A 267,186-nucleotide genomic window follows, 5' to 3' on the forward strand; every position below is an offset into this window, starting at 1 on the left:
GAATAGCGTTAAAGTCTAATTTGAATCCCATTGGATTTTAAACATCAGAATATAAAGACATTTAATAATGCAGGATATATATAAAAATACATGTACAGATTTTTTTACAGTATCAGAACATGTAGAGGATAAGCTGGGGGTTGGGATGGGATAAGGGGATAGACCAAAAGAGAGAGTCTAATAATATCTAATAATTACATTGATCGGTATTGTTTATGTCTTTCTCCTAAACCTGTTTATTATACAACAGACATTTCTCTTCAGTGGAAAATGTAATAGATCATTCCAAGTTGTATTTACACAGAAATATTTCAATCTATACATTTCAATCGATAACAAGCAGACACATACACACAGGTGTATGAACTTCAAGAAAGAAGTTAACCCTCAATCCAATTCCACAGTTTATCACAGAAGAGTCACAAATGGCCTATACTACAATTACCCCTCTAAATCAATATGTTTACATATGTTACATTATATTTGAGTGTTTCTTTTGTAAGGTCTTAAATACCCTCAAGGAAAATACTGCAACTGGTATAACAAATATCTGTGATGCACAGAAACTGTAGTAGATTTTGAAACAGATCATTTGTTGATATACTTGCAAAGCTGCTTTGACCAGCATTCAAATGTTCATTGAAATGGTAACAAATTATTCTCACATTTTATAAATATATAAATGGATTTCACATCCGGCTGAGCAGCTATCCACAAGAGCTCCAGAATAAAATCACTCACTGTCATAAATTAAAATAGCCACTGGGGTCTTAATAAATCTTGCGGTATGATTTAACTGCACAAGCATTAAGTTTTACAAATAAAAAATTGCTTGACAAATTATCGAAATTTGCCTGATGGATCCGCCATAAACACAGGCCAAAGAGGCGTACTGATAAGATCATCAATTACCACTTCCAAATACTCCCTTCTGGCAAACATTACTGATCAAACAAGCAATTCTACTCTGTATCAGTGCAATTGTTTGACCTGTGCCATGGTCCTCTGAATGAACCCATTTTTCATGTTACCCACTTCAGGCACCTCCAACAACTTGAGGATGAATTGTGTAATTTTTGCACTACCAGCAGCACTAAACTGACATGTACGAATAATTAACAGGTTTCTAAACAACAGCATCTCTCTCCATTCAGAGGCCAGGGCCATTCAAAAGAAGCTGTGATTATGTATATATTTCTACAAACAACACAAACATATATTATTTGATTTGATACATGTAGTTCTGCCAGTGTCTGTGGCGAGTGTTTTAAACGCCTCTTAAAAGTGTGAAATGGTCTTACTGTTTCTTTCTCTGTCGGCTTCCTTTGAAGTCACAGCTCTGGATTATCTCTGGGACTGTGCATGTTCAGCCAATGAGGGGCCTTTTTTCTCCTCGCTCCCTTTGGGACATCATCCTACGAATGGCTAACTTATAGCTGTCTCTGAATACTGAACTAAGAAAGAAGAAAGTATTCTTTAATAATGTAAATGACACACATCAGATTTATGAACTCGCCGTCTGAAAATATACTCGCCTCTGGCTCATTGTAATACCAAGCATTCCTCATAGTGACAACATCTCACACTACTGTATGCTTAATAATTTAGTTAAAAAATGTTTCAACTCTTCCCTTCCAACCTTTTCCATTTACATTTTCTCTTATTTACTTTCCCCTGTTGTTATATTTTTGCCACATTTCCTTTGAATTCAGACATCATAGAGACATTTTGTAATTATTATAAGATGGAATGACATGAAGTAACAAGGTAGGAGGGGGATGCACATCAAAACACAACCCATGACGCAACAGCACATTCTTTCTTGGTATTAAACATGCATTCAGAGGAAATATGTTCACCATTGCTGTTAGTAGCCTATGCTTAGAAAAATCTTGTGTATATACTAGGGTGACCATATGAGCCAATTCTGAGTCGCATTTGTTAACCGCATGCGTCATCGAGGTTCTCATATTTCAGTTAAAAAAGCATTATAAAATTAACATGTAACATTGCTTAAAACGTATAATAATTGTAGTTCACTGTAGTCGTTCTTACCTTGAAATATAACGGCTGCCTTTATAAAATAAAACCTGAAATAAGAAACCTTGATGACGTATGCAGTCGACAAATGCGAGAAATTGCTCATATGGTCACCCAAGTATATACACAAAAAGGCTGGAACAAAGGAGTAACCTTGTACACCTGTACAACAAAATGCATGTCTAAAGAGCTATATTGGTGAACATTACATAAGATGATGAGCTTCTGTTGGGTTACATGAGCAGACAGATGTTCCGTATGACTGGCCAATTATGACTGTTAGCCAATGACCCGCGTCTGTAGTTAAAGGTGTGACACAAAATCACACAGAAAAAACATAATCAATTACTTAGAGGCCGTTTACACGAGAACGTTTTCAACTAAACACTGAATGCTTTTTATGCGTTTTGGCATGTTATTTACACAAAAACGGCGTGTTGGGGGACTGCAAATGCAAACTTTTGAAAACGCATCTCAAAGTACAAGTTTTTGAAAATGAAGGCAATATCGTTTCTGTGTGAACTCTGAAGGCGGCGTTTTCCAAAAAACAATGATGTCATACACATGCGTATAACGAGTTCCGTCAGTGGCCAGACACGAGTATTCTCCAAACAATAATGGCGGCCTCCATGCTGGTTTGTTGTGCTGCGTGACATACCCATGATCATTTCTCTAGCAAAAAGTATATTTATTGCACCACTACAACAAGTGGAGAAATAGTATTTATATACACAAACTATAAATGCACATACATGCCGACAAAGCGTATTAAAAGCACTTTTAGTTTAAAACAGGGTATGTGCGCAGGCACAAAGGGTTTCTTTATAGAGCAACAGCGCCATTCACTGGCCTGGCATGCGTTTTTACTCGTTTTCCCAGATTCATGTAAATGCAGATCATTTTCATAACGCAGTTGTGTGAACGTGAAACTTTTCACAAACGCAAAGGAACAACTTTTCCATTTTTCGTCGTGTAAATGTACTATTCAAAGCATGGGTGTCAGAAGCACAGAAATTGCTTGTAAAAACTATGCACTTCACCAGCAGCTTTAGTTGTGTAGTGAGTTTTAAATGGTTTCTTGACTATCTTCAAGTGTCTATTCTACTTTGCTTTGACAAAACAGAATGAAGTTTAATTTTTTATGGACATAAATAAGCCAGATTTGAGATATCAAGGTTGTATCTTAAACGCCTCAAGTAGAATGGATTTCAGTGACGGCACTAAATTAGAGACGGTTAAAGTGAGTGGATCCACTATCATTGGTCTTAAAAAGTGGGTGGATCCTGTCCCACCCACATAGAATGGATCTGACACCCATACTTATTAGTTTAATAATGTAAAACTCAGTAAAAAAAAAACATCATCATTTTTTTAGTGTGAATTCCAATAAATATCAATAAACCTGAAGTTGAGTTGTTTTGATTAAGTAATAATAACTTAACAAATAAACAACTAACAAAATAAAAAATATATATGATATGATTTTCGAATGTTTTAAAACAGACAATCTGTTATATCTAAATAAATTATTTAGTTATAGACATGAAAAATGTATACCCTTGTGTGAAACTTAGTTTTAGAATGTAATACGTTATTTATTTTATTGTCACTGGAAAAAACTACACAATATGAAATAATATAACATTCAGTGAGTGAAAAGCATGTGAGGAACTGCAATCCACACGGCTGCTTACATTGACCCTAAAGGGGAAAAAAATCCATATCAAGATTCTTAAAGCCACACATTCGTGCATTATTTTATAGAAGAACCTATTAACAGGGAATTGTTTGTTTTGGTTCATTCAAGCAAAACTCTTCACTCCATTTGAATTAATCATTTATCCACGATATTAGTGATGGCAACAAACCCTGATTTTGAATGTATTATAGCAGGACATTTTTCATAAAACAAGGTGCATATATAGGTTAGCTTAGTTACCTTTCATAAATATTACATGTGTATCTCAGATTTTCTCTATGTTCTTTGTTTTCTCCCACTTTCTCCTCTCCTTCAAGTAGTATTCTATAATGCAATGCAAACCGCTCTTGGCGAAGCTCTCCACCTATTAATAATTGAGAAAGGAGACCATGTTCCATATATTCCCATCAGACAGTCATCAAGATGAAAGTTGGCATAAATGCAAAGAAAAAAACCTTAGAAATGACAAGATTTGTATAAGAGATACTGTATTCGTAGACGGCAAGTTAGTGACCCTGTCAAAGATTTTCATTCTCAATTAAACTCACAACATCAATAGCAGAATTGTCAAATAAATCCTCTACTTGCTTGGCAGCACATCAAAACATTTTCTCTTCTCTGTTTAAGTAAAAGTTCACCCAAAAATGAAAATTCTTTCATGATTTACTTACCCTCATCTTTCTTCTGCTGAACAAATGGAATATATTTTGAAGAATGTTGGTAACCGAACAACGGCGCTACCCGTGGACTTGCAATAGAAGTGAATGTGTACCGCCATCGTTCGGTTACCAACATTTTCAATATTATTTTCTCAGAACTATTCAAAAGATGTTGTTCCACCAACACGTCTTACACCTTGTCTTCACCAGACGGGACATGCGCGACACGACACGACAAAAGACATTAGTAACACATTAGAACCCATTATAAATTCATTTTTTTAATTGACAAGACATGCCAAACCCATTAAGAACAAGCAGGTTGTCATCTCGCTTCACTTCTGTCGCGGCCGGTGTAGACGTGGTGTAATACCGTCTTGCAGAATGTTCCAAAAAGAACATGTCGATGCACATACGGACAATCACAAACACAGAATGGGCCTTGTTATCAATGTTTCTCACCTCAACTGATGAGCATGTAAATGCATTACATCTGTCTTCATTAGCCATTTAAACACTGAATGTACTCCTCACCCACACAGTTCAGGCAGAGCCGCTCTTCTTAACTACTGAATGAGTAGCATTACAGTTAGGCTAATGACTCTCTCCGCGAAATGAATCAGACAACTTCCTCTCTCTGCCCACCATACAAATCTTTAAGTCAGAACTTAATAGTGGTGCAGGTTCCAGGACATGCTTGGTTGCCATGGAGCTCTAATGACACGTTATTGAGGGGTGAATACACGGTGACGGGGCCTCGCAGGCAATGGGATTAGCCCATTGATTTCAGACAGTGGCCCACGTCCTTTGGAAGAGTTTTGGAACAAAATAAATTTAGGTTGTTGTGATTTATACCATCTACACGTACTGTAAAAAAAATTACGATGGGTTCTGGGGTTATTTCTCATCAAGGGCACCTTCTGTGGGGCCGGCTCTATCTTGACTGACAGAGTCGTTTGTCAAGCGGTGGAAAAATTTATTTAGTCACTATTTTCCCCCCTAGTGAAACACACCTGTTTAACCGGTGAGGTCCCATTGAGCTCCCACAATGTCAGGCTTGATTTTAAGACTAACCCGCTGGGAATCCTGGCAGCGATACTTTTGTTTGACAGAACAACGTTCGGATACTATCGAGCATCTGGCTGTCTGCTTTAGTTTTGAGGTGTTTGTGCTCAAGAATCTTAAACAAGCAACCCCCAAGGAGCCTCGGCGCGTACCACAAACCCTAATGAATTTTTAAACATGCCGTCAGTCACAGAGCATTGCAGGATCGATAGAGAACAGCACAAAACTTTGAGAAACCGTAGTGATTACATCGCCACGGGCGGATTTCACAGTTTGAGGCATTTCTCTTTTTGATTTCTCTTTGTTTACTCCCTGCCGGAGCTCGTGGTTGACGCGTGAGTGTGGCAGCCATAGGTGCTCTTGACGAAAGGCCGAACACGTGCTCAAAACAAACACCGCGAAGCATCTGTTCTCATTCAGGCGAGAATAGGTGAATCATTTGCGCTGTGATTACTGTTCTGTGTAGATTCAAGGTTTGATGAATTTAGGTTTTTAGCTGTTAGTTGTTGGAACTGCGGTGAAAAATGGGCACAATCATCTGGCTTGACTAAATGGAGCTGTTCAGCCATGACGTCAATTTGTAGGCCAACCCAGAAAGCTAATTTGTTAAATTAAATGAAATCCCTTTGGAATATACAGCAAAATTAGATTTTAGCATAGAAGTTTTTGATTTATGTGTTGAATAAGGTTTGTGGTTAATGCTGCAGCAGTTTCAAATTCGCATATGAATTATAAACGTGTTTTTTATGTAGAAACAAAAATCTAAGTAATGTTAAATGTGGGCTTAATCAATTCCAACTCATTAAAGTCAGCATTTAATGGAAGGTGAGATGGTCTTTTAGTCCCTTTGGGACATAAAGCCACGAGTAACAGCTTTTGGAATAAGAAATAAATGTAGGATGGGATTTGCTCTCATCCTTTGGGAATTGTCTGGATTGTTGGAAGGCTGACCATTAGACAGTCTAAATAGTCCCACCATCACACAGAGACATGCATAATTAAGAGATGCCTAAGCGCGGGGGAGGGCAAGATAATGATTCTGATTAAAGATAACCACATAAAAACACATGAATTAAAAAAAATACTTCCAAAAATAAATCATTTATAACAAACAATGTAACAAAATATTGTTAAAATTGTGAATTATTATTTTAAGGTGACTTTAAAGCTTTTTTATAAGCTTACTGTGGTGAATTGATTTAAGGTGAGGTAAGAGTTTGTAATATACTTGCTTAATAACTGTTTTTTGTATATTTTTTACCAAAAGGAGATTACAGACCTTTAAAAGAGTTTCACAATTAAATTAATTTATCTTAAATGAAACATCCAGTCAAGTCAGTAGCTAAATAAAAGCTGTTTTATTTTAATATGGGGTAACCCCATGGGGCCCAACATGTCGAGATCACCATTCAGCTGAATTAGCCCAGAGAACTGATAAAAAACAACGGAAAAGTCGCGTCACGTCTGTTGAGGTAATCGGTTAGTTATAAATTAACGCAATGTTCCAGCCCTTGAGTGCCGGAGGGATTACTTTTTTGTAGGCCTACCTGGATGTTGGCGCCGCACTGTTTAACCAAAAGACTTTTGAAAGATAGCAAAAAATAAGATTTGTGCCCATGTTGCAATATTTGTGAGATTTATATGCATGATTACGTTAACCGTCCCCGCTAAAGTATGCAGTCGCTTTTAGCAACATTTTAGCAATCGTAGTTTTAAAACAGATGAAAGCTATAAAAAAATATATATAGTATTATATCAGATTAAAACTTGAAAAAATTTAGAGGTTTTGTTATTCGCATATCTTATCTCAGGCAGTCAACCAAAACCCATTCAAAAAAACCATTAACTTTCTGGGTTTTGCATACAAAAACATGTTATCCCTGTGGCACTCTATGACTATCTACCTGCAAAAATTAACAATTCCCATTGTTTTTGCTTCGTGCTCCATGTCACTAGTAGTCAGTCCAAGGAGGCTTCCCTTTCAGCCAGCATAACATAAACAAACACCAGATACACATTTTACCAAAAAATTTATTTCACTCAAACATCAAAACCACTTTTCTAAAAACCCATTAGAAATTCCAGAGGGGACCCACAGCTTGAAAATGCTAATATTTTCCGGAATTTAGTGCTAAGAAGAGATGAACTCTATTAAAGAAAATAATGGGAGTAAATTACAACGTTTCCACATACACAACCTCATCCAGATTTCCTACACCTATTACAAGCCCTCTTGCTTTTTATCATCCATCTGCTATTAAACCGCGGAGACAGAGAGTGGGTTGAGTGATGAACGAGAGCAGAGAAGGGTCGGTAAAACCAGGTAAGTACCGAAAAACACACCATCAGCGGGAGGGATGATCAACAACACTTTACAAACCACTGAGAGCATTTTGGTATCAGTGTGTTCATTATTCCTGTGGAGTAAACACAGCGAGGGTTCGCTCAGTGCTTTTCAGCCGCACACCCCCACCTATCTAATGTTCCCCCTTCATCCATCTCGCTCTGCGTTGGCTTTAACTCATTGTGTTTTGAACGCAGGTATTGAATTGCAGCCCCCACCGATGTATTGTACTTATTATCGAGCACTTACAACAGTCATCTGCAAGAGCGTGCTGCCAACGCCTGCTGTGCTGTTGTCATCAGCTACAGGTTTCATTTATGGCCCAGTTTAACTGTGTTTGAAACACAATGAGGCGCATACAGACCACTCAAGTGCACAGATACTAGAATTATTCAGCTAAAGGCCTGTTAGAGAAAATATATATAATATGTGGGATTTCTTTTAAGGTGAGAGCCTTTTGAAGTAAGCGTGCTTTTAATAGTTAACTTGAGTGTGATAAACATGCAGTTTAATACAATCTCTGTCTTAAAGGGAAAAAAAGTGGAATGCAGAATAATTTCCATTGAAATCATTTATGTGTACGTGTGTGAAATTCTGAGTGCACAAAGGGGAATCTATAATTAAGCGAACCGTTTGACTTTATTATCTACTGGTCCCGGAAGATTAATGGAGTTGGTTAGCACTTTAGTGGGAAAACTCAATTAGCTGTTATGGTGCGAGATGAGGTGAATAGACATCACCACTGTGCAAGCCCTTAAGATACAACACACACATTATGTACGGGAATATTGTTCCGTTCCAAAATCTATTGTGTGGTGCCGGCTGACTACATATGAAGCTGTTCTTTTGTGTTTACAGTTTTTTTTTGTATTTTATACTTAAAGTTACCCTTAAGAACCATTTTGGTAGTATTTTGTTCTAATGTTGTGTGTTAAAAATGAAACAAGAAGTGCTTCTGGACCAGAGCTGCTTACATCCTGCAAAATGGTTTTTAGGATCTCATAAGTGAATAATTTTTAAAATTCTACATAGAGGGCAATTCTAAACTGAGTATGAACACTCAAATTCTGTTATCATTTACTCACCCTCTTGTCGAACCTGTATGACTTGTTTTCTTCTGCAGAACAGAAAATTTCTTCAAAATATCTAACATGATCATGCGATGTAGGCTTTAGCATGAGCGTTAATGTTAATATGCCCAGGCAGTCGGTAACAGTGACAGAATTTTGGAAACGCTGTTTTGTTTGGTCAGTTGAATGTGCAGCTGTTTTCTGCCAGTCGCTGCACAGATAGACCAAGAGAAAGTTGAGCTTCGTCGGCAAAGCAAAACCTCACGCTCGCGGGCTGTACTGGTGTTAGAATTGTCCTACCCTGTGAGATTTTCCTACAGTAGGGAACATTTTTCTATAATCTAAACCACATTGACAAAATAAACAGGTGGGATGATTTTGCAATGCAAAATTCCCTTATCCTTCCAGCATAAAAGAAACATGTAGGATTAATTTACCACGCAACACCCAATCATGGATCACATAGAATGATTTCACAACGAAAATGCAATATAATATTCCCATAAAAATATACAGATAAGACGATTAGCGCAAAAAAAATGATGTAACATTGATGTTATGCCTGGTAGGATAATCTGATGGGTAGGATGAAATTTCAGGACACTTGCAACATTTTTCTACAGCATAAAAGCTATGGTTTTTCTACACACTTTAGCTGACCTGATGAAAGAAGCCACTGCAACACTGATTTGTTCGCGTGGCGCGTCTGTGTGTGTGTGTACACGCATGCCTGCGTGCGTGTTTGTCTGGCACTTGGTGGGTCCAGAACGAATTCCCTCCTGGTCCGTATCCGCAGATTGATCGTCTGCGCAATGTTGCATTAAGTAAAACACACCCGATATTATCCAATATCGCGATGATTTTTAAGTTTTAACACATCGCCCCTAGTTTGAAATGACAATAGGGTAAGTAAATACTAACAGAATTTTCATTTTTTGGTGAACTATCCCATTAACACCTGTTGAAAAATTTTATGGGTAAATTTGAGCAAAAATCTGTGTTGAAATGTCTCCTTACCTCATCCTGGTTCCCAATGATATTATAAAGCTTATAATATTGAATTATAATTTGAAATATTTAGTACAATTTCACGCATGTAATCAAATACATTTATCTATATTCAGTGTTTAGCTCCATCCCCTCTTGGATTTGTTGTCAAATCGCTGGGTTTTCGTATGGGATTCTTTTTGTGCCAATCATAATGAACGCAAACTTATAAGCAGCAAACAAACATATATGAGGATAAAGAATAAAAACATTCTCATAGTGCTTTTTATATGCAGTGCAGAATCGCTGCTTTTTACATCTAGAGCTATTTCTTTTGTGTTTGATCGATGCAAACCATCCTAGAATATGGTTAAAATCAGGTATTTTACGAAGCAGCTAGATTTAATTTCCTGTCTTTTAGAACAGCCGTCAGGATCACGCCTACAATGCCTTAAAGGCTGCCTCCGCTGGTAGCTCAATAGCTTTCTGAACAAAGTTACTCTGTGCAAAATGATCAGATTTTACAAGTTTTACAAACTGTGACTCCATGGTTACCGTATAGGAATGTCCTCAGAAGAAGCTTTGGTTAACAGAATAACCCCGTTTGACTGGGTCAACTCAACTCTTTGCTGAGTGTAAGTGGTTGTCAGTGAGGTGGTCAATCTCGGAGTTCAGATAGTGTATCTTTATCCTGTCGACAGCTTTTACTGTCACACTTCACCAGGAAGGCTTCTAAACCCCAAAGCGACCCCAGTCAGTCAATCTGACGCCCAAGCACCCTTTTAATCTGAACACAATACTGACGGAAAACAACACTGCCCTTTGTAGTAGGATGCAGAACACACATTCAATCTTTTTGACTGTAGCAGCAAATTGATCCCCAAAACAACAGCAAAATTTCTTTCTCAGAAGCATGTACGCATAAAGGACAAAATTAAGTTCCAACAGTGCAAGTTTACTGTTCTGAAAGCAGTGACAAGAATGTTTGCAAGTGTTTATAACATTATATACTGCCTTTTATGGCAGTTTTAATTAAATGCTGGAATACACTACACGACCGTTAAATCTGAACAGATTTAACAGATTAAAAAACTAGACATCCGACACTTGCACACTTCTTGAAAGTTTGCAGAGAAAAACAGGGCATCACACACTACGCATAAAAATCTGCAAACTAGCACAGACTTTCTGCAACATGTCCAGTCTAAAATTCTGAGCAAAAGTCTTGTAGTGTATTCCAGCCTTAAACCACTAAAATAAAAAGATACGGTATAAAAAGAAAATGATGTGGGAAAAAATCTTCATTTATTCACCTCTATGCCATTCAAAACCTGTTTGACTTCTTTGTCTGTGGAACACTGAAAAGAAGATATTTTGAGAAATAACTAAAAAAAATTATGTTCAGAAAATGGAAGTCAATGGGGCCCCAATGTTGCTGGAGTATCAACATTCTTCAAAATATCTTCTTTTGTGTTCTGCAGATAAAAGAAAGTCATTCAGGTTTGGAATTACATAAAGGAGATTTTTTGTGATCTATCCCTTCAAGGTATATTTACAGACAAAACAATTTGACAAAAAAGGCCAATTATACCATATCATGAAATATTGATTTATTTGAATATCCAGGAAACAAATCTAAAAAAAGTCCATTAAAACCTTAAAAGCGACCAAAAAAAAGCATACACAGACTGTAAATATAGTCAGTTATTAATATTTGCTGTTCCTCTCAGTTTTTCATTACAGCCATTCATTCTCCTGGTGCTATGACTCAATAATGAATCATGAATAAATCATGAATTTGTTATTTGTGATGTAATCTTTAATACATTTTCTATAATAATGTTTTTGAATAAAAGATGAAGACATTTGTTTTGCTAGTACATCACTTTTGGCTACTACTATATGTGTATGACCCACAGTATACAACCTCAGTATTTACCAAATGCTATTTGCCATGGTCGACTACTGGTTCTTAGCACATATTTTTTTAATATCATTAAACACATTAGTGGAGTTGGATCCACCCACATAAGTTTCACGCTTTTGGCACTTTTTAGTAAGTGTGATGAGCTGTTTGTGTGAAGAGTGTTTTTATTAGGTCATTTAAAGTTCCATATTGCACAATATTTTAGCCTTGACAGCGAGAGGCTTGAGTGTAATAGTATCAGTTTGGTCTTATGTTTGAAACCACAATAGTTCAGTTTAGTAAGTACTGAATGTTCAAATGCTGGCTTTTCGACACTGTCATCCTTCAATGCAGCTGAATCAGAAACACACACACATCTTCCTATTCCTGACATTTTTTTTCTGTCATAATTATATTCTGGCCCATGAGGCTGTTTAGAACAGAGACTATGAATCACAAACCACAGATGCTTTCTGCGATAGCCTTTATGATTCTCCTTATGTCTGCTATAAGCAATAAGCAGAAAGCTCACAAGCTCATAGAAGACGGCAGATGTTTTCATACTAATGAGGAAAACCATTCATTAAACCAGGAGCTCCACTCAGTGTGACTGCTTCATGCCAGTCGAGTTGTTTCTCTTTCTCTGCCCTCCGCATGCGGGGTCTCCGCTGTTGGGTACTATAGCCTGTTTACGCACCACTGCACGTACGTTCTATATTGCATCTGCTGCCAAAGCGAGAGAACTAGAGGGAGCCTAGTAGGCGCATGGGATGTGTTTCTGATTTGCAGGGTACTTCATTTGGGGGAAATAACTGCAGTTCAGGGGAACTGCCAGGAGCGTGATGACGCCAGAGAATGAAAAGAAGGAAGCACGATAGAAACGTAAAAGTAATGGAAACCGGTGGAGGGTAATAATGTTGGGCAAGAAGTAGAAGTTAATTAAATTGCAGCACTGCATCCCTACGCAATGTATAAAACCCATTTTTCATTCAGCTGCACATTTACTCAAATGCGACACTGCACATAATTTAAAAAGTTTTCCTTCTGGAGAACAAAGAATAGATATTTTGAGAAATGTGGTTTTGTGTCCAGACAATGGAAGTCGATGGGGGTCAATGTTGTGGGGTTACCAACGTTCTTCGAAATTTCTTCTTTTATGTTCTGCAGAAGAAAGAATCTCATATAAGTTTGGAATGAAATGAGGGCGAGTGAAATGATGAAAGATGTATGGACCAGGTGGACCAGCCATATTAAAACCAGTTTCTATATGCCAAAACACAGCTGTCAGTTGACACAGGATTTCCTAGCAAACACAATAAGTGCACACCAGCTAAGGCAGATTAACTCCCTCAAACCCCCTCATGGTAGTGTTAACTGCTAAAACAGAAGCCGTTCCAAGAGCCCCCATTCCAATCACGCATTTAACAGCTTGAGCCATGTGTTAAAGTGCAGTGAAAGAGCAGAAATGGACACATTTAGTGTGACTCGGGTAATTTACTCCAAACAACACACAAGCCGTATCAAAGAGAGGAGAAAGCTGCAGACTGCAGCCTCAGCATGACTTAAAACGCGGCAAGCTTAATGCACCGGGTTGAAAAAACAACAGACGCAGGAAAAAGCTTGGGTGAGAAATGACAGATTTATCAGGAGGGGACTGACTTAAATGTGGGATGGTGAACGATGTTCTATTTCACAGAAAATAAGGAGGCGATTTCACAAACTCAGCAGATTCAGACTAGTGATGCGTTTGAGAGCTAAAACATGGGCTTTGTTTAAATTATACAGTTTATTGCACATACAACTGATCTGTTTTGAAAATCTAATCTCATTCAATAAGCCATAAAATATTCACTGCGAACCGAATAATGAATATGCGAACAAGTACATGCCTGAATGCATAAAATGTCTCTGTAATGTTCTCTCTTGCGCCTCGGGACCAGACACAGAGCGAGTCAGGACTACAGCCAGATGCCATGACGTGAGCAAAAGCAAATTTAGTTTTCTATTCTATTTTTCTAGACTTACAGTTACTTTCAGATACTGATGACAAAGGTTATTAACTACACTGAGTGAATAAAGTGATCCATTTTCATTACTTACACATTGACAGCGAAGGCGGTCGGCAAGCGAGGAGCAAAGTTTTATGAATATATCTGGGGACAGATCCGGATAATTCTCTGCATTTTATATGATGTTATATGTTTGCTTTTTCCTGAAACATTGAATATTTAATTAAATACCCATGTGAAGTCTCAAAGTTTATAAAGCATAGTCAGTTGTATTTTCCCACCCATAACTGTCTATATTTCTCATAAATATACACACGAAAATGGAAATATAGTAACTATTTCATGTTCTATAAAGAGTAATCCCTTCTCCATTTGTTGTACTATTGCTGCTGGTTTGTTCATCTTAATTCACAGAAATTTAGGGCTGGACGATACGGCCAAAATTTATTTTGAAATACATTCATGCATTTCAGTCAATACGATATAATTTCGATAACGATATAAACAATATTATAATTTCGAATTATCTGTCGGACTCCTATAACTGAGCACATTATAACACCTGCATTGGCCTGCACTGTTTGCTGTACGGTGTCCTTTAGTGTCAGTAAAGCTCCTACAAATAAAATGTAGTAGTAGTAGTACTACTAAAAGTAAAATGTGAGATAGAAGTTGAGAGAGCCCTCTGATATGAACAATAAAATGCTGATCAAAATAATTCTAGCTGCCTGCAGTGTGCAAAGCTACATGTGATTATTAGAATAAAATATTTGTGTATGGGACTGTGGCCTTACCTTGTGTAAGTTTCAAATATTAGAATCATGTTTACCAATAAAATTTAGAAAAACTTTTCTAAATGTGCTTTAAAGTATAATTCCATAACTTCAAATGTACTTTAATGCATTAGCATATTTTCAAAGCTCTACAGGGGCACAGGCATCCCATTACTTGACACATTATCTTTCTACATATTCTTCTAAATAAATCATTTTAAATTATTATTGTTCACTGAATTTCATGTAAGATTGTATTTCCAAGCAAAAAAAATTTATACAAGATCTGCAATGCTTTCCTGCAAGCTGACATTAAGAACCGTTTTCTGTCATTTCAGTTTCTTTCAAAGGCGCAAAAGTGTTTTTTATTTAGATATAAAAAACATCGAAATTTGCCATTCTGTCCTCGAAATTGACATTGAGAACTGTTTTAACTTGTCCCGTTTTTTAAATGAATATGCGGACAAAAATGATCAATATTAAACATAGACCGTTCTTACACTTGAATTCATTTTGGAAGCTGCTAGCGCCTTTTGAGGTTGAAAAAGTTCTCCTTTTCCCCAGCTAACCAATGACAGAGATCTGTCGTTTCCATAACAACATGCGAGGAAAGTGATTGGTCGAGAAGGCTCCATCTGGAAAAAATGTAATGGTGGCCGAAACACTTAATGGAGCATAGTTTTGTATAAATGTAATTTTAATTTTGACTTTCAACCACTTATTGCATTTCTAGTGAGAAATTAGTATTTTAGTTTTTAAATATGTAATTAGTTATTGCAAATACAAAGTTATCGCTGTTTGTAATTCAAATACGAATATTCTGCCTATCTGTTTCTCTGGGCTACCTACGTGCACAGACGCTGATGACGAAGTCATGGTTATTTTACTAAAAAAGTGCCAGGTCAACTTTTTCTTCTCAAAAAAGAAGTTAAGTGTGAACACAGGCTTAAACTAGAGATTTATACTGGGGTAAAACGGAGTGGCGCTCCATAACACCACTAGCCACTGCCCCAGAGCAGAGCGAGGGCTCAGACGCGGACGTGTAATGCATATTGAAATGGGTTTGAAAAGTTTAAAAAACATATCATCGTTATCGAAATTAATTCTATCGCGATAGTTATTGATTTATTGTCCAGACCTAGTCACATTCATAACGCATGAATTTTTCCTCTTTTAAACTAGAAAACTCATGCATGGACATATGATCCATGCATGATGACTGCACTCTGTGATCAAACATTTAGTAAGATGGTTCAATATATTGGTTGTAAATACATTATCTGCGATTTTATATTTTAAGTTTTGACTGAAAATGTCACATCCGTAATGAACTTAAACTGTTCAAAAACAAAAATGGCTTAAAGATATCCAAAAACGAAATTGACTCAATCCCTTTCCTTCTGTCTACCAACCTGCCTTACTAAATAAAGATGGCAGGAAATCCAGACACACAAAGGTGGAGAGCAGGTAAACAAAACTAGGCTTAGAATTTGAACAAAAAAAGGGTGGAGAATGTACCCATCTGTGTGCCTTGTGAATCAATCCATCAATTGGTATTCCTGTCAGGATGAGGGCTTAGTGTTACCATCGATGCAGCTGTTTTTTTCCACCCTGACACCAGCTGACACCATTGTGTGAGAGCGTGAAAAACACCTTCTCAAGGAGGATCGCTTGAGCATAATGGTTACAGAAAAGACCGGGTTTCAATCTGCTGTTGGACCATCCACAGCTGTGACCTTCAACCCTGCTTTGAACTCCATATGACTCAAATCCATCACCAACACGTCTAATTCTACAGGCTGATGTGAAGAAAAACATGCTGACTGAGGGTTGGAAAATTTGTTTTGAGGATGCAACACCGCCACAGACTTGAGAAGATTTTGTGGTGGGAGTTTTCATCACTCGAGGATTACACATTTCGGGTGCTGACTTCTAATCTCTTCTGGTCTCAAACCAGGAATTGAGAATATTTAATCATGAGTGCAATTTATTACATATTAAGTCCCCATGATCCCAAAGTTGTGATCATTTTTACTTCCATATTCTGATGCATTTCTGAGTGAAATGGAATTTAGAAAAAAAATTGTGGTCGTCGCTTGTATTTTTCACTGCGATTTGATTGAATGTAATGATTGGCCGTTGCATTTTAAAATGGAATTGGCAGCAGACTGACAGCTAAAGGGGAGGAGTTAAAGGGATATTTCCCTATCAAATCAAACTTTCCCCATGTTTTACTCACTCTCAAGGTATCCTAACTGCATATGGTTTTCTTATGGAAGAATAATCCACTCCAGAGTTATAATACCACGTATCATTTTGCTTCCAAATGGTAGAATGGGAGTGAACGGGTGTTGATTTTTTGAAGCTCCAATAAGTGCATCGATCAAAGAACTGCTTAATGCAGCTCGGTGGTCTTAACAAAGGTCTTCTGAAGCGAATTGATGCGTTTGCTGGGTCTTTTCTCTATAGAGACTCTATCAGACTCTTGCCAAAATTATGTTCGATGGCTTCACAAGAAATGCTGCGTGCATTTAACACTGTCATATGTAACTGCAGTTACGGCACTACGCCACAGTGAAGGCGCTGTTTCATTATCAGCACACTGAGGCGCTAAAAATTGTTGCAGTGTAATAGCTAGCTGTGTTTAACGGCTGTTTGTTTTACATCCAAGTACAAATGTCTTAAATTAACATGACGTAGATTATTGTAATGTCTATAGCTGTGCAGTTAGATCATTGAATCATCGTATACTGTACAAAGCAAGTTGACCAGTATGATTGCACAATGCGTTCAGAAAAACTTGCACTCGAATGACTCATTTGTAAAGATTAAACTAATGAACTTTTCAGTCACTAGTGAATATAAGAGATCATTGAATAATTTAAATTGAGCCACAGAGAATCTAAGATGTGTAAGACAGGTTAATTCGGTTGGCTTTGGGGGCCGAAAAAATAGTTAATATAAAAAAAAAGCTTTATTTGACAAAAAAATGTCCGTTTGGTCTAATAAAAATATTGTTTTATATAATTTAAAAATTGACATTTTCATCTAGTTTTATTAGAACTTTTAATATGTGAAAGTTACTTTGGTTAATATACTTAAATGTATGTTAGACCTACGTGTGTGTACAAGATCAGGATGGCATCACCACCGCCTCATTTTGAGCCAGGAAAAACCCTGGTTTGTTTAAGAGAAATATCCATATTTGACAGCGCTATTAACGTTTATGTCTAGCTTCTGTCATCTCTTGAATGCGTGTGAACCAGAGGCTTGTTCTGCAGGCAAATGACAGTAGTAGACGCTATCCTACTGGCTGAAATGACATGAAATATCCCTTCAACGGATGCTCTGCCCAAGCCGTCTAACATACATTAGACTGTACAAATAGACTAAAGGCCGGATTATACTTCACTTTCCGTGTCCGTCTCGCACACAAATGCATCCGCACAGCTCCCTTAGCATACTAAATTTCGGATACAAGCGGACGGACGAGTTCGACACATGCCAGTACAAATGAGTATGTCTAATCCACCAGACCGTCAGTGGGCAGCACTGAGCTGCATTATTCACAGGCTCACTGAAAATCAATGATAGAAAGAGTGGCCACTACATTGACCCTTCTGATGACGAAAATTGCGACGTTGCGCGGACGTTTGGACCATACTTTGCCCTTAAGACTGTAGCCTGGAGTTAGACTGTAACCTGACCGTCCCCATAAGAAAGACAAATCACGGATGAGATCCAACATTATGCTCTCCTACTCCTGCTCTCCTACTTTGGATAAAAGCGTCTGCCAAATGAATAACATATGAGTAAATGTAACACAATCTCAAAGGAACTATTTTACAAAGTGGCTACTTCGTATGAATTCCTTTGATTTTATTTGTACGTTTTAGTTGGATTTGCTATAGCGTGTGTACTTTATATACACATTTTACACATACACATTTACATTTACATTTAGGCATTCGGCAGATGCTTTTATCCAAAGCGACTTGCATTGCTTATCCTATACATTTTACATAATTATTTGCAATCCCTTGGGATCGAGCCCCCTACCTTGCGTTGTTAACGCAAAGCTCTTACCACTGAGCTACAGGAAAGCTTTTTTTACTTAAACATTTAACTTTTTTGCAGAAAATAGTTTATCCACGAGGTGGCAACCGTGCCCTGCAGGTCAGGAAAGGTATTGCAATTTGTACACATGAGTCAAATGCTTTAAATTAGGGATGCATGATAAATTATCTGCACTAGTGGTATCGGCCGATATATGGTCATTCTTTAGGTTATCGTTATCGCCTGATAATACATTTTATAACTCAATATTTTATAACTCAATATATTATGAATAATTTCCTCTGGCTGAACCACTTCAGGTGCACACTGCTCACAGTTAAAATCCAGTACAGCACTGTCTTTCTGTAATGATCATACCCTTTCTGTTATTAGCAAAACATTGTTGAAGTAGTATGTAGATATTTATGAATGTGTATTTTATAGTAACAAAATATAGTTTGATGTCTGAATGCTTCCTGTCTTGAGACCTGTTAGATTTGTGGCTATTGAGAACAACTTTCTGGGTTGCTCTGGGAGAACATCTATAATTTGTTTATTAAACATTATACTATAAAAGTTAAAAAGTTAAAGAATCTTGAATTAATGTAAAGTAGGCTTGGTACATGATTTTCTGGGGGAAAAATGATGTTCTGTCTCAGAAAATGTTCTATTAATATATATTAAGGTACTATATATCGGCCAATATATCGGCAATAGACTTCCAATGTTAAAGAATTATCAGTTATCGTTACCAAAATGTACATATCGGTGCATCCCTACTTTCAATGAAGTATATTTTGCACAAGGCTGTGTGTTTGACTTTAAAAAAATACTATAAGTAGGGCTTTAGACATCAATGAGATTAAAAGCAGAGCAAGTGATAACCTTGGTTTAAATATATTGGATAGGGGATATCGCACAAATGTCTCCATTAGAGTTTAAGAAGATAGCTCAACAAGAGATCTGCCATGTCTGCAATCAAAAATCAAGGAACACTTTAACATATACTTCTCAAATTTACCCAAATACACATTATTTTACCTGTACAGATGTTTTGTAGTTCCATGTTTTAATGTATTTTTACAAGCTTCTCATTTGTTTTCGTTTTATTTCTTCTAAAGGATTTTTGGACAAACACCTGAGACAAAATGAATACTTAAATAAAGTACAACTGGGAACTCCATCAAATCTCTTGAGCTATGAAAGAACAACCTCTGAGTAATATTTTTTTCCTTTGGATTGCATTGAAAGCAGTTAAAAAAGAACGAAAAAGACCACCCCATAAAAACAAAAGACCAAAATGCACTGCTGTCTGTTTTTGTGAGCAGATTATGTAGTAAAATCAAGTCAGTAAAAATGCAACCCAGTTCTGACAGAGGTTCACAAAGAGCATCTCATGAGGCTTAACTTAGTCTTTACAATATCTGAACTACACAAGTCCTTGCGGACGTCCAATAGTCATGACCCATAATCAATACTGGCTAAAAGTCAAACATTTTTGATTGGATACCTGAAATGTGGTGAGCTCAACAGTATCCACTGTCTTATTTAGGAAGCCCTAAGGCTGTTCCTTCACTCGCTTTGATGCAGAACCTGGAGTTTTTTGTTTGTGTTTGTTTGAGAGAATGCTTACCGGCTATAATGATTTCTAGTCACAGCACTTCAAGGACAGGGTGGTCTTTTTATTCAGGCGGCATATTATTTTTGTCTCTTTCAGTATTTGAGACTTCACTTGCTCAAAAGATATACTGCGTGAAGAAAAAACACATTGTCAACACATTTTTTCGCCATTCAGAGCAGTTGACATGGCTTGGCAGAGGAGTGATTTTGCTTTAGTCATTGTAACCTTGGAGTATTGTGAAGGCATAACGTCACAGTACCAATAGGATTTATGTTAATCTAGAGAGAATCTTTCAGTCACATTTCTTATTGTATAGAACAACTGTAAATCTCCTTGTGAAGATTCAATAATTCAAGTAAGACAGTAATATGGTAAGCTGAGAGACAGAGTCTGGCTTCACCATCTGTGGTGGTGATGAGTTCACCAGTGTGTGTGTGTTCGTGTGTGTGTGTGTGTGTGTGTGCACGCGTGTAAAAGGCAAAGGTTCTGACTCATGTTACAAACGTCATGAGCAATGACTGAAAGGTAATGTTGCTCTCTTCTTGTGTCTACGATTTCAATTAAACTTTCTAGAAGGATCAGTTTTTAGAAATAAACTGTCAAATTGTCCATCCTAAAGTTAAAGGGGTCATATGACAAGGCTAAAACGAATATTATCGTTTGTTTTAGATCAGATGTAATGCAATGTGTATACACGATTTAAGGTTAAAAAACGCAGTTTTTCTACAAACCCTGAATGTTTGTATTTCCTCTTTGCCCCGCCTGTCTGAAACGCGTAGATTTTTAACAAAGCTCGTCGCTTTTCAGATCGATGAGCTTTGTAAAAAATATATGATGCTATGATTGGCCAGTTAACCAGTGCGTAGTGATTGGTCGAATAGTGCAAGCGTGTGATGGAAATGAAACGCACCATAAAGGGTTGGGCAGTTAACGATGCCATCATCCATTGCCGATCTTTCACTTTCGTCACGTGACTCTCGCTGCTCCGTGATGCAAATCACTTCGTGAACAAATATGAACAAGAAAGGGCATTTAAGCTCGCGCTGTACAGACTGGCCTGGCTTTATAACTGTGGAGCTCGCGCTGTATAAAGAGGGTGCTAAGTTTGCCCATCCCACGTTGTATAAAGAAGACTTGTGTCTGACTCGTGTCTGTGCATCCCGAATTTCATAAAGAAGACGCGTTTCTGCGCACCCCGCAGTGTATAAAGATGACGTACGGGTTTCTACGCAGCTCTGATGGATGTTTTACATTGTTCCTATGAGATGTTCTGCGGACCCAATACCATCATACCACGAACTGATATAGATTTGTGGGGGTGTGGTTTAAACGAGGCATTTCTTGCAGGTCTTGGTGACCATTTGCGTTTAGATAGTGCTTTTAGAAATGCATCTTTTGTTTCGACACTTTAATAGTTGCAATTTTACGTGTCTTATACATGTAACTTATAACACACCAAAGACACAGAAAAACACTTATTCTCGCCATATATGCCCCCTTAATACAAACACACATGCTCTATTTTCTTTGGTGGAGCAAAACAATTTCACAAACAGAAATCTTTACACTACTCTTGCTTTAAAAGTTATATTCTGCTTTACAGATCAGATGTAAAGGGACAGTTCACCTAAAAATGAAACGTCTTTCGATTATTCACCACAACATTATCCATCCGTTTTATGGACACAAAAGCAATATTTCTCAAAATAGCTTTTGTGTTTCACAGAAGAAAGGGTCAGCTTTGAAACGAATGAATGATGACTGATTTGTTTTAGTTTTCAATAAACTGGCCCTTTAAATGTAATATTTAGTCGTTATACTAGATGAATTGGATAGTAAACAATGACAAGACTTGGTAACTGTGAACTGGCATATCAAGGTCTTGTATGTAACATTTGTTTCATGGAAAAACGACACGCGGTGTTTTTGCCGTGGGAATGAGCAGGGCGAGGGGACTTTTCCCTTTTTCAACGAGTCGAAGTATACATTTAAGATTATTATTAACAGTGTTTAGTGACTAAATGTTTTTACATTTACAGAGTATGCAAAGATAATCAGTATATCCCAATGTTACCGTTACCAGGTACTTCACATCAATAGTTTAATGTTATATTTTCTTATTCGGTCAATATGTTCCACTGATGCACTTACCTGTTTCATTCACAGCAAGAGTATTTTCCTTCAGCTCGCGCAATATTCACCGCCATACAGTACGAGTACGCTTGAAACATATTATACTAACGTTACGACTTAATAACCAACAGACCAGCTTAAAGTTTTTAGTAGAATCATTACAATGTTTCGATTATTAAACTGGCATTGATTATGAAACAGCACACTGGACTGAACTTGCAATGCTATATTAGCTTGCATTTTATGGTCAGTTCATGAGAAACAGACAAATTGAGTCTGACACCTAGTGGCGTGAGGTTGATCTGCACGAATTTACTTCTAACCACACTTTACTGTGGCATAATTTTGGCATTGGACAAACAAAACATTAAGATTCATGCCCTTGAAAATACAAACACAGTTATTTGTCATATATTGACAGTTTTAATGATACAGTCACATTAAAGCGATCAGAATCACATAACACTGTATCTTTATTTATGAACATGCAAGTGACAGCGCACTTAATATGCGCACACATATTGTTTTTAAAAGAGCGATTCACTTTTCATTGTGAAGGCCATGTGTTTTAACTTGTTTAACATTCATTTTCATAATTAGTGTTTACTGCATTTTTAAGGTCACACTTTGACAGCAACAGGGTTAAAACAATAAAATATTATACATATTTATAATTCTTGCATGTACTAGACATAGATTTATGTCGATATGCTTCACGTTATTCCCAAAACATACACTTTAGCATACTTAAAATCTGTAGAAAAGTCTTTTAACCAAAAGCTACTTGGGGATAAAGTAAGTTTTTACTACATCTGTAAGAAGATATTTCATACTGTACATATTGGTGCTATACATTAAAAATGTGTGTAAAAAGCAAAGAGAAAATAAACAATTTCTTAGTAGATCATGACTGTAAGTGAATATACAACAGACTGCAGACAAGAGAGTATTTCAATTCAGAAGAGGCCTTTGCTCTTTTTCAGATTGAGTTGTTTCCAGTTCGGGAGTGCGTGAAATTCATCCCGTGTCATTTCCAAAGCACTCTGCAAAAAAGAAATATAATCTGTCAGCTTGAATTCTTTTTGCATTACGTTACCATACGCTGGAATATTCTGCTGTCAGCAAATCCTTGCAAGCACTTCCAAAATGTGGCAGTTTTTGGAAAGCTGGCATTGGTTGAAATCGTCCAACACGATTTCAACATCCATCTTGGCAATACCACAATCACCCATTCCAAAACAGCCAGTAACCTCGGAGTCATATTTGATCAACAGCTATCCTTCAATGATCACATTGCAAAGACAACACGGTCATGCCGATATGGCTTATTCAACATTAGAAAGACCAGACCCTATCTCACGGAGCATGCGGCACAACTCCTTGTCCAGGCCCACGTAATCTCAAGGTTGGACTACTGCAATGCTCTCCTTGCTGGTCTTCCTGCAAAGGCTATCAAACCACATCAGCTGGTTTAGAACGCAGCAGCACGCCTCATCTTCCAACAGCCCAAAAGGGCCCACGTGACTCCCCTTTTAATCTCTCTTCACTGGCTACTGGATCTGCACCGGCTTACTTCCACACTCTCCTGCACTCCTACACCCCATCAAGATCCCTGCGTTCAGCAAAGCAGCGGCGGCTTGTACTGCCTTCCCATAAGGGCAGTAAATCGCTCTCCCGCTCTTTCTCATTCACAACTCCTTCCTGGTGGAACATTCTTCCTAACTCTGTCCGTTCAACCACATCTCTCACAACATTTAAAAAACTACTTAAAACCAATCTCTTCTGTGAATACTTGACAAACAAATGAAAAAAAAAAATACACTAACCGTTTCTCTCAACAGGTAGTGGTCTGGCTTTTGTTGAAACCAGTAACTTTGTATTGGCATCTAATGTATTATGGCTCCTGTATGAACTATCGCTTATTGCTCCTAAACTCTTTGTAAGTCGCTTTGGATAAAAGCGTCTGCTAAATGTCTAAATGTAAATGTAATGTAAATGGTTAATAAGCTTGCAGGCAAAACAAAGCCACATTGGAAAATGATTAAGCCAAATTGAGAGTTTGCTGACCTTCATTGACAAACTGCTGGTTTTTATAGATTGAGCTCAGGCAAGAGTGAGCCATTTTCATTACGACCATTAAATACAAAACTTATTTTCTCCATCCATCCATCCATCCATCCATCCATCCATCTTCTTCCGCTTATCCGGGGCCGGGTAGCGGGGGCAGCAGTCTAAGCAGGGATGCCCAGACTTCCCTCTCCCTAGACACTTCCTCCAGCTCTTCGGGGGGGACACCGAGGCGTTCTCAGGCCAGCCGGGAGACATAGTCCCTCCAGCGTGTCCTAGGTCTTCCCCGGGGTCTTCTCCCGGTGGGACATGCCCGGAACACCTTCCCGGGAAGGCGTCCAGGGGGCATCCGGAAAAGATGCCCGAGCCACCTCAGCTGGCCCCTCTCGATGTGGAGGAGCAGCGGATCTACTCTGAGCTCCTCCCGAGTGACCGAGCTTCTCACCCTATCTCTAAGGGATCGCCCGGCCACCCTGCGGAGAAAGCTCATTTCGGCCGCTTGTATCCGCGATCTTGTCCTTTCGGTCATGACCCACAGCTCATGACCATAGGTGAGAGTAGGAACGTAGATTGACCGGTAAATCGAGAGCTTCGCCTTGCGGCTCAGCTCCTTCTTCACCACGACAGACCGGTACAGCGTCTGCATTACTGCAGAAGCTGCCCCGATCTGTCTGTCAATCTCCCGTTCCATCCTTCCCTCACTCGTGAACAAGACCCCCAGATACTTGAACTCCTCCACTTGAGGCAGGAACTCTCCACCTACCTGAAGTGAGCAAGCCACCTTTTTCCGACTGAGAACCATGGCCTCAGATTTGGAGGTGCTGATTCTCATCCCAGCCGCTTCACACTCGGCTGCAAACCATCCCAGTGCATGCTGAAGGTCCTGGTCTGATGGGGCCAGCACGATGACATCATCCGCAGAGAGCAGAGATGAAATCGTGTGGTCCCCAAACCCGACACCCTCCGGCCCCTGGCTGCGCCTAGAAATTCTGTCCATAAAAATTATGAACAGAACCGGCGACAAAGGGCAGCCCTGCCGGAGTCCAACATGCACCGGGAACAAGCCTGACTTACTGCTGGCAATGCGAACCAAGCTCCTACTCCGGTCGTACAGGGACCGGATGGCCCTTAGCAAAGGGTCCCGAATCCCATACTCCCGGAGCACCCTCCACAAGATGCCGCGAGGGACACAGTCGAATGCCTTCTCCAAATCCACAAAACACATGTGGATTGGTTGGGCAAACTCCCATGAACCCTCCAGCACCCTGGAGAGGGTATAGAGCTGGTCCAGTGTTCCACGACCGGGACGGAAACCACACTGTTCCTCCTGAATCTGAGGTTCTACTATCGGCCGGATTCTCCTCTCCAGTACCCTGGCATAGACTTTCCCGGGGAGGCTGAGAAGTGTGATCCCCGATAGTTGGAGCACACCCTCCGGTCCCCCTTCTTAAAAAGAGGGACCACCACCCCAAACTTATTTTCTTAATGTGATATTTAAGATCAGTTAGGGCCATGTGTGGGCACTGTTTAATGAAGATGTTACCTGGAAGTCTTTGTCGGACAGGTAGCACTCGATGCGTAGAGGATCGACTCCCTCTGGCAAGGGTTTTGATGTGAGCTCCTGTAGGCTGTACTGCTGTCTGCTGAGTTTCGACAGAGCATCTTTAACCAGTATCACTTTATTACGGGCTCCTTCAACCTGCGCAGACATTTTGACACATAGAAGTGGCAAATTAAGACATACAGGGTTTATTTTTCAAGTTTATTATTTTACAGATCCCCAACATTACTGATTACAGATTGTTCATCATAAAACTAATTTACATTCGTTTCCTATCACTATAGGTGTATTTGAATTGAGAGCTACAATGAAAGGATAACAAATTTGTTTGAGTTGCACATACAGAGTCATCATTTGGACTACTTTTTAAACTGTTATTCACTTTTTTTGGTGTCTTACAGACACTACACCCATTCACTTCATTTATATAAAAGCGTGACAAAGAGATTCTTAAAAATGTACCATTCATGTTTTACACAGAAAAGTGAGTTTGAAAACCCAAGCACCCTTTCATTCATACATGATAGACAACCCATAGCATGCATCAAAACATTACACCAAGAGAAGAGACGCAACCCAAAAGCATGATGAAAGCCACAATGAAAGCTATGTGTGGTGAACAGCACCTGCACTTTAATGTCAGACTTTTTCTCCCAATAAGGGAAGATGTTGGTGAAGGTGAGCGGCTCTGCCCCAGCCAGGATCAGGTAAGCCTGAGGAGGTCGTCTGGAGTTCCTCCCTGAAGAACAAACACAGAAACCCTCTTTATTGCACAGCAAAGCAAACAAAAACATGCACTTAAAACAATATATAAACAAAACTGTTCACATGTACATTTTTTTGCCAATGTGTAATACTGAATTTTGACACTTATTTAAACAATGCATAAAAAAAGATTTCATATTTGTTCCATTGCCAGTTTATTCATTTGTATCATGTAAACATGTAAAAAAGATTTTTTATAATACCTGATATGTGTAAATGAACTCAATGCCACACAAACTTATACTGGTTATGTGCAACGCATCTAGAGTACATCTATGCAAAAGCTAAAGTATTTTTAAAGCGACAGAGAAAAGCCGGATTCTCAAGAAACCTTGGCACACAATATTATTTAAACCTGCATCCTGCAGAAAGAACTCCTGACCTTGGCAGTACTGAAGCGTCGTCTCCATGGCACACTTCCTTTCACTGTCCCAGCGGCTCTTTGCCGAGCCAGTACATTCTGCATCTTCCGGCTGCTGTCCTTGCCATAGGTACACTTCCATCTTGTTATCCACCAAAAACAAAGCTACAAAGACAAGACGAGAAAACTGTGAAAAAAAATCTAAATTCAGGACAGTTGCCCTCCTGAATTACTGTATTGTATGTTTGGACACCCCTGGGTTATAGGTGTATGTACCAGGCTGAGGGGCTGAATACAAAGTCTCCTGCAGGAATGGCATTGCCATGACGGTGCCCGACACCTGGGTTGGGCCGAACTGCTCTTCTGCCTTAAAATTTCCACCGCTGGCACTCAGATGAAAAAGACGTGGCGTGAAACTGTACTTGCCTGGATCTGCAAGTACAAAAATACCCTTTAATGCAGTTCTAAAATATGTTAAATTACATAAAGATCTAATTTGAAAAGTGAGAAAGCTATGCAACCAGCATGTAAGGATATCATTCTTTATGTCAAGTTAAAAAGAACCAGCAGTGGAAAATAGTGAGGTGTTTTAACTTAAGTACATTTTCAGGAATCTGAGTGATTTTAACTTCTTTTTTGTAAAATATGTAAATTATGTCCGATAACCGATAATTATTAAACCTTGGAAGCCGATAACCGATATACAGTTTCTAGATATTCATATTCAATTCACTAAGACTGAAACAAAAAGTGGACAACTGCTTTTATTTGAAAATATTGACTGCAGAAAACAAGGTAACCATTAGTTATCTTTTTTCCCCTGGAAATCATGTACCAAACCTACTTTGAACTAGTTAACACTTCTTTAACTTTTCTGGTATATTTTATTTAATAAACAAATTGTAGATGTTTTTCCAGAGCAACCCAGAATTTTTTTCTTATATCTTTTTTACCACGAGTCTAACAGGTATCCAGACAGAAAGCATTCAGACAGCAGTCCGATTCAAACAATATGCTTTTGTTTCTTTAATTTACACATTCATAAATACTGTATCTACATACTCTACCTATATCAACAATGTTATGCTAATAGGAGTAAGTGAATGATCCCAACAGAAAGTACTGTACTGTATATAAACTGTGAGCAGCGTGCAGCTGAAGAAGTTTATCCAAAGGAAATTTATTATGATTTATCGGCTATAATATATCGGCCTAAATTTTATTATCGGCCCATACGATAACATTATAAATGACCATTTATCAGCTGATAATTTATCGTGCACCACATTTATTAACATTATAATGCATGTCATACTTTTTTACTTTATAATGTAGTGAAGCAAATATTTTCCAAAACCTTCTGATAAGGACACATGCTTGAAAAAGGTACTTGAGTAGAAATACTTCACTATTGTCCACCTCAGAAAAAAACTATTTAAAGGAATGGTTAATCCAAAAATTTAAATTCTGTCAACATTTACGGTTTCAAACCTGTAAAAATTATTTGTTCCAATAAACAAAAACAAGATATTTAGAGGAATGTTTGTGAACAAACACACGATTGACATTCATAGTAGGACACAAAACTACTATGGTAGTCAATGGTTCCATAGAACGATTTGGTTTCCTACATTATTCTAAATACCTTCTTTTTTGTTCAACAGAACAAAAAAATGTAAACCGGTTTGAAACAACCTGAGGCTGAGTACATGATGACAGAATTTTCAATTTATTGTGAAATGTCCCTTTAAGGCATCGTGTAACATTTGCAGCGAAGGCAATCCCATAATGCAATGTTAAAAGTGAAAAACTATTATTAAACATTTTATACAATGGGGAACTAGGTAAAATCAATTTTCAATTATACATATATTATAATTCACTCAATGGATAAAATAACAATTAAATTGTTAAATAAAAAACGAATTTACTCAATATTATGTATTGTTATTAGCAACATGCAATCACAATATCTATTAAAGGACTCATATGACACCGCTAAAACGAAAATGAGATGAGATGGTATGCAATGTGTATACACGATTTAAGGTTCAAAAACGTGGAATTTTCCACATACTGTGTATGTTGTATCTCCGCCGATTTTTAACAAAGCTCAACGCTCTGAAAAGCGAGGTGTGCTACAACTGTCAAGTTAACCAGTCCATAGTTATTGGTCGAATACTGTAAGCGTCTGACGAAATTGTAATGCCTCTTACCATATTTGGAACATTAGGTTCCAAAGCAATTGTACTGACAGGAACGCATACCTTACTTTTGGGTGGTCTTAGTCAACTCATACCACGAACTGAAGTAGATTTGTGGGGGTGTGGTTACACGAGGCATTTCAGGGAGGTCAGGGTGACCATTCGCTTTTAGATAGAATGCCTAATTCGTTTCCATACTTTAATTTATGCAATTTTACATGTCAAACTTATACGTGCATGGGCAACTTATAACACACCAAAGACACAGAAAAACATGTTCACTCCATATGACCCCTTTAAAATAAACGGCAAGTTTAGTCTCCTGAACAAAGTCCATGTGTGACTGAGTAATATTGTGCATGAATATATAACCACAACATGCAAAATCTATTTTTTGTCCCATACCTTCCAGCATGCAGTCATAGGCCTTCCTATCCTGCTTGCCAAGAGCTACCCAGAATTCCTCCGGCTCAGTTCCTTCCTCTATTTCATGAACCTTCAAACTGCTGTTACTGTTCAAACCCAGTTCACGAGGACACCTGTACATACATATTTACATACATAACCACATGCTCATTGAGACATCTTATACATATACATAAACTGTAAGCCCTTGCATCTAAAACTGCTTACATCTGAGTGAGTCGCTCCACAGTCCTTTTGCCCACCTGCCGGGCTCCGGGATGAGCCTTACAGCCGTGCCACAGGTAAAGCTGCCCATTCTGGACCCCCAGCAGCACCAAACTTGCACGAGAACGCAAACTGGCACAAGAGCACTCCACCTCGACCAGACATCCCTCCACCACTGTTTCTCCACGCACAGAGAAAAATCGCCAGTCACCTGATTCACACGTAACAGTACACATGAGCGTGTCTTGAGACTTAAATTGATTTACACAATTTTGATCTTATTATGTATTAATAAACAATGTAATACCCGTGTTATTCGAGCTATCCTCCCTCGAACCTTGATGGATGATTAGCCCACCCTGAAAAAGTTGCAGGAAGCAGGGCGGCTCTTTCCCCTGTGTGACCAGCACTTGTGCCCCCCTGTGGTTGCCCAGCTCGACCGTCATGAGAGCAGATGTTCCACGTCCACTGACGCTGGAGTGACGTCCCTGCCAGAAGAAGCACGCGGTACGCTCCCTGCCTGGCCCAGCCGTGCTCACTTCACCAGGCTTTTGTCTTTTACCCACTGCAAAAAAAATTAATAAAATATTCAGCACCTCTCCAGCCTCTATTGAATTATGTCAGTACACCTTCATAAGGTCTGAACCTGAATTTGATTATCCCTGCTTCACCTTGCTGGTTTGGTTTTATGTTTGCGAATTGAAAAATATGTTATTTTCTGTCAATCAGAAAAGTTGTTTGCATCTGAGGGGGTCTAGTGTGACAAACCTCACTCACCAACATTAGTGACGGAGTACTTCCAGCGGATGACGTAGGTGTCGCCCTCATGTAGCTGACTAACGCTTTCTGGCGGAATCTCAAAGTCATCAAACTCACGGATGTGCCAAGCGTCCACAGCTACGGTGGCCAGCTCCGCCTGTCTCCCGTCCTCGGAACGAATCAATCCGTAGCCTCTGTGAACATTCACGCCTTCCAACAACATACTCACAGGGCCTTGCCCGCCCTCCAACATCTCTGACACATCACAAGGCTTCAAATCGGAGTCACAGGTCGGAAGTTGGTGATTCACAGGACTCTGGAGGAAAAATATGCTTTTTAGAGGATGAAGAGAGGAATGCTGAAAAGCTTTCTGAGAATCTCTGAAATCTTCGTTACCTTCACCTCCTCTGCCGCTGGTTCCTCTTTGTTGGGTTTCCTCTCGGCCCAGTCTAGAAATTTCTCTCGGAATAGAGCGGTTTCATTGTGTTCTGACAGCCGGCCAAACAGGGCCCAGCTCGGCCTTCCTTCACCCTGTCTACTCACACATAGATACAGGAAGAATTATTAATACGGGTGGGAGTGTTAGCCTTGTTGGCGAAATCCGACATATCAGCAAATACTATACATAATAACAAGATCCTGCAGATGTATCACTAGAAACAGGGAGAGTACAATCCTCAATATGGCCACTTTTCAAAATGATCTCACCTTGCATTAAAAAAGCCATTCATCAAGAGACTGACGACTTGACATTTTTGTGCAATTTCAGCACAAGTGATAGTTCACCCAAAATTTTTTATACTTTTATCATTTACTCAATCCTCATGTCATTCCAAACCTTTTTTCTGCAGAACACAAAAGAAGATATTTTGAAGAATGTTGGTGAGAGAACTGCATTGGATGCCATTGATTTCCATTGTATGGATACACAAAAGACATTTCTCAAAATACCTTATTTTGAGTTATATACAAGTTTGGAAAGACATGTGGGTGACTAAATGATGAAAGAATTAAAAAATTGGGGGGAACTATCCATACAAATTTTATGATGCAGTCACCGTCAGGTTTAATTGTTGGTCGGTAAAATGTTATTTAATTGCGCCCTTAATAAATAGCCATTTTAAATGGTCAAAAATGCATCTTTAAATATAAATGCATAGATTTTTTGCTAGTGTATGACTAGGAAAAACTTTGAGCGGGTGATATATTTTTTTTTACCGGTATGTATAATTTTTTTTTACAATGGAATCAGAATATAGTCTAGTACCATTACATTTGTTAAGATTCCGTCTAAAAATGACAGTTGCAGTATGAAACCCATCCATTCCATAATCCACAGGCTCCCTCACCAAAACCCCACTGTCTTTGATATAAAAATGATTGACAGCCAGAGTGCACCTCCTAGTTCTCTGTTTCTTGTGTACCGTTTACATAGCCTAGGGCTATAACAGAAAAGGGTGATGTGGTTTCGCAGGAAACCTGTTTCAGAGATAACTGTCATGTTAATAAAATTGGCTTTTAATTTAGAGTCAGTTATGAGAATGAAACTTTTTGGGTGAACTGTTTCTTTAACCAACCTCTAATACCCTTACACTAAACGTCACCACTTGGGGGCAGTATTGTGGTTGATGTGGACCATGACACATTCAGATATTAGTGATTCTGAGAATATGGCATGTGTGCTGTTTTTTCCTGGCTGCTTTGCTGATTCTATTAAAGCTTAAATCTACTGAGCTAAATAAAACTCTCAAGGCTAAAGACGTCATCTACATTTCAATATGCTTAGCTCTTGCTTGCGTTTGTTCTTTGCCTCAAACAAACCATATAAATCACATGAAGGAATGGAGTGCTCGCTCACTTGGGAGTGTCATTATCAGCCGAGGAGGGGTCAAGAGGGTTGACCCTGCATGTGCTGTAGTCGTACGGCCCGCTCCAGAGCTGTTTGCCAAGCTGTACCGCCACCTTCCTGTCGCTCAGAGGAACATCCTTCCCCGTCCAGACATACACCTCGCTACCAAAGTCAAACACCAGCGCCTGCCACATGCACAAATATGCTTCGGTGTGTAAAGTTTACTAGCAAGGGATAAGAAGAGTTCAGTCTTCAGATGTTTTACCTCTTTTGAGTTGAGCAGAGAGACGCTGGGGATAGAAGCCCAGGCCTCCTCATAAGGAACCAGTTTATCCTCCAGCAGCCTGTAGACACCGTTTGACTCCTCTATAGCACTCTCAAAAAGTTCGTCTTCCTCCGGCTCTCCTGCACCTGTTAAACACATTTACACCAACACACTGTTTACTCATCTATGTAATAGAAACTTTTATTGTTTGGTAACAGTTTCCAATAAGGTTGTTTGTTTTAACATTAGTCAATACATTAGTTAACATGAACTAATAAGGCATAAAAAAATAGAATAAGTCTAAGCATTTAATTGCCTCGTTCATTTCAATTTCAGCATTTGCCAATTCATTTTAAAATCAAAAGTCGTCACTGTTAACAATATTGAAGGCACATTGAACTAACATAGACAATTGTATTGGCATTAGCTAACGAAAAAAATAGCATTTTTAACATAACGGCAAATGCTATTTTTGCTAAATGTAAACGTTAATACGATTTTTATCAAAATGCTACAAAAAATCCTGCTCATTGTTAGATTATGTTACCTTTTACATTTACTAAACAATAGAAGTTTCCATAACATAGATAAGTAAATGTGTATTGTTTTTATACATGAAGAGTTCATTTGCAAAAACAGACCAAGTGTCACTTTTCTTGTGTATTCCAAGTCATATCAAACTGCAGTTGGGTTGTTGTGATTACAGTAAATAATAACAACAACTCAAAAACACTGCTACTGTAACTAACCCAATTAAAACATGATTTCATAAAGTCATCATATAGTTAATTAAATATAACAGAAACTAAGCTTAATTTTAACCTTAAATTTAAACATTTTGGGAATTAGACTATTTGGTGAAAATAAACATTATTTATTTATGAATTGTTTATCCAAACAAAGTGTAAAATAGGTCAACAAAAGTAAGTTTATTATTTTACATAAAACAAACTGGAGCTCATGTCTTCACTAATAATTCAATTAAATTAAATTGTTTATTATTTTGAGTGAAATAAGCATTTTGGGGTGAATATTCATCAGGTTAATTATGTTAAGCTGTAGGATTTGATGGAAGCATAAATAATTTACTCTCATATTATTAGTCAACTTTCCTTCCCTCACAGTCTGGTTAGCAAAGACAAGCAGAAAGTTCTTTGTCTCAAATTATGAAAACAAACCTTTGTCTCCTTTAAAATAACCAGCACTCAACCATATACAATAAGACCAGGGTCATACTATGCATATCAATTCGATTTTTTTAAGGTTTTCATGTTTAAGGATTACAGGCCAACACTAAACAGAGCCAAATGACATACAAAAGCCATATGCATTGTGGGTAACCTCTCTCTGATTGTTTAACATGTGTGAATGCTGACAATGGCCTGGGCTCTGTCAAAATTCTGTGAACGCTGTGTTTCCACTGAACTGTAAATGGGTTTGTTTATTGTGTGTGAAATGTTATCCTCATCTCAACATCTGTGCTCCATGTGCAGGTCCTGGCAGGTGTCTGTGTATACGTACCTCTGTATTCAGTCTTTCCTCCCAGCAGACTCCAGAACTCTTTGGCTGAACGATTCTCAGTGTTAATACCTTCTTCAAGCAAGGTAACCTGTGAGGCCTTGCAGCCAAGATCTCTCTTAGTCTGAACGTATTGGGCCATCTCTGAGCCCTGTCATTTAAAAACATATACTCTGTTTATCTGATGCATTTGCAGACAAAAATAACAAAAGCATTCTCAAAACAGCAAGCTTCAATCTGGTTTTATGCCATGTTCATAATTTACATGAAAGTAAAATAGGCTTTTCTTTGTGGACGGTTTCTGGCCAGACTAAGCGCCATACATTGAGCTAAATGTCAAAGGTTTGGCTCTACAAGACTATATTTTATGTAATGAGCACTCTGCCTGGGTTTTGATTCATACCTTGGCTTTTTCAATGACATTTGCAAATTCTCCACACCAGAGGAAGCAGTGTTTGGGAGTGATGAGCATATAGCAGTCTCCACTGTTGAGAGAGCGGGCTGTGGGTTCAACCAGACGCACTTGAACGTGCCTGCGCCCTGCGTATGCGTACAAACAAAATAGATTAAAAGTAACACATGTGTATTTCCCATAAACTGAAAGCCAAAGAAACTCAACACAACCTGCAAAACAAAGTGGTTTATAAAGGTCCCCGTGACCCGAAAGTGCTGAACATTTTACTTCAGTATTTTGACGTATTTAGAGAGAAATGGAATATTGAATGAGAAAACCGTGGACGTGGCTTGTGTTAGTCACTGCAAATGATTGGATGTATAAAAGCAGATGTTCATTTTAAAACGTGCACAGTTAATGGATGTTCTGTCCAAGCTGTCAACCTGACGTCATCAGAAAAGAGCAGCCACTAGAGGCCAGTAGTGCATTTTCAGATATAGATTAAAGCTAATGATGGAACAATATATAAAAATAAAATATTTTCCTGCACTGGAAAAATATTTGTGATAAGCGCCATTTGTTTAAAAACATATTATTAATACATTTTAATTACGAAACCTGTAAAATTAAATATTGTAATTAAATGTAATGCATTTATAAAATATTATGTAAAATACTTTAAAAACATGAAAAACGGATTCATGTGTTATATATATATATTTTTTTTTTAAATGATTTACCTTTAATAAGTATGAGCATGAGCTTGTGGAAAGGCACTGCGCTGTTATTGGTTACCACTTCTGTAGACTTCACACTCCTCAAGTTGACTTTCCTAAAGTTCTCTTTGCTGGCCAGACCTGCCAATGCAGCATCAGCCAGATTCGAGTGCTTAGCCACTAAAGACAGAAAATAACAGTGTCAGCATTTGCTACAAACCCATTTTAATAGCTCATTTAATGTAAGAACAGTAGAGAGCAATGTGTAATACATTCATATCCTAACATCTACATCACCTCATTATATCAAATAATGACTACAACGACAGAAAGCTGCAGATCATTATGAAAGTAATACTATAGCAAAGGCATATGAAAGTGTCAAAATACTCACTGTACTTAATACACAGACTATCGTTCATTCAAAAATAACAATTATTTTATCATTTTATCATTCTGGACTAATTTCCCTTTCCTGTAGCTCAGTGGTGCTAGCAACACCAAGGTCATAGGTTCGATCCCAGGGATTGCACATACTCAGCTAAAAATGTATAGTATCATGTTATGTAAGTCGTTTTGGATAAAAGCCTCTGCCAAATGCATAAATTCGGATTCAATTAATTTTAAACCTGTATGACTTTCTTCCGCTGAGCCAAAAATAAGATATTTTGAAGAATGTCTGTAATCAAACAGCATTGCACCCCCATTGACTTCCAGTACATTTCTCAAAATATCTTCTTTTGTGCCCCACAGAAGAAAGAGTCATTCAGGTTTTGAATGAATGTAGTTGACTGGATGATATTTATTTGCATGATCAATTCAATTGATCCAGTCAAAGTGGATATTATTTACTTTGAAGTCCAACCACTGGCTTGGTGACACGGTCAACACATTTCTTTGTCTCCCAATCAACTCGATATAAAATCCTTCTCATTTCTATGATCTTACTCCGCTCCATTTGTATCCTTTTGGTCTCCACCGAGGCCACGTTGAGCCTCTGCTCGGTGTACGTCTGCCTGAGGTCATCTCGAGCTGCCAGGGCACGGAGAGGGTTCCTCGAGCTCTTTGTTCTCCTGCAGGGCCGCACAGAACGCTTATGCTCCTCAACAGCTGATGTTAGTCTAGAAATTGACCAGGATTGAGGAAATTCAGATTTTTATATTCATATTCAACTGTGATACATCATATGCAATGCAGTATCTTGACAGCACAGTAATTCAAACTGCGTCTCACTTCGGCGTGTCTGACTGGAAGACGCTGAAGTCTTCTTCTTCATCCAGAATAAAAGAAGAGCTCAGCGTGGTGGGCGATATTGAACTGTAGAATCTCCCAAAAGTCTCGTCATCGTCTAGTGTCATCACCTCCTTCTCTTTCTCCTCAGTGACCTCAATGGTGGAGTTCTTAGAGCCCGGCACACCTTTACGTGAAGAGAAACATATTGGATACATAAGTTATTTAAAAACAACGTCATTAAAAATGAATATGTGTGTCAAAGCTTTTAAGTTTGATGTAATAGCTCTTTGATTTTGCTAGGCCACGCCCAGCTCTCAAAAACTCTTTTAAATCAAATCACATGAATAACCTTTATTGTGGAGTCTGTCCAAGAATGATTCCAGTTTGTCAAGTCTCTTATCTCCCTCAGCATCAGGACGGCTTGATATTTCTGTCAGAGAGACACTTCGCTTTAAATGTCATCTGGTTCTTACAATACAGCACATTAACACAGCATGAAGACATGTCAAAAAACGTTACCTTCCAATGGTTTGACTGGTGTGCTGTTGCTGTTCTTTTTGCTGATGATGATAGGCAGATCTTCTCTCTGAGGTGACACCAAGCCTGATGGGAAACAGATGTGTCAACATGAAAACATTCCAGAGAGGCTTTCTTATCACCACACGCACAATAAAACCCGAATTGCAGTCTGCAGGGATCAAGATATGCAAACGCTTTTGTTTGGTTTGTTGAGCCCATATTTGTCTGGAAGCACTAAATATTTCAAATGACTTTTCCCCCACCTCTCTTAGCCATTCGGCCAGCCACGGAAAACTGGGTGGAGTCATTGAAAGCTCCTTTGCCTTTGGCCTGCCACTGTTCCTCCTTCTCCTGCAAGACCTTCATCCGCTCAGCCAGAGACATCTTTGGCTCTACATCCGCACCAGATTTCTAAAGACAGACAGAGAAAAACAACATGAATCTTTTGACATTACAAAAGCAGTGAAGTTCATACAGTGAAAGTGGAGGGTGACCAGGGATTGTCAAGCTAAAAAGACAATAAGCATAAAAATTTAACTATTTCACAAATAGACAGTAAATATAAATATATGCAAACAGTTTGACAGGAGTGGTCACCATGCACATTCATTGTAAGGAAGCAAGGTTATTTTTGTTGACAAAAAATAAAATATATAGAATTACATAAAGTGTGTCAGAAATGTTGCAATAAACTGAAATATATTAAGTCAAATCCCTAAAATAATTAACTGAAAATAAATTAAAACTAAAATTGAAAAAATATATTTGTATCGCAACATTATAACAAACACAAATAAGAAAATAACAAAAGCAAATAACCAAATTGCTAAATATGTAACTAAAATCAACATGAAAATTTGCATATAAAAGAAAATCTAATTTTAAATATAAATAAATCATAAGAATATTAGTAATAATTTACTACCATAAAAAATGATTCAACATATCAATAATATTAATAAATATAAATTAAATAAAAAAATTTATGCTACAAGTAATTTATTTTGTGTTGCATGGAAAAACTAAATCATACTTGTTTCAGAAGACATGAAGTTGAGCAAATGACGACAGAATTTCTATTTTTTCATGAATTCCACTTCACATGTGCTAGAGAGATAAACCTGACTCAAAAAACCTCACATTAAGTCGAGTTTGTTAAATTCAACCACAATCCCTGCAAATAAACCAGGCTTGAAACAAGCTGTCCAACCTTCTACGAAGACTCAAGCGCTACATATTCATTTAAGATTTTGACCGTGAGGAATGTCCTTTCAAACTCACTTATCAAAGTCAAACACCAAAAAGCCCCGAATCAGAGGATTTATGGAATTCATGCTTTTGCAAATAAATTCTGCCACTGTAACGAATTGCATTGGATGTACATTACAAAAAGCGTTCAAGTTCATGCAATAATAATCAATAATTCTTTGTTTCGACTTCACTGCCAGGGCTAATAGGCCTGCGGTCCACTTGGCAACAGGAGTCACATTCATCATTGCCTTGCTAATGCAGACGCAGTCAGTTCATCGTAAAATTCATTGTGTCGACACAGTATAACAAATGCCTCTCCAAAGAATTCACAGGGCCCTAAAATGCCTGGTCTATTAAAGAGGAAAACAGGCCAAAAAGTTTATTCAATTTAGCTGACATGTTCTGTGGGGAATTTTAATAAGAGGGACCAGAGTCTGCATGTACTGTAGATAAATTGACACATTAAATGTGGGTTTGGATAAAAAGCAATATGAAGCAGTTCATCACAGATTCAAAAGGTCTTATTCACCTGGCTCGCTTAAGGGAGAGAGAGTTCAGACAGGACCTGTGAGCCAGTTTTCCACCAAGTAACACCAAAGAGATTACTTTAGCATTTACAGCCGGATATATATTAAGGACAAATCTAGGTTCAAACCAGAACTTTTACTTTGTAATGGAATTTTCTTTACTGATCGTTTTGAAATCTTTATAGATACCATAGTAAGAAAAAAAGGGGGTTATTGAATTTTGAAATTATGTGTCTATCTAATGTTGTTTATTCTACGTTTTTCAACAAAAATTTTGCCTGATATATGAACTGTTTCACGCGTGCGCCCCTGACCCCTAGTTAACTTACAGTTTGTGTTTTCTAGTGTCTAACAATCTGACTAGTATTTATATTTTATTTAATTTATGTTTCCTATTCAATTGTTTTATTATTTTACCGTATAATAATTGTATTAAATAAACAATTTGTTGAATTTTGTTGTATGTTTATTTTATTAAACAACATTGATATCTAGTGGCTGAGTTTGGTATAGGAGTCTAAATTCTAAATATTTGGAGAAAGAAGTTTAGCCAAGTAACATTTCTTCACAGTTTCTTTTGATTATTTTTAGAAATTACCTACGGGCACTCTATTATTTGTGAATGTTTACCCGAAGTTAAGTAGGGGTCACAAAAGTGCGCATGCGCAGTTACGTTTGTTTATGTTTTTAAGTTGAAAACTTCTATATTTCATTTCAACCAGAAAGGTTAAAATTGATTTTCTTGTATAAAAGTATAATAACCTTGGTCGGATTAAAACTGGCATAACCCACAAAAGCACCACGGCTCAATGTATCAAAATGTTACAACCTCTTTCTGCATACATCAACAACCAACATTTAACCCAAATCACATACTCAAGGGGAAAATCAACACCATGAATTGTCAGAATGAAATCCCCCATCTATCATCAGCAGTCAGCCACTCTTTTGGTATGAAGCAGACACATCATAAATGAGCCCCATATGAGGTGTTATAGCCACAGGTAATCTGTTATTGGAGTCGGTCACTCCTATAACACTCCACAGTGTTACTGTGAGAATACACCCTTGGGACTAAAAAAAGAACACTGGAGCAACTTAACCAAAGAGCACCCACTGCTAACTTCCTCCCACATCTGGAACATATGGTCATTGCAAGTGTCCTTTTCTGTTCCCTTGTAGAAAAAAAGGCCCTTGTAAACTCAAGCATTTAATGATCCGCACCTTGTGGATAAATAATACCTTGAGTTTCCAGTCCCTCTGATGGGAATTCAAACACGTACATACTTTATGTGTATACAGTTTTGCACATATAAATGTGCCATAAGCTGTGGAGCTCAATAAAAAAATACATATGGAAATGTCTGGTACCCCAGCTCGAAAGGAGTTTAAAACTTGCTCTGAGGCCTCGCAAGAAGATCCATTCATTTCCCTAGGAACAAAACAATATCTTATTCAGGACCCTGAGCTTTAGTTATATCTAAGGAAAGATGCTGACAGCCTTTTAGAGCCGCCAATTTACCTTGGAACAATAGTTCACTTAACAAACAAGAGCTCTGTGTTTAAGCATGAATTATTCAGATGTAAACATCCAACTGAAGGCAGTTCTCATGGGATATGCAAAAACAAATTAACAGTGGTGTTTAGAGTGCACAGAGACATGCAGACACATCAATCTCATCAACGAAAACGTCAACAAAATCAAGCAGAGAAATCACAGGACAGTTTTACTCACCTGGAGATAAGGGACTATATACTATGGTAAAGCAGAAGAGATAGGACAGGTGCCTAGAGGAGTGAGGAAGGAAGGAAAAAGAGGGTAAAAGACACAAGTTAAAAGGTCATTCTGTATACAGTTGGGTAAATCTCATGAAGAAATGTTTGGTTTATATCATTGGAAAATCACAAGGAGAAAGAAACTATGTTTTGCAAGGAATAACCATTTATGATAGTTTTGCATTCTTTTCCACTGAGTAGCCCTCATAAATTGTAATTGGATAAAAATCCTTTCCTATAGAGGACTGTTCATCAACTACTGTATCTACAGATATTCATTGTGTATTTGTTTATATTATTAACATAAAGAAAATAGACTAACGTTGGTTGACAAACAAAACCATGATGATGTATAATTACAGTTCTTCGCTGTCCTTGCAAAAACCTGGAATCTCCAAATTTGCTGTTTTTCAGGAAATACTTTTACTTTTTAAATAATTAAATACTATGTTTTTAAAGTTGACACACACTTTTCAATACGTTGTTAGGGCTTTCAAACGATTAATCACAATCAGCATAAAAGTTTGTGTTTACATAATATTTTAAATGTTTGAGTAATGTGCATATCAATATAGTATTAACACTATCGGTCAAAAGTTTTGAACACTTACTTACTTATGTGTTCATATTTATTTGATAATAATAAAGAACTCATTCAAATATGAAATAAAATAAAGGGAACTATGGGAATTATGTTGATTTTTATTAAAACATGATATTTATATTTTTGTCTACTAAACTAAATTCAGACATTTAAGCATACACTTTCAGATCAAAAGTCTTTTAAAACAAGGAGAAACATTTCACTACAGTGTCCCAAACGTTTTAACTGGTAGTGTAGAAACACAAACACATACATGTATACATATTTAGGAAATATTTACATGGATTTATTTATATTTAGCAATCATATATATTTTTTAATTGTTACATAAAAAAAATTCTAAATATAAGCATTTATGTTTTTATAAATGCTAAATCAATATACAAAGTACACAGACATATATTATGTACATACATACAAACTTTTATTCTGGATGCGAATTGACAGCCCTACTTTTTATAGATGAGATATTATCAAAACCCAGTGACAAACATATAGGGTGACTAATAATGATGATTTATGCCCAAAATGATCTAAGTTTCAGAAGGACAGCAGCGAATTGCACTTTACACATCCAATTAATATCTTACCCCTAATGTGAAATGTCACAATAATGTGAGTGTCACAATATACAGTACTGGCACTGTCAATAACCGTGATATTAACAACATGGGTGACGGTATTTTGTTAATTTCTTCACATATCGTAGTATCGTACATTATTCGGCATCCTTTCAAAACTTTGAGTTAACTATGAATAAAACTCTATCTCTGCCTCCATACACTTGTATTATGAGTGTCATTAATTGATCAAATAACCAAAATAAACCCAAATTAAACAATATTAAAGCTATATTTCCCTGATGGCATCATTTATTTCTTTAAAAAAAAATACACAAATATCGCAATTATATGGTTATCGTAAATTATTATAGCTTTTTAAATTATGGACCATTTTCATGAGATTCACCCAGATAGGAAACAAAAATCAGGACAGAGGGGAAATCACAAAAGACTGCAAGCACAACTCAAGAAACTTAAGACTTAAATAAAAATCAACTAAAGCCAAAAGCTCAGGCTTCTGAGCAAGCTGTTCATCATGACTTAATGACGGTACAGGAGTGAGAGATCCAGGGGAATTAAATGAGGCGAGTGATCGACTGAGGAGGTGCAAAGCCAGAAGACCCCCGGGGAACAGAGAGAGAGAGAGATAGAAAGATTGAGAGAAAGATTGAGAGAAAATGAGACGGGAAGAATCAGGGCTTTTTAGCCAGCTCTGTTTCAGCCAAGTTGACACTTGTCAAACAGACCTTCATTGAGCTCATACAACAATGTAAGATCAATGGAAGTGAGAAAGAAAGATAGACAAATTCATCGTATTTGAGAGAAGGACTAGATGCGCCTAAGATCTCTTTGGATTTTGTACGTTATTTGATTTATCAGAAGGAACTGCAGGATAATCCTTGAGAGACGATCCTCCACAAAAGTGATGAGTCTTGGCTGAATCATCTGACAAAGCGAGCAAATGATTTAGTCGTATAGACCGTATAAAACATTGCTTAGCGAGTGAGCCAATGTCTCCAGCAGACTGCGGCTTTGACCCTGGGCTTCATTTCGTGTAAAAGGAATTATCGATAAAATCTTCAAATGGCTGCGAGTTACTGATCCAGAAATAGAAGAGGATGTCTGGATGGTTACATTAGAGTGCTGGATTAGAAATAAAAGTCCCTTCGTCAAAGTTTTCGATTGAAAATTCAGAGTCCAATCCAATATGCGATACGCTGTCAGCGGTGCAGAATTGCATTTATTCCTTTAAAGGCCAAAAGAGCGACATCTGCGCTAGCTCTGTGTTGAATTTTTCTATTTTCTTTCACACGATGTATAACAGACCTCATTATCTGTTGTCTTACAACCACACAGATGTTTCTTTTTTCTTTTTGGTCACAATGCTTGTTTCGGAGTAGATTTCATAGCTGTATGTCTTCTCATGTCTACATCAATCTGTTTGTTATTGCATCTTAAATCGCATTCTTCGGTCAAACCACACCAGAGAGAGATTTTACAGGCTTTTTGCTCAGCGTGCCACGACATACTTGTGTGTGCGTTGTGACGACAACATCTTACAAATACTGAGGAACTGGGAATAATTCGGGTCAGTCATAACCCCGCTGACAAATCGTGGTTTCCGGTTCTTGTTTTTAAGCCAGACGGACAGCATGAGGCCCAAGATTATCCACAGACATTTGGGAACGACTGTGTGCCACATTGATTAATCTGTGTTTAAAATGAGACTTCTCAAAATGAGACTGGATTTGGTCTGAAGTCTTTCTTATTCAGGACATACTACAGTAACTCTTGTTTACAACAACAATACAGATTGAAGCTCATTAAAGGCACTGTTTTATTTCTGTTTTCGAAGCATTGATTGTGTTCTTTTTGTGGTGTTTATCAATGGATGTGCATGTTTCTAGTTTTAAAAAAAACTTTATATTTAACATATTTCAAGTCCACTGCTGTCTCTCTTCTCACGAAACGACTGGATTTCTTCCGGTTTCTACAAAGTCCCGCCTTCCGAAACACTCTGATTTGTAAAGCTGATCAGGTCTGTCGTGATTGGTTCCCTGCTTAGAGTGTGTGTGTGAAGATGTCCCAACCCATACCATATTAGTGAGTTCCGCTCCTCAAGCTGTTGTGATTGGTCGGTACCCTCTCAGTGCACATGAATTCTTAAGCTTTGGCTTTTAGCAATAAACAGTACCAATGGCGTCAACTTAACTTCATCAGTTAAAAACATGCGGATCAATCGGAGGTCTGCTAGTGCAAACGTCAATCTTTGTTAGAGATCAATTTTTTTTCTACAATGGCGAGGGAAATGACACCGGACTGAATGGCGTCAACCGGTTATCACTAATAACAGAGTTGGATAATAAAACAAGCAGATTGACTGCAACCAGGACTTCAAAGGACGTTTCGTAGAAGTGTTTTAGACAGAGGTATGCGCACACACACACAAAATCAGTGTATTACACAGAACAGCTTTCAATGTTGATGTTAAAGTCATGGAAGCTGTTATTTGACCATTAGTTCTCTTAGAATGTGTGTAGCTGAAGTCTTATTACCATCTGCAGGACTGTGATGAAAGTAGTTTAGTGCGTAGCTCAGTCAAATGTTTACAATCTCTGATAACCGAACACTACTCTTCCACTTCTCTACGGACGACCTCGACGCTTTTTTGGTGTATTCCTTTGGGCGGAGGTTATTAAAAGCACTCAGAATAGTGACATCATGTACCCGGGAAGTAGATGAGCTGTAGTCCGATCCTGCCATTCTCTGTAGTCCTTGAAAAGCGAATTCTGTTAAAGGCAATATCTCGCTTGGCACTGAACTTTGAGCTTTATCATTTTGCAAGCATTATTTATGCTTTAACAACAACATTACACACTAACTAAAGGTTGAAAAATGGGATCGCGGGTAACGTGCTCTTAAACATGTGTTGTGATGATTTATTGAGAGTGGTATTTAAAGGGATAGTTCAGCAAAACCTGTATATTACACTTCTGTGGGACACACTTTTTAAGAAATATCGCTGTGGTTTTGTCCATACAATGAAAGTCAATGAGGGCCAGAGATTTTTTATATATATTTTTTATCTTATTTTTTGTGTTCGGCAGAAAAAAAGAAAGTCATACAGATTTGAAATGACATGAGGATGAGAGTAAGTAACATGTTGATACATGTTATATACACTATTAATCAAAGTTTTTATTCAGAAAACACTTTGATGTTCTGTTATGACGTTATGTTGTTTTGTATTTTATGGAGCTTGACAGACATGGTCACAATAAACTACTTCGTATTGAAACAGCTGCATAAATAAACTTTTCTGTAGTGCTCCACATTAAAAATAATAGCATATAATGTTTGGAACATTAGCGTGAGAAAATAATGACATGATTTCCTTTTTGGGGAATTTAATTTTTTAGAAAAGATTTGTAAACTGGGCAACCAAACCAAACCCAACCGAACCCATCACAAAACCAACATATTTTCTCCATCTAGTTCAAAGCAAGTTTGTGCTGAGGTAGCATATAGCTGGATGAACCGATCGGGTTTCAGGAACCAGTAAGGCTTAATGTAAATCCTCTCTACCACACACCCCCTCTCAGCAAGACAGCCCAGCTGAGGAACTCACTAATTCCGTTCTGAAAACAAACTTTTCCTGCCCCACCCAAGCCTTTGGAATCCCTGCCCCAAAAAAATCTCCTCGCCTCAAGAGAACCCTTAGCACAGAGCATTGTCTAACACACCCCTTACCTTACAGCCAATGACACCGATCTAACCCCAAAGAAGAAACATGTGTTGTCCATCACGAAAAGTTTTGTTATGCTTTCCATTTGTCAGCATGGACCATTTTTCTCAGTTATTGAAAGAAGACCCCATTGGTTTCAGAGGGTGTGTTTGTGTGCATGTACCTTCTTTTTCCATGCGGTCTCGCTTTCCTGCAGCTGTGAGCAGCGGTCAGCCAGGGACTTCTGGACCACATCGGCTTTATACTTCTTTAGTTTGCTCCTCCTGTCATCTTCACCACTCTTTATCTCCGCCAGCCTGCCAAAAAGAGACAAAAAGTACAATAGAGACTGTTAGAAGATGCTGAACTTCACACTTACGCAGTTTCTGTGTTTAAATTGTGTTTAGAAGCAGTTCAGCGGTTTTACAGATATTTCTTTAATGCCTTTCTGTGGTTCATTCACTGGTGGATAACACAAATGTTTATAACTGAAACTGTGGAGGTGTGCAGATGCTTCAGATTATAGAGCATTGGTGCTCATGTGGTTATTTTGAGTATATTGGAAACGCTTGTGATTGTTGTAATCAAATTAAACATTTTTCATTTTAAGCTTAAAAGTTAAAAATAGAACAAAAAAAAATAATAATGCAAATATGATAACATTTTACAATAAAATTGTAGTTAATAGCATTATTTACTGGATAAACTAACATGAATTGACAAAGAACAACACTTCTATTCATTAGATATACACCGATATATCGGCCAATAATCAGTATCGGTCCATTAAAGCAGTATTTCACATTATCGGCAGATGATCATGGTCGATATTTCCTGTCAATCCAAAGAGGACAGGAAAATAAAATGAATTTGCGCTGTGTATATATTTTTTAAAACATTACCAGTCGGATGTTCAATATTAATAGTCATTATACGAATTAATAAAGTTAAGAAATATTAATTTTATCTCGGAATCTATTTGGCAGATATCACTATGAATAATCAGCTTTTGGACCATGTTCTTTGGTGGATTTGTTACCACATACAGTTCGTCACTATCAATTTTTCAACAAACATCAAACAAACATCAATCAAACCATAGTGCCTGTAGTAAGACAATGGTAATGGGAACCACTAATTTACCATAATTAAATTATGGTCACTGTAGTAAACCATTGTTCATTTTCCTAATGGATAACTCCTCTTCCACATCTACTGCAACTGTCAATCAAATCCATAAACATTTTAAAGACTCCCATCATACCTCTCTTTGCTCCCATCCAGGCTGCTCTCTGACTCCTCCCCCTCTTCAGATTGGGAAATGGAGGGTGTTTTGCTCAGAGAATCTGGAGAAGGAGTGCGAGGAGTCTCACTTGAGCTGCTTTCCTCTCTCTGAAGCCTCCTGCCCTCTTTATACTCTTCTTCTTCATCCTCCTTATCCTCTTCCTTTCCATCAACGACAGTCGGCTCCTTACTGGTTTTGGTGACAGGAGTCGTGATTCGCTCGGGCTCCGGTGGTTCTGCGTCCAGGCCAGTGGAGCGGCTCTTTTTTAGAATGCCTTTAATACTGCGCTGACTGGAGTCCTGTCTCTGGAGGGCTGGTGCAGGAGTTTTTGGTTCTTCATCCACCTCTAGAGCTCTGGAGTGAAGATCCAACCCGTCTGTGCTCACAGAATAACACTTCACTGACGGTTTCTGTGTGCTCTGCTTAACCTAGAAGAGACAGTAAAAAATAAGGGTTCCACTTATTTGTGATTGATTATTAGATTGAAGTCCCTGGGGTCACAGTCTCATACCCTGGCATGAGAAGTTTTTTTAATCGTTGATTGTTTTCATATTTAATTGATAAAATATACATTTCAGATGTGGTCAACAGGGGGGCCGTGGCCCACAAGGGGGCCCCAGCTGACTTCCAGGGGGTCCTCAGAATTACTGATCATTTAAAATTAGAGAAATGATTATAAAAAAAAATTCTTATGAATTGTCCATTTTTATATTGAATAATTGAATTGAATATATTGAATTTATATTAATATCAAGCTCTTAAATACTTTATTGGGAAGAATTTTTAAGTTTTGTGAGGACGAATCGGATGTCATTCCCGCCCTGGTTCAGCGGTATTCTGTCACATTCCCGTCAATAACATATGTTACCTTGTCCTGCTTCAATGTGTCTGTTTTCATCCACAACATTCCCGATTTGTTCTGACACCGCAAAAGCTCGCAGGTAAAGCCTTATGTTTCAGTGCGCTAGCTTCTACACGCAGATCTTTTAATATCATGGGCTATTTTGTATGTTTAATAAAACATGAAAGAAACAAAAATCTTGTTGCAAAACATTCCCTAGCTCTTATTTTTTTTATTAATGACATCATTGACTAGTCGACGTGACTTATCACATAACAGTCGACCTCAGGTCATCCAACCCCTAATTTGAATATTGTTGAAAACATTGGGGGGCCTTGTAGTCAAAAATGTTGAGAACCCCTGTCTTAAAGCCCAACGCATCTAAAATATAGACTGAAAAAAAGAGATTGTATCTACTTTATTCAGTGCCTAACACAGGCCTGTTGGCTCTGACAAACTCATCACTGCTTGAAAACGTATTCCCAGATAACAAACAAAAGCAAGATCAAATTCAGAACACTCTCCATGGCTTGTCTTTCTGGTAAAAGAAGGTTAACGCAGTCACAGGCGCTCACCCCACAGCCCCTTCATTTCATTCTGAATACAAGCTCTCATTCTCCCAGAAAAAAATGAGGAGAAAGAGTGAGAGTGACGGAGTGAAATCACGGCTGGTGGTCTGTTTAACGGCAGTACACACAAACCCTCAGGGTAGGGAGGTACGGAGAGAATCAGACACAGAGAGAGCGTGAGTGAGGAGGGTGGAGAGTCCATCTGGCCGGCTACTTGGATAAAACCATGATAGATTTAAGAGGACATATGGAGCCACTGTATTCCAGTGATGATGAGGATGTAACAGTAAGACATGATGCTGATGGATATAAGAGAAAACAGTCTGAATACACTTAGTGAGCTGCCTACGTTGGTAGCATTTTAAGACAATGTACTGTTGGTGTGCTCCAATAGAAAGGTTGTTGTTTCAAAAGGTCAGAAGCGGAACTATGCAAACTTTGTGGCCAAATTCTAATCAGCAATCCCAGAATGCACTGCAGCATTCTCAGTGGAAAAATTCATCCAAGACAGAAGATTTATGCGTCAAGAGCAATGCCTATTATAGATAAATTTAGATAAAAGCTGACTATTGAGTATTCTGGAGAAACCACTCTTTTTTTGAAGTTTTGGTTATCTGAACCATAAAAAAAATGCATAAATCATGAAATCATCTATACGGTTTAGGATATTCGGGCAGCATGGGATGCTTTTTCTCTCTCACCTTGTCATCTTCTTTCTGCTCGTCTTCCTCTCCTGCAGAGGATGACTCATCCTGTCTCACATTTTTGCTTTCTGTAGGCCTTTTCTCACCATCTGATGAGGAGAAGGAATGGCTGCGGACAATAAAAAGAGAGACAGAGTTATATTATGAATATCAAGATATTTATAAAATATAATCAAAAGTCTCAACAATGTGTTGCCCATCCCTAGTCGTCATTTGTAATATTAGAGGATTAACAATACTTAGCCAAATAAACACATGAAAACAGTCACTTCAATATGTAATGCTTTCCAATCAGGCTGCTGTCCAAAGTTAATCATTGTGAATGTGTTTACACATAATAATGTGAGTCATAGCGATGTCTCTGGCCAAAGAACGAAACTGAAAAAGGAGCATTCAGTCCAAATTCCACAAAAGGCAACAGAACCCACACGTTTATGATAAGAAAACGTACATTTATCACACAGCCGTTGACACCAAGTAAACTTGAGCCCACATAGACCCAAAGGACAATATACGAGAGTAAAAAGTATACTTTACATGCATTTTTAAGAGGCACATTGATTATTTCACTAAACTGAAATAATTTAACAATACAATTGTAACTGTTTTCAATTTAAACAATTAACATTAATTCTGTCTGGGATCCCAAAGAAATAAGATATAAAACATTAAAATGAAGTGAAACCTACAAAATCTCGTGGGAATTTGTAACTATTTTACTAGGTGGCTAATTTGTTTGAATTTGTACGATCTATACAAATGTTTTATTATGATTTTCTTACGCGGCAGTGACGTTACGTTTAGAGGTAGGGTTAGGGGAGGGGTTTCAGTATTGCGTTTTTTTCTAATAATAAAACATTTTTGTACGATTTACCTCTTACACATTCATACGAATTAGCCACCTTGTAAAATAGTTACAAATACCCGTCAGATTAGGTGGGATTTTGATTTTACAGTTGATTTTATTTTGTTTTTTTCAGGAATAACAGCGACATTTCATATGCTTTGGTCTACTTGACACAACAGGTGACACAACAGGTGAGTTAAAGTCTTTTTTACTTCCTTATTCTGACGCATTTCCGAGTGCAACGGAATAGAAAACAGTGGGCGTGGCTTGTGTTTTCCGTTGCGATTCGATTGGATGTATAAAAACAAGCGTTTCATTTTTAAATTAAACCTCTTCCAGACTGACAGATAAAGTGGAGGAGTTAACAGCTCTGCCCTGCCCAAGCCGTCCCCTCGAGATGGATAGCCATTAGAGGGCGGAAGTGCATTTTCAGATTTGAATTAAAGATTATGAGGGCACATGAGTTTTAAAAAGGGAATGACTTGAAAAAAACAGTTTTTTATAACAAATGATTCTATTTTATTTCACCAGGACTATTTACGCTTTCCAGTAGCTCAATGGTAAGAGCAAGGTTGTGGGTTCAATCCCAGGGGATTGCACATACCTAAGTATAAATGTATCGGTTAATGCATTGTAAGTCGCTTTGGATAAAATCATCTGCCAAATGCATGAATGTAAAAAAATGTAAATGTAATATTGAATGATTCCAATTTGGGGGGCTTTGAATAAATCAAATAATATCAACCAAATTTGGGGTAACTAAACAGGAAAATTACGTTTTTCTTATTCTTAAATCACACAGACGTACCATCACCCTGTTATAAACTTTTAATTCAAAGCAATCTCTTTGAGTCCAAAGCCTTTAACCTGGGACTTTCAAACTACACCCAGAAGATAAAAGCAGACTGTAAACTAAACAAGTTATATGTGAACTAGAAACACAACTGTACCGTCATTCATCTCAATATACTGTACCGTCATTCATCTCTATATACTATAAATGACCAATCAACTCAAACCACAAATGTCCTGGATATTGTAGTTCCACACCACATCAGATCAAGAAAACTCTACCAGCCCCCTGCTGAGAGAACGGAGCCAGATGAGATGGGATCCAGAACCCTATTCCGCCAAAAAGCCAAATTTATAGCAGACTTCTGTCTTTAATACAGCAACGCTCCATCAAATCTCTAAAATCAGTCTCTCTGCGCTTAAGAACAACAGTCATTGGTGAAATATTCATCCCGGAACCACTTGGTTTATAACTCCTTGAGACATTGGTACACTCCAGACCGAGCCGCAGAAGGTCAGTAACAAAAGCTTGGACATGAAGCTAAGGGTAGCAGAGGTATGTTCTAAAGTCTAATGAGAACCAGACGTGCAACATTTAATAAATTAACCAACATGTGTGCATGCCACCCACACAAACACCCACACAAATGGCATGGCATGCTAGAGCTACTGGTTCACCTTCTGGAAAAGCTTATCATAAAAGTATGAAGACATCCATTCTCTCAAAACCAATACACAAAATCAGTAGGCTTCAGAGAGATGCTTATCTGACGGACAGCCGTTTTGCATTCATCTTCTATGACTCACTGCCCTCCTGGCAGCAAACAAATAAAAACTAAAGCAGCACGGTGGATTAGAAAATCTTAAACTTGTGTGAATCACCTCTGAGGGACTGTATACAAATGAACTCAAAACTACACAAAGGCTAAGCAAACTAGCTGCCAAACTATTCACCCCTGATTACCTGGTGGAAACTTTTCTCCTTTCGCTGCTGATTTGGTCCTTTTCTTGCTCGGCATTGTGGGTAACCTCTTCTACACGGTTCGTCGGGGTGGGGGAGATGTCGGTCTTGTTGGGCCCCTGGTGGCCAAAGGGAAAAAACAGTAAGATATTAAAGCAGGAATAAAGGAACCATGGGTACTTTCCACATCCCAGTAATCCTCCAGAGATTGCCCATTCAGAATCTTACAATTAGCCATTCAGATCAGGGTGGTTTTGTAAAGTCTTTAAACAAAGCTATGGGGGATGAAGGAAGAGGGGACTACACAGGGCTGCAGGGGCTAGGCGGGCGCACACACACAGTCTGGGAAAAGCTGTTGTCTCATGAATGAATGAATGAAGGTCAGAGTCGTTTGGATGCTAACTGTTCACTCGCAACGAGGGAGCGAGAGACAGAAAATGTGAGAGAGAAAAATGGGTAGTGGGGAACAGAGGTGGAACCTACTCACCTAAATATTAAAGGGGAAGATGGGTTAATACACAGACACTCCTTAGTTTTTAGAAACAAACGGTCCGAGGCCTGCTCGGAGCACCGTTCATTTTTTACGTTGTTGGTCTTGATCCATTTATCTGTATAGCTGGGTAGTTTTTAGATTTAAATTTCAGTACTTAATGTGTGGTCAGTATGAAAAGAAAGTCTGGAATGAGAGATCTTCTTATGAAACAGATCTGAACTTCATTTTTGCAGCTGAACTCGCATATCAGTGGACTTTCATGCTCTAAACAGGATGAACGTACAGTAATAGATGTTGCATTTACGGATTTAGCAGACATCTTTATCCAAAGCGACCTTTTAGTCTATGCATGTCTTTTATCAGTAGCCCAGGTGATTTTGGTGTCAATATTACAAAAATTGATTGACTATAAGGATGCGCAATAATGTTGCCCATGGACTGTAAAGTAACAAGCATGAACTTATTTATTAAATATAGCTAACAAAGCCCAAGTAAATGCCAAATGCCTTGCCGTTTACCTCCGTGAAGAGGTACAATAAAAATACAATAAACAGCCATATTTGCTTTTGAAATGGAAATATTATGCATTATTTTCTAATTTTCAGCACATGGATATAGTATTCAGGCCCGGTGACCCACCCATGCAGCCAAGCCTATGCGAGAACGTGGCAAAATGAGTCGGGATGCGCGCATTTAGCTACACGCAAAACAATTAAAAATTGTCTTTGCACAAAGATGGTTGTTAAGCCTACGGATCCCTTTGCTCTGAATAGAAGGCCTTATTAAACGTAATTACATACACTGTAAAAAACATTTAAAAAAAACGCAATTAACAAGCATATCATACATATTAACGCACATATTTATTGTAGGCTAAATAAAGTGCATTCATTACATATTACTGCAAAAGCTGCATAGGCAATGTCCACTGTAAGAAGAGTGAGTCTGACTAGCGTTTTTTAACATTTTCACCCAAATTTAATGGCTCACAGTAAATTTTCTGTAAATAATATATGGACAAACAATATGTCAAATGGAAGAACAGAGTCTCAGCTTTTAATCAAAAGAAACCGTATTCTTCTATCCTCATTTGTTCGTTTTTTATCACTCCGTAGATGTGGGTAGGGTCAAAATGCCTCATTTTGTTTAAACATCTGAGATAATTAACGTTTTTTGTCAAAGATTCCGCCCAGATTACACTCAGAACAATCATTAAAAACCGCTAAAACATATACGTTCTAGGTTCTGTGATTCTGTACTTTTTCCCAAAGGTTGGTAATAGCGCCACCTGCTGTACAACAGTACAAACACTGATTGCGGTAAAAACTCGTCTTTGGCGGGAAAGTGTTTGACGAGATAACTCGTCAATGGCCGTGAAAGAGTTAATACACAAAAATGATCTCACTCTGACTGAAACATCCAAAGTGCACATCAGAATGTAAGTGTCTCGCAAACATAATTATGTCTCAACTGAATGCTTGGTGAACTGCATGGTACTTGATCCGTCCATTCCTAAGGCCTTAAGCCTCGATGTCAATCAAACAAATTAAATTAAATAAACATAGATAAAAATACCTATAGAATTTACCTAGATATGGTTGCCAGTCATCCTCACTAAGATTTTATTAAAAATGTTTAGTATTTACGACTGCGCCCTGCTATTGATGACATCAGCTACACTTAAGATGGTAAAGCAGAAACAATGAGAAAAATCCCACAAAAATAAATGCTCTATTTTTGAGGGGTATTATTGAATAGGGTTTTTTTAAATAAAAAAGACGTTTTAAATAGAAATATATAAAAAAATCTAATAATTAAAGAAATAATTGTCAACTGGCTATATATAAAAGCTAATTGTTTAGCATGCATTGCAAACTTACAGAGCCTCAATACAATGAGGACGGAACACAGTGGATCTAAAAGAAACAAAAATAAGGCAATCTATTTGTGCAGTTATAGGACCAAAACGAATACAAAACAATAAGCACTGGATATCATAAGGTGAGGCATTTACATATTATATTACTATAACAAGATATCCACAAAAACCTAACACTATATTATTAGTTTCTTATTTGAAAGTGTCTCAGTAAAGGGGTAGGCCACACAAACGCATTTTAAGTTTACACAGAGTGAACCGAAAACCCTGTTTAATAAAGCAGGCTTCACACAGCATACTCAAGTGAGTCATGGTCATTATTTTTATTTTGCTTCATATTCTTTGTCGAGTAAAATCAATCATATCTAAATGCTATGGTGAACGTTTTAAAGGTTGTTAAGAAATCAAGCTTATTAATTTTTTTGTAATGATTATATTGATTAAGTAATTTTCTAACTTAAATCTGCATGTAGTCGGTTGACGCTGCATTCTCATATAATTTAAATGGGATGATAACTCCGTTTCAGTTTGGGTGAAGTTTGAGACTTATGCATAAGTGCATTTTATAAGTAAATACTGTTTTCTTCTATGAAAATAAATTACTCTACTAACTGTTGTTCTCTTCCCAATTTATATGATCTTTATTATAGTTAATACATTAATATAATAAAGTTATATCTTAGATTAGTTAAGTATCGGTAAATTCCATTAACATAGCATTATTAAAACAAACTTGCTTTTTCTACAAACACCATGCACTGTGTTTTTTTTTTTTTTTTTAATATATTTTCTTCTGTAACGCTGCTTTTGAACAAAACACATTGTGAAAAGCGCTATATAAGTAAAACGAATTGAACTATGCATGTGGCAAGATGTTTAATGGTTCACAATTACCCCAGCTAATAGAATTTCAGCGGCCCAGTGGCAAAGTTGGCGGGCTAACGGCGGCAACCGACTGTGATCCACCGGGTTTTTGATAATCGTTTTTCCAGCGGTCTACCAGCGGCAGCTGCCGTATTTCTGCTGGTGGTCAGCTGGTGGTTTACCCACGGTCGGCCCACCGTTCATAATTATTAAATAACGCTTACCAACATGTTCAATAGCAACAGCACATTTATTATTTTAACACATCAAATACATAAATGCATTAGCTTTTCAAATGGTTTTAACCAACATTAACATTTAGTTGTATCCTTTCTTATATAGTTATCCATCTTTCTAGTGAGACCATAGTAAACACAAATAATCCAATATAAAATAAAAACTACCCAGCGATACAGATAAATAGATCAAGACCAACAACGTAAAAAATGACCGGTGGTCCGAGCGGGCCTCAAACCGTAAAATGATCATGTTAAAGATCCCGAGTCGATGCTGCTACTCAGCAGGCTACAATTTACAGTCCTTAGCTATTGCCACCTAAGGACCTATTAAAGGGAATGCAGTTTACATTTACTCTGGCTGACCTTCCTTGCACCAGGAATGATTTATAATACAATGATAATAAAATACAATATTTCAACCGATTATTTTTTTGCTTTTCCTGTAGTCAATACGCGCTATACCCTATGTAAGATACATACAATGGAATTGGTTTGCCTTTATACAATTGCTGACCACTTTGTGTAACCTTAAATTACCAAAGAAAAAAGTCGTTTCTTCAGAAAGCAAGCAATGATTTGTTTAATGTTAGCAAATACTGCACACATAATAAAATCCTGTGAAATGTTCAGTGGTAAATTGGTCTGGTGTGGCACAGTTCATCAGGGATTGGTTGAGAACGGTTCAAATTTACTGGCTTTGGAAATGGGGTGGGAGGGGCTCATTATACAACAGTCAAAAGGCCGTAAATGACGCGTGCTATGTGCAACCAAAATTGCGGTTTTCACAGCCTCATATGGCAAGACAGCGTCGCAAAAAGCGGTGCTTTTTGGGCGCCTTAAAAAGGCGTCAAATATGGCACGGTTTTTACAGCGTTTGGAATCTATGGCGTAATTGTGACACCATCGGCTTGCCATATGTACAAGCTCTCTTCCGCACGTGTAATTTGCTCCATGTAATGTATTTAACTGTCACTTGCATTTAAAATCATAATAAAGCAACACATTGTCGAGAAAGGGCAAACAGCATATAGCAGCTCTATAATGGAGATGTCCTGCATTGTGATTTCTTACGTTTTACATTTATAAATCAGGATATTAGCTTATTAGTTAAAGTGACTTCTTGTGGCATTCAGTTGTAAAATAAAGTATAATGTGACAGATCATAGAGTAGAAGATAAACAGATATCAAGCGCTAACATCAAAAAGGCGCAAACGTGATGTGATGACATAACAAATATGCTAATTAGCTCTTGACGTCACCAGCGCCACAAGTTTGTCAAAATCCTGTGGGAAACACTGCTTCGCGGGGCTTTTTGTTTCTGTAAACGGTTATTACTATGCGTAGCAAGATTTCATAGAATAAAATTAAGTGATATTAGGCAATGTAATGCGTTCAGCAGTTACAAATCCGGGTATTCTATAACAGGTTTAGAACTCTGAACCAAAAAGAAACAAGGACCAGAACTGACCATTTTATAATACTCAGGCACATGAGAAAAATGTGATAATGTTGCTTAATGGGATAGTTAACCCAAAAATGAAAATTAGGTCATGAATTACTCATCCTCAAGTTTATTTGAACTGATAGATAGATAGATATTCTGTCTCTATCAATTAAAATAAACCTACCATAAAAATTATAGACCCTTCATTTGTTTGTAAGCAGGCAAATTTACAAAACCAGCAGGGGATCAAATACTTATTTCCTCTCACTGTATTGGATTGGAAAACTGGATAGACTCTGAATCACGGGAACGAATCGTCTGTCGTTATAATTTCAGTTCGGGTCGGATTTGCGTCACTCCGCCTTATGCCGCCTACGTTCCACTTGTGACATTGCAGGACGGAAGACCAATCACAGCAGACTAAACCATCTGACCAATCAGATCGGAGTAGGCTGACAGAAAGGAGGGGATTAGACAGATGAATGCCGAAAGAATCATCTGAGAGTCCGCCAAAAAGTAAGTTAAGGATAACTGCCTATTATAAGAAAACAGCCGTGTATGTACGTAAAATTGTTGGACCCTCCATAAACCAAATTAGGAATTTAAAAATCAAAAAATATTAACTCTTTAATACTACACAGCTCTCTGGAATACTTGATTCTGTTTGGTCAATCATGATTCTCAAAGGTTATTCCCAGATATGAATCACCTAAAAGTAAAGACACAGGCTCATTTGGGTACTGCGAGTGACATTACAAATACTTATAGATAAATCATATTAAAGTGCCTATTAAATAACAAACAGCATATGGGATTTTTTCGCGTTCAATCATTTATTAATCTGACAAGTAGCCATGTTGTAAGAACCTACTTATATTACCCTCATATAGAATGCATAAGCATCATAAAGAAAGACAAATGAAATGTCATGGCTACATTTTGCTTAAAATTCCTAGAATGTAAAATGCGCAATAACAATAACTGTTTACATTTACATGCACACGTTTGGCTGACCCTCGATTGAGTGCAATTAAGGTATACATTTTATCAGTATGTATTTCCCTAGGGATGTAACCCATAAATGTACAGTAATAATAACAACAGGCCCACCCACATAGCTGGATGTTTATCTGCCAACAGCAGTCTAACAACCAAAATGACAAGTGACTTTAGAAAACTGAAGATAGTGTCCAAACAACAGTAAGTGACTGTTCACATTTTTTCACTACATTACATCACTTTTTTTTTCAAGCTGTTTTTAAGAGGTTTAAGAAAGCTTAGTGCATATGGTCAAATTACGACAACTTCACCTTTTGAATATCGGTTTAGATTTAGTTTTCCTACACAAAATGACTGGACTAAATTACTGTCTGCGGTTATCAACAAAAATTCTGTCAATGGAGCATGCCTCATTTGTTTTAAACCTTAACATTCCTTTAACAAATACCAGATTTTCTTATTTCACAAATGGGAAGTAAAATTGACATTCATTTCTTCAAACAAGATATTAAAGGGATACTTCACCCAAAAAGCTAATTCTGTCATCATTTACTCACCTTTGTGTCATTCCTAATCTGTATAAATTTCTTTGTACTGATGAACAAATAGAAAGATATTTGGAAAAATGCTTATACCCAAACAGAATTTACCGTAGTAGGAAAACCCCTTGACTACCAAGGAAAAATTCTTAAAGAATGTAGGAGACCTACTATATTTTTTCCTACTATGGTAGTCAATGGAGGCAAAATCTGACTGGTTATAAGCATTCTTCCAAATATCTTTCTCTGTGTTCATCAGAACAAAGAAATTTATACAGATTTGGAACAACTCAAAGGTGAGTAAATGAAGACAGAAATTTCCCCCGTTTTTTAACTCCGCCCAAAAAATCCTGAAAGAGAGAATTGGTGAAATACTGTTTAACAGTATACCTCCACACTTTAGTACTACATTCTTCCGAGCTTTTTAAATGTGATTCAGCAATTCAGGTCTTTCATTTATTACGTGTTTAGAAACGATTCTCAAAATTCTCTTTACCCGAACTTTAACTCAGATCACATTTAGTGGTCAAAGAGACATCTGAAGGCCTGGCAATCCTAAAGTCTCTGGCAACACAAATACAAAATTGAGCCTAGCGTGCAGAGCAAAACATTCTGGGTTGAATAAAGTACGGTGTTTCTACCCAGAGGACACCTGGATGTCTTCAAGTTCACTTTTTAGACAATTTTAAATGGCGCACAGCTGACAAGCATTACAGAAAGCTCCATTCAGGGTAACCGGAGAGCTCAGCTGATAACAATCCATTTAATTTAGTGTAAAGCTCCTCAGAAATCATTTCCTGACGTGATATAAGACAACCAGATGCCTGCAAGAGACGCCTACGTCATGATCATAACATGAACACATGACTTTGTCTTAAGTGTATGCATTTGTGTATTACATTCACAGAATAAAAACAACCGCCTACACAATGTTTTTGCAAGTTTTTGTGTTTACGCACTAGGCTATATTATCGATATCGTGCTATCTTAATAGTCTCAATATTATCGTGGTAATATGACTTTATGAAATGATAGGTCTTCCGGGCCTAACAGAGAATGTTAGAAAATATTATAGATGTTAACTTTGGCAAGATCCATCTGGTGCAATTATTTTATTATATAAAAGGGATTTTTAGGTCATTTGACCAATTTCATACTATAACTCTTACCACTTAGCAACAGTTATGATATGAGGATAAAGAAAAGAGAATGCTTATGCCACGTTTCCACGTCATCATTTGTCATTTTAAATATAGCAATAAATATTGTTCTATAGATGTTATACCGAGGCATTATTGTACAGTGAGATTTTGATATTGTTACATCCCTATTACGCACACAGCGAAAAAATTTGTAGGATGACAACGAGTGTAAATGATGTGCTGTTTTCCTAAATAAAATTCGGTTTATTTGACACGGCTGTCTTTATTTTGTCAACTTTTGGTTCAGGCTATGGCATGACTTTGCCATTAATTGTAGTGCAGTGGAAGGCACAACTCAGTCTTTATATTTGAACAGGTTTGTTAAGGTTCTTTATCAGTAAAAGATTTGAGAGAGAAACATAATGAGAGAAAAAGTGAGACGGTGACAGATGGATCCGATGTCCATTTCAGTGTTCGAGGACAAAGAACACTTACTTTCAAAAGAGACATCTTGGCAGGAATACTGCTGTTGGCGTCATCATCGCCTTTCCTGTCATCTGTCAACACACACACAGATACAAAGGAATTTCAGAACGTGCACACACACACAAGAAATTGACCGGCGCTTTGTACAAAAATGTCACCAGAATAAAAAAAATCTGGACTGTCATATACATATGCAAAATTCTACTTGAAACCTTCTTAAAGCTACATGTGTTGTATGCTGATTTGATATCATACGATTTAGTGAAAACATTTGGAGTAAATGTGGCATGCAAGAATCCATGACCCTTTATACTTCTCAAGTAAACTTTATCCTGTGAATCAAATAACACAGATGATATCAAATGTACTCAAAGAGTCATTTTACCATGAGGTAAATTTCTCAGTTTGTTTTGGCCTTAAAAACAGCCCTCTTACACAAAGACCTTGACAGACACATACACGCGTATGTTCTGCTATAAACACTCAGCGTTAAGTACTTCTCTTGACATCTACTTATTTTCTCGACCTCTCAGAAACGGCCATACAAAAACCACCTGTTCAATGAGAGCATGATAAGATTGAATCTCTTGGAAGATGGGAACGTGCAAAAATGAGCGTTTGATTCATATAGGCTAGTCCTTTAGCCCACATGCACTCTTTTATCGTCTGAACTATTGCAAAACAACCAGACGAAACAATGGTTTTTGCTCCTTGCCTGAAACCATTACGGAGCGACAGGGTTTTATTTATTTATGCTCATGGCTTGCATATTCAGTAAACTGTTTAACTAAACTAATATAATGGGAGGCGTGTTGTTAATCACAATTGTGAAGGTTGAAATGCTAGAACTTGGCAGAACAATTTATCATCTGAGAGGAGTAACGTGTGTTTGTGTGTGTGTGTGTGTGTGTGTGTGGTTATCGAGGAGAGAAAATAAAGACAACAAATTTAATGTTTGCAAACCCGATACAAACCACATCCAAAAGTGGTCTAAAATATAATTCAAACCAGATTTGGGGTCTCAGAACAGCCAGATTGGATTTCAAGTTCTTTGTCATATGGGATGTGACAAACTTTGTGTTATCATACAAAGTGTGCAATACTGTCTGAAGCTGTGTGAAGATACACTCATTTTTGCCACATTACTGTGTAGGGAGTACTGAATGAATCAGATTTAGGACATGGAATTGCTGGAATATTAAATTCCCTCTACATCATGATGGGATGTGGGCCCTACTGACAGACAAAATTGACCAGCTTTCCATTCTTTCCACACTGAAGGCTAATCCAAATTTGTGTGCAGTGTGAACAAATCCTAGCAGTTCACAGCATCAGCAGAAGTCAGTCATGTTAAGCTGAGTGCAGCTGGAAACGGTCCTGTTGTTCATAACTGCTGTCATTTGTCAACCGTGATCTGCAAGAGTTTGGTCACGTTTCACATGATCCTTCAGCTCTTTATTTCCCTTGCTCCTTCTCCATTCTTCTTGGGTAATTTTCTGGATTTGTAATGTATTTGTGCGTCTGCTGTTACAGTTCAGTACAACAATAGGAGGCTGTCTGCGAGTTAGCTCTGCGTCAGATCAACCATGAGGATTACCGCTGTCGAAACGGATGACAAAATTGGCCTTTTGTCAGTTTGACCTTCCTGTTTTTGACAAAATTGTTCATTGCTTTCAGTCCTTTTGCCGTGGGTTGATTTTACAGCAAAAAATGCGTTACTCTTCAGAGCGTGAACAAATCCTAAAATCTGCTGAATTCGCGCATTTAATATAATGATCTCATTGCAAAACACTGTATAAACCAGAGGAACAGGAAATATAATACAGCAGAAACTCTGTTTGGTCAAACCTATAAAATATGGCTGGTGGCCACTTGCTGAGTTCATAAAATCTCTGATCATGCGTCATTTTCGTTTGGTTTTAAAATCCGCAGTAACCAATAACACTACCTACATCTTAAACGGTTATTTGTAAACACCTATAGCCATTTTAAATAACAGATGTGAATTTAAAGGGACAGTTCACTCAAAAATGAAAATTCTTTCATTATTTACTCACCCTCAGGTTGTTTCAAACCTGAATAAATTTCTTTGTTCCGATGAACACAGAGAAAGATATTTGGAGGAATGTTAACAATTTTCAGTTCTGGGACGTTTATTTTTTATTATTATTGAATAAAAAATTAGATATTTTTAAGAATTTAGGAAAATAAACTGGAGCACCTCTGACCGCCATTTAATTTTTCCAACTATGGAAGTCAATGATGATATCTTTCTCTGTGTTCATCAGAACAAACTGATTTGAACAGGTATTAAATTACATGAGGCGGAGTAAATGATGACAGAATTTTCATTTTCGTGTGAACTATCCCTGTAAACATGCACAATTTAATTCAATGGATTCAAGTGAATTACGGGAAGCACTTTTATTTCCATCTTTCTTTTTTTCTTGCAAGACAACTCGATTCCTCCTCCAAACAATTAAAACTGTGGTGTGTGGCCCCTGATAACCTTTTGGAGGGCCGACTTTAAGTATTTACTACCATAAAGGGACAAAAAGCCTGGCCTGTCTGAGAGTTCTGTAAAGACTCTCAGAGATACATCTGCACATCCACATCTGTGAGCGTGAGGCTGTTTGTGTGTTTCACAAGATTCTCTCCAGCTGCAAGCAAGAAAAACACAGTTTTGCCACTCTTTAAAAGAGAAAGAAAGAGTGGCACAATGAAGCCAATAGAAAAGAACTCTGTGCTTCACAAAAGGCTTCTTTGAGGCAAATGAAAGAAAAGAGACTTACCCTTTGGCTTCTGGGCTTCCTCTGCTTCCAACAGACTGTGTGAAAAAAAAAAAGACAAATGAGCTCACGGATTAATAGGTTGCATCTTCACAAAACATGACAGCGCTTCACCTGAAACCTGTAGAACTGCTCCGCCGCCCCTTCACAACAAATTCTTTGTCTTCTATAAGTCCGGTATATAAATGCACGAGAAAGAACTCACTAAACATACATTTAGGCCATCAGTAAGGCATTATTTATATTTACTGAGAAGTGATTTCTGAGGAAGTCTAACAACAATGCAGACCCTGCAGTCATGCTAGTTTCCTTTACTGGCGTGGCGGCTCCAGGACTCCTGTCAGCTGACTGTTTGATCAGCCCCAGGAGACTGTTACGTTACAAAACAATACATAATAAAGAATGGCAGTCTGCTGTGAAATTATGTTTTATCTGAATGACACCTCCAGCTTTTACTATGGAGAATAAATCAGAGAAAAGAGTGCCAATGTTTGGCATGTTTCACAGACAGGGCATAATAAAGCGCCTGAAACTACCGTCATGAAAAAACGAACCTTAAGAAAATGTTTCAAATATTAGACATGAAGTGGTCCAACAGATATTATAATGCCCATTATATTTATTTTTTAATTTTTCTAGTGTTGCACAACATATTGAGATAATTGATGAAATAAATATAACAAATGTGAATATTGCAATGGTTTACAATAACTTTAAATCTATACTTTATATTTAGTTGAACACACAAGAAGAAAATTGCAAGAATGTCGGATCTCACCCACCATTGACTGCCATAGTAGGGAAAATAATACTATGGAAGTCAATGGGGGTGAGTTTTGAAAATCTCCCAGATATCTTCTTTGTGTTCAGCAGAACAAAGAAATGTATGCAGGTTTTGACCAATCTAAAGGTGAGTAAATGATGACATAATTCCTTTAAAATTATTGTTAACCATTGCAATATGCACATTTGTAATATTTATTTCATCAATCATCTCAATATGTAGAGCTGCACTAGAAAACATAAAATGTATCCGATACATTTATCTAATACTACAATTCAACATTTTGTCTTGAACTAAGGGTGAGAAAATGATGACAGAATTTTCGTTTTTGGTTGAAGTATCTCTTAAATTCTTCAACATGTTACCTTTAGAGTCAAATTTTAGGTTGATTTACATTTACATTTATGCATTTGGCAGACGCTTTTATCCAAAGCGACTTGCATTGCTTTATCCTTACATTTTACAATGGTATTTGCAATCCCCTGGGATCGAACCCACAACCTTGCGTTGTTAACGCAATGCTCTTACCACTGAGCTACAGGAAAGCCGATGTAGAAAGGAGAGAGAGTTGCACGCAAATGTTATTGGTATTTTTGTGCATTCACAACCTTTGATGTGTGTGGATAGATAATTTTTAAATAATTTCGCTATTGTGCAACCCAAGCATTAACATACCATTATTAGAAAGTTATCACATTTTTCTTCAACATCGAGCAGCCTTATTTTTTTCTCTGTAGACAGTTGACCAATTCAATTAACACAACAATTAATTATCTTAGATTATCTCAATACTGTTGGTCCAAATTATGTCCAGTTCACACAAAAGTTCCCCAAAATTGTGCCATAAAGTGTTATGTACAAAATATTCAGATACTGTTGTGCGATTTAAATTGTTGGATATAATTGGTCAAAACATTTCTAACAGTTTTCTAATTTGTGCCTCTATAAATTGTGGGGAATACAGTGTTTTTCTGTGTACTGTGAAAGGAATATAAGAAAAAAAATACATCATCATGAAAACACATCAAAACACAGGAAAAACTATTTTAAGGGTTCTTTATCAGACTAGTGCATATTGCTTTACAAAAGCTTATCTATACCCTTCAGGGCAAGCACAAAGACACGAGACATCAGCAGTCCAAATAGATCTAAAACAGGGTCCGTTTCCAAGAATGGTCTACATTCAGTGTCTGGTACAAACAAAATGACTTGTGTTCAGAGTACAGAGATCAGTGCCAGATGAGAATCATAAATGTGTCACAGATGCCCAACTGAATGAAACCCTTCTAAATACCCAAACAATGTAATGCAAAAGCATACAATTATCATACCAAGTTTGCCAAAAGACAAAAAGAAGTCAATTTTTCTATCGTTATTGCCTATCTATTTTAAGTTGTTACTGTAGCTTAAAGATCTCCTATGCTATATATATTTATAGACATTGCAGCGGCAACATCACAAACAATCTTTATTTTATAAAATAATATAAATAAATACAGAATGAAAAGTTATTTTATACAAAACACAGACGGGAAGTTAACTTCGGGCCAACTCATGTCTCCGATGAAAAGTCTATATTCACTAGGGGTTTCGACTAAGGATTTACATAGTTGAACCAGAATTATCACGTCTTTTCTATAGTCGAATCCACGCGTGCGGGGGGTTGACACCAGGTGGCTATGGGTACAGCGCAAATTGCAGTGCAACATTAATAAAACAAGAAACAATTAAACATTCATTAACAGAATTTGTTTCGAACAGAAAATACATTAACAATAAATAAATAAATGAACTAAGCCAGATTCAAGTCACAATGTACAAAATAAATGTGTTCAGGCAAAATGTCTGAAAAATGCAGGGGGAGATGTATTCAAAACAAAAGCCACAAATAAGCTAGCTAAGCTAATGGACATTTTCCTTAAACAAGCCACTTACTAAACAAGATCTCACCTCAAAACTATTTTCAAAACTACACGATAATAATGAATACATTTTTACAAACGAGAAAACAGCACGTTTCGTTACCAATGAACTACCAATAAAGTTAATTTATTTACCGCATGTAAAGGAGGAATGCAATAAAGCATCTTACCATTTAAACAGTCAAAAGTCCCTTTCACCTTTATCCCTGTGCACTCTTTCTCCGTTCTCCTGACGCGCACGCTTGTTTTCAGTGCAGAGAATGTGCTATGTTTTGGTTATATTACTTTATTATAATTTTTTTGTAAAATGCAGCGCAAAGTTCAGTCTAAGTAACGAACAACATGCATTAACAGACAAATTGTTCATTCATATTTATATGCCCAAACATTCCGTAAGTGACAATAGTATAACGGTCTCACAGCGAAGAAAGGCCCAGTGAGACCCGATCCTGCGCTGGGTCATAGCCAGACCTTGCGCTCATATGCGTCGGGGGATTCGTTACCCAATCATAAAAATTTCCATTTCTTTACATCATAAATATTTTTTTTGGAGGCGGAGTGTGTGCCCGTCTGCTACACCACTGCCCTTATAACCAAAATGGCATGATCCCCATTGCATAACATGCCAAGATTCGACTGTGCAATTTGTAGAATCGAATATTCACGATCACCCTTAATATTTACACAAAATAAACTAGCAGACATATCATGGTGTGATGTAGACTAAAACCTACTGCTATTAAAATAAAGGTGGGGACAGGCCTTTGATACATTAGAACGTGAAATAAACAGCCTGTTATTCTCAGCTTAAAGTCAATCTCCTGACTGGTCAAGCGTGAAGACAATTCTGGAATGACAAGAACGATGCCCAACCGTCACTCCTATAGACATCAACCATGACCCTGAACCTGACTATGTATGTACCAGGGGTCACACAGAGATCAGACACAGATGCACTCATCGTAGTCAATAAAAAAAGAAAGATGATACAGAAGTGGAGGTCAAACAGTGGGAAAGGACTAAAAAGCAATAGAGGAAACATAGGAAAGTGCAAGAAAATGAAAACACTCGATGCGAGAATGGGAAAAGTGTTGAAAGGCAGCATGCCCTAACTCATTCAGTCATGAAGAATGAGTTTAATACCATGAGCAGCCTGCAGCTGAGTCCTATTAGACATGCTGGATGTATTTTCAGAGGACAGGGATTCACAGGTACCCATCATTTGCTGTCATGCAGTTTTGGTCTTCTCAAATATACGCCGGGTCGTTCCATCTCTATTGGAGTACTCTTTGAAGTGATTCTTACATTTATCATTGCGTCTCGATAAAATAATATATGATGATTTAATGCTGTAATAATGCTAAATATTAAAAGAATAGTTCACCCGAGACGAAGCTCTGTCATCATTTACTCACCCCACATGTTGTTTTAAACCTGTACATGAGCTCTTTATTCCGTGAACACAAAAGAAGAATTGTACTGGTTCCATGCAGTTACAATGAATCGAGACTGAAGCTTTCAAGCTTTAAAAAATACACAAGCACCATAAACTATCTAATCAAGGTGCTTCATGTGAGTTTGTACTCAAATTCAACTCTTTTGAAGTCAACCGTGTGTTGAACAGACCAACATTTAAATCAAACTTTCATTATGGGTGAAGTAGTCCTTCAAAATCATGCGACGCTTTGTGTTTCTAATCTTACTTTTCCTCAGGGGGTAGTGATATAACCACAACACGGGCGCATTTGTTGCATAAACAGAGAGCAGATAAATAAATGAAAATTCCCCAATGAATAGCACTGTTTAGACCACGTCTTCTCTTCACTTACGTAGAGCTGCCATGCACCGGTTGGAAGATTTCCATGGAATCGCAAATTACGGGTGTTTACTGCAATCGCTGTAGGGAGCTAAAAGGAAGAAAACATCTCTTTGGCAGAGTCCACTCGCTGTTTAACCAACCTCCTCTTCTGTTGGGATTACGCAAGGCCGTTATACTGCAAATTATAAATTATTATTAACAGGAATGACTTTAATCCTTAGAGTTAAAACAAGCTCGCCGCCGACAGACACGCAGCAAAATATCATGTTGTCAGATCAACCACACCGCCATCGCACGTGCCACATAATCCAGGTGACCTACAGTACGAACATACTGGAGCAAATAGCTAAAAACTATAGTACTATCACCAAGCAAATCACACAGACATGTTTTTGGCGTTCCGTGCGGGCTTGCTTTCACTCAAAAACATACGACGCTGACTATAAAAGACTGAGCGGTGACGTGCCTGGGCTGGACGGGCTGGTTTGACGTGTAAATGTCAAATAAGAGAATGAAGTGACGTCGACATTCATGTTTAATGTTAATCTTTGCAAAGGTAATGAGTGACTCCACCTACCGTAGAACTGACACCCTTAAACGTCTTCAACTACATCTTTTAATTAAACAAGACTTCAATTTCATCAGATAAGGAAAAATGGAATGAGGCCAAAACAAAGATTGTTTCACAACAAGTCTTGACAAATGCAGGTGAGAAAAACCCTGCAGTCATTTCTTTCGAAATCCACATTTTCGTCTCGCCAAAAGAAAACGTCCCTGAGTGATCAGTCCCGCAATAAGAACAACATAGTTTAAGGAATAGTTCAGCCCAAAATGAAAATTCATCTATTTTCACAAATGTCTTTTGAGACTTGCATAACTTACTTTCCTTTACAGAACATAAATAAAGTTTGTCGTAGCAGATTGCCGAAACTGCTCTATTCCATAATATGAAAGTCAAATTTTGCGGTCAAGCTAAATTTTGGGCACGTTGTTCTGTAATATTTCATTCCTTTCCCCTCACAAGGGTATTGCGTATCTTCAGAACACAGTAAATATGGCACATTAAAAGACTACCATCCTTTATAGTGCTTTTATGTTGATTTTGGAGCTTCACAACCTCTGGATCCCATTCACTTTCTTTGTATGGAATAGAAAAGCTTGTATTTCTACTAAACATATTTTCTGTTCAACAGATGTTTACACAGGTTCAGTGTGAGGGTGAGTAAATTATGAACTAATTTACAATATAGAATCAATTTGCTCTCCACACAAGAACGTTCCAGAGAATTTATGTGGTCTATCCGTCTTATCTCTTCTGAATCCCCCACGCATTCGCTCGTAATATCCATGTTTGTAATTTCCTCAGAAATGCGAAACACTCATGTTGACTGCAAACTTGAACCAAAACAGAAAGCTCAAATGTCAAAACAGCGGGATGAGTGCTGGCTTAGATCCATGGACGGCTCAATTTAACAGACCCTGACGTTCTCAAACATTCTGGCCTTAAATTGAACTTTCTGAACTGAAAGGTCAAACCTTCACATTTGAGAGTTATTACCTTCACACTCGAACTCACCTGTGCTTTTGGCGTGATCTTGAAACTTGGTTGTCCTCATCGGTGTGAGCTTTGGAGATCTTGGAGGATGGTGTGGCATCCATCATAAGATTTGAATTGGTCTTGCTTTCTTCTCCTTGCTCACTGAGGATGCTGCTTTCTTTACTAGACTGACACAATCCAGAAGCATCTGCCTTCTGCTCAGAGCTGGGTCTTGTATCTGAGGTGTCCAGGTGTCTTTCTTTTCTCGTGTACTTAGATGAACTTTCTTCCAAGTTGGCGTAGCGTTCAGCCAGCTCCCGTCTTCTCTCGGCCTTGTAGCGAGCGATACGTTCAGCTTTGGAATCCAAAGATGAACTTTGCAAAGAGTCCAGAGCATCCATCATGTCTCACTCCCAAAAAGCAGTTACACTTGTTTTGCCCACAATATGGGCTATAATGCGTAAAAGTTCACCGCTTGGATGGCTGATGGTGACAGTGGGCGTTTCCGTTTACTTCCTGTTGGACAATGAGCTTGTCGGTAGCATTGCACTGTTGAGAGAGTCAAAAAAGAATTTGTGTTATTATTATGTTGCCTGCTCTTGAATTTAAGAAAAGCTTTTGTTTAATCAATGAATAGAATGAAATGCAACAGAAAACAGGATATGACTCTGCAGTTGAATACAACCAGTAGCGCAAATACTAACACACCTAAAGGCTAAACCTTGCTATGGAAATTTTTTGTGTCAGCTGTTCAAATGAAAACCTGCAAAAAAAGTGCAGTGATCCAGCTGAATGAAAACACTGAGGACTCCAACACCCTGCCCACACTCTGATTCTCAAATTACAGAGGGAGAGAAAGAGAGAGAGAGAGAGAGAGAGAGAGATAGAGAGAGAGGAAGAGAGAGATAGAGATTGGCTTGATGTCTACTGGCTACACAATCAGCTTCCTTCTAAAGTTGCATCATACCAAAATTAAATCTAATACGTGACACTTCACATGTTCATTCTTCTCATGAATCTCCAAGGAGAAACAAAATGAATTTCTATGGGCTAGCATTAGCTTGCTGCTAAGCTTACAGTTGCATTATCTTTGATTATTTATAGTTAAAGAGATTACCTTTGGGTTATAAACGAGCCTATGGTAGGTTCTGTCAATCCAAAATGCTGGCTCGGCCATGGTTGGGTGGCAACAACCCAGAATAGGTTAATTTATAAACCAACAGTTGGTTTTCTCCATATTTTACCCAATAATAGAATGAAGCAACCCAGCGTTTTCAGAGTTCAGGGTGAAAGAGAGAGAATTTGTAACCACTGTGGCTCTTGTAGTGATTAATGACCTAGAACTGTTTGGTTCCATAATTCTTAATCCTGATATCACGAATATTGTCAATACTGGTGTATTGAAGCCCCTTGTCTTCTCATTAACTTGCTCTGAATGGTGGTTTCTCTTTGCATAAATACTCACGTCAAAAATTACATACATTTTTTTTGTATTGAGAACAGTGAAACAGTATCATGAGGCAAAATAACGCCATATTTTGAAATCTTATCCTCCAACCGTAGTCGAAAATGTTGCAGTAGTTTTGGGACGTGGCCAAGGTTTGTGAAATCTATTTGACCATGAACAAATGTAGACATAAAACAAGATCCGTGTTTCACAACTGATATTTGTTTTTCTTCTTTGTGCATTGAAATGCACACTGTTGTGTGTTCATCTCAGTAAAACTTCAGACAAGTCAAGCATTTAGGATCATAAGAATCTATTGTGTCTGTTTGCAAGTACTAAAGTGTATGAAGAAAGTTTATTATTGCTGAGAAAGAATCATTAGCAGGAGAGGGTGAGTTTGTTTAAGTGGGGGGTTGGGCATGGAGCGAGGGATTCCTGCTCTGGGGTGCAGGGGTTAATGGGACACATCTGGGAGCTCACACTTAATAGCTTGCACACAGGGAGAAGCAGAGGGGACAAAATGGAGAAAGGCAGAACAGATGAAATAAAGTAAAGGTCGTTGGAAGGGAATGAGTTGTAATGGAGTTCTAGAAAGAATGAAGAAAATGAGGAATGTAGCTGAGATAATGAAAGGATCATGGGAAGAAGGGAAAGGCATTTGGGGAAGAGTGTGGAGCAATGGGGAACGAGGTAATAGCGGCATCACAGATGAGATGACATCACCCTCAGAGGAGCTATAATCTCCAGCGACCAAAAAGACGGCTCCAAATCTGCTCAGGGCGCCTAGACCTGAATCACAGCAGATATTTTTCCTTCTCTGTGAAAACAGTTAAAAAATGACAGCTGGTTTAACAGGGCCCTTTACGGCAGGGCGTCGGTGCCAAAGCTGAAAATTGCTGACCATTTTTCAGCACATTTCTAACTCAAAAGTAAAAAAGTAGCCAGATGATTGACTCCACAATGGATTACAAATCTGCTTGTCCTAAAACGGAAACTGCTGTCGTCAGAGGGGCAGGACAACAACAAGCAGGCAAACAAACAAACAAACAACAATGTAGTTAGGTCAAGACAGACACAAAACCCAATTATTACCAGGATGTGATGCACAGTCTACAGACTTGCTGCAGCTCACTTCTTGTAGATTGCACATCGGTTTCAGATACTGTGTTTAATTTAGTGGTGGGCCGTTAACGGCGTTAACGGCGTTAACGCAGTGAGACTCTTATCGCGCGATAAAAAAAATGTCGCCGTTAATCTATTCTCAAAGTTGTGTTGGGAGCTGGGTCTATACTACGCAAGCTATGATGACTTTCACCTTGATATTTTAGCGCGGATGTATACCATCTTAACTGCACTGTACGGGGCGAGAACGAGATTTTTTAACTCGCGTGATTCGCGTCATTCGCGGAAGCAGAAGCCGCCTCATCATCTCATAACCAGGACTTCATTCGCGTCATTCGCGCCGCCTCATCATCTCATAACCAGGGCTTCATTCGCGTCCTTAGCGCCGCCTCATCATCTCATAACCAGGGCTTCATTCGCGCGATTCGCGCAGCAAGTAGGTCTATTGCCTCTTTGCATTAACATATAAATCACTCGCGCTTGACGCGCCATTCGCGTTTGGTCTGAACACAACATAACGTTACTGTGAAATGACCACATCAGACGTGATGTGCTAAAATGGATGCAGCTATGAAGCGCCGGGTTTGCTTCAGGGAATATTCATTTTTAAGAAGCTTCCCAATGGAAACATCGACAAGACTAAGGTTGTTTGCACCTTGTGCAATGCGTAATTGGTTTAAAAAAAAAACACTTTCTCTTAACAGTTAGTGGTCTAGCTCTAGTTGAAACCAGAACTTTGTATTGAGATCTAATGTATTATGGCTCCTGTATGACATATCGCTTTGTTGCTCCCTCACTCTTTGTAAGTCGCTTTGGATAAAAGCGTCTGCTAAATGACTAAATGTAAATGTACTGTAGGAGCTCTTCCAGTCTCAAGTACCACCTAAACACAAAGTTCATCTTATTGAACATAATTTAATTTTCATCACCAATTATCATAGTAGAACAACTTTCTCAAGCAGTTTGTGATGCATTTGGAAACAGGAGATGAGCCCCTGGTCTAATGCGCCACCTGGCTTGAGAAACCCGTTCTCAAAGACTTACTTTTAGTCATTATTTGGGTAGCACACATATTCTGAATGCCTTCGGCAGAATTCAAATGAGACATTTTAATCTAGATTAATCTAGATTAAATCCAAGATTAATCTAGATTAATCTAGATTAAAAAAATAATCTATGCCCACCACTAGTTTAATTCTAATGAACTCAAATGGTTGTGTTTGCAAAACACCATTTTTGAAGGGGAAATACATTAATGTATGTAGTGTAAATAAACTATGATTTATTGTACATATGATGCTGCTCCAACAGTAGCGACAGGGAGGAAATGCAACCCAGCAACAGCGGTAGCAGATTCGAAGGCAGAAGTCAGAGATAGGGACATCGCGGGACAAGTACAGTATGGCAGAGAGGGACTTAGTTCGGGATCAACCATACCGACATGGCGAAAAGCGATACCAAAGGAACAGTGTTGGCTAGAAGAGTAAGCAAGTAGATGCGCCAGAGCAGTCTCTCAAGCACAACAAGGCCGCTGGGTGAGGTGGGAAGGTATTGAGCAGCGCAAAATCACTTGGGCAGAGCTGAGTAGTATGAAAACAAACAGGCTAAGTTTTAAAGAGCTACATATGATGTGCTGCCCTCGCCAACAAATCTGCTCTGGCAAACCTTCTTGTGGGCTGTAAGAGATGCACATTGCGCCAAAATCAAGTACTAAAGTGCCTGGCTGCGGCAGTAGAGACCAAGAGAGTGGCAACAAATGCCATCATCTAAAAAGCCAAAGCTAACTCGCTAAAAAGAAAAACCCTTTATTTGGGAGGGGCAGAAAAAGTTGTTGAGGCTGCAGCCACTAATCTGGATGAGCTAATTGAAACAGGAAGTGGGGTTCAAAGGACAGGTCCAGTGGAGGATAATCAAGAACTGGCTGGTGGTGCGGAAAGCCACTGGCTGTGGTTGAGGCGGATGGACACACCATGGGCTGCCAGATGACCTTGTAACAATGCAACACACCCAGGTCTGATCAACCTACGATGGGACTCTCTTGGCTGAGAGTGTCTTCTAAATAAAGGGCCAAAACACCCAATAGCGCTAAGGTGCAATGTGTCGCATTTTTGGGAACCATACAAAGGGCGTTATCATCAGCACCTCACCAAAAGTCTTTCACCCAGGATAATGGATGTGATGAAAGTGGGATCAGAAACACAACTGATGATGTCTCTTCGACAGTAGCAAGGAAAGGTAAGTTTAAATATCCTATGTATTTCTAGTATCATATTTCTCCCAAACACAAAGGATGCCTACCCGACGAATCCAATGAAACCACGGACCTCCTTTCCTCAATTCATATTCTAGACTGCTCCCCCTGTCATGCATAAGGCGTGGGAAATGTCCAATTAGGTAGTTAAACTGTGCTGAAATAGTGGGGTTATTTACATTTACATTTACATTTATGCATTTGGCAGACGCTTTTATCCAAAGCGACTTACATTGGATTATCCTATACATTTGTTTCTAAGTATGCGCAATCCCCTGGGATCGAACCCACGACCTTGCATAGTTTAACGCAATGCTCTTACCACTGAGCTACAAGAAAGCTTTATTTATAACACCTTGTCTTTTTAAGCGAATCTCTACAGCTATGTTTTTATTTCCATCCATTCTTGGGACAATCACACTATAGGAGTTTTAGTTTTTTAGATTTAAATCTAATAACAAAGCAGTTTTTATAACATCAGTTCCATAGACAGAGAATTGTTTAAACATTTAATAGATTTGAATCTAGCGGGTCACAGTAAAAATGCCTTGTCATGTGAACGACCCCATATAACAAGATCTTCCTTCCAAGAAATAAATAGGAGATCACTATGATCATTCTTGCAAAGGATAAAATGGAAACTCCAAAATGTCATCTGAAGATTACTGGCTGTAACAGGACCCAGGGGACATCACAAAATCATGGTGTAGCTCATGAAAATGAGCAAAAATCTCAAAAGAATAACCCCAAAGCATTACAAAGAAAAGTATTTTCTTCCAGGAGAGTAAATCCCACGAGAGGCAAAACTGTGCAGTCTGGCTCTATGATTAGAAGTGTACGTAAGTCCACAAGGCATCTTGAGGTCCACCATGTGCTTTTTGCCATATAAAGGAGTGATAAACCCAAGCAGCTACATCAGAGTCAGAAGAAGCATTGTTTGGAAACAAACTTTGCTTTATTCTTTAATCCAATCAAGAGGATATGATAACAGATGAGTCATACACAAAGACAATGACCACAAAGGCCGAGATAAGCACTGTGCTTCCCAACCTTAAGTGTGACAACAAATCCAACACTGAAAAAATGCATCGAACTTCGGACATTTAAAAACTCAGACAAAACTTTAAAGAACACAGTGATGGTAAACGCATTCGTTTATATGTCCAGACTCCAAAGATAATTGATACATCATAAAATGACATTTACATCTGTGTCAAAACTGTAACAACAAATTATAACAAATCCCTTAAGTACTGTCCGGATGTTTGTGACCTCTCATCCCTGAGGTGACAATGGAAGAGAGAGGAAGGCCTGTCTGTTTCCCTTGTAATATCCTGAAATCACATTGCATGCAACTCACATCCTCAAACACAGCCCTGCAGGTGAAAATTTGGGAACATGAAGCATTTATAGCATTACATAACCAGCTGTAACAGTAAAGCTTTGCCCATCATTTCCCTGAAGATAAAGGGGAGGGAAAAGCTCTGGGTGGCGTTCAAAACCAGAGTTCCACAAGCTCAGGAGACATCCTACCTTCCACTCTGCTACGGAGAGAGTATATCTTTATATTTTCCTGTACCACCAGAATAGAGAATTTCCAATCATGTACTGTAAAGTTAATAAGTTCACATGGAAATGATACTTCTGTCATCATTCCCTCATCCTCATTTTGACAGGCTGGACTGTCAAGCTCAAAAAAAAAACATGTGTAGTCCATACAATTTAAGAACCATATATTTAATGTCTGATAGCTTTGTCGGGAACATACAGAATTTGAATGTGTATTCACCAAAATGTACATTTACTTTTTAGTATGGAAAATAACATCTGAAATAGATAGTTCACCTAGCAATAAAAGTCTGTAATTTATTCACCCTCATGTCATTCATATCTTGTTTATGACTCTTTCTTCTGTGTAAAACAAAAGAGGATATTTAGAGAAATGTCTTGGGGTTTTATATCCGTTCAATCAATGGAAGTCAATGGGGACCAGTGTTGTTCGGTTACCAACAGTCGTCAAAAATGGGCAGAACACAAAAGTCATACAGGTTTTCAATCACATGAGGATGAATGAATGAATGAAGGAATTTCCTCTCCCTTTAAGTGCCCCAACTCAGAGGTTAAAAGGCTCAGAACACATTCCTGCTTTTTGCCCCGATCACCTCTTTAGTCTCTATCAGGGCTAATCTATCGGACCTGAGGCTAAATCTGATATCAGACCTGCTCAGCTGGAGGTGCCTTTGGATGTGGTGATTTGCTTAGAACAGCAAAGACCTTTTCGAGCTGGCATACTGCTTAATTTTTATTCAAATTGCTGAAGACCCACTGGTTGTACATGAATGCGAAATAGCTATCACTAGCATTCACCGCAAAGGCAAAATAGGACTCAGTTATCATGCTGTCAGAATAGTATTGCTCTTGAAGCTCAATCTGCTGGTGCCATTCACAGGGCTAATGAAAAAAGATTAAGATGCTCTGACAGGGATAGTATATTTATGTCTCCACAACAAATTAAGTTTTAATTCAAATCAACCCCTCTGGGATATACAAGTACCAATACAAAGAGCACCCAAAACCATGTATAATTTATTTTTTTATATGACATTGTCAATAAAACATGTATATAAAATAGAGAGTGAGGCCATAGGGCGATGTATGAAAGTGTGCAATCGCCAACAGGTCATGTGACGTGTGGAGATGAGACCCAGCATGCATCATCAGCCTGTAATCCAATAACATTATCTGACAACTACATGCGCTAAGCTGTGTCTTAGGCCTGAAACAACAATTCACAATAAAAGCCAACGCCAGCACTGTGGCTCAGCTTGTACTCATTACACAGAGTATAAGAAGTGCTGGAAAACACACCAGCCACTCGGTGGGAGGGGAGAGAAATATGGCTCTAATTAAACACACACTTTCTGATAGAAGTACAAGGCCTGTGCCTCAAAAAAGAGCTTATGCAACCTGCACATGAACAATCACACATTTTATGTCTATAACATACTTTGTTTTTGACAATTTCAATGGACTTTTTGGTGAGTTAAATTCCACAGACAGCTAAATGTTTTGATAATGCCAAAATAAAAAGGGGCAATTCCAGCGTCATTGATGTGACATTTTGGAATATAGATTTCACATACAGTATAAACTCTCTGAGAATGTTTTTGCTTCCAATATATTGAACCGTTTGTTCAAATATTGAACCCGTATTGATAGTGTCGAAACATGATAAAAACATCAGTCTATGCATAAGTTTTCTATATTAAATAAAAGAGAAATAAACATGCATTATGGAAGTTTGAGAGACTACACTCATAGTAGGATTTCTTATCATAAACTAGAAGCAAACAAATGGTGAAGGCCTACCCTTTCACATCATAACACAGCATACAAACCACAGTCATTTTAATGTGACCATGTATGAGGAATATAGACCCTTGGCTGGATGTGCCATTGCTTAAAGTGGCACTTACCTGACTAAAAAAACTTTAGGAGAGACCTCACATTGGTTTTAAACCACCAGGTGTTGACCTCTGTTTTCCTGTAGCTCAGTGTTTAAAGCATGGCGCTATCAACGCCAATGCCATGGGTTCGATCCCAGGGATTGCACATACTAAGAAACAAATGTATAGTCTATAATAGGGTTCCTCAAATCTTACCCTGGAGGGCCGGAGCACTGCAGAGTTTAGCTCCAGCTCTGATCAAACACACCTGAGCAAGCTGATCAAGTAGTTCAGTATCACTAGAAAATCACAGATATGCAAGTTTGATCAGGGTTGGAGCTAAACTCTGCAGTGCTCCGGCCCTCCGAAGCATTTCTTGCCTTTCCTGTATTGTTTTCCTGCCATGCAAGGCTTATTCACAATAATGTTACGCAGTAAAAACAGAGCAAACCTGTCAGATTCCCCTATTATGAAGATAATATAGATTGCAGCTCAGTGCAAAATCCCAGTGCTATCTGTCTGTCACCATTAAAGTTGAGCTGACAGGAAGCAGATGATGTATAATGGATTTTTGTGTACTGGAGATGTTTGTTTACATTTTCTATTGATCGTAGCTTGCAGGAATATATCACACGATAATGACATCACACATATGCAATAAGCATAAGTGTTCTAAAAGCTTTTCCTCAGGAAAAGCATTTTCATAAATTGAACACTGAACACATACGCACCCCAGATGAAATGTACAACACTAATAACACACAGTTTTACCCAGGACAGATCAACCACATATGTTTACCCCTCACCCCTAGGGTCTGTGATTACAAAGGAAGGGAGGGGCTTGCTGATCAGAGTCCCGGTGAGCAGATTATCTGGTCCTCTACACAACCTTGACAAATCAACCAAAGAAAAGAAGGCCTAAAGTACAAATTCAACATGGCGTTTACCTCATTAGGCCAAACTGTCTTAGTTTTCCAGCTAATACCTGAGAGCAAACGCAAACCTGTCAGAATATTTCCAGCGCGTTAGCTCACGGAGCAGCTATAATAAATCATGACAGGCTACAAGACCTGAGAGAAAGATAACAGGCCGACTTTTAATGCGGTTCTCAGCTGATACTACACCGGCCTAATCAGCGCCCAAATGCAGAGACTGGCTGGGGTTTAACCTCGCATCAAACCTGACTGATTCATCCAGGCATTCCAGCTCATTAGTTTTACTGATGGCTTTCCCAGCTGATTCAGCAAAGACTTCATTTTTCCAAGCCCGAGTGCTGAAGACAGAAAAACAGAGAGTGTGTGTGTGTGAAGAAAAACAGGAGCCGTGGGGGGAGAAATGTAATGCTTTTAGATTCTTTTTTTTCTCATTTTGCATTTACGGGTGTCCCAAGACCTCAGCCCATCTGGACGACTGGAATCTGATGGACTGCTAAGAGAAAGATGTAAAACTGATATATTGCTGAACTGGGAGTTCCATGAGCAAGCGCAACAGCTGTGGTACTGTGTAATTTGGTACTCGTGCACAAGTAGACACTTTTGGGCTTTTACGGCGATGTACGTCTGTACAGACTCCTTTATTGTAGATGCGCATGTGAGAGGTACAGCACATTCAAAACAGCTTCACTCTCCAAAGCAAAGAAGCATCTAAACACCACAAGCATAGATTTGCATACAGCTCTAATTTACATGTCATTATGACCAGTAGAAGTACACAACGATGGTTTAATGTGTATAAAATGAGGAAGAAAACCACCTGCGCTGGGTGTTCCAAGTCTATACAAATTGAATGATTGTGGGAACGTGTAACTTCTCATATAATTTTAATCATGAACTTAAAAAAGGACACTGAAATCAGGAAGTGTGTTTATGTTGTGTGAAAGTACAGTACTAATATTACAGAATATCTGGTGTTTCAGAGCTACACACTTAACAGCATGACCCAGAGGTTCATTGGTTTACTAAACAGATGCTGAACCAAACACTCCGGCATATTATTTACAGACCACCAAAAACAAATTAAAGGGATAGTTTACCCAAAAAGGAAAAATTGTCATTTACGCACCCTCAAGTTGTTTCAAACCTATATACTTTGATATTTGAATAACATGGGAAACCAAACAGTTCTGGGGCACCATTGACTACTAGTTTTGTTTCCAACTTTAGTCAATGGTGCCCAGAACTGTTAGTTTGCGTACCCTCTTCTAAGTATCTTCTTTTGTGTTCTGTGGAACAATACAAATTTACATAGGTTTATATAAATGTATACAACTTAAGGCTGAGTAAATTATGACAGAATTTTATTTTTGGTTTCACTTTAACCAGACGCTAAATGTCCTAAAACAGCTCTGCAGCATTATATTTACTGTAAATTAAGTCTTTGTCATTTTGTTAAGCACAAACATCTCACCTTTAAATGTAAATTACTCTTATCACAGATTGAGCCGTATTTATTAGAAAGGGTTGTTTGCCTGACTAATACATCTAAGGGAAAGCAGACGATAGATGGCAGATTGTTTACAAGAGATGATTCCATGTGCTTTCTATTGATAGTTTATCAAATACTGAAACATTACAGTTACACAGCTAACCAGATTTGCGGGGTACTCATGTCAATTTATTGTATTTTAGTCCCAGTAATGTATGCCAGCCAGATCACGGTAACTTGCTACGTCTTCCATAATAAAGCACCCAACAGGTTTAGAAACTATATAGGGAAAATTGCATTCATCCCTGAACTTTTCGGTTTCCCGATTTGCAGAATCCTCTGCCAAAAGAACACTATGGGTGCACATAAATGATGCTTTATTCATTGCAAACGAACGTTCGGCATACTGTAAAACTCTTGGTAACAAGATCCACAAGCACCTTTAACATCCACTCCACAGACAACCACACTTGAAATGTTTAAATGCAGCCCAGCCTCTCTAATATCTCCTGATCTAAACCAGTGTCAAAACCCTGCTTGAGTCCATGTAAATATTTACTGTAAGGGACTTCCCGACCCAGCACCCATTACTGTCACTGACCAGGAAATGAGATGTGGAGGAGGAGCAGACAGACAAAGATGTCAGGTCACAGATGAACAACATTCCCCACTGCACGCCTGGAAAAGTCAACCTCTGACCTCTCCACAACTTTGTGAAGTCTGTATGATTAATCAGTTCAGGACTGCGACCACCTAACAGCCTTGTTGAACATGCATTTGTAAGTATGTTGTATTTAGGATGCTATGCTGTATACTTTCTGCACATGCATGTCCGGACAAGTATAAGAAGTCTGGATAAGATCTAAGTTGTCTTGGAATCTAGAGAAAAATAAGGGATTCTGTTTCTTTCCAACTTGGGTCAAGCAGTGACAAGTTTGCTTAGAAATGTTCAATGTGTATGGTAATACTGTGATTCTTTGACATATATCATTAATTGTATCGATATTGTACCTTGAAATAGGCAATACACAGCAAGTCACTTTGAATTAAAGCGTCCTCCAAATATGACATTTTTTATGTTTCTTTTGTTCATTATTGCAAGGAAATAAAAAAGGCTAAAGAAGTGACTAGATTATCCTTTATTATCTCATAAAAGTGTCAACTCACGATGAAAAAGAAACAAGTTTTTAGTACCAAAGGTTCACACCATGCTGATAAGTCAGATTTAAATATTTGGTGATTTAAATTCCCAGGTGAACCCATTGTGGTTTTTTGTGAATTGTCACAACCATAACCCTAATTGGTCCATATTCCTCATAAATGAGCAAATCATTTTTTTTAAATATAGCCTAGTAGCTATTGATGTTCTATAAAGAGCAGTCTCTTCTCCGTTTGGGTTTTAGTTCTAGTTTGTGTATTTTAACTCACAGAAATCCTACAAGTTGTCTCTCAGAAACAAGCATATTTTTGTCACATACTGTTTATATAACGCATCAATTTTCCCCTCTTTTAAAATAGATAAATCTGATATTTTCTGATGTCTGGAGTCTATCAACAATGGTTTAGTAAAATATAAACAGATGGTTCAATATACTTGTAATAAATATATTCTTAGAGAATTTATATTTCATATTTTGAATGAAAATGGTTTACATGAACAACTAGTCAACAGTAAAGATTAAAATGCTTTTTTGGTGTAAAAAACAACACTGCCAAAAATGACAAACAAAGCAATGCCTTGACATGCATGACATGCAATGACGGTGTGTTATCCAATCTTCTAAGTACATTTCTACTGACTTCAACCCCTTACAACAATGTGTCTTCTGTTCTGTACAACTCTGATGTCAAATAAACCAAAATAAACAAACCCTGAGAGAATTATGAGCACTCTGTAGATCTGCTGGAACTTGTTTGAACTTTGCTATTCACCTGAGGCGTTTAAAACCTTAAATTACTTATAGGTTTTTACCATGGCATGCTGTTTTAGTATGTTTTTTTGTTATCTCTCAAACAGCAACACATCCTGAATTCTAAGCCAGAATTGCGTCAGCAGAATTACATTTTCTAACCATCTGTAGCCCCATTGGTTCATGTTGCCCCAAAAATGTTTGTACATTTTTTAAATTCTACAATGCAAAATAAAAGACTTATTTTTACTCCACATGTGTTCATTTAATTCATGCATGAAATCTGGATGAAGTTCATCAGAGGAGAATCAAACTTCACCGTTATCTGCTTCATCTGCATTCCTAATCTTCATTCTTCTCAGTTTCCCCTCAAGGATCAATTAAGTGCATCTAGTCTACCATCTCAAACACAATCCAGACGAGTCTTGTCAGTTTCTCTTTCACCTATTTAGCACAACACTATAATTAAAGACATATTTAATACTGTTGAACCATGACGTGCGATAGTGTGTTTAGTGAATTGTGTCATTGTGCCAAGTATTGTTGACTTAATAGCTGGTCGTGTATTTCAATAAAAACTTAAAAGATGTGATTACAGGGCATTAGTGCAAGTGGGGAAGCCTATGCTAGATGCAATCTCCTCAAAAAGGATAAATTTACACCAAATATCTGCAAATATCTTTGCAGTGCTGTCTGCCTGTTTGGATGTGGAGTTTTCACCAAAACAAAAATGCAGCCCAAAATTAAAACAGTTGTGAGAATTTTTTTACAATTATGTCATTAGAAATCTAAAAGAGAAAAGGGATGCACATTTCTTGACATGAAATGTAAATAATGACATGTTGAACTATCCCTTTAAAATCCACCACAGAGAAAGATCCAGTGAGAAAAGCTGAACAATGATGTCACACTTTGGACCGAGAAACAAGACCGCGCAGTCCGCACACTCTCATACATGATCTGAAACTGAAGTAACAGCCACTGAATCTCAGCATTGAAATATGCCAAGTGAAATGTTGCCTTAGCCTGCAAATGTTCTGTTTTGAACAATGATACAGTTACTCAGCTGCATGAGCATTACACTATTCTCCTGTGACTCTGTTGCTGTGAAGTGAAAGGATTCCTTAAGTTGTGTATGCTTCACTTGCATTTGTTTTTGCAGGTGTATATTAAAAGCTTTCTTTCTCTGATGGTACAGTAGAGGATCATTGTTGGGTAACACAAGCCTGACCACAGTGAGAACTGCCTGTTTAAGTTATAATAAAGTTAACGTATGGATGATCATGTTGATGTGCACCCAGATACAAAATGTATAAGGAAATGGCACAGATCAACCACTATGAAATTAAGATCGGTTGATCAAGATCACTCATGTCCTGTCATAAAATAAAGAAAACAACGAGGATATCAGATATCAAAGAAACGTCAAAGTAACACTTTGCCAAAAGTCAAATTCACAGACACCAACCCGAGAATTTTCAGTTGAATGAAGCAAACCACCATAACTCACTCCCCGTTCACACACACAACACGTTTTACACAATAGCGATAGTTTTAAACAGACACATGTTAGAAGAATAAAAGTTTAAGTAACGTTGTAGCAAAACATCAGAGTATGACACGATGACTGATCAATGTTTCTGACAAGATACACTAACGTTACTCACCCACTTGTGAATGTCGCTAAATAGATGGAGGCAAGTGCAATATCCGATGAGGAAAGCTGGTCGTTGAGCAAGAGCGTTTATACACCCGGTATTATCAACGTCTGTTCCAGTAACGTTAATACATCACGCACGAGCAATGAAATACTAAGAAATGGAAAAGCACCTGAAGCTGCACAACGGTCTTTGTGTTTATAGAGCATCAACGGGACAGAGAGTAAACTCTGTCGGGGTTAAACGGCCGCATGTCCCTGCAAGCTGAGGCGATGGATCGCTGAAATACAACTTGACACTGTTTTAACCACGAAAACACAGGAACTCACAGTGTAGCGCAGGCTACAGACCGTGAATAATAAACCAAATGCGTGTACACCCGCAGTGTTTGAAAGTTCAGACCCCGCCCCTGTGCACGCCAATCCGCGTGCTCGATCTGTTCCGCCTTGAAGGCTGCAAGCGGGCCAGTGCGATTGTATCAGTTTGAATGTTTGATATTTTACAGTTTGATAAAAATTCAAGTAAAGAACCTTAACATACAAATTCATAGTGTTCAAATGTTGTCTATGAAAATGTGTGCAGTTTGCTTCAAGAGAGCAAAAGTGACATTTGTGGTTGCATGTTTTGGTTGTGAATGATTGTACCGATAGCGTATGAAGTGTCAATAATGCGTTTAATGTTTTGCAGGATGTCAACGTTTTGACGCCATCTGGTGTTGCTGTGTGAACATTGCAATGTTGTGCAAATGAGAAGACTTCTATTTGCACACAATATGTTTATTTGTTTACAATTCGTTGATTTGTTTATTATTTACTACGGTGTTTACATTTTTATAGACTGTTTAAGTGGCAGCAAGATAAACAAATTAGGTAGCCCAATCTTTCTTCAGACCTCCGCAAAGAATATAAAGCCGTTAAGTAGTTTTAATTGAAATGAATTGAATACAATTAATAAACGATTAAATGAACTTATTGAATCAATTGTTATACATAATAATCATACACAGACCGGAAGTTAACTTCGGGCCATGTGCGGGTTGTTGCTACGGCCGGGAGTGTTGCAAAATCTCGCCATAAAATTACAATAAATTACATTAGCTAACGCCTACACTTACCCCAACCTTAAACCTAACCTTACAATAATAATAAAAACTAGTAATAACTGTTGTAAGCGTGACAAACATGCGGAATTGAAGTGCGCATGTCCAGTGGAGGTAGCTTCTAGCAAAAAAAGATGAAATCGCGGCCCGCTGTGTAAATTTAATGATTGTAAATGAATGCGCATATCAATAATTAGGAGGAAGGTCAGGCAAATCTAGAACTAAATTTAATATTAGAATCAGTTGGATCCGTTTGTAAAAATGTTTTCACCAAATTCAATTTCATCAGAATAACAGAGTCTGTAACAAAGCCCAAACTGTAATATGTTCAAACCAAAGTGCAAGGCTCATAAAAATCAAAGAAAAAAGCATTATACAATTAAATGATCACGGTTACAGAAAAAGCCTTATACTTATCAATACAATTAAATAAGGCTATGTATCTTGTTTATATAAACTCGAACAACCTTGTTAGAGAAGGGTTATATGTTGACTTTTATTGGGGGGGAAGCGACCTCTGGCGGCAGTAGGTTTCATCGGCGTGGATTTGGCATAAAAACAGCATTACTTCAGCACAATGGCCACCTGAAATGTGGAAACATATCATACATTTTCATTGTTTTCCCTTTTTACTTAAAATGTATTGATTGTTTAATCACCTTGTCTGTGGCTATGTCAGGACATCTCCAGTTGTAGAGGTAATACTGTTTGCACACATCCCCTATTCTGAATTTGAGTGCCTCCAAAAATGTGTTATTGTCCATTATATCCATTGCAGAGAACACATCGTACCCCTTCTGAACAGATGAAAAAACACAATGTAATCTTTCTTTTAAAGATCCAATCTACAGGGAAATGTCATCTGGGGTACAATTTCGCTGTGTTGTCTCAATACCCAATGTCTTTTGACTTACTGCTTTACAGATGATAAGAATATCCTCCATTAGCTGCTGGAGTGGGGTGGCCCTGCTGATACAGTAGAGTGCACAAGCTGCCTTCAGGCTTTTATGCACAGGGTGGTTCAGAACCGATGAGGGTTGTGTGTAGAAACTAACCATGTCAGTAATGCGACCATTTATGCTCTGCCATAGACATGTGGGTGGTGTTAATAGAAAACATTAAAACTACATATTTATACTGTTATCTACCCACACAACCAATTTCATTAACTTTTAGATTAATTCATATTTAGTTCATTGGTCCAGACATATTGGGAACACTTCAGTATGTTTTCCTGTCGGATATATATGGCTTGACTGTAAGATACTGACCTCTACAACGTATGTATCAACTACAGAGTCTTGAGGCAAGAGCCAGTGTTGAACATCCTCCTGAGTCAGAACAGGAGAGAGATGAAAAGCTTTTAGATGTTCTCTCAGAAGATCACGAACCATGAGTACATCCTGTTCGATCATGGGGCGTAGGCCTGCGGTTTTTGTTTTCTGATGTTGTGAAGAAAAAAGGATTGAACTGACGTTAGTAGTAAAAAAGTGTGGATTATGTCCAATATTCACAATACACATTGTATTAAAGCAATTTAATGTTATGTGTATAATCTCTAAAGTTAAACAAAACTGTAAGCATGACAGGAACATGACAGTAAGCATGAACAGAACATGCTAACTCTTGCTAATAAATTGAAATAAATACATCAAACCCATTCTTCTCTCACAGCAGGTATTTAATTGTCTTGCTTCATGTAACTTGTTTACTCGTAAAAGCACATCTTATTGCTACTCTATGATTTAATGCTTTGTTGTGTCCTCACCTCTTGTAAGTCGCTTTGGACAAAAGCGTCTGCTAAATGCTTAAATGTAAATGTAAAACTAGGGGGGGTGGAGGTTAAAGGGATGGTTCACCCAAAATAAAAACTCACCCTTATTTCACACCTGTAAGACTTTATTTCTTTTGAGGAAAAACTAAATAAGAAGGGTGTTCTGACCTCAGGAAGCCGGTTTAACTTGATGGCACGTTGCAGGGTCATTTTATTTGTCAGAGATGAGAAATTTAGCTCAATCAGCTTGCGTGGGTTCAGAGATCTGTGCCAGGACCTTTCACCAACAATACAGAGAAATTAGTTTGAATGATACATTATCGTGATTAAAACAGTTGTGAAAGCTCTCTCATACCTGGAGCTTGCAATGGGCTTTGGCAGAACTGCACTGGTGCTGTAGATTGCTTGAAATATACCCTGTTTATGAACCCGTCTGGTGATCTCCTTGATCAGGACTGGTGCTACTCTCTTAAATCGAAGCTTTTTGTGCACACACAGGATGTTTACTTCCACCATCTTCATCTCTCTGTGGAGAATATGTATTTTATATTTGCATCAATACAAAAATGTATTGAAATCTTTTTAATCGACGGAGATAATAAGGTATTTACATGTCAAATATTTGAACAGTGGATGGAACAGCACATATAAATCCCACTAGTTTTTGACTTGAGTTTACCCGGACTCCACAATGCCATTGTGACTGCCAACCAGGAGGGCAAAGAGCCCTGAATTAAGTGCATAAAACAGATTGAGAAGGAATTACATGGGTGACTTAACATTTTAGAGCCAAGTATTGAAGCTAGTTTTCCTATTGTGGTTTAACAAACCAGAGCAAGAACTGCGGAGAGTAATGGAAGCGAAGTGTGTTGTCATCTTCATCTATGTAGTTCTCATTCAGGAAGTCACAGAGTTCTCTCACCTACAACACACATAAAAGACAAAAAGAGGTTGGATAATTTACCCAAAAAGTAACATTCCGTTATCATTTACTCCCCCCTCATGTCGTTCCAAACCTATGTGACTTTCCTTCTGCAGCAGAACACAGAGAAGATATTTTGAAGAATGCTGGTAAACAAACAACATTGACCCCAATTGACTTCCATTTTTACTGTAAATGCAAAATCACTCAGACATTTCTCAAAATATATTTTATTGTGTTGCCAAGAATAAAAAGTCATACGTTTTGCACAACATGTGGGTTAATAAATGATAAGAGAAATTGAATTTTTGTGTGAACTATCCCTTTAGGTTGAGGACCTACTGCTCACCTGGTCCTGCTTGTCCAGGTTAAGGGTGTCCCAAATGAAACCCTGTGGGAGTGAAAAGGGTGCCTCACGAACACCCGACCTCTCTGATTCTATCGCCCCTTGTGATGTCACTTCCTCATCTGAAAGGAAAAAAAATGTTTGTAGTAATGAACTATGTACAGTTAGTATTTCTGCTTTGTTTTTCAGATACCTGAACATCTTTCTAAAAGACACGTTTAGTTGATGATCAAAATGACAAAATCTAACATTAATAAATGAACCATATTTCTGAATCAGGCTTCAGGTTTAACTGGTTACTTTTGGTGCACTATGGAGTATACCTATTTTAGGGACTGGCTGGGTCTCCCAAAAGTTATATTTGTGTCCACGAGCCTCCTGAAGGGTCTTTGGAGGCCCATTTCCCAGAGAAAAAAGGTGCAGGGCTTTCTGAATCTCCTGTTGCTTCTTTTCAGGAAGAGAGTCAAGCTGGAAACAAATAGAACACACATGTAGAACTGGGGGCTACAAAAAACTATTTGTGTAATTTGCAAAAGTCTTATCATAAAGAATTGCACACACACTGTACATAGATTTCAATTACCATTTCAAAAGGGTCCCGTGGTCCCTCCTTAGCCCATGTTTGACCCTTGTTTTTCTTAGCTTTCATCTTTTTGTCTTCTTCCAAGCTTTTAACAAAGTATAGAAGAAGTGCACAAATAAAAAACAAATCTAACATGACAAATTTAGAATGAACAGGTATTGCACTTACGGGCTTTTCTTCTCTGCCATGCAAGGGTTTTCTGGCATTGGAGCCATCAATGGTTTCACTGGTCAGTTGAGTAGTTATGGGTGTTTGTGGTGTGTGTGTGCTTATCTTAATGTGCAGTGAGGGCAGAAGAGAGACACCCATCCTCCATCATCAGAATCCACCAATCCCCTGTCATTCACACCCTCACACACTGATAGATTATCTCTGCACACAACTTCAGTCTGAGTTTTATATGCACAAGTGTTAAAGCAAATGGATAGTTTACCCAAAATAAATATTAAACTGTTATTATTTAGTATACTCACCCTCATGATCTTACAAATTTGCTTATCTGAAAAAGAACATTTATAGAATCTCAGAAGTTGTCTTTTGCATGCAATGAAAGTAACCAGAGATTTGATATCAGGCAAAGTTTTTTGTGTGTCATGTGATAAACAACAGCACATCATATTTCTACAGCATGTGGAGACGCGATTCAAGAATACAGCATTTGGTCACCACCCATTTTCATTGTATACAAATATGCATCTTAAACATTTGACTACATGTCTTTTCCAAAGACAAGTCAAGTGGGTTGAGAACGACAAACGGGTCAGTTAATGAAGGCAGGTTAAAATTTTTGGGTGAACTATTACTTTAATTATATTTTTTTAATGTTCCAGCTGTTACAAGCACTGATCTTTATATAGATCAGTGCACATAAGGCTAATTATGTTTAAGCAACAATAACGTTTTGCACCTAAATTTTTAGACGTGAAAAATGTCAATACTGGTTTTATCTGTTTTACAAAAGCTTTTCATTGTAACATTTTTTTTTGTAAAATACCATAGCCTATAGTTTGCTAAAGAATAAAACACATAGTTGTCCTAAAGCAAACTTTGAAAACAAAACTAATAACGAGAGCAAATCTCTCTTATACTGTTTTATATATATATATATATATATATATATATTAATAATTTAAAATAGTGTATATTAACAGTTTTTTACAGTTATGTTGCTGTCACATAACATGGACACATGGTACGTTTAATTGTCAACTACCCCCCCAGATCGCCAAACACCAACTATTCATGAAGAAAATTCTACCTTTTACCACAAGAAGGCAGTGATTCCCATCTCAAAATGCTCCAAAAACACATTTTAAAAACTGAAAAAGAATATTATTTTACAATTTACAAAACACATAAATAACTGTACAACAATGCATTTATTTTGCTTTGTACACACAAAAAGATATACAGTATGATATCTCACAGTGTTTTTAAACAGAATTCATGACAAGTCAGCAACAGATACACGACAACAAGAATTAAAATCGTGCACAGTATTTACTAAATGTTATAAATATTCTGGAATGGAGATCCATTCAAATACTGAGATTACTTTAACTGGCTGTATCTACTCATAGTGTTGGTTCTCTTCATATTTTGGAATAGCTTACCATCTTTTGTTTGTATTAAATAGGCATCAACAATATACTAAACGTATACATTTAAGATAAAAAACACTGTTTGTCCATAGCTTATTTAAGTAATCAGACTAAAAACTACTGAAGCCAAAAATACAATTAAAGATTTAAAAACGTCCTAAAATCACTATACTATGACCTGACTAAAGAAATGTTAAACACATAAACATGTGTTTATAAATAATACTTCCAAAGGTTTTAAAGTTGTTAACATGGCAACATCTAAAAGACAAACATGTTTTTATATACTTTAAACTGTAACTGAGAGAGCTCAGTTGTTCCCAGGATATGAAATAAGGCATAAGGAGTGGGCAGGCTCAGAGATTGTCAACAGAAAAGCTTCAAGTCACCTCATCTTTTAGTTGCATAGTAAAAAGACAAAACATACACAATCCATTTCTGAAAATAAATTGGAAACATGCTACTTAAGATGAGCTGGTGCAAAGACACGTTGCATATCAAAAGTATTGCTTTTTGTCTTTAAAGACACGCTACATAACAGCAAAAACATTTTTTTTTATCAATCATAAATTAATACAAAGTACCTTTGGGAGATGCTTACATTTGAAATGACTTTACACCAACCTTGATTTGGTGTTAGGGCTCTTTTCTCATTAAAACATGTGAATATAACTATATAATCCCAGTATAATGTAATGTAACCGTAGAGAAATCAGTCAGTGGTGACCATTTTGGAACTCAGAGTTGCTAAAAAACTGTACCAACTGCCTCACACAGATGAGCAGATAAGGATGCATGCTTTATTCTTAGGCTGAATGTGTGGCTGGCTTCCTGACAGGGCTGCTGTAGCCGGGTGTAACTTTAATATGAATAAAGAGAGTCGAGGGAGACATGCTGGAGCCGTCAGCCCTTAGCAGACGTACGTGCCTGTAACCTGAAAGAGAGATAATACAGAATGAGCATATGCAGATACAACTTCAATGGTGTAAGGTACCGAATTACAAAAAGTGACACGTACCTGTACGCATGCTCGTGAAAGGAAGAGTAAACTGACCCAGGAATTCATTCCTGGTCGCGTAGCCATGATCCTCAACCTTGAAGCGTATCAACACCAGCTCTGGCACATGTAGCTGGAACTTGAAGGTGCAGTCCCATCTAGGATTAAAGCCTTAGGAAGAGATTTTTTTTCATGACACACAAACAGACAAAAAAACATGGCTTTTAAAAAGATAATATTCGTTTGGCTTCATATAAATTAGTTATCCCATGATGCATTATCACTATTACAGAAACAAGCGACCCAGGTAATGTTTTCCAACCCAAAAAATTGTAATAATTTTAATTTTAAATAAAACGAGGATGAGTAAATGACACGACCTTTGATTTTATATAGAGCTGGCTTGATTATGAAACGTAGCTGACAATCATTGTGATAAATTGTGGCGACTGTCTGTTTTATAACTTTGACGATTATTACAATTTTCATATTTTTTGTGTTCTCTATTCATTTAAATAATTATTACAAAACTCATTAAATAATTAGCAAAATTGTGATTAGTTACTAATTGTGATTAGTTGTGAAGATTGTAGAAATCGCCGCCAGAGGGCGCACGATCCAAACAACAACAACAATCGCGTAGCTTTATGACGCTGTGCAGAAGCGTGGAATGATGGGATATGTTGACTTTAAAATACACCGCTGATGGTCCCGCTGATACATCAATCAGACGGAAACGAGAAATCATGTTAGCGGAAGATGTAAAGTACTAAAGATTTTAAAATGTTGCGTTTGATGAAATCATTTTTTTCTTTATAATGAATAAGACCCGAGTAATTTAAGGTTTAAAACTAAATTGTTAGTCATAGAGGTTACAGTAATTGTCCAATTCGATTTTAAGTGTTCAAATCAATCATAGTAAAAGTTATTTGAACGTACTCCCATCATTTGCAATAATGCTAGACGGACCGACGGTACAGGTTACTTCCGCATTGGTCTACGACACTGTCTCGCGGTTTCTACATCAGTAAAGGCGGTAACAAAGGGTAAAGCGGATATGACGCACTTGACAGGCGACTGAACCACTGTTTAGAATGGCGATTTTCTCAGGATTTAAAAAAAGTTGGAAACGTTTGAGAGATTGTAAGTACTCCGCTGAAAAATATATATAACATTGGCCTACGGGTTTTTGGATATTTTACTTCAAAATTCTTACAAACTGTACCTTTAATTTAAACATTTTTAAATTGTCACTTACGGCCATGCTTGCAAGTATAAGATTGATGCATTTTGCCACCTTGGAATTATAAGGTTTCATTTGCATTCTGAGCAGTTTGGTGATCTTGAGCTTCATAGTTTTGAGCTTCGTAGTTTTTGCATTCCATTTGACTTTGTAGATAGAACCTATTTGTGTTCTAAAAAAGTCCCAAAATGTACACAACGTAAAGAAAAAAACGTGATGTAAATTAGTTTTCACAAAGCAAAAGAATATGTGAATACTGTAACTCAATTAAGACAAAAATGTCAGATAGAATCTTAAAATTCCAATGTGATGATCTTTAAATAGCTCTGAGTCTTAAATATATTTTCTTTAATGAATAAAATAATATTTTAGAAATGTACAAATTCAGTAAATAACCAAAACAATCACACAAACACACACAAATCATTTTCTAATTATAAAACTAAAATGATGGGTAAATTAGTATTTTTTTGATCATTTTGACAGCCATATTTTTTTCCAAGATATCCTAAAATACCATTATTGTCGATGCGGTGCGTCTTCTTTTTGTTGTTGTCTATGGGAGCCCCATAAATCTCCACCCACACAAGAGGATCCACAATGGAGCTGAGCTTTTCTTTGTCAGGTTTAGGCAGCTGCTGTGCTGATATCACCTGTCAAACCAGACAGAGCAAGGTGAAAGACTGATATTCGAAAGACGAGCAAACACTGCAAAGGACTGACAAACAATATAGAAGCCATGAACTCAACATGAAATAACAATCAAAACCCATGTTGCTGTATTCAAGTGAATTAGAATATTTATTAAGTTGGTGTTACTTTGTGAAAAGTGACTTCTTGTACAAGCTTTTCTTGGCACCCATCATTTATAAAAAAAAAAAAAAAAACTCAGCTCAAACTTGCGTAACATGAACAATAACTGGCATTAAATTCCTGAAATAAATTAAATGCTGGATATTTCATGTATAGGAAGAGAGGCGGGGTTGTCTGTCGATATTTAATCAAAATTCGCCTGCTTGGATGATTAAGCTTCAACAAGACGCTGACTGATGTCATGTTAAACAAAACATGTAACACTGACAAAAAAGTACAATACACAAATATAATTTTACTGACTTGCATTGTTTTCTAAATTTGATGTTGTGCCTTCCTCTGGGAAACCCCTTTATTTTTACCAATAGTAAAAAGTAGTTGGGACACTTATTTCTAACCCACGTGATGTCATCAAAAAGTGGTCTATAGTTTACCTTAATAGTGAGGAGCATTGGGTTGTGGCCAGGTCCGCCTCCAGTATTTTCAGGGTTAAATTCAGAATCAGGTGACCAGATAAAACTCGGCTTCAGCACGTAGCCACAGCGGCCGTTGGGTAAAAAACGGCCTCTGTTTAGATCCATCTCTTCACATTGGGTTTGGAAGTTCAAAGCCACTGCAACATCATTTTTCTATCATATGTTAGTCAATCCTTAAACATTAAAGAAAAAGTTTTACTTCAGTCAACAACGCTTACCCATTTGACAACCGGCATTCCACATTTCTTGAGGATTATAATTGGAGGATTGCAGACGCTGACCGGACGGGTAGATTCTGCTCAGTTGCTTGGTATTGTGACGCACAAAGAGCTTCCCTACAAATGATAAATGACAAATTTTGCAAGTACGTATTCATTGTACTTTTATGGTTTTGAATGCACAAATGCTTCGGTTGTACAATAGTGTAATGTAATGATTACCACCACCTAATAAATAGTACCTGACTCTTTGATAAGTTTCACCGCATCACTCTCAGAGAAAGAGGACATTTCATTGGGTGGTTTCTTGGCAGATTTATCAAATCCTTTGAAGGCAACACTGCGGGTGTAGACCACCACATCAGATAGCTCTGGACTCAACTTCGACCCTTTCTGAAGAAAAGCAAAAGCACGCTGGAGAGCAATACAGAGAAACATACACACCAACACATGCATGCAAAAACCCACAGACACGAAAAAACACAACTAGTATTGAGACAAAGCGAACATGCACAAAAATAAAGAGTGCTAACAAACATTACAATGATATTATACATGGGTGGTTGACACAGCTTTGACATGCAGCTGCCATACTTCATCTAAAATTATTTTGAACTTTTTTAAGTGTCCAGGCTATCAGCAAACTACCCATATATAAGCACTATATACACAAGCAAAAGTCACAAAAGCCACTTTTCAACCATCGGGATAAATCCTATCTCATTCCAGATAGTTAGAATATTGTAGCTATGCCAGATACTACAGCAAATGTATGCATATTCCCTGCACAATTGGGGCCAAAAATGGTTTGTAATTGTGTTGTACTGCACCAAGTTCAAGTGGAATTACTGTAGACTGCAGCCATCTGCTACAAAAATGTTTGGCCTGACTGTGGAAAAGCGGCTAAATATAGCACAAAACAGTGAAAAAAATAAGATGGAAGGTGCAAAGTGTACAATAAAGCCTCTGCTGATCATGCGTTAATACATAGAAGCATGACATACACTACAGGCAGCACAGATACACACAGACCTTCCGGGCTTTAGGTTTGTTTTCAGCTTTGGATTCATCTTCTGAAGAGCTTGAGTCAGAACTGGAGCTGTCCTGTTCCACTTTGTTCTTCTTTGCTTTTATCAAAATCTTTCCTTTTAAGTCCTACCACGAAACAGAACAACATATGCACATTTTACACTGCAAAAGATACCCATAAAAATTTAATATTCAGTAAAAAACAAAATTTCACGTCTTTATATTATTATTTTACACCTTAATTTGCTGTCCATTTCTGTAATTTGGTATTTAACAATACGCGTAATTCCATAAAATAAAGGAGCAGTGTTATACTATAGTACTATTGTGATCCATCTACATTCAAAATTGAATTAGGAATCACTAGATCATTTTAGCAAATAATAATTAAAAATAATAAATTGTTTCATTTATATGGTGCTTTTCTGGGTACTCAAAGCGCTTAACATTGAAGGAAGGAATCTTCTCAACCATCACCAATGAGACAAATGAGGATAGTTGTAGTATATTTAATTAATATACAGACTAAATTACTTTTTTTCGGTTACCAGACAATACAAAGTTAATTATAATTATTATATAACTTATTTCATTATGCAAACTGATTTTTATTAATTTTGTTCTGTTGATACTGTAATGTAAACAACGGAACATTGCTTAACAACAAAATGATTTTTTCGCTATAAGTGATATGGAGTGATGTATGTTATGAATTTAGCGGTTCACCGAAAACTAAAAATCATGATTACTTAACCTCTATTTGTTCCAAACCTCTGTACATTTATTTGTTCTGTTGAACAAAAGTTTGTTTTCGTAAATTCTTCATAATATTGAATTTTGCATTCAACAGAACAAAAAAACAACAACAATTCTTTCTACTTGGGTAGTCAATGATGACCCAGAAATGTCAGTTGCTTACATTCTTCCAAATATCTTTGTGTTCACCCAACATAGAAATTTATATAGATATGGAACTACTTGAGGTGAGTAAATCATGACAGAATTTTCATTTTTGAGTGAACTATCCCATTAAAAACCCCTTAGACCTCAACAGGAGTGGAAAAAACACTATTCTAGTACTGTACAAGTACTGTAAAAAGTTAACTGATACACAATGTATTTTGCACCGACTAGACTAGTATATGATATAAAATTATTACCTCAGGTGATGGCAGGCATTTTAGTGACTTGTCATTGAGAGGTTTTGTGAGCAGTTTGTCTCTCAAAATGGAGCGCAGTTGTTGGGCCATGATCGTCTGCTGCTCCACAGAGCAATGGTTCTCCAGAGATAGAATCAGAGGATATGGGGATGCCTAAAAAACACAAAATGCTCCTAAACATATTGCTGTATATGTGTAGAAAAAGTTATTCTCATGTTTTTCTTTTGATTATAAATAAAAGGCTCTACAATGTTTAGCATACAAGGTAAAACTAAACAATCCTCCATACAGAAAGTATTTACCAGTGACTCATTTTTTATTTATTTTGCTCACCCTGAAGGCATATTCAGCAATGGCATCCACCACCTCTCTGAATGGCACCTTGGATGTGAGAGTGTGTCCATGGTAAATAACTGGCTCCTTTTCTCCATCCCAGCAGTCCAGCTCCACACAGCGGCATCCGCGGCTGAGAGCCCTACACCATAAACAAACAAATAAAAATGCATGCTTGTGTGCTGTGAGGTTAAAGGCGAGTGTTATTAACATTATTTGGTTAATACAACTGTGGAAACTTTTGTGCTGTGCACTAAAAAAATATCTCAAAAAGCTAATTCAATTTATTCACAATTTATTATTATTATTCCCGATGCAATTTATTCACAATATTATTATTTATTCACAATTTATTATTTATTCACAATTTATTATTTATTGAGACAAATTAGAAATGAACAAGTGCCCTTTTATTATTTCTCAAATGCTGCACATTATGTCATACAACAAACAAAACTTTTCTTGGATTTTTGTAGAAATCAGCATAGTCACATTTTTCCAAGTTTGCAGTAAACACAGCGGCCCTGGTTCTCAGGACGGACATGTATTGTGATTCATTAAACATCTCAACCGACTTGAATCGTCACATATTGTAATCGATTTTCAGTCATTTTGCTTCTCACAATTCGATTTGTTTCCGTATTGGATACTTTTAATGGATGTGTCAATATTTTTACCCATAATTTTAACAGCATGTGTGATTATTATTCGTGGTGTTAGTTAGCGAGATTTAAAGGGGCAGTTAAATAAATGACTCAACCTCGAATTGTTCCCAATCTGCATAATTTTTTTGTTCTGATGAACACTGAGAAAGATGTTTGAAAGAATGCTTTAACCTAACATTCCTTGGCCACCATTGACTACCATGTAGAAAAAATTACAGTATGGTGGTCAAAAGTGCTTTCCTAGATTCTTCAAGATTTCTTCTTTTGTGTTCAACAGAACAAAGAACTTTGTAAAGCAATTTTTCCTGCGATGGTTGTCAATGGTGGCCAAGAACTGTTTGGTTACAAGCATTCTTCCAAATTTTTTCTGTGTTCATCAGAACAAAGAAAATGTAAACATATTTGGAACAACTCAAGGTTGAGTAAATGAAGACAGAATTTTCATTTTTGGTTGAACTGTTTCTTATAAGGATCATATATAAACGGTCCAGTGTTTTTGTAAAAGTTAACTTCTAAAAGGGCCAGTGCTGCTTTTTTGTGATGTGTGTCGTACTTGATGTAAGGGTCAACGCTGCTCTCGCTGATCAGCTGGTCTTTAGTGAGGTAGGTGTTGTGTGAAGAGGAGATAAAGTAGTCAGAGAGTGGACGGCTCATGTCCTGGTAGACTCTGCTGTGCTCCGGGTTGAACACATCATTCTCTTTAGACAACATGTACATTGTGAAACCGTTGGGTGTCATGAACTGGTTTTCTTGGGCTGCATGAGACAAAAAGAGAAGCATTTTAATGAATCAGAATGCAAACTGCAAAATTGTGGGACATTGTGTAACTTCCAAAAGCGTAGTCAACAAGTGTTTTTGGATAATAATGCAAATTGTCTTTTAATAAATACTTAGGAATTTTTATGTTTTAAAAAAACCTAAGTAATCAAGATTAAAGTGCAAATACCCCATTTGTTGAGCTCGTAGGTTAAAATGAGGCTCTGAGCGTGTACGAGCGTGTGATCCTCTCCCTGGTCTTTTAAGAATTCACGCAAATCCACAGTGGACAGAACGCAACCATTAGCTGAGTACTGATGAAACACCACATCCAGCTCGGGCCGACGTAACAGCTCACGACAAAACACTTCAATCTCCTCGTGTTCCAGTCGGCCATCTTCTGACTTGTCACATTTCTGTTACACAAGCAAAGCAAAAGCACAGATCCACCTCAAAATTAAAAGAGTTAATAATTTATTCCATGGAACACAAAAGGAGCTTCATTCTGTCATGATCCTGTCCTTCTTGTGGTTGTTATAGCTTAGAGTGACAGGATCTTGAAAGTCCTATGTCTTGTGCGATGTGTTCGCCTGTCTTGTGTCTTAACCCCGCCCCCTTGCTTCCTCATTCATTATCCCATTATCAGTTCATGCCCTTCACCTGTTGCCCTCGTTATGCCTCATTTGTTCCTCTTTTATTTAATGCCCTGTGTTTACTGTCTTGTCCTGGAGTGTTTTTTTTTCTTCTTCATATTATCATTCGAGGAAATGTTTCTGTTTTCACATCACGACACTGTCATCATTTGCTTGGATTTTATGAAAAATGTGCAGTTTTTATTCATTTTTATTCTTTCTACAAAATTTCACTTATCTTTTAACAGAAGAAAGAGTTTTTAAAGGAATAAGGGTATAAATATGACAAAGATTTTATTTTTGGGTAACCTGTCTGTTTAAAGGGATAGTTCACGCAAAAGTTTAAATTCTGTCATTTAATCGCCCTCAAGTTTTCCCCTAACCTGTATAAATTTCACTAGGAAAGATATTTGGAAGAATGTTTGTAACCAAACAGTTCTGTACTATTGACTTTCGTAAAGAAAAAACTACTATTGTAGTCAATAGTGCCCCAGAACTGTTTGCTTTCCATATTCTTCAAAATGTAATTTTATCTGTTTAACAGAACCAATAATTTGATACCGTTTTGGAACAACTTGAGGGTAAGGAATTTTGGGGTGAACTGTCCCTTTAAGGCTGCCTCGCACTGCTCCATCAAATGCCAACGTTTCAAACATTTTAGAGTTATGCTGTGAAACATAACTGACTTTCTCACCGCCCGGTAAACAGCAACAGACCAACACAGTATACTAAGTGTCCTTGTATGATTCATCCAATACAGATTTAACTCCTGACAAAACGATTCACCTAAAAATCTGTTTCTCCTTTAGTGCTTATTTTTAGCATCACAGACAGCTTTACTCTGTTATTAAAGCTGCTCAAATTTTTCTCAAAACAGGTCAAGTGCGGCTGTAGTATAAAACTGACCTTGAATAGGCTGGCAGCATATTCCTCACTCAGGTCAATGTTAATCATCTGGAGAAGCATCTGGACTTCTTCGTATGACATCTTCCCGTCTTGGTTCATGTCAGCTTGTTTCAGGTAGCCATGGATCCAGGTGAGGGGGTCAAGGGTAAAACGGTTACATTTTTGTGGTCAATGAATCTTGACCAGTACTTACTTTGCACTGAAAAATAAACACTAGCTTGATGTACCAACAACTCATTACCCCGATGGAATATCTTAATTAGTACTAAATGACAGATTTTTCTATTTTAATTGGATTACGACCTAGATAAAGAGTCTGGCATTGGATTTGCTGCTGAAGGATATTGCTCGAGTTTCTCCTTGTGGGTCATGTTGTTGACTCTGCCCTGTAGGGTACGAATGCCACGGGCCCAGTGTTGGGCTTCCTCTTTTGTAGCACATTGGAGATCCAAGCTCTTCCTGTCTCCCTTGAAGACAATGGTCAGACATTTTTCTTCTGGAATGGAGCCTGCCAGGTTTCTGAACACCTCTGCCTGACAGCCCTCTCTTACACATTCTACTTCCGTCACAGAAACTGTGGGTAAGTAAGAAATGGTGTAGTTAGAATTGTCATGACAGAATAATTAATCAATTGTCATATAAATATATGTACATGTATTCAAATAATTGAAAGTTAAAACAGTTACTGTTACTGAAAAAGTGACTGGTGGTGTCCCTTAGGTTTGTATTTACACTAAATACACCAAACAAGCAAAACTAAATCTAAAGTTAGAAAAAGCCCGAGCCAATGTGGTGGATGTCAGTGCATGGCAGTATGTCATGTAAACTGGGTTTTGTGTTTGTGCTCAATATGGTTACACAGATACACAGTCCCTGTATTCCCGTCCTGACATTTCATTTACTTTTCATACAGAATAATTTGCTGGTTGCTGTGAGGCCGAACCTAAATGTTAGCTGTGTTAACAGTCATTTTAATACCCGTTTATTAGGAGCAAACCTTACCCTGCCTGTGTTAACAAAGATTTCACTCATGGTGGAAGTCGCCTAATGTTTGCATAGCTTTATTTATCACTGCAGCGCAAACACAAAGCACTCTGTAAATAAACTCTGTAAATCTCCTTGTTATAGCGTCATTGCGGTACAGAAACAATAAATCACTTTTGATGATGTACCATTTTTAACGATCACCTGAGAATTACAGGACGCTTACATTGCACAAGCACAAGACAGTAAAGCTGATCTACATGTACATATAACCTTAAAAGATTTATGAACATCACCAAAACATAAACATAGTTGTAGATTATAGACATTAACGTAGAGGAAAATGTTATTGCCTATTGGTCAACTAATGCATTGAAGTTCACCCAAAAAATTTCAATCTGTCATCATTTTCTCACCTTCTTTTCATTTCAGTCTTAAATTACTTTTTTTCTTGTGCACATCACAAAAGATACTTTGAAGAATGTGGGTAACCGAACAACGGTGGTACCCATTCACTTCTATTGTATGGACACAAAACCAATGCAAGTAAATGGGTATCACTGTTGTTCGGTAACCAACATTCTTTAAAATATCTTCTTTTGTGTTCTGGACAAAAAAGAAAAGTCATACAGGTTTGAAATGTGCATCATCCTGAGATTTCTGGGACATCATCGACCACCATAGTAGAAACAAATTAAAATGGTAATAAAAGGTGCCACAGAACTGTTTGTTTTCCTTAATATTTCAAAAAAAATTGTACAGTGATACTCAATGGTGCCCCAGAAATCTCAGTTGCTAACATTTTTCCAAATATGTTTCTTGGTGTTTTACAGAACAACAAAATGTGTAGGTTTGGAACAACTTAAGGGTGAGTAACTCATGACAGATGTTGGGGTGAACTATCATTTTAAGATACACTACAGACCACTTCGCTTCAGTGTTTACATCTTGCGAAGTGGTATGTTTCTAATCTGTGAACCAGGCGATTTCATTCATTGTCTCTCTATTAGAAATCATTGCTGTCCTGGATATGCAACAGAGACGTTGACGTTTGTCATCTCTCATACAGGCATTCAGAGCATAGCGTTGCGCACATGTGGGTGTTCTCACATACGCCTCAGCCACATCACACAAAACTATTATAGACCTTAATTCTAATTTAGGCCATGTGCACAGTTGCCCAGGCAATGATTATTATTCATGTGAACTATATGGAGCAAACCATAATGTGTAGGGCCACTCTCTTCCCTCCCAGCTGTAGACTGTAATTAGAGCGTATAGTGATGTTTAGAGAGAAGAGAGAAAGAACCCCCCTCGTCTGTCCTGAAAATAGAACAGCCCTGTAATGACAACGCTGTGGCCAGTAGACCTGGAGACCGCTGGTTTATGCAGCCATAATTAGGAGGTGTATTCACCGGGAGGGGCTCTTACAGTTCCACAGCACAGAACATCACCTTTGATCTGAATGAATGTTTCATGAAACATTCATTCACGAATCTCAAACTCAGCACATTACATAGAAAGTCACAAAATACCAAAACACACATATATGTGTCTGAAACTTACAGCACTGCTTGGATTTGTTGAAGGTCTTGTTGGATTCACACCAGACCGTTACACCATCATCCATCAGCTTTAGCATGCGCTTTCTCTGCCAGCGTGGAGAACGCACCTTCAACATGTGAGAGCCCTGCATCATAGTCTGCACGTCTTCATTGTCCTGGATCCCTGCAGATGTTCATTTTAACAGAAAGTACTAGTTACTATTGAGTTGCATGTTGATATGACCCCATTCATGACTTGATAAAAAAAATGGTTGCAACACCAATTATTCACAAATTAAGGAGTAACCATCACAACAGATCTAATGAGTCAAAGGAAGAATTTATTGTCCTATCCACCCACAGCGTTTGATGAAATTTTGAGGTCTTTGTTATTCTCATAGATGGAACACAATCCTTCTGTTAAAAAGGGATAACTGTAAGAATGGAAGTCATGTGTCAATATAGTTGCAACTTAGTGCTTGACATAACATACTATACAACCTGTTCAGTTCAGTCAACTTCGGTATAATGGCAATCTGTTTTGAAAAAAACACTTCCTCAGTAAACCCCAATACAATTAACTCTCACTTTATTCTGAGGAGTAATCAATGAATGCCTTGATATGGATCCCAAAGGGCCACTTTCTCTTTACTGCCAGAGGCAGGCAGAGACAACAATTTGAGACATAACACTATAATATGTGGATAAAGTTATATATTTAAGCTCCTATCATTATATGTAGGCCTATATGATGAAATACGATCTAATATACTAATCTGGAATAAATCAATATCTTGTACAACAACATGTACCACTATACAAATATAGAGGGTCAGAAAAAAGGCCAAATCGAAAAACAAATTAATAAAAAAAGAGTCATTTTTATTTACTAATAAACACTGTATCATTTATAATACAAATTTAGTAAGAGTAATACAGTAATGTAGATACAGTAATTCTACCTCCTTAGTTTGCATAGTGCTGTTGTGATAAACTCGTCAAGTGACCCTGCATTTCTTAAGTAACGTTTGAGAAATGTTGAAAGAAACAAGTCCCGTGACTAAACTTCACATGTTAAAATCTGGGCTTTGCTAATATGTCATCCAGTAGAAAAAAAATTAAATTTCCTAAATTATCCTACAATCTGTTGAGGAATGGGGATGCAATTACCGCATATAGTTCTATCAACACAAAACTGCCTCTTTACAGCCTGCGTTACAAAATTTATATTGGGTCAGTGGTAGTGAATTATAAGGCATGCTCGAGTACGTTACGCAGAAAATAAATGTTAAGACAAATACGTGGGTCATGCAATTAACTATAAATAGTTAACAATTATTATAATAATAATATTACAGTTCTTACCCATGTTTTTCAGGGGGTCTTCTGATTTAACATGGGACGTGCCCGCTTCATTCTTTTCCTTTCTCAACATGACGCAGTTTTGGTCCTTTTTTCGCCGTTAGGCTGCAATGTATATGAGGATAAATACACGAATGTCTCAGGCAGTCTGTATTTGTATGAAACAGCATAGACACTGCCCCTGTATGATGAGATCATGAATTTTAAAGAGCTGAACAGCACCCGTACCGTTACATGACAATACATCAACGGGTTAAGTGTCTTATGTTGTTACAAGATAAACACGGATTGTAACCTACACACATAAAATACGTAAAAAGTATTCCACGTATAATTAAAGCAATTCTTAGGTTTACAATGAAGATGTTGTGCGCGATCTACTCGAATAAAGGATTTGGACCACCGATGTCAGAGCGTAACGTTATCCTATTTCAATGGGATTATGCAGCGACACCAAAACACTCAAGAAGAAATAAAACAATTTTACTGTCGGTTAAAAACGCCGAAATCGAAAACATCGACGATACACATCAACGGTCTGATCACAGCGGGCTGTCGCGTGCACATTAGGATTTCTTGCCATAAAAAGATCTGTGCAGATTACACAATTCTGTCCTGAGATTATGATTTTCTAACAAAATGTCTCCCTCTAGTGTTCTCAATATCAAAATGATCAATTTAATCAAACATACACAGCTTGTAATCTACCTTCAAGTTTAACGGACATCAATGACGTGCACGGGGTTAAGAATTTAAAGTATCTGTTTAGGTATTTAAATATAAATATACTTGTTTATGTATATAGAATATTGTGTTGGGAAATATTTATAAAATAATATCTAGAAGAAAAGAGAAGTTCACCACTTCTGCAATACCAATAATAATGACAGTAATAATAATGCACTCTAGTGATAACACACATACTGTATTTTGTCTACAAAATATAGTAACATCAGCCACACACAAACAAATCCACGGAGACAAGAAACAATCAATGATAACAAACAGTAGTACAAAATCTTATTCAATTAAGTAGTGTTTAAAAAAAATTAAACACGTATATTTAAGGTCATAATTTATCTTAGTTCCCGTATTATGGCACAGTACAATTACAAATACAATCAAATGTTCTGATTTTAAAATAAATAAATAAATAAAAAGTGCTTTGGTATTAAAACAAAAAAATTAACTGGTTTTATAAAACTAAAAACAACATTTTTTATTAGAACGAAAAAACTTTTGACATTTATAAGGATTGCATAAATGACGTCAAATGTTGACGCTATCACCCGTTTTAGGACAGAAATATTTTCACCAATCATCGCAGTAAATACTGGATCACGTGACGGAACCAGGAAGTCAATTCCTAGCCTAAATTCCAAGTGCCGAAAGATCCCGTTTTCACAAGAAAGCATCTTTTATTTAACACCATGTTACGATTTTTATAGATTGTGATAGGACGTTTGCGTCATATGGTAGTGGCCAGCAGGAGCACAGAACAGGTGAGTTGGAGCTTTTCTGCTTGGCCTCCTGGCCAATAATCTGAATCAGAGACGTCAGAAAAGATACTGTCAACTGGAAGACTTATTTTATCAACGAGGATATTTTTAAATATAAGAGCATAATTTTCTTCCAAAGCTTGCACAGTACAGTACATTGTATAGAACGTAGGATGACACTTGTGTCACCAGTGAATTTAATTTACAGGTTCCAGTTATTGAACTTTGGGCCGCAGGAGTGTGGAAACATAGAGACCGTATGTTATGCCAACTATTGCTATGTCAGACCCCGAGGACTGTCAAAGACGCTTTCAGGCGGCTGTCGACGTCATTCAAAGCCTACCCAAAAATGGTAGCTTTGCTCACAATCGACAAAAAAACTGTAAAATGACATCACCACTAATGTGTAAATAACAATTAGATATGCTCGGTTTTATGTGACTCTGCGCATATACCGTTAGTCTTATGACAGCAAAGTACCGCGATAGCGTTACCAAAACTGTATTATCGCGGTAGTTTGATGTCATGTAGCCATCGGTCTGCGCATCGCCGCATTAAGTCGAAAAATCATTGTATTCATTCAATGTAAAACTCTAATTGCTTGTCACTTTTTATTTCTGTGAATTTGCAAATATAAAATGTAAATAAATAAATACACAAACATCAAGGTCCATATACTGATATCTACATTTTTGCTGGAAAAATAAATATTTTCCAGCAACACGTGACACCTGTTTAATTGTAAACTGTGTTTGCATAGGTTCCTACAGACCCTCTTATGAAGTGATGCTTCGGTTTTATGGTTTATACAAACAGGCGGTCTGTGGCCCTTGTACAGTATCACGTCCTGGCTTCTGGGACCCTGTTGGACGTTACAAATGGTTGAGTTTTTACCCCGTTTCGCAGAACATACTCTGGTTCCATAATGTGCATAATAAAGTACATTTAATCCTCTGGATAAATATTAGGCTTTCAGTACATTTATTTGAGGTTTAATACATCAAGTTTTAAGAAACGTTTATGTTATGTTTTCCTGGTTTTGTGTTAGGGATGCTTGGAAACAGGTAGGGGACATGAATCAAGAAACTGCAATGGGTGCTTACGTGGAGGAAATGAAGAAAGTCGCACAAGAGGTAGAGAGAATAGATTATTGCAAAATTCTCACCAAATTAATTTCCAAGTCAGGAAATTGTTTCTTGTTTAATCATAATTTGATTATATATATTACAGGTAATAGATATCATGCCAATAGATGAAAAGACGGCATCCTTTTTCCATTATTTCGAACCTCTCTATCATGTTATTCATGATATGCCCAGACCTCCAGAGGCACTTGTGACTCTAACATCAGGTGTGTATGCAATTGCTTTCTAAAAATGGATTCGTATTTGTGTGCAATAATTCAGCAATAAATTAAAATTCTATTTATTATGTTTGTAAATACCAAAGAACATGAAGTGAAGAGTTCAACAGAAGAACTGGTTCATCAACAGCAGGACTTCACAGATACAGTCCCTGATGGTGACCCTCATCTGAACAACACAGGTAATGGAATTTTAACCTATGCTCTAATTGGAAGCGGTTTATACAGAATATTTTGCACCAAAATGTCCTATCCAAGGAGATTCCAGTCTTGTATAAAACACTGCTTGTCATTTTATTGTGATCCGCCTCGAACATGATAGAACACACCTGTTTGTTCCATCATTAAATGGCATTGGAGCTTGCCCTGGTTTAGATGACATAAACGCGCCTTAACCACCATCCAGCTGCAGAAAAATTTGACTAAGTGAAGCCATAAAATCTGTACACTGTACATTATCCGTTTCATCACTGTATGTGTGTGCAGATCTAGTTCTGTCTGAGACTCGGGGGCCAACATGTGACTCGGAGACTGAAGTCTTCTGTGATTCATTGGAACAGCTGGACACTGTTAAGGTATAAACAGATTCACTGACAAACAGTTTTGTTTAACACTCAGTACGGTTAATTTGATGTAAAATGTTTTGTACTTTTTGATGTTTATATGTTCACACAGCTTGCTGCATTGTCAGATAATATTCAAAATGGGCATGCATATACTGAGACGTCTGGAGTACAGGAGCATCTGTACAACCCTGTCAGTCGGGTGACTCTGATGGGTGCTGGATGTGGTGGCGAGGGCGCAGAGGACAGGCATGGTGCCCCAATGAGAAGGAACGTAGGAAGAGAGGGGATGCAGCAAGGCTGGAGGGAACCTTCAGGTATATAAAGTCAAATTTTTCTTTCATGAATAATCCAAATAGAAAACACAACACAAGTAGTGCTGTTGCAAAAAACTGTCAATAATTCAACTATTTAATTTTTTCTGTTTCTGTATTATTGTGTATTTGTTTATCTTTAGCTTGTTTATATTTAAGTATTATTATGTGGTTTGTATCAGGTAATTTGGATCGCCGCAATGCTAGAAGGGCAGATCCACCACCCATAGGGTCTGGTTCAGGGGGAGCGGGTGGAGAAGATTCTGGGGGTGCACCTGACAGACTACAGGATGTCCAGGTGCAGCAGCAGATCATTTTAGCATTACAACAACTCAGAGAGGACATGCAGAGCGTTATGGAACGACTGGAGGTGGTTGAGGGACTTGCCACTGGAAATGTAAGAATAGAAAGCTGAACAAAATAAAGCCCCAAAAAAGTGCACCTGATATGTCCAAACTGAGCATGGTAAAGACAGAAATGTCTCGATTTGTAGAAATGTTTAAGAAGTAGCTTAGGCGATATAACATTAGAAACCTTAAACATTGTATATTAAATATACAGTATACATATTAAAGTCCATTACCAATTGTTTTGAAAATGTTAAACTAAGTGCAAAAAATCTTATTGATCTTTAATTGCATATTATTTCCACTTCCAAATTTATTTTTTTAACTTGTATTTATCTTTAAGGCTCAAAATTCACAATGGAGATCCCATTTACAACTGACAGTACCAGAGGTAAAATATGACAAAAAAAGGAACTAAACCAGATTTGCTTGTTATAAAATGTATGACTGAATAGCAGTGACAAGAACCTTTAACAAATATGTGTGTAAAATAAATGCTTTAAATTGTAATTCTCATATACTTTGTTTTCTATTTTCCCTTTAGGAGAAATGGTGGCCATTTGACATCTCTGGACCCACGATGCTGCTTTTGTTGGTTTGGCCTTTTGTGACTCAGGGCTTAGTGTTCCTGGTAAGACGGAGAAAGAAAAAGTTTCATGTTTGCATATGAAATCAAAGAAACATTCATGCTAAAGAATGGTGAATAATATATTGTGGCTTTCAGTACTTTATGCACTGATTGTTAGCCTCGAGTGAAGCTAAGAAACATTTTAACCTCAGCTGTGAATGGATCTTACCATTTAATTCAACATGGAAAAAATGAGTGCAATTCCCAGAAATGCACTGGGGTTAATTGTGTAATTTAATGTTTATCATGCATTTTGTTCTGTGTAATTCTGGTTACATTTAGCTCTGCGCATAGGCATCCAATTACTGAATAATGTACGATAATATCTGTACTCTTACATTTTACAAAGCACTACAATAATGGATACAAGTATTACTGCTCCTACTTATGTTGCAGGATGCCGGGCGCTTTGTAGAAGTTACTGTAAAGTTGCTGTAATATGTATTCAATCAAAAGCCTTAAAAATAAGGGCCTTCAGATGGGAAATATATCAGATGTCAGTTCTGTAGCTGTCACTCTGAAATGAAAAATAGAGAACGAGCTATAGAATATTTTCTGACCATATGCACAAGATGTATTGTTCTGTAAAATGAGAAATAAATGCACTTGCATCATTGTACATGCAATATAACACTCATCCATTTTAAGGTAAGAGATTAAAAATGAGATTTCTCACAGACAGGTGGATTTACGGGTTGTGTAACTTTGTCATGCAACAACTTGTAATGACTTCAAAGGAGAAGTGAATACATTTGGTAATGTTTAGAGGAGTGGATAAACCAAATGTCGAATCAGAAACGAATAGCGTTTTAAATTAAATGCATTATTTAGTGTGTCCTCTGCTACTATCTGGGTCACGTGCATCCCTATTGTCACAGTGAAATTAAAGCAATTATACAAATTTTTCATATGTTCTCTGAAATGTGTCCTCCAGAAATCTAATCGTGATTTGTCATCAGTTTATTTTGGCCTTTAAAAAGTTATGCTTTGTTAAACCGTATACAATTTATACAACCACATTTTAGCACTATTATAGGAATCAGGGCTATGCTATATTTGGAAAGTGTTTTACTCAGATTTCACTGAAAAATGTAAGCTTTAATACGCTTAAAATGTCAATGTTCATAAAACAGGCCTAGTATTTTGAGTCGCTTTCGGATCTTGTTTAACAGATGTGATGCAGCTAGCTAACTTCCCTAGCGTGCCTTTCTCTCTGTTGGCAAAAACGTTAACTTGCCTATCAAAACAAATCGTTTCGTTTATAATTCAGAAGCGTGGCGTAAAACATGTCTCATTCTAGCAGATTTTTTATATAAATATCGTATAACGCTACTCGTCAATTTAGTCACGTTACAGTCAGCTAACCAGTATACTTTACCAGCTAACTAGTCAATAAACTCATCTGTTTGTATAAGCTGACATACACGTACTGCACTTTATTCGAAATGCATGTTAATAAACTGAATTTGCTTAAAATGAAGGCTTTCGGTCTTGTTCTGAACAGTTTGCTTGTGCTAGCTTATTCATGTTAATCTAGACACCAATACCAAGCTAACTAGCTAGCTACCAAACAAACAGATTGCTAAACAATAGCTTCTGCACAATCGCTAGAGACCAATTTAAAAATCGACCCAAGGACATTTTATATTATATGTTCAGATGCTACATTTTACTTCAACGAGAGAAACTGTCCAAGTTACAAAAAATTAAATTCGTCTTCGTGAATACAATCGGAACTATTCACTTTCAACAGTGAATATAATGCTCGCTGTTAAAAGAAGAACTACTTTAGCTTGAGGGGTGATCAATCCAGCCAAGGGCGCAGGGTGTTTTTCGATTTGTTAGAGTAGAGAGACAAAACAACTAACCCCAATATTTCACAAAAAACAGCATGTGCTTTGTAAATGAAAGGTTGCCTTATTGCATATTGCGGTGTTATTTCTTCATAAATCGGTGAACGGCCGATGTGTTTGACAATACGGCGGAGGATTGTACCCGTTTCGGGGGCGCTTGGTAGCGTCCACTAGAGTGGCTGGGACAGCTTTCTTTTTGATTGACAGTGTCAACCAACAACCAGATCGCTTAAATCATGCATCGAGCGCATCAAAAACTTTTCAACCAATTAAAATGTCGAGTGGGCGTATCGTGACCGGGACTGAAAACAAGTGTTGCATTGTGGGTAATGTAGGTTTTGCGTGAGGGATATTGATGGTTGTCAATAGCGAGCTTGACTTCAAGTCCCACAAAGCAGAGAGAAATAAGGACTGGCCGCATGCGCCTTTACGTGGGGGAGGTGATAAATTCACAAGCCCCAGTCTTCTCCGTAGCAGAAGCGAATTGGAGTTTGCACAGGAGGGAAATGTTCTCGCGGCTGTCAAGAAACCAAGTCAATAGTAGACGGAACGCAAAGAGTTAACATTAACAGTCTCAGATAACATAACAACTCAAACACGAGATTTGAGTTGAACGGTAAGGTAATGGTAATTTTTACTTGTATGTGTTTTGTTGATTATGCGTATTTTGTTAAATATCAAATAGGAACGTTCCCTTGTTACTAAAAACTTTTGCGTTTTTATTTCCTTTGCGTGTTTGACGGGTTGTTTTAAATGTAAGTTTCTTAAGAAGTTGATCTCGGTTTAATTTTTATTTTTAACAAAGGAGAGTGTCCCTCATCACACTGATCACAAACTTGTATCTCCTTCAGGTGGGAGTGTACAGTTATGGAGCTTATTAAAGAAGAAAATACGCCGGAGAGTAACAGCAGAGGGCAGCAGAGAGATGCTCCGACAAGTGTCGTCTCTTCGAAACAAGTGCAAAGAAATCAGCTGGAGATCTGTCTGGGTCTGGTGTCTGGAGATACACATCCTATGTGCCGCGGCCGGGATCCGGAGCCCAAGGCTGGCGATGCCGCCAGTGACGATGGATTTCCTGTAGAAAAAACGTCCGGTGAAGTTTGCGAAGCCCAGAGCAGTAAGAGAGACTCTGAGTGCACTGGAGTCAACACCGAGGGGCTGTCAGATGGTCGCCAGGGCAAGAGGAAACACAGGAGGCGACCCTCAAAGAAGAAGCGCCGCTGGAAGCCGTACTTTAAATTAACATGGGAAGAGAAGAAGGAGCTGGATGAACGGGAGACGGCACGAGCATCACGAGTGCGAGCCGAAATGTTCGCCAAAGGTCTTCCCGTCGCCCCGTACAACACAACGCAGTTCCTCATGGAGGAGCATGACCGCGAAGAACCCGATCTCAACACGGAGCTGGTTGGTCGAAAATCCGGAGGTATGCGCTCCGACGACACAGCCAGCGAAGAAGAACATTTCGAGGCTGACGAAGAGGAGGAGGAGGAAGGCGACGGGAGCGACGGTATGGGAAGACCCGGACACGCCGGCGGGGAGTTTTTGCAGAAAGACTTTTCTGAGACCTATGAAAGATACCACGTCGAGACTCTTCAGAATATGTCCAAGCAAGAACTGGTAAGGGAGTACCTGGAGCTGGAGAAGTGCATGTCCCGGTTAGAGGAGGAGAACAACTGGCTCCGCGGCGTCCGGAGAAACCCGGAGGCGTCAGATATCAGCAGCCCCGCCGCTAGCGGCGATCAACGTGTGCGAGAACTGGAGACTGAGGTGGAGAGACTGAAAGCCGAAAATAACGAGTTATTACTCAAAACCCCGAATACTAAAGGGACTGGACTCGACCAATCACAGCCGTGCTGAGTGATGCCCGATTATGGACAACATTTCGATACGTTTCGTTTGTGTTTTACATGTCAAATCAATTTGTTTTACTGTCTTAATGTAATGCATCTCTGTGGTAGCTAATACTCTCTCAGTCATACGAAAGGTAATGTTTATTTCTGACAGAAAATTTATTAAAATCCTACGTGCGGTCCCACATTTTTGCTCAATCAACAACATTTGTAAGTGGTTTGCACTATTTAATTGGCAACAAAAAAAATACAACGATTCGACGGTCAGAAACGGACTACTCTCGAGTTTGCACGAGTACCATATCAGCTAATGTATTTGTTATTTTACCAAAATGAATATTTGAATGCGCCTTTTATGTAAAACATTCATAACAGCAAACATGCAGCATTTCTGATTCATTATTTATGACGCACATGCTTCAGTGTGTTAATGCATGACCAAGACAGTATGTTGTAAACAGTGGAAAACCGTCATTGGTATTTTATCGTGTTCTGCCCAAATATATCGATTATATGTCGATTAAATTATTCCTTATTTTAGTTCATATTTATTTCTCGTTTTATGCTTATTTTTGTACTGTCTCGATCGAAAGGACGACGGATATGACCCATTATTTACAAATCAAGTGGGGGCTGGAAGAAAGATGGGGTTCGTTTCCTGTAAGTACCAAGGATTTTGAAATGATAGCTAGCAATTGGAATATAATGAATTTAACACATGAGATGACGTGGTTTTTACAGTTATATGCCCTGATGAAGTAATGTAGAAGACGATCCCTCATAAATCTACTTTATATGCATTTGCAGAACCTACCTGTGCTCCTCTTACACGTTAACCAAAGGAAGGAAAATATAGTAGTATTAGTCGGCACCTTCCATTTGTATCTAATAATTTATATTAATAATTTATTATATAAATGGTATCTGGTGGGTGGATTTATCTTCTGTGGCAAGAGAAGGAGCTGGATGAACGGTAGACGGCGCGAGCATCACGAGGGCGAACCGAAATGTTCGCCGAGGGTCTTCCCGTCGCCCCTCGCTACGCTTATAGGAGTTGAAAATTCTGTCATCATTTACACACCCTCTTGTCATTTCAAGCATGCATGACTTTCATCCTTCTGCAGAACACAAAGATGATATTTTGTTAAATGTTGGTAAAAAGAACAGCACAGCCCCCCATTCACTTCCATTGCAACCAATGGTAGTGAACGGGGGCTGTTAACAACATTCTTCGAAATATTTTCTTTTGTGCTCTTCAGATGAAAGAAAGTCATACAGGTTTGAAATGACGAGGTGAGCAAATGATTACAGAATTTCAAATCTTGATATTCGCGTCTAGTGACGAAACACGCAAATGACAACTAAGGTTAGTCACATCTGGTGTGGCATGTGGGTGAGTAGAATTATGAGAGAATTTTAATTTTTAGGTTAACGTTTCCCATATGTTTTAAGACCAGATAATCTCTTAAATATACAAATGACCCCAAATCTTTTCAATATGGTGTTTGTCTCTATACTCACACCAAAAAGACACAAAATATTCTTTATGTAACAGCAATAAAAAAAGATTAAAAACAAATAATCTTATATATTATACCATACTTATAATTTGTACACAGAGGTTAATTTAGCAAGGCTTTGTACATTTGTTACAAAAGTTGGTCCACACCATCACCCATATACTGTACATGCACAGGGGAGTAAAAACTTGACATTAGTTTACATGGAATAAGCCTTACATCACAAGAATGATATATGATGCTGACAAACAAAAAATTAAATCAGTACAGATTTACCAAAGCCATGGAGAAACCTACTGAACAAGGAGGAGAGAAGACCACAGTGAACTGGTACTCTAGCACGACTGTCTTTTAGCCACTAACACAGCATTTATTGCTTTTTATTTATGCAGTTCGCCCCAAATTTAAATTCTCTCAAGGTTTACTCACCCTCATGTCATTCCAAACCAACATGACTTTATTAATTCATGCGAACACAAAAGAAGATATTTTTAAGAATGTTGGTAACCAAACAACGCCGCCCCCATTGACTTCCATTGTATAGACAAAAAACACTTGTTTCTCAAAACATCTTCTTTTGTGTTCCAAAGAAGAACGTCACATTCAGGTTTTGATTGACATGAGGATGAATAAATGATAACATAATTTTTATTTTCAGGGTAAACTATCTCTATAATGCAGTTGACCCAAGAGTATGAATGAGAAGGGTGCTCTGCCATGTGTTTGTGACATAGGCGTTTAGCTGCCATAGAAGTCGTCGTTTTATTTAGGAGGGGGGTGGAAAGAATAAAGCATTAAAGCTGTGCAGTGCTGAGGTTATCAAGGGATGTGTTTGCATTTCATGTTTGACATTTCACAGTGTCTTCATGCTCATCCCTCCCCAGGCATATTAACCAACACTGTGTGGCGCCTCCAGTCTCTCCTCCTCCTGCGTGTCTCCGGTGAGCCCGGCCGGCGCTGACCCCCAGCTCCCCACACACCATCGGCTGGGGCCAGGTTGCTCTGCTGGCTGCTCCGACTGGGCGACACTGCTTGACGGAGCCTCTCTTGACCTCTGACAAGAGACGCTTTGACTCTTGAGAATCCCAGAGAGCGGTTGTGAGAGCCAGAGCTCTGCTCTTCAACAATTCTGCTCCGCTCGACGTAGAGCGAATGAGGTCGTACTCTTTCTCCTCTGAGCTTCCTCCGGGTGAAAAGGTTTCCCTGGGCGAGAATCTGAGCGATGATTGAGGCTTGTGATGGGCTGGAGCAGGTGGAGGAGTTGGTTGGCTCTGTGGATGCTCCGAGCCCTGACACGCTTTGGTGGTGAGAATATAAGAAGCTACGAGGACGTTGAGACCGAATGCGATCCATCTGTTCTCTCTCACAAACATCGTCCACTTTCTTTTCCTCCGTCAGTTCCTCTCCTTCTTGGTCACAAGGCCTTTGGAGGGATCGGAGGTTCTCCTCCACATGTTCTTGCTTTCCCTCCACCTCTCCTGCTCCTTCATCAGTCTCTTCTTCTGCCTTTGGCGTCAGGAGTCCGTTGTGTCTTGCCTGACCCTCTCTCTCCTCACACATCTTTTCATAGTTGCTGGCTTTGATTGGCTCGTGCTCAGAGTCTTCATCAGTGCTGCTGTCAGGAGGGCAGGTGCTCCGGCGTTTCTTTCTCTTCCGGGTCACAGCTGAAATGATGGACAGGGGGAGGAAGTCCTTGGCACTCAGGTCTTTTTTGGGAGTCGAAGTTTCCTGTGATCAGAGAAGAAACTGCTTTACATTTTAAACCTCAAAAAAGTGTCATCACACATATGATGTGCTGCTGATGCTTAAAATAAACCTACTGCAGCTAAAATGGCTTTGATAAGTAAATAACACAAGTTGAACATTTGACCAACATAAACTAGGTTTAAATAAAAGGATCGTCTGAATCTTACCGTTTCTACTTAATGTACTCATCTAGAAAACATGCACCAAGGTTTCTGTCTGAAAGTAGTTTTTCTCAAGCATTCCGACACATAAGATGTGGATTGTTTACCATATTAATTCACCAAGCAGGTATTTAAGGTACATAATTATAATAAGGTTTCAGATTATCATTACTGGCGCAGTTTATCCGAGAAACAGATACAAGATCAGCTGTTTTCAAACATTATGATACCAAGGATCCCCAAATATGATGTCTTTTGTGACCCTTCCTAAAATACAAATGCATCTTTCTATTTGTTTGTATAAGGAAACATTTAACTACACTGCTAGTCAAAGGGTTTGGAAACACTAAATATTTTTCACCTTTTAGAATAATAGGAAATCCATCAAAACTAAAGAGTGACCCAGTTGTAACTGTGAGAATTATTTTGTGAATCTAAGCTTCTAAAATAAATCAAAACTATGTCATATTTTAGCATCTTAAAAGTTGTCACCTTTTGACTCAGAATTGAATAGTTTTCTTGTAATTTTATTATCTTCTTGAGGTAAGAACTAAGAAGGGAAGCTTTTATAAAGAGCATAGACTGATTTCCCTTGATTTCCAAAAATATATTTTGTTTTCTAAAGAAAAAATACTAATTTGTTGATACAATTATATATTTGTCTACAAAAGTTATTTCAAACATTCAAGCATACACCTTGAGAGTAAAATACTTTTAAGATCATTAAAAACATTTCAGTCAAGTGTTTCCAAACTTTTGACTGGTAGTGTATGTTAGATAAATAATAAGTGTGATATTAAAGACAACATATTGTTTACAAACTTAAATAATTAGCTACACAAAAGAAACATTCCCGATTCACCACAGTGAACTGTAGAAAGAAAAAACTCACCAGAAAGAAACAAAAATTATCTAAAGGATTTTGGAAAAAAGGCAGGTAACAAGAAAGAAATGGTTAACAAGAAATAAATATAAACAGCAAGAAATAAAAATATAATAATGTTCAGTTTGTTCAAATTTTGATGTCTTTTTCCTGACATTTTCTGGGGACCCCTGGTGGTCTCTGAAACCTCATTTTGAAACCCCCTGTACTAGATCATGAATGACGCTGACAGTACATAATGGCCTGTGATGGCTGACATTCGTAAAAATAAGAAAAAACATGTTACATAACCCAAATGTAATTGATAGTTTAAAAATGACGGTTATTTTGTCAGTAAATTTTAAATGGAATCAAACTGACTGAAGCTACCCGTGCGTTGAAGCCTTTACATGCACACCTTCCAGCCAATCACAATCCAGTTTTCAAACATACCATGGTATAAGAAAAAAATAACAAACTATGTAAAATAAAAACTCACTTACAGCTATATATACAGTATATATTACACTTTTACGTATGTGTATATACATATGTACTGTATGCATTTGTATGTTCAATTTTTCAGTTTGTTGTGTTTAAGTGTATATTGCATGTTATAGGTACTTGAGTAATTCTCCTTTTATATATTTATATATAGTTGATTCTAGAGCCTGTTTTTGGTATTCCTGTATTGATAGAGCATGGGGACAGAAACATCTAGATCATGGGTTCTTTATTCAGTAATACACAACTTAAAAAAAATTATACCTGGACAGCACCATAAGTTTGGAAAGAAAGTGACTGCCAAAATACAAAACCATAAATGTAAGAAATATCTTACCTTAGGTTTAGCTGAGTCGTTGTTGGTGGAATCTGTACAGGTGAAGAAAACACAGAGAAATGTCAGAAAGGAAAAGATCCGAACTCATGTGGCGCCTCTCAAAGAGTTAAGAAAACACAGAGGATGCAGATGACACACATTCATAAAAATAAACATTTTAACACAATTTTAACACATTCAAGACCAGTGTTTGAAGATTCATAGGCTGCTGCAGATGGTGAAATCCACAACTTACAAACACACTTATATATGCATATAGGTAAAGTGGGATTCCAGCGCCTACCGCAAACCTTGCTCCATTGGTGCAGCTAGCAGAAGGATGTAGATTAAGTCCAGAGAGGATATAAAAGAGAAATGAAACGCAGAAGAACAGAGGAAGGAAGACAGAGAGCAGGTGAAAGAGTTTTACAAAAAGGAAATTTATATACAATTAGATTACAGTGAATAGAAGTAGACTAGTGTTAGAAACAAGGGGAAGAATAAATGTCGTATTTATACGGCCGTTTCAAAAAGAAAGTGACTAAATCCCTTCACAAATGGCTCCTACAAAGTCACTTTGGTAAACAACATTATGCCATTATGCCAAGCTCTCTAAATCTCTACCTGTGCTGACAGTCCATACATCTCATGTCATGTCAGGATCTCTCACCTGAGTTATCTCCCACTGTCCTCCCAATGTTAGACAGAAGATGATCAATGTTTGGAACGGGTTGGATGTCCTGCTGGTCCTCTGGCGTCTGCACAAGAAGCAACAACAGATATGTGAAAATACTGGTTGGCTGTGTCACTGTCCACATTTATCGGCTGATATCAATTTTACTGTGTTAATTTAGTTTAAGTGATGATATCGCAATTCTAACATATACAAAAATTTGGATGATGAGACAAATGACTATGAAGAACATGGTGGTAATCGCAAGTCCCTTATTAACCATAATGCATATTTAATATGGCTATAATAGAAACTTAGTACCTTCTCATCCTTATCCAACTCATCACTGAAGAACCATGAATGCTAGAACAAACAGAAAGAATACATAAAGACAGAACATTTAAAAAAGATTGTTCTCCTGTGAAGCCACGTTAAGCTCTTCTGACATTTATCACTAAGATCAAGCTTAATATCGTTTGTGTTCCACTGAAATAATACAAAACCTATTTTGTTTAATTTACTCAATACACTGTATGTGTAGCTCAAGTCTCATGATATAACTATGAGATCACAAATTAATTTCAATGCTTGTACAGTGCTATGTAAATAGAACAATAATATCTAAAAATTATATTAGAATATATTAGCTGTCAATAAACCTTTTCATCATGTTTGAGAGGTGAAGAATTTTAACCACTTTGAATAAGACTTACATGCAAAATGAGAGTCTCTATGATCTTATAGCGGTCTGGCATGTGAGTGACCATGTCGGTCATGTTGTCTTCTGAGGTCCGCACCAGAGTGGGGCCAAACACCAGAGCGAGGTTCCTGGGCTCCATCTGTAAAAAGAATTGATTAATTGAGACGTTTATACAATGATTTTAAACAGATATGCCTGGCAAAGCTCAAACCTTATTCTTCTCGGAATTGTCCGCAACCGTTTTCAGGTGACCAATCAGAAACTTCAGCGTGTGGTAGTAGTAATCAGGGAGGTCACGAGCCTACATAAATAACCAATTATAGCCAATGACATCCAAAAACCTTATAAACACAAATGACAGAATATTTGTATTTAAGCCACTTACTAGCTTCCTCATGGTTTTCAAACGGTCCCCTGCATCCTCCAAGCGGTTGGCATCAATGAAGTCAATATACTTATCTGCAAGTAGAGGGCAGCAGTGAATTATGTTTAGTTTGGTATGGTTTTACACCCACTCAATCTAACACCAATGCAAAGGCTTTTATGTGAATGCATTTAAGATGGAGTTGATTTGAATGTACCGTCTGTAAAAAGGGGTTCTGGAAGCTTTCTGAAGAAGGACTTCATCAGACTGCTGATGACGTTGAGGTCTTGCCATCTCTGAGAATAAACACATGGGTGTGACTGGTGATTACTCTCATTTCTCTCCCTCTCTCTCTCTCTCTCTCTCTCTCTCTCTCTCTCTCTCTCTCTCTCTCTTTCTCTTTCAATCACTCATTCCTGACCTCTTCAGATGTGTTTATATCCATCCCCTTGTTGAGCTGGTCCTGAAGGGAAGACACCATGGCATTGTTTCCCGGTACCCTGTAGATGCCAGTATAATCCAAACCCATCTCCTCCACCAGACGACAGCAGGTCTCCACGATCTCTGGAACGAACTACACACACGCACATCACAAAAATGAACAAATCTCTATTTTATCTTTATACCACCTATCAAACCTTCTTTGTTGCTTTTGCTTGAACAAAAATGTGATAAGCCTATCAGTAATTTCTTTAAGTGTAGTTTCCACATTCTTACAGACCTTATTATTGACAGCAGGCGGGCAGTCCTCCAGCCTAACCCCGAAAGCTTTTGGACCGTTTTTTTTCCCCTTTTTCATGATGTTAATACCCCATGGAGCCTTAGGGGGACCAGTCTCATCTGAGTTGAGAGAAAAATAAAAAATTGAGACAGAGAAATGCAAAATATGCAAATCCACAGCGGAGCGTGGATGAAGGGGCGGGGCTTAGCGCCTGAGCCTGTTTGTCACGGTTTAGAGAATTCACCTTTCCCTGGGGCACGGTTCACTCCTGTGTTTTCCGTCTTTGACAGGAGGAAAGGTGGCATCATGCGATGGATCCTGGGAGAGGTGTCTGGTTTATTGCCCGTCAGACTGCAAAGCGAATGAGATTTATATTAATGTATATAGACTTACTATTGTGATGGGATTTATAGCTGGTCGTTGACAAAATATTGATGCATCACCACACCAAAACAACCCTTAAGAGTAAAATTACCTCTGCTTCCGATAGTCATTTAGCTTCTTATTGATGAGAGCCTGCCTGGAGAAGCCAAGTTCCTGTGTAAAAGCATCAAACAAAGGTCTGACACTTGCTAAAAACAATTTGATTTTTTCCATGTATTTATTTTATTTCATTTCCTTCTAATTTACCACAGATTGTGTTTTATGCGTATATTTCAGGGCTTTTATATAAAGGGTCTACGCTTTAATACGTATATGACTTCCAGACAAAAAAGCACAAACAGAACTTAGTCTCTCTCAGTTTTTGGCCACAGACCTCACTGTCAGACTTGCTGTTCTCTCTGATGACTCTGATCCAGCTCAGCATGTCGTCACGGTCCTCCGCCTGCAGAAGATACTCGCAGAAGTCCTGCGTGGTCAGCCGCAAAGTGTGCTTGCGCTTTGTCTCGCTGTAAGCGATGTCGATCAAACAGCCGCGAATGCTGATTGGCTGCTCGTCCTCCGCTTGCCCGTGACCTCCTGCTCCAGCTGCGTGAAGCACCGCCTCCCGTTTGTCCTTGTAGAGGAAGAGGGACTGGGAGCGCAGTACTGAGAAGACACGCTTCCATGGTCGCATGCCGCCGCCCACTTTCTGTATAAGGCAGAAAGAAATAGATGCAATATTTAAGAATTTCACACTGATTTTCACCTTGGTTTATTGTCATTTTTAACTAGTGGCTGAGAAATTTTGGGGGTAAGCGCCACTTAAAAGTATAGTTCACACTAAAATAAAATTGTGTCATCTTTTATTCACCCTCACGTTGTTCAAAACTTTATGTGGAACACAAAAGAAGATGTTTTGAGAAATGTCTGAGTGTATTTTTGTCCATATAAAAGGAAGCCAATGGGGGCCAGTGTTGTTTGGTTACCAACATTCCTCAATTATTTTATTTTTGCAGAAAAAGACAGTCACACAGCTTTGGATTGACATTGAAATTTTCTTTAAACTAGTTAAAAAGCCATCCAACCTTCAAACAACATTGTGTACTTTTCACCAGGGAGAACTAAAATGTCTAAAATCTAGTCACATAACAAAGTAGCAAGATTTATGTGATTCTGTCAGACCTTTCCCTTCTCAGTGAGTATCTGTTTATAGTGCAGCCAGCCGTCTTTCCTGATGTCACTGAGAGTGACGCTCCCTAGTTCAGATGTTGAGTGACGTTTACAGCGAGCATCCTCGGCTGCTCGAAGACTCTCCAGGGACTGGTCAAAAAACACAAGAGACATTCCATTATACATGATCTAACAGATGCTTAATATACAAAAAATGACTGTTTGAGGTTGGGTACAGAACTCACTCCATCTGCAAAAAAGCTTTTGACTCTTTTTGGTAGTCGCCTGTTAAAAGAAAAGACAATATTGTTAATCACACATTTTTAACTTCAAGAAGTTAGCTTTTATATGACATCTTATTTTTAAACAGGCCTAAGTTTTCATCAAAGCCATAATTTTATTCTTAGTATTCACTATTTTTTATTGCTTATGAATGCAAATAGTATGTAAATCTGTATATAAGCTAGATGTGTGTTTTGTACAAATTTAAGTGTATACTTTCATATAGATGGTTCATGACATTATATTATTAATTATATATTACGGCTGTACTTGTGAAACCTAGCAACTCCATATTTTGTGATTTTTATTTTTTTATTTTATTGTTTATTGCCCTTATTATCATTCGCTCTTTATGTTTGTCTAACCAATAAAATGTATTAAAGAAGTGCTTGTTAACTTTGACAAAACAGTATTTAATTATTTAAAGGGGTCATATGACATGGCTAAAAGGAATAATTGTTTTAGATGTAATGTGTATACACGATTTAAGATTCAAAAACGCTTTATTTTCCCCATACCGTGCATGTTTGTGTCGCGTCTTTGCCCCACCTCTCTGAAACACGCAGACTTTTTACAAAGCTCATCGGTCTGAAAAGCGAGGTGTCCTGTGATTGGCCAGTTAACCAGTGTGAAGTGATTGATTGAATACTGCAAGAATGTGATGGAAATGTGACGCCTTTTACCATATTTGGAACATCAGTTTTCAAAGCAATTGTACAGACAGGTACGCCCACCTCACTTGCGTACACATTTGAGCTGTCTTATTCAAATTATACCACAAACTGAAATAGATTTGTGGGGCTACGGTTACACGATGCGTGTGCCCACAAACACATCCTGCTCTCAAAGAATCTACTAGGAATGTTTTTTATAAAGCCATAAAGTTAAGCACATGGGTACAAAGAGGAAATTACAAATACAATATTTTGTGCTGTAGTTGTTCCAGAGAGTGAAGTTGTGATATTTGTGACAGTGCTGTGACAGTCACCATACTCACGAGAAAACACTCCCCTCCTCCCTGAAGGTGTTCAGACCCTCATCACATGACTTGGAGCGCTCTGTGGTGATGGCCAGCAAGTAAGAAGAGCGACGGTTATTTTTGATATTGCCTGTTGACAACAAACAGTGAAGTGAGAAAAAAGAACATCAAAAATTAAAAAAAAAAAATTGTTGATGGACACAAACACATAAATGGGGAATACGGATTGATTTAGAAAGATGTAGGAGATTTTTTCTTCAGGCACTTTTATGTCCGTGGGTAATTTTTTTGATATAGCATATTTTTAAATGTATAGTCACAATGTATACAATACAACAATCTTTTATCTTTTTCGCAGCCTGTCAAAATGTAAACATACATGAATATATTTAAGAAAAATATTACAATTAATAAACATTTATATATTTATATAGTCTTTAATTTTATATAAGCATTTTTTAGTATCATTTAGACTGCGAATCTTGTTATATTGTATTGTCTTTTTGTTGAATGTCTGCACTAAAAGCTTCCAACACCAAAGAAAATTCCTTGTGTGGACTTGGTAATAAAGCTCATCTTATATAATTTCAATTACTGGTAAAAATGAATAAATACATGATATTTCCTCAATATGCATACATGCATGCGTATGTGTTTAAAAAATACAAAATAAACATGTACAGTACATAGACATATATTATGTACACACAATTTTTATTCTGAATGCGATTAATCGCAATTAATCATTTGACAGCGCTAATTTTAATATTTGCTGTCTGAAAAAATAATTCACAACCCTAGAAAATATAATTATATTATTTGTTTATTTATTTTAATATATTCTCATAATTTTTACAAGGTACCCACAGTAAAATATTCTTCATGCTTCAATTTTTTTCAATAATTTTGAAATCTTAATCATTTTGTTGACTTATTTATTGTGAATTTTAAATGCTATGGTTCACAATGCTGTTAAATACAATACATAATTTAACATGTGAAAATGACACAATAGTGTGTCATGAATTACTCACTCTTGTTCCAAATCTGTATAAATGTCTTTGGTTGAACACAGAGAAAGATATTTGGACGAGTGCTTTTAACCAAACAGTTCGTGGACCCCATTGACTATCATAAAAGGAAAAATAATAGTTGTAGTCAAAATTGTGTTCAACAGTACAAAAAAATTATAAAGACATTTTTCCTTCTGTGGTAGCCAATGGTGTCCAAGAACTGTTTAGGTACAAGCATTCTTCCAAATATCTCTCTGTGTTCATCAGAACAAAGACATTTATACAGATTTGGAACAACTCGAAAGTGAGTAAACGATGACAGAATTTTCATTTTTGGTTTAAATATCTCTTTAATACATGCGTGATATTTTTAACTCCCCAGAGCAAAAAGTGCCTATAGTTAAAAAAATACAGATAAAAATTGTTATAATGCTGCCCCAATTACCTAAATATATTTGGAAGGCTGTGAAACTTGTAAAAACTTACCAGCCATTAGTAATATTTGCCAAAATTTGGCTTGATAGCTGTTAAATTTGGAGCCTGTGTTGATGACAGATGTGAAAGAAAATGATGGCCGTTAGAGACACTGAATGACAAAGACAGAAGACAGACATTTATATGAAATGAAGCGTGAAGTAGAAAAATTAAAGGCGAGAGGGTTAGATCTGATAACGCTACTCGACTGCATGACATGCAGCGATCTCAAGAAGACTGAAAGTTTGAAAGATACAAGTGATAAACACGATGAAAGACAGCGATGTGTGCAGGACAGTTATAAGTGTGACAGATTATGGTTATGAATAAGACAGATGAAAAGTGTGACAGTGAAAGAAACTGGACCGCCACCTAGCAGACATCAGTAATAGATCAAGACGGTGATACCAAAAGACCGTACACATGCATGAGTTCTAGAAAACCTACTAAAATGAGACAGAGGGGATTGTTGGAGGAAGAGGATCTTACAGAGGGACACAAGAGGCCTCTGTGAACTGAATTTGGAATGGCGGGGAGGGACGGAGAACTCACTGCAGTCTGTGTAGAGGAGGCTGGTAAGGGGGGAGGTGAGGATGGGAGAGACAGGGCTGGTGGTGTGAGCAGATGCCTGGCACAGGCTGCTGGACACCACAGAGGATGCTGGCACATGGCGGGCACACAGGTCAACACTGGGACTGGTGGGCTCATCTATCGGAGGAAGTGAGAGTTAGAAGGGTGAGGGAGGTTTTAGTGGGGGATGTTGGGAAATTAGGTAGCTCTCTGTCACCAGTCTGCTTCATAGGACAACAGACAAAACATATTAAGTCTTTATGTGTTAGCTATGGATTAAACATTCTAGTTATGATGAAGATCTTTGTAGCAGGGAGTATACTGACCCGAACAAACTATCATACGCATATTTCAGAAGGAACACGTGTTTATGCTTACACTCAATATTTTTGTCCTGAATGCGGGGGGAATTTTGTTACTTGCATTCAGTGATACTGACCTATGAAAGGTATGGCAGCCAGGGACTCCTGCTCCACGGGCGGGGTTGGTATGCCACCGTTGGTTTGGTGAACGGGGTCTTCTGTCCGTGAGGTTGGAGTTGTTGCTGTAAAGGGTTGAGGTGAATCCACAGGTAAAGCATAGTGGTGGTGTCTCACACCATGAGGGGTCTTTCTGCCCGTGGGGGGCTTTTGTCTGAGGACCACCTCCTGAATCTGTGACTGAAGCGTTTCGTCTATAAACCCAACAACCCCTGTGGCTGGTCTCGTTGAGTCCTGGGGTTCCATTGTGGAGGACACTGACAAAGAAGAAGTCTCACGCCCCGATGAGGGTGCGCTCTCCGGCGGGCTGGTTGTCCAGCTGAGGTGAGGTCCGCTGTACGACGGGTCCCTAAAGGAATGAGACTTTTGCATAAGATGGCTGGCCTTTCGGCAGAAGGAGGGGCTGTAGCTACGATATCCCACCGTCTGATCGTCTACAGTCTGTGCAGGTAAACGTCTGATGTGTGACTGAGATCCTACCTGCTGTTGCTGAGCCTGACCTGAGCCCCGCCCCAAGGGTGCGGTAATGCCCGCCTGATGATTGCCCAGGCCGGGGCGCTCCTCAGCCCTCATTGGCTGAGTGCTCTGATGTGGCCAGGGTGTCCTTTCATAACGGGGCGAGATTAGAGCAGAAGCCTTTTCTAGAGTCTCTAGCGAACGACCGTAACTCTGCTCATAGGACGCATATGCAGCCAGTAAGTTTTCTGAGCAGGACCGCCTGGAGCTGTGACCGCCAGACATCCCCGATCTACCCAGCCCGTAACCGTCTGTGTGTTGCGAGTGGTTGACCCCCATCCCTGCGGTGTAATGAGGCAAAAGGGTGTCGTGAGAAGCACTGTGCCGCCACCCGCCATAAGGACCTCCCAGTCCGAGTTCACATAACCGGTCTTGAGAAATGCTACGGTGTTGATGGGACACATCGAGGCCCGGACGATCTGCTTGACTGTAGTACCAATCAGATAAAGCCTGGTGGCAAAGTTCGCTGCGGGCTTGGGGAAGACTCCCTTTTCTGGGATGTGGAAGTGTGGCGGAGGCAATAGCTGCATTGTGGTTGGCAAAATGGAAGTCTAGTGGGTTCATTGTAATCCCTGCAGATGATGAGGAGCGGGAACGGTGGTGTGTCAGTCGATGATGGCTGGGGGATACACGCTGAGTCCCTACGCCCTCTAAGCAATGTCCGGTGATCCCAGAGATGTCCCCTACCGTGTTTATGTCCAGAAGGGGGTTAAGTTTACAGTTCACGTTGTCAGGAAGACTGTGGTTCGGGGAAGTGGTAGTGGGTTTGCTGTTTGGGTAGCAGACTGGAGGAGGTTCGGGAAGGTTTTGGGCTTCTCCAGTATATGGCTCATTTCCTCGCAGGTAGGCATCTTGAGAATACACCTGTATAAGAAGAACAGGGTTATCTGAAAAGAGGCTTACCTAAGGATCAAAATCAATTTGAATATAGAAGACAAAAGACAAGATTTAGTGCTGTTAGAGTTTATATCAGAGCAGAACATTTAGTTATGGATGTGCACTTCTGCTTAAAGGTTTATGGTCCCTCGTATCCTTTTTCCTACCACACATTAAAAAAATAGTCAACTCTTTAGAACTATGAAATAATACCAAAGTAACTATGGGAGGTATGTTCTGACCTGGATAAGAATGGATATTCGTATTTTTTATTTAAAGCAACAATAATACAACGTTCCAATTACTGTCCTACAGACAATTCTTTTTTTGACATGTTGATATAACACCATTTTTGATATACTGTATTTGACATTTTAATGTGAGATTTTCACTTTTTTCATTGTTGGTTCAACCAGTGTACTTTTGTTTTTTATTTACACTTTTTTTTTTTTTTCTTGTATATACTGTAAAGCTGCTTTGATACTATGTCTGTCTTACTAATCGTAATCGTGTTTCAATTTGTTGCCATCCAACAATTATGAAAACAAAATAATCGAGGTAAAACAATTATTGTGTCACAATCCGTTTTGCAACTATTATTTACTGTATACATTATTCATTTGAATGAATGCATTTATTTTATCTATCCAAGTAATATCAATCAAGCAGCAGTTGGGTTGTTTTGATGAAGTGATAATGTAATAATAACAAAAAAAGCTAACTTACACAATTAAACACAATAAAAACATGATTTCTGATATGTATCTGTTTTTGCAAATAAACTCTTTATTTTTTATAAAGGTTTAATCCAGTGTTAAATTAACAAGTAATTTATTTACAGATAATTTATCTATTTACTGACTGCGTCAAATGATCGTGATATCAACATTGGGCAAAATAACTGTGATTATATTGTTTTGTCATAATTGAGTAGCTCTATTTGATACAATGGGATATTGTTAAAATCAGTATAGTAACACATTTTTATTGAATTTAAAAAATACAAAATAAATAAAAACATTTTAATATTTAATACAATTTGCAAAAATAAATTTTGGTATTTAATCAACCATCTGTTTGAGGCATCACCATGCTATTTAAACAGTATTGATTGATATCTCATCTATTCTGGGCTCTTATGGGCTGCTTTTCCTTCATTATTTGGTCCAATTTATCGGTTTCAAAACATTTTACAATAAAATTTGTAATGAATGAAACGTAATGAATTTCAAACATTCAGACATGCATTTAGATCAAAGCGGTTTAAGGTCACAATAAACATTTCAGTCAATGACTGTAAACCTTTGAACATTAGTGTACATGGGGGTGTTAGGGAAAGGGTGTCAGAAGAAAAGATGAAAGATCATACTCACACTTACCAACTGTAGCACATCCTCATCTTTAGGCATGATGGACAACTCAAGCACATTTTCACTGAACAAACAAATGAAGCCATGAAATACAAATTCACAGTTGATCGACCCACTTCTCCATGTTAGTAAGGTCCCATAAATAACACTTAATTAAACTAATCTCACCTGTTCTGAATCAGTGCTATGACCTGAGAATATGTCTTCCCCAATACACTCTCTCCGTTCACTTTCACCAACCTGTCTCCTGCTCACAAAACACAGTTTTATAGTGAATGTTTATTGTTAAGTTAGGTGAACAGACATAGTAAAAAGTGCTCTTCAAATATGGAACGATGTTCCCGTACCCTTGCAAAGTCCTGCCAAATGGGCTGGACCCTTCTCTTTCACATTCTTTACAAAAATGGTGTCCATCGGCTCCAGACGAGATCTCTGACCTCCTAAGGGGAGCATAAAACAATCGTCCAACAGACCGCAACTCAAATATTAAGATAATGATGATATTTCAAGGTTTTGATTAACCTACCTTTGCCATTGCCATTTTCCTCATCCTGAAAAAGAGAAGAAGTTACTTTATGGTGCTTTTTAATAAAACACACCACTAGGGGGCATAATTCAATGCAGGTTAGTGATTTCTAGCTGACATATATTGTTTAAAACATCTTGGAGTTTACACAGAACATTACCAGGGTGTTTTCGTGTGGTTGCTAAGTAGTTTTTAGTTGGCAGGGTGTTACTAGTCCAAGTCATAACATCACAGCCAATGGTGTTTATAGAATTGTGCTCTATTGACTATTGATTAATTATTTTATTAAATTTTATTATTGTTTTTATTTACAATACACATACCCACAAATACATAGAGCTGAGTGGGCAGTTGGTCTATAGCTGTGTGTAAGCTTTGGGGCTTCGCTGACACGGCTCATTCCTAACACACACAGACAAAAGCAAAGAGCTATGCAGCCCGAGACGCGAACGCCTGCCTGTCCGGAACCTCTCGGTGAGACTGAACTGGGGACCCGAGAGCCAGGAGGGGGCTCTGGGGTAAGTTAGAGGTAGATAGGGCACTGCTCATGGGGTGAACAAGGGTTAAGTCTCTGTCACGTTTTTCTCAAATAGCCTCTTAGGCTAAACATATTGGTGCCCCGTATGACCTGCTTTCTAATCGCACGTGTCTGAAAGATTATATAATATCTTTATTTTTATTGTTATTATTGTTTAGCTTATTATTTTTTCTGATTTTTTTTAAACAAAACGTAAACTCCCAAAGTTACATTTGTGCTATTTCAGCATTTATATTAATTAATTATTATTATAAATTGCACAAAACATAAAAAGAAATGAGTAAGTGACCCGAAAATATTGAACGGTTTGGTATCTGATGTTAAATGCGACCAATAGGTTTATAAGGAACAGGATTTTGAGTTACAAAATAATTGTGGGCGGGGCTACCCAGCATGATACATTGAACAAACAACCAATAAACTGGCAAAATATCCTAATATGTGAAATGATGTCCATGTGCAACTGTTTAGTGAGCAAAGCAATAAGTAAACCATTATTTCTGTTACCTTCTGATTTGTGTGGAGGGCAGAATCTGGTGGATAGACGATGAAGTGCCGTAGCGTGAAACCGAAGCCCTGAGAGTTTTTCTGCAGCACCACCGTACGGGGACCCTTCCAGGCCACGCCTTGCCCTGAAAGGGGTTGAGCGTTCTGACTGGATGACAGCCCTCCATCTTTTTGGCCTTTCGCCTGTAACAAGCCAAAGCAACATGAGAAAATGGATATGAACATCCACAAGTCAACTTCTCAGAATGTTATGAAATAATATGTTCAGATTTGATATAGTTCACCCAAAAATTCGGTCATCATTTATTAGGTCTTTCATACCTGTTTAAATTACTTTCTTCCAAATATCTTTCTCTGTTCATCAGAACAATGTTAGCATCTGTGACATTAACTGCCATAGAGGAAAAATTTAACGGTAGACAAAAGTGCCCTAAACTGTTTGTTTTCCTAAATTCTTCAAAAAATATCTCACTTTGTGTTCAACAGAACAAAAATGTATACAATATTTTTTTCCTACTATGGTATTGGGCCATGTCACAGAACTGAAAATGGCTAACATTCTCCCACATATATTTCTCTGTGTTTAACAGAACAAAGACATTTATTCAGGTTTGAAACAACCTGAGGGTGAGTAAATGATGACTTTTTCCACTTTTGGGTGAATAATCCCTTTAAGATGACCGGAGAGGTTTCCGCTCTCCATCATAACGTAACAAAGGATTTAATGGTGAGTAGGCGTGTGTTTTATTTATAATGTTCATTTCGGTAAACTCCACCCACCTTGAGGGCATGACCTCTTTAGACAAAGTAGAAGTGAGGAATGTCTGAGGAATTTCTATTCTAAATGGAGATGCTAAAATAAACCACCACATGGGACTTAAAAACAATGCAGGAGGCAAAAATAAAAATGAATACAGCAGGTCCTGTTGTAAAATAAACCAAAGCAGATGGGCCTTGCATCAATGAACACCCATAATGTAAAAATGTGTGAATAAAGGTTATCTTTGACTCCAGGTCATATGACAGAAAGTCCGTTCACACCAAGAACAATACTTAAAAAGTGAACTATAACGCTAACTATATTAGCATCCACACCAATGGATGATAATGTTGTTTATTCTAAGCTTGCACTGTGCAGTTTTCTTTTAGGTTCAGTTGGGTTTATTGATTGATTTCAAACCACTATCTTACCCCTCTGCCCACCCACTTCCTCTTCCCGTGGCTCCATTCCACAAGACCTCACCCCAGCATTCCATCACCTAACACACCAGGCGGTGCTGCAGTGCCGGAAAACAACAACAGGAAGTGGAAACTCTAAAGCAGGAAGTGCAGTACCTCCCTTAACTGGCCATTAAGGGAATCCTCTACACTCCAAAAATAATCCTGACTAATGGAACTTTTCATCATTTAGATAGAGACCTTCTGTACACACACCACTTAAAAAACTTTTCAGCACTTCCCATAAGTTTTTGCGGCACTTTCTTAACTTATGCATACTTTTTATGTCTCCTAGGCAACACTGCTACACTGTCCATCTGTCCTTGTTCTCTCTTCTTTTTTACAAAGAAGCTCATATGAAATATAGTATACATTGACTACTATTGTTTCTGTTTAATATTAATATTTGTGTATTTTTTTCTTCAATAATGTTTTATAGCAATTTTCAGTAGTGACTTAATCTCTGTGCATGACTTGTGTCAGGTCAAGTTTTATAAAATATCTTTAAATAAAAACTTTATTTTCAAGTTGGTCATCACTTGGTGACTACTGTAAATAAAAATCCAATTGAAGATGTTATAAAGATTAGATGATGATTAAGGAACATTTTGAAATAGCTTTTATTTTTATATGTTTAGCTTTCATGTAATAGTTTTTAGCAATTCTGTAATTTTTTTTGCTTATTTCTATTTTAATTAATTTTTTATACTGCTATTATAAATGAATTAAGTTAATTTCAAATTAAATGAATTGTAAAAAATATATATATATTTTTGATATATTTATTTAAAGGTTCAGTGTATGAAATTGAGTGGCATCTAGTGGTGAGATTGATATTTGCAACCAACAGCTCACTCCACCCCCCCTAAAGCACTATGGTGGCTAACACACGACTAAGATGTCGTCACATTTTTGCTTCTTTGCCGATGGAGATAATGTGTGTATTTACACGTTCTGTAGTGCAGTTTGTCCTATTAGGGCTACTGTAGAAAAAACCTAGTGAATTCCATGCAAGGAGATCTGTGGTGTGTGTAGACAGACAACAGACAGACGCGGACAACGACGTATAAGTATAAATGAAAACTGACACGTAGGTTACGGCATAGAGGCTATGGCGAAGGTTCATATGCAGAACTAAAAATCGGGCTCTAGGTAAGCTCTTTATATGCCTATGAACACATATAGTAGTTGTAGTTGTATATTGTATTGCATTTCTGTCAATAGACCCAAATTACACATAGCAACTAAATTATTTTAGTGCCTCTTTCGTTTCAAGTTTCTCAGATAATATTTGGGCCAATATTGTATTCGATTGGCAGAAATATTTTAATAGTTCAAGCAATTAAAATAACATTACAACTGATCATAAAAAGAAAAGGACATGCTGGGAAACAAACAAGAAGTGGAGTAAGAAATAGAGGGGGATACAACTAAAAAAAAAAATGTGATGAATGTGTTGCTTTGAAATGACAGGATGCCTCAATACATTCCAGGACCAGCATGTCACACTCTAGGGATGATACACACATGTGTTACACATGAGTGATACACATCGGTGTTAGATGACATTCCAGTGCACAACAACACACCATCAGTCCTTACTGATAATACGAACATTAGTTTGTAATGTCAGTTTAAAAGAAACCAATAACAGCCCTCAGGCATCTGACCCATTTCTCATCTGCTTGGGAGAGAATCATTCAGATAGATAACACTCTCGATATAAAAGACAGTTCAGTGGTCAGCTCAACGGTCCACGTTCAGGGATAATAGAAAATGCAACACACATCTGCGAGAACGTAGAATGCATATCATGAGTCACTCCTGCCATCACACATACACACCAAACACAAATGTTTACTGCAGGCATGGGAGCCACTCTGAATCTTTTCCTCTCCGCTGGACTCCTCTGCAAGCTCTCCTTTTGTAAACCACGGTACGTGCAGAAACAACCACAGCACACTGAAACATCTAAACGAAGCTGCATTTTTAAAGTCTGAATGCAAAGCCGGTGCCAAACACACCTTTTTGAGACACATACAGTACATACATAGTGACACGACACATAAACAGAGTCAGAGTTTAAAAGCACTTTGATTAAAGAGATGCTGAAACATAAAGGTACACACGATCACGAACAGCTGTTTGTGTAAAGATCTGATAGGAATACTTCATGTTGTTGAGATTTGCATAAGATGTGTGATGTCACTGTTTACCATCCCGTCGCTTCAGCATCAAAGATGTCAATCATCTCTTACCCTTGTTAAATTCCAAAGCATTCTGTTGATTCTTTTGAGCCGTGCCAGATGTGGTTGGTCATCAGCGCTCCTAAGAATCGCCAACCATATGCAGCGGGGCTCTGGGTGGCTGCAGTCCACTCCTACGGATACTTTAAAACACCATTCCTTACCAGATGGAGCTGGGACACTGGATGTGTAATGTTTGACTGAGCACATAATCAGTCATACTATTGGCAACCGGGCACCAGATCCACCACAACTGGGTAAAATGTCAGCCGGCAACCGGGATTAAGCGAAATGGCATCAAAAGCCATTCCTGGTCGTCACACCAAAAGGATCCATTTCCACACCTTCATACTGGTTTCTTCAAGAACTTACTCCAGAATTCCCAATTCAGTCATTTTTCATTTTATAGCATTCCCTTACAAACTGTTATCTTACATAAAACACAACCGTGTTGTCACCAGATGGATCTGTTCATAGCTCAACATGTGATAAGTCAGCAAAGCTCTGTCAGACTGCTTTCCATTCATAAACACAAGTCACCTCCCAAATGAATCTGTTGCGTTCCTTTACAGGGTCCGCGTGTGACTCACAGCCTGTCGGAGGTCTCCCCTCCCGCAATCTCTTCAATCCTCAAGTGGACTGAACCATCAGCCCTCAGGTCTGTTGGCTGTTGTATGCCACAGCCTTTAGAAACGAAAAATGCCACCATTGGGGTAGAAAGGGAATCTAAATGAAAAATGTCAGCTTTGAAAGGCTGACCAGTAGTTTCCGATGATACATACGGTCCACTTTGTCTATTTTGATCCTCAACTGGCATGATGTCCTATAGATTTTAACAGCAGCATCCCCATCCTTTGCATTTCCAACTAATGAGTAGGTTTCCAGAGCAAAGTTGAACACTGTCCCAAAGCATAAGTCGTCATATCTGTCAGCTTGGTGTGAACTCTGCCAAGCACACAACTGGGGGGGATTCAATCTCTCAATCACTCCACCTCTCTTTCCTGATCCACTCTTTAGCCATCCCGCTTCATCCTGCTGGTGGTGTGATGGAGCAGCTCTTTCACACTGGCACACTCTGTCTCTCTCTCTCTCTCTGGTTGACTCGTCCTGCATCACTGTCAGCTCATTTTAAACTCAGAGACCTGGCCGTCACTGCTTGTTTCCTGCTAAACTACCAAGCACACACTCAAAATTAAGCGTGTACGAGGGTGTATGTGCATAATCGAGCCATCCCACAATTTATTGCTTTTTGTATTGGCATCGGTGTGGTAGAGAGAAACACTTTTCATCTTACTGTAATGAAATTGTGTTCAACTCCATATTAAATTAAAGTTATATTAGCAGATTCTTATCACACGGTTATCCTGGCCTTAAAAATGTACTGTAACCAGTTTAATGTGATATCCATTGAAATTAATGAAATAAATAAACAATGCTATCTGTCAAATTTATCATTAATTTAGTTTATTTTGTGTTTTATTGTATGGTATGGTTATGAATCACTGTCAAAATACAAGCGTAGGGAGGCAATGAGAATTCTGGTATATTTTCAAAAACTCTTTTTTTACTTTTTTTAAATTTCATTGATTCAATTAATTATTTTGCTATAAATAAACAAATGCACTGATAACACTTTGCAACATTTCAGGGTTTATTTTGTGATCATGTGACTGGCTGACTTTACAATATGGCTTCCCATCACTTGTGACAGGATATAGTATATTCAATGTTTACTTTGTTTCTGTGTGATAAAACACTGGTACAAACAGGAAAAAACAAATGCTTATTCATTGGCTCCAAATAAGACAAGAAAAATCACATCTTACATAATCAAACTCAAATGGTCAAGGTTTGAGTCACGTTATGGACAGAAATATAAAAAATATTGTCAAATGGAATAGACGGCTGAACGATGCTGTGATCTCAGAGAAAGGAAAGGATGGACGGATGGAGGGATAGATAGACGGTGACATAGAGTGACTACACAAACACAGTCGCTTTGACAATACAGGCGCTGACATAGAGGAACAATGAGACACGTGGGACTGATCGGTGCTGGCGGATTAAACACACACACAGGCTCACAAACAGAATGTGAGCAAAACTAGAATAATTTATTCTCAAATGTCTGTGTTCATAAAGAACTCAATACAGAACAGAGGCAATTTAATGAATATGTAATTGCAGTTAAAGGGCACTGGTGGGCATTAGAGCATAGAAATCTTAGAAAGGAAAACCAGTGTACTGCATACAGTGCACATTATACTACACTCTCACATTATCACATGACCTCATTATACGCATCAGGCACCTGGTTATCAAAGAAATAAAAATGGCTGTTTAGGTTTTTGAATCCAATTTGCATGAAATGTTGTGACTACCTCCAGACTGATCGAATAATGACATTAAATTACTTTTTTTCTTTTTTTTACTTTTTTTCTCCACGCAAATGAAAATGAAAGGTCAAGTCGAGCACACTGCATTGTGGGATACAGTATTCTCTGCACAGAGTGCTGCACTCCACATGGCCGTAGTTTATAAAAATTATTATTAATAGGAATCAAACTAAAATAATTGCATATCAAAAATTATTGAAGTATTGCAAATTTGCATGTCGCAATCGTTTGCAATAACTGAATGATTTGAATATCTTACAGTTATGCATATTCAAAGTTTAAGGTGAATTCATGACAGCAGAGAGAATGTCGAGACGGACGTGAGAGAGAGTAATGCTTTTTTTTCTTTTGAAGCAATTGAAATTAAAACTGTAAGGATTTACTATATCACATATAACATATTGCATTATCAAGCAAGTTATTGTATAGCGATATGAATGATGTACTTAGATGTCATACACTGATCTGTCTTGCGCAGCATACCTATTCTTTAACTTAAGTACATAAAAAGGGCACTTAAAGTGCTCATAATATGGCCATCTAAAAAAAACAAAAAGGTGTCTTTTCTGTAGTCAGCAGACTTATAAAACAACAAAACCAGCTCTTGCCATTAGATCCATGCTGTAGTGTATGCTTGGATTCATTAGTGTCACACTTACTTGCATAACCACATCAATGTGAATCCGAGGAAAGATCCCCGAATGACCTATATTTAGTCATCTGTGAAATTGTTCCAGGCTAAAAATAAAGCTTCATATTTCCAAACAAAATCTCTCTGCCCCCTCACTCCTCTGTATACCAGAATTGCAGATGTTCAGTCAAAAGAGCTAGAAGTATATTACCCAGACAACCAATGACTGCTGTTTGACCTCTTTTACTGACATTGAATGATTGTGATTATGACGTAACCTCATCTCCAAACTGGGACCAGTGATAAATTCAGCTCAATACTTGCAAATGATTTAAAACAATGTAATTCAGATTCAATCACATTGCAATAGGCCTGAAGCCATTTAAATGTGAATTCTGTGACGATAAACTGAATCTACCTTACACAACAAGTTACGTAATCTTAATTCGAGTGGAAAAAATTATGGCACACCTTAGTTACTCTTACTAACACTATTAAAACGACAAGTAAATCCAAAAAACAGTTCTTAGTGTTTTAGAAAACTGACTTAACAGTGTCATACGAAAGCAGCATTTTAAAACGCATGTTTCAACATGTAAACACGCTGGCCATGCGCAAACAAATGTAAACAGTTGTATATGGACATTCAAAAGTTGGTTGTTGATGACAGTTAGTTACTAGCCACAGACCGACCTGTACAAAATTAACATGATGGCAAGGAAAAGCAAGGATCCCTTCGCATGAATAACGTTGGATGAGGTAATCCATGTTTTTAGGCATGTTTGATTTCATCCGGTGGTACGCAGACGGATGACATCGCAGCACCTAGTGAGCTACATAAAAGCATATGGCTATTCATTCTCTCTCGCGTTGCTGTAATGTCACTATGTCGATCCGTGTACGCAGTGCAGGTTGAAGTTAAACAAGCCTGTTGTTCACATGGTCCTTGCGAGTTTGATCATGGTCACATTCAAGTAGCGTAATTGCTCATATGACAGGGGCTTAACCAATCAGGGATACAAATGCAATGATACAGACAACTCAATCAGTAACCGAATGTGGGCAACCACGCCTGCGTATTCTAAAGTCTCCGTCTTGTCCGTTTACACAAAAACGCAACCCCAGAGTTTTCATACTAAAACGGGGTCTGCAGGATTTCCAAAAGTCTCAATTTAAAGGGGTCGAAAACTCTGAAGTAGTGTAAACTGCATGCGTTACCGTAGCAAGAGTTATGTGTTTTTAAAGGAAAAAACGCTGCCTTAATTTTGCCTGGTTTTTAAGTGCATCACAGTTATCGCTTTCACTACAGCATCTGCTGCACTTCACAGGGTTCTTCAGAATATTCTCTCTCTCTCTCTCTCTCTTTCTCTCTCGCTCTCTCTCCAGGTCATTTGTTGTTTCATTCTTCAACTTACCAAACCCACAGACTGGGCTCATGTTGCTGACTTGAGAAACAATTAACCACATGCTTTGTCCTCTTCAGCCCACACAACAGAGTCTGAGGATGATATGGATGACAACACAGTTCAAATATTTTGCTGGAAAAGAATAACTTCACTCTTCCTCTGACTGTCCATCAAGCCTCTTCCCATTCCAGTCACATTCCACATAAGCAGAGAAGCTGCCAGATCTGATTTTCCACCAAGCAGGAAGAGCAAGTGCCTTGAAATTTGGGTGGAAATAACGAAATAGTCATGTGATTCTGACAACATGGCTACAGTTTGTAATACATGAGAAATTGATAAGTCTAAAGTGTGTTGAAATTTCACAAAAATTTTCATGCCAGTGAATGAAAGGGCGAACTAATGGAATACTAACCTTAGTTCTGAACTAATTCAACATGGCAATGCTTCAGGAAAGTATTGAATGGAGTTTTGCAAAATTTCTCTGAAGCATCACTTGCAAAATTTCAATAAAACAGTCCTCACCCTATGTTTCACGTTAATGTTAACGTAAATTTGAGCCAGGTATCTGCCAACGACTGGAAAAACAACATTAACGCATAATGTCAACAACTACAACACCCATGCGGCGTGGTGCACTTTAGCACTCCTCTAATCACTGCTCACTACATTTCCCATAACCCTATGCTGGACCCATTATGTTGATAACCCCCACCTGTTTGTAGTTAACCTCGTCACTTCTGTCAACATAAGCCTGGTCTTTTCTTGCAATCATTGCAAAGTTTTGTTTATGTCACATTGCATTTTTGAGCGGTTTCTTTGTTTATTCAGTTTGACATTAGATTTGACTATCGTTTCTGAACCACTGCTGCCTGCCCCAACCACTGCCTGTTATATCGTTAATACCTGATTATACGTCTCCGGCAGAGAAACCGACCCATTGAGGACTACGTGGATGACTTTATAGAGCTGGATCATTTATCCAGGATGGAGGAGATCTCCCTAATTATATTTTTTCGGGGGGGGACTATCTGCACCACTCAGTTCATTCATGCCGTTAGATGATCCTTGTTGGACTATTGGGCAGTACATAGATCTTCCATTGAAACTGAGCGGTTTTGCATTAACAGTGGGTGTTGTGGAAGAAGAACAGAACACTCTTTTAGTAGCCGCCAGTCCCGAGCCCGCTTGCAAGATGGATTGAATTCAAGAGCTTGCTCGCAAGATGGCCACCAGTCCAAAACCCGCTCGCAAGATGATAGGCAGTTCAGAGTCTCCAGTCATCATGGCTGCCACACTGTTGGTCCTATCGTTGTTTGCTGCATTGGGGTGTGTCTGGGCGGTCCACTGTTCGCCCCCGTTACCAGAGGCTGCTTTCAAACCTCCCTGAGTTCCCTGCCTGGTCCAAGGTGGACGCTTCTGAGTTCCCTGCCTGGTCCAAGGTGGACGCTTCTGAGTTCCCTGCCTGGTCCAAGGTGGACGCTTCTGAGTTCCCTGCCTGGTCCAAGATGGACGTTTCTGAGTTCCCTGCCTGGTCAAAGGTGGACGCTTCTGAGTTCCCTGCCTGGTCCAAGGTGGACGCTTCTGAGTTCCCTGCCTGGTCAAAGGTGGACACTTCTGAGTTCCCTGCCTGGTCCAAGGTTGATGCTTCTAAGTTCCCTGCCTGGTCCAAGGTGGACGCTTCTGAGTTTCCTGCCTTGTCCGAGGTGGACGCTTCTGAGTTCCCTGCCTGGTCCAAGGTGGACGCTTCTGAGTTCCCTACCTGGTTCATCCAAGGTGAACGCTTCTGAGTTCCCTGCCTGGTTCATCCAAGGTGCATGCTTCTGAGTTCCCTGCCTGGTCCAAGGTGCATGCTTCTGAGTTCCCTGCCTTGTCCGAGGTGGATGCTTCTGAGTTCCCTGCCTGGTCCAAGGTGGACGCTTCTGAGTTCCCTACCTGGTTCATCCAAGGTGAACGCTTCTGAGTTCCCTGCCTGGTCTAAGGTGGATGCTTCTGAGTTCCCTGCCTGTTCAAAGGTGGACGCTTCTGAGTTCCCTGCCTGGTCCAAGGATGATGCTTCTGAGTTCCCTGCCTGGTCCAAGGTGGAAGCTTCTAAGTTCCCTGCCTGGTCCAAGATGGATGCTTCTGAGTTCCCTGCCTGTTCCAAGGTGGACGCTTCTGAGTTCCCTACCTGGTCCAGCGCCTCCGTGGCTTCCAGACCCTGCCAGCGCTTCCGTCGTGGCTTCCAGCCCTGCCAGGTTCGCCTCTGCACCATGATCCTGGCCCGCTTCCCCTTCATGGGCCTGGCACTCCATCCCAACCCTGGTTCCGCCTCCACTTCACCGCCCGCCTGGACTTTGTTATTTCTGAGTTCGTCTTGAATCCACCCTTAGAGGGAGGGCTTTGTCACAGTCCCCAGCTGCAGTGCCCTCTCATATCCACTAGAGGGCACACCTCTCATCACTCGGACTGTCACCTGTTTGTAGTTAATCTTGTTACTTCTGTCTACTTAAGCCTGGTCTGTTCTTTCAATCATTCAATGTTTACGTCACATTGCATTTCTGAGTGGTTTCCTTATTTTGTATATTATGTTTGACATTGGATTTGATTATTGTTTCTGAAACTCTGCTGCCTGCTCTGACCACTGCCTGTTATATCTTTTGTGCCTGTTTTCTGCCTGACCTTACCATTCCCTGTACTATTTTGTGGATTAAAGCTGCATTTGGATCTTCAACCCTTGAGTCTCGGAGCAGTTTGTGACAAGCACAGATAAGGCAACCTGTTTTTCTTCAGGTGGGTCAGCTTAAAATTATTGGGGGCACGCCACAGCATGATATTCCAATTAAGAAAGCAGCAGCTGGTCATGCAGCTGTAGCTGTTTAACAGCCAGACCTCTATAAAAGTGAAAGTGTGACTGCCCACTTGCAACAACAAATCTTTGACTGCTCCTAGGGCCTCATGTTATCCCTCCTTCATCCACCACAACCTCTCTTTCATTTCTTACCCACTGATGAGCATTGCACCCCTAATTGAACATCAAACCATATTTGATGAACCTGATTTTTTTCCATCATCTGATTTTTAATACCATACACATTCTTGTCCCAGACCCCAGCTGGGTTGAGAATATCTCCCTTCTGTTCTTGCTCCTTCTTCTGTCCCTTTGATTCCAGCTGGTCTTTTCTGATCTACTGTCAGTCTTCACACCAGGACTCTTGATGATATCTTGCCTCTTAAAGAGGGGTGGACCTGTTCTGTCTGACTTTTCAACTTCAACCTACTCAAGCCTTCATCCTCTCGTCAGACAGGAACGGGTCCCACTTCACTCCAGCGGGTAGTGGCTACAGTGGCTTATTGTCAACGCTGCATTTCAAAGGCAGGATCAAGCCTGGCTTCTACCTCCCACACTGAGATATTACCAGGGCCCTTTCAGAAGCCCACTCGCTCTTTCTTTTCCCGCATATTCTCTTTCATTATTTTGTTTTGTCTTTATTAAATGAAATGGGGCCTATGTAGTGTGTCGCTCAAGAACTGGCAACATTTACATGACAATAATGTATAAAAAAAAATTTAACAATAGATCACCCAAAAATGAAAACATTCTATCATCTACTCTTTTTTTCTGCTGAAGAATGTTAGCAATTTTCAGTTCTGAGACACCATTGCTACCATAGAAGAAAAATGTAATGGTAGTCAAGAGTACCCAGACAGAACTACTGTTTGCTTTCCTAAATTCAAAACATCTAATTTTGTGTTCAATAAAACGAACAAATATACAGTAATTGGTTGTGAATGATGTTCAAGAGCTGAACATTTAAAAAATTCTCCCAAATATATTTCTTTGTGTTCAACAGAACAAAGAAATGTATACATGTTTGGAACAACTTGAGGGTAAGGTCACACAAAAATGGGCAAACTGTCCCTTTAAGATTACATCTGAAACTCTAACTGACTCGTTTGTAAGATTTCTGGGTCTTATCTGAAATGCAGGAGCTCCATCCAACAGTCTATTTCTTCTCCACTTAATCTCAATGTTGTCGAGGAGAAACAATTGAGATATTAATCCGTGATTTTTTTTATGGGATAATCAGCACTCCGTATTTTCTTACCTTATATCTGTGTTTAGCTAATGCATATAACGCTAACATCAGCATGTCCTGTTATTTCTGGGGTGATACAGTTTGTTTATCTTGCAATTAACTTTGCATTTTGACACATTTGCCGCATGTGCACCTATATAGATATATTTGGGTTTCATATATATCATTTTTCATAACGTCGACTTTCTGAAATGCTCTATGTACTATGACAACGCAAAGTTAAGATGAAATAATAGTATTACTAACGTTTTTTAAGAAAAAATAATATTTTATTTCATTGATGAGCAAAAGCACAACATGCATGTTGTCACACTGGGAGTTTTTATGACAACAGTTGTCACTTGCCACTGACAAACATCCTGCTCCAGTCGTGGTGGAGTTTGTTGTGGATTAGTGTCTTCTTCCTCGTCAGACTCGGGCTCAAATTGGTACGGTAAAATCGCCACCATCTCTATCTACACATATAATATACATGACATCAAACCACATGTAAACCGTAATCCTGTAATGATGGAAGGGGGGTTCCATTTGAGACAAATGATGAACGCTTTTGACCAATAACAACAGACTACACCATCTGACCAATCACATGACACAAGGTTAGCGGGTAGGCGGGGCCTAGACAGTTGAATCGCGTAACGAATCATTTGAGAGTCAGTCAAGATGTAAGGTACGAATAAATGCCTATTATTACAACATTATAGTGTTTTTACACATTGTATGTACATAAACTTGTTGTTGGACACTCCATAAACCTAAGTAGGACCTAAAAAAACATATGCTAGGTACTCTTTAAGTATGTCTCAAACTCAACTTTTCCAATAATGCACTAAGGAGCCAGTTTGAAACGTTGTTTTAAGTGGACATAATGGATAAATCAACAAGAAGATAGCTAAAGTAGAAAAAGACCTTGCTTCATCCTTCCATCGATTTACTTATCACTCTGTGAATGTCAATGCTGATCTCTGACACCAAGTTAATGGCCAGTCTTGAATCCCTGAAGAACAGCAGTTGTTCTGGAAGGCCCACGGGCATTTGCCTATAGGGACTACGGCACCAATTTCCATCTTTCTTGGAGATTACAGGATTATTTTAATTGGACCAAGCTTGACATTTGTCATGGCTGAAGAACGGTCCTTTGCTTCTGATGCACAGGACACTCACTCTCTCTCAGACACACACACAAAGTCAGAAAGCTGGGTCAGGGACAAATTTATTATTGAGGATAGTCTGATATGATATGAACCATGTCTGAATATGTACAATTTTCTGATAGACCGCATGCAAAAAAGCTGTACAAAATTGATTTTCACACTCCTTAAAATAAAGGTGCTTAAAAGGTTCTTCACAGCGATGCCATTGAAGAACCATTTTTGATTCCACAAAGAACCATTCAGTCACAGTCTTTTTGGGAAACAGAAAGGTTCTTCAGATGTTAAAGGTTCTCTATGGAACCAAAAGGTTCTTCTAAGGCATCGAAAAACCTTTTTTTAAAAGTATATGTCCAAAAATGCAGTATTCATTAAACCGTGAAAGACTTTCTTTATCTGTCGAGATTCTTAAGTGAGCAAGCACTGAGCAAATTCCTATCTCATGAGAGCTGATGACTCTCAAGTGTAAGTGCTATAGATACATTCCTTGTGGTTTAACAACTCCTGAGTAAATAATTTTCACAGTTGCTTTTAGTATGTCTACAACATGCTGGTCGGTCACATGTTTCGTTTAACTTGACTCCTCCCTATTTATACTAGCACTTATTTCTATTTCTTATTTCTAGGATGTTTAAAGCTTTAAATTACAGATCAGGGATCACATATCTCATCCATGTCTCATTACATTACACATAGTAAAATGCTTTCGGAAGGTGTGTATTGTTCAGGAGGCCTTAACATCTAACACACATGGAAAACGCAGGATGCGCTGCTTTCTCACCATGTCCCGTTGCACACACTAAGTTATATTTGCGGAAGACAGAGAGCCGCGACTTAAGAACCGCGACCAGTGTGAAATGCGTGCATCAACCGCACTCGTGGCGCTAGTTTATGCATCCAGTGTCCTAGCACAAAAACTTGTAAACCAATGAACAAGTGACATTTCTAGTCATATGAATAAACTGTTTTTAAGTGTAGTTCACCGCAACAGCCAAGTAACCTTCCCCAAATAACTATATTTGATAAATATATTCCCAACGAGTTATGACAGAAACAATTTATTAAAGTATTTTTTGTCTTCTCTGCCCCCATCACTTTTCAAAACAAAGTTTACATTTATCCATTTGTCAGACGCTTTAATGCATTTTGCAGAAGCCTTCTTTTGCAAAAACAGCAAAACCAACTAGCTCTGTTCTTTAGTGTTCGCTTGGACCAGGACCACACACCAATGCAGCAAACACTCAAATGGGATGTGTACGCTAGGACCTATTTCCATTTTGAAAACTACAGATTTTGATAATTAAAACAAAGATGTGAGGACAGTAAAGCAGCCATGTTGTGTGTTTTAACAATACCTTAGTGGATTATTAAATGTGGCAGCAAACATCAGATATGTGGTCTTTTAAACCAGTAAGTCTGTTAGACGGGCTCAAACGTCAGACTACGCCGTAAATACAGTAAAGCACTAAAGCACTCCTACACACATAAAAATTTATATCTCCGGGATTCAGTAAGACAGTGGGTCATTATAAGCCAAGCATGAGAAATAATCATCAGCATAAACAACAAATGACATAATTCTGTATGACATCTGCACTTTTTCTGATGATAACCTTTACAATCAACAAATTCCTATTGGTTCCTATGTTCCCCTGTGTGATCCAATAAAAGGCCAAAAGACAATATCAAAAAGCTAATCGACCACATTTCTCCGACATTTTATGTTAAGCATTCATAGTGAGTAAGTGGGTTAAGCCTGTGAGGGTGGGGGAGTTCCAGTGAGTTCCAGTACAGCATGGGTAGGATCGGCAGCTGGACTGTACTGGCGTGAGTTTCAGAGGTCTCTGTACAGTTTGGAACAATGGGTATTGATATATGAGCCCCCGCCTTCTCTAGGGTCTTTCTTGAGTGACAGCCACAATGTCCCTCTCTGTGTCTATGTGGGCTGACATATGGAATGTACTCCAGTTGGGTGCATATTTTTCATTCAGCTCACTTGACATATCTGTATGCCAGTTTCTAACAGTTAAGCCCATTGAACTTCTAGCACCTGACTGTCAAAACTATTTACAAGTTACTGTGATTTCATACATCCAATAGAATGTTAGCAAATATTGTACCTCTCCAGAGGCCAGTTTTCAAGACAAGTTTTGCATGCATTTTGACTTTTGCATTTACAAGTAAATAGAAATTACAAATATATACAAATGTATAATGTATAAATTAAATATAAATTAAGTATATCAAGAAATAAGACTTACTTCAGTTTGTACATTTGGGGGTATTCCAACAAGGCAGAAAGCAACTCCATTCATTGGGCTATTTTGTTCAGTCAATAAAATGTATCAGCGGGATAACAAAACAAAATAAAAACTAATTAAAACAATAACAAATTATGTTTTGTTGTGTTTGTTTCAGTGAGTGATACTCAGTATAATTCGCTTTCTTCAGTGCAGTTATTCATAACTGAACACTGCGTCCAGATTTACTCGCTGACCACAAACATCCCGCCCTCTGCTCATGCGCGATGGGCGTGGTTACAATATCACACAACAGAACCTCTCGACCAATGATCTACTAATATTACGCGTGGGCGGAGCCTATATGTTCCAAATTCAAGCGCGGGGCTCCGCTCAACCAAACACAAATCCATTTTCACAGCAGCGTGTGAACCATGAAGCAAAAGCGCCATGCATCTTAAGAACTGAGAATTTTGCGCTATTGCGCTATAACTGCATAAAGCGAAATGTGTAGTCTTAGAAAATGACAATTTAAATGTAACGTTAACATATTTGTGTTCAGTCTATCAATATTTCGTTATCAAACCCTAACTTTAAATGTCAAAATAGTTGTTTCCGAATTACAATCAAAGTTGGATTTCATTCAAATTTTAATATAATGTTTTACCTTGTTCACAAAAATGAATCCACCGATTTTCTCATTTCAATATTAAAGTTGTAAATGACAGTTTGTGGTTGGCTTGTCATCGTGAGTGCATCTGCCTCTTCACATCCATTTGAGTGTGTATGAAACTATTGTTCAATGAAGCAAGACCTTGTTTTAATGCTTATATTAACCGACTAGCCTTTAGGCGTTAGAGGCTTACACACACTCTCTCTCTTTACTCTCTCACGCTTACATTTATTACATAACAAACACTGCAGGACATCACGGAGGACAAAAAAGGGCAAACATTAATACACACGTGTTTTACTGATTTAATAGTGTCCATTCTTATGAAGCAATGCACCTAACACAAAGATCAAGCAAAAGTCCTAAATTATCTTTTAAATGTTTTAATTTAACTCCACCTATTTTTTATGACATTTACAGAGAAAAGATTGCACTCTAAAAGTATATATTATGTATCTATTTTATTTTATATTTTATGTACACCCATTTTTATATTTATATATATTATATTTTTTATTTAGATATGTCAATAAGCAACAACTTTACAAGAGACACCTGCCACGATCATACTAACTGTATGTTTATCTCATGTTTTTCAGGAAAACATTAAGCCTTATATTATAAAAACAACAACAACATGTCAAACCTGTATGACGCAACACTATTTGTCAGCGTTACTCTTACAGCAGTACCTTACTTCACCAGCAGAGTTCACTGAAACTAAGAAACTCTATTATTCTGTAATTTGAAAACATCTGAAATTGTCAGCTTCTCCGGCATTTCTTTAGAAAAATATTACAAGCCGTTTAATGTCAAAACAACAATAAAATGCAATCATGTAAAGTTACATCAGTGTTTGTTCAAAGAAAATTGTTGTGGTTACATGCATGGACACTCATACATATTTAATGTCCATATTAAAAGATAATCAAATGTATAGTTCCAGTCCTAGATTTAAATATATATGACAAAGCATCTGATCACAATGCAGCATCCAAATATGTTTGTACCATGAATTACTAATCCCTTTGATATCTGTATCAGGTTTGATATTTATTATTATTATAAATCAAACCAATTTTAAAAGCTTGCTTACGTAAAAGAAAATGTCATTGTAAGATTCAAGCTAACATGAAAAATTTGTGATGGGTCAAAAGAAGACAAACATCTGCCGTGTTTTGGTGTGGAAAGGATATAAAGAGGGTGTACATCTGTCGCCAGAATGTGCTAGAGATCCCTAAATATATAATCCACTAATCCTGCCATCAAACCATACACTTTGAACAACCACAGAGGGATCCTAAAATAAATAGTCGCTATATGCATCAAACAAACAAACAGTCAGCAAATCCGATATAATGCACAATATTTTGTTGTTAATGCACAAATATGACTACAGAAAAAAATATATAATATGTTACATGTTTGTTTGTGTGTAAATGTAAGTCATGCATGTCTTTTTGTAAAAGTCCTTGATATATGCAGGTGAACAGTAGCAAGAACAGATAACGCCTACATCAATTCTCATTTCCTCTTCAAAGAGAAAGGGGCGTGGCCTCATGGCCTTGCGGTGTGATCAGCGGACCTTTCTCAGACCACTGAAGGTACTTCCACTTAACTGGGGTGTATCTGGTCACGCAACCACACAGTCATTATGATGAAGTTTATTATCATTATAAGTGTGAGAAGCAGAATATTATTACTGTAAACTGCTGAATTATTTGCCTAGACCCCATTTTACATTATAGACACATTAATGAAAGATTTACTGGCTCTCTATGTACAGCAGAGGATTTCTTTTTAGATAAACAATTAGTTCATACTAAATTATTTCCCACATTTATTGTGAAGTCGGACTAAAACCCTTATTATCAGATGTTTCATCCTTGCATCTCTCCAGCTGTTGCCGTTAACCCATCCATATTCTGCATATATAGTTCCCCTAATGCTCTTAGTTCACTGTCATGCACTTACATATAGAATGTAAATTCTGTTCTTTATTATATTCTATATGTACAGAAACCTATTCATTACCCCAAATATGCATGGTTATTTTAATTTTTAAAGCGCACCATTATCTAAAAATATGATTAGAATAACAAGCAGAAGAGTGACGGCGTGCATGCGCGCGCAACTGTTTTCTCTTTTAGTACATCCCCACAGACCAGAATTACACAACAGACTTAATCCTGCGTCCATAAGCCTCCCGCACCACTCACTATACCCACGTCCTCCTGCTGTTAAACACCCATCTTTTCCACCATGCCATAGTGCCCCACTACTAATAGCTCTCAACACACACGCCCAACTACGACCTTCCACTCCACTGAGTCTAGCAAAGGGTAAAAATAAACACACGATATGGTTAGCTGACTCGACCGTGTTTACTTCCTGGAAACGCTTGCTTTGTTCTCTCAGAGGCCCTGTTCATATAGTCGTCTGAGATTGAAACTCTTGCTGTACATTTCACAGATCAAACTTCAGGAAAGTTTTCTGTTGGATTCCTTTATACAGCTAACATACACAGAATGGGGTACAATGTCAGAAATTACGTTTGGTTTGACCAAAAATTGTACTTGCCATGCGTAAAATGTATTTGTATATCATATTCTAGATGTTAAAAGCTATACCCAATTTGCAGAGGGGGCACAACTCATCCCCTTTTTTCCAAATCAAATCTGTTTTCAGTGTTCAGGAATAGACTGGCCTGGAAGTTTCTCCAAGACATAATTCAGAAACAAAATTAAGAAGTCATGCCCTCTTCGATATCTGTCAGCCACCAAATGTCCCCCACCGCTCAGTGCAGGCTTACACCGCACTATTTATAACCCGGATAAACCTTAATGGACGGCCATTGTGAATTCCACACATGCTACTTGAAAGGATGTAAGGCCACAAAAATGTCATGCGTACAATCTGATAAATCATTACAATTCTAAAACATATACAATAAAATTTGAAAAACATATTTGAAAGTAACCTATCTCAAGTCATATAAGCAGAAAAAGAGGGCATATACACAGCACGTCATGCCTCAGGTGACACCACACAGATGGAGCACCATTGCTACACATAAAGCGCTCACTGAGCAGCATGCTGATGATGTCATGTTGAAACTACCTCTTCTCATCGGCCTGGCATCATTAAATGGAGATTTGTTTTGCCTGGAGATACCCAAAATGCCTCTTTAGTGGAGCTATTAGCATATTTCCGAATGACAGGATTGTATTACTGGGGCGAGAATCAGAATAGATATCATCTATATATTGATTTACTATAAATAACTGCATGGACGGAATGTCTATTTAAGAGCATAGAGGCGAGGCCGTGATTATGAAGTCGTATAAAATTTCTTCTTTTATGCACAGATGCCTATGGGTTGCTACGTCCTGTTCGAAAATAAAAACATATACTGTTTGTATGTCCTTAACAATCAATTATGTCATTTTGTTCGATGAATAATCTGGACAAAAAATATAAATGCACTGTAGGATGCATTCAGATGTATGAAAATAAAACTCTTTATAACTATAGGGCAGCTAAAAATACTGTAAGACCCATGCTTGCCCTGACATACTGTATATATCCTACAATGGAAAACAAATAAGTAAAAGCTCAGTGAATTCATTGTTAAAACAAAGCCAGGCTTGTTAAATAAACCCTGCTTTAGTCTGTGCCACAGAATGGCCAATGTGTATTCAAGCATAATGTTTCTATATAATTCATTCTGACAAAAGCAATTTTGTGCGGTGGAAATAAATAGTACCCATGATGACTCTCTCTATTTAAGTTTTAAATAGGGAACAATTCAGTGTTTCCAAACCCTCTTTTTTCAGTATTGAGATACACAAGATCTCAGGGTCTGACTCTAGTTTACAGTACAGACCTCAGAATAAAACAAGTTTTGGAAAAAATCTGAGATTATAGGGATAGTTTGCACCCTCGTGTCATTCCAAACCTAAATGACTTTCCTTCTTCTGCAGAACGCAAAAGAAGATATTTTGAAGAATGCTCATATCCAAACAACACTGCCACCATTACCTTCCATTGTGCATTCTCAAAATATTCTATTTTGTGTTCAACAAAAGAAAGAAAGTCATACAGGATTTGAACCGCATGATATCATGATAAATAAATGATACATTTTAGTTTTTGGGTGAACTATTACATTTTATTCCTAAATTTATTTTTTAGCACTAAGTTCTACAGGAGAGTTGTTGGTTTTATTTCATCTGATGATAAAATAATGACGTAAAACTCCAGAGGTAACACATGTAAGACTATTGCACTGCAGAGCCATTGCATGGAGCATTCAGATGGTTCCAGGAAGTTATGCTTTCTCTTTAAATGCTTTATTTCTATCATTTTTTTATTCATTAAATGACTTGTCTTTAAATGGGTTAAAATTTCATCATAATCGGTTTGTTTAGCTGCAGTTCGATACATTACTAATTTCCGGGAACTTTAGGCCATTGCACTTTGAGTCCGAAATTTCCACACGTTAAAAAATAAATCCAACCTTACGTTGTGTCAATCACATTTACACACTGACTCCGATATGTTCGTTCGTCATAAAAAGATTTGTACTGGGTTTGATTTTCTACATGTTTCGCACCTGTAGCAAGCATTTTGACAATTCATAGACACCGTACAAACAAGCGCCACATTTGAAACAACGCATTAGACAATTTCGAACTGTATGTGCAAAGACCTTAAGAGCCTCCATGAACCGCCATTGCTGTGAAAAAACTGTTCCATTGCCGAGTTGACGCAACTCTCTTTCTCTCAATTGCTCTGCTGCAGTGTTTCCTTCATAAAAAAATCTCCATTTAATCTAATTTATTAAAAGGAGATTTCACTGATATATTACGAAGGTCTATGTATTATATTTCCTTCCTGTAGGTTATCTCAGATGGGATTGTATGAGAGCAGGAGAGATCATTAACACAACTCCAAGAACTACTTGCTGTTTTTATTCTGTCAGTCAGACATGGAGAGAGGATATATGTGTAAGACAAACTCTGTAACCACATAATAACTACTCCAGAACTTTTAAGGCCCTCTTTATAAAATCAGAAAACTTAGATGACTGTGGTAAAAAAAAGAAACAAGATTACAAAGAATAAGGCAAGTATTGGCATTGGGCAAAGGCTAAACCTCAGACTAAGACTGCCGTGATGCTTTTTCTAATCAGACAGAAACCCTTGTGTCTCTATAAAGATTTGACAATCAAGTCTTTCAACCTCTTATAATAAAGTTCTACCAGTAGAAAAAACGGGGCTTGTAAAGTGAGTGCACTGAGGTCTAATGAGAGAGAATCCACAATGGAGACAGAAGGTCCTGATCCATTAATGTACTGCATAGAGCACACGCCCCATAATCATACTGTAACTGGATATAAGAGCACAAGAAACGCTGAAAAAAAGAGAGATTTATTGCTAAAGTAATCACATCACATCTGATAGACAGAGACACTGAGAGACAAACTGAGAGAGACTGGAGAGGTACAGCTTTACTGCAGAAGAAACTTATTAGGAGGAGACAGAGGTAGATGAGAGGGCATGCATGAAAGAAAGATGCAGTGACAGACAGGAGGAATCTCTAAAGAAAAGTCTAATTGCCACAGAGAAAGATCTGAGACACAGACTAAGCTGAACCCTGAGGGCAACCAGGAAACAACAGTAACTGAGTTACACACACACATTCACTTCTCACATAATCGGGACGTCTCGGTTAAAGTATATAGCTTCTGAAATATCATCGACTCCGTCTTTTGCTTTTTTCTCTGCTGCTCTCAGCTTCGGTTTCTGTCCCGTTCACTCGCTGAGTCGCTGTCAATTCCCATTTCCTCTATTCTCTCTTACCACATCAACATCCCGTTACAGACCACGTTTTCTGCACATCCTTTCCTGATTAAGGTCGGTATTCTGGTTAAGAATATTCCGAATATGTAATATGATCCACAGATGTCGGAACATTTTAGTACACATTAAATTGATTGAACTATGAAAAGCAGTGGCACGTCCTTTTCCTGCTATTTTTCTCCTGTTTAATACAAGGCAATTTAGGGATTTTTTTGCAAAAATATGTTATTGTTAGTAAAGTGTAAAATAAATGTTTCTTGATTTACTTGTGTTTAGACACACTAAATAATGGATATTTACCGTACATATTCTGAATAACATGTTTTTATATTTATGAATATATTTGAATATATGAATATATTTTTTATTAATAAAGACATTTTTTTGATTCCTAAAACTTGGAAAATTTGCATATAAATAATAGTGAAGAGTATAATATATAATCTATATAAATATATAATAATCTACATGACACCGCTTAATTTCACGTCTCTTGTTCCCCGCATGTAATGTGTCCACATGCAGTTTATTTTGGAATGTCCACCTTCTGAGTTGACCTGACCCCAGTTCAGCTGTGTAAATCAAACCTCAAATACCACCAAAATAGTCCCCTGCCTTTCACCTGAATGGACATTCATAATATATCTCCCAAAGAATGTACAAGCCGCACTTTTCCAAACAAAGAAATCAATAAGGACTGTGATCAAAAATAAGAAAGGTCAAAAATAACCATAAATGTGTCCATGCATTTAGTGTGCTACAAACCGGGCCATATAATTTTGCTCATCGTTTACTTAAAACTGCACATGGTCACCCTTTGCTCCCATTGTAAATGTCTTCTGTCCTCCACTGGATAAAAAACCCATGATGACAGAATACTGTTTTGGATTAATCTTTACCATAAATCAAGTCACATTTTCTTTGACAATAGTCCTGCACTCTAACCTTACAAATCAACCACAAACTGAACTGTAAAACTGATCTGAAGCGCAAGAATACACACTTCTCACCACAGGCCAATAACAGGAACACAGTGAAAGAGCCAAGTTTCCCTAAGTATCCTTGACCCTCTGTTCTCATTCTCACTCCCGGCTTTTCACAGAACATTTAGAAGCAAAGATGTTTCCTGCCATCTACACTAGGCCTGGACAAGACTTTATTTGGAAAGTTTCTTGTAAAAAAACAATGCTGGTGTGCTCATTCATCAATTCCATGACTAAAGAGACAAGGTCACAATTAAGGGGGAAAGGCTGCTGGGAAATGAAGAGCATCCTTGTTATTTTAATAACAAAACCAACACAGAGCAGTGTGAGGGCAGCATACTATTTACAACTACAAGCCACAGTCCTGAACTGATTTTCCATATATTTACATAAAATCCATATATGGACGATCCGGTACACCCAAAATGACATAATAGTAAATGTGTGTTAAAAACACACAACACAGACATACACAAACAGACATAACAAAATTCCTAAAAATGATCAAGAAGCTTCATAAGAAATGAAATGACCCTCATCATTACCGATTTCTCAAGCTCTCTCACACTGTTGCTCCTCGAGCACCTGCAGGGTTGGCCGGTTGCCTGATAGAGTACCACGAATATCAATGTTACACCCTCCCAGCACGATGTACCTGCTGTGTTTTTGTTTACATCCCCAACCATGTGTGAATCGCTAACAAAGACAAAAATAAAGTGTATCATATGCGTGCGACACACCCTCATTCACCCCCTCACCTGAGCCATGTCTTCAGTGCGCGCCCCGGAGACTCCTAGTTCTTGACATGGCACTGAACATCAAGCATCTCTTCAGACATCTCTCACACACACACCAGGACACGGGACACACAATCAGTCTTCCGCTACTCGATAAAATAACCATGAATCCTCGTGTCCCATCCCATCGCTTGCCACTCTTGTGGGAGTCGCCGATGTCCTGGGCACAGTGCAGCGCGTAGATGTCCTCGCGGTTATCTTCTCTTTCTCGCGATAACGGTCAAAACGAGAGTAGTGCGATCTTCAATTTAGCTCCAAAGGGTCAAAATTAGACTGTAAATAGACTTCGGCGCGCTCCTGTTACCCTTGCGCTCGCTTTCTGTAAACTGGGATCATCTGCTCCCTGCCTCTCCCTCCTCGGTGTGCCCTCCTCCCCCTTCCCCTCAGCAACCCCTCCCCCGCCGTCCACCCTTCCTCTGCCTCCACACACACATCCACAAACACACAAGCAGCGAATTATAGGCTGTAAGCGGAGGATCAGAGGGATAGTAAGGGATGTCACGTGACAATAGATAGTAGAGAGTGTGCTGGATCTTCTAGCGACGTCACGCCGTTTTCTCCACGGAGAGATTCATCACCATTGACAACCAGCAGTGTGATCTTACTAATGTTTGCCGGCCATTGCACACCTTGTAGGGCTGCCACTCTTCTGTCAAAGGAACATTGAAAATCAAGTGTTGACGAGTGTTGATTTTTTGTCAGTATATATGAATATTTAAATACATCTATTAATAATAAGCCTACATACACATAAAAAAGAGCAGTCACAGGCTCTCAGGACATCCTTCAGCGTTTCCCCTTAAAAATGTATTGCGGGAAACTCCCAACCATCAACAACAGGAAACTGCTCCTGGTGTGGTCCCGGTGTTTCCCACCTCAGATTCCTGAAACTTGACTTGAGTTGAGTGTCCTGACACAGTGCTTCCCATTTTCTGTCGGCAATGCCAGCCCCTATTTAGCTCCTTCTTAAATGCACGATAACGCAGTTTCCCCTGGGTGACATAAAATGCTAACAATCCTGATCCAAGCCCACGTGAAATCTTATCGGTCGATAATACCCCACAGAAATGGTTTGACGAGGTTTTGACTGTCACGAATCGATTTGATTCTTGCTACTCTGTTGCTAGTATTATCCTATGTGGAGGGTTCTTGTTCTACAATGCAGTTTCTGCTTAGAGTTAAACATTTCGGTCTGATTGTTCCCTGGGGAAATGCGGTGTGCAACAGTGACGGTCAGCATCTCTTTTAGACGATAAGTCATTAATGGAGAAAATTGCATTGTGAGATGACGACATCTACTGGCAAAAAGCAGAATTTCAACGTGTGCCGACGCGCATCAAGTAGGACTGAAGTAATACATTAATTAATTAAATGATGAAATTAAAAACAGATGAACAATTTCATTGTACAAGACTGTACGCAAAATATGTTCAAATGAAAACAACTAAAATTAAATTACTTTTATCATTTTAATTTTCACGGTGACACGTCTAATAATTCGAAAATAAATGGAAACAATGACAATTTTACATCTACAATACAAGTTATTGCGTGATACTGGTATAAAATGCATGTGGTTAAATATCTGCAGATGTTTAATTATAAACACATCCAAACACTTTTATAATCTATATGGCCTAGTTGTTTTGGTTAAAAATATGCAAAATTCAAGTTGATTTGGACAGATCTTGACACTAAGATGAATAATATAAATGTTACGTCATTCTATTAAGCACATGGATTGGATGGTAATTATGTTTAATCTACTAGGCTATGTATATATTATGTATTAACGTTTTTGTGCTGCGTACGTGCGGTGAAAACAAAAATTCAGCCTCTAAGTTCGGGAGCTTTAGTTAAACAGCTTAGTGCGAGCATTAGTAATAATACATTCCATAATCACACCAAAGAGCAGAGAAAGGCTATGGTTCAAAATATTGTTTGCTAGCACTATAGACATTATACTGTATGCACGCCCCAGGTCAGAAGATCCGTATGACGTCTACAGTAGGCTATGATGTCCAACAGTTAGACAGCTCGATATATTTTGACCCGCACTCCTAAATAGGCATTTTAGACCAATAAAAGTAACAATCTTGGACCTCTCTGGTTTGACAAACATGTTCTAAATACCTTTGTCTCTTTCAAACCTAAAGTCTAAAGTCCAGCCCCCACTTCTTCCCAGTATCATCCGTGCCGTTTCCTGTTTGCACACCCAGCCCTGCAGTTTCAGTAAACACTGGAGCTGATGTCTCTGTGCGCTCTGTTGTTGTTGGACCGCATAAGCGATGGCAGGTAAAGACGAAGGGCAACTTTCGCCGGTTCTTGCGCGGAGCGACCACATCTCCTTCGTGGAGGGAAACACGCTGTACGTCTGGGGTGGATGCAGGGTGAGAGTTCTATATCGTATTTTTTTATTGCGATTGCCATTCATTGAGACTGTCACGTGAAATTACTAATAATCATGTTCAAATGAATAACTTATTATGCAACCGGTTGACTTGCACATTTTCATTTATTTTCGAGTCATCTTTACAATGACACTGACGCGCTTCTTTCTTTGCTTTACACGTTTCAGTGTGTTGATGGAAAAGAAACCTTTTTCCCCAGTGATGAGATCTTGCTTTATGACATGGAGAGTGGAGTCTGGTCAGATATTTTTGGTTCTGTTCATACTGCGTCTTATATGTTTGACCAAGCGATGGCAATTTCTAAATATCTGTCATCCCTTACTGCAGAGAGCATTTCATGTGTTTCGTGTTTTTTCACCTGATGTGGTTGACATTGCTCTTCATACAACAGTTGTTCATTATAATGAGGAAACGTGTAGTACTAGAGTTTTTCAGCTGTTCCTATAAGCCAAACATAAGACAACAACTTTCAGTTCCCCTGAGTTTTAATTATGTGTGTGTGTGGCAGGTCCCAGAGGCATATGGGAGGAGAAGTTCTTCCTGTCCTATCACAGCCATGCGGTGCATATCTTCAGGGAGTGCTTTACATTTTTGGGGGTTGTGTACGCAATGCCTACACCAACCAGGTGAGCTACCTTAAATGATAACATCATAAAGTAACACATCTTGATCAACAAGTATATCAACAGAGGCAGACTTACAGGTTTGTCAGGGCAGATACTTGCTCATAATAGGCTACACATCTATTGTTTGTGCCTTAACAAAACTGTATTGGAAAATGTTACACTACAAACCAAACATTTTATTGGTGACAACCATAAACAGTACAACATGCTTGGAATCAGAAAGGACTTAGCAAAATGACATATGAACAAACTGTGCAGGATGTTGTTTTGCAAATGTTGCCACAATTAGTATTAGAAGGAAGTTTGGTAAAGTTTTCAGGCAAATATGACTAAACAAATCATCTGGTGAAGGGAAACTATACCCCCCCCCGAACATATTTAGAGTGTGTTTTTCTTGTTTCCCTGTAACTGATATAGGCTACTGGGAGAACAAAGATGTGTTGTATTACACACCTGAGTTGTTGCAAAATTTTTAAACCAAACTTTCAGACACATCTACCGAGTCTACACTCTTAAAATAGGTCCTTCAAAAGGTTCTTTGGTTTCATAAAGAACCTTTAACATCTGAATATATAAGATGTATATCCATATATAATAGATATTATAGAAAAGTAAGAAAAGGACGGTTCTTTAAAGAACCTTTGACTGAATGGTTCTTTGTGGAACCAAAAATGGCATTGCTGTGAAGAACCTTTTAAGCACTTTAATTATTAAGTGTGTAATAAGTGATCTATTCTCCGATTGTGGAATAGAAATAGAAGAAAACATTGGGTTGCCTTCTTATTAATATGCGCAGTGATTAGAAATCACACCGGTTCTGTTTGAGATCTTGTAACTGGTGTTCTGTTATGACAGATGTACTGTGTAGACCTCTCACATGGGGAATACAGCTGGAAAAAAGTAACGGGCACGTTGGGAGCGACGCCATCTCCCAGAATCCGACATTCCTGCTGGGTCCATAGAAACAGGTATGAAAACAAGATCACATCGGAACAACTTGATATAGAGATATATTGTACAGTTCAGAATTTGCATAATATCCGCAAGGCACCATTTGCAAACAATACCAAAGTTACACAACCATGCATGTTAAGATTCATTCTTCATATAGTATAGTATTTTCCTAATATTGTATTCTGTATTTATTCACACTGTATATCCTGCACTTGCTAATTGCACTTCTGGTTAGACCTAAACTACATTTCGTTACACTGTACTTGTATATGTGTAATGACAATAAAGTTGAATCTAATCTAATCTAATCATCTAATCTAATATACGAGAAAATACAAGCAAAAAAGCTGTTGATTCATTGAAGCAGTTTTAAGAGCAGTTGATGTCATTCACAGGCTCATCTACTTTGGCGGATACGGCTGCAAAACACTCAGCCAGATCAACAACTCTAAAACATTTTTGTTGGACGAGACCTCTTGGGTAAGCAAACGATTCCTGGAAGAAAATTACAACGACAGTTTTACTGGATTTCATCTACATGTAGGTGTCTCCTCATAGGCAACAATCGGCTCGGAGGTTTTTCAGTTTTGGGGATGGAATAATGAGGTATATATGTTTGAACCTGCGTCAGCCACTTGGACCAAACCACAAACCCAGGTAAAATTGACAGAAAAAGTTAAATATTGGAAAATGTTCTCTTCTATGAACCATGAATATAAATAATGACGGAATACATAGTTTGTTTTTCTTGCTGTCTGAATCCACTTGCAGGGCCAGTCTCCAGATCCCAGATCATCCCACGCCAGCGCTACTTTAGGTCAAAAGGGCTACATCTGCGGGGGTCTGGTAAGAACCTGGCAACAAAGCCGGTTAAGACATTTGAAGAATGATCTCTTTGATTCGAGTATTATCCGTTGCATTTTAGCATTCATTTTAGGTGCAGACTCTAAAAAAAGAAATACACTTTACAGTAGTGCACAGGTGGTATTTGTTAAATTTATTAAATAATCCTTGTTAATGTTAGTTCATGTCTATATAGTTATTCATGTTAATTCATGGTGCATTAACTAATGTAATGTAGATTCAACGTTTGATTTTAATAAATTAACATGAACTTACATTAATAAGTCCTGTATTGTTCATTGATAGTTCATTTCAGCTAATGCATTTACTTATTTCTTTCAATTTAGGAAACACAGACGATAGACATTCACTGTTTAGATCTGACGACATGGATGTGGACAAAAATGTAAGTGCTTAAAGTGTTTTATTATTTATCTACAACAGCAAAACCACTACACTCTTAAATAAATGTGTTACATTGTCAATGTCATACAATGTCATATAATGTTTCCTTAATAAAGCAATTGACTGTTTCAAGATAACTTATATCTGTCATCATTTACTCACCCTCAAGTTGATCCAAACCTGTATAATTTCTTTGTTTGGTTGAACACAAAGAAAGATATTTGGAAGGATGTTAGCAAATGAGACTTCTGGGGCACCATTGACTAGTATAGTATAGATAATTGTTATGTTCTAGGGCAGTTCTATGGCACCTCTGACAACCATTCATAATGGGCCAGAAATCTTAGTTACATTCTTCTAAATATCTCTTTGTTTTTAATGGAATTATATATTTTACAGGTTTGTAACAACTTGAGGGTGAGTAAATGGAGCTGGTGGTCTAGTGGGTTAAACCACGGAACTGGTAAATCAAAGGTTGCTGGTTCGATCCCAGCAGCCACCAACAGTGTGTCCTTGAGCAAGACACTTTACTCCATGTTGCTCCAGGGGGATTGTCCCTGTAATAAGTGCACTGTAAGTCGCTTTGGATTAAAGCGTCTGCCAAATGACTAAATGTAAATGTAAATGATGACAGAATGTTAATCTTTCGGTAAGCTATCCTTTTAAGATCCTTTGACTGAATGGTCTTTTGGGGAAACAAATTGGTTCGTCTATGGCATCACTGCGAAGATCTTTTACTACCACCTTTATTTCCAAAGAGTGTATTTTACCTTTATTAACGTACGATGATACAGTATAAACTGTATGTGAGACGCGTTTTGGTGCTGTTAAGGGTGCCTTTTGCACATCAGCATGTTTTTTTTTTTTTTTATATAATTTTATTTTGCTTTTTCACTTATAACAATAACCACCCAACAACACACAGAAAAATGACACAGAAACCTAAGTAAATAATAATATACACATACTAAAATGAAAATAAATAAATAAATAACACATCAGCATGTTTTAAATAGACAGTGTGCACATGCAGAGAGCATAAAAGGTAGCAGTTTCAACAGCTACACGTGTAACTAGACTGCACATTAGCAAAATTACATAGCAGTATAATACACATAAGGAAAATGATGTAAGTCATGCAAAAGGTCAGCACACTAGCTTCTTGTCAGAATTATTTCTTATGTTATTTTTTCCATGAATGTGCAACAACATTTAAAAGCACTTAGGCATTAGGGATGAAACATTTCATAGTATTCAACTTTATACACTTTTGGTCTTTGGTTGATTTTAAAGATCTTTTCAGAAGATTTATTAAACTTAATGTCTTAATGTCAGACATAAATACACAACATTCTCTTTTTAAACCCAGAGACCATCATGCTACACATCTCCCACGGGGCCGCACTCTTCACACACTCACAGCAATCTCAGACCACAAACTCTTCCTTTTTGGTGGCCTCAGCACTAACGGCGAGGTTCTCAGTAAGTTCAAGGGTTTTGGAAACATTCGTGTCCATAATTAACCAAGACTATTTTTTTAAACATCCCATATTTCTTTTGTCTAGGTGATGGGTGGGAATTCGACACTGTAACAAAAGAATGGAGGGAGAGAGACCATGTGCACAACGACAAACCCAGGTAGAAATATGAAGATAAATCAGTTGCAAAACTTGAGAGCATGTAGATTAGATAGTTGAAAACTATATTATTTAAACATTTTTTAAACCATTTTTTTCTAGATCCTTTCATTGTGCTTTTTCCTGCCGTTAGGGGGCGGCTTGGCTCAGCCGCATGACTTCCTCAAATGCGGCTCTTTCTCTTGTCTCTAAGCTTTCAAGTGCATAAGTTAGTTTTGCAACGGGTTTCTGGAGAAAGTAGTAGCAAAGTCAAGGCGGGAAGATTTGAAACTGCAAACTGAAACATTGATATCTTCCAATGTTAGTAAATGCCTGTGTACACATTTTTGAGTATTTTTCTGCAACTACAAATTCAAAAGACAGATTTGTTTTTTGTTGTAGAGTTTTGTGCAAATCTCAACATTCAACTTCAGTTTTTTTTTGACAATTTTTCACATTGGGGATGTGAGTATACATTTTAGTGTACAAGTACAACACTTACTTTACAAGTTCCCAAATTAAAATCTACATTCTCTCAAGTTTTGCTACTGAGTTATCTTCATAATAGAATAGAAGTAATTCACTTGTGTGTGTAAAAGTTTGCCCGGAGGGGTATATTGAGCTTTACTGTGAACCATATCTGACCTCAGGTTATGGCATTCTGCTGATAATGGGAGGGACGGTGATGTCGTGGTTTTTGGAGGAAGCCAGACTTTCATCTTTCTTATGGATTCGGTATGTACACTTTAGACTTATAATTGAGATAATGTAGCTGCTTTCAAAAACATGGTGGCGTATATTCCGACCCCGGACCAGCTTTAAAGGTCAGGTTTGAAGATCGGGCTAAATCCTTTGAGCAGGTTTAAAAACAGCAATCGTACAGTCTGGAGTCTGTTATGTAAAGCCAGTGGATGTAGCTCAAGGCAGAACTAAAAGTACTGAACATAACAAACTTGACCTGAGATACCTCCAAATGAATGGATGAAGTTTACTTGTGAGCATTGCCATTGACTCAATAATTATGTGACACATTAGCTCAGGGCTCACTGGGCAATGCAGACTTTGGTTTGCTGAAATTCATCCAAGACAAATAAGTTTAACCATTGTTTAATGGTGGTGGTTGAGGTATAGACAAAGCAGATATTTTTAAAAGCTCCTGTTATCAAGCAGTAGGCTATATTTAATAAATATTCTAGGTTAAAGGGATAATTGGTGAGATTACTTGCTCTTCTTTGTCTTTGGTGTGTTATAATAAATTTCAAAAATTAAAGTGTCGTAACAAAAGATGCATTCTATATAAAAGCGTAACCAAAAGTGTTACCAGACCCTCGCAAATCTACGTCAGTTCGTGGTTTGATTTGACTAAGACCGCCCAAATGTATACCCAAGTAAGTTGGGCGTACCTGTCAGTACAATGCTTTGGAACCTGATGTTCCAAATATGATAAGAGGCGTTACATTTCCATCACACGCTTGCAGTATTTGACCAATCACTACGCACTGGTTAACTGGCCATTAATAGCACACCTCACTTTTCATAGCGATGAGCTTTGTAAAAAATCTGCTCGTTTCAGAGAGGCGGGGCAAAGATGAGATACAAAGTAGTTTTTTTACCTAAAATCGTTTATACACAATGCATTACATCTAAAACAAAAGAGAATATTTGTTTTAGCCGTGTAATATGACCCCTTAAATATACTGTAAGTGAACCTCTATCTGAGGCATGGTGTCAATTATGACAGAAGCTGATTTAGACTTGCACCTCAGTTTGGAAAAATACTTCTACACTGTTGTATTCTGACATTTACATTTAGTCATTTAGCAGACGCTTTTCTCCAAAAGTGACTTGCAAGTTGGGTCAACAATGGAAGCAATTGGGTCAAATATTCTCAGTGATTTACAAGTTGTAGAGATAGTGGGGATTTGAAAACACATTGTCAAAACAGGGAATAAGGAATAACAAGTGACAAGAAGAGAATAAATAGAAGTGCAAAAATATTTGTTATAAAAGTGCAATACTCAAGTGCCCCTATCTCTCATAATTATTGACTCATGCTATCCCAGATGTGTATCCCAGACAGCACACTCCATCTGGTTTACGTCTGTTTACGTCTATTTGACGTCTGCATTTACATCTGCAAGACGTCCGCAATTGTAACATTTCAGCCCTCCCCCTGCCTGTGTTTCCCACGTGTTTGCCTTGTCAACTGTTTTCACCTGTCCCTCGTTATTGTTAATTTGTCACGCACCTGATTCTGTTTTCCAAGAGTGTCTCCATTTGTATTTAAGCCCTGTATGTTTCTCAGTTCAGTGTCAGTTATTGTATTGTCAACCTTGTTTTGTCTACCCTGTTCTCCTGCTCCCGTGTTTGTATTGGATAGTCATCATTAAAACCCTTTTGGATTTACTTGTTTGCGATGCATCTCCATTCTTCCTCCTCCGTGTTTACCCTTGACAGAATAACCGTCCCTAAAATGGATTTTCTTCTTTGATGGGGTTGGATGATGACTCCCTTTGGGATCTGGGTCCTGAGTTCAGGGACAGACCCATTCCGGAGTTTATCGATCTCATCCGGTGGTTATTGCGTGCTCTACTCCGTTAAGCAGCACCATCCCGGATGAGATCGATCATCATCCGATTCCGTCCATGCACGCGGCGAGCGATTCAACTTACCTCGCGATCTCCCCGAGACCCTCCTCCAAAGTCAGAGCGCAAAAGCTTGCTGCCCAGCTGACAGATCCCGCTGCCCAACAGCAAGAGTTATATTTGAAGGTGACCTACTCTCTGAACCGGTCCCATCCAGTCTTCCTTTGGTCTCTGACCCGGGTCTTCCAGTGGTCCCCGAGCCGGTCACGTCCAGCCTTCCAGTGGGCCCCGAGGCAGTCCCCTCCGGCCGCCCTGAGGTCTCTGAGCCGGTCCCGTCTGGCCCCCCTGTGGTCTCCGTGCCGGTACCTTCCGCCCTCCCTGTGATCTCCGAGTCAGCCTGCCCAAAGCTCCATCCTAAAGCCTGCACCTGGATTCAGTCCAAATATTTTTTGGGGGGCGCCATACGGGCAGGATGGCTCTATTGGCCAGACCGGCCGTCTGGCTTCTGTGGCGGCCGTACCGGACGCCTTGAGGGTGTAGACCGTTCAGGAGTCCTGGATGGTGCCGGCCGCCCCAGAAGCCAGACGGCACCCTCCAGGCCTCCCAAACGGCTGGCACCCTCAAGGCGTCCGGTGCGGCCGGCACACTCCAGGCCCCCGAACGGCCGTCACCCTCCAGGCCTCCCGAACGGCTGGCACCCTCAAGGCGTCGCGAAGGGCTGTGACCCTCAAAGCCTCACGATCCACCAGAGTGGACCTCCGGCATCGGTGGCAACGTCCTAGAGACCCTCTGTACTCTCCCCTGTGTCCCGGATGGGTCTCCAGGACACCCTCCCCATTGGTTTTTCGGCGCGAGGTTATATTGGATAGTCATCATTAAAACCCTTTTGGATTTACATGTTTGTGGTGCATCTCCATTCATCCTCCTCCGTGTCTAACCGTGACAGCAATACAAAGTTTGCTCATGTGCAATCCGTCTCATAGATGTCTGAACGTCTGTTAAACATCTGCTAAAGATCTGGAGATCTTGAAAAAAATTGCTGTGTAAAAACATCTGCTTAACAATGCTAACAGCACCCACTTCTGGTTATACATGTTCTTTTGGTTGCATTTTGTTCAAACATTAAGTCATTTAGCAGACACTTTTATCCAAAGCGTTTGTGAAGTGTTTAAGAACATAAACGGGAAGTTCTTCTGGACCAGCGTTGGGTCGGCATTGCTTATGTTTTCCGAAGTGGTCTATTTTTCTGCATCAGTTTTAATATCAGATATTTTGCAAAGTTTGTGCTGACGAATGGAAGTAATAGCACACACACATCTGGATTACGTCTATTTGATGTCTGCATTTACATCTGCAAGACATCTGCAATACATAGTTTGCTCATATACAATACGTCTAGGAGACATCTGCTGTCAGACATTATATCGATGTTGTTTATGATTTAGAATGGACGAAAACTGCTCTTTCTGAGATGTGAACCACTTAGCTGTTATTAAATCACTGAAAAACCAAGGCAACACAGGGCTTAGTGGTTTTATAAAACAGATATCCTATATAGAAAATAAAATGTAATGATATAAAAACTATTTTATAATTCAAATTTAGTGACACTTAACTTAAAATATCATTGATTCTTTTTCATTTATAATGTTGTTTGTGCAAACACTATGGCTCTATCACAACTGATGGCTCAAGATCTTGATCGGTTAAACAAATGGCTTGATTTTGGGGTTGAGCTGTTTAATGACATAATTTATATGAACAATAGTTTGTTTGTTAAAACTAGTGGCACAGCAATTATATGCCTTACATTTATAGTATATTAATAAGTAAATTATGAGAGAAAATGTTCATTCATGGGTGAACTTTTTCTTTAAATCTCAAGTCAAAACCATCTGTAGAAAACCATCAAAACCATCTCTTCCGCAATTATTTTAAAATAAGCATCTTGTATTTATCTGTATAGGTGGTGGCGCTCAGGTCTCCCGCTCAAAGCCATTGTGGAGACGTGCTGCTGTTTCAGACTCAACCGTACTCACTGTCAAGGTGAAAGCCACTTGAATTTCACAATGCACCAAAAATCTAATGAAAGTATTCTTTGTTTCAGAAACACTTCATTTGTGTCAACAGTCTAACAATTTATTGGCAATTAATAAACTAGAATTATAATGATATGCCTTACCTCTTTTAATAAATATAAAAATATTTTGCATTCTAATTATGTGATAAGGATTGTTTTTCACGAAATATTTGAAATTTCCTGTTTAGATTATGCGAAGACTGCATAGGAAAACACACATTTTCTGTCCAAGAGCAAGTTTCATGGTTACCAGCCAAACTTCAGAAGACTATTGGCAAGAGGATATCCTACTTCTTGGACAATGCTCAAAATGTATATGCAGCCACCTAAATTTACATGGATAGCTCTCATTTCCTTATTAAAAGTATAAATATTTCTGTCCAAATCAAGTCATGTTTATTTGTATAGTGCTTTTAAAATATATATTGTTTTAAAGCAGCTTTGCTGCAGTCATTGTTTAAATAGCATTCCAATCATTCCACGAATTGGATACACTTGAATGTACATATGTAACTGTAGATTATTGTATACAAGAATTATTCACGTTAAATAAAATCCCTAAAATGTGCTGGAGAATGTGTGTATTATCTGTTTAGGGATTAAACATCTGAAATTTACCATAAGTGGCTTTTCTTTAAATGCACTTTATGTAACACTGACAACCATGAGCCAACAGTATTAAAAACACATTTAATAAAATACAATTTTATAAAAAAAAAAATACACTTCCCCTTTAATTTCTTTATCACTTTATTATTCAATATAATGGATTGGAATGATTTGTTACAAAATATCACAGGAATGATAAAATGTGGTGATTATACTATACATAGTTTTCTTTTTTATAATAATTCTATAAAACCTCATTGTTTCGTGGTGCATCTCATTCTTGAAGGACGACAGCTTTCAGTGACTACTGACTTGCCAAAAAACAATATTTTGCACATATAACATCTTAACATTCTTTTTGGTAGTTCCCTCCAAGTGCAAGTATACATAACTTCCAGAGGCAGAGGGGGTTGTTGAGCAGTTCTCACCAAGTCAACCACTGTTTAAGACTTTGTCCTGTTTAAGACATACAACATGATGAATGTTGTCTATTCACCGCCACTTTTTAAAATAAAAAATTTCCCAGCAGATTCTACAGCCCTAACATACTGACTGGCTTCGACCACTTATCTTTACATAGATTCACTGCAGTTTTTAAATCAAAGAAAGAGAATAACCTGCAGAATTTTAACATGGCAGCAAAGAAATGCACAACTATTCAGCATTGCAGGGAGAGCTTAAAAATTAAAACAAAAAGCCAAATGAAAAACAAGAAAACATCATGCTCGCTTAAAAGCCAAGATCTGATTTATTCAAAGCTTATTAGCCTTGTCAGTCAAACTAAAGCCTAGATGTTTGGTTGAGATCTCTTCTGTCTTGGATGAAATTATCAAATGCTTGGGCAAAAAAAATGAAAATAAAATTTAACTGAGACAAAATAAGATTGTCCCTTTATTTCGCTGTTTTTGGACCTGTCTCTTTTCCTCAGATTGCCTCGACGTAATTGGCTGGAAGCATCCCCTGCTGTCCTGTGCGCTCCACACGTCCAAACATCCAGCCCTCATCAATCTGCTGTACGTCTAATATCATGTCCCCATCTGCAAATGAGACCTCATCCTCATCGGCAGCAGCATAATCGTACACTGCTCTGTAGCGCTTCTGTAGAAACAGATTTGATGAGATTAAATGATGGGAGGGGCTTGTGGAAAACAAAGGACATTTTTAAAGAGACAGTATTCCCAAAACTAAAAACACTGTTTGTCTGATCTGTATGTCTTTCTTCCATGGGACACAAGAGAAGTTTGATGATGATCTTTTTTATAAAATGCAAATGATTTAAGCACTTGTGTATTCCATGAAATAAAGTAATTTGGGTTTGAAATACCACAAAGGTAAGTATATGTATGTAATGGTGAGATTGAAAATGAGACTAGAGAAACATCTTACCCCACCACTAGAGGGCGGTGGAACAGCTGCAGAACGCACATGCTGTGGAACACAAGAGAAGTTTAATGCTGATCTTTTCTATACAATGCAAATGATTGAAGCATTCTTTTGTGTTTGCTTTTTGTGTTCCACAAAATAAAGTCATTTGGGTTTGGAACAACACGAAGGCAAGTAAATGTCAGTAATGTTGAGATTGAAAATGAGACTAGAGAAACATCTTACTCCACCACTTGAGGGCGGTGGAGCAGCTGCAAAACGCACAGGCTGTGGATCATAGTTGTTACTTGGAGACCGAGGTGGCTGCTGAGACTGAGGTGGCTGCTGATAGCCTAAACACAAACCCCCCAAAAACATTAGAGTTAGCAAAGTTTTTAAAAGAAAGAAAAAAAGAAATACTCAGTTATGAGGATCCGTGCTTACCCGGGTTGGGGAAGGCATCAGTGGGTGTGCCCTCTCCTCCCATCCGACTTTTCTCAAAGTCCTCATGATATTTTATCTGTAAAAAAACACAACACTTTAACACTTTGCAGAAACAGTAACAGAAAACTCATGAAAAGGTTTGAAGAGCCCTATGTCCTTAGCTGATATCTATTTCCTATTAAAACAGGAAGTCGGTTGTCAATGGCCTTTTGTTTACATCACTGCCCAGAAAAATTTAACCATCACATGACATACAATGAAAATGTTCAATGTTAGTTGAAGGCAGATGCATCACCATTTTAAATGAATAATACTAAAATTTTTGCTTCATTGAGTTTTAAAGGGATAGTTAACCTAAAAATGAAAAATTCTGTCATCATTTACTCACCCTCTTCAAACTTGTATAAATTGTGTTCGCTGAACACAAACAAAGATATTTGGTAATTTGTTGGAACTCAAACAGTTCTGGGGCACTATTGATTACCATAGGGTTTCCACATTCTTCATCATATTTTCTTTTGTGTTCAACAGAAAAAGACATGTCATGATGAGAAATGTCAAATGACAGAATTTTTATATTCTTTAAATATGTGTGATATATGTTGTGTCATTTCAGTCACAAGGGGTCAGTGTGTTCAACCCTGTTGCATGTGGTCTGCATATGTGGTCTTGCATGACTATATTCTTAAAATAAAATCTTCATAGACTGAGAGGAAATGATTCTTCATCGCCATTCATGTGATCAGAGAGTTGCTTGGCAACATTCCATGACACATAACGATGAGGAGGAAAACCCAGAGGGAAGAAAAAACGAGGTGGAGGGGAAGAGGAGAGCAGCAAAATAAAACATGCAGATTCATCAAATAATTTGGCCACCGACGTTTTAAATGATATAGATCAGCCAAGAATTTACATTCTGTCATAATTTTCTCACCCTCAGTTTGTTCCAAACCTGTATTTGGAAGAATGTCAGTAACCAAACAGATCTCATCCCCATTTACTGCCATTGCAGAGAAAATACATCCTATGGAAGTCAATGGGGGATGAGATCGGTTTGGTTACTGACATTCTTCCAAATATATTTCTTTATAGCTCATTATAGCATATTAAACTGCAGTCTGTCCAACACACAACGCTATTGTATTACTTCAGAAATTTTAAAACACAGTGGGTATAGTGTATTAACCAGTTTAATGATGCTTTTGTGTGTCATTCTAAATCTGTCCTTCAATGTTTCATAGCTTGTACATGTCAGGCCTTGAAAGAACATGAGGGTGGGTAAATAACAAAATGTTTATTTTTAAGGGGAACTATCACATTTACACAATGAATAAGAGGGGAAATCCATGATAGTGGGAGTGGAAAGGAGAGCGGTCTTACGTTGCTGATCTGGTCTTGCGTTTTCCTGACCCTCTGCAGTTCTGGTGTATCAGATACCACGCTGAACCCTTTCCCCTTGTTCTTCTCAAAGTCCTCTTTGTACAGCACCTAAAACACAGCGAATCGTATTAACATCAGTCTGACAATCAGATTCACAGTCAAAGACCCCAGAAAGAAAAATCAAGCTTTAAATAAACAACAATCAACCTTAAACACGTACAGCCTGTACGAGTGGTGAAAATATGCTTTTTTCTGTAGGCATATACTGTAACCACTCCGTCAACACAAACACACACGCTAGACATACAGTACAGTAAAAAAAGGAATTGAAGAACTGTCTAGATCATCTCAATATAGCGAGAGCTGGTTTTTATAGGAAACAAAAATGAATAGAAATAGTGTGACAGAGCCACATTCCACCATTCAAAGGCTTGACTGGTAGACTCTCATACACGGGCACTGCTGTGAGAGACATTAAAATCATCTCCGGCTGTCATTTATATTCCACTGCTGTATTTTACTGCAATGCAAACAGTAGATAAACGCTACAGCGCATGACTACAATTCATACTCTTGTCAGTGGGAGTGAGTATTCTCTAGCCTACAGCCATAAGCACCATATTGTGAGTTTTAAAGAGATGTATGACAGTATGACTTTCTTTCTTCTGCAGAACACAAAATATATTTTGAAGAATGTTGGTGACCGAAAAATGGCAGAACCCATTCAATTCAATTGTATGGACACAAAACAGAGTCAATGGGTGCCGCTGTTGTTAGGTTACCAACATTCTTCAAAATATCTTTTGTGCTCTGCTGAAGAAATAGTCCTATACATGTTTTGAACAACACAAGGGTGAATAAATGATGACAGGATTTCTGTTTTTGGGTGAACTAGATTTTTTATGTATCTATGGACATTTACCATCAACCAGCCTACAATCTGGCATGTTCACATGTACTAAAGTGTTCATGTTAATTAATGCGCATTGTCCCCTTAAAAAAATCTAATTCAAATTCCCAAGGTTAATAATGGCAAACACAAAGCTGTCAAACAGAGTGTGACTTGACCACTGTAAACAGAGCTCATCTTTATAACACTCCCTTCTGAGTATGACCCCTACACACACAGGGTGGGGTGGGCTGGTAACGCATGCTTGCACACGCACGTTCACAAAAGGCCCCTGAAATTCCCCAGATTGACATCACCATCCCCCCTTTCCTGAACTGTCCCGGAAATTCCCCATAAATTGGCTGGTCTGTGCTGACCCAGGGGTGCAAGACCACTCCGTTCTCCCACAGCCTGTAAACAAAGACCCTAAATAGAATGGGAGACCGAAGACCTCTTCTGCGCACAACTATGCCAAAAATGATGAGTAACACTCATGCTATGCGGGTTGTATCTTTGCAGCAGTATCTTTGGTGTTTTTAGGCTTTTGTGCTGTCACAGATTGGCTGTGTGAAGAATACAGTGTGCTGCGGACTGAAATGAGGTACAGTACATGAGAAAATGACAAGTTACTATTTTAAACACGGCTCCAGGTAAGGGATTTGCATGCAGTTGAATAGTCTTTGTAATTATTTCTCTGGAACAGAAAGCAGGTGTGGCATTTTTTCAACTCAACTCTATTTATATAGCGTTTTTACAATTTTCATTGTTTTTTCCCACATATAAACCTTGTAAAATAACAACTGTGCCCTTCAAACATCAAATTATGTCATCATTTATTAAACCCTCTTGTTATTTCCTGATTGACTTCCTTGTCAAACAAGAAATGTTGGTAACCAAACAACGGTGGTACAAATTCACTTCAATTGTATGGACACAAAACCAATGCAAGTCAATGGGTCGTTCGCCATGGTTCAGTTACCAACATGCTCCAAAATATCTTCCTCTGTGTTCTGACAAAAAGTTATATAGTTTTGGAATCACACAAGGGTTTTTGTTGTGTAATACACACATCAATACAACATTCTGTTCAGTTTGCCAGATTGCACCAGTATGACAACAAAATGCACCAATAGGAGAGCAAAATGCAGAAGGAGGAAGTAATGAGATGTTATCGAGAGGGGGAGGTGTGAAGAAAGATTCATGAAGACAAGGCCAACATGTAAAATGTGGTGTAGAAAGTAGGAGAGAGAACAGATGGTGCTGATGAGAGCTACATGGGGAGTGTAAACCTTACATGACAGCATATGACCGTGATGCTGACCTTCTGTGGTGCGTGTTAAAGAAAATATTACACCAGAAGACTTGACAGGGACGATTTCAATGAATATACAGGGCATAACGGTACAGCTACTTACTTAAACTTAAAACAAGATGCCACATCTAAGGTGCCAGGTTTGGATTGGAACCAAAATCTTGCCTTTGTTATGACATGGTACTTCAGTACTGACATTAAATTGATTTGTCAATAATTTTATTGATTTCAAAAATATTTTTGACCTGTTAACACATTCAGTTTCCTTTTAAGGTAAGAAATGGGTTCAGCAATGTTAAGACTGACAGACTGTTAAGTTTTTTGCCAGTGAGTGCACCCATGATATATTCTTCTCATACATTGCAATCCAAACGTACATATTATGGATGTCGCATTACAACAATAATAATGATATAAAAAATATGGTTATCGATCTACACATATGATAACATTGTTAACTATTTTAAAGTGTAAAGCTTCATTAAACTATAATTAATTGACCAAGACCAAGCTGTGTTAATATTGTTTTTGTTAATTATTTTTGCCACAATAATCACATAGTGAAACAGCCCTATACAGCCACTGAAAAATATAAGAGACTATTTTAAAATTATTTTCTGTTTTTCTGAATTTACCATTTATAGGTTTGTGTTTAGGTAAAATTATCATTTTTGTTTCATTCTGTGAACTATTGACAATATTTATCTATATTAAAAAATATTTTGTTTCTATTTGCATTTATTTGAAGAAAATGAAAACTGGAGAAACCGGTCAAAATAACCAAAAAGATTATTATAAGATTACTTATCTGTCAAATGCGTAAATGTAAATAACACTATATCGATAATATTGTTACATCCCTAGTATGTATCCTTATAAAAAATGCTAATTGTTAAGCATTCCATCTAGATCTGAAAAACAAACTATTTCGTTCTGCTAATTTTAATAATGTTAAAAATAATCATTTTAATTTTAGTAAATATTTATATAAATAAATATCTCCTACTGGTAAACAACTGTTACACTTCACTATAAACTGAATAAATGTGTTAAACACCATCATACAGCATTATCTAGGTCAAGCACCAAAGTTTGCGTAATAATCATAACATCATGAATCTTTGGTTTAACTGCACTTTTTAAGTGACCACGAACTGATAGCTAAAAGTAGAAAAATGAGAGGAAATGATGAGCAGAAATAAGATAAGAGCGTCAGGAAATGACAAAGGTGGGACTCAAACCCACATATCCCAACACAGCCACAGCTAACGTGTCACAAGACCACAGCTATAACAGTTCAACAAAAAAACTATGTTGTGCACCCGTGTGGTTCAGAATTTGTGTCAAATTGCATTTTTGTGCCATTTTTTAAATCAGCAGGATCTCAAAGATCACAAGGCCAGACATGTTAGAGTCTGTTTTTTGTTGTTTTGTTTTTTGTTGTGGGTCCATGTGCTCAGTACTCACGTGTGCTTAATTCTCTCTTATTACTTTTCCTGAATTCTGTTAGTACCTTTAGGATTGTCACTGATGATTACCATCACATGTTGCTTGTTTTTGGTTAGCCCTATTTCTACCTCTCTTTTTGTTCATTCAGTGCGACGATGTTTTTTTATTTGTCTGACCTCGTGGATTTATTGTTTCCTTTTTGTGTTTTTTTTCTGTACATCCAGGATTTACCAGCTAACTCCTGATTCCTGTCTATGGTGTGGCTTTACAGAGAGTGACCTTCTGGGACCGTTGCTTTGTTTGATATTTTTCCTCTCTGCCCACCACCTTGCGGTGTCATTTCACTGGCCTTCAAGTCCCAGTATTCTTTGGCTTATTTTTGTTTCTACCGTGTGCTTGCAGTTACCTGGCTATTTTTTGGTTTGAAACCTTCTCGCCTTGTGATAATAAACTCACTTTAACGGCTTCTTGCATTTGAGTCCTTTTGTGTTCCGTGACAAGATGCAGCTAAATCCAAAGTATATGAATTAAAGGGGAGACCAAACGAATCATTTACTTCTCACTTATTTTTCTTTGGCAAGGAATGTAAATAATGAGTTTATCCCATCCACAGCTATTTTCCCACTGGATAAATGTGAACATGAGCCAAGAGAAAGAGGGGAGGACTGGGAATAAAAAGGGATGTGGGTTTATAAATGAGACACTTACTTGACTCTGCATCTTGCTCTGCTGTTTGAGTCGAAGGTTTTCAGGTGTGTCGGCCACAATGGTGAAGGATGTTTTGGGGTAGTGTCTAAAAACACACAGACATAATTTTTCATGATTTTACACGCATACAAAACAAGGCGGCACATCACTGAATAAACCAAGGTATTACAATGTTTGCTTGATTTTTGGAACATTGGTCATACTATAGATTTTTAAACATGTAGCATTGGCAATTTCATGTTTGTACATTCAGATTACATTGACAAATCAAAAGTGACTCAAACAATTCCACAATATAAAACAAATAGCAGTTGTGGGACCTGTAATAACATTTTGCTCATAATAGAATAGCCAAACGCCACCTCCCTTCCTAAACTAATTCTACCATGTCACTCTATTCTTATTCGTGAGAGATGATATAATGAGACACATATGAATATAAATACGTTCAAACACTCAAACAAACACTCAAAAACAAAAGAAACACAAGTTTATGAGCTATTAACTAGAAACTCCCATCCTGATCCAGAGATCTTTCCTAACAAAGCATGTTAGTACACTTGTATAATCTCTGTTTTATTTAAGGGATATTTCTCCCAAAAACGAGATTTCTGTCACCATTTACTCACCTTTGAGTTGTTCTTAAACTGTATGCATTTTTATTGATTCTGTTGATCACAAAGTAAGATATTTTGAAGAATATGGAAAGCTAAAAAGTTCTGGGGCACCATTGACTACCATGGTAGTTTTTCCCTACTATGGAGGTCAATAGTGCCCCAGAGCTGAACAAATATATAAACCCAAACATTCTTCTAAATATCCCTTTTTGTGCTAAACAGGAAAAATTATTTTATACAGTTTTAGAACAACTTGAAGATGAGTAAATGGTGACAGAATTAAAATTTTTGGGTGAACTATCCCTTCAAGTCTCAGATGTTTCTCCTATTATAGCTTAAGTAAAATACAAATGAGACACTTTGTGAAATACATGAAGAGTACTAAGCCATAATATTATTGCACACTGTGTAGCTAAAATGTTCTGGCTTGGAGTAAATTTTGAGACATGTCTGTTCATGTCGAAAAGTCGTATAGCAAATCTGAGCTCTCTGTTAATTATGATATTTCTGGGTCTTTTTTCAGTTAAAATATCTGAGATGCAGAACACTTATGCAAAAGTTTCCATTTGCTCTTTATATATAGCTGCAATCTGAATTTTGTTTAGTGCAAGATGCAAAACGTAAGCTTGCATTAGCAACAAGCAAATATATCACCCGTGGAGAAAGTCTTTAAAACAGTTTAGGTGTTAGATATCAAACATGTCAATAGACCGTGTCAGATAGAGCTAAAAAAATCCCCTGGTGTTTATCCAGGTCTCATCTCAGTGGTAAGGGTGGGAAATACAGTAGCTGCATTGAGTAACATACTTTCTTGAAGAAGGATGTCAGATTTTAGTCAAGCCTTGCATTCAGCTGAAACGCTATTAGGTCACAGGAGTATACGAAAGAGGTGTGATGCGCTATAAAAATGTCCTTTAATGGCTATCATTAGTTCACCAGAGGGTAAACTGCTAGGAAAACCTGTTTTTATGTAAAGTTCTTTTAAATTTGGCAAAACTGCCTACAAAACAAACAAACCACACCTTCTATTTAAGGAAATGTATGCATGCATAATGGTTTCATCGAACAATAAAAAAATCATTAGTAAAGAAAGACTGGGTGAAAACGCTAACATTAACATTGTAATGCATGTTAGTTAATGGTGCATTAACTAATGTTAACAGTTAAAACGTTTGATTTTAATAATGTGTTAGTAACTGCTGAAGCTAACATGAATTAATATTAATAAATGCTGTAAAAGTATTGTTCATTGTTAGTTCATGTTAGCTAATGCATTTACTAATTGTTACCAGATATTTTTTAGCTATTTGCTGAAATTATTGTTACATATCACATATTTTCAAACATATTTATATTGTGCATGTAAAATTTCCACATTTTACTCGGTTTCATTAAATGAACATCATTTCTTGTTTCACGCGCCCCAATAAAAAAATACATAAAAACAAACCCAATTCAGTTTGATTTGATTCTTACATTTTACACTCTTACATGACAAATGGGATAAAGGAATCGTCCACATAGTGATGGCGCAAACAAATAACTGAATAAGAGTTTTGAATTGATTCTTGCAAGGGAACAGAATGAACTGATTCAAGGAAATGAGTCCCATTTACAAACTTGAACTCTATTTTTACCTTAAACTCTTTAATATTAGAAATTTCTATGTCTTACAATGCATTCATAACCAAAAAAACAGTAAGGGAATGTAAAATGAATCTTATGATGTCATCAGTAGTCCTAGATATTCAAATGTTGCCATTTCTGTTTATCATGTTTCCATAAATAAGCAAACAAAAAAATGTACGCTTTCAAACAAGAAGCCTGCCATAAATTGCAAGGCAGAACAAAATTGTATTCAGAAACCACAACGAAAAGATCACATTTTCCAAGAACAGTTTCAGTGTAAACTTCCTCTAGTGCGCAACAGTACAAGGGCACAACATGTGTGAGTATAAATTCACCAGAACATCATAAGGCTAAGGAGAACAAGGACTGCTAGAATGATGTTGAAACACGTTATCATAGTCTTTTCACCTTAGTGTTACATTGCGAAGACAAATCCCAAAATGGATCAGTTGAAAATGAGGTCAGATTGAACCTCATAGCCTTTTCTAAATAAAGCCCCACGTATTGCAGTGTGACAGAGCCATCCTCTGACACTTTAAACTAATTTTTGGGGAAAGGTGCACAAAGTCACAGGTGAAGGGGCCTATTTAGAGAATAGATCTTTGAACCACCTTCTTTACTAAAGCTTAACTCCAAAACACTGGTGTTGTTGCCATGACGCATGAAATAATGCGCCTAACATTGATACACAAACAAAAAGTGTTTGTTTTATGTGTTGCTATCAAAGCAGAACATCCGTCCACAAAGTGAACTCAAAAGACCTGTCCAAAAACTCCCACGATTGAAAATGTTGGGGAAGAATATTGAATACAGGTCACTGGCACTTCTGCTTGAAAGTAAAATTTGGACACCGGGCTAAACACGACACAGTATAAAGAACTTGTGTGTACATTCCTAGTCTGCCCAGGAAATATGACTTCCCAAAATATACAAGAACTTATCCTTCAACACAACTCCTCAAACGAAACAAGGCTGAAGCAGAACTTTCAAATATTTGTCATGGGAGAAGTGACGTGTTTAAAAACATCAACATTACACTAAAAGTGCAAACTATTACAAAATCCTCAAAACTCCTTTCATAAAATCTTAAAGAAATCTTTTATGATTTAAGATTTTTAAGTGTACTATCCCTTTAAAGGCACAGTTGTTCCCAACCCTGTTCTGATAAACACAGGGAAATATATTTTGAAGAATGCAGGATAGAAAATAGTTTTGACTACCATTGTAATTTTTCCTAATATTGTTGTCAATGGTGGCCAAGAACTTTTTGGTTACGAGCATTCATTCAATCATCTTTCACTGTTCATCAGAACAAATTAATTTACACAGATTTGTAACTCGGGGTTGAGTAAATGATGACAGAATTGATATTTTTAGATGTACTGTCCCTTTAAGAAGTAGTGGAACATCATGAGAGATGTTAAGACAGCATGAGAAAAACAACAATACTTACTGGCTGCAGTAGGGTTTCTTGTCAAAGCCTTTGTAGTTCTTCATATTCAGAGTCATTTTGCAGACCTCGCAGCTGAAACATCCTTTGTGCCAATACTGTCAAAAAAGAAACAAAAACAGCAAAGAAAAATGAATTGCTGAAATGCTGGAAACATAACAACAAACATATTACAGATTGCCTATAAGCTTCCCACCAACAACAAGAATCCACTTGCTTCTGGTCATGTAGTCTTGTAGTTAAAGATCAGGTAACTGAAAGGTCACGGGTTCAAACAAGCTCTAAGCCCTTATTTAAGGCATTTAACCCCAACAGCTTCAGGGGGACTTTCCATGCGACCTAAGAAGGTTACATTATGTATTGTTGCCTAACACAATTTGACCTATCCTTATTGTGTAGCTAATAAATACTCTATTCTTCTGTTTTAACAATGCCTGAATGGCTTACCTTCCTGTGATAACCTTTGACCTTCATGTTTGCTTATTTATACAATTGGCAAACATTCATATCATTCTAGATTCACTGCATTTTTCTATGTTTTTAAGACGTCCTACAGTACAACTGGCATTTGGAAGTTGTTTAGGACAACAAAGTTCCTCGACACAAGAACAATTCATTTGTACAATGTAATAAACAGGAAGCGGAGTAGAATCTTGCTCTTCTGAAATGTGACAAGCGTACAAGAAGCATGATTATGACAAACCAGCATGTGAAGTACTTCACAGCTTCCCAGAATCCAGGACACTGCAGACAGCGGAAGTATAGACAAACGCAAGACTGCCTGATCTGCAAAGCTCGACAAAGCACCTCAGAGATGTTTTACACTCAGACTGAGATGGTGTTGTTGGCTATTCAGTGTCTAAGACCCTTGTCACATCAATAGGGGGAAAGTCATGCATAAGTGACTTTGACTCGGCTGGTCATTAAGCAATCTGCTTCCTCATTTTTTTGTAATTGTGTTTGGTGATCCAAAACAAAATCCTATTTTGGAACTGGCACAGAATTCTTCTGGATAGTACTGATGTCAGCGTCTACAAATGATTCTTTACATACTGTAAAAAGGCCTTAGGGAGCTGTTAAGAACCAACATTATTTTATTCCTTAAAGGTGTAATGATGTAATTAGCATAAAATCAAAAACAAATTAAGAAAGAAAAAATCCAAAGCAGTAAAAGAACAAAATTAAAAAGAAATAAAGAAATAAAATATTATATATTTCGCTGGTCATGTGTTTGCTTGACAAATCAACCAAAAATGTCAGTTCTATTGTATTTTTCCCTTTATATATCCTCATACCCCTACTGTTTCTAAATACTTTATGTTTTGGATAAAAATGACACTTTTTTGGCATGTTTGGTACCTCACAAACAGTGTTGCCAACTTTAGCTACTTTATAGCTACAACTGGTTGCTAAATGTCGCTAGATGATGTCTTACAGGTGAATCCACTACTCTATATAAATATACCTGTATATCAGTGGACACATCTCGGAATCTGCGGTTTGACAAAAAGGTGTCTAGATGATTATAAAAAGTCTCAAAAGGCATCAAAAGCAACACTGCTCACAAACATGACTGTTCAAATAAATAAATAAATCACAGTCTCAAATAAGTCCAATATGGAAATGTCTAATCAGTATCAGATGGACATTACAATGTGGATGAAATTTGTGATGACAACATGGGAACATTCCAGCAGCTGAGAGAAGATTGGAACAATTTCTGCTGTTACTGAACTCTTCTGTGACATCCATTAAGCCTTTCTTTAGGTAGACAACATAAATCACTTTAACTAATATCTGTTATGTTATCAAGTCAAGACATAATGCTCGTTTACAGCACACAAGCGTTCTAACAACGTGATCTTTAAGCAAAAGAAAACCTCAAACTAACCACTATAACCTTTATAGAATTATCATGAACGAAACATGTAGGTAGCATCCGGAAAGGATGTGCAATCATTAACCACAGTTTATTAAAAATAGCTTAGCTATAAGCTTAAACAATTGTAATGACAAGCGAACAAGTAACAGTATAAGAATAATGTTAATGTGTCTGTGGCCAAATTCTATAAATTACACATTGTAACACAATCGTTCATCTGTCATATTACACCTCTACAAAGATTTCTACATTTTAAGTCACGGATGGTTTACCACAATTTTATTACGACTTCTTTGCAATTTAATTACGAAACATATACACAGTCTAGTTTCTCACTCTCTCTCACACACGTAATTTAAAATTTATGGGGAATTATACCAGTCCCAACAGGCCCTTAAGAGGCACTAACCGCTACAGAAAAACGTCCACGCCCACATTTTTCTTAAACATTTAAGATAAATGATAGCGACTTATCGGGATCTCCTCCATGTGATTAACGATACACAGTTGCAAATGCCTTTTGTATTCCAGCACTTTTACAATCGAGCTAAAATAAATAATACCTTATCGTATAATACACAGTTGAGTTAAGTTTGTATCGCTGTTTAAACTGTGTCTGCTACAGAAGTTTATAAGTGAAGGCAACTCAAGTTCAGTGAGGAAAATGCTTTAAACTGTTAACTCTGTACAAACGCTACGAAAAGGTTTAAATAATTAAATACAAAGGATGTATTGTCTCTATGCAATAGCTGCATTACGGAAGTAGGTGTTCAAAGAACAATATGAGCATTTAACTGAAATTGTGCAATTTAGGGTTGATTCATGACTCACGAACAGTCTCACATGAACTAAACTATTCAGCGTGTCACAGTACCAAATGTAAACATGATGCAAATGTAATGCAAATAAACGTTATACAGGATTTTAAAGAGACATCACTCACCTTGTCCAAACAGTTTACTTTCTCCGTAGGGTACACAACCTTGTTACATCTGCTACACTGAGGATTCATGTTGTTTAGCTTGCCTTTGATCTACCTGAGAAGGTCAAAAAGAAGTGAAACAAAAAACACCGGTGGCAAAATACAAGGAAATGGATGTTGTCCCCCTGAGCTGTCACCTCCAACTAAAAATTCGTATGTGCTCTGTGCGTTCTTCAACCACGCCTCACCAGCGCGTGTGATGTAGCGAGTCGAAGGCGCGCTTCAGTGGGTTTGCGCACTTTGACTCCTCCCACCTCACACGGTTCCGGGCACAGATGGGCGGAGCCACGTGTGTAACAAACCACTGAAGATGCGTTTAATAAGACCATATATGTACAACGCTGGGCTGAAGCAGACGTTTCTGTTTCATCACTATAAATAGGTAATAAGCAAAAGTACACCCGAACAGTTAAGGCAGACGTTTCATCTTTTTTGTCGAGTTTTAGAAACGTCACCTCTTTCAGGCTACGTTTGGAAAATAGAGGAAGTTGAAAATATGAACGCCATACATAATCACAATGTGTGCCTATTTGTGTTTGAATAAGAACACAAAGTGCTTGAACACAGGAAGAGTAGTGTGTGTGTTCAAATGGGATGGGACTGCTCCCTAGAGACACTTTCTGAAATAACATTACATCAGAAAAGTCTCCGTTTATTAACCTCGGGAAGTTTTAAATATCAATATTTTTATAAAATTCATAGATATTAAAGTAATGTAAAATTATGTCTTATCTTCAAAATTATTGTTTACATCTCTGTATAAAAAGATAATGTCAATAGAAATAGCGGACTGGGGGTATAGCTCAGTGGTAGAGCATTTGACTGCAGATCAAGAGGTCCCCGGTTCAAATCCGGGTGCCCCCTCTTTTGGTTTAATTTTAACGGATTTCTTTGGTCGCAAGAATTTCTCATGTATACATGACCCTAAAATACTAACAGTTAATTCTGCGCTGTATTCCTTATTTTGTAATTTTAAAGGTTTGCACACTGTTTTAACTGTAATTAACAACAGCAGGATGTAAAACGGCCTGCAGGTGCCGCTGTTATTCGCATTACAGTGAAACCTCCCTACTCTACTATGCATCACAACAGATTTTCTGTGTTTGTATGTGCTAATTTAATGAATCATTTGGTAACATAATCGACATAATGTGCTAATCAAAGAAATCACCACACACATTTCTCAAAACATCTCATTTTATTTTTATTGTACTATTAACATACTGTATGGTTAAAATGTAACAATGAAATAGCATTAAACGGATAAGAAATCCACTAACTTTGTTTTGGATTTGGTCACATGTTTGAAATTTTAGATTGTTTGTATAGAGCTCAGCAGGAAAACACTTTGTACATACACAAATGCAACAAGTGGTATAGCTTTACGTTTTACTTCAGAAGACAGTCTGAAACAATTTCTGTTATAATGCTTTTGATTGCCTCGAAAAGAAAAAAGAAACATTTAACATTTAATTTTTTTAAATCTGTCTTGTTGTCTTGTGCGTTCCATCAATATATTATCAAATGTTTATGTGCAAATCAGTTTCATAATTCAACAAGAGGGCAAAACGTAAAAAAAAGGTCTGTTGTACAATTAATACTAGAGTAAGCTAATTCAATTAAAGTGCTGTAAAGTCCATGTGGCTAACTGAGTATTATGCTTTTTTTTCTCCACCAAACACAGCTCATTATAAATCACAAAATATCTTTTTCAAAATGAAAAATCTATAAAGATATGCTGTACAATAACTGCAATACGTTTGGATAACACACATCCCTTTCTCATAATTCATAAGGAGTGAAGTTAGCAGATTTGCTGGTCACAATCACCATGTCTTAGAATTACATCCTCCTTCCTCATAAACAAACAGGATAGAATGCAAATTGTGGGGAGACAGAGAAGAAAAAATCCTGCATCTGTGATAACCTTTCATTGAACCTTTTTGTCTTTGTTCCTAAAACATTCAATAAAAACGCCTAAGAACTGAAAAACTTTCTTCTGTCTGTCCGTCCCGCCTCAGCACTGCTCCGCCTCAATGAAGCCCTCTTTCTCATAACCCCCAAGCTCAACCTCAGCGTAGCTAGAATGACATCCCTGATTCCGGAACTTCATGGAGGGCCAATAGTTATTGGTGCGGCGCTGTGAATGAAAGGTTCCACATAAAGAGAACTTTTTACATGTATTACACTCTCTGCTGGTTCATTTCTTGAGGCAAAATGTTGAATTTTTCCTCTTTATAAGTCGCTTTGCCTAAGAGCATCTGCTTAAATAATAAATGTAAATGTTCATTCTAAAAAATGGCTGCCATTTGTGACGCTTAATTTTAAATTTTTGCCAAGAATGTCCACCCTGTTAGCAAAAGTTATATAATAAACAATTAAATAATTAATTGAAATCTGTAAAATTATCAGCATTTCTAATGGTTTTTTTTCAAAAATGTGTTTACGAACTCTTTCACAAATTTCTAAAAATTTTCAAAAACATCAACCATTTATTAAAAAAATAAATGTTATATACATACACATAAAAAACAGCTAGGAAAGTACAGAATTCTATTTTAGCATTTTAGCTCAGATAATGAAACAACAACAGCATTATGTTTATAACCCCAGGGTCCAAGTCATTTTTAAATGGCTCCCATTCTTTATGAAATAAGTCCGTCTTAGAGTGAATTATACATGTAAGGTATTCCAGTGATATCAGTTCCATTAACACTTTTTTCCATCCTTTGAGAGAGAGAGGTTTATCAATGATCCACTGCGACAGAATGTTCTATTGTGCTGTGAAAGGCATAATATTGAACTGTTTTCTATTGCCCACAGAGCACATTATCATTAGACATATCTAACCGTGTAAGGGGGTACATTTCCAGGTTAATTCTAAGTATCTTTTCCATTTCACAGAGTATGTTATAGCAATAATTGTGTATCAGGACCTTCAACTGTAAATCTCTCAATGCTGTAACCGTCAATTTTTTAAACACAAATTAAAGCGTATCAATTTAGCTTGATGGCACCAGTTTTTCAACTTTACTTTATGCAAACATGTCATTTATCTGACACAATGCTTAAATCTGTGCTCACCTGCATGAGGTAGAATGGAGGAGCAACAGTTGGATGTGTGTTAATGTAGTAGACAGCCAACAGAGTCAGGAACACCAGCAGAACTAGAGCTGCCACCACACCTGCGATTATTGCCGTGTGTTCTGGTGCCTCATCCTCACCCAAAGGGTCTGTTTGAAAGTGCAAGAGAATGTGATGAAATGAGTTGATGAAGAAAAACTGAAATGCAAAGTGGTTATGTTCACTTAAAAAAAACGGTTTTCCAGTTCACAGAGCAAATGTTGCATAATGCAGATCTTTAATTGAACACAGTCCACAAAAGACAGACAATTCAGCCAAAGTCAGCAAAACCCCAAGCACATATACATAACAACTTTAATATTTGGCAGAACATGCAAAGCTGTTTGCTTGACACTGAAATGAAACTTCTAAATTGTAACTACTTGTCAAACCCCATTATATAATCAGTAAACATGGCTCTTATTTTCTAATCTTATCATTAGGCCATCATGTATGGGGTCATATTTGTTTCATTATTCTGAATAAATAAACTATGATCTGCAAATAAATATAGAGAGTTTCACAAACATTTTTTAAATCCACATATGCACAAAAAGCGAACAATAAATACATGTAAAACGTTCCACAAAAATAGATGGAATACACAAATAAATACAATGAGATTTGCAAATATAACATATTCACAAAAGTATTTTAACGACATTTATTTGTGGATCGCTTTCTTCACATTTATGGATCGCTTTCTGTGCATTTCGGAATCACTGCACGCATCTGTGGATCAGTGCACGCATCTGTGGATGGCTCTCTGTGCATTTGTGGATTTTGAAACATTTCTAACATCAAATCGTGCGCACAATCCACAAATAGGTGGACTCTGCCCACTATCTACGCAAACCAATCTGTTAACTTCCGCTTTTGTTGTCTAATAGGCCACGTTCTAACATCAGCCAATCACGTTTTGCTCTGCACAAAGATTCAGGGAGCTAACATGGCGACTAGTGGCGGTCTAAAATGTGTGTTATACTAAGAAATGATAATGGCCTCTTCTTTATACTATGTAATGATTGCTTGTGTTTATAAACATTGTCTGTATTGTTACATATATGCTGTAATTAAACGTTTATGACTTGATAACAGCGTGCACGGACTGGACTAGGGAGTCTGGACTGATTTGGTCTGCCAGCCAGCCGTTTTATTGTGTTTATGTACCAAAGGGCTAAATTCCGATTTTTTGCTGCTGTCGGTGTACTACCAGTATACAATGGCAGAATTAACGTGGGGGGTATCATCAGCATTGTGAATTTCTATGTCATTCATAATTCAAAATAAAACGTAATTTCTACAGTCATCTCGGTTTATCCCATTCCTGAATGATCTCTGCTGCTATGGCCGAACTGTTCTGTTTGCTGTCTAACTCTTTGCCATGACAAAACTATATGATACCTGTAATATACATTAACAATAGTAAGTGTAGTCTTTAGTTGCAGCAGCATAAGTAGTCTATATTGCAAGATGATCATGTGGGACAAGTCTGTCCACAATTCCCCTCCTAGAAATACTGTAGTAACGTAATACATTTACTAAACAGCTCACATAATGTGACAAGACACAGGTAACAAAATAAATAATAAAAAATAAATATGTAATAGACAATACACATATGAAAAAAAAGAATATATGTCAATAGAGAACCGGATGCTATATTTAATGCATGTGCCATATATACAAGTTATAAGATGCTATAAAAAATTGTGTGAGGGAATGGGATAGCTATATGATATATTAAATTAGTAACATATGTATAATAAATAAATATGAGTGAGTAGTTTAGTGTTGCACATATTTATTGATTATTATTACATTTAACTGTTCAACTGTTCATGGGGTAGATGGCCTGAGGAAAGAAACTTGTCCTATCTTTTGCTGTTTTGGTGCTCAGTGTTCTGTAGCGCTGACCAGACGGAAGCAGTTCAAAGAGATAGTGTCCTGGGTGTAAGGGGTCCAGCGAGATCTTGCAAGCCATTTTACTCGCTCACTCTGGATGATTAAAGTTCTTGCAGTGATAACGGTAGTAGACTACAAGTGATTCGCTTAGCAGTCCGAAATATCCACTGTAGTATTCTGAGTTTGTATGTGTCCCGAGCATGTTTACTGAATTTGAGAGAGAATAGGCTGTGTCGCCTCTAAATGCAGTAAATTTTAAATGACTTCATCGATCAACACAAAATTACAATGCTAGAGCACTTCAATAAAGTTGAACGTTTAGGAATCTTTAAAAGTACGTCTCTAGATGTACACGACGCGGAAGACTGATTTTTTGTTAGCTGCATGAATGAAGCCTACCTGAGAATGCTTGTTTTTTCTAAACATCGAAGAAAAAAGTTGTGTTGCCTACCTTGCGTTCTTAATGCCCCCGTCGTTTATTTATATGCCATTAAATAATGGAAATAATGAGAATTTTAAAGCTGTCATATATGTCATTTAAGAATATATTGTGTGCACAAGATCATAGTAAAAGAATCGACATCATTTGTCATGGCAGAGAGTTAGACAGTAAACAGAACAGTTCAGCCATAGCAGCAGAGATCATTCAGGAATGGGATAAACCGAGATGACTGATGAAATTACGTTTAATTTTGAATTATGAGTGACATAGAAATTCACAATAATGATGATTTCCCCCACATTAATTCTGCCATTGTATACTGGTAGTACACCGACAGCTGCAGTGCGCATTCCAAACTCTGCGCACCTTGAAAGGAGGCACGCGCCGAGTGTGAGGATCCAAATAGATGCTTACCCATGCAGTAACAGATTATATTTGATTGAATGACAAAATCGGAATTTAGCCCTTTGGTACATAAACAGAATAAAACGGCTGGCTGGCAGACCAAATCAGTCCCAACTCCCTAGTCACCGGGATTTTCCACTCCAGTCCATGCATGCCGTTATCAAGTCATACACGTTTAAATACAGCATATATGTAACAATACAGACAATGTTTATAAACACAAGCAATCATTACATAGTATAAAAAAAGACGCCATTATCATTTCTTAGTATAACACACATTTTAGACCGCCACTAGTCGCCATGTTAGCTCCCTGAATCTTAGTGCCGAGCAAAACGTGATTGGCTGAAGTTAGATCGTGGCCTATTGGACAACAAAAACGGAAGTTAACCGATTGGCTTGCGTATATAGTAGGCGGAGTCCACCTATTTGTGGATTGTGAGCACGATCTGACGTCAGAAATGTTTCAAAATCTACAAATGCACAGAGAGCCATCCGCAAATGTTTGAACTGATCCACAAATGTGTGCAGCGATTCACAAATGCGTGCAGTGATTCACAAATGCACAGAAAGCGATCCACAAATGTGCAGGAAGCGATCCACAAATGTGAAGAAAGCGATCCACAAATGTGCAGAAAGCGATCCACAAATGTGCAGAAAGCAATCCACAAATTTGCAGAAAGCGATCCACAAATGTGAAGAAAGCGATCTACAAATAAATATCATGAAAATACATTTGTAAATAATTTTTATTTGCAAATCTCATTGTATTTATTTGTGAATTCCATTTATTTTTCTGGAACGTCTAACATGTATTTATGGTTCGCCTTTTGTGCATATGTGGATTTTTTTTTTGTCAAATTCTCTATATTTATTTGCGAATCATAGTTTATTTATTCAGAATTATGAAACAAATCTGACCCCATACACATGGAATCTACAGATTGGTGTCCATTTTATGTGCCGATGTTCTGTGGAAATTCTGCAGAATGAATTTAACATAATGTGTTAAACTGACCTGAGCGTACTACCAATATACAAACAGCTGAAATACAATCAAATTAGCCAAAATATCACATAAGTAGGAAAACAAAGAGTGGTTTTAAGGGCACAGATATCCTTGTGGTCCCACTTATCATTAACGATTATCAGCCAAGATTGCAAGAAGCACAAAGCCATCAACTGACTCACCATCGCCATGGTGGTGAAAGAGCTGTTTGGTGTCATCTGTGGAGGAAAGAGAGTGTTGTTGTACAGAGCGATGGCAAACGCCAGACCAGCATCACACACAAGAGTATTTAAGCATAAGCGCACATGCAAAAGGCATTCACAACACATAAAAGTAAAATGAGGTCATGCAAAATGTGACTGAACTAGCTGTAAGGTATGAAAGATCATGCAGAAAAGTCTTGGAAATACAACAGGTATAGAAAATTATACAAATTAGACAAATTTTCAGTGAGACACCCAAGCAAACTAAACTAATTCAAAACATATTTGGATAAAACTAATAGTTTGTAGTGACGCCCTGTGTGCATCAACAAATACTGTAGTTATGAGTATGAGGATCTTAATGGTCAATTCTGACATATCATGTGGGCTCGTCTGGGTTTCACAGATACTCACCCTCGGTCATAGGGGTGGCGGGTTGGGCTGCAGGGGAGAGAGTGGCCAGCGGGGGTGAAGAACTAAAAGGACTCATTGAACTGCCTAGTCCTCCCTGAGCGTAATCTTCACATGTTCCTTTTGCCTTAAACAAACAAGATCTCAAATTATGCTTTGATTTGATTTTCCTATAAACCACTAAATGGCACAAAAAATGCTGTAGCACGTTACAAAACATGCACTTTTCCCTCTACATGTGGATATTCACCTGATCTTTGACACGATCACAGGCAACAGCACAAAATTGATTTGATCTACTATTTCATGTTTTTAATATGTTTTAGATTTTTGTTGTAATGATTTTCAGTTTTGTTCAAGTTAATTAAAGTATTGATTTTTCAATAACAGAAATATATGTAAACGTATGGTGTTTGGGGTAAAAAGCACCCCTGTTGTAGGGGCTAAAGGCACACTAAATCAACATTTAATAGTAATTATAATAATAAACAGCTGGCTGGCGTTCTTATTTGTTGACATTACATGGTTAGATTCAGATGGTAAATATCATATTGTGACGAGCAAGGCGGGACGAGAGCCGTGAGGGAATGACATATAATGATAATGAGTGTCAGCAGCGTGTTGCACCGGGTTAGTATCTCTCACGATGGAGATCGGAAGCATAAAAGGACAAGCTGTAGAGTGTATGACGAGAGAAGACCGTTCTTGTGGCCGGCAGTCGACCGTGAGGTGGCTGCAGTTCTTTTACTTCTGTGTTATTGTTATTTATTTTGATTAAAGTTTGTTTGAATGTTCGCCGGTTCCCGCCTTCTTCCTTCCCCACTTTGAACTGTATTACACACATGTAATACATCTCCATAAAAGGGAAGGAAGGAGTCGGGAACCGGCAAACATTCAAAACATTTAATAAAGTAATTTAACAGCCGGCGGCCCCTCACGGACGACCGCCGGCGAACAAAACATGAACATAAATATAAATACAAACATAACACAAGTTCGGGCTCGGTCCTCTCTCTTCGATGGTCCGGTCGCTCGTTCCTTTTATATGCTCCCTATCTCCTACGTGATTCGAGCCCGGTGTGCGCACAGCTGGCACTAATTCACAATTACTCACCGGGCTCGAACCACGGTCTCGCCCCGCCTACTCTACTACAACACATATTAAGTTGGGTTTAGTCATGAAATAATCACCATATTTATAATGAAACCATATATTTACATATACCTTATATATTTAAAATATTATATTATTATATAATATCAATAAATATCATTGATTCTTACTTATGTAAATGTATATTAAATTATTATGAGATCTCCAATGTTTTCAAAATCTTTACTTAAAAAAATACATAAATATTGTGATATTAACATATTTTAATGACGGTATATTTATTGAACAAAAACAAATTATTTTATTTATGGAAATAAACAATGAATAGTACAAACTTTGCGATTGTTTGTGATTGTTTTGAGCAAGTATTTACCTAAACATTATTAAAACCATATTATTTTATCTAAAGTATCAATACTGCTTGGCAAGCCACCTCCCCCTGCCACCTCATACAATTATAAGATTTTAAGATAAGTTAATCACTTATGATTCATTTACACACAAAATCTGTTGCTCCATAATAGTGTTTAGGGCTGCAACAACGAATCGATTTAATCGATAAAAATCGATTACTAAAAGAGTTGGCAACGAATTTCATAATCGATTCGTTGTGTCGCGCGACACGGAGACGTTTGATTATATTAAAAAAACTTTATTTGAGCGCGGAGCGGAGTGAACACACTCGGTCTCTCTCGCGCACTGATGCTAGCAGAGTTTGGCGCGTCATAGACGGGGCGGAGCAAAAGTAAAAAAAACGAGCGGAGCAAAGATACATGACGGAGGCAGAGAAATCCGCGCGACCCAAGTCATCCAATGTGCGGGAGCATTTCACACTAAATAAACAGAAAAACTGTGTTAACTGCAAAATATGCAAAAGCGACATGGCACAGGAGCACCACGGCAATGATCCAGCACCTGAAACACAAACTTGTCTTTGATGAGGAGGAAGGGAGTTCAACAGCAGGTTAAGTCATTAAAGAATCCTACTTTTGTTCCGTTTTGAAGTGAGGAACGTTATGTCCCTGGTGCTTATGTTTACTCGTTATCCAGCTTGACAAGCATGACAAGTTAGCAATAAGCAGGGGTGGTATAGTTACTTTGCACTTTGCATTGCAAGCATAAAAACACGTTTTTATTCACTAGCCTTTTTTGAACCATTCACTTATCAATCTGTTGTCATGTATAGCTACACTGCAAAAAAAGCCTTTCTTAGTAATTTATTTCTCGTTTCCAGTCCAAGTATCTAAAAAAATCAAGATTACTAGACAAGAAAAATGGCATGAGAAAATTAATTGATGATTATAACTTCTGTTTGAAAGTATATCTCATTAAGATTGTTTTTCGTACCCCATTGGCAGATAATTATGCTTGTTTTAAGCAAACAATCACTTAATTTGAGGTGTTTTTTCAGAAAACAAGACATAATTTCTTATGCTATTTCATGTGTCTAGTAAATGTATCTTGATTTAAGATTTTTTTGATATTTGAACTGACAACAGGACAAAACTACTAAGTTAGAAAAGCAATGTTTGCAGTATATATTCTGTGCTTTTTCCCATATAGGTTATTATTGACAAATATATTTGTGTGTGTTGTACTTTTTAATTTAATTTTAAAGTTCTTTTATAGCACTCGGTCATCTTAAGCTTTGTTAAAATGTGGTGTATAAATGAAGCTTGCACTTACTACAATGATGGTAATAATGTAATGAATAAACTTCAAGTGAATTTGAGAGCGAGTTCTGACATTCAAACAAATCCTGTCAAATTTCTGATTTGTATTGTTCTTTATTTTTTATAAATTATTTATTGTTCTGGCAGCTCAGGTGGCACTTTTATTAAAAAAAAAATCGATATATTTGGCAGATATAAAACATACATGTGTATGTTTTTTGTGTTAGTCCATTTTTATTTTATTATTATTATTACAGCTCAGGGATGTTCAAGGAGCAACATGTTTGTGCAGTTTCTAAAGATTTAAGTTCTGTTTTTGAATAAAGGGTTGGAAATGAATGCTTTTCTTGGTTTATGTATTTATCCGATTCATCAATTAATCGAAAACATAATTTACAGATTAATCGATTATTAAAATAATCGTTAGTTGCAGCCCTAATAGTGTTGAATACATTTTTTTTTCTGCAACCACACATTGTGGGTGTAGTGAAAAGCAAATTTTTTCTTAAGGTGCACGTTTAGCCCCTTTGTACCCTATAATGTATGTTGGCTTTAAAGCAACGTGTATGAGAGTGTACAGCTAAAATTATTTTTTTATCAGATATAGGCAATAAAATGTGCACTCTTCTGGAAAAATGGATATTGATTACTTTTTTCAGGGGTGTGTAATAATTTTTCATATACATGCTATCGAAACCATAAAACCATCTGCCACAACGCTATAGTGAATAACAAATGATAATTTTTCCAATCCTTTCATCTTGAATTGTTGGCCTTTTGATTTTACCTCAACATTTTATCTCTGTGGAAAGTTTTAACCCACGTTTATTTTATTTTAGACAGAAGTAATATATTTGCGCTTATCTGGTGATTGATTCTCCATACCTCCTCAGAGCAACTGTAATCCAGCCATTCCTGCCTGTATCTGTCTATTCCATCTGAACACCTGAGAGATTGAACACATACACACGCATTCAGACAGCTGTCAGACAGGGACAAATGACCTATAATACTGATATTCTGTAGAGTGGAAACTCAGTTTGCTCACCTTTGTAGAGTATTGCACCACCCGCAGCCTAATGTTAGGTTGGACTGGAGACAGTGTTCGCAGGTGGTGTGCTGGAGGCAGGCTAGAGACAGATATGCCAGCATAAAACAGGATATAACGTCTAATGGCGCAAATCTTCATCTATAAGTAGTCAAATTCATGAATATTAGGTTTCGAGATGAGCAATTTGTGAGTGAAACACAGCCAGCCATTGGTTTACTCACTGGGTAAAGGGCTGAACTCGAAAGCTGAGCTATTGACAATCTTTGTTGTGTCGATTTCCACCCGATGGTATTCATAGATAGTCCTTCTTTTAGCATCTGTTGATTAAATGCCGAAAAATTGTTGGTCAAGAGATTACCTGTGTTAATGTATCCATTTAAACAGTTAAGAACAGTTCTCCCAATAATCGAATTATAAAAATCTAAATAAAAATAATAAATAGTACACTTCAGATTTGGAATTGTTCCTTTAATGCTGCACTGACCTGGAGACTGTAGAGAAGACAGAAGAGCCATAAAAGCATCAGACAGTCCAACTTTCACTGGGTGCTCAGTGGAGTTGATTTTCTCCACAGGCAATGGAACCTGAAAAGTTAAAAGAAGGAATTTGGATAGTATTAAACTGATGTTTGCTTTCTTTTGTAAATCTGAGATGAAATACTCACGGTTTGCACAAAAATGATTTCACTCAGCTTTGATGACAACTTTGAAGGATTTTCGAAGTAATGCTTTCATCATTTTGCAACATTTGGCTCCATGAGAAACTTGTGAATTTAATTTATTTTACTTAAATTGAGCCAAAGAAAACAGCTGAAGTCCACTCACGTCTCTGTAGCCAAAGACAATGGTCCCATTACGTCGAAGAACAGCCTGGAATGTAAAAGCTCCCTCCGACTCTCGATCCTTCAGCCTCACTTTGTCCCACTGCACCACAAATATATCACCTATCAAACCAAAAGATCAGAGATTAATTGTTGGCATCCCAATTCACAATTTTCTACTACACTCATATTGTATTCAACGACAGGAAAGTACACGTTTGCATTTACAGAAGATAATATTCATTTATGTTTAATTTAACCACATTGATCATTACTCAACATTTAGGTTCATACATTTTAAAAACTGATTTGATATAAAGCCATAGCACAAGCAGGTATTAATGAGAATGCGTGCATGTATGCACAAGGTTGCCACTTGAAATACTTGAAATATACTATGATTTTGTATAAATTAATCCTAATATATCATGCTAATGAGTTGACCATCCATTCGATTCATTTGAAAAGGACTCACCGTTGTCCAAATACCGTACAGTGGAGTTTTTAGAGAAACTGGGGTCAAAGTTTGCCATTAGTGGAGCAATATATTGAGTTGCAGTCAGCATGCGATGTGTGATTTCTCCAGTGAAAATAAAACCTATACAAATATTAGGGGATAAAGGTAAGAAACAAGTTTATTTTAGCTAACTAAAACTAAACATTTCTGTTAATTGAAATCAATATAATATCAGTGTAACAAAGTTCCAAGTAAGAAAGAAGGAGGCAGAACTGGTGAACGTTAAACAAACTTTTTAATAAAATAAACAAACAACAAAACGAAAGTAAAGGGCCCTCCCTCACAGTCGACTGCAGCCCACACAAACATAATAAAACATAACATAAAATCCAGGCCTGGTCCGCTCTCGTTGTAAACTCCAGTCGCTCTACCTTTTAAGCTTGCAATCTCCTCCATGAGAGATCGAGACCGGTGCAACGCAATTGTGACACTCATTATCGTGTCGTTCCCCCCACGGTTCTTGTCCCGCCTTGCTCGTAACGGATCAAATCAGTATCATGCTAGAGAATTTGGACTTAATGTGGAAACAGACACATTGACACTGATATTCATTACATCAGATGAAGGAAATATGAATTTTTCATTATCTGAAGTTTCTCCCTCATTAGACCTCAATTTATCTGAAACTTATTTGGGAAGGGGTCGGTATAGAGTCCATTATTAACTACAGGGAAATGAGATTACAGTCAATATAAGAAAAACTAACACACACTTAAATCAGACATAGGAGCTCACAGAATACAAAGAAACCCTTGTGCGATATTTTCTCAATTCTTTCAGTTTAGTAAAGGAATCACACAAATGGCATGTTCTGAATGGTCTGACTGAGGAATAAGGTGAATTTATATTCTGTACAATACCTCCAGTTGCTATGGTGATTTGTCTCACTTGGTGTCCATAGAAGGGGAAGTCAAAGGTAAGAGCCACTCGCTGATGCAGGGTAGAAGGAGTACAGAAAAACAGGAGTGGCAGAAAAACAGGAAACGTAGGCAGGAATGTAAAATGCCAAGGAACAACATAATTATAAGCTTGGGGAAAATGTGTGTTTCTATGGCCTATGTGGGCCAAATGAATCTTACCATATGACTAAAGGAATATAGTGCGTGGATGTCTTACCGAAGCCTGACGGTGGGTGTTTGACAGGATGCCATGGACTCGGACAGGCCCTTGATGGACGGAGTCCAGATCCACCCAGAGCTCCTGTATTTGTTTGTCACTGGGACCAAAACTGCGCCAGGAGTAGTACCTTTTAGAATCTTCCTGTGAGACAGAAAGTGAATGTGACAGTGACATATCTTATTTTTGTAACAATAGTTCATTAAACATTTTCAGGGCAAGAATTATTATTTTTGAAGTAGATTATTTCTATTTAACAAAAATCCAAACTCTGATGTCTGAATGATAAACAAGCGCGTAAATAAGATCCCCAATATTTACTGCATTCACTGCAAATCACAATACACCAAACATCCTTAGAAATAACAATAGTATTGTATTGTGACTCATAAAAAGGTCTGATTGCCACTGTTAATAAAATGTTCTAAACATATTAGCCTATCTTTTAAGAATTATAATAAATATAACCTTTGAAAAAACAATTCAATAAAATTCAACTCAATTCAGTTAGGTAACCAAGTAAAAACCCAGCAAACACACAACTGTCATGATTTTGTAGTCTTGTGGCAGGTTCATGACAGACCCATGTGTCATTATTGATTGTTAATTATTTCATGCCCTGCACCTGTTCCCCTTTTCATTTGGTTCCCTATTTAATGCCACTGTGTTTTCTGTCATGGTCTGGTTCATTTTGATTCGTGTGGTTAAGTTCCTGTGTTTACTCTTCCTGTGTCTAGTCTAGTCAAGTCAAGTCTAGTTATTTGTAATTTATGTCAAGTGTTGTCTTTAGTCTAGTCTACTGTAGTTAATCTGTTCCTGTTGACCCTTCGTGTTTTATTCCCTTGTGCTTTTGTTTTACCCCGGCGTGGGTTTTGTTTTGTTTTATTAATAAAACAGTTTTTTGTTAACCCCTCACCTGCTGTCTGCCTCTGGGTTCAGTCTTGTTTTTGTGACAACAACGTTTATACTTTTATACAAACCTTTATACTTTTACCATGTTGTAATAACGTGATCCAGAAGTTGATGTTTATACGTGGTTAAGGTTGTCACAACGCTGTTACAATATTGGCTTTAATCCCGCCTTCAATGGCATTTTTTTAGGTTGTATTGCATTAAACTTCAAGATAGATACATAGATCACAAAAATACTTAATTAATACCATTTAACAAGGTAATCAGGATACAAAAAATGTTTTTTATTTTTAATATAATCATGTATTTGTATGACTGTTATTCATTTTATTCAATTACATTAGGTAATTTACGCTATTAAAACACTATTATAATGGTATACTATGTAAAGTATCTCCTTCAATTGTCCAGTCAACTCAAGCCTGTCTGAGCTGCCAATAAGCAGGTGGCTTAACTTTAGGTATTAATTTTAGTGGCTAGTTGCCACCATGTACACAGCAACGTTGCCACAACGTAAATGTGTTTCCTGGGAACATGCACAACATCCCATCTCTCAAAATAATGGAATTAATTCATGAATGTGTCTGGATTGAATTCACACACATATGGAATAATTTGACACCATGTCTGTACAAATCCATAAAATATAATTACTCATAAAACGATAAACAATTAACATCAAAAACTAACCAGGAGACCACTTCAGGTAAGCAATAAACTATTGCGGCTGAGGTGCAACAGAAGTCCTTGCCACATGCATGTGGACAGGCGCATTTTTGTGTGCTTTAAGGTGCACCCAGTCCCAGTTCTCTGTCATGTTATTAATGAATTCTTCTGCTCAAGGTGACGGAGAAGGATGAAAGTAGCGTATAGAAAAAGGTGCAGGGAACACAGGAAAATAGAGCAGTTAAAAGCAGCACACGCTTGCTCTCTCAGTACACCGCTGCTCCACAAAACATCCTACGACCCAGATTATCTCCCCCAAGACCTATTTCTTGGGGAAACCGCTATCAGCAATAAACTCTCATGTCTCCTGCAGAGAAGATGTCTGCCTATTTATTACTGTTTAAAGGCAGTCCTTTGAAATTTTCGAAAGACCAAATCAATTCCCGTAAGAAACGATAATCATTGGGTTGGTTTTACAGGCATTTCTAAAAAAAGTTTTTATGCAGAAGACAGACAAACAAAACATTCTCTCACACACTTAAGGAGCATTGTAAACTGGCAGGACCAGCAGTACAATCTGTTTTTGATTTTTGCAGCAGGGAGGAAAGTGTAACACAATTTATTTTGATCAAAAATTGGTCTTCAATGGCTGTTAGGGGAACAGGATATACACACAATAAAATCAGATCCAAACCACAAATGCAAACATCAACAGCGTTTAGTTCAACAGCTTTGGAGAGTTGCTGGACAATGCGCTTGTCCTGCATGGGAAATTACCCTCCCATGATCTCATAAATTCATGCTGTCTTATCCTGTAGATGAGTAATCCAACAATCACATCCGCAATGGAGACTTTATGTTTTACGACCTGTTGCAAGGAACTACAGTAATGTCATATGAACCATTAGGAATGTCAGATCTAACCTTTCGGGGTTAATATAGTAATCATTTATGAGTGGTAAAGAATTGATGAGTACAAATGTTCAACAACGAAAACATCACAGGATGAAACTGTCAATTAAGCATCTGAAACATTTGAATGACTAATAAAAATTAAAGAAAGACATCCAAAGTAAAAAATTCAAGTAGAGAAAATACCTGGAACTTTCCATTAAAAATGACAAAACAGGGTACTTTAATTTAATTTTGTATTGAGTTTAACTAAATTAACTATAACTAGGCTATATTAAAAACCATGACAGAAGAATTAACAGAGTTACAAGTCTTACTAAATGTATCTATTACTCAGAAGGGCGCTATTTTTCTATAAAATAACTTGTTTTGTTTAATAATGTTTTTATAATAACTTGGCCAACTTGATAAAAAAATTGACTTAAAAACAGTTAATATAACACTACAGAACACTGCATATATTGATGTGTAAAAATAAATAAAATGTACTGTTTGTCATCCATGTTGTACAAATAGCTTAAAAGGATATTTCATAGGCAAAAACAATATTCCCCCATATTTACTCACCCTCAAGGCATCCTGACTGAATACTACTTTCTTTTTGAAGAATAATGCAGTCGAAGTTATAATACCACGTATCCTTTTACTTCCAACCGGTGGAATGGTACTGAATGGTCAACGACCAAAAAGTGCATCCATCGATCAAAGAACTCCTCGACATGCCTCTGTGGTCTTAACAAATGTCTTCTGAAGCGAATCGTTGCATTTGTTAAAGAGAAATATGCATATTGACAGTGCTATTTACGTTGATGTCTAGCTTCCATTATCTTTCTGCTGTTGGCGAACCTGAAGCTTGTTTTTCTGGCAAATGACGGTGAAGAAAGCTCCCGCACAGAGACAGCATCCTATTGGAACAAAACAAAAATCTATTGTTCGTCACTGGAACTTACAACACGCCTACGTCATTCGCCGGAAAACAAGCCTCTGTTTCACGCCCAGCTGAGGGATAACGGAAGCTAGACATCCTTGTTAATAGCGCTGTCAATATGGATATTTCTCTTAAACAGACGCATCAATTCGCTTTGTTAAGGCAACAAGGCTGTGTTGAGCAGTTCTTTGATCAATGGATGCACTTCTTGGAGCTTCAAAAAGTCGACGCCCATTCACTCCCATTACACCACCTGGAAGTATAATGAAACGTGGTTTCATAACTTTGACTGCATTATTCTTCAAGAAGAAAGTCATAATCAGTGTTGGTGCCCTGAGGTGAGTAAAACATGGGGAAATGTTTTGCCTGTGAAATATACCTTCAAATTATGGACAGTTCACAAAAAATGAAAGTTCTGTCATCATTTACTCACCCGCGAGTTGTTCCAATCTGTATGAATTTCTTGTTCCGATGAACACAGAGAACTATATTTGGAAGAATACTTGTAACCAAACAGTTCTTGGCCACCATTGACCACCATAGTAGTAGAAATTGATACAGTAAATAAAGACAGAATTTACATTTTTGGGTGAACTGTTCTTAAAGTCACAATTTTAAGGAATATTACACTTGTAATAAAAATGTGATATTCATTTAGCTTAATTCAGATCAATTAAAATGAGATTATAGATGTCCTAAAAAATATTGGATACAACAAACAAGTGCTACCATGAAAATACCAAACAATAGTTGAAGCAACCCAATATAAACTAACCACCACTTGTGTCATGTTGTCAGGGAGCTTGTCAATGGAGACGCCATTCGACGGCTCTTGCCCAGTTCTGTTCTGAGTGCGTCTGCTGGGATCCTGTTGGTCTCTTCTTATTCTCTGGATGTGTGATAGACCTCCATAAGTCTGAGGTGACTGCCCATGCAATAAACCTGAAAGACAAAGCAAGCATATTGCATGCCAATTTAGAGAGGAACAATACAATGCAAAATGTAACTTTTTATGATATTGTTTCTAAAGCCAGATTTGAAGCTTTGTCTACAATCAAATCAAAATGCTAGGTACATCATGATGGGTTATGAGACGTGATGACCATTGGAGTTCAGCCTGACTGATGATCTTCACATATCTGAAAATACATAGAAGTGATTTGAGAGACCTTACTGGCAGGGGACATTTTCATCAAATAATTCCAGTCCCTTTCACACACAAGGCTATCAATTGACTTTAGAAGACTTGAAATATTGTACATGTTGTAGAGAATATAGCATTGTATGAATTATGTTTTGATAGTACATTTATGGAGAAGATCACTTCGATTGTATGGAAAAGATCAGACTGTACATTCTACCTCACATCTTTTATCCCTGCACTGTCCGGGAGGCAGACACACTCTGTCAGTTTAAATCTAGACTAAAGACACATCTTTTTAATATTGCATACACTACACTTCCATAATATTAATCCTCAGAGGATTTAGACTGCATTATTTAGACCAACCTGAACCAGAAGCACATCCAAAAACAAAATGATGTACTTGTTGCATCAAAGAGTGCAGAACAGTACTCTACTCTCAGCCAGTCTTGTCTTTTTGTTCCAAGGTTACCGCAGGATGCAGTTCATGCCCAGACCTGATGGCAGAGCTGAGAATGGGAAGCGATGGCCTGACAAGAGCTGAGATGATAGAGCTGGATAAAGGATGCGGCAACTTGACACGATTTTCTACAACACTTCAAATGCTATTAGATTGTTAATGATAATCTTAAATCTATAATTTACTTTATTAGTAAGTTTATTTGTTTTTTATTTAGCCTTGTTGTGCAAGCACTGTTGAGCTTGTGCAGAGGCAGCAGCTTTTGCCAAAGGGGAACTGGAATCCCCTGGTTAGGCCTGGGTTCTCCTGAGGTTTTTTTTCTCGATTGGAGTTTTGGGTTCCTCGCCACTGTTTGCATATTGTTTTGCACTATTTGCCTGGCCGAGGGGGCTGCTTTAGAATTTAGAAGTTAGACATAATTAATATTGCATATAAGAATTAATATTATTTATTAATTAATATTTTATAGATTAATATTTGACCTGTGGTTCTCTCTCGTATGTGTGCTTTCACTGTGCGTGTGTGCGAGTGTGTTTGCATGTGTGCGTCTATGTCAATGTGTGTAAGTTTGTATGCATATTGTGGAGCATTTGTATGTCTGTCTTTTGCTCTTTTCACCTTTTTCTTGTTTTTACAGGTATATGCCTTTAGTTGTTTTTCTTGTATTCAACGTGTCTCATGTACAGCTGCTTTGTTACAATGAAAATTGTAAAAAGCGCTATATAAATAAAGTTGAGTTGAGTTATAATGTATCACGTCAGAAAAAAACGAGTTTGGAACAATATGTGTTCATTATAACAGAATTAATAATATTTTTGGTGAGCTATGCTTTTGGCTGGATCATCCCTTCCAATAATATCCCTCATAATATCTTAATCTTGCATAAAAATGTGATTTTGGAAATCTTACAACAGCATGACAGATAAAGGACAACATTAAAACAAAATAATCTCACGCATTAAATCACCCATGACACAATTCTGATTTATTTATGGCTGTTAAGACAGAAAAATTTTATCAGAAAAATTTCCAAACCGAAATGAGAAACATATCCATAACCCAGTTAGACAACCTTAATAAGTTGCAGCCTATCATATAATGTTTCATTGGGTTATTTACTTTTTTCAGACAGTAACGCTTTGCTGTACTTTGATACATTTTTTAACAGATTGTTTTTCGCAATATAATTTCCTAAATATTATTTAGATTATAGTTCCAAGCCCAGGTAACTATACGTTATAGCTGCGTTACATCATTGCAGACAGAATGCACTGTTTTATCATTTATTTTGTAAAAAGTGAAATAGCTTTTTCTAAGTCTGGATGCCTGCCTGTCGCACACGCGACGTCATCGAACTGAAACCTTTAAGCGCCTGCACAGAGTGTACCACCAAAGCTACTCCAATGGAAAGCCTGCCACCTTAAGTCAAAAACTCTTAACGGCCAATGCTATCTCTATGGTTTAAGCAGATGGGCAGTCTCAGGTTGGGGAGACTTGAAGCAGAGAGAAATAAAAACTGAAAAAATAATAAAATTTAACAGATGCTCTACACTACGATGCTCTGCAGGGGTATATAGAAGTGCTGTTCTACCGTATTTGAAATGATACTTTCATAAATGTACATGTCATTATCAAGGATGCATCATATGCAGCCTTAGTGGCTACAGAATCCGCCTGAAGTCCCTGAAGTCACTGCGGCGCGTCCAGTTCGTTCTTCCGAGGCTGCCTTGCAAGGCCGATCTCGACAAGAACACAAGTCCGTTCTTTTAGTTTTTGAAATTGAGAAACAGCCAAAGTCTCCCCAACCGGAAACTCCCACGGGTTCTTCCTGTGAAACACGGAAGTAACGTGTGCATATAGCCCATTGGCCGGAAAGCAGGCAACGAGACTAGACGCTGTTATATGATTATCTGATTATCTGCCTCTCCTGATCCATGTTAGCCTTTATGCTCCAATTGTAAGAAGACCCATATATCTCCCTATCATAAGACAATGTTTGGTACTACCAGCTAGGACGGAGCTATGTGGAGGTAAGCAAACCCTATCTCCCATGAAAAACAACCTGAAAGGGCAGTACAGCACGGTTATACTTCTCGAGAAAGTAACGTTATCGGGCAATGAGTCAACTTCAACTGTCGAGTGCCAGAATGGTATTGCTATTGCCAACATGTTATGTTTTCTCAGACTAGTTTTTGCCGCTCTAAAGCTGTGACGATGAAATCATAGAAATATGCAGAAGCACTAGTTAAAAGGTATACAAGTTATAAGAAACTAGGAAACTGAGGAGAGACTTTTTACATTATGGAGTATGCAGGTTTAGAAATAATGCAGTTAAAATGTCACAGAGTTGTATTCATATTATTATTTATGACTCATTTATGATGCTTTATTATGGAAAAAGAGAGAAGGAATTATTAAAATAGGAAAATACAGGCTTAATTTAGTTTGATATGAGATAGAGTACAAACTTCCCAATAAAGTTTAGTCAATAGAAGGCTTAAGAGGTTATTTAGTTTTTTGAGGGGTGGGTAGTAATTTAACTAGTGGTGTAACAAATTATTTTTGGAATAAAGTAATCAGACGCTCAATATGGCCGCTTTAGCGAAGAAAGCCCCACCTTCCAGTAGATCGATCCAATCGCCAATGAATAAAGACATACGATTCTCTGTGACGGGTCTTATGTGAGGTGCTTGTGAGCATTTACGCATGCACAGTAGCTGAAGCGACCTTGAAAATTTAGATTTTTACATGAATTTATGCTTAGCAAGTCCAGGTTATGTTACAGTTCATATCATGTTTAATCATTGATCAGGAACATGCTATATAATTGAGATTTATGACAGCGATTTAAAAAATATCTGCCTTCCACCATTCAAAGAGATAGGACTGTTGACCTGCTATGATGTAAATAGCTGTGTAAATGGCTGCCAAATGGTATGACTTCTGTTAACGGACTTTGGTGTAACCAATCCTATTCAGAAGCATCTTCAGTTTAAAAACATTGACCACAGGTAATGGGGTACCTGGATAATGACAGCACTTTTCGGTGGACAGGAACAAGAGGTAGTGGGATTCAATGTTGATCCATTAAGCCGTGAGTTGCATTATAACTTTCAAGGCTGTTGTTGCATCAGGGTGGTATTTAGAGATTCATTGCGACCATACACTCACAATAGCCAACTCAGCGGGGTTTGCTGACTGATTGAATGTTTGGTTTGAATAGAAGTGTTGATTTATTGGAATGTGTACAGATGATTGCGATTGCCCACCCGCAGCCTCAGATGTGAATACAAATGTCAGACACGTGGATAGGTGACCACGAACACATGTTTTCTGTGGTTTAATATTAGCCACTTTGTGAATTGTGCCTGACACACAAGAATGCGTAAAAATGCATTTTTTACGACTGTTAAGTGAAGACACGATATGTGTTTTTTAAAGAAATACAAAAACAAATACAAAAACGCTGCTCAAAGGCAGCCATGCACTGACAAAAACAATAATCCGCAAATAGCAAGAAATGTGAGAGAAAGACAGTGAGATTAATGTGAAAGGAGATGACAATTTGCTTAAAAATGTAAGGTTTGTTGAAATGTGTCTTTTGACTTTGAAGCCCCATTACCCAGCGGTTCATGGCAGCTCGAGTCTTCAGAAAGCAAGGCATCTGCCTTACCAGCTTACTATAAAATACAGGAATAAAGATACAGGGATAAAGGAGAATTAAGAAAATGAATCGAGAACCAAAAACTAGTAAAGGTTGCAAATGACTCTGCAGGACTTTTAGAAAAGTTCAACATCACAGGTCATAAACAGGCTGGGCAATTCCATTCCATTCCATTTTCTACCGCTTATCCGAACTACCTTGGGTCACGGGGAGCCTGCGCCTATCTCAGGAGTCATCGGGCATCAAGGCAGGATACACCCTGGATGGAGTGCCAACCCATCGCAGGGCACACACACACACTCACTCACTCAGGCACTCACACCGTATGGACAATTTTTTCCAGAGATGCCAATCAACCTACCATGCATGTCTTTGGACCAGGGGAGGAAACCGGAGTACCCGGAGGAAACCCCCGAGGCACTCCACACACACAAGTCGGAAGCGGGAATCGAACCCCCAACCCTGGAGGTGTGAGGCGAATGTGCTAACCACTAAGCCACCGTGCCCCCCTAGGCTGGGCAATCTGTTTGTTAAAAGAACATTTCACCCAAAACGTTTATGTGGGACTATGTTGGACACCACTGAATGTAGCGTAAAACTTGGATGTAATGATGGAATGAAACTTTTTCTACCTTTCAGCTTGTAAAATTAATTTGTCACTTAGTCCATTCCAACTACAACATAATTAAGGCATAGCTGAAAATTATACATTCAACAATTGTAATGGCGATATCAATTTCAAATAAAGAACTGTCTCTTTAAATGTTGAGCACAAAGGGGAACTTATCATAGCTCTACACTTTGAAGATCTTTTCAAAAAGAGAAAAGTGAAGGAATAAAGAATGGACAAATAATGAAAAAAATGTATCTTCATTTAAATGCTCTTCATTATTTGCAAATAATTTTTATTTTAATATGCTAACCAAAATCTATAAACAGTTTTAAAGCCACACAGTTTATGACGTTTTAGTGACTTATCCGGCAAGTTGACATGGGAGGGATCACCACCTGATCTACAGTTCGATTGACGGACTTCGCAGCCTCTTGATGACCGAATTAACTGCATAAATGTCAGGCTTTAAAAAAAGCGTTTGTATGAGCTCGTTGCACATTGGTGTGCACCAGGTTGCTGCTTTTGGCACAGCGCTGTAAAATAGTTAAATAAATTCTGGCCCAAACAAGCATCTAATGTGCGTTTTGGGTAAAATAATGTGTTATCTTAATGTAAAAACAACTAAAAACAAACAGTTTTTGGCCACCATTGACTACCAAAGAAGGAAAAATAACAATTTTAGTCAAAAGTGCCCCAGAACTGCTTGCTTTTCCACATTTGGTTACAAGCATTCTTCCAAATAACTTTCTCTGTGTTCATCAGAACAAAGAAATGTATACAGATTTGGAACAACTTCATGATGAGTAACAACATGTTCACAACAACACACAGATTATTCAAGTGAAGTAAAATACCAACAGCAATATTGATAAAAACAGAGAGAACAAAAACTTAGCTCATTTATATGAAAATATATATATATATATATATCTAAAACAGACAAAATTTAATTATACTTGACAGCCAGTGATCAGAATACACTTTTATAGTAAAACAGAGTGGCTGTGAAAAACATAACATAATTTTTTTTGTGTTCAACAGGAAAATGTTTTGAGTTTAAGCATGGTGGTGGGTAGATGTTGACTAAAATGTATTTTAGCGCAAATAATCTTAAAAAGCACAATGTGACTACAGTACACTAGTCTTTAATCCCTGTTGATGTTTATATTAACTGTGATGTCTTCCTTAGAAACCCACATCAAGCTTTGAAACGCCTGTCTGTTTTTTAGGAAATCTGCCGGCGCTGCAGGCTGCAAAACACATTTGATCGATTCTCATTGTCCACGCCAATGCTGTTCTCCAACAGTTTCACTAGATTCTCGCATTGAAAAATGTATCATGACCGTGCCTCACATCAAAGTTGGTGCTGCAGAAACAGCTGGAGAGTGAATGTTAAATGGACAGAACAAGAAGACAGAATGGACTAGATAAAACTGGAACGGAGAAAGGGATGAACAGAGAATCGGAGCTTCAGCGACGGGGTGGGAAGTGTGGGGCTGGTTTTAATAACAGGTTTTGTTCATTTGCAGAGCCGGAAAAGCTCAACTATTTCGGCTGCCACATAATCAAATCCTGCTAATTGGGTCATTCAGGGTAAACCAGCAGATGAGGATGAGTGCAAGATTGAACCTTTGAAGCAGGCACAAAGTTTAGAATAAAAGAGTAAAGATGGGAGTGTCATTAGCTTTTAAAGAGGGCACCAGTAAAGGTTCTGGTTTACTTGATGCAATAAGGTGCATTACCCTTCAGATTGCGAATTGAAAACACACTCTAATTTATAAAGAAAACTCGCAAATATTGCTTAATAGTTTTTACGCTCGCTATGAAAGTGTATATTATGATAATGTGTTGGCATAATTTTTCATGCTGCAAAGAACCCCGTTTTACATCCTCACCTAAATTATCATTTTTAAAAACTGTATCAAGAAAAATTTCAAATGAGTTTGACAGCCAAAGTGGTCTGTATGCACCTCTGTTATATAATAAGAGCAGCTGCGGCATTCTGATAAAAACATCTTTTATGTCCTACAGGAAGAATATTTATTGTCTCAAGCGACATGATAGTGGGTTGATGACAGAATTTTTTATCCAAGGCAAATGTCTATAAAAATCTGTCTCAATTAGACTGACCAAATTTAGACATGTGGAACTAGGATTGCTGCCACAGCATTTGAAATCCACTTGTTCTATAGGTGATGTGATGCTCTTGCATAGTGGTGACATGTAAAGAAAAGAGAAAATCTAGAAAGAAACATGAAGCACAAGAAAGATTTATATCTCACCACAATGTCTGTTAAATGGAAGAAGACAATATCCTTGTTATTCCTAACCCCACAGTTCTTTACCGGCACTGCCTGTTCTTAGTCCTGGATAAATATCAGCAAGTAAATAACTTATCTCTCAATGCTAGCAAACTGCCAGTCATCTGTTGCACATTTGTTCTGTGCAGCATTGGCTTATGAAAGCAACAGCGTTGTGCAAAACTATTTGCAGCGTGAACTTGACAAACTCATAGAGTCAGAATGAGGGTAAAAATGTGATCAAACAGGGCCGATTAAGACCCACACAGTACTGTAAACACACGCACTGACACGGTACAAGTTCCCACTCCTCTTTAAAAGCATTACCATGCTTTCTGCCCACACCACAGTGCTCTCTTTGTTTAAGCAAAGAGGAAACAATTCATTCTCAAATGGAAACTGAAGGCCTGATGCCATTGTTTCCCTTTGTCCTTTTTATCATTTCGGTTCCCAGACTTTTGCGGTCACTCATCCAGGTAGAGCCTTACTGCCAAATAATGCTGTCATTGTCAACTGATATCTGACACATTCCATGAATACGATTTACTTCGGTATACCATTTGTTTTTAAACAGGCACCAATCTTATTTTTAATAAGATCTTAATCTTGCTTTATATGTTTTACATAAAATATATATCCACCACTATGCGGAATTTGTCTTTGGAGATCTCAACCTTCTTTAATATATACACTTTAAATCTTACTGCTAAAAAATCTAATATGTTATATAATAAATAATATTTAATAGTTACTGTTAATAATAATTTATAATTGCATATTAAATCAACAAATAATTAAATTATATTATTTAAATGGGTAAATAATTAATTTAAAGTGATTAATAATAATACATTATTTAAATGGGTAAATAAGTAATTTAAATGGATTAATAATAATAATAATAATAATAAAAATAAAAATAAAAGTATAGTATTTACTATTGTCCTACATTTTGTGTGCAACTCTGCACGAGTTCCCCATTACAATAAACTTAAAAAGCAAATCCTTTCAAAAGCATAGCATTTTTTTATTTTATTTTTTATAAACGTTTTACACAACTGAGTGTAGTTGAGAAGGAAATGCATCTCTGTTACTTGCAGCACTGTTACCCAGGTTTGCCGCTAGCAATTTGGGCCTCAGAATTGTCATAGTAAGCAAGACAGAACCTTATAGGTGAAGAATTCTGTTGAGAGAAAGAAAATTTCCAACAATTCATGTAAAGTGTCATCTCAGGTATTGTATATATCAATTTATTTTATCAGAAGGAAAAGGCTCTTGTAAAAATATATAAATAATGTTACGGCCAAGGTTCAAATGAATCTAAACCTGATTCATCACATTTCAAAGCAGATAAGAAAAACCCACATGAATCCTCAGCTTCAATCCAAATCTATAACCTAGTCCAATGTTGAGCACACGCTATTCATCAACGCACACAGTGAACTTGAGGATTATTTATGGTTTACACAGAAGAGGATCATGGATCATAAAAGGGGCATTAGACAAGCCGAATACATTTTTTGGCTTTTCATCAGAGACTGCAACCATAGCACACAATCACAAATACATCCCCAAATGAAAGAGGAAGAGAGCAAGAGGTCAAGAAAATACGTGGTTTATATCCCTCTAAAACAATGGTTTCAATGCAAAACAGATGAGGTAAACCAAGGTAGACATAAATGATACTGGAATACGGGAATACTTTCGCGATGTTATGCTGAGTTTGACGGAAGAACACACTGAACCTGGAGCTAGCGGTTGATTCATTGGTGTTTGACAGACGCGATTGGTGCATCACATTGATTTGAAAAGTAAATTCACCCTCAGATCAAACTCCAGATTCAATAGCAATGTTGGAGTTTAATGTCATATGGTCGTAAACACTGAGAGTAAAGCGGACATTTGCCTGAATGTGGAAAACCATGGAGCCTGTGTTCCACAAAACTGAGCGGCCACTGACTCAGAGATAACTATTGGAACCAGATTTCTGTTCTGAGCTATAGAGACAGAGGCCCTAGAGGTGACCCGGTATAATAGTAAGCTCGCACCCAGATGAGTCGTTCTTCACGGAAAGGGCTTGAAGATTATTAAAAGGAATTAAAATGGCATCCAAAAAAATTATACTGTGGAAAGCCTTGAGCAATCATATGTAAAAAAAAGGCATAACTACAACAACTGATGTGATCAAAAAGTCGTTACATGCAGCATGTTTAACATTTCTTTCAAGAGAAAAATTCTGTCATCATTTATTTTCTCTATTTTAATTTGAAACCTGCCTATGAGTCTGGTAACTAATAAAAAAATCAGTGGAACATAAAAGATATTTTGAGAAAGATATTTTTGTCTTGTGACCATACATGGAGAATCCAATGTCCAATTTGGTTAGCATTGTTTCTCAAAATATCTTCTTTTGTTTTCTGCAGAAGAAAGAACGTCAAACAGATTATGAATGACATGAGGGCGAGTAAATGATGAAGAAATTTTCATTTTTGGGTGAACTATCCCTTTAACTCAGCGGTTCTCAAATTGGGGGCCCCAAGATGGATAAAGGTGGGCCACAGACTTTGTGGCATTATATGAAATATGGATGTTCCAGCATTTTATAAAACTTGTTTTGGTTAGATTTTTTTAAGGTTTACGTTTTTAATCGAAGTGAAGCACTCCACACAAAGGGGGCCTTACAATGAAAAAGTTTGAGAACCACTGCTTTAACATCCAAATAGTTAAACTATTCAAACTTTTATAGCAATTTACAGCAATTGGTCAGGATTTGAAATATATGTGTGACAACAAAATAAATGTATACTTTTTGTTCAGTTGAGGTTTAGCTTTCAGGTGTGTGTCATCTGTTTTTTCAGGTCATGTTCAAACAGTCCATGTCTTTTCATTTTTTCATTAGCCGTCTGTAACAGATTTTGTGGGATCACATGCTCAGTATTTCATGTACATATACGTATCTCTGTGGGACCGCAGAAAAGAAAGTGTGGGGGGGGAGAGGGCCAGTGAAAGTAGAACAGCGCTGCCTGGCAAAGAGAAGAACCAGGCCTGCTAAAAATACTGTATCTCCAAGGAGGACAGAAATACACACACACATTGGGTGTGAGCTGCCACAAAAAAGATGAAAAGCAATATATTTAACATGCCAGGCTCATGATTCCACCAAACTATTCTTTATTAGCGGATACAAGAACTTGCATGATTTACCTTTATCTCTTGACCCTTTAGGCATCAGAATGAAACAAACTCACACAAACTCTCAACCCTGGCCAACAGAGGGCACACTGCGGCTAAACCCCCCTGTTGAGTGACCCAGATACATCGAACTGCTCTTTCCCAGTTTCTGACTGGCATCTGTTGAACATAAAGCTGACTGTGATGCTCCGTCTTTATTCCTCAGGAGCACAGCCAGCCCTCGGATACAAACCTTAGCATCCAACACATGGGTTCATTTCCTCTGACTCATAAAAGTCCTCAGAGAGAAAAACGCTGAGATTTATACAAACAAAAACACTGACCTTCAGTTTGAGACCACCACAATCTGAAACACCTACACAGCCAGCACCGTGTACTGTACATACAATGTACATACAAGTATACAAATAAACTTGAAGGGCCAGTTCACCAAAAAAATAAAATGCTGTCATCCTTCACTAATACTCAGGTCATCCAAACTTATGCATTTTATCGTTCCTCTTTGACTTTTTGAAGAATGTTGACACTGATTTTTCTTCATACTGTGAGAGAGACTGTTTACTCAGTTATGTGGATTTGAACCAATATGAGATTCAGTTCAGTTCATTTTGGGTGAACTATCCCTTTAAGTATACATAAACAAAATCATTCAAACTATTTGACTATCAATATCTCTGTAATGTAATATTTAGATTAAGTTTAACTTCAAAACCAACAAAACAAATTTGAGGGGTGGTCATGAGCCTGATATCAGTAAAACTAGAGCATGTTTAAATGTTGTCGATCTGTTTGAACCACAGCATGTTTAGAAGTGTGTTTGTATTTCTTACCTCTCTGCTCCTGAGCCCACACTCTGGTCAGCTCTGCCTGCGAGAGACAGATCAACAACACAGCACACAGACCCATGTCCACCACGCAATCCGTCTCCGCGCTCCTTCACGCGCTCCTCTCCTCACTTCTCACTCCTCCTCCTGTCACCTCTCTCCGCTCTTTCTGACTTAATTTTTTTTCGCACTCTCCTTTTCCCTGCACTTACCCCCTCCTTTCTCCCGTCTTTTCCCCCCTCTTTCTGTTGTTCCCTCCCTTCTGGCTGTTTTCACTTTGAAAACAAGGGTTTTTGACTTCTTCTACCTTTTCCTTGCCTCTTCCGGTGAATGGAGGAATGTTGAAGGCATGGTAATGCGGGAGTCGAGAGATATCAGCGTAAGGTGGCAGAGAGATCAGCTGGAAGAATTCCACTACTCCCGACTCTTCTTTATTGGTCTCTCTCTCTCTCTCTCTCTCTCTCTCTCTCTCTCTCGCTCTCCCTCGTCCACTTTCTTTCTCTCTCTGGATCGCTCTAGAGGCAAGACTGAAGCGGTTCAACAGGCAATAGAGTACAAGCTTACTCGTGTACACTACAGAGTATATTTACTATTTATAAACTTACTTTTTATTAAAATGTGGTAAACCCGCTAGCACTATACAACAGTCTTGTTTTTCACATTAACTCACCATGTTGCATGCTATAATATACTTTTCTTGCTTGTTATATCTCATTTCTTAAAATTATGCCTCATATTCTCAAAACAGTAAACACAAATCCATAATATCTCACCCAATTCCCTAAACATCATAGGTCAAAATGAAGCTCTCTTCTCAAAACCATTCAAACTTGCTGAAAAAACTAACTTTTACCCCAGATTTGACACACAAGCCCTCAAAAACACACACATTGCTACAAAGTCTTAGACACTGGTGAGATTAAACACTGGGTCTCATTCACTAAGCATGCGTTCGCACAAATTTGTGCGTGAAACCTGCGTACGAACGATTCACAAAAGCTTTCGTACTAAAATGTATTCTACAGAAAAGATAGGAACATTTGATGTATATTTAAATTTAAAATTATTTTATCAATAACAGTGATAGAATAATAAAAGCTGCCGAGACTATAGCTCTGGCTGCGAGGTTCCTCTGAATAGCAACGCTTATTTAAAATACTCCAAATTCACTAACATTACGACGAGGTTAAAAAGTAATTCTTATATGTACGCACGTGTTGGAAAGTTTTCGTGGATGTGTTGGTAAACGTTCTGCGCATGCGCATAATTGCGTAGAAAAAAACGTCACGTTTTCCATACATTATTAGCGATGAAACACTTTACGGCCAGGCGGCACAACTACCGGCATATTTTTGTAAACTACTTTGTTTTCATTTAACAGTTCCTGGCGCGTCTATTTTGATGCTTTTAAATGTAGCTTACGATATGTATGACAATGTGTTTACATGATTGCCAATCCAAAATAATAAAGGAATTGTTACATGAACATACACGATATTGGTCACATGTGGAATAAAGTCAAACCTTCAGTTTCCTCCATCTCCCCTTTGCGATTCATTGCTGCATGGCATTAGGCCTACTTATACTCAAAGACGGGTTGTGTCGTTTTTTCTTTTAAAAGCTACTAATATTAGTTAACTTTAAATTAAATAATTTTGTATTAGTATGGGTCTATACAGGCTAATATATCTATCTATATAATCTAAATGAGGAAAATAATTCCTTCAATGGTGTTTCAGACTATCGCCCCAAAAGAAAAGCTATAGTGTTTTTCACCTATAAAACAGGAAGATTTAATTAAACTTATTGCAAAATCCAAACCTACAACATGCTTATAAGATCCCATTCCAACTAAATTATTAAAAGAGTTACTACCTGTTGCAATTGAGCCCATTTAAAACATTATCAACTCATCAATTAATCTAGGCCATGTCACAGGACCTTTTAAACCGGCTGTCTTTAAGCCTCTTATCAAGAAACCAAACTTAGACCCCAATGAACTTGGAAGCTATAGACCGATTTCAAATCTGTCGTACTTGTCTAAAACACTAGCAAAAGTAGTGTCCACTTAGTTGTGCACTTTCCTACAAAATAATAATATACACAAAAAGTTTCAGTCTGGCTTTAGACCGCATCAATGAAACTGCGCTCGTTAAAATTACAAACGATCTGCTTATAGCATCTGATATAGGTAACATCTCACTTCTAGGCCTGCTTGACCTTAGTGCTGCGTTTGATACCGTAGACCATAAATACTTTTAGATCGTTTACACAATTTTACCGGTTTTTAGGGACAGCCACTACAATGGTTCAGATCTTACCTATCAGACAGATATCAATATGCCAAATTACGAAATATTTTATGTGTTGTTGACGCAGAAAAGCTTATTCATGCATTTGTGACCTCAAGACTTGACTACTGCTCTACTTAGTGGTTGTCCTATATCATCAATAAACAACTACAGTTAGTTCAGAATGCAGCTGCCAGAGTCTAACACTGGCAACCCATTAGATATCGTATTGATTTCAAAGTTCTTTTAATTACTTATAAAGTCTTAAACGGTTTAGCCCCTACATACTTAACGGAGCTTCTATCACATTACAACCCATCACGCTCTCTAAGATCTCAAAACTCAGGACTTTTGATAACACCTAGAATAACTAAATCCACCAAAGGGGGTCGAGCTTTCTCATAAGTAGCACCTTAACTCTAGAATAGCTTTCCTGACATTATTCGAGGGCCAGACACACTCTCCCAAACGTAAATCTAGATTGAAGACACATCTTTTTATCTGAATCCATGTGGAACACCTGTTTGTCTAAGATTCGTTCCTGCTCTATAAACAGCAGACACCAATTAATTCAATTTAAGATCGTCCATCGCTTACATTATTCCAAAGTCAGATTACACAGAATATACCCATCTGTTTACCCAGTGTGTGACAGATGTAAAATGTCAGTGGGTACACTGTCCCATGCTTTTTGGTCCGGCTCTTCACTGGCAAACTTCTGGTCTAAAAGATTTGACTGGCATTCCCAAGCGTATCAGAGGCCCCTTCAGCCCGAGCCTGGACTTGCTATTTTTGGCTACTCACAAAATACAAGGACAATTCCAACTACAATGCGGCAACCATTGGAACTGGGATTGATAGTTGCCAAGAGACTGATATTGAGAGAATGGAAGTCTCCCTTTCCTCCCTCCTTTCAGGCCATAATACAAATGGAAAAACTCTGGACCAGTCAAACGGACCCCTTTTTTCTGTTATTGGAATCCATTTCTAACACAATTTGAAAAAAGTAAAATACAGTAAACTAGATGAGTTCCTGTGTCAACAACCTTTCCTCCTACCGCTGTATCAAATGTGACTGTAATAACTGGTCATTGCTGTATCTGAGCCCTGTTTGTTTGTTTGTTCAATTTGAAAAATGTTAATAAAATATATATATATAAAAAAGACACATCTTTTCAGCCAAGCTTTCACTTAATGCATAGTTTATGAACTGCATCTACGCTAATTATTCTCTTTCTGCCACTGCCTCAGGATGCCCATCCCGAGGTAGGGAGAAATTCCGCCAGGTCCAGATGATCGACATATGTCCATCCCCAACTAGAGATTACGCCAGCTACAGCTGCAGACTGACTGACCATCCCAGCTCCATCTAAGGCAATTCCACCACGACCCAAGAGAAATACAACCATCTGACTATCCCAGCTCAGACCACTCCATCCCCAACCAGGAGTAAAGACAGACGACTTGAAGTTACAAAATTTGGTATTTAATGCTAAACTTACATCACATGTCAGTAAGTTTGGAGTTATAGCTGCATTCAGTGGCCCTGATTGGATGTTCCTGGGTGGGTTTTTGTGGGGAGTGGGGGGGCTCGTTGGCTGTGGTTGGGGGTTTTCATTTGCTGGGGCTGTGTGGGTCCGGTTTGGTCTTGTTTTGTAGTCGATGTTCGTAAACAGGGGAATAAATTTACTACATGCCATTACTATTTTCCCTGGTTGTTCCTCTGTTTTTATGGTGTCAATCGTGGAGTGGGACCGGGTTGAACCTGCACGGTTTTCAGCGAGTGGGACTTTCTGGGTCGTGGATGGTGGGCTCTCCCTCTTCCTCGTGGAAATTTGCTCGGTGGCTTTTGGTCGGGGTCACTGATTGCAGCTGTGACACGTCAGAGGGGATCTGGCCCTCCCGGCTGAGCCTGGTTTCTCCCAAAAAAAAAAATTCTCCATTAATCAATCATTGGGGTTGGGGTTCCTCACACAGTGGGACAGTGTTGGCATGCTCACCGGGAGACTGCATTTATTTATTTAATTATTGATTTATTAGATAGTATTTAATAGAATTATGGTGCTTGTTCTACACCACATTTACTTGAGTATTGTACCGAAGTACACTTTTTGAGTATCTTTACTGTATTTAAGATATTTTTTTTGAAAAATTGTCACTCAATATCACACACACTAACAAACAGTGTACGTGGTGCACAGTCAGCCACATACACTCACACACACTAACAAATTGTAGGCCTATATGGTGACTGTGGACCTCACTTCCAGCATTTACTCTAAGGTTGAGGGTGTCTCTGCAAATAATCATGAATGTTGAGTGAATGAAAGTCTTGCGGTACGAAGGTGCGCAAGTGTGGAACAGATCGTGCAGTGTTGCAATCGTTGCAAAACAGAATTATCATTAGAGCATTTGCGTTTTCTTCTACGTCATTATGCACATATTAATACGACAAATCTACGCAATTATTAGTGAATGAGACCCACTGTAACTAAAATCTCTTAATGGGTGTAGTGGAGTAGGCGGGGCGAGACCGTGGTTCGAGAGCGGTGATTAATTGTGAATGAGCGCCAGCTGTGCGCACACCGGGCTCGAATCACGTAGGAGATTGGGAGCATATAAGAGAACGAGCGACCAAATGTTTTTAGTGTAATAAAACATTACACTACTGTAGAGTAGATGAAGATGATCTTACAATAAAAGAACGGTTCAAAAACCAAAGGACAATATGAACTGGTCATGCAACACTATACGGTACACAACTGCAAAAATAACATTTACATTCAGGCATTTAGCAGATGCTTTTATTCAAAGCGACCGACAGAGAAGATAAAGGAAACAATGCAGTGAAGCGATTTGTAAAAAAATTGGCATCATTTGGCCCAATTTCGTATAAGTATTGCATATTTTCAGCAAAAATACAGAAAAGGTTAAAAAAGTGGAGGTACGCGTGGTACAGTTTACTAGATACAGAGTAGTGAAATATCTCTCATATAAAGTGTGTACTGTAATTATATTGTATGTTTACAGTAAGTAGCATAAAGCCCAGTAGATGATTCTAGGATGCACAATTACCTGTGCTCCTATGATCCTGAGATTCTGATTGGTGTGTCATCAGCTGTGCCATTGTATGTTTACTGAAGGATAAATGTGTGCTATTTGAGTTTACATCTTGACACTTCAGTTCATTATATGATGCGTTCGTGTTTTCTGAATGAGAACATGGTTAAACCTTTGCAAAATGAGGAGGTTTTGTGTGGGGTTTGTACAAGTTTGTGTATTTTTCTGAGAATGTGTTTAAAGTTGTCATAAAATGATGAATTGTTTCATAAAATTCTGCATAAGCAATAAAGATAAACTGTAACTGTTGGTAGTCTGATCAAAAATATACAAAAATAGAGATAATGACATGTGTTTTATTTCTTTTTTCTGTACTAAAATAGTTTCTGCAAAGCTGCTTTGGAATAAATGTGAAAATACATTAAACAATATAAAATAATTTAAAAATGTAAATTAACCCCATGTTTTTCAGGTTTTTCTTTTAAAATTAGATTTTTTTGTAGTTTGGCATTTTGTTCACCATATTTAAACAATAAAATTGATAAAATTATGTACAATTACCAATTTTTCCACTTTATGTAAAATAATTTACGAAAACTGTAAAATTTGGTAAAAGTACAGTTTTAATTTAATTGAATACTGCATGCAATTTCATATATTTCCTTGTCGTGCTATCTTTTTTTGTAGTATCTTTTTTTGTAGTGTGAAGTAGTGCACTACATTCACAAAAAAGGGTAAAATGTTGGATACTTTATGCACTATAAAAAACTTAATTTAAGTGTTTTATATTTTAAATGCAGTTAAATTGTACAATTACAAAATAAACTGCAAATTTACAAATTGGTTAAAGAATAACATGAAAATTGTGTTTATTCTGATACCCAAGCACCTGGAATAAAACAGTTTCTACAAGATTTTGCGTTTTGTTAACTGTGTGCTTCTCTATTTGAGTTTGTAAGTTTGGAAAATTAATACACTACATGACAGTACATAATGTATACATAATTTGACACAAAGTAACAGCAGACAGTACAATAAGTCAGTTAACGTTTTAAACAATATATTTAAAAAAATCCTCATCACAATGTTAGTGCCAACCAGTATTGGCATTTTAACAAATGATGAGTAAACATGATGAGATTCAGTAATTCATTTCAGCTCATCTCCAATAAAAACAGGCATACTGAGCACATTGCATTGTGGAATATGCTATTCTATGTAGTTTGCTTTGCTGTACATTAAACATTTGCAGCTTATAGGTCAACTAGATATGCTGTAGCGTAGCCTTATGGAAAATACCCATAATGTGTAAAGCCTACATACTATATAGGCTACTGCAGAAGAAGTTTGAGTAGCATGTTTGTATGCTATTACGAACACAGCCCAAGAGACTGATGGCCATTGCAATAGTCTATTTATATATTTTCACTTTCCTCTGTTTCAAACAAAGGCAAACTCTAAATGAATAAACTAGCGGCATCTAGTGGACACGGTTTTGAGAAATACCTGAAAAAGTCTAGCTTTATTAATCAGAAACAATATAAAGAGGTAATATAAAACCTTTAACATCCTAATTGGTGTTATTGGAGCTCTCTTAGAAGAAACTACATTATTTATTCCAGTATTAACATTGTGAGTTCTGTAATTTCTCAGATGGCTGGTTTACAAGCAAAATATTTACACAGCCCACTGACACTGACACACTGCCTATTTCTATGGTGACAGGTGGCAACATTGTAATTCTGTATAGCCCTGTTTGGCACAGCGTGAAAATTAAGTGGAACAATTCTACTAAAGGTCCCACGCAGCTGCCGAGGATGATTAAATGCCCATATTCCCAGAGACAGAGAAGCTCTCCATAATATTGAACAAATGAGGACACACACAAACGTATGTGCTCTCTTTTGCCTTTAAAAAAGTCAGCCCACCCACTTTGTCAGAATGATGGAAACTAGTATGGCAGGTCTGAGAAGTGATTGCTCAATATTTCTTTCTTATGAAAGACCTGTGTTAATTACAGCCGATTAAACTAACAAAATAAAAATTTAACATAAATGTGAAATTTCAAAGTACAGCATACTATATTGTGATAAGACATAGGTGTATATTGTAAATAGACAGATAACAGTATCAATAACCTCTTTTCATATCAGTAACATCTTTACTGTTTCTACAATAAAATGTATGTATACTGTGCATTGTGTTCATTTTCTGTTTGCATAGAGCACCCAGATGACATTCTACATTTACCATATATTTGCATTACAACAGTGCAAACTGCATTACAAAGTCTGTTTACAGAAGTATTGGCACTCGGAGGCCATGTTTACAATGCCTCTGGGCAGCTATTTCAGCCCTAGGAAAAACCACAGTCCTATCTAGTTGAAGGAGGAAGATTGATATTTTTATATCGCTGGCACAATTAAATAGCATATTTCAACAATTAAACCAGACATCAACTGTACCGTAACTGGACTTTCCTAAACTTAAATTACGCTTTTTAGGATGCATCAGCTACTGCACATGTGCAAAAGTTGGCAACACCTTACGAGACTGACCCTGACAAAAAACTGTTTATTGAAGTACCCTTCTGCATCATCATCCGGCGCCCATAAGGAGGCGACATCACCACGCAAAGAATCATGGGAGCCCGAAGTGACCATGTACCCTTCGAAATTAATTCCGAAGGGTACATTCATTCCGAAGGGCCCTTTGAATTGGCCAGTTATGAGCACTTCGGTTTGGAACGATCCTTCAGTATGGCGGCCATGACTGTTGTCATTCCGAAGGGCCCTTCGGAGGCCGATGTTGTGAATTCAATCCTTCATTTATTTTGGTCAACATGATCCTCCCTACACTTCTACCTTTAATACATTCAGATTCTCATTGGATACTATGCTGCACTACATTACCCATAACGCTTTATGCCATGATTATACAAAGGCCTCACTTCCGGTCATTGATCTCTGAATTGGTAATGTGAGTGCTAGAGCGGAAGCCACTCGTCCTCAAATCCTCCTGTGTAATGTAAATCTATATTATTATCCTTATTTGTGTATATTATTAGTTAAAAAATATTTATACTTGCCTTTGAACTGTTTGTATTTACCATATGAGTTGTTTGGTTGAGTGTGTTTCTGATATTATTGTATTGATTTGTTGTGACATCAAACCATCCTGTTCAACCTATGTCCATGTCTTCGATCTACTGCTGATCTCCTCAATTGTCGTGCCTAGATGTGATTACCTGTTTGAGGATTATCTGTGCACCTGCTGTTGACTAGATCTTGCATATCAAAATAATGACTATTAAATAAAGAAGGGACCAAAGGAATTGTTCTTTCCCGTGTTTTGATGGAACACGCCACCGAGTCCTACATATTTGGAACTATGGATACGACTAACATCTAGTATCCAATAGCAGATATATCCCAGTTGGAATTCAGGGTCTATGTCAGTCTTAATCTATTAAAAGCCCCCCCCCACTCAGTATTTGGAGCTTGTCTTAACTAGAAAGATGCATACGTCTTATTTTAAATAATTTAAAGTCATTGTGAGCCCAAGTCCCCCAGTTGAGAAACACTGGTTAGTAGGCCTACACTAGGACCTATTATTCAAATCTTCTCCGGCAGGGCCAGCGAAGACTTTAGTTTCACCCTGCTCTTGAAAGGCTGTCTGTAATTTTCAAGAAATCCCACAAACCATATCTCGTTTGTTCAGGTGTGTTAGAATCAAAACTAAACCTTTCAGGGTGGTGGATTTAAATAGTCATGTCGCCCCAATTTGGGAACCAGAACAGTTCCTGATGCGTAACAGGATGAAATTAAAAGATCCGAAGATACAGGCAGATAGGGAGGAGATGGGGATTAGCAGCAGATAAGAAATGGAACTTAAATAGGACACAGTCTAGTGTGTGTTGCATGACAATTGGTTAACGTTGATTAGCTGCACCTGATGCAAGCTGAACTCACGTGACCTGCAAGAACTAACGCTTCACTTGATTTCCTTGCAATTTCAATGCAGAGCCTTTCAAATGAACACACCCATGAACAAACTGGTTAAACACAGTCACACACTGGTGCTTAATTGTTGACACACCAATCAGGTTTAAGCACTTTAAGAAGGCAACAGGTAAGTTCACCTGTCTTCAACAAAATTGGACGGTGTCAGAGGAAGAGGGAGAGTGCGGATGAGAGGGGGAATCCGGAGAGGCCAAGGTGGAGGAAGAGGCCTAGGTAGAGGAAGAGCCCAAGGTAGAGGAAGAGGGAGCTGGAGACCTGGAGAAGTGGAAGAACATGCACAAAGAAGAAGACAACCAAATCTGTGTAACGAAATCCGTGCTACAATTGTGGACCATGTAATAAACCATGGAGTAACACTGAGGGAGGCTGGACTGAGAGTACAGCCTAACCTAAGCAGGTACACGGTGACATCAATAAGTTGCTGATAATTCGTCAAGACAAAGGTGAGAAACGTATCTTCTGTCGACAGAAAATCCATAGTTTACTGCATGTACTATATCATAGTTTTGGTGTCCATTTCGTGTAACATTTTACAGTAAGCTGCATGTATTTTGTTTTGCCATTATACGATTGAACGTCCAGAACAACAAGGAGCCAGGGGCACCATATTCACACAGGAGCAAGAGAGAGAGATCCTAAACCCAGCTTTGCCCAATAATCCAATCAGACTTTGAGAATTTCAAACCCATATTGTCAATGAACACACGATTTTCAATAATGTCCAACAGGTCTCTCTGTCAACAATAGCCCGTAACCTTAAAAAATATAATGTTCTGATTAAACGACTGTATAAAGTCACATTTGAAAGAAATTCAGACTGGGTGAAAGTCCTGCGGCGTGAATATGTGGTGATATGTTTTGTTCACTGACTGTAGAATTGTGTACCGCAGACATAACCTTTTTACTGTACATGTAATTTTACTGTATAGCAGACCTACAGTATATTGATCTACATAATGTGATATTTTGCTGTATTTCAGTGAGCTTTGCAAATGGATGCGGAGGAAGTCCCGCAAGGTTTATATACATTGATGAGGCTGGATTTAACCTAGTAAAAGTGAGAAGAAGGGGAAGAAACATCATTGGCCTCAGGGCTATTGTCAATGTACCAGGGCAACGTGGGGGTAACATTACCCTTTGTGTAAATGCTAAAAGTGTTTAATTGATTCAAACAGAATCAGACCATATGATGGTTGTGTTTATGACAAAAAAAAGTTTTGACAAAAGTGTTCCATTTTGCAAATTATCTGAGGTGTTTTGCTACTTTGGTGTTGTGTTGTGGTAATTGCGTGAAGGGGTTTGAAAAACCAAGCCTTGCTTTCAACATTGTGCTTAAGCAATTGAAATAAACTTTAATTACCAACAATGCACTGAATAAGTCACATTTAAGGTATAAGCGTGCCATATGGGGGAAGGGGGTGCTTGTTACTTACGGACAGAAAATTGTTGGATGTCATGTTTGGAAATCGGCGAACTGATTTAAAATGGAATAACAAAAATATATCTGGGCCTGGTCCAACCACAGCAAAACTGCGACACAGTTCATCATCCTCTGTGAAAACAGGTTATGCAATATTAGTTTGCTTTGCTTTCAAAGCGTGAAAGAAATACCATAGACGGATTAATGGGACTAAACAAGCTTAATAAAATGAACTGGAACATTGTGTGTTGATTCTGGACTGCACACAGACCTCATTATCATGTGCTTGATTTTACAGAAATCTGAGAACTTAATAGTGTGACAAAGTGCTTGTTTGAGTAAGCAGGATGATTTGTTTTAAAATGACAAAAGCAGGCAAGACTGACATCATTTAAAGTGTGTTTTTCTGCATACTTAATTTTAGGTGGAGACCTAAAGATTTGTGACTAGTTCCACAGTCTTGAACACATCTGTTTTTTCCATGTGAAGAACCATCTGGGGAAATAACTTTGGTTTTATGTAGTTCTGTCATTTATTAATGTGTGAAGACTATTGGAAGATTTCCTGTTGTGGTATGTTTCGCCCTGTGATGTGATCCAAACCCAAATCGAAATAGATTGATTTGCGCAAACAAATCACTCTCGCTTTCATCTTTGTGATGTTCAATCTCGTAAATGTCACCAAAAGGTACAGAGCTTATAAAGCTCATCCGGTGGGTTTGTTTATATGAGCTGTTCGTGTACTTAAAGGGACAATTGCCAAATGAAAATGGCTCATCACTTACCCTCATGTTGTTCCAAACACGTATGACCTTCTTTTTTCCATGGAACACAAGTGCAATTTAGAAAAATTTAGACATTGACCTTTTTTAAATATAATGAAAATGAACCGGGACTGACATTTAAATAACTTGCCTAACTTCTCTATCTGTGTTTACGCAGAAAACACAAAGTTGTACAGTTTTAATACAAAGTGTATGGTTGACACAAATATTTTTGGGGAAATAAAGAGAAAAAATATTGTTTTGTCGAGATGCCAACAAAGGGTTAATTTGTGAAACATGCAGTGCAAAATATTTCAATGGTATAGGCCTACAAGAAGACTCCCTTAAGATGTGTGATGTGAAGTTCATCTTGCCATCACTCTCTAGTTCTTCCTGTCTCTCTATTTTTATCCACCTGGCACCAAACAAAAGACTGGTTCTGATTAGAGCTGGAATATCTCTTGCCCTGCTATGATTGAACACAGAGCATTGAGCAAAGAGTCTGGTGCCTCACAAGAAATCCAAAGTGAATGTCACTGCTTGTTTATAATCATCTGTGAAAGAATAACTTTTGGGAACTCTATTAATTCGTGTTCATCAACACAAATTTCCCCCTTTTAAGTGTAAGTCATTATGCAAATTTTCATTTTCACGTATTGTCATCCAGCACAAATTTCCATCAAAAGTAGTTTAATACTAATAAAAAAAGTCTTTCATATTTATAAATATATGTGACCTTGGACAACATTTTTTTTTAAATAATCTATATGCTGAATAAGCTTTCTATTGATGTATGAGTTGTTAGAATATGTCAATATCTGACTGAGATACAACCGTTTAAAACTCTGGAATCTGAGGGTGCAAAATAAACGAAATATTGAGAAAATTGCATTCTAAGTTGTTAATCAGGCGCACTATGGCAGTCCGTCCACTCACAAAAATAAAGTTTTTATATATTTAAGGTAGGAAATTTATTAAATATCTTCATGGAACATGATCTTTACTTAATATTCTAATGATTTTTGACATAAAAGAACAAGCAATTTTTTTTCCCCATACAATGTATTGTTGTCTTATACTAAAAATGCTCCCGGGCTACTTAAGACTGGTTTTGTGATACAGGGTCACATATATCAACGCAATCTGAAGGGAATTCATACCTACTTTACAAGGTGACTCATTCGTGTTAATTCCTATTTCCTACAATATTATTTATATGTTTTGTTTTATAGAGTTATATAACAAATATAACACTTTTATTTTCGTCTTTTCGAAAATAAGTGACGTTTGGTTTAGGGGCGGAGTTAGGGCAGCCATTTATCATTGCTTTGCCATTGCGGCTGTGATTTAAGGGTTTCAGGCGAGGTAAGGTGTTGGTTAGCAACTCCTAAGGTTTTTGCGACTTCTTTTGATATCAGGTTAGAAATAAATGTACATACACACGCAAATCTGTGTACTGAAAAATTGTCGTGCTGGTGACACGAAAAAAAGTTGTACTGAGTAACACGAAAACAAGAAGATATTCGTTTTGGTGAACACGAATTAATAGATTACAGTTTGTGACCATTTTACAAATTCTTTTGAGACTGTGTAGAGTATAAGTGTGTGTGAGGAGAGGCCACTATGCATGTTCTGATATTAACTGATGCTTTATGGATGACTATTTAGCAAATCACCTGGAAATGATATGTTCCAGATACATCATTCTAATAATTCAAGCGTCTCTACCATGTTAAAACAGTATAGAAGACATTGTAAAAAAATATTGAGAAACATTCAATCTCACCGATTAGAGTTTCTAGTTATGATGAAATATACATTTCTGTGCAGTGAACTCTTGGCTTTTGGTCCCTTGGTATTACAATTATCGGTAACACTTTATAATAACTGCACGCTATGAATCATTAGTTAAGCATCAGTACATAGTTAATTAATCATTTATGAAGCATTGGCCCCATATTAATAGACAGTCAGCAGTTTATAAATACAGCTATAAATGCTTTGTTCTTGATTTATAAGCATGTATAAAATATGCTTAATAATCAAATTTTCATACTTTATTAAGGAAGAATTCATCATTTCTAAATTAAGGATTACATTACTTACAAACCAGTTAGTTAGGAGTTGTCAGGTTCATGAGATCATTTAGAAAGTGTAAGTAAATGATTAATAAACTCTTGAATGCACATTTATACTAGTGGTGGGGCCGTTAACGCAGTGAGACTCTTATCGCGCGATAAAAAAAATGTCGCCGTTAATCTATTCTCAAAGTTGGGTTAGGAGCTGGGTCTATACTACGCAAGCTATGATGACTTTCACCTTGATATTTAAGCGCGGATGTATACCAGCTTAACTGCACTGTACGGGGCGAGAACGAGATTTTTCAACTCGCGTGATTCGCGGAAGCAGAAGCCGCCTCATCATCTCATAACCAGGGCTTCATTCGCGCGATTCGGGCAGCAAGTAGGTCTATTGGCTCTTTGCATTAACACATAAATCACTCGCGCTTGACGCGCCATTCGCGTTTGGTCTGAACACAACATAACGTTACTGTGAAATTACCGCATCAAACGTGACGTGCTAACATGGATGCAGCTATGAAGCCGCCGGGTTTGCTTCAGGGAATATTAATTTTTAAGAAGCTTCCCAATAGAAACATCGACAAGACTAAGGTTGTTTGCACCTTGTGCAATGCGGAATTGGTTTAAAAAAAAAAACACTTTCTCTCAACAGGTAGTGGTCTAGCTTTAGTTGAAACCAGTAACTTTGTATTGAGATCTAATGTATTTTGGCTCCTGTATGACATATCGCTTGTTGCTCCCTAACTCTTTGTAAGTCGCTTTGGATAAAAGCGTCTGCTAAATGACTAAATGTAAATGTTCTGTAGGAGCTCTTCCAGTCTCAAGTACCACCTAAACGCAAATCATCCCTTAGCTAATGCGGAAGTAAACAAGTTCATCTTATTGAACAATTTAATTTTCATCACCAATTATCATAGTAGAACAGCTTTTTCAAGCAGTTTGTGATGCATTTTGGAAACAGGAGATGAGCCCCTGGTCTAATGCGCCACCTGGCTTGAGAAACCCGTTCTCAAAGACTTTTAGTCATTATTTGGGTAGCACACATATTCTGAATGCCTTCGGCAGAATTCAAATGAGCCATTTTAATCTAGATTAATCTAGATTAATTTTGGAATTAATCTAGATTAATCTAGATTTAAAAAAATAATCTATGCCCACCACTAATTTATACATATTATTCTGACATATAGTAACAGTTACTTAATTTGTTAATAAATGCTTTTTTAACACACATTCCTGCTGTAATTCATGATTAATTAAGGTAGTTGTAAAACATTTACTAGTTGTCAGTTAACTATTTTTGTGAGCTCATCTAAAGTGAGGACTATGTATTTCTTGTAAAGCATTTACAAATGAGAGTTAAAGGCTCAGTTATCTTCTAAACAGAAATAGGAAGAAAAAAAACACAGGGATACAGAACATAGAAATATTTATTTCAAGATGCAAAAGAAATTAAACTGTAGGCCTACAACTGTACATGTTAATGAATATAAAACGATTTAATATAAAATAAAAAAAATGAACTTCTGCAAAATAATTTTTTTACAACCGAACATATAAATTAACATTAAATGAATTGATATAAAATGAAAAATAAACTTCTGAAAAAAAAATTAATTCCTGCACACCTCCAGAAAAAATACAACTGTGAAGTGATATGCAACTCTCATTTGTAAATGCTTTACAAGGCATACATAGTCCTCACTTTAGATGAGCTCACAAAAAATAGTTCTCTAACAACTAGTAAATGTTTTATAACTACCTTAATTAATCAGGTTAGCCGTTTAGCCTAAGCTACCATGGCGACAAAAATCGCTCAAAACCAATCCACCATCTTGAGCCGGAAACTCAGAGTATGTTCAAACTAAACGCGAACTTACCAGGGTAAAAAACGGAACCGGCTTCGTGAGACAGCCCACTGACACTTGACCTCCGTTCAAAGTGCACTTAAAAAACACACAGGAAAAATAAATACAAAGAAACACATGACAATTTATACATAAACAAAGTATGTTGTAAATTGTAGGTTGCAGCAGTAAAAAAGAAAGCGTAGAAAGGTTTGTAATAACACTGTCAAGGTAGATGTTTAAGCATAGGATCAGAATTGAATACTATTGCAAACAAGCTACTAATTTCAATATATTACAGGATTTGCAAAAACTGAAATCTTTGAAAAAAGACTAAGTCTTAAAAGAGAAACTTTAAAACAATGTCTCAATTTCCACTATCCATTCCAGTTTCGTAACTGTAACAAGGTTCATTAAAAGGAAGGAAGGAGACGGGAACCGGAAGACATTTAAACATTTAATAAAGTAATAACAACAGGTGTTGTACCGAAATCCGACTCCCCGGACAAATCATACTCCCCTCGCGTGCACGCGCTTTATTCAGATTTGATAGGCGGAGTTAAGAGTTCTGTTTGCTGCGGTTCTATTTCACACTTCTAGCCCCAGGAATGAATGTGTAAATTAGTCGTTGTCAAAGTCCGAAAATCTATGATCACCAAAAGATGTTAAGCAATACTAAGGATTAAAGATGGGTCAAGTAAATAAACACACCACAACATGGTAGATAGATTTAGCTCGCTCGTGGAAGCGATATCTTCAAGACCACACGGACAATTTTACATGAATTATCACAGTTAAGGGATAGTTATGTTTTTTATGCAGACTAATTTGGATGCCTGATGTCATTTATCTGTGCACAACTTTGTTCCAAAAAGAAGTCACGATATCTTTGGATTCGTGGATGACGTTTTGCTGTTGCCATGTTACTAATTCACACCGTCTTTCAAATAACTTGTAGGCTGATCCTTTACATGAAGTATAGAAGAAGGTGTTAAAAATGCCAAATTTCTTTCATTTATCTCTTTTTTAAGGATTTTTCCCTTCTGTTACATTTTGTTTGACCAATGAAATCACGATTAAAAGACAAAGCAAACAGTTTTCAATTGTCTTCTATTTTGATAACATTGAAAATGCGTTATGACTTATGAAAATACAAAATATGAGTTATTTTGTATCAGGCTATTTAACAGACCATTCCTCTATTTCTTTTCAGGTTTAAATATTCTATTCAATGTATGTTTTTCTAACCTTTGTGTAGTGTTAAAAAGCTGGAACAAGAAGCACTTCATTTCTTTAATATATCTTTGGTTGGTGGCCTCATGACTATTAAGCTTTAGTTTTACTGGAACGAGTTTAATGGGGGAGTAAAATTTCCACAATTTTAAACTTACACCTCCCAAAAATGTACTTCCCTCTTTATCTCATCTTAATATTATCACAGGCACGTCACATATAAGATACTGACACATCTTTATATAGAGATTGTGTCTTTAAAAGCATTTGACTATAGCTTCAACACAGTGGGTTTATTATAGGGGGTATAATTTCCACAACAATAACCAATATACCCGTTAATAATGTACTCCCCTCTTAATCTCATTTTAATATTATCACAGGCACATCACATATAAGATACTGACACATCTTTATACAGAGATTGTGTCTTTAAAAGCATTTGACTCTAGCTTCAACACAGTGGGTTTATTATAGGGGTTATAATTTCCACAACAATAACTAAGATACGCGTTAAAAATGAATTAAAAGTAAATGTTGTGCATTTTACACCCTTATCTACCCGGATGCTATTGTTCATAAGATAACTTAAAGGACTTATGTTACTTCTGTGGGGAACACAATACTGGAAGTGATTGGGTAAGTAAAGACGTGCTTCCGTTTCAAATATAATTTAAAGTTTAATCTGTGTCAAACTAATTTTTTTATAGCAAAAATTGCTCTTAGAATAAGAATAATTTTTAATGTATGCTTGTTTACATTTTAAAATTGATTTAATTGCCAATATGTTTAGATTGGCTGTGATGTGTGCCCACTGTCGTTCCACACTGTCTGTGTAAAAACATCATTGAAGGTGTCAAGCTTCATCTGCACAGCCTGTTGGAAGTAACTTGTAAAAGCAATATGATGATTTTTTTTCTACATTTAAATAAGTCTAAAATGTTTTCAAGACTGAGTTATTTACAGTAAGTGGTGTTCGTTCAGTCTCTCAAAAATTTAGTTTTCTTAAATGTATTTGTTATTTAATGATTATTGTTACACTACAAAAGGGACAAATATTGTTCAGCAATCAATAAATAGTTGTATTGAAAGCCAATGGAAAACAATGTGTTCAGAATCCATCAGTTCCAGTGTCCCCTTCCGAAACAAAAATATGTTAGAATACAGTTAAAAATACTGTATGATTCTGTTTATATTTGAATTTTACATTTTTCATTTGGATATATTGAAATTATATTATGCTTATATTTTTAAATAAATGAAAAGTAGAAATACTTATTTACTTTGTAATTTAGTAATATTTGGTTGTTTCATTATTATATATTCAATTATATAAAGTAAGATAGGATGATATATATAGTCGTGGCCAAAAGTTTTGAGAATTACATAAATATTGGAAATTGGAAAAGTTGCTGCTTAAGTTTTTATAATAGCAATTTGCATATACTCCAGAATGTTATGAAGAGTGATCAGATGAATTGCATAGTCCTTCTTTGCCATGAAAATTAACTTAATTCCCCCAAAAATTTCCCCTGCATTTCATTGCTGTCATTAAAGGACCTGCTGAGATCATTTCAGTAATCATCTTGTTAACTCAGGTGAGAATGTTGACAAGCACAAGGCTGGAGATCATTATGTCAGGCTGATTGGGTTAGAATGGCAGACTTGACATGTTAAAAGGAGGGTGATGCTTGAAATCATTGTTCTTCCATTGTTAACCATGGTGACCTGCAAAGAAACGCGTGCAGCCATCATTGCGGTGCATACAAATGACTTCACAGGCAAGGATATTGTGGCTACTAAGATTGCACCTAAATCAACAATTTATAGGTTCATCAAGAACTTCAAGGAAAGAGGTTCAATTCTTGTAAAGAAGGCTTCAGGGCGTCCAAGAAAGTCCAGCAAGCACCAGGATCGTCTCCTAAAGAGGATTCAGCTGCGGGATCGGAGTGCCACCGGTGCAGAACTTGGTCAGGAATGGCAGCAGGCAGGTGTGAGCGCATCTGCACGCACAGTGAGGCGAAGACTTTTGGAAGATGGCCTGGTGTCAAGAAGGGCAGCAAAGAAACCACTTCTCTCCAAAAAAACATCAGGGACAGATTGATCTTCTGCAGAAAGTATAGTGAATGGACTGCTGAGGACTGGGGCAAAGATATATTCTCCGATGAAGCCCCTTTCCGATTGTTTTGGGCATCTGGAAAAAGGCTTGTCCGGAGAAGAAAAGGTGAGCGCTACCATCAGTCTTGTGTCATGTCAACAGTAAAGCATCCTAACACCATTCATGTGTGGGGTTGCTTCTCATCCAAGGCGTGAATAAAGAATGGTACCAAAACACCCTCCAACAGCAACTTCTTCCGACAATCCAACAACAGTTTGGTGAATGGAGAAATGGAGATGGTGGTCTAGTCGGTTAAACCACTGAACTGGTAAATCAAAGGTTGCTAGTTCGATCCCAGCAGCCACCACCAGTGTGTACTGGAGCAAGACACTTTACTCCATGTTACTCCAGGGGGATAATGTAATATGTCCCTGTAATAAGTGCACTGTAAGTCGCTTTGGATAAAAGCGTCTGCCAAATGACTAAATGTGAAGAACAATGCATTTTCCAGCACGATGGAGCACCGTGCCATAATGCAAAAGTGATAACTAAGTGGCTCGGGGACCAGAACGTTAAAATTTTGGGTCCATGGCCTGGAAACTCCCCAGATCTTAATCCCATTGAGAACTTGTGGTCAATCCTCAAAAGGCGGGTGGACAAACAAAAACCCACTAATTCTGACAAACTCCAAGTAGTTATTATGAAAGAATGGGTTGCTATCAGTCAGGATTTGGCCCAGAAGTTGATTGAGAGCATGCCCAGTCGAATTGCAGAGGTCCTGAAGAAGAAGGGCCAACACTGCAAATACTGACTCTTTGCATAAATGTCATGTAATTGTCGTTAAAAGCCTTTGAAACGTATGAAGTGCTTGTAATTATATTTAAGTACATCACAGAAACAACTGAAACAAAGATCTAAAAGCAGTTTAGCAGCAAACTTTTTGAAAACGAATATTTATGTACTTCTCAAAACTTTTGGCCACGACTGTATATTGAAGCTACAGTCAAATGCTTTTAAAGACACAACCTCTATATGAAGATGTGTCAGTATCTTATATGTGATGTGCCTGTAATAATATTAAAATGAGATTAAGAGGGGAGTACATTTTTAACGGGTATATGGGTTATTGTTGTGGAAATTATACCCCCTATAATAAACCCAATGTATTGAAGCTAAAGTCAAATGCTTTTAAAGACACAACCTCTATATAAAGATGTGTCAGTATCTTATATGTGATGTGCCTGTGATGATATTAAAATGAGATTAAGAGGGGAGTACATTTTTAACGGGTATATGGGTTATTGTTGTGGAAATTATACCCCCTATAATAAACCCACTGTGTTGAAGCTAGAGTCAAATGCTTTTAAAGACACAATCTCTATATAAAGATGTGTCAGTATCTTATATGTGATGTGCCTGTGATAATATTAAAATGAGATTAAGAGGGGAGTACATTTTTAACGGGTATATGGGTTATTGTTGTGGAAATTATACCCCCTATAATAAACCCAATGTATTGAAGCTAAAGTCAAATGCTTTTAAAGACACAACCTCTATATAAAGATGTGTCAGTATCTTATATGTGATGTGCCTGTGATGATATTAAAGTGAGATTAAGAGGGGAGTACATTATTAACGGGTATATGGGTTATTGTTGTGGAAATTATACCCCCTATAATAAACCCACTGTATTGAAGCTAAAGTCAAATGCTTTTAAAGACACAATCTCTATATAAAGATGTGTCAGTATCTTATATGTGATGTGCCTGTGATGATATTAAAGTGAGATTAAGAGGGGAGTACATTATTAACGGGTATATGGGTTATTGTTGTGGAAATTATACCCCCTATAATAAACCCAATGTATTGAAGCTAAAGTCAAATGCTTTTAAAGACACAACCTCTATATAAAGATGTGTCAGTATCTTATATGTGATGTGCCTGTGATAATATTAAAATGAGATTAAGAGGGGAGTACATTATTAACGGGTATATGGGTTATTGTTGTGGAAATTATAACCCCTATAATAAACCCACTGTGTTGAAGCTAGAGTCAAATGCTTTTAAAGACACAATCTCTATATAAAGATGTGTCAGTATCTTATATGTGATGTGCCTGTGATAATATTAAAATGAGATTAAGAGGGGAGTACATTATTAACGGGTATATTGGTTATTGTTGTGGAAATTATACCCCCTATAATAAACCCACTGTGTTGAAGCTATAGTCAAATGCTTTTAAAGACACAATCTCTATATAAAGATGTGTCAGTATCTTATATGTGACGTGCCTGTGATAATATTAAGATGAGATAAAGAGGGAAGTACATTTTTGGGAGGTGTAAGTTTAAAATTGTGGAAATTTTACTCCCCCATTAAACTCGTTCCAGTAAAACTAAAGCTTAATAGTCATGAGGCCACCAACCAAAGATATATTAAAGAAATGAAGTGCTTCTTGTTCCAGCTTTTTAACACTACACAAAGGTTAGAAAAACATACATTGAATAGAATATTTAAACCTGAAAAGAAATAGAGGAATGGTCTGTTAAATAGCCTGATACAAAATAACTCATATTTTGTATTTTCATAAGTCATAACGCATTTTCAATGTTATCAAAATAGAAGACAATTGAAAACTGTTTGCTTTGTCTTTTAATCGTGATTTCATTGGTCAAACAAAATGTAACAGAAGGGAAAAATCCTTAAAAAAGAGATAAATGAAAGAAATTTGGCATTTTTAACACCTTCTTCTATACTTCATGTAAAGGATCAGCCTACAAGTTATTTGAAAGACGGTGTGAATTAGTAACATGGCAACAGCAAAACGTCATCCACGAATCCAAAGATATCGTGACTTCTTTTTGGAACAAAGTTGTGCACAGATAAATGACATCAGGCATCCAAATTAGTCTGCATAAAAAACATAACTATCCCTTAACTGTGATAATTCATGTAAAATTGTCCGTGTGGTCTTGAAGATATCGCTTCCACGAGCGAGCTAAATCTATCTACCATGTTGTGGTGTGTTTATTTACTTGACCCATCTTTAATCCTTAGTATTGCTTAACATCTTTTGGTGATCATAGATTTTCGGACTTTGACAACGACTAATTTACACATTCATTCCTGGGGCTAGAAGTGTGAAATAGAACCGCAGCAAACAGAACTCTTAACTCCGCCTATCAAATCTGAATAAAGCGCGTGCACGCGAGGGGAGTATGATTTGTCCGGGGAGTCGGATTTCGGTACAACACCGGCGGCCCCTCACGGCCGACCGCAGGCGAACAAACACAAACACAAACACAAACACAAACACAAACACAAACACAAACATGTTCGGGCCCGGTCCTCTCTCTTCGACGGTCTGGTTGCTCGTTGTCTTATATGCTCCCGATCTCCTACGTGATTCGAGACCGGTGCGCGCACAGCTGGCGCTCATTAACAATTACTCACCGGTCTCGAACCGCGGTCCTGCCCCGCCTACTCCACTACGGTAACATTCAGTCACTTTTATCAGAATGTCAGAAGAGAAGACAAGGCTATACACCATGCATTCATCATTACGTGTAACCACACTTATGCTAATTTGCATACACCAACAGCCCTGGAAACAAACATGCAATAAACACATTGTCCTGATTGTCCAAGCTAATGGAATCCCGCTGTTTTACAACATTTAAACTTAGAATTTTCGTAGTTGCAAATAAAGCACTAACTGTTGTTTACTTGAATGATTAAACCCCTGCTGTGTCAATCAGCTCGTAATCAAACATTGGGTCTGTTTTGTGTTCGATGCTGATGTGAATAAGTACAGGCTTACAACACACAACCCGTTTATCTCCTTTATTTGGATTCACATGGTTTGCCCTCAATTTCGGACCATGGAAATAAAAAGAATCTGTTATAGATCCAGCTCCCTGATGTTCTCAGCCTCTGCTCACATCTGTTTATTCAGGAAGTGCATGTCACTCTTGAGAAATATGCTCAGCTGAGAAAAATAAAAACTTCACTTTATAGCAGTTTACTCAGGGTTGTTAAAGGGGCCCAAACAATTGCACTTGACTATTTTCAGATGTATACATATATGCAACATTTGACAGCTTCAGATTCATCGGCGTGTGACGTGCTCACCTTTTGTGCAGGAAAAGAATTCACAGCCTCTGGTGGTGAACACCACTTAGATTAATAGTACATAACCTTTCACAGGTGATACTATATTGTGTTTTATATTTATTTACTTAAAGGAGTAGTTCACTATTAAATTAAAATTTCATGTTAACTCACCAATTACAATATTCACTTACCAAAGCTCCAATATGGAGGGTAAATTATGTTTAGGGACCCACAGAAACAGCTGCTGAAGCATCTACCGTATGTATATACATCTATGCATTGTTTCACATTGTGAGCGTAGAAAGTTAGTTACATCTATGGTACCCAAGAAAAATAATAAATAAAATGATAATAAATCAATTACTCCTGCCAAACAATTTTCAGGAGAAATTGCTAAAGCCAGGTCGATTTGTTGCCTTAAGTTGCTTAATGATGTCATGATGTCATTACATCACATCACATCACATCACAAAACCTGTAGTTGTATAGAATATTTTAAAGTATTGCAAAAATATTACAATCAGATGTTTTTCAGAAAATTCCATGCGAGGCACAATCACTGTTATTCTTTCTTATTTTGTAATGTAATGATTGCTTTTCTGTGACAGAGAAACCATATTTTGATAGAAAATGCATATTTGAGTCATTTTTCAAAAGTTACTAAATGTTGCAAAATAAACTGGATGCTGGGTGCTTTTTTTTTTAAGTTGCCAGGACATTTTGAAAAGTTGCTAAATCTTACTACACGACTACGTTGGCAATGAATGTCATTAAAATACGCTTTACAACAACATAATTGTCAAAATAACAGAATAAATTAATAAAACAAGTCTAGACTGCTGCACATTTGTTAACTTGTGGCCTGAAGCAAGCATACAGACAGACCCTCTAACACAGACCCAAAACACTGTCTGTCTTTCATTATCAGCTCTGCCATCATTAATCGTTTAATTGATTCTTAATGAGGCGGGAGAGTGGCAGACAATGGTGTCAGGCCAGACAAGAGCCGCGTACACAAGAAGAGAAGATACACAATACACTTTCACAGCCCAGCACAATGATCCAGCCACGCAGGGATAAGGAGATGTTATCCATTCACAGCAGCTAAACAGCTCGCAAACAGAAATGAGCTGCTGGCCTGATGCCAGTTACGACCCATTGCCTTGAACTGGACAAGGATATGTTCACAGCATGCTTATAATGTCTCTCATTTTGCGTGCTGTTAAAGTATGAGCTAGAGTGTTTACATTACAATACAAGAATGATCTAACACAGCACGAATCCAGCTGTGTGAGAACAGAGGTCCAAGTGGCAGATTCATTGTGGCATAGAGCATGGCAAATGAATACCAGTGTGATTTTTTAAAAAGGCAATGTATAAAGATTTTAGTCATATTATTGGTTTTCATGAGTGCATACAGTTAAAAATAATGAAAACACTATGAAGACGAGCTGCCAAATCCATCTTCTTTTCCCAGCGAACGCACACATTCACACACGCAAACACACCCTTACAGCTGATAAATCCACCGATTTCACAGTAATGACCTCAGTGGAATTGTATGGTCATTCTATTCATACATGTCTGACAACTAAAGATCAGGGCATGATAACTTTTTAGAAAGAAATTAAGAGATTAAAATGTAAGTGTATTAAAAAGGAAAGAAATGGAAACGATTGCACTTTTATTGTGTAGCCTTTAAAGTGCAGCTTTAACTCTTGTGAATAACTTTTAAGCTGACAAAATAACAAAATACTGTACTGACGCTGAATGCTTTGGAAAAAAGTGATATATTCTAAATATATTTGATATTGAATTACTACAAATGTTTGCACATTACAAAAACACACATTAAATACTGCATTAAATACTGTGTTTTCAAAGTTACTTTTTAATTGTTGGGATTTTGCAGAACACAGTAACAAACATTAAGGGTCACTAAAAATAATGATTTATAACAACAAATAAAAATCACAAAATTTGAACATTGGAAGGTTTTGGAAGGACAGCAACAATTTGAACAATTGGAAATAAAATAATGACTTATGTAATTCTGGTGAGAGGTGAAGAGTTTCATTGATATTGACACAGTGAACGTTCTTTGTATTAAATTATTAACAATGTTACATTTATTGTACAGATGCTTTTGAACATAACTGACTACATCCCATCATTCCATTGGTGATATATTCAATTTTTTCAAAATGACAATGAAACATCGATTGCATTTGACTATTTTACAAAATTTAGGCTCCCGGATGGCAGTCAATCACGGATGATAATTCCACTTAATGGGATCAACAGGGTCGTCTGTGCAGCGCACCTCTGCAAATTACTCTCAGCATGGGGCGGGGGGGGGCCTACAAGGCTCCGCTGATGTTGTTAATGGGAGACTGTTTGTCCAGTGACGGTAGGGTGAGGTCAACAACAACAGCAGCCCTACATGCTCAACTTGTCTATCATTTATTTGCTTTTGTCCAGATCTTACTCCTCTGCGTTAGCCTGAATCGAGGTGAGATTCTTGTCTTGCCCTTTTGTTAGAGCTGGTTTGTTGTCATCCCATTAGCACTGATAACCCCGCCCCTGCCACGCTTTTCAATTCTGTTCTTGACAACTTTGCCACCGTTGTCTGTGTATGTGGGAGGAGGTGGCAGCTACAAGCTATTCAACTAATCCATCAGCTACTAATTGTCTCCTGGGCTAACACAAATAGAACTGCAGGAGAGAGAGTGGCCGAGGCTGTATATATATAAGCCAGTGTGGTGAGAGAGCATCATGTGTGGAGGGAGTCCAAGAGAGAACATCAACAGAAACTTGGATCTCCAAAGAGCAATAACCTTAAGGTTTTACTTTCTTTTGCACATCAGTCTTTTTTTTACCTTTGGACAAAGTCGATTTTTTTAAAGAGGAACACAAAGATGTGGATGCTGCAGGTCCTGTGTGTTTGTATATGTGCACATGCCGTTCAGGCGAGGATCTGGGCTTGGATGTTGTCTATACCCTATAGTGCATCTGAGAATGTACCTGTGGGTCCCAGAGACAGGGAGGCTGATATTTTTCCAAACAACCCTAAAGGAGATATGGTGAGTTTTCATGAGAGCTTTAAACATCTCACATTAAACACAAAGTTAGTTTGCAAATTGTATTTGAAAGCTTTAACCATCTGTTTCATCAAAGGAAAAAAAAGGAAAAAAAAGAGCATGTCCGATCAAGAATTTTGGTTATAATCAGTTCATCTAACATAAAGTTAAAATAACAATCACGGTTCATTTTATTTGTTTGAAGTAAACATCATAAATGACATCATATGATTCCTGTTTAAAACATTTATTCCTCCTCAGCTGCAAAGCAAAAGTAATGTCTTTTCATGTTTTTTTTAATCAAATTCCTATAACACTCTGTGTCTTTTCTTACATTGTAGGTAACATGTGAGCATGACCGTGTCTGCGGTAAGGGCTTTTCTTGTGACCGTCATTTTGGCCTGTGTGTGCCTCTGAGGCAGGAGGGGCAATACTGCAGACGGGATGCTCAATGTGTGCACGGGCTCAGCTGCATGTTTGGCAGGTGCATCAGAAGCATTCCAGATGGTCAGGAAGGTAAGAAACTATTGACAGACTCCAGATTTATCAAGGGATTGAATAACATGATTGAAATCGCAAAGCAGTGTGTAAATATTTCAACCCCTCTGTCTCCTTCAGGGGCTCGGTGTAAACTCGACAGAGAATGTGGTGAATCTATGTGCTGTGCTCGTCATCATGGTGAAAGAGTGTGTAAGCAGAGACTGGTCTTGGGTGAGAGCTGCTTCGTGCCTGATGGTGGATTGGCATTTAGCATCAACCAGATCTGCCCGTGTGATGAAGGTTTGCTGTGCCGTGGTCATGGAGAACCAATAAAGAGAGAGTAAGTGTGTCATTACATACGTGTTGTTGCACATTGAATATTTTGAAGAACATGGAACTTGTATACCAACAGAAAAATGTTATAAGTAAAAGAACAGCTTAACTAAGTTTATCTTACATTAACATCAGACGTTTCTTTTCTAGGAGAGAATTTGTATTTCACCCAGACTCCACAACCTGGACTTGTCAAGGTCCTAAACCATGAAGACTTGTTAAAAATATGATGTGCTGCGAAAATAGAAAATGTTTGTAAATTATTGTATATATTAATAAAAATATTCTTATGAACACAGTATATGATATATTGATTATAATCATGCCTTTGCTTTTGATCATACTGTAGTATTTAAAGTTGAATACATTTATAATGGTTTGAGAAGTATAGTACAGACATGCTAAACAGTTCATCATCCACAGTATTGTACAATATTGTAAACATGTAAATAAATCGTAAAAAAATATTTGACTACAAGAATTATTTATTTATTTATATAGCTTTAATTCAAATATTTAAATAAAACTAGATCTATATTTGTGTGTACCTTGAGGTTTCCTTTTTACATTTCCAACATTTTTATAAAAAATATTCGTTAAGTATATGAACACTGTAGTAACTATAAAAAACTATTTAAAAAATCCTTGTGCATTCCAATTAATATTAAACAGATGTTTTTTTTTTATTTAAGCCATAATAACTCAAAAAGAATACAGCTAACTAACACAATAAAAAACTAACTCTTCAAATATAGTCAAACATAGTCACACAATAGTCACAAAGACTTTCATTACAACTTTAAATAACAAAAAATGCATTTCTGTTTCAAGCGTTCTTAGGTAAGAAACTTTTATTTTGAAATTACAGTCATCCTAAACAGGAAGCAAACTAGTTTTGAAGCATCGTTTATAACTTCACACGTGCGTCTACGTTCTCTTTCATAAGTAAGTGTAGAACTGAGACCAAATATTAAGACAAAATGTCAACGGCGATGAATTTCGGAACAAAGTCGTTCCGTCCGCGTGCACCTGATAAAGGATCGTTCCCTCTAGATCATTTTGGTAAGACAACCAAGATTCACTACCATTAGTGAAAACCTCTTCATGTTGTTTAACCTCTTCAATTATATTTTGTGTAATACACAGGTGAATGTAAGACATTTAAAGAGATATATATGAGATGCCTTAGAAACAACCGGTTTGACAATTCACGCTGCCGAGAAGAGTCAAAGGAATACTTAGAGTGCAGGATGGACAGGTGAGTTGTCCTGACAATTTCTGGCCTGTTCTAAAATTTAGGTTAAAATATATCAGCAATTAATTCCTTTCTCTAATTTCACAGACAATTAATGGCTAAGGAACCTCTCGAAAAACTTGGCTTTAAGGACTTGGTGGACGACACGCAAAAAGAAAACGAAGACAAATCATAACAAAATATAATTTGAGAAATATTTATATTTTTTATTTATCATCATATTGTTTGATAAATGTTTATATTCTTTCTGCAAATCACTGTAAACAAATAACTATTTTAATTTACGACTTTAAAACTTTTGTATGCTAGAATTTAGTGGGTATTCTATAAACGCATTGTAAATAAATAGCTGTTATATTTATTTGTTAAAAATGATATAATAAATAAATGTTTCTCAACAATTCAGGAAAAGAACGAAAAACATTGGACATATTTCTTGTTAAATATTTCCATATTAATGCTTTAAATGTACAAATAGAATCATGTGGTGTATAATTTGGGACAGCAATTTAATTTAGATCCTGAGCCTTGAGCCGGTGTTCGGTAATACACCACGGTAGTGTTACCGCGGGCACTAAAAATCACCGTGAAGAAGAATTTCCCTTATTTTTTCCTTTGACTATGCATTTGCTTGTGGAGTCATACGCACGCACACTATGATGTAAACACCCTCACGTTGAGAAGAATGGCGGAAGGCGGAGCGCTGCTGAGGCCGACCTAAGTTAAAATATGAGTTATGTTGAATACTAGATAAAAACAAGTAACCGAGCTAAAATTGCATGGATTATTGCCATTTGCATTTCTGACAGTTAAAGAGTTAGTTTGGTCCACTAGCTATGTTAAAAATTGCGTCTCGTAATATAACAAATAATATAGAGTAACGGTTAATCCGCTAATAGCAAGTTATATATTTAATGGTATTGTGGCGGAGCAATTCTTTTGATTTCAAGTTGAAGATGGAACACAACACTATCGTATCTTGCCACAGAGTGCTGATTCTCAATGTCTTTTAAACTAAATAAGATATCCTATTGCTAGCTAACCGGGGAAAAAACATGAATTAGCACAGTTGTTGTTCTTACACTGACAGGTAACGTTAATTATTTATAGTGTATATTGACAGTAAAATTACAATTTAAATGTAAAGCCATGAATATAATGTAACATTTGTATTTAACTATGTATGTTAACGTGGGCATCTTTAGCTTAATTGGCTACATGATTATAATAAAAACCTTTTAGTACCAGATAGGGATAAGAAACTTGTCCGTCAAAACTGTATGTTTAAGTCTTTAAATTAATTTCCCTATATATTAAATGTACTCTCAGTAACACAGGATGTCAAACATAGAACTGTTTCGTCCAATCCCTACACATTCGGTGTTTGACTGCATTGAAATTTTTATATGAAAATGCCAAGTGACTGGATATTCCATGTTTGAGAAACCCTGCTAACGTTACCCAGTTTGGGTTAGGGTTAGTAATTTACTGGAGCCTATTTCAGCAATCTCTGCAGGTAAGTTTTTATGAAAAAAAAAAGACAAGGTAACAGTTAATGGTTTACAACATCTAATGTTGCTCTTTTCCAACGTTTGTTTGTAATTGCCATTGTCAAAGTGCAAGTTTGAAAAAAAATTTTAGAAACTAAATCATGCTTAAAAATAATGTAGCTCGAGCGTGTTACCGTTATATACCTATATTGATTATTGCAGATTTATCATTATAATTATTTTCGTAAGGTAGCGTGGCCGAGCGGTCTAAGGCGCTGGATTAAGGCTCCAGTCTCTTCGGAGGCGTGGGTTCAAATCCCACCGCTGCCAGAAAGCTTTTGTCTTCTTTCGATAAATACATGGGTACAACCGAAGTCCAATTCTTAAAGAGAAATTCGAATTATGCCTGTCGCTCTCAGAAATGTCACCTAAGTATCTAATCACACAGAAAGTCTTCACTGAACTTTGTGGTTGTGTGTCGTTCACAATCAAGCTATTCTAACTCTATTCTAAGTAAAAGCATGCGTGTCTGGCGTGCTGTCCGGGGAGCGGTTTGAAATGAGGAATGATGACATCATTTTCATTTTTCGATGAACTTTCACTTTAAAGTATCAGAAGGAATATAAACAGTTGTTCATAGCCTCAAAGGGATGGTCACCCACAAATAAAAATTCTGTCATCCACTCACTTGTTGTTCCAAATCTGTATACATTTCTTTGTTCTGATAAACGGAGAGAAAGATATCGGTTGTTTGCATCCATTTTAAACCTTGTAAACGTTTTAAAAAAGTTACCTGGCTTGGATCCTCCCGACCACAGATCGGTTTACAAACCACTTTTATCTCTGTTTCTCAGTCAATACTCGCATGTTCCTCTTTCATGAACATCAATTTTTGCTTCACAATGAAAACACCTTATTTATTATGACTGTTTTATGTAAGGTTTATAATTGAATCTTTATTTATTTTAAGGAAGAATGGACAAATTGTGGTCTTTTTCTTAAGAACTTTGTGGTTGTGTGTCGTTCACAATCAAGCTATTCTAACTCGCCTTCAGCAAATGCATGTACAGTACATACTGTACGAATATTACTCGCACCAAAACTCTTATTTTGAAAGTGCGACTGACGTCACATTACGGAAGCGATCCTCTCAGCCTGCTTAAATTCAATGACATGTCACTTTACAGTTTGCATGTGTATTTTCTACAATCTCCGCTTTAACGTATAACAAAAAATGTGCGGGTATTAAAGTGAATTTCCACCTTTAACGCTGAGTTTTGTTTTCTAAAATGATAGAGACAAATAAAAAGCGTGAAGGTTTGACACGGACTCTTGCGCTAACTGTGTGTTCTGCAGCCATCGGTGGGACATTTCAGTATGGCTACAATATTTCCATCATCAATGCACCTACATATCACTTGCAGAAGTTCATTAATGAGACGTGTATGAAGAGATGGGGTACAGCGCTCGAGTCCAGTCAGGTGACACTAATATGGACAATTATAGTTTCCTCCTTTTCACTTGGAGGACTTTTTGGATCTCTGCTTGCTGGACCAATGGCCATTCGATTTGGACGTAAAGGAGCGCTGCTGCAAAACAACTGCTTTCTTTTTCTAAGCGCAGTCTTTGTTTTGTGCAGCCGCTGGGCTGGATCCTTTGAGATGGTCATTCTTGCTCGTCTGCTTGTGGGTGTCAATTCAGGGGTCAGTATGAACGTCCAGCCAATGTATTTTGGAGAAAGTGCTCCTAAGCACCTCAGAGGAGCTGTCGCCTTCTCTTCTGCTGTTTTCACTGCTCTGGGAATCTTGCTGGGTCAGGTTACCGGTCTGACAGAAGTTTTGGGGTGTGAAGCTCTCTGGCCTTATCTACTGGCTAGCAATGCTCTCCCCGGTCTTTTACAGCTGGTCACCCTGCCCTGGTTTCCAGAAAGCCCACGTTACCTGCTCATTGACAAAGGAGATAGCGAGGCTTGCTGCCGAGCTCTGAAACGCCTCCGAGAGTGCAGTGTTTTTAAGGCAGAGATGGAGGAGATCCTTCAGGAGCGGGCGGACGCGGGTGAAGCTCGCGCCAAAACTTTGAGGGAACTGTTCACTGACCGAAGCCTTCGCAGGCAGCTCTGTATGGTTATGGCAGCCAGCAGTGCCATGATGCTCTGTGGTAATGATTCAATTTATTTCTATGCATCATATATTTTTCAGGAAGCTGGTATTCCTACGGAGAAGATCCAGTATGCCACAATCGGCACAGGCGCTTGTGAGTTCACTTCCGCCCTGGTGTGTAATCTACTGATAGAACGTGTCGGCCGCAGGTTGCTTCTCGCAGGGGGGTATGCGCTCATGTCTTGCTGGGCAGTGGTCTTCACAGTGGCTCTTTCACTGCAGGGCAAAGTGGCCGGCATGCCCTATCTGAGTATGGTGTGCTTGTTTGCCTACATCTTGAGTTTCGGCATGGGTCCCGCAGGGGTCACAGGGATTCTTCCTGCTGAACTTTTTGACCAGATGGCACGTCCCGCTGCGTACATGGTTGCCGGGTCTATGATGTGGCTTAATCTGTTCCTTATAGGAATGGCGTTTCCTTTCATTGTTAGCGGTCTAGGACAGTTTTGTTTCATACCGTTTGGTGGTGTTTGTGTGGCTGCGTGTGTTTTCATTGGTCTCACTTTACCTGAAACCAAGGGGAGGACACTGGCAGAGATCACAGAGGAGTTCGACAAGAGGAGTAAGAAAGAAACATCTAATGGGCATTTGAAGTATTGTCAGAGAGAGCAAAGCCGAAGTCTGAATGATCAAACAACAAAATACTTGGAGACTGAGAAGATTTAAATTTCAGGTTTTATTTGTCATACACACAATGATCCACTTAGCAAGAAACGTGTGATAGCATTGCTGACAGAAAGCACTTATGCAAAATATGTTGGAAAACTTAAATTCCTAATTTTATGTTTCTGTTGAAATACTGTTATTATAGTGCTTGAAAACTAAATCTAATTTTTTTTAATCAAAATGTTGTACTTCGGTGCTTATTAATTAAAAAAGCGTAAAGGGCTAGTTCACTCAAAAATGAAAAATCATTATTAACTCACCCTAAGGCTGTTTCAAACCTAAATCAATATATTTGTTCTGTTAAACACAAAGAAAGATAGTTGTAACAATGTTAGCCATTTGCAGTTCTGTGACATCATCCACTACCATAGTAGGGAAAAAAATGCTATCTTTTTTGTGTTCTGTTGAACAAAAAGTTATATATTTTGAATAATTTTCAAACAAACAGTTCTGGGGCACCTTTGACTACCATTTAATTTGTCCTACTATGGCAGTTCACGAGTTCACGAGCAGATAATGAAGATAGCAGGGGTAGTAAAAGCATGCGTGTTTGGCGTGCTGTCCGGGGAGCGGTTTGAAATGAGATTGAGTGAATGATGACATAAGTTTCATTTTTCTGTGAACTTTCACTTTAAAGGATCAGAAGGAATAGAAACAGTTGTTCATAGCCTCAAAGGGATAGTCAACCACAAATAAAAATTCTGTCATCCACACACTTGTTGTTCCAAATCTGTATACATTTCTTTGTTCTGATGAACAGAGAGAAAGATATCGGTTGTTTGCAATCATTTTTAACCTTGTAAGCGTTTAAAAAAAGTTACCTGGCTTGGATCCTCCCGACCACAGATCGGTTTACAAACCACTTTTATCTCTGTTTCTCAGTCAATACCCGCATGTTCCTCTTTCATGAACATACATTTTTGCTACACAATAAAAATACCTTGTGGTTTCATGGTTTGATAGATTTTAACTTAAAGCTTAAATTGTAGGATTTCTGAGTTTGCGATAGTGAATTCCTATGGAGAAAATCACCTGCTGCCCTCCATCTGCACTTTGCGCAGTGCAAACAACCTATTTAGAATAATGCTTATTGTAACCAAACAGTTCTTGGCCACCATTGCCTTTCTCATTATGAAAAATTACAGTATGAAAAGAAATTTGTAAAGCATTTTTTCCTACTATGGTAGTCAATGGTGGCCAAGAACTGTTTGGTTACAACAAGCATTCTTCCAAATATCTCTCTCTGTGTTCATCAGAACAAAGTTATGTATAAATGCTGGAGGAGGGTGAGTAAATGATGAAAGAATTTTCATTTTTCTGTGAACTGTTCCTTTAAGTGGCCTTATTTATTATGACTGTTTATATATAATTTATAATATTTATTTATAATTGTATTTATAATTGAATCTTTATTTATTTTAAGGATGAATGGACAAATTGTGGTCTTTTTCATAAGTGCTGCTAGGTGATATAAAGTGTGAAATAGAAAACACGCATGCAATCTGGATTACCTAAAGAACAAGCATGTCTGCGTTGATTGATTCTAGAAATCTGTTAATCCTGATGCTTGCCAAAGATGTACAAAAGTTTGCACTGAAATATTTTACCTCATTTATTGGTCACATATTCTGATGTTGTTCATTATTTATTAATTAAATAATAACTTTAATCATTTAAAGAGATATATGTATTCCCAAAGCAACACTCAAAGCAATTCATTGTTTTACATTGCTGGGTTATTGCAAGGCATTTTCAGCATGTATAAAACTTGTAATTTATTGCCTGTTTGCACCAAGCAGATGGCAGTATATCGTCATTATTTCTGTATACTGTCTACTGGATTGTAATTAAATTCATATTTTTCCTTGTAAACAAGGTCACATGTAGCATGTCATTGCATTCAGGTGGAAGCCAGTTGTAAGAAGAGGGCAATCAGCATTAATACTGTCTAAATGACCTTTTATTGTGCCTTCAATTTTACATAGTGGCTATTTTGTTCTTGTGTCTGCTATTCTGTCTGTATACTGCATGTCTATGTTTAAAGCAATAACTGTTTCATCCTGAAGTAATCAAATCATATTAATCAGTGGGAAATGCTGCTGTGCTGTTTTAATGTCTGTGTATTTTGAATACCTCAGACATTTTAAACCTATTATCAAAGTTGCTTGATGTGCAAAATAAAAATAAACTAATATAAAGGCTTTCAATGTCATTGTGTTGATATGAAATTAAGCTTTATAGAGTAGTAGAGTAGCCAGCAATTAAAATTATCTTAAACTTTACTTATACCCTTTCCCCAATTCTCAGGTGTATATGGGTATAGGCGAAAGATATATAGCGTCACAGCAACAATTTAGAAAAAAAACGAACAAAGAAGAAAACTATATTATGCTATTTTATATTATAAATATGAATCAAATAAAGTTATATGATTGTTGAAGCCATTTTTGTTGTAGTTATATATGTGTCCATTGGGTGGCACTGTGGTATAGAATACCCATTGTATATCAGGGCAATGGGATATGAAACAACAAGTGTGTAGTGGTAGTGGGGAAGCACACAGTTATTGACCTTTTTAGGTCATGCTTCATTATGTTTAACAGGCTTTTTGGATTATATGTTGGACCAAGTTGAACAGTATGCTGTAACTACAAGGTATGGAGTTTGTGGGGAATGATGAGAACACAGTAAACTAACTACTGGGGAGAAATTAGGAGTTATTCAATATTGTGTGGTTAATCGATTTGTGATCTTGAAGAGTTACCTTCTTCCTTCATGACTCTATAATGAAAACATCCCAGATTGTGTATGTGGCTGAATCATTTAATGTGACTTTCCTTGTCATCATTAACATAAATGCGTCAACATTCTTCTCAATAACTAAGAGGAATACTTCAAAAGAGCTCTTAAAAAAGAAAAGTGGATTTATATAGAATTTTGACATATGCACTATTGTACATGCTGAAAGTGTAATGAAGATGAATTTATGCTGTCACATATGTGATCAAAATAAGAAATTTTGTCACAGTAGTTGACGTTTCATGTATTGCTCATGCATTTCACCCACAGTTCTCGGTATTTTTTGCATCAATGATGTGGTTAAAATTAGATTTTCATTCTTGCTAAAATGTGAACACACTCAGTAAAGAATATTAAAAATCTGGCACCACAAGTAAAAATGCACCTGTCCAGTCTCATTTTTAGTCCTGGTAAAATTTGCAGTTAGTATAGTGCATTCCACTCCGTAATAAAACACTCGATTAGAGTATTTATTTTGTTTCTATGACTTTAAAACCCTTATACCCAAATAAATAAACTGCCATAAGTATCGTCCTTTGTGCACCATGTGAACCATAAAGCGAGTGGCATCAAAGGAACAAATTCGATGCATACTGAGAACCAGATATAGAAAATGAATACCAAAAAGGTCAGAGTGGTCAGAGTTAAAAGTGCAGAGAGATTTCCATTACCAGCAATACCAGTACGTTACCTTACAACACCAAACAGAAAAAATAGAGTACATGCACATACTTGCCATTTTATTTTTTGCTGTTTGGTACGAGATGAAGATCATTTCACCTTATTGAGATATCTTTTTATTGCAAGAGTTGAGCTATTGCAACAGCAAAAGCATTTACCAGAAAAGCATTTAGAGTCATCACCTTGTGCAGTCCGACTATAAAACATTAAAAGAGAACAAAGCAAGCAGGCACTCAGCTGAATCATTTGTGACCCCGGTCATGTCGTGGTTACCTTTCATTTCGTTCATCATTCATTCATTCATAATAGAACCTGTATGATGGATGTAGAAAATACACACTGACCTTCAGTTAATCAAGCAAATCTGCTGTTAATAAAATAAGAAAAGGTCAAATAAAAAGTGCTACAAAAGGTTCTTCGCAGTGATCTCATAGTAGAACCATTTTTGGCTCGAGAATGTTTTCTTAAAGGTTGTCAAAACCAAAAAACATGGGATTTTTCATTTCAATTACTGTCACATTTACAATATTCATTTATTGTAATGAGCATGAATCATTTTATTATAAAATTAAGTCATTTTCATGGGGTCATAGAAACCCACTTCTATTCTGTTCTCGGTAACCCAGAAGTCCATCTCGACACTTATCACCAACTTAATTTCCATAAATTAGAAAAAGTGTAGACAGCAACCCAGCCTAATGAGACTCTTGAGTGTCTTACAGACTCTTTGCAAATTCAGTGTGCTTGAGCAGAAAGATGGTGCAGCTCTCATGAAAAATTAGTTTTATGGTTTGTTTTTCTTCGGGTCTTCTTGTCACGAACTGTACTGGTGTTGTGACATTGCTTCAAAAAGAGACAGCTACTGAAGGGTTCTCAGGAGCCAGGGCTCAATGTAGCAAAGAGATCAAGGCGCTATGAGTTTCCCAACTCAGACAAAAACAATGACTTCAAAACGAAGAGATTGCTTTGCTGAAAAATCATTAAACAATTTAATATACAGTATATACAGTATTTATAAGAAAGTCTGGGTTTGCTTATAAAGGATTACACTTATTAAACTACAAGTATTTACGTGTAAATACATGTTGCACGTGGAAAGCTTCGACAAAAATACTTAACAGCTAAAATACATTTTTAAAGGGCTCAAATGACACGGCTAAAAGTAATATTATCATGTAATGTGTATACAAAATCGGTGCATTTTCTAAATACCATGGGTTTGTAAATCCTCTTTACCCCGCCTCTCTGAAACGCTCTGATTTTATACAAAGTAAGATTTTATTAAAAAAGTATGATGTTAAATAGTTAAAAACTATAGCTGTTTTACATTTTATATACAACGCTATAAAGACTATAAACAAAAAAACATATACATATAACAGAGTTTGTGTGAGTTAGAAACAAGTTTGTATTACAGCAGGGAATGAACATAATAAATAACGCGAGCGCATTTGCCCTTCTTGATCAACCAGTGATCAAGGATCATCTACCTCAGGATCATCCACTTTAAGAGTATTATCAAATATTTGTGCAACAATCTGCTGGATTTTGAGACGTTTGATCTCCACTGTAACAGTGATGTAATTACTCGTATTGCAGAGATTCTGTTGGCCACAAAGATAAGAAATCGTTTATCCTCATGTTTATGTATTTTAACAAAGATGTAACTATCTGTCCACATCACGGAGTCCACCAATGGAAACTTTATCTCTGCCCTCAACATTTTGTCCACTCGAGCAGCAAGTACAGCAGCTGTCAATTCAAGACGTGGAATGGTTACCTGTTTCAAAGGTGCTACTGAGTCGGAACGTTACGTGAAGATACGGAACGTTACAGTACCATATCCAAGTGTACTTACATCTGCAAAATTATGCAACTGAACGTTAGTAAGCTTGTCCATACTTGTTTGTTTTAGACATCTATCCACTTGGAAGTCTGCAATCCTCTCCATCTCTTTCTACCATAAAGACCATTGTCTTTGGAGATTTGAAGGTAGCGGATCCTCCCATCCACATCTTGTCCTACATAGCTCTTGCAGGGGAACCTTTGATAGTCATCTTAAACTTGAAAGTATCTGATTCAACACACCACCACAAGCCAAGAGCCCTTTCCATTGGTAGTTGATCCTTGTCCAGATACATCAATTTTTTGCCATGGGCTCTATATTATTCAGGTACAGTTTGTAGCACAGCACGTTTATTACTAACATTTTGTAAACTGAAAACTGTCATGGTTCAACTATCATGTCATGTTTTATTCCTGTCTCGAGTGGAGCCATGGCATTGCCTGATGGTTTTATGTGGGAAAGACATAGTTCTTTCTCGTGTCTCGTCTGTGGCCCCGCCCCTCTCACTCCTCGTCAGCTTTCCCCGAGTGCTTAATCCCCAGCACCTGTTTCTTGTTATTATCCTGTGTTTGTTTGCCTATAAAGAGTCCTAATGTTTCGTTGTCCTGTGCACGTTCATTGTAAGCTGTACCTCGTTGTGTTGGAGAATATTCGTGCTCTCGTCTCGTCTCGTCCTGCCTTGTTCCTGTTCCCTGTATTAGTAAGTGTTAGTTTAGTGTGTGTTTCCAGTGTTGGTTTTATAGTCTAGTTAGTCAGTGTTCTTGTCCTTGTTAATATTATTATTTATCCTGTTTTGTTTTCCCCCTTGTGGGGTTTTTGCTTTGCCTTTTTGTCTTGTTATATATTTAATAAATACCTTTGTTACCCTTACCCCTACGTCTGAGCCTGCCTGCACTTGGGTTCTCCTGCCCTGTGTTGCCACGAGATCCGTGACAGTTCATGACAGAAAACCTCCTGTTAAACAAACATCCTTGAGATCTTAAATATCAAGATGGCCTCTTGCTCTGAAGTTACACTTTTTAGACAATCGTCCATGTAGAAATTTGTGTAAATTGTGTAAATTTCTTTATTGTCTTCATAAATTCTGCGCAGAGCATAGCAGTCACAACTTGGAGATGACACGGCAAAAAAACAAATGAACGTTCATCCTGTATTCCCCAGGTTCTTGCCTTATGTCACCATCTTTCCACCATAGGAATCAAATAAATTTTGGATCCTCTGCATAACTTTGACCTGGTGAAACATTGCCTTTACATCAGTCATAAATGCAACTGGCTCTTGTCGAAACCTCACGAGAACTCCCAACAGTGATTTTGTCAAATTAGGACCCTATAGAAGTTGATCGTTAAGCGATGTACCTTTGAAGGCAGCTCCACAATCAAATACCTCTTTTAATGTTCCTTTTCTTGGGGTGATAAACCCCATGGTGAGGGATATACCAAACTTTCCCTTTTGCCTGTTTTAGCTGATGCAATTGTACCTTTTCGGCAAAACCCTGCTTCATTACTTCATCCATGAAATCTTTATATTCTTAATGGAAAGCTCTGTTTCTTTCAAAGTTCCTTTGCAATCCAACTAAGCGTTGTTTAGCCACGCAAAGGTTATTTGGCAACATGGGGTTTTCCATCCTGAAAAGAAGATTCATTTTGTAATGTCCGTCTTGAAGCTCAATTGTTTTGCTTATCTTTTCCATTAATGCATGATCTTCTCTTGACATTTCCCTTTTTTCAGCGTCCTCCTCATTAAAATCTTGATTGCATTGTTTACTGAGCATCTCCTCTAATTTGCTTACTGAAATTCTGTTAACACTAATTTCTGGACATTCGATCTTGTTCCCTTTATCCTTGCTTCATTGAAGTGGTCCATTTACAACCCATCCTAATAGGGTTCTAACTGCATAAGGTCCTTCTCCATTGTGGTTTATAACCTCCTAGGGCTCCATTACCCTGGAAGCATTTGCTCTAATCAGCAATTCCACGTCAGCAGGAATTTGAGGGATCCAGGTTTGAATTACCCTTTGGGGCTTACTGGATTTTACTTGAACTGGTACAATTGATAATGCGCAGTCTCAATTTCCGCCGGCCTCTGTTTGCCAACATGTTTTAAGGGGTCATGTACACTACTTATAGATGGACAATTCGGTTCCTGATTTCCCGTTCTTTCCCTTTGTTTAATATGCAAAATGCTGGGATGCATTTGGCCACATACTGCATAAATTTAGCGATTATCACAAGTCTTGCTCATGTGTCCAACACAAAGACAGCCAAAACAAGTACCATTTTCCTTTAGAAAGTAAATTTTTTCTCTATGCAGCATGTTTTGCATTTGTGTACACTGATCCAGTAAGTGATCACGTTTGCAGCACAAACATACTATTCGGGACTTTGTTCTTAGATCAGTCTCAGAACATTGGATTGATTTACTATTGGTAACAACCGCAAAGCTGTGGTTAATCTTAGTCTTGGACAGAGATTTCTGTTGTACAGGTTGGGTACTATGGATATCACCAAACAATGGATCAGATGATATTTTGACTTGACGTTCGATAAATTCCACGATATCTTTGAACTGGCCCTTCTCTCTTCGCCCTCAACGGAGGCGGTCGCATTTTCACTGCCTGTCCTCGCCCTTATTTTCCCTGCTTGCTCTCGTGTCTCGTCTCGTCTCATCTATTGAGAGACTCTCTCTGCACTGCTCTACAACTGAAAATTATGGATTTGATCAACTGGTCTCTCAACGCAATTGACACCATCTTCTCGACGAGAAGCTTGGGTTCGGGGGAACCTGACTGTCCTGACAGAACGTTCGCAGCTGGCTACATGATGGACGCGTCGGAGAGATGGCGGATCATGTGTCTGGCAGCTCTTTCCGTGGAGGATATTAAAGATATCTACCTATTCTGAACCATGATAACAGGTCTTCTGCTGACTGGATTAGGCTTTGCCCTGGGTTATCGAAGAATTCAGGAAACGGGAACAGCTGTCCAAAGTCTCTCAAGGCTGCCCGTCATGATAGAAGCAGTGGGAAGAGCGGTCAGCATTGAGACTGAGACTATAACCGCAATATGGATTCTATAATGGAGAAACTCAGACTTTGCAAAGAAAAATTTATGGTGTCGGAGACCAAAATGGATGACAACTGCTGATTAGAAACTATCACACATACACAGACACACACACAGACACACACACATATGCCGCACTCAACTGAGGCCGTCTCCCATCCCCCGATCCCTCGCCTCCGTCGCTTTGAACCACCAGCCTGACAAGCGGGTCTGTGACCAGCGCCGTCATGACTGCAGGACCGGATGGCTGCTTGCCAGAGCTGGATTACTTCCCCTGTTGCAAAGTCTTGTCTATGGTGTATTATGTGCTTTTGTTTTTCTCCTCACCTTCCTCTTGTTTTGCTGTATTTTTCTTCTTACTACATTTTTATTACACTGTACTTGTATATGTTTAATGACAATAAAGTTGAATCTAATCTATTATTTTGCCTATGCATGTGTAGCCGGTGAGCTAGCTTCTTTTTGGTGTAGGGCGTGGCTGAGTACATGGTTGGGGGTTTATAAGCGGGCAAGGGAGAGGACGCCAAAATATGAGGTCCGGTCCGTTTGTCTGGATCGCAAATGCGTGGGTGTGCTCTCATTGTCGTTTGTGCCCTGATCAGGTAGGCTAAGTGAATGTTGTTTTCATGGACACACAGCCCTGTTTTAAGTCACAAATCTTTTTAAATGTAGATAGGTGCGTCAAAACCTCATAGACCAACGGTAATGCTGGGTGGTTTGAGGAATTCGGGTCATTGGTGATGGCAGTGTTGCAGGTAATTGAAACTGTTTTTATATAGGGTTGAAAGGCTTTCCTGGTAATTTATGGATATCACCCAGCACCCGAAATAATACCGAAACACTTCAACACAGCCTCCATTATTCGCAAACGGTGCATAAAACCTTGAAAAATTATTTATGAGCCCGCCAAATCACAGAGATGGCGATTCACACGGGCTTAAGATCACAGACAACCTATGCAATTAATGCAAATGACAAGAGGTCCCCAGGTAATTTTAATCTTGTGCGAATAGTGCTAAGGGCACATGAAGCGTTCTCTAACAAAGCAATAGTGACGAATAGTGCAAAAATGTTTTACCCACATAAGATTCCTGCTTGAACCATTCCATATCGGATCCAATATCGAAGGCACAGCACTGATTTCTAATTTTAAACTTTCCACAAATTCAGTGTCGACCTGTGACTAAATATCCTAATATCGGAATCCGAAGGAATACAGTGACTGTATTCTTACACAACAAGTGATGGCACAATATTTAGCTACCTTTAACGGCATGTTTGTTTATTGCTTGGTCGCTCTATCTGGTTCCCCGCCACTGATTCTGTCATGCGCGAACCAGTGGGCGGGGCCAGAGAAGTAGTTGTTGATATTTTTCTGTGGAGGCGGGGTCAACCTATCAATGTCATAGATAGGTGCATTACAGAACCTGGCATTCGCTGGGCATGGTGTCAATAACAGATGTTATCACAGTGACGAGGGCGTTTTCAGTTCTAACACTTACATGATGTTCGTGTGAATACGATTCCCTCTTATATAACAAAAGCTCGGGTTATAATTATGATTTTAATTCATGCCTCCTTTAAATGTCAGGGAATTTATGAGAGGAATGACGCTAAAGGGTACAAATCTACAAACTAAAATATTTACAAAAGAATAGGACAGTCCACCCATAGTAGGAAAAATGACTTTGATTTATTTTGTTCTGCTGAACACAAAAGAAGACATTTTGAAGAATGTACTGTAGGACAGCAAACAATTCTAGGGCATTGTATTTTTCTTTCAATGGTAGTCAATGGGGGGCAAAATCTGTTTGGTTATAGGCATTCTTCCAAATTTCTTCCTCTGTGTTCATCAGAACAAAGAGATTTATACAGATTTGGAACAACCTGAAGGTTCGTAAATGTTGACAGAATTTTCATTTTTGGGTGAAGTGTCCCTGAAAAATAATTTTCACACTGTAAAACTTTTCACTAAATTTCAACATAATTTTTTTTTGATGTCAGGCATAATCTGCATTTAAACAACATTGAACAAATTAGATTTTTAGACTTTGTCTTTAATAATGGCAGTATACAGTAACTTGATACATAGAAATAAAATTAAATGCAGATTTATATGTAAACGTGGAAAAATTTTGAATTTGTTTCAAGTCTCTGTTTTACGTTTCCAAAGGCTAGATTAAACAAAGACAGAGCAACAGAAATATCCTCCACTCCTCAAGATCTCTCGCCCTATTGATATGGACAACATAGAAGGGGTAATGTTTATTCATTACTGACATTCAGCTGGTTGTAGATGTTGATGTTTTATTATGTCTTATTCTTTACAGAAACTCATTTACATTTTTTGAAACGCTGTCAGATATGAATCATGTTTCTGAATGATGCTTAAACTGGTCTGCCTCAAATTGCATTATCATAATTACTGACTGGAACGCTTGATTCTGATTGGCCACTTGTGTCCTCCAGCAGTGGGTATTCCTCAATAACTGACGCACATTCGGGTATTAAGCGATATCAGACCATTCATTGGGGATTCTTTTAAATGTTTGTAATAACGTGTTTTCCTTTAAATAAAATGATCACCCTGTCAGCCAGGCCATCTTCTCAAGCCATTCACTTTGATTTAATTAACTCAAAATGTAAATTTACCACAAATATGTAATTCAATCCTGCAAGAGATTAAGATGATTGACTATAAAATCAGTATGATGGGTGCAGAAGACATGTCAGTATTGAGGAACAGTGAAGCCTTTTGTTTTATAAATCATTCACCTGAAGATTCACACCTACAATTATATGTAAAAACTGATGTACTACCAGATTAATTAACTGGTCACCTATGACAGATCTTCATGATTCATCCGCACCTGTGTAAATATAAAGGTCTGCTCTCTTGACTGTGAACTTCAGTGAGAAATTAAAGACTCTCTTAGTCTTATTTGTGAAAACATTTTGATCCCGTTAGTTCAAGATATTTCAAGCATTTCAAGGTTTACATGATATGAAGTGGTATCAAAATATAATTAAATACTTGAGCCACACTTGAAATGTCAAGTTAATATTCATTCAAAGACAGTTTGGAGAGAGCATGAACTATTTGTCCAAAGAATTATTCATGTTTATGAGATTTCTGCACTTCGGTCTGTCCTGCTATGAACCCTTCTGGTTTTATTTCTCCCAGCATGTTTTGCTGTGTTTCCCGTAGGCAGTGCACATGGTGTTTTGACCATATGCCATCATAGTCCAATGTGATTATATCAGGGAACCAAATACCAAATCAGTATTTTATCATTTCATTATGTCGAAAACAAGGCTTAAGTACTTTATATGGGATTCTTATACAACACTCACCAAAATTATTGGACCAATACTTAATGGAGCACACATAAAAGCGATTGTTTGTTATTAGATCTGTTGTGTAATTTATTGTGAATGTATATCTTTGAAAATTGTCAAATTGAACTTGCCAAACAATTATATTTAAAAGGGTTGTTAAACAATTAATCACGATTAATAGCATTCAAAATAAAAGTCTGTGTTTGTAAATGTCGATAGCATGCAATCGTACCGCAAACGTGGATTTCTTTTGCTCTCGGTCAAAACTGGTTATGTGCTGCTTATGCCCATGCATGGAACCAAAGGGCACGCGTCCGCAGTTAAAGGGAAAACAGTCATTAAGCAGTCCAGGAGAGATTATTGACAGCAGGATTCAATTGTTTCTTTTCACACATACAATTTAAGCATATAATGTGTTTTTGTTGTTTTATTATAAAACCTTAAATATTGAATTAATCTTCTGTTTAATATATACTTGCGGTATAAATCATTTAAACATGTTTTTTGTGGTTTGGCCACATGATAAATTTGTTTTCTTGGACCTTTTTAAGCCAAACTGTATTGATTTTGCTCCTTAACAATGCACTCTCAGTTTAATTTAGCATTGATGGCACATTGTGTGATGATTACAAAGCAGTCTACATCTCAAAATAATGATTTGTGGTTTGTGGCCTGGATGAGTGTGGGATATCCCGGTCTGAATTTGTTTCCTAGTACGACCCTGGGCTACAACTTGGAACATAGTTGGCCTACTTTTAAATTTACCGTATACTGTAACAGTGGTATACTTAGAGTACACAACAGTTTACTCATATTCCTGAAAGGTATATTAAATAGATTCTATGTATTCTTATTTTAGTTTAAAAAAAGATTTTAAAATAACACTTTAGAATAATCTTCATTTCTTGTGAAAGTTTATGAAAATGGGTCATAAAATAACTGCACTTTAAAACTTTAACCCTTTTTTTATTTGACAAAATGTACTTATTTTCACATATTTTTAATATACGGTAAGATCGTGTCCAATTACAGAAATATTATTATTTTACAGTTGGTGTAAAATAACATGAAAAACCATGTAATTTTTACCTTTTGTCTTGTGCATTTTTTCTAGCAAATCTCTCCCTTATCCATGCTTGAATTTTAAATGTGATTTATAAGCTAAAATAGGAGAAAAACATAATACCATAAGTTAAGATGAATTTGACAAAAGCATTATTTGTTCATTAAAAAACATTTGAATGGATCTTGTGATATTATCATTACTGTGAATTGGACAGGATAGTGAAAGTCTGATATCGTGACAGTCCTATGCTGGAATAAAGAAATATAAAACATGGGACAGAACATTTTGCACCATACGGGGGATGGAAGAGCTGGGTAACAAGGAGACATTTTTCCTACTGTTAAGCACTATTCAGCCATTATGATTTGACAGCTGCAATTTGCCACAGCAAAAAGACAAAAAGCCAATTAAACCATGAGCAATAGTTCACAAAGATATAGAGTCCATCCATTCAACAGCTCCTTTAGTGCTGAAAATTAGATGTTCACATTGTGAATCTTTTGTCAGAAAACGATTTATTCATTATTCAATCAAAATTGTTCACTTAAAGATTTCAAGACCCTTCTCAGATAATGCTTTGGTTTACAGATTCCCAGTTTTATATAGATAGCTCTTTATGTAGAAAAAGAATACTTTGCATTTTATAAATGTTTATACATTTAGCCTATTCATGTCAAATGCACCAGAAATTGCATTCTTTTACATTAAAAAGTGCATTTCATTTCATTTCAGGTCGAATGTATATACAGTACCTAGCATGATTATATGAATGGATGCTCAATACATATTTTAATGAAGCTAAAGTGAGTGAGCTTTTCAAATTCAGATAGGGTCAGATGTGTTTGAAAACAACTACCAACAATAACAGAAGTCAAAACAAAAAAAAAAAATGTTTGTGTGTGAGAGCTTATATTGTATAGTCCACATAGTGGCAATGTCTTTTGCTATACTATTTGTTGTATTATATTTTATCATATAGGCTTACATTACTGGTGTCCTATGAGATGATATGCATCAATAGCTGAACCCATGAGACATTGCAATTATTTCTCTGGCTGCCTATAGCTTCCACAAAAACTCAAACAAGCACAAATGAATGCAGTTTAATATCCGACACAAAGCTGAAGTGCTTTTACGTAAAACTGATTTAAATGCACACTTTCTTTACTGATTCAAAGAACGTGTCCAGAGAAGAAGACTTTCCACTTAAAAACCTTTTAATCTTATTGGCTTTTGTTGTGGCTATGCCAGAGGCGGTAGATGTATTCCTTTTCTACTTAAGAAGCCTAAATCAGATGAGATCAAGAGAGAGGAATTAAAATAAAGAATATAAATGCACGAAAACAACATTATAGATGACAGTCAAAGAATCCTGTGATCCCAGTGTAAGAGATGCTGTTCCAACAGTAGTGACAGGAAGGAAATGGAACTCAACAACAGCGGTAGGAGATGCAAAGGCAACCCTCAAACATATTCTTGTGGGTTGTAAGAAGAGCTTGACACAGGGGAGATACACATGGCGCCACAATCAAGTACTAAAGTGCTTGGCAACAGCAGTAGCCAGTATGCCAACTTGGCAGAGGAGGCTGAAGAACAGGGATGGACAGCTAAAGTGTTCCAGGTGGAAGTGGCCTGCACGGGCTTTGTTTCCAATTCCACTACAAAGCTGCTAAGAAATTGGGGGTCAGAGGACAGGCCTAATGGACGGTAGTCAAAGAGCTGGCCACTGTCGACGAGAGAAGCAGCCACTGGCTGTGGTTGAAACGGAAGGACACAATATGGGCTGCCAAGTGACCACATAATAAAATGGTGTTGTGTGTTATATTGTTATGCCATACGGGACTGGGGGAACTGAGCTTGCATTAACAGAGCAAGTGTTGCTATAACAGCCTTAGCCAATGGGCTGACGCATATGGTTGCGTTGATATTTTTGGTAATATTTTGTAATGTTATGCCATACGGGACCCGGGGCACTGAGCTTGCATTAACGGAGCCAGTGGGGCTATAACAGCATCAGCCAACTGGTTGATGCGTACGGTTGTGTTGATTTTGGTAATGTGTTGTAATGGCATGCAATGTGGATCCGGGGGCACTGAGCGCACAATAAAGGTTTGGGTAGTATTGGCCTTATGGTTAGAGAGTACGACTCGTGACCAGACGGTTGCCGGTTCGATTCTCAGGGCCGGCGGGTAAAGACTATGGCGCCTTTGAGGTGCAGTGATAGCTGCCGCTGCTTCTGCCATATAACCTTGTAACAATGCGACAAACACCCAGGTCTGATCAACCTGCGTGGGGTCTCCCTTGGCTGAGGTTGTCTTGTGATATGGGGCCGAAACACCCGATGAGGCTGAGGTGCACAACTGACGATGTGTCGCATTGATGGGAACCGTACAAAGGGCATTATCAGCAGCACCTCACCAAAAGGCATCTTTCTCTCAGGATAATATGACGAAATTGGGACACACAACTCATGAGGTGTCTCTCTGATAATGGCAAGGAAAGGTAATTATGCTACGTAATTCTATAATCATTAATGTCCAAACACAGAGGATGCTTACCTGACGAACAAGTGAAACCTCAGACCTCCTTTCTTCTATTCATATTCTTGACTGCTTCCCCTGCATAAGGCATGGGAAATGTCCTATTGGGCAATTAAACTGTGCTGAAATTGTGGGATTACAACAACTAATCCAATTAAGTGAAAAAAAACATTGTTAGACATTTTATAAAAAATATCAGCATTTCAGCAGTTCTTACATAAAAAAAAGGAATGTAAAGATCATATATACCAAATATAACTTTTATTTGATGCTGAGAAATAAAACAAATAATGCATTGCAACATAGGCCTTTTTGTACATATTAACATTGTGTTCCTTTTACAATTTTGCATTGTTGCAACCCAGCTTTAGCAAAAAAAACTCTTTAGCCCTAGAGTCATAAGTAAAAGAAATACGGTAGAAATGTAAAAAAATGTTTTGGTTTTTTTATGTAAAAAAACATAAAAATACATTACAATTTGAATTTGAATTTACCAGAGCAATAAGTATATATACCAAGCAATCCAACCAGGCAGTCAGACAGGCAGTAAAATTATGCAGCCCAATTATGACAGGCATTGTGTTGTAAGTGGCAGATACATCCATTGTTTTTCTGTGTGATTATGATAAGCAGACCAGGACAAGCCGGATTTTTATCTCTATGTACATAATATAAATCTTTTACATTGTAATCCATTTATTTTGGATGCATTTGCTATTTAAACAACGTGGCGCAGGACAGGAAAATGAAAACTGTGTTGGGCTGAAACTAGCAAAAATTCTTGCGTTGCGCCTTGCGCCGGATGTATGATAGGGCCCCAAGACACAGTTGTCAGACTTCTTAGATGAATGAAGGCTTAGCAATGTGAGGAATAAATTTCCCGTTCACTCACAACACAAGCTCACAACTCACAAACTCACAACTGTTATTAAATAAACCTAAATACATGTTGTACCTGTGCATGAAAATATTTGAGAAAAATAGCTCATTGTAATTTCTGAACCAGTAGAAGTACATAATGGTTGATACATTTCAGCTGATACATAAATGTATATACACTTAACATTTTAACCAATTATTACCCCAAATAATTGTTAAATTAGATTTTCATGAATGATCTAATCATGAAATAACCATTAAATATAATTAATAATTGAATAACCATAAAATATAATATTAAAAACAGTCTGATGCTTACCTATGTGGTTTGCCTTCCAGCTCAGCAGGACTGTTAAAGAACGTTGCAAAACGTTTTTGAAATGGAAACGGCAGTGCGGTTGAACACTCTGTTGTGATGATACAAGAGCTTAACTATGGAAGCTGAGAAGGCCATTCTTTGTGTTCTTTTTGTAGAATTTTTGGAGTCTTCTAATAACTTCAATTGTTGCGTATACCAAGCTGCAGCGGACACATTTGTAAACAACTTTACTTGGACCCATTGAGCAATCTGTCTCTTTAATACCACATGGGTTAAATACATATTGCTGCCGATTGGGCAGACATTCTAGACACACCCACTAAACAAGAGAAAACATCTCAAACCTTGTTGAAAACCGTTTCCAGGAAAGTGATTACTTACATTTCTTTTAGGAGAAAACACTGGCCCAGTCAACAAAACTTCAGATCCTGCCAGATCCTGGGGGTAAGCTTAAAAAAAGAAAAATAACCTGCCTGGCTTAAAATTTTGAGTCAACTTGAAAATATTAGTCAACTATAATGAATTCCATGCAAACTGGTTGTGTTGATTCACATTTCTTTAACGCTCTCTCATTGTTCTCTCAAATTTATCAAAATGCTCTTGCAGTCTGTAACACGTTCAAGAATGAAGGAGACGGATGAGGACAGCTTGGACTGCTGCTGGCTTTCATTTGAACTTAAATACACTCATAAAGAGCACCACTGCATAACGGTGCTATAACATAAAAATCCTGTAAGAATCGTTGTCGTCGTTTTCGTTGTCGTTTTCATTTTTGTTTTTTGTTTTTTTGCTTTTTGCTTTTTCGTTTTCCAGTCAACAGTCCATCTCTCTCTCACAGTGCTCTGCTTCTCCTCGCTGTTTATACACTCCCCACACCACTTACTACAATGAGATACAGGTTTTCGTCATTTGCGTTTGCCTCACTTACTCACCGCGCGTATCCCAGCTCTCTCTCCCGCTGCAGCTTTCGCTGAACGACATCCTCTCGCCACAGAGTCATGTTAAAAGAGCATTTTATCAACATTTTATTATTGGTAAAATGTCAGAAATAAAAATAAAATAAATTAAATTAAATTAAGAAATCACGTATTTAACATTCTTAGAACGTTAGAGGAGATGATAATCTTTACAAATAGAGTAAATAAATATACATTGGTAGCATTTACATATCACTTATTGCTTATATCCATTATTGCTAATGTCCATTATGTACACTGGTATCGTAGCTTTAAAGCATAGCTTTAAAATTCTTATAAAAATATTGGTTAATCCATTTGTGCAAGTATATCAACAATCTTATCTTAATCAATCTTAATCAAAATCTGAAAATGTACCTAACTGTCAATCTGCTGTGATTTCCATTTATGAATGAAACACCAACTGTTCTAGATACATTCAATTCACAGTGGAAAGCATAAGCAATGCCCACTATTTTTCTCATTCCATATTATGTTTCACTTGAGAATACATCTCAATATAAAAATAAAGACGATCATAACTTCTGGTTCGTGTGGCATTACAAAGGAGGATTTATACCAAAGTTCAGATTTCATGACGCATTACAATGATTAAACTATTATGATTAATTATAATGGTTATGCATAACTGAATAATCGTAATAAATGAATTAAGAATGAATAGTTGTCATATTAACTTCATCAGTGCCACCACGTGTGCCTCTTTCTTTTCCGGCACGTTTTCCCGAAATGTCCACCCTCCACCCCCGCAGCCAGCCAGCCATGTGATACAGCTAGCTATAAAAAACACTCACGTGTGGGTGGAAGTGGCTCAATATGGCTTTTAGATCGATTGCTGTAGTTTTATAGAGAGGCTGAGTAGCGAAGTGAAGCAGGATTAAAGGTACCACAAACTGGACTGTATAGTCAGGGAGTGTGTTTACAATCTGGAAGGAGAATATAGCTGTCATAACCATCTGGAGAAATGACATAGGCACATTTGGAATTGGGAGGCTGACTGTAAATATCGTCAGGATTAAAATGTTGAGATGAATGAACAAAATAGAGAAACATCTGCAGTAAAATTAGGGGCGCTAATTTATTCCTATTCTTATTATGTCCCTATACTGTATTTATCACCCTTCCGTTTCCTCCGCTATTCTTTAGTTTATGCCTTCCTTTTCTTCTCATTTCTTTTCACATTCATTTATTGAATTTACAGTCCACTGCAGCACACAGAAAAACTCAAAAAAAAAAATTGTGTCTTCATATTTTCCAATTATACCCAAGCCTGCGCTGGCACGGCTGGGGGACAATCATGCTGTATATTCTGCTTTGGCAGATATATAATCATAGTTAATTAAATGCATAATTTTTTACATTTTTTCTGTGATTAAATTGACAGATCATTATAGATAGTACAAATAAAAGTTTTACATTTATTTTAATTGTCAGCTGGATATTTTTCGAGGGGCCCATGAAAAATATGGGGCAAGGCCCCCCTAGACCGGTTACACCGGTTTATTTGTAAATGTTTTTAATGTATTGGGATGTATTTCAATATCCTATATGACACATGAACAGGCTTAAGCATGATCTGGTTATGTGAGCTTAGGCTTCCACTAACAAGTTTGATATATGCTCCACAGCTCAGGGTGTTTCTGTTTCTGGCTGATAATGTGCTAATACCTCAGCAATTGGGTTTATTGTGTCTCACAAGAGCACTTTTCCTTAATCTGAAGTTTAATTACAGGAAACCAAAAAAATCCTTAAAATTTGTTTCCAAAATGTCACATATTTTAGATTCAAAACATGTAGCCTAAATTAAAAGCTTGAATGATTCAAGATTACCGTTATTAGCTTATAGTTAAAGGATTGGCCTCTACCAGTGTTAAATACTTTACAACCATTGTTCTTTCGGCATGCTTGCTTGGGCTTTGTAGGCAGTTCATATTTCATAAAGCTGTTTTGGAAAACATGCATTGTGAAAGTGCTATATGAATAAATTAAACTGAAATTCAACCCACCATTTAGACATTTAGACATTTTTAGTGCTTTCCAGAGGTTTATGAACGGGTATATTAGGATCCCTCTTAAATTAACTATGGCGATTAAGTATTAAAATGCAAAGCCAGTAAATTTATTAATGAACAGAAGTTTTATTCCCACTTACTCTGCGATTGACATATCAACAGCATATATGGTACATCCCTTCAGTTACAGTCACTGGAAACAAACTAATTTGTGTGCTTTACTTAATGCAATTGTGCAAACTGGTGGGTTTGATTCAATTACGTTAAGTACATGCACCACTCTTCTAAACAATGGTAGCCACAAAACTGAAAAATATGTAAAAATCTTTAAAATTCAAGTCTTTAACTTTACTGAAAAACACATCAAATATTCAAATTCTTTAAAATGTGCTCCCCTACTAGAATCTTATGCAAAGCAAGCTGGGAATTGGAAATCCTTCTTGATCAATTGTGTTGATCAAAATAACATGTTTAAATTAAGTAAATAGAATAAGGAGAAAATCATATTTTTTGAGTTTTAGTAAAAACTTCAAGTTAATCAAGAATAATCATTGTACTTTACTTAAAAGTAAAATTGTGTTTTAGGAACTTTAAATATTTAAGTAAGTATAAAATTAGGTTTAATTAAGCCCATCACCTGCAGCTGAACCTTCCAAAAACAGAACTGCTTGTAATCCCGGCTGACACGAAGACTCATCACAACCTTTCCATTCAACTGGGCTCATCAACCATCACACCTTCCAGAAAAGCAAAAAACCTCGGAGTGGTGATCGATGATCAACTCAACTTCACGGATCAAGTTGCCAGCACCGCCCGGTCCTGTAGATTCATCCTCTACAATATCAGGAAAATTAGACCCTTCCTATCAGAGCATGCTACACAAATCCTTGTGCAGGCTCTTGTCCTGGCCAGACTGGACTACTGCAATGCACTACTGGGAGGACTTCCAGCTTGCACAAGCAAACCTCTACAGATGATCCAGAATGCTGCAGCAAGAGTTATCTTTAATGAACCGAAGACAGCACACGTCACTCCTCTACTCATTAAGCTACATTGGCTTCCCGTAGTCGCTCGCATCAAATTCAAGACTCTGCTCCTGGTCTACAAGACTACTACTGGTTCGGCACCACCTTATCTTAAATCGCTAATGCAGACATATGTACCCGCCAGATCCCTACGCTCTGCAAACGAACAACGTCTTGTGGTGCCATCCCATAAAGGTAAAAAATCTCTCTCGTGCACCTTCTCCGGATTTGTTCCACCTATGTGGAATGATCTGCCCACTGCTACAAGATCTGCAGATTCTGTAGCCATCTTTAAGAAACGCCTGAAAACACATCTCTTCCGCCAACATCTGACTGATCTGTTCTGACTCTTTTCTTCTCTACTCTTTTCTTCTCTACTCTAAAAAAAAAAAAAAATTAAGAATGAATGGTTCCGTATACTGTGTTAGGCTATATGAGACTAGTCTTCTTTTTGATTGCACTTATGCTTTTGTTGTACTTATGCTGTCCTAATTGCTTCCATTATCTACCCTACTTGTAAGTCGCTTTGGATAAAAGCGTCTGCTAAATGACTAAATGTAAATGTAAATGTTAATTAAAATTAAGTTTACATTACTTATTTTTTGATTATTTTGAGCATTTGATTTTATAGTGTATGTGTGCATTAAACTGTGTTGTTGTCAATGTTTATATATATATTGATGTTTTCAAACATTTATTTACTCAATAAGTCATGTGCACTAATATAATGTGTAGAGTAATACAATAATGTTAGATGAAATCATATTCTGTATGCCTCACAGCGCAGGATTATCAACAAACCTCAAACATTTAGAGAGAAACTTGAGTTTGGCATATTAATGTTACAACAATATCTAACAAGACATGATAAAATGCTTCCTTTTATTCAATTGTCAAGTGTTTGTTTTAGAATCCCTAATGCAGCATTCATGTTTTTCTAATATGATAGTCAGAATCTTTATAGATGAACTATATTATTATTATTAAAGCGTATACATATCATATTAGTATGCAACACACAGATGAATGGCCCATAGTGTTTGTGACCTTTGAGGTGAGTTGTCGTATCATGTGCAGAGAGGACAAAGATTGGGGACAGAGGTGAGAAAGTTCAGCACAGAGGCTGAGCTGCTTTGCATTTCTGAAGACTCTGGCAGTCCGGACAAACACAGCTTTCTTCTCACAGGCTTTTTCTGTGATTTCTCCCTCCTTTGAAAATTAATGATAGATAAATATGATAAGGCGCATAACATTGGTCTTGCATTTCAATATCATTTAAAGTGTAAAGCTTATTAAATTTGTATTATATACTCTCAATAAATATCATCAATTGAGGAGTAATACTTGTAGTATAGTAATATGTAAGATATTAAATATGTCCCTTTTTAGCCTATATTGTGTGTGTGTGTGTGAGTGTGTGTGTTCTGGTTAAGCAATATTTGCGAGGGCCAAATGTCCTCATTACCACGGTGAAATAAGTATTAACCCACTTGTGAGGACATTTAACTGGTCCTCACTAAATAAAAAGGATCATAATTCGCTCAAATAATGTTTTTCTTTAAATGTAATAGAGGAGGGCACATGTTTGTGTGATTATTGAATGAACGGTTAGGGATAGGGTATGGAATGTATCATAAGCCTGATATAAAATCAATGGAAGTCCATGTAATGTCCTCGCTAGTATACTCTGTGTATAACCTGTGTGTGCGTGTGCGTGCGTGCGTGCGTGTGTTTCTACGGGTTGATGAAGAATGGTACTGCTGGGTTATTGAACTGTCTGATTAGCTTTCTGAAAGCTCACACAGGATTATGTCTTTGATCGCAAGGACATTGCAAAAGGCCACCTGCTGCTTTGCACTTAAAGTGGATGTGATCAGGAACTATATTTCATAAAATTGTGTATCTGGGTGAATTTTGACTTGAAATAATTTGTATGCTACCTAACTTTGTGGGAGAATGTCTATTGACCATTTCAGTGCTGCATGTGTATATTTCATATGTTCTATTTTAAGACTACATCCAGAAAAATGCAGACATTAGTCAACCATCATTGTATCCAAGCTACATTACATTTATTCATTTGAGAGACACTTCTTTCCAAAGCGACTTACAAGTAGGAGAGCAAATAAACATTTTGTCAACACACTAAACAGTACCATTAGTTTACAAGGCCATGCTACTAGGAGGATTAAAGTAAGCAAGGTAGAGAATGAACAACAACAAAACAATTTTTAGACAGTCGGACAGTTATTAATAAAATAAATGCAGAACAGTTTTGAGCTGTTTTTTTTAAGTTGTGAAGAATGCTGCTGTTCGGGTGGAGGCTGGTTACTAAGTCATCCAGTTTTTTAAGTTGTATGTTCCAAAAGAGTTCCACACATCATTTATTAATTTTACAGTTTGTTGGAATGATTTCCTTTATATTGTATCATTTGTACAGCCCATGTGATATGATGGTGCTAATTTATTAGTGTTTCACTATTTGGCAGTGCTTTATGTTTTGGGTGTGATACTATAGTTAAGCATTTACTGACTTAAATGACCTTGCAAATGCTGGAAGCTCAAGATATTCCTATTGTTAATAGAATAATCGAAGCACTGCAAAAAACCATTCTAGGAATCTGTAACATCCATTCTAAGCATTAGCATTTTCCATGGTGACCAAAAAATTTAATGGATCCTAAAGCACTCTAGCAGTTAATTTCTCTTACACCACGCACACACACACACACACACACACAGCAAGTAATGCTGCTGCAATTTTGGCACTATACTTCATAAACAGATCTTAAGAGGTGGAGCTGGATGTGGTTGTGTGTTAGAGATCTAATAGTGCCATACTCTCTGAGATTGATACTGATGATGTGTTAACCAGACTATTTAAAGTATAAGGTAGACATAGCAGGCATTTTCATTTGTTAGTTCTAGTCATGCTGACGTGCACACTGATTGGCTGGCAAACCACAATACTTTTTCAAGTAACAGTTTCTCATAATTGCATTTCTGTTGTTTTTCACTAGAAAACCTCTCACCTTTTTGGAGGTAGGAAGGTTGCAACCCTGAGGATGTCACATTTAAGACGGCTGCTAGTGTTGTATAAAAAACGCAGGTTGTGTATTGAACAGGTTTGGTTCTACAAATGGAAACTGGTGGGTGTATATACTGATATACGCTGTATATCTTTTCAATTTTGCTATCGGACGGAGCATGACTGTAACTACATGTTTGTCTGTGTGTGTGTGTGGTCACAGTGTATGTCTCAATGTTGCACTGTGACAATGACACTCCCCTCTTTATTGAACACTAGAATTAAAAAGGCTGTTTTTGCTGTGCATCTTTGATACCTGTATGCCAGTTAACTTTTAAAAGGTTATACCTTAAAATGAATATAAACACTAACTTCCAGGTTAAAGGTTTCCTGTTAAATCCAACGATTGGTGATCCTTAAAATAGTCCAAGATAAAATTATCAGAAGTTATAGTTGTATGTGTGCTCTGCTTTTAATAAAAACTGAAAATCACATTTATATTAGCGAAGCATTTAAAGCTGTTCGTGGCTGTGTTTGGCTCGTGCTTCTCTACATTTCCTTCCATCACAGTGTTAGTAACAAGCAATGTTTATTTTTATCAGAAAAAAATCAATGATCTGACTTTAACCTTTTGTGTGGCACCATTCAGATGCTTTGTGTCAAAATGTTAGGCTTTACAAAAAGGTTTTAACTACAGAAAAAGGAGGCGCTTGTTGGACTCAAAAGTTTACCCACAGTTCTTGTGTTGCTAAGAACTTTTAACACATAAAGAGCGCATTTAGATTGCATTTGAGTTAAATGACCCATTTAGGACAATAGTTCAGTGAGACATTTGTGAAATCCTTGAGAAACATGTTATTGCTCAGTAAGTTGCTCTGTCATATAGCTCACAAGATTCGACTGGTTCTTAGTTGTGTATTATTTAAAGGGATACTGCACACCAAAATAAAAAATGTATCATCATGTCAGTCTTTTATCATTCCAAACCTTTACGACTTTCTTTCTTCTGTGGAACACAAAAGAAGATATTTCGAGAAATGTCTCAGGTTTGCTCTTGTGTGCTTTGCTTTAAAACAAGGACACACTGAAGTCAATGGGGTCTGATGTGCTTTGTTACACATTTTCTTCAAAATATTTTCTTTTATGTTCTGCAGCAGAAGAAATGTCATACTTGAAGAATCAAGTTTTTCCTCAAATTTATATTTATCCCAGATAAATATCTGAAATATCAGAGACATAAATATGTTTTTTATTTGCTCTTCTTTTAATCTCATTGTGTAGGGGAAATTAACTTTGGTTTTACTGTATCAACTCGAAAGAAATTACAAAAATATAATTATCAAAACAATAGTTGGATGACTAAAGTCTAAACATCTTAAATTACGATTAAAGATCAATTCCAGTAACCAACTGAAAACATTTTTTTTTCGAAACATTACAGAATTATCCCTAAACAGAACCTAATGCACGTCTCCAGAATTCTGTTTCGACACTGGTTTTCAAACTTGGACAAGTTGGACTAGGTCTGAAGATATTGCATAATCATCTTCATGGCACATTGAGTGAAATGGCAATGATGTTGGCTTGGCTCTTGCCGCCCTCGCTGTGCGGTTAACCATAATCGATGGTCGCTAATTAGCTGAGATGCTAGAAAAGTGAGTCAGAGGCCACGAGAACAGCAAGTGTAGATACGCTCTCACTGGTTTCCAAAATTACTGCCTAATTAATCCTTTAGACTGTCATCTGCCTCTATGAAGCTTGGATGTAGTTTGATGTGAGATGCACAAGCCTGTTGAAAGCGGTATGTCTGTGTCTGGATTAACAGTGTATTTTTCTCTTGAGATTTTCTCTCAATTTCTTCCTCTCTTGTTCTACAGTTATATTCAGCTTAATCTTTCTGAAGTGAGTGCGAGCTATGACGCTGATATAAATATTAATGTAAATCAAATAAAGAATATTTCAGTTGGTAGATCGTTATTCTAGCAGCGCTAAGGTTTTGGATTTGATGTTTAGGAAACACATAGTGATGAAAATTTATAGCTTGAATAACAGTGTCTGCCAAATGTTTTTATGTAAATATTTAAAATCCTCTCAGAAAATGTATACCTGTCTGTAGTTAGGATCAAATGATAGAATGTTTCTGCACTATGAAAACTGTTGTGTTAAAAACAACATCACATACGGCGAGGAAAATAAGTATTAGGCACATCAGCATTTTTATCAGTAAGGGGATTTCTAAGTGGGCTATTGAAACAAAATTTCCACCAGATGTAGCCATCAAGCCAAATATTGAATTCATACAAAGAAATCAGAACATTTAAGTATACAAGTTCCGTCATAATAAATAAAGTGTAATGACACAGGGAATAATATTTAAACACATGAAGGTAACAAGGTGCAAAATGGCATAGAAAGCCAGGAGATCACCTGATAGGCCAAGCTCCCTATTGTTTCTCCTGGTCGGTGCCGATTCCATTGATGCCTGGTTTGTAATTTTATTTTATTTTCAGTTCATAACTTATTGTAAAGCATGTGAAAAACGTTTTTGTCGGTGCTCATTTGACAAATGTTGTCTATTTTTTCTCAAAGCTCTGTTTTACCGACATGCACGGATATGGCCGAACTGATTTTTTCTTTCTAGGCCATTAGTATTAGATACCACTGCAAAGTTGACTCTGCCGGTGACATTGTCTCTTTCTCGTATCGAACTATTCTGACCGTTTGTAACGTGTTGCGCAATACTATGCAAAATGATATTCTTGCGTTCATTGTCACTTCTGATATCTCTTTCTCTTGTACATTGTATTTTTGTTATTTTTGCTCATTTCAGTGCCTTCAGGGATTGCCCCATGTCCATGTTTGAGTATCTTAAAGCTATCTATGGGATCCTGGATCAAGCAAGTCAACTGAGTATCACAACCAGTTAAACAGTAAGCCTCTTGTCCAAGAGGTTTTGGGTTTGAATCCCGTGTTGTGCATTTCTATACAAAATGATATTCTTGCTTCGTCACTTCTGACATCTGTTTCTCCTGTACACTGTATTTCTGTCACTACCATGGAGTCTTTTGAGTCAAAGGTTTCAATCCAGCTATGGGCAGGTTTATTTGTACCTAAATTGTGCGCTTTGACACCTTTTTTTCTCTTTCTGTCTGTTTTTCATGTATGTTCTCTTTCTGCCTTTTTGCTTTTGTTGCTTAGCGGTGCCATCAGGGGCTTGGCCCCGTATCACTGCCTCCAGCTATATTTTAATACAGTTTCAGTTATGTCGGTAGTCCAAAATTGAAGTTGTAAAAACATATATTGCCAATAGGATGCACACAAACAATATGCACTTTACCTGGGTCTCAAATGTGTGACAGCTCAAAAAATAAAAGGCTGTAACAGATTACTAAATAATGGAGTAAAATTTAAAACAGGCTTCTAAAATCTTGTCACTTCATTTGGTTTCCATTTTGTTTTTTATCTAAGTGAATAGGTATTAGAGCAAATGTTAAGTCTAGGAAAATGATAGATTTTAAATTAAATCTTGCATACAGTACATGCAACAGCATTTGAGTAAATTACATAGTTCATAGATATTAAAGGTGTAATCTGCCTGTGAACGAGGTAGATCTTTACCTAAATGTCTAAAGTGTGGGTGATTTTTCATGCTATATTAATTTAGTAATTTACTTTTATGTTTACATTATGCCACCTGTGAATCCAGACAAGACTTTCTGAATTTCTGCACGAAGATACATTAAATCCTAGATTTGTGACTATGAAGATTTGTAATGCAATGATTCATAGCTGTAGCTTGTGCCATACAGAACCACTGAGGATGAATTTTATGACGTAGCGGTGATGTGCCACAGCTATCCCTGTTCATTATTATTCTGAGCACGTAACTGCTGCTTCCTGATGTTTTTTCTTAATGAATCCTTCTGGAGGTTCCCTCCTCCTTCCCAATCTCTACTCTGCCTCACCACCTATT

The 267,186-nt window shown here is 37.6% G+C and overlaps 12 protein-coding genes and 2 non-coding genes across 25 annotated transcripts; 8 read left to right on the plus strand and 6 right to left on the minus strand.

Moving 5' to 3' along the window:
• Nucleotides 1–22,817: 22,817 nt before the first annotated feature.
• Nucleotides 22,818–83,233, minus strand: svild (supervillin d). 3 transcript variants are annotated; one of them, XM_056771714.1, is made up of 28 exons: nt 82,852–83,233; nt 68,624–69,133; nt 62,526–62,560; nt 59,743–59,804; nt 51,651–51,766; nt 49,045–49,156; nt 46,913–47,361; nt 45,833–45,965; nt 37,467–37,614; nt 37,204–37,287; nt 37,034–37,114; nt 36,685–36,868; nt 36,400–36,572; nt 35,476–35,631; nt 34,745–34,881; nt 34,345–34,492; nt 32,824–32,969; nt 32,568–32,743; nt 31,106–31,244; nt 30,728–31,025; nt 30,258–30,515; nt 29,954–30,161; nt 29,726–29,859; nt 27,393–27,548; nt 27,138–27,281; nt 26,617–26,729; nt 25,973–26,128; nt 22,818–23,405 (listed from the first exon to the last, which is right to left on the minus strand). In XM_056771714.1, the coding sequence occupies exons 2-28, from the start codon at nt 68,986–68,988 to the stop codon at nt 23,319–23,321; spliced, it is 4,398 nt and encodes a 1,465-aa protein (XP_056627692.1). In that variant the 5' UTR covers nt 68,989–69,133; nt 82,852–83,233; the 3' UTR covers nt 22,818–23,318. The 3 variants fall into 3 exon arrangements, with proteins under 3 accessions (XP_056627692.1, XP_056627693.1, XP_056627694.1); XM_056771715.1 differs by lacking the exon at nt 82,852–83,233 and adding an exon at nt 69,293–69,391; XM_056771716.1 differs by lacking the exons at nt 68,624–69,133; nt 82,852–83,233 and adding an exon at nt 67,058–67,461.
• Nucleotides 83,234–84,146: 913 nt separating this feature from the next.
• Nucleotides 84,147–87,834, minus strand: nmt1b (N-myristoyltransferase 1b). 2 transcript variants are annotated; one of them, XM_056771474.1, is made up of 12 exons: nt 87,735–87,834; nt 87,567–87,651; nt 87,307–87,451; nt 86,987–87,105; nt 86,546–86,637; nt 86,327–86,443; nt 86,071–86,241; nt 85,884–85,992; nt 85,213–85,383; nt 84,856–85,023; nt 84,601–84,738; nt 84,147–84,526 (listed from the first exon to the last, which is right to left on the minus strand). In XM_056771474.1, the coding sequence occupies exons 1-12, from the start codon at nt 87,779–87,781 to the stop codon at nt 84,506–84,508; spliced, it is 1,383 nt and encodes a 460-aa protein (XP_056627452.1). In that variant the 5' UTR covers nt 87,782–87,834; the 3' UTR covers nt 84,147–84,505. The 2 variants fall into 2 exon arrangements, with proteins under 2 accessions (XP_056627452.1, XP_056627451.1); XM_056771473.1 differs by having other exon boundaries at nt 85,818–85,992.
• A 1,092-nt stretch (nt 87,835–88,926) lies between these two features.
• plcd3b (phospholipase C, delta 3b) lies at nt 88,927–102,942 on the minus strand. Its single transcript, XM_056771883.1, has 15 exons — nt 102,289–102,942; nt 100,946–101,107; nt 98,741–98,969; nt 98,396–98,525; nt 97,048–97,273; nt 96,655–96,856; nt 95,437–95,578; nt 95,104–95,256; nt 93,947–94,069; nt 93,157–93,307; nt 92,915–93,031; nt 92,655–92,833; nt 91,925–92,060; nt 90,186–90,335; nt 88,927–90,101 (listed from the first exon to the last, which is right to left on the minus strand). The coding sequence occupies exons 1-15, from the start codon at nt 102,356–102,358 to the stop codon at nt 89,974–89,976; spliced, it is 2,298 nt and encodes a 765-aa protein (XP_056627861.1). The 5' UTR covers nt 102,359–102,942; the 3' UTR covers nt 88,927–89,973.
• Nucleotides 102,943–103,628: 686 nt separating this feature from the next.
• On the plus strand, nt 103,629–107,905 carry acbd4 (acyl-CoA binding domain containing 4). 2 transcript variants are annotated; one of them, XM_056772175.1, is made up of 11 exons: nt 103,629–103,787; nt 103,993–104,136; nt 104,545–104,665; nt 104,833–104,917; nt 105,015–105,135; nt 105,234–105,329; nt 105,634–105,722; nt 105,823–106,027; nt 106,207–106,421; nt 106,715–106,762; nt 106,916–107,905. In XM_056772175.1, the coding sequence occupies exons 2-11, from the start codon at nt 104,049–104,051 to the stop codon at nt 107,039–107,041; spliced, it is 1,194 nt and encodes a 397-aa protein (XP_056628153.1). In that variant the 5' UTR covers nt 103,629–103,787; nt 103,993–104,048; the 3' UTR covers nt 107,042–107,905. The 2 variants fall into 2 exon arrangements, with proteins under 2 accessions (XP_056628153.1, XP_056628154.1); XM_056772176.1 differs by lacking the exon at nt 103,993–104,136.
• A 1,427-nt stretch (nt 107,906–109,332) lies between these two features.
• Nucleotides 109,333–111,242, plus strand: hexim1 (HEXIM P-TEFb complex subunit 1). Of its 2 annotated transcripts, none has more exons than XM_056771177.1 (2): nt 109,333–109,473; nt 109,704–111,242. In XM_056771177.1, the coding sequence occupies exon 2, from the start codon at nt 109,720–109,722 to the stop codon at nt 110,707–110,709; it is 990 nt and encodes a 329-aa protein (XP_056627155.1). In that variant the 5' UTR covers nt 109,333–109,473; nt 109,704–109,719; the 3' UTR covers nt 110,710–111,242. The 2 variants fall into 2 exon arrangements, with proteins under 2 accessions (XP_056627155.1, XP_056627156.1); XM_056771178.1 differs by having other exon boundaries at nt 109,333–109,468.
• A 1,028-nt stretch (nt 111,243–112,270) lies between these two features.
• On the minus strand, nt 112,271–151,954 carry arhgap23b (Rho GTPase activating protein 23b). Of its 5 annotated transcripts, XM_056771176.1 has the most exons (25): nt 143,318–143,448; nt 127,933–128,115; nt 126,888–126,912; nt 126,709–126,801; nt 126,530–126,608; nt 126,365–126,425; nt 123,560–124,979; nt 123,103–123,258; nt 121,082–121,193; nt 120,048–120,087; nt 119,815–119,952; nt 119,027–119,341; nt 118,745–118,806; nt 118,514–118,620; nt 118,270–118,388; nt 117,970–118,122; nt 117,766–117,844; nt 117,570–117,643; nt 117,396–117,485; nt 117,198–117,323; nt 116,806–116,847; nt 116,482–116,569; nt 116,116–116,140; nt 115,833–115,864; nt 113,813–113,950 (listed from the first exon to the last, which is right to left on the minus strand). In XM_056771176.1, the coding sequence occupies exons 1-24, from the start codon at nt 143,369–143,371 to the stop codon at nt 115,840–115,842; spliced, it is 3,666 nt and encodes a 1,221-aa protein (XP_056627154.1). In that variant the 5' UTR covers nt 143,372–143,448; the 3' UTR covers nt 113,813–113,950; nt 115,833–115,839. The 5 variants fall into 5 exon arrangements, with proteins under 5 accessions (XP_056627152.1, XP_056627151.1, XP_056627150.1 ...); XM_056771174.1 differs by lacking the exons at nt 116,116–116,140; nt 143,318–143,448 and adding an exon at nt 151,575–151,954 and having other exon boundaries at nt 112,271–113,950; XM_056771173.1 differs by lacking the exon at nt 116,116–116,140 and having other exon boundaries at nt 112,271–113,950; nt 126,371–126,425; nt 143,318–143,445.
• A 1,860-nt stretch (nt 151,955–153,814) lies between these two features.
• On the plus strand, nt 153,815–163,701 carry LOC130439081 (kelch domain-containing protein 1). Its single transcript, XM_056771506.1, has 13 exons — nt 153,815–154,003; nt 154,192–154,262; nt 154,533–154,650; nt 155,506–155,618; nt 156,000–156,084; nt 156,163–156,261; nt 156,376–156,450; nt 156,795–156,853; nt 158,222–158,334; nt 158,418–158,490; nt 159,119–159,203; nt 163,020–163,099; nt 163,322–163,701. Exons 1-13 carry the CDS (start codon nt 153,902–153,904, stop codon nt 163,461–163,463), a joined length of 1,215 nt encoding a protein of 404 aa, XP_056627484.1. The 5' UTR covers nt 153,815–153,901; the 3' UTR covers nt 163,464–163,701.
• Nucleotides 163,702–163,865: 164 nt separating this feature from the next.
• On the minus strand, nt 163,866–178,053 carry LOC130439082 (LIM and SH3 domain protein 1-like). 2 transcript variants are annotated; one of them, XM_056771508.1, is made up of 8 exons: nt 177,808–178,053; nt 174,986–175,080; nt 171,287–171,371; nt 166,929–167,036; nt 165,549–165,624; nt 165,390–165,457; nt 165,129–165,170; nt 163,866–164,840 (listed from the first exon to the last, which is right to left on the minus strand). In XM_056771508.1, exons 1-8 carry the CDS (start codon nt 177,874–177,876, stop codon nt 164,667–164,669), a joined length of 717 nt encoding a protein of 238 aa, XP_056627486.1. In that variant the 5' UTR covers nt 177,877–178,053; the 3' UTR covers nt 163,866–164,666. The 2 variants fall into 2 exon arrangements, with proteins under 2 accessions (XP_056627486.1, XP_056627485.1); XM_056771507.1 differs by having other exon boundaries at nt 165,351–165,457; nt 177,808–178,052.
• A 585-nt stretch (nt 178,054–178,638) lies between these two features.
• trnac-gca (transfer RNA cysteine (anticodon GCA)) lies at nt 178,639–178,710 on the plus strand. Its single transcript has one exon. It is a non-coding gene; the product is annotated as a tRNA-Cys (tRNA).
• A 321-nt stretch (nt 178,711–179,031) lies between these two features.
• Nucleotides 179,032–207,650, minus strand: plxdc1 (plexin domain containing 1). Of its 2 annotated transcripts, XM_056772143.1 has the most exons (14): nt 207,257–207,650; nt 195,829–195,995; nt 191,636–191,779; nt 191,380–191,449; nt 190,478–190,600; nt 190,007–190,125; nt 189,667–189,766; nt 189,404–189,499; nt 189,180–189,261; nt 189,017–189,077; nt 185,348–185,471; nt 184,913–184,948; nt 180,931–181,079; nt 179,032–179,986 (listed from the first exon to the last, which is right to left on the minus strand). In XM_056772143.1, the coding sequence occupies exons 1-14, from the start codon at nt 207,330–207,332 to the stop codon at nt 179,864–179,866; spliced, it is 1,470 nt and encodes a 489-aa protein (XP_056628121.1). In that variant the 5' UTR covers nt 207,333–207,650; the 3' UTR covers nt 179,032–179,863. The 2 variants fall into 2 exon arrangements, with proteins under 2 accessions (XP_056628121.1, XP_056628122.1); XM_056772144.1 differs by lacking the exon at nt 184,913–184,948.
• A 25,187-nt stretch (nt 207,651–232,837) lies between these two features.
• On the plus strand, nt 232,838–234,282 carry LOC130439434 (dickkopf-related protein 3-like). The gene is made up of 4 exons (XM_056772054.1): nt 232,838–233,261; nt 233,600–233,774; nt 233,877–234,078; nt 234,222–234,282. Exons 1-4 carry the CDS (start codon nt 233,097–233,099, stop codon nt 234,280–234,282), a joined length of 603 nt encoding a protein of 200 aa, XP_056628032.1. The 5' UTR covers nt 232,838–233,096.
• A 687-nt stretch (nt 234,283–234,969) lies between these two features.
• On the plus strand, nt 234,970–235,734 carry LOC130439237 (cytochrome c oxidase assembly protein COX19). Its single transcript, XM_056771739.1, has 3 exons — nt 234,970–235,133; nt 235,218–235,329; nt 235,414–235,734. The coding sequence occupies exons 1-3, from the start codon at nt 235,052–235,054 to the stop codon at nt 235,499–235,501; spliced, it is 282 nt and encodes a 93-aa protein (XP_056627717.1). The 5' UTR covers nt 234,970–235,051; the 3' UTR covers nt 235,502–235,734.
• Nucleotides 235,735–237,064: 1,330 nt separating this feature from the next.
• Nucleotides 237,065–237,146, plus strand: trnal-aag (transfer RNA leucine (anticodon AAG)). The gene has a single exon. It is a non-coding gene; the product is annotated as a tRNA-Leu (tRNA).
• An 819-nt stretch (nt 237,147–237,965) lies between these two features.
• LOC130439529 (solute carrier family 2, facilitated glucose transporter member 11) lies at nt 237,966–241,908 on the plus strand. The gene has a single exon (XM_056772186.1). It carries the CDS (start codon nt 238,106–238,108, stop codon nt 239,636–239,638), a length of 1,533 nt encoding a protein of 510 aa, XP_056628164.1. The 5' UTR covers nt 237,966–238,105; the 3' UTR covers nt 239,639–241,908.
• Nucleotides 241,909–267,186: the final 25,278 nt, after the last annotated feature.

Source organism: Triplophysa dalaica, chromosome 17, assembly GCF_015846415.1.
Source record: "Triplophysa dalaica isolate WHDGS20190420 chromosome 17, ASM1584641v1, whole genome shotgun sequence".
Classification (NCBI taxonomy): Eukaryota; Metazoa; Chordata; class Actinopteri; order Cypriniformes; family Nemacheilidae; genus Triplophysa; species Triplophysa dalaica.

Bases quoted from the DNA above. Each gene is read 5' to 3' on its own strand.
- LOC130439529 (XM_056772186.1), top strand. From the start codon at position 238,106: ATGATAGAGACAAATAAAAAGCGTGAAGGTTTGACACGGACTCTTGCG.
- arhgap23b (XM_056771172.1), bottom strand. From the start codon at position 143,371: ATGAATGGAGTTGCTTTCTGCCTTGTTGGAATACCCCCAAATGTACAA. The intron at 116,570-116,805 runs GTACTAAGTTTC...CTTCTTGTGCAG, and splicing joins AGTTGGATAAGGATGAGAAG to ACGCCAGAGGACCAGCAGGA. The intron at 113,951-115,832 runs GTAAGATATTTC...CTCTGATCACAG, and splicing joins ACGACTCAGCTAAACCTAAG to GAAACTTCGACTCCCAAAAA.
- LOC130439237 (XM_056771739.1), top strand. From the start codon at position 235,052: ATGTCAACGGCGATGAATTTCGGAACAAAGTCGTTCCGTCCGCGTGCA. The intron at 235,134-235,217 runs GTAAGACAACCA...TGTAATACACAG, and splicing joins GTTCCCTCTAGATCATTTTG to GTGAATGTAAGACATTTAAA. The intron at 235,330-235,413 runs GTGAGTTGTCCT...CTAATTTCACAG, and splicing joins TTAGAGTGCAGGATGGACAG to ACAATTAATGGCTAAGGAAC.
- acbd4 (XM_056772175.1), top strand. From the start codon at position 104,049: ATGCCAACTATTGCTATGTCAGACCCCGAGGACTGTCAAAGACGCTTT. The intron at 105,136-105,233 runs GTGTGTATGCAA...TAAATACCAAAG, and splicing joins ACTTGTGACTCTAACATCAG to AACATGAAGTGAAGAGTTCA. The intron at 105,330-105,633 runs GTAATGGAATTT...ATGTGTGTGCAG, and splicing joins CCCTCATCTGAACAACACAG to ATCTAGTTCTGTCTGAGACT.
- LOC130439081 (XM_056771506.1), top strand. From the start codon at position 153,902: ATGGCAGGTAAAGACGAAGGGCAACTTTCGCCGGTTCTTGCGCGGAGC. The intron at 154,004-154,191 runs GTGAGAGTTCTA...TACACGTTTCAG, and splicing joins ACGTCTGGGGTGGATGCAGG to TGTGTTGATGGAAAAGAAAC. The intron at 163,100-163,321 runs GTGAAAGCCACT...TTTCCTGTTTAG, and splicing joins CAACCGTACTCACTGTCAAG to ATTATGCGAAGACTGCATAG.
- hexim1 (XM_056771177.1), top strand. From the start codon at position 109,720: ATGGAGCTTATTAAAGAAGAAAATACGCCGGAGAGTAACAGCAGAGGG.
- nmt1b (XM_056771473.1), bottom strand. From the start codon at position 87,781: ATGGCTCCAATGCCAGAAAACCCTTGCATGGCAGAGAAGAAAAGCCC. The intron at 86,638-86,986 runs GTGAGCAGTAGG...TGTGTGTTGTAG, and splicing joins ACCTGGACAAGCAGGACCAG to GTGAGAGAACTCTGTGACTT. The intron at 84,527-84,600 runs GTGATTAAACAA...TCCACATTTCAG, and splicing joins CTGACATAGCCACAGACAAG to GTGGCCATTGTGCTGAAGTA.
- plxdc1 (XM_056772143.1), bottom strand. From the start codon at position 207,332: ATGGGTCTGTGTGCTGTGTTGTTGATCTGTCTCTCGCAGGCAGAGCTG. The intron at 190,126-190,477 runs GTGAGTCCTTTT...TTGGTTTGATAG, and splicing joins TGTACGGTATTTGGACAACG to GTGATATATTTGTGGTGCAG. The intron at 184,949-185,347 runs GTGAGTATCTGT...TTTCCTCCACAG, and splicing joins CGCCACCCCTATGACCGAGG to ATGACACCAAACAGCTCTTT.
- svild (XM_056771714.1), bottom strand. From the start codon at position 68,988: ATGATGGATGCTCTGGACTCTTTGCAAAGTTCATCTTTGGATTCCAAA. The intron at 51,767-59,742 runs GTAAGTGTTCTT...TTTGGCCACCAG, and splicing joins CCAAGATGTCTCTTTTGAAA to GGGCCCAACAAGACCGACAT. The intron at 36,573-36,684 runs GTGAGACGCAGT...GTCAATTTCTAG, and splicing joins TTCCAGTCAGACACGCCGAA to ACTAACATCAGCTGTTGAGG.
- LOC130439082 (XM_056771507.1), bottom strand. From the start codon at position 177,876: ATGAATCCTCAGTGTAGCAGATGTAACAAGGTTGTGTACCCTACGGAG. The intron at 165,625-166,928 runs GTAAGACCGCTC...GTTTTTTTACAG, and splicing joins CGCAAGACCAGATCAGCAAC to ATAAAATATCATGAGGACTT. The intron at 164,841-165,128 runs GTAAGATGTTTC...CTGTTTCTACAG, and splicing joins CACCGCCCTCTAGTGGTGGG to AAGCGCTACAGAGCAGTGTA.
- LOC130439434 (XM_056772054.1), top strand. From the start codon at position 233,097: ATGTGGATGCTGCAGGTCCTGTGTGTTTGTATATGTGCACATGCCGTT. The intron at 233,775-233,876 runs GTAAGAAACTAT...TGTCTCCTTCAG, and splicing joins CATTCCAGATGGTCAGGAAG to GGGCTCGGTGTAAACTCGAC. The intron at 234,079-234,221 runs GTAAGTGTGTCA...TTTCTTTTCTAG, and splicing joins GGAGAACCAATAAAGAGAGA to GAGAGAATTTGTATTTCACC.
- plcd3b (XM_056771883.1), bottom strand. From the start codon at position 102,358: ATGTTGAGAAAGGAAAAGAATGAAGCGGGCACGTCCCATGTTAAATCA. The intron at 95,257-95,436 runs GTGAGCAAAATA...TGTGTTTTTTAG, and splicing joins TTGCTGAATATGCCTTCAGG to GCATCCCCATATCCTCTGAT. The intron at 92,061-92,654 runs GTAAACTATAGA...CTGGTTTGACAG, and splicing joins CAATGCTCCTCACTATTAAG to GTGATATCAGCACAGCAGCT.